Source organism: Camelus bactrianus, chromosome 4, assembly GCF_048773025.1.
Source record: "Camelus bactrianus isolate YW-2024 breed Bactrian camel chromosome 4, ASM4877302v1, whole genome shotgun sequence".
Lineage (NCBI taxonomy): Eukaryota > Metazoa > Chordata > Mammalia > Artiodactyla > Camelidae > Camelus > Camelus bactrianus.
This window is the reverse complement of record NC_133542.1, coordinates 97,777,870-98,066,227: the sequence shown is the minus strand read 5'-3', so window position 1 is coordinate 98,066,227 and position 288,358 is coordinate 97,777,870. Positions and strand designations below refer to the sequence as shown.

The 288,358-nt window shown below is 38.1% G+C and overlaps 1 long non-coding RNA gene and 1 pseudogene across 1 annotated transcript; both read right to left on the bottom strand.

Annotated features, from left to right (window-relative positions):
- Positions 1-65,773: 65,773 nt before the first annotated feature.
- On the bottom strand, positions 65,774-186,989 carry LOC141577560 (uncharacterized). The gene is made up of 4 exons (XR_012506815.1): positions 186,807-186,989; positions 182,627-182,730; positions 79,004-79,125; positions 65,774-66,853 (listed from the first exon to the last, which is right to left on the bottom strand). It is a non-coding gene; the product is annotated as an uncharacterized LOC141577560 (long non-coding RNA).
- Positions 186,990-263,117: 76,128 nt separating this feature from the next.
- Positions 263,118-263,458, bottom strand: LOC141577396 (eukaryotic translation initiation factor 1 pseudogene; annotated as a pseudogene).
- Between the last annotated feature and the right edge of the window lie 24,900 nt (positions 263,459-288,358).

Below are 288,358 nucleotides of genomic sequence, written 5' to 3'. Positions count from 1 at the left end.
AAGGGTGGAGCCCTCATGAAGGGTATTAGTGTCCTTATAAGAAAAGACATGAGCAGGATGATCTTTCTCTCTGCCATGTGAGGACACAGCCAGGAGGTGGCCATCTGCAAACAAAAAGACACTGAGTGTGCTGGTACTTTGACCTTGGACTTCCCAGCCTCCAGGACTGTGAGATATAAATGCAAACTCTTTAAACCACCCTGTCTTCTATAGCATTTTGATATAGCAGCCTGAACTAAGATATCTTTAAAATTAATTTGTTTACAAGAGGAAATGGGGTTATTTAGGGAGGCCCTATTTGACTAGCATATCAAATTAATAATAATGGCTTTAGAAGACTTTCAGAAGGAAATATAGAGAGGTTTTTTGTTTTCCCCTTATGAATGAACAAGACTAACTGGGATGAGGGTCAAAGGTAGAAAAGATAGAAGTATTTACAATGGTGGAAGTTTGGTTGGTTGGCTGTTTTAATGAAAACTAATCATTTTCAGATACATTTTCTTAATCAACATACAGGATTTTGTTTTCACAAACATTACCTTTTTTTAAAGACCAAGAGAACATTTTTAAAATTACAATTCGATGGGGAGAAAAATAGCAAGTTATAACAAGAAGGATTTGCTATCAGAAGTAGCTGACTGGCTACTGAGCTTGAGCAAAAATACAACACAGGCACTCAATACAACATAAAGCTATTGCCTTTACTTGATTTCCAGTATGTCCACGGTGATTAAAAAAAAAAAATTCCTGCAAAATTTCTTTGGGATTAAACAGTTGATTTTCTGGCCCAGAGAGAACAGATGGTCTTATTAGTCACACTTAAAAATTTTTTAATCTCAGAAAACAATAAGCATGTGATGAGGATTTCTGAATAGAAAGTCAGCTCTATGTAGGGCTTAACGAGAGAAAGCAAATTCAAGGAAATGCAGCTGCTACTACTACTTCAGTGCAACCTGTTGTCCACACTTTACATGAGTAAATAGACATCTCGAGCTTACTGAGCGGTGACAAAGCAGATAGAGAGAAAATGCAGCTGTCAGAGTCGCCTATGATTTGTGTCTCTCAAATCTAAGTGCACAGAGGGTCCTCTGTGTTTAAGTGTGACAGTGAGACACTTGCTTTGACTTATTTTGCCCTGACTTACCCACAGTGAACATGGAAGTTATGTTTGGTGTTTTACTTATAAATAATCTTATTTTATAAAATACACTTCCTTAAATAAAATGCCATTTCCCTGTGAAAAATAATTCCAGCTTATCCAACTGTTCATTCCTCATGTTGCTGTAAGTCTACAACATTAAAACACTACAAGGCATAATTCCACTTGGAACTAAGGAGAGTAACAGGGATTGGAGTTACCCTACGACAGAAAAATTCTTAATAAAGAGGACAAAATACATGCAACAATTACTGCAGATATTGGCCATGAGATACCAGAGGACAGTGGTACTTGGAAAAGATAAAACAAAATGAGTCCTATGGCACCATAGCTCATTGAATGGAGAGAGTTTCCTAGCCACAGTGCAGGAGGAGGCTCCCCAGGAGAGGTGAGAAGTTTTGGTGAGGGGAGGAAATGGAGTGGGGAGTTCAGAGAGGCCAAGACTGCTGGAATGCACAGTGCAGAGAACTAGAAAAGTGTATGCTACACAGCGAGGGGCTGGGTGTATGCTTGTGTGTATTTATACACACGCACATAAAACATGAAGAGTTAAATTTGTCATGTTTGTCTTCAAATCAAAAATTAGTAAGCTTGCAAAGAAGCAGGAAAAGACAACCAACAAGGGGGGAGAGAAATTAACAGAGACAGTTCCAAAAATGACACAGATGAGAGAAGTAGACAAGGATATTTTTTAAATTGTGATAAATATATTGTAAATAATAACAAAATGAAAAGGCAACCTGCAGAATGGGAGAAAATATTTACAAACCATAAATCTGATAAGGGGCTAATTTCTGAAATATACCCCTGCAACTCAATAGCCAAACACCAACAATAACAACAAAAAACAGAATTTCTCCAAAGAAGACACACAAATGGCCAACAGGTGTATCAGAAGATGCTGAACGTCACTAATCATCAGGGAAACCAAAACCATGATGAGATACTACCTCGTCCAAGTTAAGATGGCTATTATCAAAAACCAAGTGATAACAAGGTTTAACAGCAATGTGGAAAAACTAGACCCCTTGTCCAATGCTGGTGGGAATGTAAACTGGTACAGGTGCTATGGGAAACACTGTGGCAGTTCCATAAAAAATATTAAAAATGGAACATATGATCCAGTAATTCCACTTCTGTGTATAGATCCCAAACAACTGAAGTTAGGATCTTGTTGGCAGATGTGCTTATAGTCACATGCTCAGCGCAAAATTATTCACAATAGACAGTGTATGGAAACAAACTAGATGTCTGCTGATAGATGAATAAATAATGAAAGTTTGATGCATGCATATAATGGAATATTCAGTCTTTAAAAAGGAAACATTGCCCTCTTTAACACGGATGGAACAATTAGGATTAACCTTGATGACACTATACTAAGTGAAATGAGCCAGTCACAAAAGGACAAATGCTGTATTATGTAAATGGTTACTTAAGGTATCATGTAAATGGTTATGACTTATAGAAAACAGTCAGACTCACGGAGAGTAGCATGGTGGTTGCTAGGGGCTGGAGGCAGAAGGAAATGGGGATTGCTGATCAACAGCTATAAAGCTTCAGTTATACAAAATGAGTAAGTTCTGGACATTGATGTATAACTTGTGCCTACAGTAAACAGTACTGTATTAAGCACTTGAAACTGTAAGAGGGTAGATCTCACGTTAAGTGTTCTTACCACAGTAAAAAGTGACTTTCTCAGACACGTGGGAGCCGTATGAATTATGAACAGCAGACCTACACCAAAAGGTAAGAGCAGGAATTAATGAAATAAATAGGAACACAACGGGAAAAAGAAATCAATGAAACTAATGCTGACAATTTTAAGAGGATCAGTAAAATTGCAAAAATCAAACAAACCAAAAAACAAAACTCTAGCCAGACTGATCAGGAATAAAAAGAGAAAAGATACAGATTATCAATATCAACTATGGGAGAGTGACATTTTGGCAATATTTACACATATTAAAAGATTAATATATCAAACTAATGAATAAAACATGTCAATAAACTCTACATAAATTGTGGATAAAAGATAGCAAGAGTTAATGAGAAGGTGGAAAAATTCTAGACGAGAAAATAGAAAAGCTTCTCAAAGGAAACAAACTAAGTTTGGTCTTTGTTATAAAGAAATAGTCTGAATACTCCTGTATTTTAAAGAAATACAATTTGTAATTAAAATTCTTCCTACAAGGGAAACCTCAGGCTCAGATGGCTTCATTGGTGAATTCTAAGTAGCACTGAAGGGAGAAATATTACCAATTCTACACAAAATCTTCCAGAAAACTGAAGAGGATGGACTACTTTCCAAGTCATTATCTGAGGCTGGAATTTCCCTGATACCAAAACCAGACAAAGACATAGCAAGATCACAGAGGTAAAGACAACGTTCCTAGATGCAAACGTAAATCCCCAACAAGCTCTTAGCAGTTTTAATACAACAGCTTATACAAAGGATAACACATCTTGCCCTAGTGGGATTTATCCAAGCTATGCAAGGCTGGTTTGTCACTCAAAAACAATACATTTTAATCAACATTTTAACAGAGTAGAAAAATAAGGTATTTGATTATCTCAGTAGATGTAGAAAAAAATTTGAGAAAAACCTAACATCTAATCCAAGCACAAACTCTCAACAAATTTGGAATAGAAATAAGTTTTTCTCAGACTAATAAAAGACACTTATGAAAACCACAATTAATACTAATTTAGTGGTAAAAAAAAAAACAAAAAAACAAAAAAAACAAACCAACTAAACGTTCTTATCCCAAGATCAAGAGATGAATTCTTTAATGGGGGAAAATGTGAAAAAACTTAGGACAGGTTCACAAATCTTCTGTGTAGCCTCTAATAGACTGCAGGGGAACGATCCTAATGACTTCCATGGCCCAGACAGTTACACGGCTCTGTAGAGGGTGCTTGGTTGTGAGAGCCTTTGAGTTGGGTCATAGTTTTTTAAGCCTAAACTTAACTACTTTTGTAATAAAATGTGCAGTACAGTTTAACATTTTCTTTAAGAAATCCAGCCTTCCCCAGGGAAAATAATAGTGTAACAGCTTAAGACTGGTAGTAAAGGGGAAAAGGGTTCTTCCAACTTTCTTGAACATAGAACACCCACATTGGAAGAATCCTTGACTTTAAAATTAGTCCTAATTTGAGAAAACCACAACATAAAGAGATATTCCTCCTGGAGTCTTTTGAGAACTATTCGTATACACCGGCTGCCTTAATCAGGCAGGGGACAGAGTGGTTATTGGGAGCCCCAGAGAGACTGGAGCTGCGCTCTTCTGTCCAGGAGTGATATGGAGCTGGGGACAATCCAATGAGGAGGAACCTGGTGTAACATTATCAGAGTCTCACTTTTCTCTCTTCCTCCAGTTGCCAGCTGATGACTCTCCTTGGGGAAACCTAACTAGGAAACGAGATGAGAAGATGCAGGTCACAGAAATCACCATCTCCACTTTGCTGAGAAGGGAAGAGAAGGCTGGAAATTGGATCTGAAGGATCAAACAGAAGCTAACCAGTATCATCTATGCTTTTTGTTCTATTAGCATCCTTTCTAGTCTTTTGCTCAGGTAAAATATGTAACTGGACAGAGTCCCAAGAACTGTAATATCAATACAGTCATGCTCCCACCTCAAATCCCAAATGTGGGCCACCACCAGTGCTCTTTATATAAGGTGGGGTAGGGGCAATGATGAAAAACAAACAACATGAAATACAACTGCTCCTGTCTCTTCTTCTACATCTTGTTTCAAGGTGCAAATGGATAATCAGAGCGAACTTCCCCATCATACTTTCCACATTTCCCTTAGCCTCTGCCATACCCTTAGTTGAACAGGCTCCTATACTTGGTAATGTGATCCAGAATTGTATTCCTCTAGTATCTTGAGTCCATCAGCCAAGATAGTTTCATAAGAAAGCACTAAGACATTGTCCTCCTTACCCCTGAATTTAGAGCCACCTTGCAAATGGAAGGCAGTTGTTGCAAAATAAATCGCATCCTTACTCTGAACTCTGGGGAGATCTGAGACTTGCCAAAAGCTCTAAACAGCATGTCTGTCTAAGTAAGACACTTCCACTAACAAAGGGCCCACTGAGTCACGAAACCAAGTGGTAGAAACAATTGCGCCCCACCCGCACCTGCTGCAAAAGCTCTTTCTTGGCCCAGGCCCCCCTCCAAACTGCAAATGACTAACGCGCCCACTCACACTGTGCATATGTCCTCAAAAATTCACAGGATCTCACCGAGGATTATTCCTCTTCCTTTGTACTATTCAGTTCCGGGTGTAAAAACTTGCTCCTCCCTTTAGCAAGGATGCCCTGACACAGCAGTAGACTCTAGAAAGTTCAAGATTTAAGCATCTTGTCTTTCTTGTCAGTTTGTCTCCCAGCCTCTGGCAAGAGCATGTCTTAATAAGAAATCTAGAATGCTTGCCTCCCCAGGTCCCCTCAGCACAATGTCTTTAATGTAACAAATGAACTGGATGTCCTGTCCTGTGGGATATCAAGATGATAAAGAAACTACTTTAATGTGTTTTAACTATTTTAACAGGGGAGGTGACCTATTCCAAAGTTAAGACAGTAAAAATATACTCCTATCCCTGAAGAATGCTCTTTTCCTAGTAGACTGAACAACACTAAAAAAAAAAAAAATCTAATTTACAACTGGAGCTGTATCAGGATGCTCTGATAAACATATCACACCTGGAACTGTCCGCTTATACCTGAGAAAAGGTATCATGTTTCCTAACTCCTCAGGCTTCTGCACTGGCCAAACAGCTGAGTTAACGGAGATGTGGTAGGAATCACCATCCTTGCATCTTTCCAGACTGCAGAGTAGTCTGCAGTTCCTCCAAGGATGCATCATTGGTTGGTGGAAGCTCTGGATGGAGGTGGTTCCAGAGGCCTCCTCTTGGCCTTGTCTACATCTTTACCCCTTCATTAGTCAGGACCATTCGAACAGAGAAATGCTTGTTACTATACTTGCCACTTCACATCATGGGAGTGGAGAAATCACCAAAGGATATGCCTGAAATTCCAGTGGCCACTTCCCTTTCATCACAGAGAATCACCCTCACAGTGAGATGCAGATGCCTCAGAGGAAGTCTTCAGGAAACCTTCACAGAATATAACAGTGATAGTATTTCAGTGTTCTTTTTCAAAATGACCCAGGTTAAGGGATTCCAGCTCTGTATACCAACTTTTGTCTGGAAACTAGGCTACTCAGGTTTTTTCCCTTGAAGTTGTCAAGCACAGTAAGCTACAAAGCTGCCCCCTTCTTTCCCCTTCAAGAATTCAGGATGAAGTAACCATGTTCACCTGCTCCTGAGAGTCAAGTCCTCCACCCTCATGATGAATTGAACACATCATATCACTGACAGTTAAGTGCTGACACTGGCCTCTTCCACCCTGGGATCCATTATGCCCATAAGATCAAAAAACTCATTTCTATTCCAGCATCATCTTGAGCCTGCAGACTACAGGCCACTGGAGAGATTTGCAAGGACGTGGATGCACCCTCACCAGCACTTATCCCTATGCTGGGTGAAGGGAGCTTCCTTTGGGCTCTTCTAGGTTGGGGCATAATTCGGGAATGACGGAGCCAAGTAGATGGCAGATTCAATGGTCCCACTTCCAAGAACGTTAGATTCCTTCCTCTGTGGTCCACCAGGGAGGCTGCAGCATTTCAACCACAATGACTATAGGCTACTTCTAAGCCCAGGCTTCTGTGTTTGGGCAGTCAACATTTGGCCTCTCCTCTTTGTCTAAACAATAAATACTAAATCTTCTAGTTTTGCTGTGTGAAGCAAATGGTTATGTACCATTTTCACTGGTCTGTTCACTAAATCTAGACTTTGGAATAAAATCCATGCTTTTCTGCTTTGTGACAATTTGCGTGGCAGCATCTGCACAACTCACGCTAAGGACTTTCACGCACTCACTTCTTTCTGCCTTTCTTTGTCTTACAGGTTTCGCTTCTATTATGTGGGTTGAGGGATTATGCCTTTAAAACTGTCATTTTCTCCTCGATTGACTTTCATAGAAGACATTTTCACTTAATAAAGAAGGGGAAAGGAAGGCAAGGATGCAAATATGTTTAAACAAGGGGTGGTTGTATAGGAAAAGGAGCCAAGCAGTTGGCAGTGTGCTCTGCCGTCTCTTACCAGGATTGAAACATGATTTAAATGCTTTGGCTAGCTTGTGGATTTGTTAGAGTAGATTTTTCTTTCAGATAGTGAAAAAAACTATACGTCCTCAAACTGAAGATTCAAAGACTAAAAGACAATTGCAACTAGGAGGCTCTGGGACAGAAATCACTGAAATCTACTACTAGCATTATGACATAACTATTTACGGTCCTGTTTGATATACCACGCTCATTAATGTGGGATCTGACTCCTGTTTACTTCCTCTCCCCCTCCTTCCCCACCCCATAATTAAGAAAAACTATTGTGGACATGTGCCAGAATATTAAATCAATTAAATCTCATCTGAAGCATGAAAGTAAGTTTAACTCTGAAGAATAAAAATAGTAAAAGTAATTTAAAACGGCATATTTTTCCATATATATATTTAGCTTCTTGAGTGCGTATGAATGGAAGGCTGAGAAAATTTGGGAATTCCCATATCCAATCAAAGTCAACAAAGTTTTTGAGCAGAAGCAGGTCTTAAATATAATTCTAGCCAAGAAAGCAAAATCTAACTCATTGTATTAAAAACTGTGTTAATATAGATGGTTAACAAAGGGAAGGCAATGTATGAAGCTTAGAGCTAAGTGAACTAAGTAGGGAATGCCAGAAGAAGAACTTAACCATATTTATTCAGCGCTACTTAAGTAAGAGTGGAATTGGAAACAAGAATATTCTGATCCTTAAACATCTGAGGTCTGCTCTGAGACGGAAAAAAGTCCGTCAAGTGTCATTACGAGCCAGAGAAAGAGCCCCTTGAAAACTGCACTGGTTTTTCGTTCACTAAGCCGTCTTCTGATCACTGAGCACTTACTCCAGGAATCCCCTGCAAATCTCCCAGACAACTGCCACCTCATTGGCTTCTTGTTAGGAGATATTACAGAAAATGCCCTTTTCATAGCCCCTGGCACTCATGGTATAATTAGGAACATCATAATCCAGAGTCTGTTGGTTAACCTGGCGGCAAGACAACTGAATTCTATCCCAAATACTGTAAGAAAAAGGCACACTGGGCTTTTAAGTGGATTTACAATTCTGTCCTATGAAGCTGAAATTCAAAACGTTGGAAGATCTTTACTCCTTTTTGTCCAAAATTAGGTCTGCATGTGGAAGCTCCAGAAACAGCTGATACAATAGAATAATCTCTGTCTGTAATCCTTAGCCTTGAGAGAGCTACGCCACTTTGGGAATCAAGATTACATGAACCCCCAAAGGTGCCCATTTTTCAGAGCCTGTGCAACAGTCAACATCCCCCCCACCCCCACTTTCTCCTTGATGAAGGAAATCTGATTCACCCTGGTAAGCAGGTGCAGATCCTTCAGACTCAGGGAAATTATGTCCCTTTGCTGGCCTAGTAAATAAATCAAGATGAGTCAAAGCTGACCATGACAACAGTTGTCCGCTTTTCCATGTATTTTCCCAACCTGTCTTGATAGTATGCTTAACCATGGAACTTAGGTTCCAGGTAAAATGACACAAAAGGGAATTCTACCAGGGAAATTTGGGGAGAGATTCTCTCTGCAGATAAACAGCCATAAATTTCAGAAAGAAAAGGGCATTTTTCCTAGATCTTTCTTTTTAGCTTAAGATGTTGCAATGGAGAAGTGATGCCTGAAGCTGTGACAACTATCTTGCAAGATTCTTGCAACTATTTTGAACTATCTTCCTTTATTATTTTTGCTTTAGGTTTTATTTATGTATGCTTTCCATAGCATGCATATATCTATGTATAATATAATCACAACATTATACAGATTCTTGAAGCCTAATGCATTATGTCCTTGCTGAAATAGAGTAGACAAATATTTTACAGATGTAATACATGTCATATATATTCAATGTAATGTGTTATATTAGACACACAGTGGTATTTCTGGGACTATTGTGACATATTTGGCAAATAAATCCAATTAGAGTCATACCTCTCACCACATATAAAAAATAAATTTCAGGTAGATTTAAAACCTGGAGGTAGTATATACAATGGTAGAAGGAGAATGCAGCTGTATACACGGACATCACCCATATGCAGCCAGCACAGTGTTGATCTGGCTCAGATTTAGAGCAGTACCTCACCTGAAATTCTAGGAAATCCACACTGGGACTTCTAACCCAATCACATGCAGCTCTGATTATGTCCAAATCTCATCAACACAATATATGGATACTTGAGGCCTAATCTATCATGCCCTTGCTGGAAAAATCACAATTACTAGCACCATAATTTATGCCCATATTTTTGTGAACATAAGCTAGCTTTCACATAGCAGAGGTCACATATTCCACTGAGAAACATACATTTTGTAATAAAATCATTTCATTAAATTTCTAGAGTTAAAAAATAATATAGTAATTGAAAAATTCTAATAAAAGAAAAGAGTTGGCTTCATGTCATAAGACTAAGTTTTGTACAATGCAGTGTATTTCATTATTGGTACCAGCTCCCCAGAATATGGTCAGCAGAGAGTGGATGTGGTGCTGGAGCATGGAAGCCAGAATAAGTTAAAATGCTGTGACAGGTTTTTCTAATGACTTCATATCCATTAAAAGGCATTAATTTTCAAGAGAATGGTTAGGTTTGCCTTTTGATGTACCATTATGTCTAATTTGTTTTATGCTCCAGCAGTGAAAATTAGTTTCCTCCCTCCAATTTAGGTGGCAAACACAAATGAATATTCAAGTTAAAAAAAAGCAAAACTCATTGGTTTAATTTGACCATTGTCTGCTTCACCATAGAAGTACATACTTTATTTTGAACTAACTGGGTAGAAATAATAACAGGTCTTGAAAGCACTGTAATTTATTCAGCTCCAAAAAAATAAATGACTCTTGGGAAAATGTTACCCTTCTCATTCCAGAAAGACTAGGGTCAATGTACCTAGGAGAAGCCACAGCGATTGTAGTATTTAAAAACTATTGGCTTAATATGACCATGAACCTAATTAATTATTTCTCATGAGGAAGAGGCAGGAGCTTGGATTGCTAAGAAAACTCAACCAATTACATCTAATAAAATGAGGTCTGAAAAATTCTCGTTCAGTTGTGTGTCTACATATACATTTTTGTGAATAATCAAGTTCAGACTCATTATTGTCAGAGAGCTGAAGGAATCTGTGGAGTCAAAGGTCTGAAGAATTTTTATTTATGCTGTGAGTTTCCTTTCATATCTAATGAGTGGGTAAAAGTTTGGTAAAACATAAGATTAAAATCCTCATTATCAATATCAATTATACATTTTCAGAGGCCAGTTTTCAAATCTTCACCAGTCTGGGGAACTTAGTCTCTTCTTTTGGGAATGAAACAAAAAGCCCTCACTTCAGCAAGAGTACTCACACCCTGAAAACCAGGAGCAGTGACACCTCGCTCTAACACAGTGCCAGGATTCATTCAGGAGGCATGAGATGTAACGTGATGCAAGGTGATTGACTCAACATGGTGAGATCTACTTTAATAAGTGGAAGTTTCTGGGAGAGAGAGGATCGGCCTGTGGATGAAAAATACAAAATCTGAAATTGAACCCATCTCTGGGCTGCAGGGGAGAACTGACGCCTTACGGGCAAGATACCTAGTTCTGCCACTGACATTATTTTGTTTCTCAAATAAGCTAGTTCATTACCCTTGATTCAGATACTTTTGTGCGTACTCTGCATTGGTGACTTTCAAATGTGATTCCCAGATAAGTGATGGATGGAGGCAAAACTTCCACCATTTCTTGGGAAGTAAGGAGAAGAAAAAATATGAATTTTCAAAAAGTTACACTTACTTTGGTTATACAACTCCTTTTAGTCTGAGATAATATTTTTCAGTTATAAAATGTGATGATATAAATAATGGTAGTATGTAAGGCCCCAGTAAACATCTGGGAAATACTAGTCTAAGTGAAGATTAGATCAGTAATTTTGGGAAGCTGAAGTAGGATTGATAGACGTTGCTGCCAAAAAAACAAAAAAAAAACAAAAAAAAATCAGAGTTGCTATTTTTTTCTTCTTATGGTCGAGAAACAGTATTTTTGTCTGTTTTATCAATTCAGGTGAGAAAAGTCTTTAAGGTAGAAAGAAAATGATAAACGAAATTCTAAATCTACACAAAAGAATTAAAAGCACTAGAAGTGTCCATTACATGGGAGAATATAAATGTTTTGCGTGTCTGGGCAATAAAACAGATCTCAATAAATTCAAATTAAAAGATACTCTCAACAGAATGAATAGACAACAACTAGGATAGAATATTAGCACATTTCATATGTCAGAAAGGACTTGTCTGCAGAGTATACAAAGAATTCTCAAAACTCTGAAACAAGAAAACCACCAATAAAAAAAATGGGCACACATTTTGACTGGACACTTCACTAAAGAATAAACATGGAAAGCAAATAAGCACACGAAACGATGTTCAGCATCGTTAGTCATCAGGGAAATGCAAATACAAATTAAAAGAACAGCAACATGTCAGTACACATCTATTAGAATGCATAAGTTAAAAAGTCTGACCACGTTAAGCGTTAGCAATGAGTGGGAAAGCTGGAGGTCTCACACCCTGCTTCTGGGATTGTGCATCCCCTTTGGAACATAGTTTGGCAATTTCTTAAAAAGTTCCACAGACACCAGTCATAGGACCCAGATTCTAGTCCTAGTTATCTGCCCAAGAGACATGAAAGCATATGGCTCTACAAAGACTTGTACATGAATGTTCATGGCAGCCATGTCTGTAGTAACAGCCAAAACCTGGAAGCAATCCAAATGTGCACAGGCAGATAAAATACACAAACAAGTGTATAATTGCTCTTTTCAATTTCTAGAGGCCCCTCCACTCCTCAGCTCAGGCCCCTGTGTCACATCCCTCCAACCTGTGCTTCTATTACCATGTCTCCTTTAACTCTGACTATTCTGTCTTCTTATACAGAACCTCGTGTCCATCCATATGATCCAGAATAAGCCTCCCATCAAACGTCCTTCACTTAATGACATCTGAAGAGCCCCTCTGGACACGTAAGACCGTATGTTCACAGGTGTTGGGGATTAGGACGGGAACACCTGCGGGGCCCATCATTCTGTCTACAGTAGGCTCCAGCTAAACCAGCTCCCTCACTTTTCAGGTGAAAAAAGAAAGGATAGAGAGTCTTTGTGACTCATAAGGGTCACCAGGGCAGTTTAATGGCAGAGCCTGGAATGCAGTCAGCTTGTATAGCTATCAGGGAAATTATCTTTCCATGAACAAGACTAATTCTAGAAAAATATAAGTCTTCTAATGTTTTCCCAGTACATTAGAGCCACCGTCTATGGAAGGTAATACTTAGTGAACAGTAACGTCTGTGTTAAGAGTTTTCCCTTAACTGAGTTTTACATATTTCTAAATAAATTCACGTTTGCCCTACCAAAATATAACAGGATACAACCCAGCAATTTTGTACTCTGTACTAGGTTCTGCACCATTTAGATAGTATTTTTAAATAGAAATACTTAGGTTGAATGCACAATATTCCATTATAATAACTAACTATTCTTTTCTTCTTTGGTTTCCATGAGCAAGTCCATTATGTGGACCATCTAGTATATGAGGCACTGAGTTAGACGTTCATACAGGTCAACTTACTGGCTCCTGATCTAATTCTAACTTCAGTCCTATGATGGTCATTCACCAACAAGGAAACTGAGTCTCAGACATGTTAAGAAATCTGACATTGGTCCCTCAACTAGTATGTGACCTAGGTGTTTAAACTCAGGATTTCTGATGAAGATAACATCTATTAGAGGGTGAGGCAAACTCAGTGAGGCAGTGAATATTAGATCATTTCCTTTCTTCCTCCCCCGTTCTATAAAATCACCTCAATTTAAGGAAATAATTTAAATCACCTCATATGATATCACTTATATGTGGAATCTAAAATATCATGAATGAATTTATTTTTGAAACAGACTCACAGACATAGAAAACAAAGTTAAAGTTACCTAAGGGGGTGGGGAGGGATAAACTGGGAGTTTGGGATTAACAAATATATACTACTATATATAAAATAAACAACAAGGTCCTACTGTAGAGCATAGGGAACTATAGTCAATATCCTGTAATAACCTACAATGGAAAACAATATAAAAATATATATATATACAAAATTATATAATATATATAATTATATATTATATATAAAATATATATAAAATTGAATCACTTTGCTGGACACCAGAAACTAACACAAGATTGTAAATCAACTATACTACAATAATAAATAAACAAGGAAATATGTTAAAAACAACACGTGTAATACCTCATGATTCCTAAAGCATCGTTACATATTAGATCCATGAGATGACGTACACAGAAACGCAGCTGGAAGCAGACAAGCACAAATGAGTATAAATAAATAGTGGGAATAAAAAGCTGAGAGGCAGATATCACTTCTGTTTGCATCCACACAACTGCTCAAAGCCTTGTGCTTAGTACATGTCCATCCTGGAAAACCCAGAGGAGAGGTGCTCCGGAGCTGGTGAACTCTTTATCCTGAACCCCTGAGGCATCTGAGCACCCCCACTTGCCAAAGAGGACGACAAATGAGAAGCCGAGATTTCCTGCCACAGGACTGCAGCAACCCTATGAAAGTTCTGTCACAAAATACTCAGCAGGATGACACAGCTAAAGCTACTCCCTCCCAGTCCTGGGGGAGCACAGGACGAACGTTTGCTCACCCGTGGGACCCGTCCGCGCCCTCTGGTCTCGCTACCGCGGGGGGAGACCAGGGTCTGCTCTGCCTCCCACTGCTCCCCGCTCCCGGGGTGCTGCAGGCCGGGGCTGCTGTCCTGCCACCGCCTGCCCCTCCTCCCACCGCCTGCCCCACCTCCCAGGTCCTCCCTCCTCCCTCGTCAGCTCACAGGGCCTGCTTCACTCTAAGGAGAACAGTCCAGAAACACGTTCTCCACGCCGCACAGGAGAGCACCTAGTTTTCCTCTCCGTTAAATCCTCCCGAGGAGGTGGTCCTCTCTGCATTTCAGTCACTATCATTCCCACAGGTGGGCCTGGTTTTTTTCCCCCTGTATGAAACTACACTTTCACTGTCATCCGTGTCTTGGCCCGGGATGGCCTGCTGGTGAAACGACTTCTTCTCCAGCGCGGGAACTGTTGGGCAGGGATGGGAGAGAAGTCCACGAAACCACTTCCTCTCGCCCGGCATCTTCTAATACAGCTCTAAGAAATCACACTTTTTATGAACCACGTCTCTCCTTTCAAATGAGAGATCCAGCGAGAAAGTCGGCCTATGTGAATGCTTCATGTATGTGAAAAACAGAAACGCCAGCGCAGCCCCGCGGTGCTCTGCAATGAACGCAGTGAAGCCGGAGGGAGAGTTGTCTGACTTTGGAAATAACGGGGTGTTGTTCAACCAACGAAAAGAATGACTTACATGCTGCCTCTGGGGGCCTGGCATGAGAAACAGGTCAAGGATTCCAGACTGTATGGTAAGGTCTAACATGTCATGCCCCGCCTTGATCTCTTCGAGCCGCACGGGGCTCCGAAGCCGAACCGCGCGCTGCCCGGCCGCGGACGGGGACGCCGCCCACCCCGCGGGGGAGGCTCCCGCCGGCTAGCTCCCGCGTCCGCTGGACAGCTGCTCTCCACCGGTCACCAGCCTCACGGCTTTAGCTTCCCCGACAGCCCGCAGAATTATTCAGACAAGGCAGTCACACCCTCCCGTATAAAGCAGGGAGCGCCTCTCCTCGTTGCTACGAAGCCTGCCTCCTACAGCCCGACGGGGTCGCTCCGCTCTGGAGAGCAGCCGGGCGTGTCCCCGCGCGGCACGCAGTTTCCTCCAACCCCGGAATGTGATTCTACGTGACACAGCACCTGCTGGGAATCTCAGCTGCCCAGTGTTAGTGCCATGTGTCTGGCCACCTCATACTACCCGGGGCAGGGATCCCGTCCTCATCAATGGGTGAAGAGGAAGCGATCGGAACACAAGCCCGTATCTGTAGGAATTCCACATTTTTAAGAGCAAATCTTTGTAAAGATAATTTTTTAATTGAAAAATTAATCCCTTGCTGTCATTAGGAGAGTGTCTAGGTAAAATGTATACATGAACATCCAGGAGTAACACACCAGCATTCGTGTAACCACAGCGCTCTGCAAAAACACATCAAGCAGATGTGTTTATTAGGTGTTAGGGAATGACAGGGGGTACAGAGATAAAAAGGAATAAACAAATAACTAACCAAAAAGAGACCGGGGCCTTGCACAGACCATATGCAATAATGTGCCATGAAGTGAGGACAAACTCTCCCTATTTCAGAATCCCTTGCCCCCAGAAAAGCAGTCATTCATGCATACAATGTGTGTGCACGTTTAAAATTGTTGTTTGTGTTCTATTTGGGGAACCTATTTATTTTTGTACACTAGTCTTGTGATCATTAACTCCATTGACCCATCTTATGTTTTCTAACAGTGCTCAGTGTCATTTGCTAGACTAAGGATTTCTAGGAATGCATCTGATCATTTGTAAACAATGCTAATCATCTTGTTGTTTCCTTTCTCATATGTGTGTGTATTCCTCATATTTCTTTCTCTTCTCTAATTGAAATGGCTGGTACATCTGGAGCAATGTCAAACAATCAACGATCATGCCTCCCTTTTTACCTGACTTTCATGAGATTGCTTCTAGTGCTTACTGATTAAGAAGGATATTGAATGTTGTTTTATAAATATTCAGTATTATATTTAATCATGAAGCAGTAGAAAAATTCCTACAGTCATGTCAAAGGAGTGTTTTATAAGATATGCTTTCTTTTTTGTAAACTAGGAATGGAGCTGTATTTTATCATATGTCATTTTTACATCTCCAGAATTAATTGTGTGGCTTTTCTGCTCTGACCTCTTCTTAAAAGTGACAGATTCTTTCATTTATACTATTGTTCAGATGTGCAGCATATTTTATAACAGGAAATGCAAGCGATCTAATTCCGCAGCTGTTCTCAGATTAACCTGCTGTGAGCTATTAGCACGTGGACGTGCAACTTCAGTTAGAGAGAGATGGCCAATGAACGTCCATGTCCTTCAGTGTGTGCTAGTCTCAGTTCTTTCATTTTTGCCTCACAAGAAGTGATCCCTTTGGGAAACCTGGCTCAGGTCTCGGTCACATCTCACTTTGATGACACATTTGTTTAAGGCACAGTTTTATTTCTCTGCAATCAGCAGCAAGCATTTCTGTTCCCCCAAGAGATGCTGTTTTGATGTCTGTATTTTGCCCTGACTATGAACTGCATGATCTATTCATCTGTGTTTATCTTATAAACTTTCTGCAATGCCTCCATGATTTATTTAGAAGTTGATGTTTTAGAGCAATTACTCTGATAGAAAACCTGTAAACTCTGTGCAGGCAGAGACGGCATTTGCTGCATCTCCAGGGCCTTCCTAGCATAATAGTGCTTGGTAAACAGAAGAGGGTCAATAAATATTTGATTTTTCTTGTTTGAATTTGTCTCAAAACATGGATTTTCATTAGAGGTTATATGGTTATATCGTCAGAAAACACTCATTTTATAGGAAACTCTGTCCCCTAAATGCTATAAGGAATACTGTAAGAATAATGCTTCCCTCCATTTATTTTTCCCAGCTTTACTGAGATGTAACTTACATTTAAGATTGTGTACATTTAAGATGTCCAACATGTTGACTTGATACACATACATATCGTGCAAAGACTACCATCTTAGCATTGGCTAAACCCCCCATCATCTCACATAATAAATGATCTCCCCACAAAAAAGACATTTTTGAACATCCAGTCTTTTAGCCACATTCAAGTATATAACACACCGCCGTTATATACAAGCACCATGCTGCACATCGGGTTTGCCCAAACTTACTCATTTTCTGACTGAAAGTTTGTAAGAGCTTTACAAGTGCTTCCATGGCTTAAGATTTTATTACTCTTTAAAGTAAACAAAGAATTTTCATACTTTACTTCCACTGACTTTCACTCAGACCCTTAGAGGTGAGTACCCTTAGCACCCAATTTTAAACACGAAACAAGTGGACATCACAGAGATCAGGTGATTTACACCAAAGCACTGACTCTGTAATCCATTCAAAAATGCAGTTTTAAGTCCCAGATCTCTGAAACTTTCACTAAAGACTTATTTTTATGAAATATCCCTTGTATATCCATCTGTAAACATCATATTTATAAGCAAATAACATTTAAAATAAATTCTAAAGTCAATCAGAAAGCCAAGAGGATGGGTAAGATCACAACAGCGTTTGGCCTGAGGGCAACCACATGGAGGAGAGGAATTGTGTTGTTGGTAGAAAAAAATTGTCTTTTTAAGATGCTTTCATATTTTTAAAAAAAATTATTGAACAACTACAGTGAAGAAAATCATCAGAGAAAATCAGATAATAGATTTATAAAAAGGGTAGAGAATATATTTTCATCTTTGCTTTCCTTATACGTAGAGTAATTAGTATTTGGCATTTACAACATGTTCAAAAATGTTCTATTAATGAAAGAATAAATAATCATAATAATTTACTTCCAGGTTTATATAAAACATTTTGAAAGGGAAAGTAATTTTTCACAATGTTTGCGTTAAGTTCAGGTATTTTTTATATTAAAAAAAATCATTGCTCACTTAGTTGTAGTTAAATGTTGTTCCTACAATACATCACTTAAAAGTCAACTTTGACTTGCTTATTTTTGTTTTGAGGAAGGATAAATGCACAATACTTGCCAAGGAGGGTTTGAATTTTAACTCCTGAGTCCCTGTGACTTCCTTCTGGACTCCCAGCTCCTGGGGGTTATCTGAAGAATTAGATCATCTCCCTATGACTGTATCTCTTGATGTGACCTTTCTCTTACACCATGTACATCTCAGAAAGTAAGATGTCAGTGGAAACCTAGAATCTGGAGCTCAACAAACCTCACTCCAGGTGTGGAAATTAAATACAGGTTGGGCACAACAAATAAAAGAGAGATTAGTGTCATTCTCTTTAGAATACTATATCCCAGAATTGGAAGGAAGCGTACACTCAGTCTATTCACAGAATGAATAAAGGTAGACTGTACCATCCCACTGCATCATCTGGATTGTAATGATTGTTATTTATTTATTCATTTTGCTTCATTTGATATTTTAAATTGCAGAAGTAATTCTTGCTTATTTTGGCAAGTCAAATAATTCAAAGTTAATAATCTGCATTAAGTCCACACCTTCTTGCAACATCAGTCCCTTGGATTAATGAGTTATGTCCCATTTCACATCCCTTTTTATGCTTGTACAAACCTCTACAGGCATACTCAGAATTATTCTCAAGGATAAATAATTCTGACGTTGAATGATTCTGACTTTCAGAAACTTCCTAAAAATTCTGATACTTTAGAAACAGATCTATTTAATTAATGCAATAATTATTTTTAATAAGCTTCCTTTTTAAAGAATTGTGCCCTTCCACTTTATGCATAATCATGCTCAATATAAAAGAAATGTAATTTAATTTATACAAAATACTAATTAACACAACTTTTTAAGGCAGTTTTTAAGATATATTAAGTAAAAGATATAACGCAAGTATTTTCCTTAGAACTGTATAGTTTCATACTACTATACAATTAAATTTAGGATCAAGACAAAGATGTCCCTCTCACTGCTCCAATTCAAGATTTTTTATATTAAGACAAGAGATATAAAACAAGACTGCAATGGGGAAAAAATTGGCAACTTTATTTGCTAAGTTATGATTATATAAAAGTCCAATTGTGTCTACAGCTATATATTTAGAATCAATAAAAGTTCAGCAATGTTATTATGAAAGAAAAACATTCAAAAATCATTTTTCTGCACACCAGCAACAATTGATTAGAACTTGTAATTAAAATAGATTGAAGTAAATAGTATTGTTAAGAGCAAAAAATGTATGAGATAACATTAAACCAAATGTGTGCAAAACCTACATGGAGAAAACTTTACTAAAAGATTAAGTAATTCCTGAACAAATGAAAACTTTCTATATTCTTGAGTAGAAAAAAATAAAATCTTATAAATGTTAATTATCTAATAATTAATTTATAAAAATCAAAATCCAAACATTTTAAAAGCAAAAATAAACAAATGGGACCTAATCAAACTTAACAAGCTTTTGCACAGAAAAGGAAACCATAAGCAAAACAGAAAGACAATCTATAGAATGGGAGAAAATATTTACACACTATGAGACTGACAAGGGCTCAATTTCCAGAATATATAAACAGCTCATACAGCTCAATAACAAACAAACAAACAATCCAAACATGGGCAGAAGGCCTAAACAAGTGATTCTCCAATGAAGACATACAAATGGCCATTAGGCACATGAAAAAATGCTCAGTATCATTTATTATCAGAGAAATGCAAATCAAAACCACAATGAGGTATCACCTCACACCAGTCAGATTGGCCATCATTAAAAAGTCCACAAATGATAAATGTTGGAGAGGTTGTGGAGAAAAGGGAACCCCTCCAACACTGTTGGTAGGAATGTGGTTTGGTGCAGCCATTATGGAAAACAGTATGGAGATTCCTCAAAAAAACTAAAATAGACCTACCACATGATCTAGCAATCCCACTTCTGAGGGACTGGAGCATTATCCAGAGGGAACTCTAATTCAAAAAGATACATGCACCCCACTGTTCATAGCAGGACTATTTCAATAGCCAGGAAATGGAAGCAACCTGAATGTCCATCGAAAGATGACTGGATAAAGAAGTTGTGGTGTATCTATACAATGTATTACTACTCAGCCATAAAAAGAATAAAATAATGCCATTTGTAACAACATGGATGGACCTGGAGAATGTCATTCTAAATGAAGCCAGAAAGAGAAAGAAAAATACCATCTGATATCACTCATATGTGGAATATAAAAAAAAAAAAGACACAAATGAACTTATTTACAAAACAGAAACACAGATGAAGCAGACAAACTTCTGGTTACCAGGCAGAAAGCAGGTGGGAAGGTATAAACTGGTAGTTTAAGATTAGCAGACACTAACTACTATACATAAAATAGATAAACAACAAGCTTCTACTGCATAGCACAGGGAATTATATTCAATATCTTGTAGTAGCCTATAATGAAAAAAAAAATGTGTTTATTCCAGCAGAAATTTCTTAAATGAGCCAACCACAAAAGAAACTGTTGATAAATTTGACTATAACAATAACTTCCCTGAATCACAATTTTATCTAGTGACACACAGAAGATTGTTAACCTAGACCTAGGAAACATACTCACCTTAACAAAAAAACCTGTATAAGACTGTGCATCATAGCATTGCTTGCAATGCTGATAGACTGAAAATAAAAACTCGGTGTCCATATATATAAATTGCAGTGTATTTATATAATGTGATACTCAAAGCAAATAAATAAATTTTAGCTAAATGTTCAATTCAGTAAGTATCAAAAAATACTGGATGAAAAATCAAATTGCAGAAGGGTATATGCAGCATGGTATCATTTACATACAGTAATATCACGGAAAAAAAAGACAATCATGTTTCTTCACAGACAACTTAACAAATAACTTCGCATGGTAACTTAAAAGTGTTAAAATATTCTTGGGCACAATAAACACTAAATTTAAGACAGAGATTTCTTTGGAGGTAGGAAAAAGTGGGATGAGGAAATGTTAACGTCGAAAAGAGCCATAGCTGTTAAATGGTTCATCTGTGTGTTTGAAGTTTTTCCTTAAGAAATCCAATACAGCAAAATTGTCCTCCATCCTTAAAGAGCTAATACCTATTGCCTAAACTGCACAGCAAATATTCAGCTTGTATTTAAGGGTCCTATTGTGCAATATCACTAAATACTTAAAACTAAAATCACATTCAGCATATTTACATTCCCAGAATGTGAGAGAAACTAAAATCAAGACTCCTCTATGAGGTTGGTGGATTTAGGTCTCTTACCATAAACTCAGCCCAGGGTATCTCTCCCACTCTCCTCCCACACAGAGTTGGCAAATACCTTGAATTACAAACCCTGGGCTCATGTCTGTGGTCTTCAACTTACTCACCATACCCCCATATCTAATCCTTCACGTATTCAGGCTTAGATACCCAAGCAAAGGTTATTTGAATGCCTTCTGCCGTAATTTCCTTCCTCTCCTAATTATATACCTTGGACATATTATGAAAACCCCAGTATTGTGCGGTGGTTCTCAACCATCTGTGTTTTTGACATTAATGAATACTGGGACTTCGGTTGGCAAAGGCAATGGAATTAAATACAGTTCACATTTAATTTATTTTTCACTTGATGGCCCTTTACCACTGTTCAAATAGACTTCTTGAGAGCCCCACCTGCACTAGCATACACTCTCCAAAGCCCGCAGATGTTTTCATCAAACCTACAGTTTCCCTGAACTGCTGGCCTGACACGGCATCATTCCATTTGTCCATTCTGCTTTTCAGGTTTCATCATGTGTGTGTGCGTACACGTGTGTATGTATGTGTATATGTATACATCTATGTACATGGCATATGCAGAGGGGCATGTGTATTATACTGAAGAAAAAATAAAACGATTAGAATATAAGGTGCCTGTTATAACAGCATGTGACAGAACAGATAAAAATTTTAAGAAACATTTATCTAACCCAAAGATATCTACCTAACCAGACAGATAGCCACAAATCTATGTTAAAATCTATTTTAACTCAGCACTCAGTAAATAATTATTAATTTCTAGGGGCTTTAAATCATACTATTTTGCATAAGACACATCCTTCTTTAATTTATTAGGTCTTTAAATATTTTAAGACATTTCTTCATGCTAAACCTAGTCCAATGCTGTTCCCACTTCCACCAAAACAAAACAAAATGCCGAAGACACTTCTGAATTTTCTATCCTCTCTGTTCCAAGAGTTTCTGTTTATCCAACTCCAACCAGGGTCTTTCCCTTCTAAGCTATTTTTTAGTTTCTACATTAATTTCCTAATATTATATTTACTTCTATTGGTGAAGATTTTGTATTTTGGAGTCAGAATAGCTGGATTTGAGTGGAGTTTCTGCAAATTCCTGTCTATGAAGCCAAACTTCATTAAATCTCAATTTCCTCAACTATAATATGGTGATAAAATGATACCTACTTTGGTGAATTGCCATGTGAGTAAAGTAATACCCTTAAATTTTTAGACCATGTTTACCATTTAGTCAATACTCAATAAAAATAAGGTACTATTGTTAGCACGGGCACAGTGTCCCCAACTATCACTGGAAAAAGCAGGTTACTCTTATAATCTGCAAGCAGAGCTATATTCCTTGTCCAGTCATTATGGTTGTCAACATAAAAACACAGTTCATGCATCCAGTATCTAGCAAAATCTTCTCCCTCTACGTTTAACAGTACTCAACTTCTGTCCACATGCCCAGATCACCTATTAGCTTTCCATTGCTGGTCAAGTTCTCAGAATATTCTCTTTCTATTGAAGTCTACAAAAGTAGACTTTGTCTGGTTTTGCTCACCAGAATGTAAAGCCACAGAAGCCAGAACCATGCCTGTTATATTTATCAGAATCTGGAAAATTCACCACTATCACAGGTAGGGGGCTTCAGTGTGTAAATTTAATGAGGTTAGGGAGCTTTAATGTATTACTCGCTGCAGAATCTCTAGTATCGAGAACAAATCTGAATTTGAATACATAGAATTTGGAAACTGTGAAACAATATGGTTAAGAGAGTCAGCCTATCTGGTTCTGATAGGCTTGATTGTCTTATATACAAAGTAGAAATTATAATGCTGCCTGTCTCTCAGGGCAGTGTAGTAAACGAGATTAACACACAGATAGCACTTTGAACTAGCCTTGACACGAGTGCTCAGTAAAGACCACCATCACCACTGTGACTTTATTATGAAATACTGAAGGAGCATTTTTCTCTATAAATGGAATGCCTTCAAAAATAGGATTAGAAAAATCCTAGCTTTATCTCTAAGAAACTATGGAGCTCAATTTTTTGAAGCAGGGAGAAAAAATACAAATGGTCCATTAAAATATAAGATTTGTTAAATCTTCAAAAGACATTTCAAGACTTCAGCTTGCTGCCATGATGTAGCAACAGGTACTGGATTTACCTCCCACCTTAAACAACGAAAGGACTGGAAAAATTATATAAAGTTATGCTTTTCAGACATTGGACATCAAGACTGTAATTCTTGAAAGAAATTGAAAAAGAAAAAGAAAAATTGTCCTAACTTACTCGTGTCCCCAGCCTTCAATGCAAGAAGAACCACTGGTGGTCCCTTGGGGTCAGAATACAGAATTCAGAGACTAAGGAGGCCCAGGGTTCAAGGATGCATTCACACTTAAATGGTGCAGATATGACCAGAATATTCTATCATTAGCTCCCTAATGTCTAAATGATAAATAATATAGGAATGATAATAGCCAGATATCATGTCTTTGTCTCATTTAAAAATACATATTAGGGGCTTTAACTTTATATAGAATTATACATCTCAGGAGACAAATGAATATAGCTAACATTTCTTCTGTGTAACACTAAATTTGATTTCTAAACAAGTATATGACTATTGCCGATGCTAACCTACTTTGAAGTGGTTAGAAAAAATAGAAAGTCAGTCTAAATTACAGTAATTCAGCTAATGAATTGCTCTTTCAAATCACTCTTGCCCAGACAGAATCTACAGTTGATTCTAAGTAGTCAAGATCCATTTGTCCTTGATAAATAACACTCACAGAAGATGGACCATCAACTAAATATTACTGGTGCCCTCCAAACAGGAGGCTGCATGAAGCAGAAACCATGTGTGAAAGCGTTACCTAATTATGTGTGGAAAGGGAAATACTAATGGTTACAAGAACAATTTGCTCCAATGCAATGAATTCAAACCTATCTTCGTCTATAGGATAACAATACGATCAAACATTTCCAATACTTGCTAATCCGTATACCAAGAGAAATTAATGATCTTTAATTAAGTTTTTTTCACTTTCTACTTGTATGAGTTAATCTTCATTAAACCTGTCTTAAGGGACTATTAGGAATGAACTTACAATCAAGAAGAATTAGAATCCAATAATTTCTCAAGTTCTTTTCCCCATTAAATGCAAAAAGAAACACATTGTTGAAAGTAACTTTATTTTACTTTTTTATAATGTTTTCTCTAGGAAAAGAATGTTCATTCATAAAAAGGAAGATTCTTACTTAGTTTACGTTATATGGAACAGTGTGTTTTTTTCCCTGGTATAATCCATTTTTTGAAGTTTGCAGCTCAACACATTTCTTTGGTTACTTTGGATTCTACGTAGTGCAAGGCCAAACGTGTCCTTCTTTCAACATTTGCAGAAAATTTTATCATGGGCATATTGTATGTGACTATCACCTTCATTTATATTTTCTACTTATATTCTTTTTATCTCCACTGCCAAGTCTCTCATTATCACTACCGTTTTAAATTTTTGATTATCCCTGAAGAATGAAAAATCAGTTTTGGAATACAGCTAGTACAACAGAGTGACAGATTGCACTGTTGACCCCAATTCTTCACTCTTTCATCTACAGCTTTTGCCGTATGACTTTGGAGCTCTTCTTCGTAACTCTGGGTCCAGCCAAGTGCCTTGCTTTAGCCAACTGAGCCAGATATGAAGTGTGCCAGTTCAGACCTAGGCCTTAATAGGTTTTATCCTTTTTGACATGCATTCATGTGCTTTCATCATTGCTATTGGAAGAATATTCCTGGATAATCTGCTGTCCCAAGGTGAACAGGAGACACATACAACAAACTCAAAGAGCTGGAGCATTAAACAGACTTCTCTGGCTATTGTAGGCTGGATTAGCTAACCCAGAGATATGTAAGAGAGCCCAGCTTAGATAGCAGAGACACACCAGCCCCTGTCTAAATAAGACCCCCTTTTATCCCTCACGTAAGTGAACTAACTAGACTGTTGATGTCACTGAGATTTTTTGTGACTGTTACACAGCATTATTGCAGCAATAGCTAACTGGTACACATTGTGTGTGTGTGTGTGTGTGTGTGTGTGTGTGTGTGTGTGTTTTCTTCAGCTAGCTTGCTATTTTAAATTCTGTTGCCTGATTGTTACTCATTGCCTAAAATAGGGCTAAAGTATTAATAAATATTAATCCACTAATAAATGGATTTCACTTGTTAAGATGAGAACTTCAGTGACCCCAGTTCAAGCCTTAGCTCCAGAATCTATCATCCATACGATGTTGTGAATGATCTTTTATCACTCTGTACTTTGTTTTCATCATCTATTGACAGTGGATGTTTGAGCATTTGGCCTCAAGCCCAGCCTCACAATCCTTAATCCAATGACTCTCTTCGGGTACGATCAATTAATGATATCCATCATTACTGAGAGGCTGGAAAAAAGAAGTTAATTATCTGCCAGGTGTTTGCCTTCCCTCCTCTAAATCTATCATGAACCATCACCTATTTACCTACTCATTTTCGGGGCAAACAACTCATAACTCCCACACCCCATATTACTTAAATTAAAAGTTTTATAAAGATCAAATATAATATTATGAATAAGCAAGTCAGTAACATTTACAAAAACACCAGATTTAGAACCCTAGTCTCACACTAAGGTCCACAAAGATCATTTCACCCCGTGCTCTTATTTCACATGTGAGAATACTGAATTCAAAATATTAAACAGTAACCCCATGGTGACACATTTATTTAGTAGCAAAACCCAACCTAGGAAGCTCCTCCTTATCAATAGTCCAACACTGTAACCAGGAGGCCTCTCTAAATTTCCTGTGGCCTTTAAGCCATTTCCATGATTTTACTAACTACTGCTTTATGGAGCTTCTGTCTTAATTTATAGCCTTTTTTTCAATGGAGTGATTGTAATAAAAATGAAAGTGTTTACTCACAGTTAACCAGTAAACCCACATTTTCTACATTAACGAATATAAAAATCAAAGACTTAAAAAAGTGAAAGTATCTTTCAATGTTTAATTAAAAGTTAAAGTGTCTCCGCATCTTTTTTTTTCTTGCTTGCTTTAATTAACCAACTCTCTAAAGTATATGTAAATCTTACTTCAAATGTAACACTTCATTTGAGTTTCTAGGAAAAAAAGACTATAAGAATTCCATATAAGCTTAAATTTATAATTCTCCCATGAGGGAAAAAAAAGATTCTGAGGTGTGTCTTTAAAAGTGTGGAATAGGAGAGCCTCTTAGAATTACTCTAACTCAGAAATCAGTAAAAAGAAAAATTACTTGTTACAGGTTTTGGAATAAAGAGGCACCAAAAAAGATCAGTTAAGAGCGTCACTGTTTACTTCATCCAGTATATGGCTCCTGAATTTGATCTCCTGAGGAATAGGGTTCATGTCTCCACTCGATCTAACGCTGATTTAATGGGAGAAATAAATTTATTGTTAATGAGATGAGGAGATAACCCCTCCACAGGGGAGGTTAAGCGATGTTACAGCCAACCTGTCGAGAAGCCTCATTGACTTCAAGATACAGAAAGACCATTCAAACATAGAGGATGCTGAATCAGATGTGGTACCGGAGTCAGGGAGGCAATGGTGCGTCAAACAAGGGGTCGAAGCAACACCACAAGTCAGCTCATGTGTGTAAGAAAACTTGTTTTCTGGTATCAGGCTTCCCAAGGTGTTTCAGCTTGCCAGCTAAAGTTTTCTGATTATATTTATATCAGACTATTGTTTTCCAATTATTTCTAACAGATTTAGTTTCCCTTCCTGCAAAAATCTGTGCTTGGGCATGAGTGAATGCGTGTGTTCATGCACAGGCATGTGCAGCACAAATAGGTTCCAATCGTGCACTATCCTCCCTGCTTCTGTAATGTACCATTCCTATGGATTTGACGCTAACTGCACAGAACTGATGCTCAAAAGGTGCATCCTTTTGCGCCATGGCCACCATCTGGAGCTACCATCAAAGCCAGCTAGCCCACGGACTTACTTTTGATAGCCTCGCAAGCCAGACTAGAAAGAGAATAGGATCTAGTAAATCGGGGCCAATACTGGAAACGCTGTGCAACTAAAATCCAACAGACCTTTTTAAAGTACCCAGTATTTGCCAAAAGCTGTGTTGGGTATTGGAAACAGGTGAATAAGGCACAACGTCTAAGCTCAAAGAGTTTGCAGGCTAGTGAAGAACTGTCATAGGCTGCCCTGATGGTACATCAGCAGGGTTGACCTGATATATGAAGAGTGGGAAGCTGTTAAGAGTTAGAAAGGCTCCCGGGGAGAATGAAGCAGGACTTTCATCCTCCCCAGCAGGTACTGACAGTGGTAGGATGACGCATAGTGGGTATTAAGTGACCATCTACCTCTCACAGCTGGTCCTGTAGAACATTTGAGACTGTTCGGCATGTAATCAACCCACAAATCACACTCATATTTTTCCTGCCTCCTCAGTCATGAAGACAGCAAATTATCTTTGCTTAACTTGTTCTGAAGATAACCTCTTAAATTGATCTTCTGTGATTATTCTCTTCTTAAATATATTTTAAACCATATTTAAGTTTTTAAATTATAAAATATTGTGTATATGTTATGTAAAGTTTGGACTCTCAAGTATAAAGAAGAAAATTTTAAATGATTCATAATTCTAATAGTCAAAGAAAATCACTATTGATACATCCTTACTCATCTGGTCGTTCATTTATACTTTAACAGACATCACGAAGGGCTTACTACGTGTTTCACATGCTGGGCTCCTGGAGTCCTGCCTTGCATAAATATACATAAAAATGTGTCTTTCACGAACTGGGATCTTGCTGTGCGGTTCTATTAGCTTCTATTTTCACTTATCAATATGTGGTGAGTACTTTAATGTATTGTGAAGCATTCTTGTTACATTCAGGGTCTCGTTTTAGCACTCCCCTTCATGGTGGATTGTCCAGAATCTCATGTCCGCTGGGAAGGGCTGTCTCTATGCATCATTTTCAACCTCAAAATTCTACAATGCTCAGAGCTAAAAATACCTTCGTGGAAATGAGGAGGAAGCTCCTTGAAAACAAGGATTATGCATCATTTCTTCTTTTGACTCCTACAGTGTACTACACAAAATAATGTAAAAATAGAGAAGTGAAATTCTGATGACTACCAATTTTTCATTTTATTTAATCTTCTACTTTGTAGTACTCATATTATCTTGTATCTACCATGCTTTTTTTTTTATCATAGAAAACACCACTTTAATACACTCTTTAACAATTTATATGTCTAGTTTCCGTCTCCTTTTTGCCTGTCCCAGACAAGACAGCATGCTCCAAATTTCAGCCGGTCTCATTATTTAAAAAGTAAGGCACCCTCTTCTTCTGACACTCACTTCTGTTCAGCTGTCCGCACCATCCAGCCTTTATAGCCTAAACTATAAACTCTATGAGGGCAGGGACGAGGGCCATGTAGATTATCACTGCATCAACCGTGTCTGGCATACAGCAAGTGTGTAATAATTAGTTGAGAGAGGAAGGAATACATTGTCCAGGAGGAAAGTGAATGTTCTGGACCACAGCAGTAGTAGTAGTTGGACTAGAAAGATATGCCAGAGGTTTACAAGATACCTGGATATATGATGACCCTGTCCACAGGGATCTATCTATGTCAAGACATGCCCCCCCCGGCCCCCAGTAACCTTCTTCTTCCTCACCTCTGTCTCTAGTCTCTGGTACTCCAGCCAACCACATTTGGAGAACTGGTTCTTTCCCTAAGAGGTGACCTGTGCTTAAGATAATTTTAAAAACCTTTATGGGGTTTCTTTATCTAGATTCCTGACTCTCACAGAAATCTCTCATTCCTGACCTGTTGTGCACTTTGAAGGAAGAGGGGGATATTGACACTCAGTGTCATGGTTCCAAACAGTGGTTTCTGGCTCTGTCCTCATTTTTCATAGCTGGGAGCTCCCCAACTCTGGATTGGTGTCCTCCTCAGCTTGGAAAACCGGACTGATGTGAGGGAGAGAGCACGGGCTGCAGAGTCATTAAGCCCCACATGTGAAACTTGACTTTACCGTCACTCAACATAAAACACTCGTCTACCAACTTTTCTGACCCTCAAATCAACCTCAAACAGAAGGTGATGGGGATTTGCCGTAGGTTGTTGTGAAAATGAAAATAATGTGCATCCGATGTATAGCAGGGAAACAAGAAATATTAATCCACTTTCTATGTCATGATGACCATCAATATCTGCTGATTTCCAGGCCTGCCAGACTTGCCCTCAGTTATTATTCAGAGCGTTAGTCTTGTCTCAGTCTTGGGGAATCTGTGACTCACTACTGCCCACACTTCCACCTCAACAGTAACTGTGCAGAACTGACTCACTACAGCAACATGACGTTTCAGAAATTACCTTAAAATGTGAGCAAACCAAACTCAAAAGGCTAAGACATCGGAGAAATCAATCTGGTATATTTTCAGGAGTGATTATTCAGATCTTGTATTTACCTTCAAAATCAAACAAGTCAACAGTTCAAGCACATTCCAGTTAATGTTGTTTGAGTGTCTTTGCTCTACTTTGTGATGGTCAGGAGAAGACTGTGATTCATGCTGTCATGTCTGAAAAATGAGTTACACTGTCTCTGTCAGTTTTATATTATTGATACATAATATGTTTTACCACCTTAACCACTTGGAAGTGTTAAGTATATTCCAATTGACATTCAGATCAGAGTTATTTATGGTCTCAGAGGGTAACACATGTAACACATTGATTTTGGTTGTCTTTGCAGTTTCTCTAAGAATATGGAAAATATAAAGGGAGTAAATTTGTTTCTAATAACTTTTAATTTGACTTTAAAAAATAATGATGAAAATTAAAAGAAGGCTTCTGGATTTAAATTGTCATTACAATTTGAATTCCTTTAGCAAATAAATCTTTGAATTTGGAAAATACATAGTTTGAAGGAGGAAATTAAAAAAAAAGAATGACCTCAAATCAAAAGCACAGTTAAAGAACTTTTGAGAGTTTAGCCAAGAAAATCTTTGTGTCTTCTCTAAAATTCTTATATGTCATTTAATTGGCTTGTTTAAAATTAACATAAGGATTGGACTTCAAGAACTGAAAAAGCACTTCATCTTTCAATTTTCCATACTGGTACACCCTATAGGTGATACAGATAATTAAAGAGTAACCCATATGTGGATAGTAACACGTGTACATCATTTCTACTTGTACAAAATGGTCGTCACAATCCGAGGGAGAACAGTCCAGTCTACCAGACAACATCTCCACTCAACGAACCTTTCTATGGCTACGTCAAACTTTTTCTTGACCTTACTCTTAGTGTCCTTTAGAAATCCTTTCTGAAAAAACAAAACCAAAAACACAAATTTGGGCAGGGAAGAAAATAGCTCAGTGGTAGAGCACATGCTTACCATGCACGAGGTCCTGGTTTCAACCCCTAGTACCTCCTTTAAATTAAAAATTAAATAATTAAAAAAAAAGAAATCCTTTCCAAATCCTCCCTGCCCCCAACATCAGCCCTCCAGGCTCACCCCAGGATGGAGCTAACTGAGAAGGTCTACCCTTAATTATTGGAGAACTTATTTTCATGTTTGTTTTTGTTTGTTTGTTTTCCTCCGATGCTGTCACCATAAAGTCAGTCCAGGTGACAAGGCATAGGTTTGCAATACGCACGATGCACCTTTGGCTGAGCTCTTTCGTCTGACTGTTTTCTCCCACATGTAGACTCAGCTGCCGTCACTCTAGTGGTGAAAATTAGGCAAAAAGCCCATTGTTTTGTTTTCTTTTTGATTTTGGTTTATATTGTTATTTCCTCTCCTAGAGTCTGTCCCTTGTGCATAGTTTCCGAAATTCATTACTTTAACTTACCATCCTAGCTAACTTCACACCTTTTTCTCTTTTTACATAATAGATTCCTCTAATCAGTCTCCCTCAACAGCTCAATCAGGTCTGACAGCTCTACACTTAAGCTTTGCACTCAAATAGTCATTTAAAATTATTCCTCCAACAGCAGTTAATGATTGTAGGTGTTTTCCTAAACTCTGCTAGAATTAGGTATTTGCAAACTTTATAAAGTTTTGACAGTCTGATAAATTTTTAAAAAATAGTATTTCAGTGCTTGAAATAAATTTCTTTTAATTACCAAAAAGGTTCATGTTCTCATATCTTTTTATATATTTTTGGTCATTTTTTTCCTTTTCTCAAAATTATTTTCCATTCTTTGCCCATTTTTCTAATAATTAATTTATATTTCTTTTCCAACTGGTTTTTATAAGCTTGTCACAAATAAATACAGGACATTAAAACTTTGTAATTTTGAGAAAAATAACATATTTGCAAGAAGTTTTGAGTGTTGGTTTTTTTTCCCGGAGTGTAGGATGCCTTTTATAAATGTAAACCAAGTTCCTCATTAAAATTGCTTTTTTTTAATATATCTTTAAATACATTTTGTCCTACCATTTTTATAGTGTTTTCTTTTTAATTTCAAGGACATCAAAAATGTATAATAATTTGTTTTTAATCCCCATAATGTTGTCTCATCTCTGTATCTAATGTCAGCATCTTTATCTTTTCCTGTCTTTGATGAATTCAGTGCAATTTCTCCAACCTCTCTTTTGTTATTAAGCTAGTGTTCAACTGTTTCTGTTCTGACCTTTGATTTTTTAAGTTTTTAGTTAGTCCTGAATATACTTTTAGAATCATTGTTTCCTTAGCTCTTCCATTTCATCTTACTCTGTGTGCACACACAGGTATGCACACTCTGAAGTTTTCTGTTTTATTTGATTCATGTTCCTATTAACTTTAATAACATAAAGTCAGCCCAGGAGAGTTCCTTTTTATTTGTTTCTTTATTTTGATCTGGTTTAGTTTGAGGGGTGTGTCCAACACCATCCAGAGTTGACCATTCTTTTGTCTTGGCTTGCCTGGTGTCTTTTTAAAATCATATTTTGTTATGGTATGTTCATGTAGTTTTCATGGTTTTTCTGTTGTTTTTCCTTTGCCATTTCGAATGACAAACTTTATCAGCAGTGTACAAAAATCTAGTCTTGAAAGATTAAACATGTCAGTATAATAAGAGAAAAATTTATTGATGTTTATTTTCACTACCAAAAATAAGATGCCAAAGAAAAGTGTCATTCCTGACTTTAAGATTAAAAACTAATATGCATTTTTAGTTCAAGTTTTAATATGCAGGATCTGTGAAACAGTCTACTTTTAACCCAGAGAACATTATGGGGAACATTTGTATTAACGTTTCTATTTATAAACGGTGTCGATTCCAGTCTGCAAAACTAAAATTATTCCTGAGGCATACTAGGAGAAAATGGACAACCAGATTTGGTCATAAATCAAGGATTTTTTTTTTCTCACCTTGGTATCATTACCCTAAGCTGCCAGCATCATGTATTTCTCAGTATACACTTCACATTCTTGGGCCGGTAGGGGATTAGGAGATGAGGAAAGTGAACTTTAACCAAACTGAGGCTTAGAGAATATTGCTGGTCTCCTTTGCTCTATGAGGCACTGATTTATGGTGCCTCATAGAGCAAAGCAGTAAGTATTTTGTCTTTCTGGTTAAGGCATGTTGTTTATTTTACTGAGCAGTCCTTTTGTTATGATTAGATATTTCAGCAAATTTCAAAACACTTTCAAAATGCTTAACTTTTTTTCACTTCATGTGACTAAGAAGTGGTATATTTGTAAATAACAACAACCGTGTCTGCTATTTTTAATCAATAATCACTAATAGTATTTTGACAGTTTAACCAGCTTGATCTAGCCAGTGCCATACCTGCATCTGAAGCATAACAGTGTACTCATTCACCTGACTGAAGGGTAGTCTAATTTTACTGTCATTACTAAAAGGCCTTTACAGTTCTTAGCCTAACTACGACGGTAGGGATTACTGCTATCAAAATTAAAGTCAGTCTCATCTGAAACCTGAGACCTTAAGCAAATGCGGATGTAGCAGAGGTACCCACATTGGTGCTATGAGAGGATCCTTAGTTGGAACGACTGAACCAGTCACTGTTACCATCACAAGGGACCAAATTTAGTTCTAGGACTAGAGCCAAACCTCTTTCTGGTCTTTTTCTGCTGTCTGACCTCAACTACAGTAACAACACTGTCTTGAAAGGGAATTTAGTCTGAAACTCAACCCATCAGATTCTCAATCTAGAAAATGTTCAGAGCAACTTGGGACTAATTTGTTCTAATTTGGAGTAGATATTTTTTCCTGTCAAGTGTGTGCGCGCACACACACACAAACTACAAATGTAATTATGCTGCACACAATTGATCCAAAAAAACCACATATTGTTAAATTTATAATTTTTTTTTTTTTTTTACACAGCTTAGCTACAAGATCTGTTCTTCATTTTGCCTGTTATTTTTTCTGGATTTGATTATCTTTCTTAAGCTTATTTTTTTTAATCCTTTGAGTAATTCTTCTCTTTCCATCTAGGTTACTAGCTCCTCAAGGATAGATACTGCTGCACATACTTTTTTTTTTAATTCAGGTAAAACATGACATAAATTAATCACTTTAAGTGTGCAGGTAAGTGTCATCTGACACATTCATGGTGCTGTGTCGCCGTCACCTCTGTACTGGGCTGCTATCAGCTCTGGCCAGAAGTCTGACTTTGACTCAAGGGCAATTCCAATGCCAGCTCCAACCTGGGAACCACCACTGCTGACCCATTTCTCAGCTTCTGCCTTGGCTTTAGTCTCAATATGGCAGTGTTCGGGCATGGACTCAGACTCTGCCTTACCCACAGCCTCAGGCTCTGCCCAAGATTCTGTTTTGCTTTTAAATATGGCATCCACCTTGGTCAGTTCTCTTGTCAGATAGACGATCCCACTTTGGGTCATTCTTTCCTCAGCTGCTGCCTAAATTTCAATGGGCGAGCCTCAGCGTAAGTTTGGGACACCACCTTTTTGGCAACCATCCTTGTTTCAGCCAATGACTCAGTCTGGCATCAGTCTTCCAGTGCCTCCATCTGACTCACTGCCTGTTTTGCCCTCAGCTGCAGCCACTGAGCTCAGCCTTCTTCTTACTTCAGCCTGTAACCCAGTGGCATCTATCAGTAGCCGCCCCCAGCCTGCAAGTGGCCCTCTGCAATGGATAGTCATCCCACTGATGCCACTCATTCAACATCCAGGCCAACTGCAAGGACAGAAAGGGCATCTCAGGGTGGGATGAAGGATGACAGGCAAGGCACTCCATCAGTGGAAAGTGGTGATTTTCACTTCAGGTACTCAAACTGGCCACTGCTCTTTGAAAAGCACTGTACCAGGTTAGGTCTCTTTCTTAGTTCAATTTTTCCTGCCCAATGTTTGCTGTGTGTGTTTATTCCACTTTTATCTAAATAGAAGATCTTCCACAATTACATGTACCTGAAAGGGATGCTTTGTCTCTAGTAACAACTTTTGTCTTAAAGTCTATTTTGTTTCATAGTTTGGATGGTCTATATAGTCATCTCTTCTTTATTGTGTCTTTGAATATTGCATCTTGTAGACAGCATACAGCTGCATCATTTTTTCAATCCATTCTGCCAATCTCTTTTTCATTGGAGAGTTTAATTCATTTATATTTAGTGCAATTTTGATAAGGCAGGATTTAACTCTGCCATTTTGCTATTTATTTTCTAAATTTCATCTCTTTCTTGCTCCTCAATTTCTCTAATACTGTTATCTTTTACATTCAATGTATATTTTCTGATAGACTATTTTAATCCTCTTGCCTTTTTGGGGTACTATAGATACTTGAATTGTTTTCTTAGTGGTCACCCTTGTAATTATGGTTAATTTGTAGCAGTTTAGTTCATATTAATACCAACTTAATGTCAATAATGTATAAAATCTTTTCTCCTATAAAGCTCCACCCACCCTCCTTTATGCTGTTCTGGCACAATTTCACATTTATATGTTCTTTGACTACCAGCAAAGATATATAATAATTACTTTATGAAGTTGTTTTTTAAATCAGATAGGAAATACAAACAAAAATACCTCTATATTGTCTTTTATATATTTTCCTTTGTAGTTACATTTACCAGTGCTCTTTATTTTTTCATGTGGGCTTGAGTTACTGTCTAGTGCATTTTCCTGTCAGCCTGAACACTTTCCTTTAGTGTTTCCACAGGGCAGACTGCTAACAGCACTTGTCTCAGTTTTGGTTTTATTTTTATCCTAGGAGTATCTTGATTTCCTCATTTTTAAGGACAGATTTGCTGTGTATCAAACTTTTGCTGAGAGGTTGGTTTGTTTCCCTCAGTTCTGTGAATATGGCATCTCTTTACATTCTGACCTCCTTATTCCCTGATGAGAAGTCAGCTGTTTATTTATTGAGGATCCCTTATACACAGTGAACTGTTTCTCCCTTGCTGCTTTCAAGACTCTCTGCCTTTGGCTTTCAACAGTTTGATCATGATGGGTCTAGTTACAGAGTTCTGAGTTTATGCTTTTTAGATTTTACTGTATTTCTTGAGTGTGTGGATTAAGTATTTTCATCAAATGTGTGAAATATTCAGCTATTATTTCCTCAGATGTTCTTTTCACCCTCTTCATTTTCCTACTTCTGGGATTCCCATTTGGTACATGTTTGTATTCTTCATGGTTTTCCACAGATTTCTGAGTCTATTCACTTTCCTTCATTGGTTTCCTTCTGTTCTTCACACTGGACATGCTCAGTTGACTTGTCTTCAAGTTCACTGATTCTTTCTTCCAATAGCCCAAACCAGATGTTTATCTCTTTGGTAGATTTTTCATTTCAGTTTTCATATTTTCAACTCCAGAATTTAAATTTGCATACTTTTTATACTTTCTGTCACTTTGCTGATTTTCCCTATTTGGTAAGATATTTATTATATTTTTCTTTAGTTCATTAGACATGGTATTCTTTAACTCTTTAAACAGATTTTAAGTGTTTTCAAGTCATTGCCTAGTAACACCAACATTTGGGATTTCTTAGGGGCAATTTCTATTGGTTGCCTTTTTTCCTGTGTATGGACACTACCTTCTTGTTTCTTTGTATATCTCATAATTTTTGAAAACTGTACATTTGAAATAATATAATGTGACACTGAAATATCCACAGAGTTAACTCAGCAGTCAGATAGTTGGATAGGTTTCTTTAAACACCTGAAGCCAATAAATCTCCTGGTCTTTGCACCCATGCACACGGTGTGTGTTTTTTGGTAAAAACTTTTAACGCTCTGTCACACAGTTTACAACTTTGCCTTGCACAGACCCTCAAGATCAACTGGAGGTGAAATTTTATAGACCTCTCAAATCTTTACAGCCCTAGGTCTTCTAGGATCCCAAGAATACACTGGAGGTTTTCAAAGTCCTTTGGATATCTCCTTTCAAGATTTTGGTTAATTTACTCTTTTTTTCAAGTGTTATCCATTGTTCTAAACTGAACAAACAATTCTCAAAAAGGAAGACTTTCTATCTGACTTCAAGGGCCACTTCCTCTACATAAAATTTAAAAGAAGAAAAGCCTCTAAACTTAGATCTACTTCCCAAATCAGAGGACCAAACTAAATTTCAGAAATTCCAGGAAAAACTAGTCATCATGTAGTAGTTGATGAAACTTCCTTATTTTTAAATACCATGTATATTGAGGTTGTTCATATTAAATAATGTGAATTTTATTTCTACCCACACTGTTTATACCCCCACATAAGCATTTATGAACAACTGATAGCAAAAAGGACCTTCACTCAGCTCATTTGACCTCAATAAACACATCTTTATAGACAAGTGGACACACAGGCTTAAGGTTTCACTTTGAAAACCCAACCATACTTAACACAGAGTTGCATTTACATTGACAGCAATGACAATTACAGCGACCCCCTTGCAGGATGCCTTTGTGTATCTGTGCTGCCACCAGCCTGGTCTGGCTCCCATCATGTCTTACTTGGGCAACTGAAGTAGCCTGTAAACTGATTTCACAGAATCCACTTCTACCATTCTCAGCTCACTTTCTAAAGAATAACCAGGGAAATCCTTTAAAAATACATAACTGATCATTCCACATTTCTTCTTGAAGGTGCTCAGAAGATCCTCATTGCTCTCAAGTATGAAGATCTGGCAAGGACCTGAACCAGTCACCCCAAGCTACTTCACCAGCTTGATTGTATTCCACTCTCATTGCATTTCTAACAGCAAACCTCACACTGGTATTTCTGTTCTCCTAACACAAGCTTACTTTTCCTGTCTCAGAACATTTGAACATGGTCTTTCCTCTGCTTGGAGATGGTTCCCTCTGTGTCCAATTAATTCTAACTCAACCTTCAGAGTTCATCTGAAGTGTCACTTTCTCAAAGAAATCTTCATTTCCTGCCTAATCCAGATCAGAATCTTGTCCTTCTTAGCAATACCACAATTGTAAATAATTGATGGCATACTTTGTTGTTAGTATCTGTTTTCCTCCAAAATAATACAAGTTCCTCTGATACTGGGACTCACCTTGGTCATTACTGTGTTCCTACTTCCAGCACAGAGAAGTTATCAGTAACTGTTTGAGTGGAATTTATTAATGAAGTGAAAGCTGAAGGGTTCACAAAACGTTTTCACATAGCTATTTTATTTAATTATCTATCAAAAACATCCGTATGTTAAATAACAATATTCCCATTTGATAAATGAGAAAATTCAATCCTACTATGAAGGTAAAATGTCTTTTTTAGTAAGACGAATAATTCACTCGGCTCAGTTTCTCCCTGACAGTAACATTAAGGAATGTTTTGTGAATAAATATGATTACCTACCACCAAAAGTGTATAACACTTGGATAAACATATATCCCTTAGTAACATGATATAGAATCATCATCATTTTATTGGTCTAGACCTGTCTTAAATTAACTGCATGTTTATTTTAGCTTATATAATTTCTTGGGCCCTAGATTTAGTCCTATTGATTTAAAACAGAACTTCCTTTTACATATCCTAAAACATCATCTTGTTTCATAATTGAAAATAAATGGATTTTCATAATTGAAAATCCCCCTTTTAATTTGCAATATTTCTATCTTCAGTGGAACACCTTCATTAATTTAGTAACATCAAAATTTTCTTTATTATATAACGGAAATTATGTGTCCGTAATATAAGTATCAGTATACAGGACAAAGTATTCGAGATGAGAAATCAAGGTGGATTTGTTATGGAACTATGTGTTTGAGTGTGTGAGTTTGTGTGTGTGTACAAATTCAATTTTTTTTCAATCTAAATGTCATCTGTTAGCACTCACTCTATTTCCTCTTAGTCCCCAGAGAGTTTAAGGCAATTTCTCCTTTGGTACTTTTATTAATATGCCTTAAATAACAGTGTCAGTGTGTTCAATCATGGAACACCTCTTCTAGTTTACTTTAAAAATCTGTAGAATAGGCAAGTATGAAGCTTCAAATACTTACACCCTCAAGAAAGATTTGACATTTAGAATGTATGTGAAGTGTTCTATTGCTGGTTTGACACACATCAATATAGAATTTCTAAACAATTTTAGCCACTAGGCACTAAAAAATTAACCTTTGAATCTATTTTTCATACTCATTGCATGTTTTTCTACTTAAGGGTATAGAGCTTTACATAATATCGAGCATGATACGAATTTTAAAAGCCCAAACCATAGCCTCATTTCAGTACTTTTAACAAAGTCTTTTGTCAATTTTGTTGGTATTTCAGCAAGAAGAGAATAGAGATCAGAATTTAAGTTCTATTTCCACATCATAATTAATGGTTTGAGGCATTTTAGTAATCTTTTTTGTGAGTTAATTTCTACATTAAAAAGAAGTTACTAATTACACAAAGATGTCCAAGAACCCAAATTACAATGATCATCACAGTGTGTGAGCCATTTCAAAATTTCAAAACCGAGCACTGAACTCACTGAACTATAAAATGGTATTGATGGGCATAGGTCACTTACATATGATTTTCTTACAAACTAAAGCAAAACTGATTGTGTATCACCCCTACTAAAACTCAGAAACATACAACCCCTCTCTCCTACTATTTCTAGCCCATCTCTTTCCATGTTGCAGCTTTTTCCTTCTTTGACTCACATTTTCTCAATCAAGCCAGTGCTACTCCCTGTGGTAATAAGTCAAGCAATTACTTTAACCAAGATCTGTAACACTACTATAACTCTTCACATAGACAGCATCTGTTATGTATTTTTAGATAGCTTTCTAAGATTGTCTGTCTCTTCCATTTTGTATTATAATCCCTGAATCAAAGAATTCTTCTATTGTTGTTTTGCCTCTCTAAACTAATTGCCTACTTTATGTAATAATGAAAAATTTTCATGCAATTTTATTTAAAATATATGATACAAATAAAAGATACAAACTGCTATGCATAAAATAGATAAGCAACAAGGATTTACTGTATTTCACAGGGAATTATACCCAAAATCTTATAATAACCTACAACGGAATATAATCTGCAAAAATACTGAATCACTATGCTATATACCTAAAACTAACACAATAGTGCAAATCAACTATACATCAATTAACAAAATTTGAGCAGCCTATTTAGAATAGACAAAATAAATCTAAGATTTATATGCAAATGCCCAAATACATAGAATAGTCAAATATACTTTTAAATGAAGAAAAATACTGGAAAGATTTATTATCCAAGGGAAGTGAAGACACATGCCTACAAAATCTTTGTATAGCAATGTACATCCTTTTTCATAATAGCCAAGAAATGAAAATAACACAAATATCCATCAAAGGAGGACTGAATAAAACATATTTCCACACATTCATACAATGAAATACTAATCAGCAATATAGAATAACTTTTGACTCATCCAGCAATGCAAAGAAATCCCCCAAATAATAAAGAAAAGCAGTCACTCAAAAAGAATTCAAACCATAAGATTCCAATTATATTCAATCATAATACAGGCACACTAATCTATTTTGATAATGTTTGGTAGGGAAGGGAGTATGAAGGGTTGGGAAGAATTATAAATTGGAGATATATATATTTGTGGGTATAAAAATTGCCTGTGTCTTGCTTTATGCAATTGTTATAAAGGTTCATACAATTGTCAAAAACTTAAAAACAGTAAGATCTGTGCATTTTCCTAAATAATGACTTTATTTCAATAAAACAAATTTAAATAATTAAACATATAAAGCATGCAGCTTGGATCTTGGTATACAGTAAAAAAAACAACCAACCAAACAAAAAACCCTTAATCTTTTCTGCTGAATAAGCAGCATATTGCGTAGGACGAGGAGTCAAAGTCTGAACACTGCTGCCCACTGCATCTTTGTATCGGTGTCACCAAGGAAAACACAACACAGTCAAGCACTGGATGGACAATGATTTACTCACATAGCAAAGAGGCAAAGAAACAGCAGCTCCCACAGTGGGCACTGGGTCACCATAGCCAACTGGTCCCTCCACTGTTGTGGGACCACTGGCCTACACACATCACTTTTATGCCAAAGAACAGGAGACCTGTCTCCTCCCCTCAGGGGACAGATTTAACAGTGGGGTTGGCCAGGTTCCATATGACACACAAGCTTAAACAGAGCAAAGAGTACACATCGCATCTTAAACAGGAGCAAACACCTTCACACGCACTGATAAACCCAGCACAGAGAATTCTTTTAGTAAAGAAGTGTTCCAGACCTGAGGTTCCTTCTTATTCAGCCCCTTGGGGATCAGAAGACTGAATATGAGACTACCTTTCACCACATTGTCCTTTCCTCTAAAACCCATATGATAGGTTAAAACTGTACTTTACCGTAGGCAGATACAGAATGTGGTCCTTGACCAAATGAAATTTATGAGTTGAACTTTGTGAAGATTTTGCTGCTTGATATTGTAATCCAGAAGAACATTCAAAACTGGGGGCACCACAGTTTGTTTTTTTAAGGAACTGACCAGTGTTGAAATGATCAGTGTCCATAACCCCAAGGAATATTCTCACAGGCTAACTCTAATATTAATGCCCATCAAATGAGCAATTTCTATTTGTGAGCACAAATGCCTTGAATCAGGAATCTGGGTTCTCAGGAGCATCTACAGCCATACCCGGTGTGGGACGATGGCTACGAGACACCATGACCTGCAGCTGTCACCATCACTGTGTCTCTCTGAAAGATCTCATACAAATAATAAACTTCATCATGGTAACAGGTTTTCTAAAAGAGTACATTATGCAAATAATCAGCAAGTCAATCTTATGGGCCAGGGTCAGTCATTATTATAGTATCTGCACTGAATCTGCACAGAGTTCTCTACATGTAGGCTTACTGCTATTCTAAGCCCCTGGGAAAGTGAATGTGAAAAGTGAAAGATTCAAATACAGGGAACCCTGGGGAATCGCCAAGGGGGAAGTCCAACTGAACCGTTAGGAAAGCTGTAGTGAGCAATTGTGGAGATTGCCCCCAGATACACTCAAATTCTTCCTCTCACTTATGTGGATGCTCCAGCCCCTGCCCAGCTGCATGCACCTTCAGAGGCCAGCACCTGAGGCTCTGTAACACGGTCCTCTCTCAGCTCTGCAGGTCAGAATGATTTGAGTACCTCTGTCCCACGAAGATAGCTAAGTCTAGCGGCATGCAGCCTAGCTCCCTTGCCTCCACTTCCTCTCTGGGATCAGACTGAAGCTGCCTTCCATAGGATTTACCTGGGAGCTTCCCTCACTCCCCTGTTTCCATCTCCCTTTTACCAGCTTCCCCCTGAGATCATTTCCTTACTAGCTCGCACAGGAGTCCTCATCCCAGAGTCTGGTCTCAGGAAACTCAAACCAAGATAGGTCCCAAAGGCCCTCTGGACACAGGGATGTGAATGGACTATGGAATGATCAAGATACAACTCCTGCTGTTGGAGAGTTAGACATTTTCCAGCTGACTCTTGCCTCTTAAGGCAAAGAAGCAGAGTTCCACTCCTACACCAACAACTTCAAGAAAATGACAGCAATTCCCTGAACCCTGAAAAGGTTTTCTCTCCCAACTCCACCCAATGGAGGCAGTTTAGGAAAAACAGTCAATCTAAAAGATCTTGAAAACTTGAATTCATATCCGTGAATTGCTAAAAATACAGAGTAAGACAGCAGCTACCATTGGTGTAAGTCAAAATCCCAAGATACAGGAAGGGCTCCTGGGGCTTGTTCTTTGCCAGGGTGCGGGGATGAACTGGAGAGTGAGCCTAGCCCATGGGTACTGACTGGTTCAGCCAAGTAACTCCTAAGGCAAGACATTTAAAGAGACCTCTAAAGGCACATCAGAATCAGACTGATGAACAAGGGCTGCGTGCAGCTCCAGCGGAGCTATGTCCCTCACGAAACTGATGTCCTAGGCTAGCCAAAACTAAAAAGCAGTCTCTATGACTCAAACTATACATCGGTCCTCTGATAAAGTACAGGGACAGTCAAGGGAAACTGCCCTACAACCATATCATAGCAGTTAGAAAGTCTGGATATTATATATGAACCCACTGGAAAAGAAATGCCACGGAAACTATGCAAACATACAAGACAGAGGGGAAATGCAATGGACAATAGAGAACAAAGCCTGGAATAAAACAGAACTCAAGTGACTTTTATATCTCTTGCTATTTGCCTGGTACGAACAAGCCCACGAGGCCGGTACCATTATTACAGATTCAAGGAAGATGCAGGAAGCAACAAGCCCAAGGCCACAAAGTAAGTGGAGGATCTGGTGCAAACACACGCATCAAAAACAGACACAGGTTAATATGATGGCAGGTGGTGAAAACTGCAAAATAAATAAATAAATAAACACTGAATAATGGTGAGAATTATGTTTACAAAACACAGGGCACATTGTCATTTGCCTCAACAAATTAACAAGCAAACAAAAAATGTAACAAACAAAATTCAGGAGAAGGAAAACTTCCAGAGGGCTGAGTTCTCATCCTCGACAGCAGCGAGGGAGTTACACTCTCTAGAACTGAACTGTAGCTGAAATTTCAAAGTCCCAGCTTCTTAACCCAGAATAACTGACATCAAATAGGGTTCTAATATCTTCTACTATGAAAAATACTTGTTGAAAATTAGCAATTCCTTTAGCTTCACTTCATATTTTTCCTGATGTTACATTCAGTTAGAATGACATTTAATCCATTTTCGTGTGAGATTATTTGTATATCATCATAGCTATCTATTTATTGTTTTATGCATCAAGAGATGACTAGAATGATGCTACCAAGTGCTAACATGGTTACTAATTTCCAGTACTGGGAAATTGCAGTTTGTTGTCATTCTTCTCAATAATTTTTGATATTACTTATACAAAGAATATGAAGTCATTTTCTTTCAACATATAAACAATTGTCTTACCTTTTAATTATCAACTGAATTTTCTAATACTCAATTGAAAAGGGTCACAATAACATCATTTCCTAAAAGGTCCACTTGTGTATACAATTTCACCTCAATTTAAAATCCTTTCATTCAAGTGCCCTGGACTCACACCATTTTTCCCCCACTGATGTATCAAAAATAGAATTGAACAAATAAATAAAATTCAGACAAAGCAATCAGTGGTGCTAGTGAGGATGTCACTAAATAATTCACCATGAGATACAGACTGACTGAGGAGAGAAGGGCAGTGAAACCAGAAAGGGGATGACTTCCCCCAACATCCTCTATACTGACATTCCTGTATCTTAGCAAAGAATATGTTAAGTAGGAGTGAAGGCAGCAAGTACATAAGGGAGGCAGGATATGAAATGTGCTCTGAGAATTTTAGACATCACCATTTCTAATGTTTAAATGTAGTTATATGAGTGGACTGCTAAAGGGAAGATGGAAATCACTACATCAGACTGAATCCTAGAGCTGTGTGGCTCTCCTGGGATCATAAACTCATTAACTATGAACTAAACCAGGACCTCAGGTGCCAGAGAACTTGATTTCACATGGACTAAATTCATGGGCTTAAATGTACAGAGCACTGCAGAATGAAGGTGTACCATATCAGACTTGCAAGAAACCAGAGAAATGCTGAGTATACATGATACTTCAAAGCAATTAATTAGGAACATGGGATTTGTGTGTGTGTGTGCGTGTGTAAATGAGGGTCTCTAATTAAATGGTTGTTCAGACTAGCATGATCAAAGGAAAGATAATTAAGCTCCAGAGGTAAATCCAAGAGTCAAAGAATAGTTTGAGGGTATAAAAATCCTTTGTTAGCAGTCCACTGGGATTTCCAGAAGGCACTCTGGAAAAAGGCACTCAGCAGGGATTTTCAAGGGACTGTCACAACAGAAGGGAAGGAAAAAGAATGGGGACAAGGATATGGGGTTGTGTGCTGACTGTCCAAGTTGAAACCCATTCGACTGGTAGCTCTGTGATGGAGGACATTAGAAAGACTGATTCAGGCACAGTGTAGGTACTTAGTAAGCATAATAAAGAGTAAATCAATGAATAAATTAAATACGAGCCTCAGGTTTGCACAGAATTTTGAAGGAAGTTTTAATTGACTTCCCAGTAGCAAGCATGTGGCTGAGAGAGCTGAAAAGCTACCATCAATTTTACATTTCTTGTGACTGAGGAATGCCAAGAAATTGGAGGTTGTCAAAGAGAAAGATATCCAAAATGCTGACTAAGAGAAAAGTGAACTCACGTCCGTTTAGAAGGCTTGCATGAGATGTGTGAGCAAAACCAGGGGTGAGCCAAGAAGACGAAAGAGAAATGGGTTATTTTTACCTTTCTTACTGGGCATGACAGTGTGTAGCAGAGATGCTCATAGGTTGCAAAAGCTTGGTCCTTGCTTATTTGATGACTCCTGGTAGAGGATCAGGTATTAATTTCACATATAAAATTCTAAGCTTAGGAAATCTTGAACATCCAAAGTTCAGGCCATTAAAATGGAAACCAGTAAAGCTATCTTGGAATGAAAACCCGGTCAAGATCCTTTTTGGTTAATTGCCAGATGATGCTGGATTTCTAGAAGATATTTAAAAATTCTCCTTCATTTTTCATCTCTCATGAGGACACACAATGTAAAAGAAAGTTTACATTATAACATCCTTAACTCATCATTTTAACTTATTTTGGATTTTGTTGCATTGGGCATGATCTTTCTTAATTTAAAATGCAATCATTATAAAAAATAATGAAAACAAAGGACGTACCAATGACCTTTCACTACCACCAAATGAAGCAGCTTTATCTCCACGGTTCCCTCCTTTCTTCTCTTTCTCATTAAAGTTTCCTATAGTGCTTTGACAGTCTATTGAATATTTATACTATAATTGATTAGAATATTCCCCCTCTAGTATTTCTCCTTTACCCTTTTTATTTAATTCTGTTAAAAATAAATATGGTTATGAATATACCCATTTCAATCATTTTAAGTAATTTCAAAGATTAGGTTATAACGGCATTATTTAAATCATATAAATGTTTTTCTGACTCTTGAAATCCACTGTCAAATTGTGTAAGGAGGATCAAACCGCTGGAAAACAGCCACAGGTGATACTGATGAGTGAATGTCTGGTTCTTTTTGTTTTTGTTTTTTCCAACCTCAGGAACTCTGAGTGTTATGAATAGTGCTCTCATATTTGCCAATTAAGGGTAAAAAATTATTTGCATTTCTTTGGTAACCAATAAAATTAAATTCTCTCCCTCTCTCTCCTTCCAAGTATGTATTACTTATATTCTGATATAGAACATAGCATGGCAATGAAATTAATGTGAATATTGACGTCAAAAGACCTGGTCCTGAAATCTATATTGCCTTCTTTCATGACTGGTGCCTAGACTCCTCCACTAAACTGTATGTACATCCAGAGAAAGAAAATTGTCTTACCTGTTTTTGAAATGTATGGCACTTGCTTAGTCTCTGTCACGAGCAGGAGGCCAGTAAATGATTGTTGACTTGAGCTATATCCTCATGTGATCTGCCTAATCTCTCTGAGGTTCACTTTTCTGTAAAGTGAAGTTAGCAATGGCAGAGTCTACGAGGTAATGTGGGTAGGACCTCAAGCTTCTGTTTATTCCCTTTTTTACATGGATTGTTTATAACAGTGAGAGATTCTCCCCATGTTTCTCCTATGGACTACTCTCCAGTTTCCTTTGTATGAGATCCTTGTATAAGGTAGCTATCAAAAGTTTTTGTCATTGACAAATAATGCATTTTTATATGTTTGCTCAGTAATATCTCTAGATAACCTTACAAATGCCAATGAAAACATTTGTTTGAATGGTACACCATTCAAACTGTCAATTAACTTGGACAGAATGTCCATTTTCACAACATTTGGTGCAAGTAGAAACTTGATCCATCTCTCCAGTTATCTTAAAAAAAAAAAAAACCCTCAGGGACAAGGAGGTGAATCAAACATCCCCCTCCGTTCATGTGTGCCACTGTCACTGTTCCGGTCAAGGCTCCGGTCTTCATTTCTGTGCCATTCATAGCATATCTCTCCTCCTCCCTCCTCCATGGACACTTGCTCCAACGTATAAAATACACCCTTGAGCATGTCCCCATTTTGTAGTTTTATTTATATAGTTCACCCAGATTGGTATTGCCTATCCCCCCAGTGTTTATATTTTGGTTATACTGTGAGTAGTATTCATCAATTATATAATTTTGGTAGGGACTGCTGTGATGCAAGTATCTTTATGCTTAATTATTTCCTATTACCTAGCCCCTTAAGTGAACGTTTCCCTTATGTCTAACATTTCTGAATTATTCATGTATCCAGTGATGGAATCTATGAATAATTACTCTACTTGAAAATGTTTCATTATTTCAATAAAAACCTCTACAATCACAAAAAAAGCGTTTATAATTATATTAGCCATTACTATCTCATTTTCTATTTTTAAAGTATACTGAATATAGTCTATAATAGATTTTGATAATAACAAATAGTTTAGAATAAAAAGCTTTTCCCAGTTTCATCTCTTTTAAAATATGTTTCATAGGGATACGTACTAAATTTTAGCCAAGATCCTTACTGTTTCTTATACAATTATCATTATTTTCATTTGACTAATTATGTATCAATTATAAATCACATTTCACTTTTTTACCTTTATAGTGTTTTCTATTAGGGCAGATGGGCTTATGATACAGTGATTACTGAAGACTGACCTGTATCTGTAACTTCCCTCAGATTTTCAACTGGAACATGAAACAAGAGAAAAACAGCAACTTAGTTTACCTTTCAAAAATATTACCATCCACTGAAGCCACAAAGAAATGATTCCGCAGCAGCTTTCTGTCTAGCATGCACTTAAGATGTTAACCAAATCAGGTATGCAATTGTCAGGAAGATGGAAGGAACTTCACTGAGACTGCAAGCATCTTCATTAGCCAGTGACAACTCTAGGAAGCCTGGATGTTGCCATTCTGGTCTATCAGTTGCAAATGGGCAAGTATGGAGGGGAGGCATAGCTTAGTGGTAGAGCGCATGCTTTGCGTGTAGAGGTCCTAGGTTTAATACCCAGTACCTCCATAAAAAAAAAATTCTTTTTTAAAGAAAAATACCTAATCACCGCCCACCCCCCGCAAAAAAACCTGAAACAATAATAGGCAAGTACGTTAGATTGCGATTGTATCGTCTCTTACATGTTTAAGAACAAATTTTAAAACATTCAGTCTTAGTTCATCACTAACTATAATAAGTCATCAAAAGTGTACTAGAAGTTCTGATAAAGGGGAAAGTTTGATTCTCCATTCCAGGTATTTTAAGGACAAGTCTACGAGATGGGAGCTCACCAGTCAGACATTAAGATACCGGGAAGACAACGGCTTTTAAACCTTGATGTGTTGCCTGACGCTGCTCACCACCACTAGTGGCAGCGGCTAACATCTGTAGTGGGCCTAGCAGCCATCAAATCTTTTCAATCTGTGACATGCATCCCCTCAAAATGAAACAAGACAGAATCAATACATATCTTACTTAACCTCGCATACCACGAATTTAAAATGAGGTTATTAAAACTGTTAGTATTTTTCTTAGGTAAGTTTTTCCAATTTGGCCTGAGAAGAGTAGTTTTCCTTCCTCTTCACACTCACATATTAAAACGACTGCAAAATGGCACCTATTCTCACAATTGAAGATCTACAAATTAATGAAACTGATTTGTCTTTTAATCTCTTTTGACACTAAAAATTTAGTGTCAAACTTTGCACAAAACTGAGTTTGCATAATTAAACACAATGTTGAGTTGTTTTTTAAATCTCCCATCAGATAATGTGGGCTCCAAATGGTTGCTTCAAAATATGCACATTGAGAATTCAACTAGAATTTTATGACTTACCGGTAAAGCTCTAATGGGAGATGTTCAACTTCAAGAAAAGTGATTATTTTACATTTGGGGGGTGGGCCAGGACTCCAGCATATTCAGCCTTACACTAAGAATATTTAAGTAAGTTCACTGATGCTACTTGCAAAAAAATTAACTTCTATCATATATGATTGGACAGGTTCCCCCATATGCTAGACTATTCTTTTTCAATATTCCTACATGTGAGAGACACAGGAGTTCAAACTAGGATTTAGGAATTCTTTCTTGCTTTTAATTAATGCTTTTACATTCTCTTCAGAGAAGTGATAGGTTAGTGAGCAACAGGCCTCACCACTACACACCAGGACAGGGCTGCAGCCATTTTCACCCAGCTGTTTTGGTGGGGACCCCATCCAACCAAACTCTGATCCAAGGGAATCTATTGCCTTCATATCTGCCTATGACCATGATCAGTTTGAACTATTCCTGTCCTGTGAGTGTTCCTTCTTGGGACCTAGTCTTGAGCAGACAGGATATGGGCATTTTACCTCCACCAAAACCCCCCCTAGTAAAGGACTCAGAGGCGCCATGTGCTTCTTCTACTGCTGCAATGGTCAGGCCTTTTCCTAAGCCTGGTACCTAATCAGGCCAGAATTAGCTGTGTTTAAATGCCCCAAAGGAACCAGTCACTGCTTCTTGCAACCAACAGAAAGCAAGTGACCACTGTGTAACTTTTGCATTAGCGCATACGGCCCTCTGGGTGAAACACACCTGAGGACAGTGATGCACAGGAAGACATCAGGACTGTCCCCTGTGGCCGGGGAGGAACCTCACAGCAGGTGGCCAGCCTCATCTCCACCTTTAAGTGAACTGTGCATCGTTAACCACAGGGTTCTTCTAGCAGCTCTCTTGTTGGAACATATAGCTTAATACACAGCTCTAGGAGTTTATCCTTAACTGTGTCACTCACCGAATGTCTGATGGAATTAACCTCTTCATCTGTATGGGAGGTTATTTATTTTAATTTCCCCATTATCAGAATCATACTGACCCATGCAATTACTGATGCAGAGATTTCTGTCTCCAATTAATTTACTTTTGTGATGATAAAGTAGTATCACCCACATGGATACTATCAGATAATGGAAGGTGCTTCCGTACACAATAATCAAAGAGAGAACCCAGAGCCTATATATTCTCATACATTAAACAGAGCAAGTCAGAGTATCTGTTTCCAAAGGCTGCTATAAATTGCCACAAACTGAGTGGCTTAAAACAATGCAAATTTTTTTATGTTACAATTCTGGAGGTCAGAAGTCTAAAATGGGCCAGCAAGGCTGCATCCTACCTGGCAGCTCTAAAGGAGACCGGCTGCCTTGCCTTTCCCGGCATTCAGAGGCCGCCCCTGTTCTGTGGCTTACGGTCCTTCCTTTACGTGTCAATCTGACCTCTGCCTCCATCATCGCATCTCTCTCTCTGAGTCTGATCCTCCTGCCTCCCTCCTGCAAGGACCCTTGTGATGACGTCGGGCCCACCTGAACAATCCAGGGTCATCTCCCCGCCCCGAAAGCTTTAACACTATCACAGCTGAAAAGCCGCTTTTGCCACGGAAGGTAATATATTCACAGGGTCCTGGAATCAGGTTGTAAGCATCTTTGGAGGACATCATCCTGCCCATCACAGTAAGCAGTACCAAATCTAGTATTCTTTGTGTGGATCATTAAAAAAAACTGTATTAGCACACCTCATTTCACCTGTAGATGGGTCCATGGACACCTTTACTACCCACGGTGCAGATGATAAAGCAGGAACGTTTTCTATGCAGAATAGTGGGAAGCTCACCAGCTTTGGAGTCAACAGTCCTGTTTTCATATCCTGGCTTTTCCACTCAACTGACTGACCACAGACAAGTTATTTAACTTCTCTGATCCTCAGCCTGTCATCTGTAAGGTAAGGACCATAATGTTTACCTTGAAAATGGCAAATAATTGACCCTATCAATTTTGAAAATTAAATAAATTAGTGTATTTAAAATTCCTGACACTTTGGGGCATGGTCCTCAACACATGGCTGGTGCTTTCAATAAAAGAACGATTGTGGTCAAATACAAAGCGCCGGCACCCCAGCTTCTCCCTATTGTCTTTATTTCTTCAACTGGGGGTCCCGTCTCTCATCGTAGTTCCAGAAATACGGCCAAGAATGCTAGCTTGTTTTTCCCAGGTGAGCAATTTGAAGTTAACCACATCGTATATGTCAGATTGCACATCTGGGTTCTTGCTTCTTATCACAGCACAAAGGCAGATGCTCACTGCCCAGCCAGGCTCCCGTGGCCATCCATTCCCCACTTCACATAAACCTTCCAGCTCCCCAATTGCTAGGTATAGAGAGTACTTTTATTTTTAACTCATAAAAATAATGCTGTAAAGTAACTATGTGGAAATTTCTCTCAGTTAACAATGGGATGTGTTACATACATATATATTTGTTAATGCATTTATTTCCATTAATTCTATAGATGTAGATACACAGTGATGTGTTCAGGACAGAATCTATCTAAATTTCAAAGAGAAATTACTTATCCTCCCAAATGATTAGCCCATTGATTTACTGGGAAATCTATTAAAAATCTACTCTAGTTTCTTTCTTCAAAAACTGTGGTCTAAACTATTCTGTGATGAGCAGATGAGATTTAGACAAAAATATTCTATAAATAACCATCATGAAAAGATATGATTTTAGTCAGAAACCAAATGATGAGCAAACCATATTTAAATTGCCATCCTTTAGCTGGTATTCCCACTGAAATCATATCAAAATTTCACTGTAATTATTAAGTCAAAAGAAAAGGTTATCACGGTATATACCGACATCATTGCATTTGGTTAAAACAGAGACTTCTTTCATTTACCCGTCCCCTTCCTTTCAACTTGTTTCTCACTTTTTAATGAGCTGGCTGTCCTCCACGTGTTAGTTGATGACTCAGTCAAGTCTGTGTTCAACCCAGAAAATTTCAGAACCACACCGGGGACCTCAATTCAGCAAACTAAATAGTCACAGAATTTCCAGGCAAGGTGAAAACATGGGAAGATGAGGGAGCCAGAGATGAATCATCTGCATGAAGCTGCCATTACCCCTAAAACTAAATGTACAGAGGAAAGGAGAGATGGTCATCAGTGCGGAGCTGAAACCCTAGTGAAAGGGCTTCCCAAGAGACCACCAGATGAGCCCAAAAGAAGAGGCCACCAGCTGGAAGCCAGAACACTGGAGGAGGGACCACCAGCAGGGAATGGAACCATGATGTGGGCTTCCAAGTGGGACTGAGACCATAAAGGCAAGAACTCATAGCAGGACAGGGCTGCCTCAAAAGAACTAGAATCATGGAGCCACAGCCACCTCTGAAGATTCCACCTGAAGCAGAGAGATGGAAAATTGGATTATTGCCTGTCCCCCCACGTCAATCTTCAGCTACTTAGGTTGAAAGAATGTAAACTGAAGTTGATGGGCATTGGAACCTGAAAAGTGCAGTTTCCAATGATCACTCTCTACTGCAGACAGAACAGGGGAGGGGTGGGAGTGAGGACAGAAAGTACACCCAAAAACAAACAGGCAGAAGCAAAATGAGTAGAACATGATTCAGAGGAGACTAAAGTAGGTAATAATCTTTTTTAAAAATGCCATCCTAAATTTTTGACATTTGCTCTGTTTATTTCCCACTGTCTTGTGGAAACAACTGCTGATATGCTCTTATGTGCATTGGCATCATGATTATTCATTTATCTCAATGTTGGATATAAATCTTTAACTGTTTTGAGAAGCATTTAAGCCTCACTAATAAAAATTCACTGAGGCCATGTTCACACACAGGAAAGGTGACCGTTCCAGCCTGGCCTATTGGATAAACTCCTCATTTTGATATGTGAACCTCAACATTATCCTCTTTTCAGTTCTAACTGTCAGAAAATATGCATATGAACACCATCACTAAAATTAATACCTACATTCACACATCTCTGATAGGGCTCCTAACAACTGCGAGGAATCAGGAGGCTACTTTTGTGCTTCTTTTCAAGGAAGAAGAAATAAAGATCAGAGGTTTTGACTAACTTCATCCAAGTCAAACAACAAAAAGCAAGTAGCAGGGCTGGAAATAAAATTCAGTACATGTGAAAAACTTTGCCCTGTGTGTCTGTATCACTATGTTGGAATATTTCATCCACTCAAGTTGTATCCTAGTAACTGCAAGATCTGGAAACAGGTTTACAAAGTCAATTAAAGAAGTAACCGTGAAATAAAAGCAAAAATAAACAAATGGGACCTAATTAAACTGATAAGCTTTTGCACAGCAAAGGAAGCCACAAGCAAAACAAAATGAAAACCCATGGAATGGGAGAAAATATTTGCAAAATACTGACAATGAGATTGACAAGGGCTTAATTTCCAGAATATATAAACAGCTCATACAATTTAATACAAAAAACAAACAACCCAATCCAAAAATGGGCAAAGATCTAAAAAAGCAATTCTCCAATGAAGACATACAAATGGCCAATAGGCACATGAAAAAAATGCTCAATATCACTAATCATCAGAGACATGCAAATCAAAACTACAATGAGGTATCACCTCATACCAGTCAGAGTGGCCATCACTCAAAAGTCCTCAAATGATAAGTGCTGGAGAGGGTGTGGAGAAAAGGGAACCCTCCTACACTGCTGGTGGGAATGCAGTTTGGTGCAGCCACTGTGGAAAACAGTATGGAGTCCCTGAAAGACTAAAAATAGGCTTACCATATGATCCAGCAATCCACTCCTGGGCATATATCCAGAGGGAACCTTAATTCAAAAAGATACATGCACCCCAATGTTCAAAGCAGCCTATTTACAATAGCCAAAACATGGAAACAACCTAAATGTCCATCAACAGATGACTGGATAAAGAAATTGTGGTATATTTATACAATGGAATACTACTCAGCCATAAAAAAGAATAGGATAATGCCATTTGCAGAAACATAGATGGACCTGGAGACTCATTCTAAGTGCAGTAAGCCAGAAAGACAAATACTATATGATATCACTAATATGTGGATTCTAAAAAAAAAAAAAAAAAAATAAGACAGACAAACCTATTTACAAAGCAGGTACAGACTCACAGACATACAAAACAAACTTATGGTTACCAAGGAGTTACCAGGGGGAAGAGGGTAGGAAGGGATAAATCGGGAGTTCTAGATTTGCAGATACTAATATACATAAAATAGATAAACAAGAAGTTTCTACTATGCACCACATGGAACTATATCAATATCTTGCAGTAACTTACCATGAGAAAGAACATGAAAAGGAATACACGTGTACGTATTTGTGAATTATTATGCTGTATGCTAGAAATTGACACAACATTGTAAACTGACTATATGCCAATGACATATAGTGTCATTGGTGACAATGTTTGGGGGACTTCAGTGACTCTGTGAAGAGGCATGTACTATCATAAACAACTGTGGCTTAGAGAAAACACTGGATGGTTTCTTTACAGACAGAAGTTAGAAAAACTAATTTTAACAAATATGCTGATGATATACCAATTATGTGACTTCAATCTGAGAAACAACTGACTACTACAGGAAAAAAATAACCTCTTTATAAAAAAAGAAATGTGTTTGCTTTCTATTTAAGCAGTATAAAATAAATGGCATAGCATTTATTAGTCTTTATTAGTTCTTTCTTTCCTTAGATGATCACACCAGTACCTTCAGTTTTGTAAGGCACAGAATTTGCTAAATGCCATTTGTGTTCTTCAGCTATCTTTACTATATTTTTCTAAGTAACCACTGAAGACAGAAAAGTCATATAGCTTTTGCTTCTCCAAAGTTAATTTGAGCTTCTAGTTCATCTTACAGAAGAATACATTCTTTCATTCACGTGATAATTCAGTGTACCCTAGCATACTATGTAATGATTCAAAAAGGCAATATTGTGTTTAAATATAACTATGAGCATTTTCTCTCTTTGGTGTTAGAGTAAGGGTATCATTACTTGAATCGTGAAGCCTCATTTTTGAAGTGTCTAGTAAAAGACACATTTTAAGGCAAGATGAGAAAAGACTAAACAGAAGTTTTTCTCTGTCCGTTTGGGCCTCCCCCCTCCCTCTAGGGTGCACTGTGCCTCCGCATTACACATTATTCAGACCTCCTCAACAGCACAAATGCCTGTTCAATCTAAAGACCAATTCTTCTGGAGTCAGCCATGTAACTATTTAGAAGAGAACATTACCTACTTATAACCTCATTAATGCTACTATTAATATTACTTGTATTCTGCCTATGATTGCTGTTTCTTGCATTACCACTATTGCTAACAGGGCCAGCTCCAGTAACGGCTTGCTAAGTGGATTCTTAAAAGAAATCCTCACCTGACCTGGCAATGAGCATTCCTAGCACCATGGAAAAATCAGTCACAAAGTGCCTCCAAAAGCTTGGTCCAAATTAAGACTGAAAGAGAGGGGATTGTAAGACGAAGAATGTTGCCCACCGTCCAGTTCTACAAGCATCAGATCCCTCGCCACTGCAGACACTGAGCTGTGACACACCCTGAAGGGAATTCTGGCCAGGGGTCAGGATAAGGCACCTTGTGCTCTGGGAAAACCGGCAGAACTGACCCTCAGATAGCTAGATATTTTCAGGGGAAAATTTCATAAACCCAGTTTCTTGCATCCTTCCATACTTAGAAAAGCACCAAAATCATAAACTAAGATACCTATTCCTCGCAAACAGTAGTAACCTTCTACCAAAATGCAAGCTTGATAGCACATACCCCCTCACCAAAATCACATACCTACTGGCCTCCCCCCTTACCTCTCTGCAACAGTCCTCAGAGCTTTCTGAAATACTGTCTCCTGGGTTAGATTCCACAGGTGGGCTCAAATAAAATTTCCTATTTTTTCTTTGATTGACTATAGATTAATTTTTTGTCAAGAGTAGCTATCATAAAGCTAAAATAATTAGATACAGTAAAACATACACACATACTGATGTACACACGTTTTGTGTGTGTATATGCATATAAACGCATACATAGTTGAGTGCCTGTGTATTTAGCGGGATGTACACACTTAGGCTCACCACTGCATGTGGAAGAGTGCAAACAGGAGAGACTAGAAATGCTGGGAAAGGAGATACATTATAGCTGCACCAACAGAAATAATGGGAGGACAGAAGGGTATTTATTTGTAAATGTTTATGCGCTCCTGTGTGCATATATACAAACCAGAAGGTCTGTACGCTTTTGACCTGTGATCTCGCAGATTCACCTTTTATTGGCTCTGAGATTGGAGGAGTGGGGTGTGTGTGAGAGAGAGAGAGAGAGAGACAGACAGACAGAGAGAACACTTTAGCTCTGTCACAGCAGCAGCTTGAAACTGGGGATTTATAACAGAGAATGAGAAGTTTTTATCTGAGACATTTTGACCCAGAGCATCAGGGGAAAGAAAATATAAAAAATGCAAGCACAACTGCACTGAGGACAAAATTATCAAAGTTTGGGGCAGAAGTCCAGAGACCTGGCTCACGGGAGCTCTGTAATTGCTCACTCAGACAGACACCACCACGTACCGGCCCAGAAAAAGAGTGACTACATCTTTCGTCTCTTAACCTTTCGGCCCCAATTTCATTCTTCTTCCCTTTGGGTCTCCTTTTGATGAGGGAAGAGCGCTTGTTTGTTTTCAGTGTGGTCTCACAAGAAATGGCGGACGCAGAGAAGCAGCTAAACAGCAAAGCACGAAACCTGCGGGTGAACAGGGCGCCCGCCTCCCCCCGGGGCGGGGGAGGGGCGGGGGAGGGGAAGAGCTGGGAACCAGCGTGACGCTTAAATAGTGCACGGCGTCCAGGGTCCTGACACAGAAGTACAGGCCTTCACGATAAACGTAAGGACGAGCAGAAATAACTCCACAATCCTGTGTTCTGAGCTTTTTTTCCCTTCATGTTTCAACGTTTGTTTTAATCTTTTTTCTTACTTACCTTCATTTTTAAATTATTCTACTATATTAATGTAAACTAAGCCATTTTATTTTCAAGGCAGTTCAGGCAATGCTTACAAATCTGCTAATACGATTTAATACTGTTACTGTCCACAACCCCTACCATACTTGTTTTTGAACCAAAGATCCCTCATAGGTAAATTTTTTTCTACCATTGGTCAAATATGGGTTTTTTTTTTCCCTTTCTACTTTCATTAATAACTATATTTAGAAGACTCAAAGTAAGCAGTTATTTCTTCTTCACCAAATGTGGGTCATATATGGGCATTCATACAGAGTTTTCTAAGCCTCATGGCAACTCTGAGAGGCAGTTACTACTTTTGCTTAGTTTTATAACAAAACAATGAGGTTGGGATCTGTAAATAGTACATGTGAGGAAGCTGAGGCTACAGTGAACTCTATAAAGGACACGTTCATCCAAATTCCCTGAAAGAAAGTACAAATCTGACCCAGGAATTCCCCTGCTGGTATAGATGTGGGCAATTTTTCTAAGAAATGTGTAGCCTTGCTTATAGCAGCCTCCTTGGTGTTGGAAAAAATCAGGAATCAACCTAAAATATTCATGAACCAATAAATGGTCAAATAAATTGCAGTTTACCTATCCATGGACTATTCTGAAGGCTCAAATTAAATAGGTACATTATGAGCAGAGGAGATCAAGAGGGCATTAGAGAAGGATGCAGAGCTCACCTTCCCCATGAACACATCAGAGACCTGCCTAGGTGTAGAGCAGTTCTCACTGAAGATGAAGTGGAGACTGGCAGAAACACTCCTATACAACAAGGCTGTAAAGAAAGATCCACATGGTAGAAGGGAAGGGACATGAAGAGGTCAGGACCCCCGCCCCTAGCAAGGGACACAGAAAAGGAGGGGATTGCACCAGCGTGGAGACCCCCCCTGGGGAGTGAATGATTCAAACCACATACTGGGCACTCCAGCCCTGGGATCCAACACCACGAAGGCGAGTTCCCTTAGCTGGTTTGAAAACAAGTAGGACTAATAAGAGGGCTACAAGAAACCTCAACTCCATGTGTGAAGACCACATACAAGGTTGCTCATTCCCAGGAACAAGGCAGAGATGGAGGATGAAGTTGCCTTGGACTCAAGCCATTTCCCATGACTGCCCCACTGCACAACAACCCCCTACACCAAGTGCCCACGCTAGCCCCTGTGGCTCCAGTGGCATGCCACACTAGGGTAGATGCTACACAGTTGAGAAACATGGGCAGTTGGATGGACAGAGCCAGTTTGGACCCAGCAAGCATTCGAACATGGTGAGGGTGGTCATTACTGGCACTGAGGGAGGTGGTAGACTGAGAACAGTCTGGAGCTCAAACTGGTGTGCGAAGACCATCCCACCATGCACATCAGCCCTCACCAGGTGCTCATTCTGGCCCCTCTAGCTCCAGCTCTGCTTCCCTCTGGGGTGAAGGTACCATTGCTGGGAGAGGGGAGAGTGCATACTTACAGAGACCGGAACCTACTCAGGCCCAGTCCTCAGGGTTTCTGCTCCAGAACATTGGAACCTGAACCCACCCCCAGTAAGCAGTGCTAGCCACTGAGCACAGGCAAAGCCAAGGATCACAGCTGGTGCTGACTCTGGCCCCTCTCTACAGCCCCACCTCCCACCAAGTTGATGGCTGCCAGCACGACCTGGGGGAAGACATGAACCCTGCTCTCATTAGACCCACCTCTCCCACCAACACCACTGGGCACACACAGATGGCACAGGGATGCTCCCACACAGGGCACCCCTTCAGGACTGGGATAGGTAACTGTTTCACAGAATTTCATATATAGAGAGAATGTTAAGCAAAATGAGAAGATAGAGGAATTTGTTCCAAATTAAAGTACAAGAAAAGAAATGAAAGAGAAAAAGAATTTACCAGATAAAGAGTTAAAAGCATTAATAAGAATGCTAACTGAACTAGGGAAAAGAATAGATGAACACAGTGAGAATTTTAACAAGGAACTGGAAAATATATTTTAAGAATCGAACTGAAGAATATAGTAACAGAGATGAAAAAACACACTAGAAGGAATTCACAGCAGATTAGGTGATACAATAGAACAGGTAAGTGATTTGGAAGATAGAAAAATGAAATCACTCCTTCTGAACAGCCAAAAAAAAAAAAAAAAAAAAAAGAGAGAGAGAAAACACTTTCAGAGACAACTGAGACGACCACAAGGGTACTGATGTGCCCACTGGAGGCGTCCCTGGAGGAGGAGAGAGAGAGAAAGGAGCGGGAAATGTGTTTGATGAAACCATCCCAAACCGCAAGGAAACCGATATCCAAGTAGAGAAAGCCCAGAGCCCATCAACAGATGGATGGATATAGAAGGTGCAGCAGTGGTTTTGAAGGGAAAGAAGGTTGGAATAGAGGGAAGCTTACAACTTTTGGTGTGATTTCAATTTTTTTTTCAAATTCATACAGTATTTTTATATTAAGGAAGTTAAGTTTTTCATGGGTGTGGGATTATGAAGTATTATTCAATTAGTGATATTTCTCTGCATCAAATGTGCACAAAATAAATATTCTATTCTGAACTGCCCTTCCTCCACATAACACCTAAATACTGCTTAAAATAGATCTAACATACTTTGAAAAGCATTACAGGGCTCACAAAACAGTAAGGCATGTCCTCCATGAATCTCAACACCAAAAACAAAACAAAACAAAAAACTCACAAAACACAAAGCAGCACAAAAACCCCTGAGCTACATCTGGAATGGAAAATCCACATAGAAACCAGGGCTTCCCTGGAGTTGTGCTCCATCCAGAAACCCTACACCTTCTGGCCGCCAGCCCCTGTGTGGAACAGGATTTGGTTCTGACAAGTCCAAGAGCTGAACTTGAGGGTTCCACAGTAAGACAGGTACCCAGAATAACTATCTTGACTGACAGGGTGCACAGAGAAAAACCTGCGTGCTGGCCAAATGAAACAAAAAGAAAGGCAGGCTGTGCCTGCTGGTGCGGTGGTGTTGGTAGTGGGGGTAGTGTCTCCCCTGCTCATTTGCATCCATAGCCCTTCTCTCACGCAGTCATGGATTTGGATTCCACCACACGCTTATGCTGTGAACTCTACATCCAAGAGACAAAATTTACAAATTTTTTTTCCCGATTAGCAGAGCTCCCTAGTACTGGCAGAAACAAAGGTGAATCATCTCAATGCACACCCTGAGGATTCTCACAATTCAAGTTCCAACAAACCAGCTCACAATTAAATCTAGAAAACAGATGAGGAAACACAGTAATCTTATTAAAAGTCAACAGAAACTACAGACTGCACAATGAGACACACATGGAGTGCCGACGCTGAAAATGTAAGAAGCGATGTACAAGTAAGTACGGTCACAGTGTTTAAAGAAATAACGGAAAACATTGAAAATATTATAAAGAAATGAGACCATCAAAAGTGATCAGGAATATTTTTAAAGGAATACAAAATATCATCATGAAAATTTAAAATTCATCTGATGTTTAAATGATAAATCACAGGTGAAGAAAAATCAGCAAACTCTAAAAGCAACATGAAGAGACTGATTATTCATAATACAACTCAGAAATTAAGAAAGTGAAACTATAAAGAGAGGTCAGGTGACACCAATGACCAAAGAGAAGTCCTAACAGACCTTTAATCAGAAATCCACACAGAATAGAGTAGGGGACAGAATCAATATACCAATGCTGCCAATTTTTTAGAATTAATTAAAAAACAGTTTTCAGATATAAGAAGCACAATGAATTTTAAATTGTCTATTTTTTAGTCACAGCATGGTTAACCGCAGAACATGAAAGCAAATGGGAAGACCTTTAACTACCTAGAACTTTTCACCATCAACTATGGAAGTCAGTGACACTGGGTGACTGCCTCTATGGTCTATCTGTTAGGCAGATGAAACCACAGCCCCTACCCAACCCGCTAGTCTATCAGATCCCTCCAACACCCCTCTCCAGTCTCTAAATATCTCCTTCCTTCCCTGTGTCTATTCTCCAACTCCATCCTTTCATCATATCATAGACAGGATGTCGAGTCATCTTCTGTTTATTTCACAGCTTATGCAGATTGCCTCTGGTTGCCCCCCTACCCTTTAGATTTTTGGTTCAGATCCAGTGATTTCCACAGTCTTTGAAAGCCTAAATTCCTTTCAGGAATGTTTCCTAATCCATAAGGATTTATTTACTTTCATAGCTCATCTCTAACTTCTGGTAAATTATTTTTATGCCATTTATCACCTTATAGACTGCCTGTCCCCATTCAATTTCCCCCCAAATAATCACTTAAAAAAATAACTAATGGGAATTAGCCTTCGTACGGCAATATTTTATGGAGTAAAAGAATTGGAGAACTGTTCATTAGTGCCTGGTCAGAAGTCACCTTCTGACAGAAGAAGCCAAGTGGCCTGAATTGTCACTCAATGGTTTGGGGTGAGCCTCTGTAGCAAAGGCTGAAGCAAAAGCAGGGTTGTGAATATATTACCTAATAAAACAATGGAAAGCAACATAGTAGCATCAGACCTGGAAACGCTGTCCCCTGGTCCCTGTGCCCTAGCCCTTTCCAGAAAGCAAAGGGAAATAAACACAGAGGAATTACTTGTACATAAATGGCACAAATAAAGGCATTACTAAAGTTCCTAGAGTCCATATTCATTGATCCCACGTATGAAACTTCCTGCTTCCCACAGGCCAAGTGGTGGAGGAATAATGAATGACAAGTTTAATGTATAAACTCTGTAGGTTACTTGTCATATGAGATCCTCATCATATTCTTCAACTTCTCTGAACTTGGTCTTTTCATCTGTAAAACTGTACGGGGAGATTCTCCTGAAGAGAAGCAACTGAAGATATAAAAAAGTATCTGACATGTTCTGTCCCTGGCAAGCTGATTATCAGCCTTTACTCAGTCGCCACTGTTTCTCTGCCATCACTTTGAGTTTGACACACCGATCTGCTACCTCTTCAGTTCCTTCTGCTTAGTTTTATTCCCTGGATCCTGATATTCTTTAGGTATTTGTTCAAGGGTTTTCTTACCTGCATACTCTGAATGCAAGTAGTTAATATTTGAAGTGATGGTGTCCCTTACGTGACATCAGACAGCAGATTTTGAAATGATTTGGCTTAGTGAAAATTACATTCAGTGGGCTAAAAATTCTGTTGAAATCAGTAAAAGGTGTAGTCTGTATTGTATAGAACAAAATAGGATGAAAAAATAAATCTGAAATTTATCTACAACCTTAAAGAGTTAAGAGATGAGGGGGGACACTCACTACATATCTGTATCAAAATGATGTCTCCTTGTGCTTCACCGAGATAACTAAGTGTTATCGGAGGAGAAGACTAACCAGCACAAGACTGATGATCACACATATAGCTGAGGACCTTTCCTCTTGATTAAATAGGGTAATAAATATCCAAGCTAGGACTCACTGGGTTGTATCTACAATTAACAAAGAAGTATGGTCACAAAGGTACAGTTCTTGTCAGCCAGAGAGATCAGTTATGCAGAAGTAACAACTCCCAAATCTGAAATGGGCAACATCCAGTTCTTGCTCATGCTATAAGGGTAGTGAAGACTGTTTGGGTGAGCAGAGGACTCTGCCTTTTTCCTCCCTCAGGGACTCTGGCTGACAAAGCTTCCATCCACAATTAGTTGGGTGGAAACTACAAAGGCGTGTGCAAATGAAAAGATGCTCAGTGCATTCATCCTCACATATTATTCACTTGGATATTTGCAAATTTGATGGCTTAAAATAAAACTTAAGTGTTTTTTTAAAGCGACATACAATCTAGAACATTCACTCACTTTTTGTTGACCAAATCAAATCACATAATCATGCCTCAATTAAAAAGAGGCAGAGAATAACAATGCTGTGTCTAGAAAAAGTAGTGAAACAGGACATTTATGAGAGCCCTCCTGACTGCCAAATAATCTCATAAAATTATAAATATAAAATAAGTAAATGAACAAGCTACTAAGGAAAAAATCATGCTACTTATAAATAAAATAAAGTTACATGAGAAATACTCAGAGAAGGGCATATTTCAAGAATTGCCTGTGTAACCATTGTAATCTTCAAACATGGAAGAAAAAGAACTATCAGATATGTTTTTGGATAGTTATGAAATATGACCTTTCACCAACATTTTCTTAAGAAAATACCTCCAGGTACTGAATTTTTGATCAGGAATGTTGTTGATGAATTTCAGAAAGAATTTTTGACCAGGGATGCTGTTGATGAAAATAGGTGCTGACAGATTCATTTACTGACGTCAGGAAATGGGAACATTGGGAGCAGTGACTGCGGCTGGTTACAACCATCTCAGAGCTGAGATACACATGCTTCACAAAATACACAAGCTAAAAACTCTCAGCCATGTTTCCAGAGTTCTAACTAGCTGAATAGGATGGTGGAGGAGTGAAAAAATAAAACCATAAAATGCAACACTTCTCTTTCCCATATACTAAGATCCAGTTATTGTGGGCTATCTGAGTTACACAAAGGATTAATACCAGTGAGAGAAGTTTTAAGATAAGCAATAGTATTCACATATGTGTGTGTGTGTTTGTGTATACATCCTACAAATTGATTTAATTTTCAAATTTAAAACAACCATGATTAATCCAATAAAAGGTAAAAATGTGAATAAAACCTGGCATCAGTACCTTTTATACAGATAAAAGACAAAGCTACAAAAGTTGAAAGGCGGGCTGTACAATCAAGTGTATGAGTCCCCAAAATAAAATAATATATCTAAGTTTTCCCACATACAAAGACATGCTTTAAGTAAAATTCAAGGGTTAGAATAAAACAGTGTACAAAACTATCTGCTTGAAATTAATATTGCCATCATTCTTTTTCTCATATTTAAGGGGGTAAAATTTATAGGAAATATTTTAAAGTGAAATAAGAAAGTAGACTTAAATAATGATGACAGGCACAGATCTAACTGTATTGAATCGATTTATATCCAAGAAATAGCAAGGCATTTTAACAGATAAAGCAGAAATTCTGCTACAAATACTAGGAGTAGTGAAAAAACACAATTGTAGTGAAGTTTTAATTCACAGTGATACCATATGTCAGTTAAAATAAATAAAAGTAAAGACACAGGAAATCAGTAATATACAAATTACAAGATTTGGTTCAATTTATGTTTTTTCTACTGTTATTATTTTTCTTTGCATCAGCTAATGAGCTTAAGTTAGCAGAGTGTTTTGTGCCAAAGCAGAGCTTTCTCGTGCACAATGACTTACGACTTAGCTAATAATAGCACCAGCAGCTTTTTGTGCATGGTGGAAATCTCTGAAGCCAGAAGTCTTTTAAAAATTATCTCAGAATCTGAAATGTATGTTCTTGGATACGCCCATTGAAATAATTTCAACGTCAACATTCTACGCCTCTCCCTGTTCACGTGTCAATTAACCAACTGTTTTGTATTCATTTTACTTTCTGGTTTCTACAATTTGTTTACTACATTATTTGGCTATGATCTTGGACAGAACTCATATTTTCTAAAAGCATGAAGGTGTAGCATTCTCTACTGCCAAGAAGATTCCAAGTTCATTTTCAGGAAAATGAGAGAACCAAAAGGCATTAATGTACTTGAGGTCCCATTGTCTTAAACAGCATTGTTGTTTGGGGATTAAAAAGCCAAATACTGCATTTGATCTCAGTACATTCGTACCAGTTTAAATATGTTAGATTCAAACTTCTCAAGTGTGAAAAGAGGCACCGAATGTACTGTAAATGAATGAATGTAAACTAAGTTGTTGGAATTCATGATGAGAGATGAAATTAAGGACTGATTCTGCCTCTTAGCAGTGAAATGACTTCTAGTCCATTGGATTATTCTTCAGTAGAAGTTTTACAAAAGTCTAAATTAGAAAACATGAACTAAACCAAATTAGGAATTATGTGCAAAACACAAGTGCAACTTTATTTTGAGAAAGTAAACTAACTTTTGATTGATTGGAATGTGAGCATGAAAGACAATGGTTTTTAATTCCTTAAGTGTCATAGGTTGAATGGTAATACATGTTTTTATTTCAGTGAAAATTTGTTTCTATGATGACTAGAAAACTTTATGACCAACCACATCTTAGCAATGATAAGATCCAATTCCCCACTTTCCTCGTGGACAGTAACAGCCTGGAGAAGTAGCCCCTCCGAGGCCACACAGCCGGCACAGAGGGTGGAACCTGGGCTTTAGTCCCTTCCCTTCCAGAGATCTAAGGATGGCTGTCATCCCTTATTATCTGACTCACCAAACCTATTTGGGGCTTGTATATTTAAAAACTACCTTAGGAAATACCAGAACTGTATTTTATCAGAAAATACTATGGGACTATTCATAAGGAAATGGAGACAGGGTGTTTGGATTGGAAATTTTTCCAAAGAAAAGGGTGGTCAGGGAGGAGGAGAGATCTGACCTGCAGAAGCAGAAGGTGATTGAGTGATCCCAAGCTGGGAGCTCTCCTGAGAGGAACTAAGGAGGAAGAATCCATGTAATGTCCAGACTGGGACATGACAGGTATCCAAGTCAGGAACTCATGAAGGAGAAGGCAGAGAGTAGCGAGACAGGGCAGGAGGGGTGCTGCCGGCCAAACTGCGAAGTGAGTGCTGCACAGACGTGCTCTGCAGAGGAAGCTGCAGGTGTCCTTGCTGGACAAGGCGTGGCTGTGCTCGATGGCCCCGCCCTGGAAATCTGTGTGAGCACAAGAGCCAATAAGGACTTAGAAGTGACCTGACTATGTGATATTTGCATGCAAGTAGTAGTATTTTACGATTAGGACCACTGAAATGAGTACCAAGTCTGCCCTCAGTGTTGGGAGTTTTCTGTCTGTTGTTGTGCGAGTTTGAGACAAGGGCTGAACAGGTGTGAATGATGCTGTGAGTTCATCGTCATTCACGCAGACACAGGTTCTCCCAGCGCCCAGTGATCTCACCTCGCTGAAGCGTGGTGAGGTGGGGGAGAGGGGGAGGACTCCTACTGGCTGACCGAGCCTCCTCAAGGAGTATCGGTCACTCAACTCCCGGGAATTTGGATGTGACTTATATATATATCCACATCCAAATATATGTATTTATATATATATATTTATATATATATATATATATATTTTTTAATAGGCACGACTAAGTTTGTGTCTGCTCTCACTTAAGTGGCAGGAAAAAAAGATACAAAGGAAAGAGATACCTATAAAGAGAGACTCACACAGAAAGACATGCAAGTAACACAGAGAAAAGTCTACACAGATACACAAGGGGATCCAAAGAGGGAGCACACTGAGATACAAGAGACACAACCATACAAACACACAGATATGCTACACATACAGAGAGACGGAGAAGAGATACAGCATATGCAGAGGGACAATGAGACAGAAACAGGAAGGTTCAGAGAAGCAGACACACAGGCACGAAGAGCCACGTGCAGAGAGGCAAAAGCATGCCCAGGGGGACAGCGTGATGCAGGCAACTCCGAGAGGCACACGTGGAAAGAGACAACAGGGAGAAACAGATGCAGGCAGTCACACTGAGATCCAAACCTGTGTCATCCTGAGAACAGTCCATAAAACTGTGTGTGCCAGGGACTCGGTCACACCTGCCTTATCAGAATTACTGGGGTTGAACCCAGGAATGTGTTGTCTTAAAGACTTGCACGGAAATTTCTGTTACCTATCCTTTGACGAAAATCCTGTATATTAAATCTCCATCACTCCTAAAGTAACGTGCCTATCAGTTGCTCCCTTCAATCTGTAAGAGCTTTCCCATACACTAAAACATTTTTTATGGTTTTTCAATAGTTAGTGAATTCTGCCCAATTTTAGGAATCTTTGCCTAATTTGTAACTTTTAATTATATTCTAGGTAGACTTTTTTATTCTCGTTTATCTTAGCTTTGTAATATTTTCAGTTCTCTGGTTTCACCCTTGCCTACTTTTTTTTCTTTTCTTTTTAAAGATTGTCACATTATTTTATCTTAATTCTTAGGCAAGCTCTTTATTCTCAGCTGTGATTAAATGGACACATTTTTGATAACAAGTGATGGAAAACTCAAGTAAAGCTGGTTTGAACAATTAGACCATTTATAGACTCTCATACCTGGAAATCCATAAGTCAGGCAGGTTTTCAAATTTAGTTCACTCGACGGATCTGTCTCCACTGCCCTGTGATTCCTGGAGCAGGAGGAGGGGTGAGGAACGTTTCTGAGTAACCAGCTTCATCTTCAGGCTGGGAATCAGATGACGGCCGTATTCCTAGGCCAGCAACAGAGAGCCCCCCTAAGGTTTTCCTCTAAGAATAAGGAAAAGTTTCCCAGAATCCCCTTTTCAAAACTGCCCTTACATTTCATTGGCCCAAATATAGTCTCGTGCCCTCTCCTGAACCTATCTCTGCGAACAGAGAACGCCCCACTCTGTTTACTACAGGTTTGGGTTCTTAAGCCAATCACTGGCAGGGGGATGGGATCTTGTTAACTGACTTAGATTAATTACAGCTCACACCTGAGCTGGGGTCAACCTCCAAAACCACGTGGTTGCTACAGTTCAGAAGAGGCTTAAGCAGCAGAAGGAAAATTAAGGTGCTAGCCAGGAAAGGGGAAGCGGACCCAGCCAGATGCTGGGTCGGTAACCGGTAACATCCATCAACACCACTGTCGTCATCATCACCCTTATTTTTCTACAGTTCTGAACAGAAATAAAAATCCCAGGTGTTTCACATTTATTCTGATTTTTTTTTTAATTAAAGCAATAGTTCTGATCATCCTCTGTTTGGCTCTGTTTTAACTAGGAAACTGAGCACTCTGGTCAGCTGTTGCCTCCTCTGTGAAATCTGCCCTGATTCTTAAACCCCAGGCAGAATTAAGGACACTCCTCTCTGTTTTGCCTTTCTGTTAGTGTGTATTGATTTACATTACATTTGTACAGCATACTAGATCCTGACTCCATGGGGGTGGGGCAAGGCATTCTCTGTTGAAGGCCCAGAGCCCATTACCATCCTAGAATATCTTAGGGACACAATTAACATTTACTGAGTTGATTTAAATATCAGGCAATTGGATTATTTATAGAGCATATTTACTGACATTAAAGATATTGTAAAGGATGATGCCAGCTCATGATGATTTTGAGGAAAACCCCACAAGGTCCACATCTCTCTGCTTTAAGCTACTTTGGGGAAATTGTCCAGATTTTAACATCTCATAATAATTTCTAAGATTGCCCCCAAAATTTCTAAGATTGAGAAATAGCTTTAAGTTACAAGAATGATATGTTGGGGAGGGAATGTGTTGTTATAGTGTATTACACATCCTTAAGGCAATAAATTATGATTTTGGATAGACACAGATCTCTCAGATACATTTTTTTAAAAAACTTTTCATTAAAACACCTAAGAAAAAATTCAGAATATCAATCATAAAATGGAAGATGGCTCTGATAATAGATAGGCCTATCAACTTACAAGCAAATGTTAATCAGTCATTTTAAGATACATATAATTTATATTTATAATTACATATTTATATATGCACATATAATATTAAATTCTGTTTCATATATTTGTATAAAATATAAAATGTAATGATTAGAAAGCAATAACTTATGTATAAACAAGCCTGAGAACTTCCACTTACCTCTCGCAACTATAGAATTAGAGTTTAAGACTGATTTCATAAAACAGGAAAATTATAAATAATTTAAATAAGATTCAAATTCAAACAGGACTACAACTAGAACATAGCTACCTTAGAATAGATACTGTGGACTGGCCGGCTTCCCTTCTACCCCGCCTTCCCTCTATGGGACCTCCCTACACAGAGCCTAGAGGGCATGTCCAGAATCCTTCACAGGTAAGGTTTGGGGTGAAAAGTAGCTCTCACCAATCAAGTAAGAGCACAGAAACTTTGGAAAGTGGAAGAGAATTAGAAGCTCTCCGGGGCCTCTTTTTCTATGTAAGCTATTGGCAAGCAGTGTTGTGGAGAGCTAAGGTTTTCCTGCATCAGCACACCAGCACCCAGCCTCCAGTTTCCCAGGTGATATGGAGGTGGTGGCGGTGGCAGGGGGAAGGGCACTGGTAGTTTCCTGAGTCCAGCTTCCTACATGGTGGATATCAGCTCAAGCACCATATTCTCAAACTCAGTGCTCCCAAGATGATTTCAGAGACAGTAGGTCCTTTGATGGGTCAGTTCACCAGTCATTCTTGGATTCCCAGGCTAGCATTTGCTTCTCTAGAAATTCTAACAATTTTATATCAAAAGCCACTTTATTTTCTACTTTTTTTATGAAATGTTGACAGACTATACCTATTAGAAACAAGAAAACTTTCAAGCAAAGAAAATGTGGGAAACACGATAAAACAAGAATGTATAGAATCAAAAAATATTACGTGAAATAACAGAAATAAGATCAAATATAGCATTGATAGTAATAAATTAAATACTTAAGTTATTCCCTCCTTTAAAAATGAAACGTACTCCTATAATGTGTCAAATTAATTTATAAATGTTGATGATTGTAAGAAAACTACCTCTAGCTGTGGAACAAAAATGTCAAATGATAAGCAAAAATATTCTTGCTAAATTAAAAAAAGATAAAGCTTCTTTGCTGTCATTCATGTAGCAGTGTTAATATCAGAGAAAACAGAATTTAATTTAAAAAGCATTAAATAGAAAAATAATATTATATACTCAATGAAAAGATGAATCATGAACATTTATGTTCCAAATAATATTAATTTTTTTAAAAAATGAAGATTAGTCATGTTTTATGAAAATTCAGTTCCTTAAAACTCAACAGTAATACCATGCCAAATAATTCAGTGTTGTCATAAGATGAAGAGTTTTGATACAGACTAAGGATATACAAAGTCAGTCTCCTAACATCCTGCACTGAATACAAGCATCTCTAAATCATTGACTCACTTTTTTAATTCAAAATATTTAAATATAATGCAGAATGAAATTCTCAAACCTTGAAAAATGTAGTATTTCATGAAGTGAACAAAAGTAAAGTTGATGGGGGGCAGAGGGTGGGAAGGGATAGACGGGATTTCAAAACTGTAGAACAGATAAACAAGATTATATTGTGTACCACAGGGAAATATACACAAGATCTTGTGGTAGCTCATGGAGAAAAAAGGTGACAATGAATATATATATATGTTCATGTATAACTGAAAAATTGTGCTCTACACTGGAATTTGACACAACATTGTAAAATGATTATAAATCAATAAAAAATCTTAAAAAAAAGTAAAGTTGATGATGTTTATTTCAGACTATATTATATTTGGTATAAATGCTCTATGAGGAATTCCGATTGCTTTTATAATCAGTCTACCGTAGTTAAAAACAAAAATATTAGGAAATAATATAATTTTAACTGCTTATTTCTGAAGTTTAATTATTATTTAAGTCCTTACATTTTTATATCTTTCCAACAGTTTACACAATATTTTCATTACTTTTGTTTAAAGAATTTCTTTTAAAGACCACACAGGTTTACTATCTCACACATTATCGTTATGTGTCATAGAGACCTTAGTTATGATTTCTTTAGCATTCTTCGAATGATTTAAATAACACAGATTGTGCTTTTCTATTACATTCTTATTGTCTTCACAGCTTAATTTATTCCAACTGATCTCACATGCTTTCAGGACGTCATGTCTATGCCTTTATCCTCAGAAAAAGAAGGATGAAGTAGGTCAGTGGTCTTTATAAATATAATTCAAATGATATAATTCTGTTCTTCCACTTTCTCCACCCCTTCAGGTCCCATTCTGCCAAGTGGAAAGATGAAAAAACCACATTTCATAAAATTAAACTCCCCATCGACCATCCAAACAATGCAGACTGAATGTTTAGAATCTATTCCTGTTCTACATTCTAACCAGACAATTTTTCTGTAATGCTGAGTTTATATTCTCTCAGCGAGATCCATGTGGCTTTACCCCAATGTCCTGGGAGTCATTAAAGCGTCTTGAAAAATTCAAGACTCTCCTTCTGGCATTTTGTAATTATCATCCACAGACCGTGCCTGCACACAGTCCCCCTCTGTCAGAAGCTCCCATTCTAACCCCTCTGCCGGGAACAAACAGCACCAGGTAATAATTATTTAGATTCGAGTTTCTCTCACGCTATCCTGGCATTTTAAATTTTTCATTGTCGATGGGAGAAAATGGGCTGTATTTAAGGGTAATTAATATTTATGTGTGGCCCGGGGAGAACAGGAATAGGCGAATCCTTGGAGGACTTTCACAGCGAAGAATCCTGGCAGTCTCAGGGCTGCAAATGCGTTGAGCCAAAAAGTTCCCAGGTGTGTACTTTCCATCTTAAAAGTTTTTTTTTTTTAGCAATTCACACCTGTGTTAAGATTCCTTATAAATCAAAGCAAGAATTACCAAGTAAAATATTTCAAGAAGTCTCTTTATTTCCTGTTAAAAATTAGGTGGTAAATAGGATTTAACTAATTGCCAAATAAAATACTTGGATGCTATTCAAAGCATAACCAGAATTCACATGGACTTAATCAAATGAGGTAGTGATAGAAGTTATCCTATAGGCGGACCCAACCTTCCCCTCAGTTGGGACCTCAGCTACCTGGCTTGAGTTAAAAGAGACAGATACTGTTAAACAGTCCATGCATGATGGGGAGCAGACACTTGGGGAGCCGGACTGAAATCTCAAAGGAGTACGACTATGAAATCTTATCAGTATAACTGATGTTTCACTATCGGTTAACATTTCTCTGGGAATTTGGGACATCGCCTAAAACAAGTTCTCCAAACAACTTTCCACCAGAGTTCCGATAGATGTCTTCAGCCCAGCTAACCCCAGGCACTGCTCTCTTCCACAACCCATGCTGGACACTCTGCAAAATTCAAGCCGCTCTGAATCATTCTCTTTATTCTGCTTGGTACATCATCTTTCTTCATGCTCTGCCCACCTCTGAACCTCCTTGATGTCCCTCACTTTGCCTGTATTCTCCAGAACTACAACTGACCATAAAGTAAACTCCACTCCTGTCACAGATCATCCACTGCTTTCTTCTACTTTCATGGGAAAATTACACTTCCCCACTCCATTGATGTTGGGCTTGGCCACGTGACCGGCCCTGAACAACGGGACCTGTACTGACGGAAGAAGAACATGCCCAGGTTAGCCCAATGGCCCCAGGGGAGGATGATTGCCATACAACATGAAGATGCCCTAGATGAGTTGACCAAACCAGGTCCAGCCTAGTTCAGCCAACCCCATATACCACAGACACATAAGTTAAATAAATGCTTACACACTCTGAGAGTTTGGAGTTCTTTGTTATACAGCAATGGCTAATTCATACACCTTCCCTGAACTCTCTCTTTACCATCTGGCCTTACATGACAGCTGCTTCTCCCCTCAAGGGACTGATCATTTTCCTTTGACTTACGTGCTGCAGGGCAAAAGGGTGCACCTGGAGTTCTTCCTGAAGTCCTGTGCCAATTCTAGATCATTGATTTTTTTTCCATCCTCTTACAAAAGCTCTTATTCCCTCCATGATGTGTATTATGTGCCTTGCCTTACACACAATTTCCTGCTGCTATTTAAAGAGCCAGCTCACTCTCCACTACATATTGCAGCATTTGGCATGTGTTTCAGTCTTTGTTTCTACCCTAACTCCCTACCATTGTCCTCGCTGGCTCTACCTGAGCAGTGTTGAATCATATAAAAGGATATCAGAGACTTTAGAAATCAATTAAAAAATGCATTATGGAAGAAAAAATAGACAAAATACATTTTGTATATATAAGATACATATGGCCTCTAAGCATGAAAAAATATCTTCAACAAGCAAAGAAAGGAAAACAGAAACAACACTGATGTGTTTGTCTATTCAACTGGAAAGAATTTAAAATTATAGAATCATTCAGTGCGGGCGACATGGCAGTGCAACAGCCAGCCTCAAACCTTGCTACAAGGGGTGTAAATTGGCAAAATATTTCATCTTCCTCATGGCTTACATTTCCTCAGTAATTTTGACTCTTCTCTACCTGCTGCTGTAGTTCTAATTCAGACTCAATTCCCCACGAATTGCTGCCATAACCTCTTCTCTTCCCTCCCTCTTTCCAGCTCTCTCTGGAGCACTCTTTCTAAAATCCCAATCTGATCAGTCCGAACCCCTTCAGAAACCCCTCTTCAGAGGTTCCCCACTGTCTCCAAGAAAAATCTCCATTTCTTATGCTGACTTTTTTGATCTGGTCCCTGTCTGACCTTTCCAACCTAATTTCCCACCAGCCTGTCTGGGTTCAAATCTTGACTCCAGTCCCCACCAGTCATATGCTCTTTGGCAAGATGCTGAGAGTCTCTCTGTACCTCAGTGTCCTCTCCTGTAACACAGCAACCATACTAGTGCCCCCGCCCAGGCTTGTGAAGGCTGCACATGTTGATGAACCCAAAATGCTCACAGCGACGTCTTGCATATCACCGGCCCTATAGTAATATTTTCCTTATTATTTACATTTCTTATTATCATATTAGTGCTCTTCCAGCAAGGAGCCTGTGACAAAACCACTTGAGATGTCGTTTTTCATCCCTGCCTTTGCCCATGCTGTCCTTAACAGGCTCGTTAATGGTACTCATTCTTTATACTTTTTCCTGTAAACATCTGGGAAGGCCCAATTTCATTTTTTTTCCTGCCCCATGGGATTTACATTCAAGTGAGAAAAGCCAAATAAACAAGAAATAAATATATGCCTTATGTCTGGGAGAAGTGCATGCTATGGAGAAAAAAGAAGGACCATCTTAGAAGAATCCACAACTGTGTTAAGGACTTCTGTGCTCCAATAATTTTTTCCTGTTTTTTTTTAACTAGTCTAATTATTAGACTAGGAGTTCCCAAGTTTACTTACTTCTGTATCCTCAGGGTGTGGCATTTTGCTGAACATACGAAAGGTATGGAAGGACTTAATGAAGACTTGTGAAATGCGTACGTGAATGCATGAATGAAATAAGTATCTCAGTGAACATGTGTAATCTTTATCTCTTTCATTTATATTTTATTTCAGAACACAAAACCTCACAATTATGTTATCATGAGGTTTGTCCTTATCGCACAGACAGTAGAAATTTAACTGCGCCTATCTGACATATATGCCTCATGCGGAAATGCCTGACTTACAACCATCCTTCACAGAACTGTAACTAAGAACTCAACTGCATGCCAGGGCCAAAAGAACTCCCCTTTCTCCTCACAGCCGGGAGGCCTAGGAGGCTCTGTCACCACCAAGTTGCTCTTGTCTGTTCTCACACATCGTGAACTTTAACAACCGTGTTCCACATGCTACGGCTGCCTCATGAGAATCCACCCAAGTCTGACCTATGCCTGGTGTCCTCAGATGGTGTCCCACATGAGCTTTTTCGAAAAACATGCTATGTCTGTGATCACACTATTGTTTTCATGTCTATTTTGTCCCACTGGATGGGTAGGAAGTGGGCTTCCCCCAGCTCTCCCGGGCACATCGCCACCGTTCACAATGAGGTTTCTGGGGACTAATCTCTTCTAACTGTCAAACAGCCAATTTACAGAAGGGTACTTGGAATTTCACCCATTCATAAATTGGGGTTTCTCTTGACTTTGGGGCCAGACATACTTCAAAGCCTTCCTGCTCCATTCAGTCCTCTCTCCAATTCAATATCCAATTTATCTTCAGAGACCATCATAATGCCCAGGTCAGAGCAGGGGCTTATTAAATGTTCAATGAATGAGAGAATAAATCCTCCAGCACACTGAAAATGGAAGTGAAATGTCTGATGACAAGTTCTGACTTTTTAATAGTGTTAATAGTCAGGATGCCTGTGGTCACAAATCACAGCAATTCTCTTCAAACTAGTTTAGGAATAGGGATAAACTTATTATAAGGCTCAAGTAACGATGGAAAGGGATGCAGTCATTTCTTAGGGACTCCAGCACCACCAAGACTCTCTCTCTCCCTCGCCTTCATTCCTCCCTCTGATCTCAGATCACCCTGCTCCACATTGCAGGGCACACGGCTGTCAGCCAAGCAGGACTGGCACTCCCCTCTTTCTTCTGTTCCTCAGGAAGGAATCTGATTCACTCACCTTCGGTCCTGTGCTCATCCCAAGGTCACCATGCTAATTGTTCCTAGATGTGTCCACCTAATTTTTCTCTCCTACTTCCCAAACCTTCCACTGCCTGCTTAGCAAAAAAATGAATGAAAATGGACAGATGCATTCAAATTCAAACTCACTTCTTTTCCTACATCATTTCCTTCTCTGAATTCATTATCCATTAATAACACCATAATTTAAATAGTCTCCTGGGCATCTGGACTTGAAGTCTATCCCCTCGTCCCAAATTTAATTATGTGCCAAGTCATTCACTTTTATTTCCATCAGGCCCCTCTGCGTCTCTTTCCTCATGTGTCTTATTCCTGCCTCCCTGTCTCAGGGATACTTGACCCCCTCCCTAGACTAATGGAATAACAGCCTTCTCACCGGGCATCAAACTCCCATTCTTTATTCTAATCTAGACTTCACAGGGCTGAATATTATTTCACAATAAAATTCAGCATCAAGTATGTTCCTCCTTCAGGGGCTCTCAGAGGGCACCCATTGGCTACTTAATGAAAAATAGAGTCTCACCATCTTGACATGTAACATCCACAGTTGGGACATGAACCCACCCCTCTAGAGAAGAAGCTTTCCTCCGTGCATTAACCTTTGCTCACGCACAATTTCTTCAATTCAAAATGCTGCCTCTCCTCCCCAAATCAGACTTTCATTCTACTTGTAAAAACCATGCCCATCCCTCTTTGTCTATATCAAATGCCACATTATTTGTGAAACTTGGCCCATTTCCATCAGATTATACATTTTCCTTCCCAATGATTCCTCTAATATTCATTCATGTTCTTGTTTGTTTAACCGAGTGGCACTTGGCTTTCAGTCACGTCCGGGACTTAGTCACAGTGATATTTGTTTTACCTCTTTAACTGGGTAAATGGGCTACTTGAAAGCAGAGTATGGGTCCTTTTTCATTCTTTTTTTATTGACGTATAGTCAGTTTACAATGTTGTGTTAGTTTCTGGTGCACAACACAGTGATTCACTTATACCTATGTGTATATATCCCTTTTCATAGTCTTTTTCACTATAGGCTATTACAAGGTATTGAATATAGTTCCCTGTGCTATACGGTAGGGCCTTACTGTTTATCTATGTTATATATAGTAGCTAGTATCTGCAAATCTCAAACTCCCAATTTAGCTCTCCACCCCCCACTGTACTCCCCTGGTGTCCACAATTTTGTTTTCTATGTCTGTGAGTTTGTTTCTGTTTCATAAACAAGTTCATTTGTCTCATTTATTTTAGACTCTACACATAAGTGATATCATATGGTATTTTTCTTTGTCTTTCTGGCTTACTTCACTTAGTATGATGATCTCTAGGTGCATCCATGTTACTGCAAATGGCATTATTTTATTCTTTTTTATGGCTGAGTAGTATTCCATTGTGTGTGTGTATATGTATATACTACAACTTCTGTATCCAGTCATCTGTTGATGGACATTTAGGCTGTTTCCATGTCTTGGCTATTGTAAATAGTGCTGCTATGAACCTTGGGGCACATGTATCTTTCTGAATTAAGAGCTTCCCAGAGTATGGGTCTTATTTGTCTTCGTAAATCCTTTTGTAAGAAGACTGTACTTTTCATAAAATGTTTGTGCCGGTGATATTTCTGAAGCAAACTAAGGGATACTGAGAATTATTTCCAGGTTTTCATGGCAGGAGGCTGTATATGGTTGGTATGTCTAGTCCCAGCTTTCATGAAGATGTATAAAATCACCAATAATGGCAGTAGCTTTATATGTTAAATATAGGGAAAACCCACTCAAATCTAGGCAGAATTTCTACACACTGCATTACTAATGAGGAAATAATGAATAACGCTTCTTAAACTATTTCTTGACTAGATCCAGTCCAAACTCAATAAGGAAGGTGTGGGAAATAGACTCACTCCCACTCTCTGCACCTAATTTCAGGACTCACAGGTCTACATGGGTCATAAAAGGGGGTCAGTCCCCAGCAGCACGAGACTATGCTGTGAACCAAGCCCAATCTGATCATTGTCCTTTTCAGTCCCCTGACCTCTTGGCCCTCTGACACTTTCTCTCTCCTCACAGTTCCTCAGAGATGCCCAGCATAAAAGGGCAGAAAGCACAGGAGCAGCTTAGAGCATGCAGCATTTTGAGGTGCTTAACCATTGTACTGTTAACCCCACCTAAGAAATTATCAAATACTTTAAAGCTAGCGTTCTGTATTGATGTGGGCACCACAAAGTGGGTATCCTAATGTCCTGGAAGTGGAAACACAAACTGAGATAACCTTTCTAGAAAGTGATTTGTAACAAGAATCAAGAGATTTTAAAATAGACATACTCTTGGACCTCACTTGACTTGGGTGAATCATTACTAAAAAAAAACAGTCAGATATAGGGATGAAAATCTAAGGGTCCACTCTCCAAGACAGTAAAGATAGAGAAGTGTGTAGGATGTGCAGTTCCATGATGCACAGGAGGAAAGAGGGGTCAAGGAGAGGATAGGATAGAGGACCTCAGATAACACAGTGCATCAGAAGCCAATGGAGGAGAAAGTTTGAAGAAATCTTGGTGGTCAGATGTTCACTTCTAGAGTAGGGCAAAAAAAAAGGATGAAGACTTAGTTCAGACCATTAAATTTAGTAATTAAATAAGATAATGATGAATAATTTTCGTTGTAAAGAGACTGAGTTTTGAGGGCAGTTTCCTTGAAGGCAAGTTCACAGGAGGCTGTGGTGAAGTCAGTGAGTGGTAAAGAGTAACGGGCATCAGGTATAAACTGCACCCCCATGTACCTGACAGTGAGGAATCTGGCCTACAAGCAGGTAGAAGCTACCCCGGGGGTGGTGAGGAGAAGACAGCAGTGAAGAAACAAAGGGAAGTGAAATTCAGCTCTTGCCCTGGAGGAGTTTACACTCTGCTAACTCTCTTCAGAACTGGTCTCAGTGCAGACTGATCATCGCTCAGGGGCCTCCTCTGTGTCAGTTTTCAAGGCCCTCCAATGTCCTTCCAATATGGAATACACTCACGAATCCCTCTTCAAAACATGCTTTGGTAGGCGTCTAACTCACTGTCGTCTGCCTCTGAAGAATTTGTTTCCTAGCTCACTGACTAACTGCCATTGTGCGTGCAAAGCCAAAGCAGAAGTCCAGTGCTCTGGACGTCCGGGGCTGCCATGACACCTTAAATTAACAAGCAAAGACTGCGAATCTATGGTTTTCCTTTCTTTTAAAATTCAATAAATTCATCCCCCCAATCTGAATTATTTATGCTGTGGTGACAGTGAAGTTACCGACCTTGCCCATTCAGGTGAGGCGATGGAGCCCGGCACAAGGTTTACTTGCTTTTCCAAGAGGCATCAATGATTTCACAAGAAGCCAGTCACACTCCCTCCCCAGGAGCCCTCTGACAAGTGGTGGGCATTTTAGAGATGACAGGGTGGTCGCCAGACCAGGTCAATAAATCAAAGTGATGCCCCTGGCCTATTGGACATGCACACCCAGGTAGCCATTAGCTCGTTCAGGAGCCTGTGCTGATGGTCACAGCATTAAACCCAGATATCCGTTCAACTCACACATGAGAGAAATGGGAGCAGACATGAGAGCTCCTCTGATTTAAGCAGCTTTTGATGAAAGGAGGGTGTTTATCCAAGGGAAATAAAAGTCATGCAAGGTTAAAACCATGCTCCCTGGTTTCCAGAGCTTGCATTCTGAGGAGGAAAGGCTAGGGGGACTGATTGTGACCAGTTGACAAAGAAGGTGGGAAAGAATGATCCAGTACAATTCAGAGTCTTTGAACCACATTGTCTGTGCTTTGCTCCTTCTTTTCAGAGCTGTTGGCAGTGAGTTCTTCGGTCATCAGAGCCACCTGCCTGCTTTTTTCCCTGAGATGAGCCTTTGCCATCATTCTGTTCCTCCTATATTTTATTGTGAGGAAACAGTAATAAGTTTTATACAAAGACTAGTGGATATTCACAATTGCTGCTTAAGCCTTTCCCCTTATTTTTCATCTATAGAGCTTGGCAAGGAGGTACCATTAGCAGGGCTATTCCTTTGACATGCAAGGTCTACTGTTATCATTAGAAAAGTAACACTTTAAAAGCAGAGGCCTGGGTCCCTCTAATTACTGTGGTCACGGGTTTCAACAAGTAACTTTTGGACCCATCTGTCCCCTTAATTTCTTTCTCTTTTGTTCTTTCCTGCCTTCCTCCCTTCTTTCCTCCCTTCCCTCATTCTATAATGTTTATCAAGCACCAGGCAGGGTGCTACATGCTGAAGATACAGGTACAAGAAATCAAAAAAAGCATGGTTACTTAGCCAAGAAGACTGGAAGTCTGCCGGGGAAGAAGCCACCGCACTAGAGTCCCCGTTCAACGCCGGGTGCTTCCACAGAATGAGTGCCATGAGAGTGTGAAACAGAATGTGCTTCACAGGTCTGTGGACAAATGAAAGCTTCATTAAAGAAATGATGTTTATACTGAGACTTGAAAATAAATACGCCACATTGATATGTGACTTGAGCCAGGTCTAATGCTGTTCCCATAACTACTTGATTAAATTTCTGGGCACCTCTGTTTTCTACCTTATGAAAAGAAAGTCTCTATTCTTTACCATCTTGGGAGCTTATTAAAATGCTCTGAGATCAAGGAAGGATTCAGGGGTTTGGGAAGGATACCACAAACAATGTTTTTTTAAAAAAGCAACATCCGCAAATGCAGTTATATTTAGTTTAAAATGAGTGTCCAGAGATTGCTTCTAACAAGACTCCACTGGTTCGTAAACTGTGAGGAATTTCTGTGAGAATGACATCAGAATACTCACAATGGACCTGAACACAGAAATCACTGACCAGCAAGTGTATAAATTCAGGTCAACATAAAGTAATTTACCTCTTAGAAAAAAATAATGCTAAATACTATACTGCACAAGTTCCTTAAAGAAGTAAATAGGTTCTGAATTTTTAGAGAGACAATTTTATACCATCACTGGTGGCACATGAATGTGGGGCCTTTGCTCAAAACCTGGGCTGCCTGTGGGCAAAGGGTGAGGCCCAAGCTCTAGATGACCTGCAGTACCTCTGCTGGGCAGCCCCAGGGGTGGGTGGGGCTCGTGACTCATCAGCACAAAATGATGGATTAAGATCAGCGCATCCTCTGAAGAAGTAATTCTTGGTCCATTCTCAAATTATGGCTCCGATCACTCAATTCCTCTTTTCATAATTAATTTCCTGATAGAAGTGACATTTTAATAAAGATTTGAAAAATGAAAAAGCTGTGTGAGACTAGTGATAGCAATTGGAAGATGCATCATTTTATTAATGAGAAAACCCTGTTTATCTGAATCACTTTTTTTTTCAGGAGAATATTTAAGCAAAGCATAGAGCACATACATTTAATGAGGACTGAGATGTGCTGTGAGGAAAGGAGGAAACCTGAATTTTAGAGCAATTGGTTAAATTTTAAGACCACATCAGTAAAGTTCAAATTTATTTCACTTCTGACCTGTAGCCCAAGGTTCTCAAACTTTCTCAGTTTATGGCTTCCTTAGTATCAGTATTTTTTTAACAGCATCCCTAGGCCACACAGATCCATTTACTAAACAGTTTCAAACTACTTAACAGGTAGTTATATGCTGACAAATTTGTAGCTTTTTGAAAAAGCAATATACAGAGATTCAAAGAAAAATACCTGTATTTTATTCTCAGATCATCGTGACAGCTTCTTGGTGGGATGTGTGCACTTGTCAATCACCACAAGCTCTTCACGCTGAACTCCACACCCCACCTTCTCATCTCCCGCTCCACACTGACTGGGTGTGTCCTCGCTTCCCTTGCCTGGCTCCACCGCTGACTGAGGAGTGCCCAGCACACACCGAGCGCTCGAAAAATATTTATTAAATGAATCGACAGAAGCATTGGCGATAAAGAGACCTGGGTGGGAATCTGGGTTTGCTATAAACTACCTCTATTACTTTGGACTAAACCTCTGGGAGTCTCAGTTTTCATTTTTGTCAAATAGAGATAATAAAAATGAATGACTCCTTGGATCATTCGTGATTAAATGAGCAATTTTCATGATTAAATGAGCAATTAAAACAGCAGTGTCTGACATTTGTAACTGCTTAATAAGTGACACTTTTTTAATATTATTATTATCATTGCAGTTTTTTTCTTTCAGTTAGAAAGTCTTCTAGAAAGCAAATTTTAAAATCTGACAATAAATAATGACAGTCAAAATACCACAGGGAAATAGAGAAATAGAATTCCATTGAAGGGACTCCGAAGGAGGTCGGCTCTAGACAAGAATTCAGAGGTGTGTGAAAATGGCACAGGAAACCTGATGCAAAGCAGACTTCTGCCTCTCGGTAGCTTTTCTACTACTGAAACTCCCTGACCCCCGTTTCCTTTCCTATTAAGTGAGGGGAAATGGTAACACTTCTGAGAGGGATGCTGTTAGGAAAAGCAGAAGAAGCAGTTTCCTTTGTCTCCATGTAGGGAAGAGGCCAAGCACGCTTGCCTGGTGGCCGCCTGAGTTGCAAGGCTGGAGATGGGGGAGGTCTAGCACCATCATGAGCTACAGCGCGGGGGACATCTGCTCCAGTCAGTGTCCAGTGCGGCTTCCTATTCAGTCTTGTCACAGGCTATCTACAAGCTGGCTGCTTTAACAACCATACTTTGGTTTTGAAAACAGCAGCCACTCAAGTATTTTACACAGAAAATAACTTAATACTAAGTATCAGAGACTCACAGAACAATTGGAGGGGCTGGTGGAAGCAGAATAAAGGTCACGATAGCCTTTGCCAGGTTTCAGCTAGCTGAGTGGACAAGAATCACAGGGAACCAGCCTTGCAGACTCACAGATGACGCCCCAAAACTACTGTCAACCCCCACGGCTGCCACCAGTGGAAGTCCAGGCACCTGTTCCCATGGCTGGGGAAGTGCTGGTTATTCCTTGTCCACTTTCCAAACATCAGGTGAGAACCTCTCATTGATGAGACCATAAACCAGAACCCCACCGACAGGGAAGCAAAGTCATTTCTAGGCTTTGAGCATCTGTGACATTGCAGAAAATGTAGAAGAGCAGGAATGCTAACAAGAAGCCAATACTAAAGACTAACAGGGTGAGGAAGGAAGGATGCACCCAGATATGAAGACAGGAGGGTCAAATAAAGGGCCTCCAGGGCAGAGCGGTGGTGAACGACAGAGATAAAACTACACCGCCAGGAATTTGGGAGCTAATCAGCTGCCCCTTCCTCCCTTTAAGGAAAAAAAAAAGGAGAAAGCCAAAGTGGCATCATGATGTGCAGTACAGTTAGGTGATGGGCTTTCCAGATGACAGGTCCAGTCCTTGATCACCTTCCCAGGATCCCTCTCCTCCAAGGTAGCTTCTGGGTGAACCTGGATCTCACTGAGACCTTAATTCTGAGTTCAGAGCATCCTTGTGGAAGGTAGGGTAGGTAGGGCTAGAGCAAAAATGTATTCTACTCCCTCATACCATACACAAAAATAAACTCAAAAAGGCTTAAAGACTTAAATAAAGGACAAGACACTATAAACCTCTAAGAAGAAAACAGGCAAAACACTCTCTGACATACATCTCAGCAATGTTCTCCTAGGGCAGTCTACCCAGGCAATAGAAATAAAAGCAAAAATAAACAAATGGTACCTAACTAAACTTATAAGCTTTTTCCACAGCAAAGGAAACCATGAGCAAAACAAAATGACAACCTATGGAATGGGAGAAAGTATTCGCAAAAGATAAGATAGACAAGGGCTTAATTTCCATAATATAGAAACAATTCATAAAACTTAATAACAAAAACAAACAAACAAACTCAATCCAAACATGGCAGATGACCTAAACAAGCAATTCTCCAATGCAGACATACAAATGGCCAATGGGCATATGAAAAGATGCTCAATATCACTAATTATCAGAGAAATGCAAGTCAAAACTACCAGGAGGTATCACTTCACACCAGTCAGAATGGCCGTCACTAAGAAGTCTACAAATGATAACTGCTGGAGAGTGTGTGGGGAAAAGGGAACCATTTTACACTGCTGGTGGGAATGGAGTTTGGTGCAGCCATTATGGAAAACAGTATGGGGATTCTTCAAAAGACTAAAAAGAGACTTACTGCATGACCCAGCAATCCCACTCCTGGGCATATATCCAGAGGTAACCCTAATTCAAAAAGACACCTGCACCCCAGTGTTCATAGCAGCACTATATACAATAGCCAAGACATGGAAATAACCTAAGTGTCCATCAACAGGTGACTGGATAAAGAAGCCGTGGTATATTTATACAATGGAATACTACTCAGCCATAAAAAAGAATAAAATAATGCCATTTGCAGCAACATGGATGGACCTGGAGAATGTCATTCTAAGTGAAGGAAGCCAGACGGAGAAAGAAAAATATCATATGATATCACTTACATGTGGAATCTTAAAAAAGACAAATGAACTTATTTACAAAACATAAACAGATTCACAGTCATAGGAAAAAAACTTACAGTTACCAGGGGGAAAAGAGGGGAAAAGGGATAAATTGAGAGTTCAAGATTTGCAGATACAAACTACTATATATAAAATAAACAAGTTTCTTCTGTATAGCACAGAGAACTATATTCAGTACCTTGTAGTAACCTATGATGAAAGAGAATATGAAAATGAATACACATATGCATATGTGTAACTGAAACATTATGTTGTACACCAGAAGTTGACACAACATTGTAAACTTATTATACTTCAATTTTTTTTTAAAAGGTATTCTACTTTGAGTATATATCAACTGGGGCTACCTCCCCTGGTCCCTGGTGTATCAGTATGATGTAAAAGGATCTTGGAAAATAATTTACATGGCTTTTAGCTTATGCAAATCCAACAGGAGTCTAGTATGGCAACGTTTCAATAAAATCTTAGCTGAGTTCCATTTTATAGGCTTGAAAGTCCTCTGAAATTTCACCATATATTTAAAGTCCTTTACCTTTTTTCAAGGAAACAATCAATTGTGACAACTTTTGTTCTCAAACACACACACACACACACACACACACACCCCCCAAGATTTGCATACACCTGTTCTCAGAAAGATAAAATTTCCATTGTTGCAGCAAATGAAATATATGTTTTCAAAGTTCCCCTGAGAATCTTAGTTCAAAAACCCTGACAAGTTACTTTTTCATTTTAGCCTCAAAAGAATGGAGCGGCTTAGTGAACTCAACTTGCTTCTGTCCTCGGGAATAGTAAAAGAACCCAGGAAACAGTTCACTGAGAATTACCCTTATGGTAGACAAGTTCAACTGTGGGTGCCCCCGCAAGCACGGGAGGAAAACCTGCCATCACTTTTGGAAGAATTCACCACACATGCAGCGGGCTAAAGCTAAACGTGATGATATCTGAGTGCCATGTGAAATTATTTTGAATAGAGAATAAAAAGGCAGCAGAATAACCCTTTGAATGGCTGCTAGACATCTTGAAGTCCCGAAATTTCTGTTCCATTGCTTGTCTCAAATAACCAAAAGTAGGTCTAGTCAAGATAAGAGACTTACCCATGACTTTAGCAAACTCCTAATGAGTCTGCTAGGGACATGGGTCCCCTATTCCCAAGCCTGGTGATGGGGAAGAAAAATTGTTAAGATTAATTATACCAGGAGATGGTAAAACACAGGTATTGAAAGATGAGGGTTATCTAATGGGGTGCAGATGCTTCAGCTCTTCCCCTTGTAATCATCTTTGGGTGCAGATGCTATGAATATCCTTTATTGGGAACAGCTAACCTTTATTTCCAGGCACGGTTATAAATCTCCCATCCTTTTAACAAGCCTATGCTGTTAGTATTACTGTTGTCATCTCACAGTGGAGAACACTGAGGCACACCACTTAAGTGCCTTGCCCTCTAAGGATTAATACACAGCCATTCTGACTCCAGAGGCCAAGATTGGAACCCTCAGGATACTTGTCACAAACTGTTAAGGCAGCATGTGCCCACCCACATGCTAGCAGCAAGTGTTATATAAATCACGTGCCAACAGCAAACCTCCCAATTCCTATCCTAGGGACTTGGAAAGAGCTGGTGGGAGGCTGTGAGATGAGGACTTGCTTCCCCAGATGAACTACGGAAGGCTCCTGATAAAATCCATTACTTCTGAAAGACTCGAGGCCTGGGCCCCCTCTACTCATTACTCAGACCACTCTTATTTATCGATGCACTCATAAACTGTTCTCACTCATTTCAGCACCAGTAGGATCAGAACATATTACAGTAGGGGAGCCAGTGATTCTGCCAGACCCTGTGTGGAAAGGCATAGATCATTTTCTAAGCATGCTTTTTGGAGCAATCAAACCTATCCTTTGCTGAAGTCAGTAGACCCAAGAAGTATTGAAAAATCAAGCTACCCCCCAGGACAAGGTACAACGCTAGGGAGATCATTCATCTCAATTTTTCTGGGGCACGGTCTTGGTTTACTCCTGCTGTCCCACCACAATTATGGATAGTCCTCAATTTTCAGAAGTCTCCCAGTGTGTCATTGTAATTGACTGTACTTCAATTAAAAAAAAAATTACTAAAATTTTTAAAAATAAATCCTGATTTGAATCTAAAAATAAAAAAGTCTCCCAGTGTGGACTGGATGTAATTAGGTGGCTACTCGAGACATCAGCCACCTCCCCAAAGCCAGGCAGGAGCCCCAAGTCCATGGTTTTTTTTGGGGGATGAGATGCTAGCTGTATCCTCTAGAAATCAGGAATTCAGCAGGGTTATGGACATTCACATCTAAGCAGAAAGTCTGATGACTTCAAGGAGATCTGAGATCATGTGACTATTTCCATTCTAAACATTTTTCATAGTGTTTCAAGCTAAATATAAACCTTTGAGGAAACTTCTTCTCTGCATCAATTTTCTCCCCTCACAAATGCAAAGCTGTTAATTTACAAACTCCCTCCCAAAGCTATCATTTTTTAAAACTAACACATCACCTTTGGTTCCTCTATCCTTCAACAATTCTCTATTAGCATAACGGGAAAAGCACACAGCCAGACTCTGTAGTCACATTAAGAGTAGGTCACGTGAGGAAATTAAGGGAACAGCTTGATTGACAGGGATAACTAACAATACCTAAGACGTGATTCCAGCTCATCAGCCAAGAGTTCTGGCAGCCACCAAGAGTAGGAGGTGGGCAAAGGGAGCCACTGGGGACAGTTCCCAATGCAGGGCAGCCACTGTTGTTGGGACATTCACTTTCAACATTTACTTGTTTCCTTCTAGGAATCTTTTGAAAATCTGCTAGTGTGCCTTACTGGCGTCTCTGAAAAGGCTTGCAGCTTAAGCCATTATCTAATACTGTCCTCGCTTTCAGTTCCATAGCAGCAAAATGATAGAGTGGGTCAGGAGCAGATGAGTAATAAAGGACTGGCCAGTTCAAGAAAGACCTGATTGTTAGGGAGAGGTGGGAGAGGCCAAGTTGCAGCACTCCTGCTTTAAAAAATGGATTAAGCCGACTGTGTCCCAGGCGCGGTGCCAGCCTACAATGTGTCGAACTCCTCCTGCACACTAGCAATGCGATTTAACCCCTCCACTGTCACCCTCCCCACCGCCCAGCCCACATCACAAGCAGCTGAACGTGGAAGTGACCTCCACACCCTCGAAGGATCTGCCCCTGTTCTAGTGACAATTTTGAGGAGGTGTTGAGCAGCCTTCCATAACGATGTTCAACTTAAATAATACATCTGTTTTCCCAGACATTCAAAAGGCACCAAATGTCACTGACAAGCTTACATCCAAAAGCTTTGTCATTCTAACTAAAGTAAGCCAGAAAGAGAAAGGAAAAAACACCATATGATATCACTTATATGTGGAATCTAAAAAAAAAAAAAAAAAAAAAAAAAAAAAAAGACACAAATGAACTTATTTACAAAACAGAAACAGACTCAGACATAGAAAACAAACTTACGGTTACCAGTGGGGAAAGGTCGGGGGAGGGATAAATTGGGAGAGCAGGATTTGCAGATACTAACTACTATATACAAAATAGATAAACAACAAGTTTCTTCTCTAAAGCACATGGCTATATTCAATATCATAGAGTAACTTATAATGAAAAGGAATATAAAAAGGAATAATATATATGTATAACTGAATCACTGTGCTGTGCACCAGAAATTAACATAACATTGTAAACAGACTATAGACTTCAATTAAAAATAAACCTTTCAGTTTGTGGCTTTGGTAGGTGATTGGAGGTGTCAAACTCTGAAGGAGGCATTGAAATTGCATTTGCTTCATTTCTACCACCCTCATATCTGAGACTAGGGTGGTCTAGAGCAAAAGGCAACACTGAGTCCCAACAGTGTACATCATGGATGTAAGGCACCTGAGGGTCTGTGGTGTACGCACCCTGGTTACCTGCCCAGTGCAGTGTCCAGCAATCCTTTAGGCTTCACTCACCCCTGCTTTGCTCACCTCTCTTCCACCCTACATTCTGTTAAACTCCCTGTGAAGCTTCTCCAAAAAAGCCCAAGTCCTAGATCATCGTGCTATGAGATGATCTGTGGGGAGGATGCACCAGAGTTGGTACCCAAGACTTGCATTAGGCAGCCAGGAGTCCATGGGGAATTGTCTTTCCTTCCATCCTAAGTGTCAGTTTTCACTCTGACTTAGTATAAGGATTTCTCTTCCCATCAGATATTCCCCCACTTCTTGACTCACACCAGAAGTCTTTCTCCAGACCCTCACTGGAGTGGTTGATGGACTTTGTTCAGGTTCGGCACTGGGTGATAATTGTGAGATCCACACATTCCCCAACCCATGTTATCTGAACTGTTTTGTTTCTATAGCAACTGAAAACAAACAGTTTCTGCTAGGGCCGACCCACTCTCAGCTCAAAGAATTAAGGACAAAAGGCACAGGTTTCGCTCATCTAGAACTCCCCCATTGCATTTCTTCTAGCTTTCCTGTGGGACACGCCACTGAACTCTAGCCATGCTTGCTTGGTGTCCTCTCTGCCTCTAACTTCCCAGGATGCACGAAAGAATTAAATACATCCATAGCTTGATGCACATAGTTTTTCATTTCCCATTTATATCAGGTTCCTCCCGCTTCAGATTGGCTCTGCCAGGCTAAAATCCTCAAGACAAATTTGTATCTTAACTCCTCATAGAGCTGAAGCCCTGGGACTCCTCACCTGTTCCTCTGCTGTGCAGGCGACCGCCATCCTTTTTAAACATCCCAAAGTGTAAATATTTTACTCCCATAGTGAACAAGGAAACAGTTATGCATCATAAAGGGTTTTTCACGTGAACATGCAATTCGTGATTCAAGTAAGCTTTCATAAACGTAATATTTTATTGAAAGAGAGCCTTGAGGAAGAGGCAGTGTCCCATGGAGCTGCAAGGAATAACTCTGCCTCGCATTTGTTAAATTAATAAAAAGAAGGGAAAAGTACCATGCAATTTCCTTTAGTTTTTGTGAATATATTAAAATACATCACTTGTGAATACACTGAAAATATTGGTTCTGAATACAGAGTGCATTTTTCCGAAGTGTTTTAGCCATGAGCTACATCTATGACTGCCTTGCTTCTATTCAGACTTTGAAGACCAGGTTTCTATTATAAATATTGATTCAATAAAATTATATAATTTATTAAACCCAAATGTTTAATATTCTATCAGTAAAACTTTGTCTATCCCAGACCTGGGGTCTATTAGCAATGAGATGGATGAGCTGGGAACCAAGAAAAGGGAACCTTGATCATCCTAATTTCCTACTAGATAAGGAGCATGATCCTAGACTTTCTGAACAGAAAATGATCTTCCTGATCCTTCTGGTCCAAATATAACAACTAGATATCATTTCATGTTTCAACTCCTATGGGAGGCAGATTCAGAGGCAAAAACATTCAGGTAAGAAGTCATTTACTCAGAAAGATGGCTTAAAAAGGGAGCCAGATTTCAGAGAAACTGGCTCATTAAATTGAAAAATATTTTTTAATCTGCAAATTTACCAGGTTATCAAATTTATAGTTCATCTGCCCCTGGTAGAAAAAAGAACAATGCTCTCACACAATTATTATATCCAAGAAGATCTGAGCATCACAAAAATGAGGGACAGAGATGCTTTTGTTAGGAAGTCGGTAACTTATGAGAACACTTGATGATTTCATTTATTTTGTGACTAGAATTAAACAAAGTGACTGTTCATTTGATTTGTCTCAGGCTAGGAAGTTTGGTTGCTTTGTTTCTGTTTGTTCATTAACAACCTATTGACAGAGGTTGTGGAAGCTTGGAGGATTCTGAGAACATTCATCTGGGCTCAGCACGAGATGTCATATTTGAACAATCATGTCTGCCAAGAGCATGGACAGAGTGAGTGGGACCATTTATTTCAGACACTTCTTTTTATACTTCTGTGCAATCTGAACACCCTTCTTTTAGATCAACTAACAGGAGAGAAGCAACCTGGTGAAGGTCACACAAGAAACACCTAGTATAACTGCCTTGACACCAGGGGTTCCATCCAGTAGCCCAGCCAGCACGGTGGGGGAAGAGGGGGGCAGGAATAGTTCTTGTGAACAAATTCTCTTTCCACTTCACCAAACTGTACACTCCAAGAATTAAATCACCCTACCGCACTCTGAGCTTATCCATTCAGGGTAATTATACCTTCTCCAAAGTAACGGTTTCTTTTGCAACGCGGAGAGAATTTTTTTTTTTTTTTCACCGTCAAGTTGAAAAATCCTTGTATCAATGTAATCGCGGAGTGTTTTTTATACGGAGGCATTCAATTGGCTTGCCAGAGATCCCAGGGTGACCCTCCGGTTAGGCGGTAACCAGGCCGGTGCATTCCTTACGTGAGCTGAGCGTCCTGTGTTAATTACACGGGTCCACAGAACGAAGGCTGCCCTTGCCGCCCAGCTTCCTTTGTAAAGGGTCAAGTCTTTACTTCCGAATTTTTTTACCTTTTTAGTCTCCATTTGGTTCCTTAATCATTCTCTTCCACGTAATGAATACTTAGCTCAGCCAAGACTTTTTCTAGTTTTGCTTTAGAGAATACTGCTTTTCATAAACATTCACTGAAATAATGTCCTCCCTGCATCTTTTCCTCGGGGATCAAGTGCCTTTTTCAGATTGCGCCTGGCCAAGCTCCGGCTTCTTACACGGCTCCAGTCCCATCACTTAGCAGTGGAAGGGGGCCAGAGTCGGTGGTTTGTCAATTCTTGCCAAACAGGCTGCTGCTGTCATTCACTCCTTTTTAAGACAGACGGCTGCACAGAGGGTGGATCGACGGCACGGAGGGCCTGGAGATGGGAGGGCCCACAATAATTGGCAGTTTGCTGCCATGTCCTCAAAACCAGAGTGGGCCCCGAACTTCCTCCGCACGAGGAACTCCATTTTCAAACATTAGACTATGAGATTTAAGGGCTGTCAAGTCTAACCCTTCTGCACAGTAATATTTAGAAGTTAAATAATAATTAGATTCCAAAAACACACAAATACCTGGTCCTGAAAGAGGTTTTGCAGTGAACATTCAAAGAAGGAACTATAAAACGAGCTTAAAGTTTACTATTCTCCTCTGTTACAAATACGTGACAAATTATGATAGCTTTTTACTGTGTCACTAATACCCACAGTAATAAAAAATGCAGTATAACATTGGGAGATAGTTTTGTCTCAGTCTTAGATGATACAGCCCTTGTCCACCCATATGAAAATAGTTATTTGTCTTATTAATTCTATTTACATAAACAAATATTTAACATTTATACTTGCATGTTTCACCAAAAAGTCTAGCATTTAAGTTAGCTTTGTAAGCTCTTGATAGAATATATCAGAAAAAAAAAAATCCCTCTGCATCTATATCCTAATTATAAAACCACTGAAAAATATATTGTTCACTGAGCCTTTCTTTTATTACTAAAATATATACGTTAGTTTATGGGAAAGATGGCATAATGAGAGCAAGACTGTAACTCAATCCCCCCCTACAAATGACTGAAATGAACAAAGAGATATTAAGATGAAAGTTATCTACTTGTTCACAACTGTGAAAGCATTTCTGTGATAGTTATGTCAAAAAGTTGAGGGTTAAATTCTGCTACACAAAATGGAATTCATTCATATAAAATAGGTCAAAAAAGAAAATTATGTTATCTTAGTCAATGCCAAAATCATCCTGTAAAATTTAATTCACATTGTGTATAAAATATAAATAGTAGAATATTTCCTTAACACAACAGAAGTAACCTGTCATCATACTTAATGCAGAAATTCTTAAAGCATTTTTAACCAAATTTAGGAGAACAAAACAAAAAACATAACCACATTATCAATAACTATTATTGATAACATCAGCTTAAACAAGAAAATGAAAAAAATAAAAAGGTATATACTGGGGTAGGGTGCATGCCTCACATCTGTGAGGTCCTGGGTTCCATACCCAGCAACTCCATTAAAATAAATAAATAAATAAATAAATAAATAAATAAATAAATAAATAAATAAATAAATAAATAAAAATAAACCTAATTATGAAAAAAAGGTATAAATTTGGGAAAAAATAAGGTATTATATTTATTTGCAGATAATATGATCACTTAGAAAATCTAAGAGAGATGACTGAAAAAAAGAAAAAACTATTAGAACTAAAAAGAATGTTTCATAAATACCTGATCCAAGAGAAATACACAAAGCAAACAGCTCTCATGTATGTGTGATACCTATTTGCTTCATTCCAGCTTTATCAGACAGTCCTGCACTGGGAATTAAGACAACTCCTGGGTAGCAGTGAGCAGCAGAATTACAAAACCCACTACACTGGGGAAAAGGACTGGAGAAAGAGAATTTGTGGGTGAGAAGGGTATTTACACTTCACACACGCTTTTCTATTACAGCTGACCCTTGAAAAGCATGGATTTGAACTGCGTGGTTCCACTTACATGTAGATTTTTTTTCAACAGTAAATATCATAGTATCACATAATCTGAGGCTGGTTGAAGCTATGGATAAGGAGAGAACTATAACTTATACAAGGCTTTTCCACCACTCAGCCAGTCAGTGCTACTAACCCCCAAGTTTTTCAAGGGTCAGCTGTATTTGAATATTTATTATGTGTAAAAACTGAGAATATTTTCATTCAAGTTTTGTTTTGGGTTCACAAATAGAAATATATTTAACATAAAAATATTTGTAGCTAGCTAGATTCATTACTTAATTCTCACAGTTGTCTACCCACAGCCCCTTCACTTCCACTGTATTTCTGAACATAACTGATGCTTCAGGAAGGTATTCCACAATACAGCTGCTTAACGTACTCCTTGGTCTATTATCATGATTCCCCGAGGAATAAAAATCATAATTTGAGAAATACGGTTGTAATGTAATTTCAACATGACAGTTCCCTAATTCCAGGGCATTTATTGAAATATATAATTGAATCTTTATAGAATTACAAGTTTAATTGAAATGGACATGTTTCCAGTTGTTTGTATGCTAGTCTTCATTTGAGAGAGAAAATAAAGGTATTTTGGTTCATTGTAGAAGTCAGTTTAGGAATTTTGAACCAGCCTGTTGAACAAAAGAGATAAAAGAGTCTTTTAAAAAAATCCAGACAATTATTTCTTCAATTAGTATCTGTCAGTATTAGACAAAGAAACTTCAAAATGCATAATTTAATTTCATGGACTGATTCCTTTCTTGGAAGTTCAGCCTTGTGTAATTTGTAATAGTCAACTTCTCTACAGGGCCAAAGATTAAAATTTTTTTAAGTTTAATGATTTTCTTGTTGTTCTATTATGGGGTAAAATATTGTAAAATTATAACATTGTGGTATGCAACAGCATTTGGAATCCCAGGGTTTAGAATTCTCCTAACCAGAAAGAAATGTTCCTTTGGCTATGAAATGGCTATACATTATAATGGTAAAGACAATATAAATTAAAAACCAAAATCTGTACATTTTTCTACAATAGTAGTCAGAAGATTTAATATATCTTTCTAACTCTCTGAGGGATAAAGCATTAAGGCTATAAGGATGTGGATGATAAATACAAATCTGGCCAATAAACTCTATGAAACATTACAAACCACAAGGGGATTTGGAAAGTAGGTTATTTTCTAATGCCCACGGAGCATTTATAGAAAGCAATCACATATTAAGCAAGAGAGAACAGCTCAGTGATTCCTCCAAACCAGGTATTAAACACTGAGGTTAAGGCAATGATATTAACATGCATTTATTTATTTATAAAATTTAAAAATACTCAAGCATTGGTATAAGAATTATTCTCCTATAAAACTCTTTTCTCTAAAAGATATCAAAAGGGCAATCACAGAATTCTTTTTTTTCTAAGTTGAAGTATTGTCAGTTACAGTGTGTCAATTTCTGGTGTACAGCACAGTGTCCCAGTCATAAATATATATATACATCTATTCATTTTCAAATCCTTTTTCATTAAAGGTTATTACAAGATACTGAATATAGTTCCTGTGTTATACAGAAGAAGTCTTTTTTTTTAAAATCTATTTATATATAGTGGCTAACATTTGCAAATCTCTTAGAAATAGGATCAGGATAATGCTACATATCAAAAACTATGGTTCCAGTAAAGGCAAAAATCAGTGGGGAAAAAACAGATCATTAAATGCATTATTGGCATGGAAGAAATTTTATCTAGGTGTGCAATTAAAGAAAATTTTAATAGGAAAAAATCTAAAAGATAAAGCAAGGCTGATGGATTTGAAAAAAGAAAATTAGTTGATTTGTGCTCATTCACATACCAAACAAGTAGCTGGGCCAAAATGACTTCAAAGACCACACTTTTAAATGCTTCATTATACCTGCTCTAGCACAATCAGCAAAAGAGATAGGCCACATGGATACAAAAACACCCATGAAAATGCTAAACAAGAGGAAATATTTAAATATTAAAAAAAGAGAATATACCGCCTGTCACAACACAAAGAGAAATAAATTCCAGATAGATACAGATGTAGATATGGATACAGGAACAGACACAGATGCAGCAGCAAGTAAACTTTGCATGCTTTAGAATGAGTGAAACTTTCTTAAGAAAGGAAGAAAGCCCAAAGTCTTAAAAGAAAGAACAGAAGTATCTTAATAGATAAAACAAAACAATCTTCCATAGCAAACGATATCAAACATGACATCAAAAAAAAAAAAACCAAAAAACAAAAAAACCCCAGCTGATATGGTAGGGAAATTTTTGTAACATGCATGTAGACTAAGAGTTAATATTCCTGTTGACCAAACTGCAAATTCATAGTAAGAAGATAAACAAATCCAAGAAAAAAATGGGTGAAACAAATTCACGTGAGGGGAAACGTAAATGGTGGAAACGGATAGACAGTAAGTTTATATGAAAAAAGAGTTTTAGGCTTGCTGATAGGAAAACACTAATCATAAAATGATAATTAGACTTTTTACCCATCAAACTGGCAAAACTAAAATGCACAACAATGTTAATATTCAGTGAGGATGTAGGGAAATGGATACATTCATACATTACAAGTCATTGTGTGAATTGAAAAATCTAGCAAAATGTACAGAAATGAAGACACAAATAATTGAAGATATATGTGCAAAGAGGTTTCTCACAACAATATCTGTAGTAGCAGAAACTGGAAATTCCTGTCAATAGAGGGAATGTTAGATATGTAAGTAGCAGCCCAGAGGAATGGCCAAAAGACAGCAACCACGCACCCATACAGAAAGTCTAAAATAGGTGAGTGTCGCTGAACAAATTTCTGGTTATAATGGAAACATCATCCCTGAAAATAGCTTTCCTGGAAAATGCAAAAAATAATCATTTCAAGAAGTAGACACCAAAGTAGATCAATACCTATGAGCAAAAAAAAAGGTGACATTATCAAATAATTGCTTTTAAAAGAAAATTGAAGTCCAGAGACGTGCATGAATGAATGTATCACTTCTTCAGAGAACAGATAATTCCCATGGAATTTAAACTCTTCCAGGAACTAGTAAGCAATAAAAATTTTCCCTATTTGTTCTTTTTCTTTTCTTTTTTGGTGAAATATACACAGAATAGTACATGAAGGCTAAATGATGAATATTTATTAAGTAGCCCCTCTGAGACCACCACGCAGTCACAGATGGAACATTTCCTGTACACCTGATACCCTCTGCATCCAACTTCCTACCAAGTCCCTTCACTCTCCCAGTGAGGTAACTAGTGTCATAACTCTCATTAATAACTTCCTTGCTCTTCGTTTTAGTTTTAACCCACAGAAGCATCCCCAAATGATATGGTTTAGTTTTTCACATTTTAAATTTTAGATAAATGTATGTATTCTCCAGTGGCTGGACACTTATTTTTAACTGAAGTACAGTCAGTTACATGGGTCAAATTCTGGTGTACAGTACAATGTCCCAGTCATGCACATACATACATATGTTCATTTTCATATTCTTTTTCATTAAAGGTTATTACAAGATATTGAATATAGTTCCCTGTGCTAGAAGAAATTTGTTTTTTATCTATTTTTATATATAGTGGCTATCCTTTGCAAATCTCAGACTCCCAAATTTATCCCTTCCCACCCTCTTTCCCCCAGTAATCATAAGATTGTTTACTACGTCTGCAAGTCTGTTTCTGTTTCACAGATGAGTTCATTAGTGCCCTTTTTTTTCTTTTTATCGTTTCCACAAATAAGTGATATCATATGGTATTTTTCTTTCTCTTTCTGGCTTACTTCACTTAGAATGACGATCTCCAGGTCCAACCATGTTGATGCAAATGGCATTACTTTATTCTTTTTTTTCTTTTAACTTTATTCTTTTTTATGGTTGAGTAGTATTCCATGGTGTAAATATACTACATCTTCTTTATCTAGTTATCAGTCAGTGGACATTTAGGTTGCTTCCATATTCTGGATATTGTATATAGTACTGGTATGAACATTGGGGTGCATGTACTTTTTGAATTAGAGTTTAGTGGCTGGAATCTTTTATTCCATATTTTCTTTGTAAAATTTGTGTTGTTGCATGTTACTCTACTTCATTCACTTTTATTAATTACTCCATTATATAAGTGCCATTGTATGAAAAGTCTGCAAGTTAGTTATCCAGTTTACTATTGATGGATTTGAGCTGTTTCAAGTTTTTATCTAGTGCAAAAATGCTGCTGGGAACATCTCTTATATGTCTCCTAATATATGGGTATATATTTCTCTAGGATGCACTCCCAGGAATGAAACTGCTATGTTACAAGGTACGCATGTTATTAAATTTACTAGGAGATGCTAAACTGTTTCCCAAAGTTGTTATACCAATTTGCATATTATGTACAGCTTATGAAATTTTCCATTGCTCTACATCCTAATTTTTAATGTTTGACAATCTGGTGGTTGTGATTTTAAATTTGATTTACTATTGAAGCTGAGTATTTTAACCTATTTTTACTGATCATTTAGATTTACTCTTTTGTGAAGTATCCATTCAAATATTTGGTCCTTATTTCTATTGGTTTCTCTTTTTTTAAAAAATCAACATTTGAAAATGTTCCACATGCAAATCCTGTATTAGTCATGTGTATTATAAAATATTTTCTCCAATTCTTTGGCTTTTAACCCTTTATGGTGTTTTCTCATGATCAGAAACACTGAGTTTTACTGTAGTTGGATTTATCACTTTCCTTACATACAGATATTTTTGTCTTGTTTAAAATATCTTTCGACATCTCCAAGTTAATAAAGGTATTCTTCTATGTTACCCTGCAAAAGCCTGTAGCTCCCATTTAGATCTGCATGTACCTACTGACTTTGTACAGTCCAATAGCATTTTTTCCATATAGGTATCTAATTGCTGGAGCATCATTTATTAAAGGCTTATATTCATTAAGTATGCATAAATTCATGGATCTATTTCTTGTTCCTCTACTCTGGTTTAACTAGCTCTGCACTAATAATACACTGTCTTAATCATTGTAACACTATCATACATTTTGAAAATTGATAGGGAAAGCCCTTCTGCCTTATCTAGGCTTTCTTGAACTTTTACACTTCTATATAAATTGGGATTTTGATTAGAATTGCAATAAACATAAATCAACTTGTGAAATGAGACACTTACAATTGGCTTGTGTCTAAGGTATCTACCTCTTCACTGAGGAATTATTTTGTGGGTAAAAAAAACTGCTCTCTATTTAATCTTATACTTCAAAGACTCTCCATCAAAAAAGTATGTCAAGTTTCCTTCTTGACATATTTCAAGTCCGTGTTTCTAAAATTCATTATCCATCGAACAGGTGGGATTTTACAAAGCTATTCTAATATTGGCACTTTAACAATATTTATCATGTTTAAAATGAATTATTTTTATGTATTAAGGCTTTTAATGAAGTTTTCTTGATTGTTGATTTTGTGAAAAGAAACTCTTTATATGCCAAGTTCTGCAGAATAAATTTAGCACCCTGCTTTACACATACATACACACACACACGTATATCAATATTGCATGAAATTGAAAATTGATGGGAATTGTTACTTTGAAGGTTCAGAAAGCATATCTGAGTTGTGTTAATACAGAAAACTATAAGCTTAATTAATATATTTTAACTTTTTCTTATAGCTATAACATGCTAGTAATATATCATTTGGAAAGCATAGAGAAAAAAGAAAAACAAATAAAAAATCACACAAAATGATTTCAACAAAACTAGCAACTTAACATTATTATGAACTGAATTTCTTCCTTGATTGTATCTACATCCATATATCTCTGTCTCCTACATATCTATATATCTTAAAATCATATAAAAATATTTATTTCAATAACTGACACGAGATCCTTTGGTAGCTTCAAGGGCAATTTATTTCATATTTTCAAAGAACAGACAATTTCAATTCTGTTTAATTTTCTTTAGTGCACAGGAAAAGATGAAAGGCTATTCGATTCATTTTCTGAAACTAGAAAAACCTTGAAGCTAAAATGTGGCAATCAGCAGATGTAAATAAACAGAGACGAAACTCATTTAGGAATGTAGAAAGAAAATTTGTAAATAAAATACCAGAAAATGATTTAAACAGGACATTAAAAGACCAATCTACCAGATCAAGTAGAGTTCATCTCAGGGATGTGAGGATGGCTTAAAATTTGAAAATTTATAAGTGTGTTTTGCAACACCATCAAATCCAATGGGAAAACAGGGGCACTGAGAAGGGAGGTCAGATCTGCTACACTTGAATTCTAAACTGGGGCTTTGGAATGATGAACAGAAAGCCAGCCCCTTGTCCCAGAGACATCAAGGGACAGCCAGGCACCCACCAAGACAAATGAGCCTGCCACGCTGAGCTGGCCCAGTCTCCTCTCCACTTCCTATACAGACTGCAGAGCAGACAAGATCACGTTGCCAAAGCAGTTTGAACAAAGAGGGAACCCAAAGAGAATTTTTTAGATGAATACCACATATAAGTTCTCTGTTCCTATTTAAAGATGAGTAAACAGAAAATGCAAAATGTTATTCTCTGTGAGAGGAGGGAAATGCAACAACCAAGTGTTACAGGAAGAACATAGTTTTTTAACTTCAGAAATAGAAACCATGAAATAAGGGATCAAAGTGATGTTATAAGGTAGAAGCATGAAATAAAAACTAAGGCTGGCTTATAGGAGAATATCAGTTTTAAAAAAGATTAGATAAGTATTAACTTGAAAAGCTCAGTTGTAAAAGTAATTTCGAGCACTATGAAGGAGAAAAGGAAAAACTGAACAATTAATTTAAATTTTAATTGTGAGATATAATCAAATTTTTGGTGTATGGTATTACAATATTTTGTCTATGTGGGTGTGAAGAAGGTATGACTGCCTATGTATTGAGTATAATAAATAAAGTACATTATATTTTCTTAATGCTCATACCTGTATACTAATATGCCATTTTATGTAACACCAGTTAATGATTCAGTAGCAGCTTTTGGGGAAAAAAGAAATTTTACATTTTAACACAGAGGAAAAATTTTTCAGAGAAAAACATTGAATACATTAGTACATATTTATAAAATTTTCTTCTTTCATACCACAAAGTTTGAATCTAAACCTCCTTCAAACTCAGAAACTAAAAACTGCGTGAATCACTTGGGCCGCAGCCCGTGGTGTGAGCATCATGGAGACACACTGCTTTTCTTAATTCCGGATCAGGTGCTTCACCATTCTGAGGGCCTTTATGATCACTAGTGCAATTTCAAGGACGATCAAAGAATACTTGAGTTTTGATTCCATTTCCAAATTCAGTAAAGGCCCAGTTTTGTTTCATTTTGTTTCATTTTAATAGACTGACCGTGCAGAATTTTTTAAAGTTTTCCTTGCAAGCCTGATGGAAAATTTCAACCGATGATATTTGGCACCTGAATGACATCTTTGAAAATTCCAGGATCCTTTTTTTCCCTTAGCTTTCCTGAGGTATAATTAGCACATGAAACTATATATATATATCTGTAAGATGACCATTTGATAGACATATACATTGTGAAATGATTACCACAATCAGAATCAGGTTAATTGTCACATCCATCATTTCACAGTTACCTTTTAGTGTCTGTGTGTGAGTGTATGCATGTGTGTTGAGAATATATACTCTCTTAGCAAATTTCAAGGATCCTAATTGTATGACTTCATGTGTGACAGGCTGTCTGCTGTATGAACAACTACTAATTTCAATGTTTCATCCCACTGCAATATTTGGAAAATATTTTCAGCAACAAAAGAATCCATATTTAACTTATAAATACTTGAGACATTACCAACGAACACAACTAAAGTGATAATCAATCAGCAAATTCCCCTCAGACACCACGAGTTTCCCACGTGGGCAGACAACAACCACGTCTCGACACACTCCCTGGCTTGGCAGCTGCCAAAACTGTTTTGACATCGATTATAAGACACAGCACGATTTCACCAATTCAGACAAAGCATGCATCTTTGAATGGAGAACATTCAGAAATAAGAGTGCAAATGTACTTTATATTTTTTCACAGGAGTGACATTATAATAGGGCACATTTTTTCACTTTTAGGCTATTTATTATTTTTCCATGCTATTATCTATTCTTTTCAAGCATTTTTTAATAGTAGAATAATATTTGTTTCATGGTTATGTCATATTAAAAACATTATTTCAACCATATTCCTTATTTATAATTCTATGTTACTCTAAGTAAGAGTGGAATGTAGCTAAATCTTTGTGAATATCCAGGACCATTTCCTTAATATAAATTCCTAAAGGCAGAGTTTCTGGATCCAAGGATATGCATATCCTTAGAAAGGATCTGAATGCATCTGGCCTAAGTGCCCGATAGGAAAAACATACCCTACTTTCCCCCTCCCTCCCTCTCCCCTTCCCCAACCCTCCACCTCTTCTTTCTCTGCCTTCATAAGAAGCCTTCCTTACGTTCCTCAAATGGTTAAGGGACCCTACTTCTTCTCTATCTTATGTTTTTCACTGCTGTGTGTATGTATGTGCTTATAATCGCCCTCATCGTAAAAAAGGTTTGAGGCTACAGGGTATGTTAATTACAGGTGTGCAGTCTGTGTGTCCTTATTTGGACTTGGCTCCTGCTGAACAAGCTCCTTGGATTATCCATCTTTGTATCGCCAGCACCTAATACAGTAAATTTTCAGTTGAATGAGTCCAGGAGAGAACACATGTCTGCTTTTGTTTGTTTTTTCAGCTATTATGTAGGGTTTTTTTTTTCTTTTTTCTTTTCAAGTTTCCTGGGACTTTAACTGACCTGAGCAAATTAATTTCAAAAAAGAAAGGAAAATAATATTATATATAGCTTTGTAAACTCAGACACCCTCAGTTCAATAGTGTAGTATGCTCTGATACTAATGTAGCAACGACTAATCATCCAACTCCATCAGGAAGGAGAAACTCAGAGGTTATAAACACTTGAGTTGAGAAACTTCAATATTTATTCCTAAGGAAGACAACATTTTCTCCAAACAAGAAGCCATTCGTAAGAAATGCACACAGGATTGAATCTCATGTCCTTAGCCCTTCTGACTTAGTAGGGAGAATTGGTTACCACACTTAAAATGTTAAAAATAAGAATACAGTAGCTCTGCATAAGAGACACTTTTCTTCCTCATGTGATCGAGAGACTGCCAGATTGCTGGTCCATTATTTTGGCAGGTGTCTCTTGGAATGAACTGTGGAGAGGCCTGGCATGATCTGACAGCACTTTGACAAGACAGTGTCTCCGATTTGCAGTTCCCGAGCAAATCAGCTTCAGAGTCAGTCTCCCTCCATAAATTCCAGGTCAGAGTGATCAGAGACAGCTATGTCAGTTTGGATTAGTCTCCTCCAGTCTCCAAAGACAGCACAGGTTCTCTGTCAGCTCTCTTTGGACAGGCTGCATAATTAGCCTCAAGTTTGAAAAAAGTGAAGGAAGTGAATTTACTAGATTTCCAAAAGAAAAAGACTTTCCATGGGCATTCCTCATGGAGGCTTCAGAAAATCCAGCCTTTCCCAGGTACTAGCTACTCAACTTCAAAATGCACTTGATTTCTTTAAGTCCACGTTTCTTCATCTGAAAAATGGGTGTGATCATAATACCCACCCCTCAGACCTGTTCTGTGGCTGAAATGTTATAACCCACACAACGTTCTTTGGTTGTTGCCTGGTTCTATCTCTGGCTCAGTAACGTCAACTCTCACAATTCCAAAGATGACTTCTTTACCTTGTGGCAATTGGGGATCATGATCTGTATGGGCATTTGAAGAACTCATTTCACACGCAAATCCATCAACCACTTAGGCATAACACGTAATGTGTAATGTAATGTGTAATGTGTCTACATCTCAGCAGAGCCTCAGGCAATCCTGAGAAAATAAACACAAACGCGTGTTGAAATTCTGTCCACCTCACCATTCTCTGTTTTATTGTATTCTACATTTATAACATTTATAAAGGTATCTCTTTTTATTACCCAAATAAAATATGTTCATTATGAAAATTTGGAAGACACAAAAACCTTGTGCATGCACACAACCAACAGTAATTCCATGATCCAGATGTAAATACAGATCACATGAAGATATTTATCTTTCCAGTCTTTATGGATGCATATAATATATGCAAATAAATTACAATTAAGACTATGTTGTCCTTACTTTTACTTTTCATTTAATATTATCTTGTGAAGATTTTCAGCATCTTTAAATATCCAAAGCTCTGACTACACAAGTTTGTTTAAATAATCTCTTGTTTGACATTTAAATTCTTCCTAAATTGAATCTGTTATGAGTTATCTTCCACTGAATGTGCTTTCATGCACATATTTATAAAATAAATGGAATTTGTGGTTCCTAAAGATTGTAAGGTTGTCATAAATACATGAAAATACATAGTATTTTTAATAGATTGTATTCTGAGGATGCAATAGATTGCTTCATCTGCAGATGTCAATTTTTTCTTTCTTTGGCTAGTATTGGATATTAACATGAAAATATGTTTTGTCTTGACACATTAAAAAAAAACAAAACTATATCTGCTGCTTTATTTTGCATTTTTAGATCTATTGCCAGTGTACATTTGTTTATGCATTTTCCACTTAAAATATTTATTGAGTGCCTATTTTGTGCCAAATTTATTGCTGATAAAATATTTCATTTTTTCATCCATTTTTTTAAAAGCATTTGTTGAGGTTTTGCTATTTAACTGCCATTTGCATTTTTCCTGTTGTGATTTCCAATTTCTTGTTGCAAAATTTTCTTGATTCAGAAAGATGTCTGCTTTTCCCAGGAATACTTTGTCAAAATTCATAATATAGAATACCAGCCCTTAGTCCATCATATAGCCTGCCATTAGTTTTCCAGTTTTGCGTGGCTTTTAATAATATTTACTTATAAATTAGTATTTTCATTTACAAAGAAAATACATATTTTTATAAAGTTAACATAATAAACTAGCTGGAGATAGCCTGGCATTTCTTCTTTGTAACATAACTGTTCGGGAAATAGTGCTCTACACTGGAATTTGACACAACATGGTAAAATGACTATAACCCAATAAAAAAATGTTAAAAAATAAAACTGTTTGGGGAGATATGGGGAGCACAGGGGGATGAATGCTCCTGCATATTCATAAGTTTGGGATTTTTTAAAATAAAATAATTATTATTTTTCCAGCATACATGTAGGTATTGGCTATATTTCTTAAATTTTGCTCAGCCCATTGTAAATCATTTTGATTTTACAAATTTTATTCACACCAGAAGAGACTACCCAAAGTTCTGTTCAGCATCTCATGGTCAAGATTTGCCACATAAAATTGGGCAGATTTTGTAAAGGTGAGAATCAGGTTCAACTTGAAGCATGCCTGAAGTGCTTTCAAACACATGCATTTTGAACTAGTCAACATTTCCAGTTGTCCTCAGTGGCAGCGTGTGATTATTGAAATGTCACAATCTCTCCCCTCTTAAAGTTTTTTTTTATTAATATGGGTTTAATTAAATATTAGCCTACTGTCTTTTTATGCAGGGCACTACACAGTGGAAATCCATGACTCATTTTGTTTGTTCAAACTGCAGACTTGAAATCTGCTACATTCACATCCCTACAGCTCTCAGCACTGTGAGAGATAAAGATAAACACTGAATGAATGGCAGTTGCCTTGTTTTGCATTTATTCTGGCCTTTGAGCTCAAATTTATAGCATTGTACTGCTATTTCCTGTGCTTGCATGAGGTGAGGACTCCTCCTTCAAAGCCCTCGTAATCACTAAGGATAATTTATGTTATCAGAAAATAGAAAAATTCAAAAGGATATGTGCTTTTCCATTATATAATACGTATTTGACTAAGTCTGTATTTTTCCACACTGGTTTCCCCAGCACCTACTACAGAGCTGATATAGAGAGACTATCAGTAAACAGAAATTGAGTGAATAGATAATAACTGTGATAACCTGTTGCTACTGTATTTTAAGGTACTCTGCCCATAAAATATTCATTCATCAGTTGTTATAATGATAGCTAATCCCACAGTAGGAAAATGCGGTGTCATTTTCATAGCTTTCCAGTTTGATACACTATCAAAATAGGAATGCCTTTAAAACTCAATTTGGTACAATTGAGCAGGGGCTTTATGTGAAACTTTGCTCCGTATTAAACTGCTGGTCAGTTCTTCTTGCAGTGTTAATTCCTGTATTCAGTTCCACAGGGAATAGCCCCCTCCTTCTGGAATTCTACTTAATCAAGTATCAAGAAATGGAGAGTTCACTGGACAGGAAGTTAGGGAGCTGGGCTGGACTCTTGGCTCTGTTGCTTACATGCTGTGTATCACAGGAGAACCTGACTTACCTCTCTGTTTTGTTATTTCCACTCTGGGCTTCATACAAGAACAGGATTGTGAGAATTCACTAGGATTACAATGTGACCATTCTTTTTTTAGAGCATGTCTTATCATCGGCACTTGCTAAACATTAGTTCCCTTTCTCAGTTCAAGTAAAAGAATTTGCCTTATTTTACTTCTCTTCATGTGGCTTGAGCAAATTAATCTGTTAGGCTAGGTAGAGAGTAAAGCTCTAAAAAAGTGAACAGGGATGGACTACTTTTATTATTAAAAAAGCATGTATCATCTAGTTCTTTAAGTGTCAAAAAATGGACTTTCTCCATTTTCAAAATATCTTGATGAGACCCCAGCCTGTTTACAGTCTCCTGTGACACAGACGATGCTGCTCTTGTTCTGTAAATTCCATGATGTCGCCAGCATCAACAGACATGCCCTTTCACACTATAAGAAGAGTATACTGTCCCCCTGCCCCAAGGTAAAAAAATTCCACAAAAACAAATCATTCGCAGGTAGGGGATTGCTAGCAGGTCTAGAGGCGAGCAGAACAGACCTCAGGTAGATGTCGATATTCCCAGCCCCCTGCCAGCGCTCACCACAATCCAGCAATGCGCACTTGGACCACCGTCACTTCCACCCCCCTCCCAACCCCCACCGGCCACCTTTCTCTTCCAAAAAGGCAGTTGCTCTGCACCAGAAACATGAAGCACAAGAGGATCTGTGCTCCGTTACCAATGTCTTTACAAAATTCCACTATATCCTGCAAAGACTGCTCTTTCTGCCAGACATCCTTCCCCTCCATTCTTTACAAATCCTTCATATTTAATATTCAAATGTTAATATCCATTCATCTATGTATGACCTTGATAAAGGATGTTGCTAGAATGAACCTGACCTGGCCAGTGTTGGGGGATGGCCTCAAGCTCCAAATGAACGTTGATTTAGGGTAAGTTCTCCGGATATCAGTCTCCTTGGGGACTGGAACCCAAACCAGGCACTACAAGAAATTACTGGATCTACTTCCTCCCTGTTCATTCATTGGTCATTCACCACTGGATCTAAGGAGATATCTGAGATTACAAGGAATTGGTTTTAACAAGGTCTCCTTTGAAAATCGAACATACCTACAAATCCTTTAACAAGGAAAATTTACCCACTCAAAACTTCACATTCTATACCAAGTAATTTAGTATCTAATCTAAGGTATTAAGAGGGGCATGACTCCCAGGACAAGGACTGTGGCAGACTTTGAGTTGCCACCTCATAATTTTCTTTTTTTAAATTAGTTCACAAGAGCCAGAGTGAGACCCTAGGAGGCAGTGTGGTCTAGGGGACCAAACATTGGCTTAGGAATCAAGCAAACAAGGATTCAGTTTCTAGAAGAGTGACTTATGAACAGAGTGACTTATCTCAAATCATTTTTTTCTGTTTGTTACAAATATGGAACCTAGGCTCTGAGAGTTGAAGTAATTTTGCCTAAGCTGGGATAAAGTACATTGTGAATCCATATCTGACAGGCTTCGAATCTGTACTCTTTCCCATATGTTATACTAGCCAGCAAAACAGGAAAGCTAAAAATGATTTTGTTCTCATCGGCTATAACCCATAAATCTGCTGTACCCAACTTTATGATGGAGATGGAGAAGACTGAGGCCTGGGCAGATACTTAGGACACTAAGTCAAGGAAGCCCTGGACTCTGGAGTAAGAAGTCCCACAAGGAGAGTTAGAGCAAATAATTCCTTTCCAAGCAGAGGGTAGAAGACTAGGCTGATGTTCAATAGGGCTTGACTAGAGTATTCTGGTGTTACTTCTTTAAACGTGTCTCTATCAATGCAGATCACTATGTTTTATATACTCTGTTAATGTTGATACTTTTCTGATTTGGCCAGACAGCCTGCTTATTTAAAAAACAATATTATCTTAACTGACTATACTTCAATAAAAGGCAAAAATTATTATCTTAAAATTCTCTAATGAAAACAGAAGAGCAGGCAGCTGTATTTCTTATACATAAAGTGTTACTTTAATTATGACAGGCTTCTGTATTTCTGAAGACCAGTAACTAGATTTATCACAACTGAGGTCGGGTCCCCACTCTCTCAGTTATCAGTTGGATGACCTGGATGTGTAACTGAATGGTGCTCAACTCCCTCAACTATAAAATAGAGATAATAAGGTTTCCCTCACATAATAGTTATTTGGCAAATATGTGAAATAATTTAAAATGTAGGTGATTGGTGAATTGGAGCATGAGTTTTCTATGCAGAGGCGTACCAATTTGCCTTTGGAGCCCAGAAACCTCCTGGAAGGGAAGAAACTGAGATCCTGAGATTCAAAATTAAGAAAATGTACTGGAGGAGGCCAAGACAATGCTAACCAATAGGCAGGAGCAAGTAAGGGAAGTGGGGGCCCTAGACTAAAATGACAGTAGCATCACAAAAAAAGGCTGCAGACCAGCTCCAGCACTAAATCTGAGACAGGGCTGGGGTACTGAAAGGACAGAGAAAAAGGGAGGCCACCCAATCCAGCTCTCCTGGGACAGGCTTGCACTCAGAGGAAGTGACTGTGTGAGCCATTTAAGCTTTAACTCCAGAGACCCAGCCAGCATGACGGGGAATTTGCTCTCCTGATGAATGGACTGTCATCTCCCTATGAGCTGCTGTGTCAGGACAGGAATGTGGACTGGTCCTTGTGGAGGGGAAGGCCTGGGACCTCAGTTCCTAACACAGTCAGCCCTCCACATCCCCTCGTTCTGCATCTAGATTCAGCCAACTTTTCAGTATCCGTGAGTTTTGCTATTCACGATGGGTCCTGCAACCAATCCCCCGCAGATACCAAGGGATAACTGTAGATAGCTTTAGCATGACCCTAACCCTTGGGGACAATGCTTCCTCCTGGTAGGTGAAATTCTGCCACAGAGATGATTATGCAGGTAACACTTTTTCAATGTAGAGAAAAATTCCCCTCAGAGACCTCAGAAGATGACTTACAGAAGTGTCGCCTTCAAGAGAACCCAGTAGCTTCAATTCCAGCTGCAGCCAATTGCACAGGAATACTTACGGAGCACAGCACTCACTGCTGTGCATGTATTATCTTCTGTAGCCTTTACAACATTACGAGACTGGCACCATCATTCCCACTTTACACATGAGGACACAGACACACAGCAAGGTTAGGCAACGTGCCCAGCTGATAAGTGACGGATCCCACACTGGAAATTGGGCCTATCTGGTTTGGAGCCTCACACTTAACCCTTCCGCTCTGTTGCCTCAAAAATCACTTCTTGACACAGACCTTCTGACCAGTCAATTTGTAGTCGCAGCTATTCTTGTGTAAGATTTTGCTGTAGAAAATTTGTTATGACTGGCCAGCAGCTGAACTTAGGCCAACCCTAAGACTCTGAGCTTCAAATTACATTCCAGATTCTCAAAATCTATCAGGTTTAAAAACAGCCTAGGCTGCGGAAGAGTGCAGCTCAAATGGCAGAGTGGTTGCTTACTATGCATGAAGTCCTGGGTTCATTCCCCAATACCTCCCCTAGAAATAAATAAGTAAACCTAATTACCTATCCCCCACCCAAAAAAAAAAAAAAACAAAACTATAAAACAAAGCTATTAAAAAAGAAAAAGCCTGGGCTTTTCTCCCATCTGTGCACAGGAAAGCATACATTAACAACGACTCTAACACTGTTGCAAATGCAGGCATCCAGGTGGCATATCATTGGAACAGCACACCCAGGCAGCTATGCAAATGAAAAATAACTTTTCTTTTAAATGACCAATAGAGCAGTAATGACATGTCAAATAAGCACTTTCGTTCATGGGCTTTTTGAAAAATATCCCAACATTCCAAATTTGTGAAACTAAACTTGAAGCCTCTAGGAGTAATACAAATAGAGCATGGTGATTATAACTGGTGTAGATTTATTTGGCTGCCTCGGTACCCAATTTGTAAATTTTCCCTCATGCTAAACAGCAAAATATGATGAGTATTATAACATCATTTGATTTTCACTTGTTAACCCTTCAACCTAGCTGCCCTATTTTCAAAAGATGCACATGCTAAGAAGCACGGACTGTCTAAGTCTTTATAACAACTCCTGGAAGCTACTTCATTTTTAGTAAATATGAATTTTGCAACAAGAAGTGAAGAGATTCTGTCTCAATGGATTATGCTGTGAAGAGCTGAAGATATATACCATTTTATTCTAAATATTAGAATACGAATTTTACTTGGGCTTTATTTAAACTCCTAGAGGGTGAGACCTTTTGAATTCTTTAGTTAAGAAGTCTATTAGAGAATTTTACAGACCCTGAAAAAGAAAGGTGTTTGCTATTTAAGATACGAGATTGTAAATAATGCAACATCTTCTAAAACTTGGTAACTGCAGAAAGGAAACATCAGAATAGGAAGCAAGAATGAGTACCACATATCACAAGTATCTGTATCCAATTGTATTCGGGAAGGTACCATTGGAAGAAGGTGTAGAAAGGCAGCCCTAGTGACCTTAATGATACATAACAGGCCATCTTCTATTTCTATGAGGACTGTTGCACCATAGGTACATTTGAATGCAGTAACTTCGAACTCAGCAGTCATTCTGACCCCACAGGATTCACAGGAGCAAACCAGAGAGCAGCATCGTGGTGAGAAAAAGAAAGAATGAAAAGAAAGAATGAAAGAAAGAAAGGAAGAAAGGAAGGAAGGAAGAAAGGAAGGAAAGAAGGAAGGAAGGAAAGAAGGAAGGAAGGAAAGAAGAAAAGAAAGTCCTTGGAGATGAAAACTTTTTTAAGAATAAGCTTCTATGAGTAAAGTGGAAACAAAAACAAGTCTGCAAAAAAAGGGTAACTCCTACACTGTTGGTGGGAATGTAATCTGGTGCAGCCACTATGGAGGACAGTATGGGGGTTCCTTAAAAAGCTAAAAACAGAGTTACCACGTGATCCAACAATCTCACTCCTGGGCATATATCAGGAGCAAAGTATAACTCGAAAAGACACATGCACCCCAATGTTCACAGCAGCACTATTTACAATAGCCAAGACATGGAAACTACCTAAATGTCCATCAACATATAAATGAATAAAGAAGATGTGATATATATATATGAGATATATATCTCATATATACATATATATATATATAAAATGGAATATATATAATGGAATATTACTCAGCCATAAAAAAGAATAAAATAATTCTGTTTGTAGCAACATGGAAGGACCCGGAGATCATCATTCTAAGTGAAGTAAGCCAGAAAGGGAAAGAAATGTAAGTAGCAAATGATATCACTTATATGTGTAATCTAAAAACAAAACACAAATGAACTTACAAAACAGGAACAGACTCACAGACACAGAGAACAAAATTATGGTTACCAGGGGGCAAAGTGGGTAGGAAGAGATAAACTGGGGGTTCAAGATTTGCAAATAATAACTACTATTTATAAAATAGATAAGCAACAAATTTCTACTGTATAGCACAGGGAACTATATTCAACATCTTGTGACCTATAATGAAGAACATGAAAACAAGTATATATATATATGTATATGTATGACTGAAACAATGTGCTGAACAGCAGGAAAAAAATTTTTAAAATTCTGAAAGACTGGTGAATAAAATGAGAGCAAGGCATCAAAGATTTCAGAAAGATCATCACTGCAATGGTCCATAAGAATTGAGTATTCTTAATTTATTGGGATATAAATCACTATACTTTATGTTGAAAGAGAAAAGTGTTTTAATTAATGCTATCACTGATGAGAGCATCTGTAATTCTGGTATCTGTGAGAAGCTGAAGGGTCGTTGTAAACGATTATCATGTCTAAACACATGTTTTCTAGTATAAATTAAAGAGACAGAAGGTTTTCACAAGAAATCTAGCCAGCACTTTCCTGTGTGAGTCAACGTAGTATTTCAACCTGGGACAGAATTTCTTGAGGAAGAGTCATTGACTAATAAACATGCAAATGAAATTCACAGAGAAGAAGGAGTGTGATGGAACTTTCATGAGCACCTCCACCTCCTCTCTCTTTTCCTGGGCAGGCGAGGCTTTTAGACATGAGTAAATTTGCCTAGGGACCAAATTAAAAAGAAAGATTGGGATCATTTCCCTTGTGAGACTTAATGTTACCCTTTCTGATGGTTGGTCCACCACTAAGTGAACAAGAGTGAGGTGGGGGGACCTCCTGGGAGGCTCTTAACAGTCATTCAAGCAAGAGAGGATGGTGCTTCAGACTACAATTTCAATAGTGGCTATGGTCAGGTTTGGGATAGATTTGTTCCAAGAACTAAGAGGATGGACTGATCAAATGAACAGGGGGAATGGGTGGAAGAAAGGAAGGCAGTGAGAAGGCAGCAAGGGAATTTTCAACAGAAAGCCAATGGTCCTGTTTGGACCAGGTTAAGTGTGAGCTATTATTCACCTTTGTGGACATTTGTCATATAATCTGGCTGCTCAGTGCTTTGGACACTCTTCTTGTGCTTTTGTGTTCTTGGAGTCTTAGGATCTCATCTCCAAGAGCTGAAACCAGGAAATTCAATTTCCCAGGCATTTGACCTAAAATCTGGCCACCAGGTGAACCCACCAAGATTTTGACGTAGAATTCAGCTACGTGGAATCGTCCTGTCTACCTTTATCTCTCTTTGTGAAAGAACACCACCAGGCATTCTGGAGCCCAGTGTCCAGCCTGGATGGAATGTTAGCAGGATAAGCTAACATTCCTACATTCCATAGCAGTGCATTCTTTGGAGTACCACCATGGCAGAGTGATTCTGGTATTGTTTCAGGCCAAATATTTCCAAGCCTGACTTCCTACCATTCCCAGAAAGTCTGTAAGCTACCTCACAGTGCTGACTAAATTGCTTTTCACTTTAATTAGCTAGAATGGGCTCTGTTGTTTGCAGCAAGAACACACACACACACACACACACACACACACACACACACACACACACGAAACAGCCACCTGGAGATGTCAAGTAGGACTTGAAACTTAAGGAGAGGCCAAATCTGGAGAAATATATTTGAAGGCCATCAGTATACAGATGATATTTAGAGCCTTGAAGTTAGAGTAATTCACAAAGGGAGAGAGAATATTTAGAGAAAGCAAAAGGTAGATGAAGTCAAGATTACTTAGAGGACTTATGGAAGAGGAGGAGAAAGGAAAGAAAACTTTGAAGAGAGAGCCACTGAGGCAAAAAAAAAACTTGGATGTAGATGAAACTCAAAGAAGAAAATGTTTAACAATTGATGGTATGATTCTGAGCTCATGAGGTAGGAAGGAAGAACTCTTGTTGAATAAAGGAAGAGTGATGGCCAAAAATTTATATTCGGCACAACAGCCAGGGATTTGCATGGCCAAGAATGAAGGGCCTAGGAAATGAGTTGCTAAGCCAGTGTCATGCTGTAGGGACAATGACTGATCATGTGTATGAACTCAAAGAGCTAGAAGTGTGGAGCTCACATCTTGGTTCCAGTGGGATGCTGGCATGGATCGGAACATCATTGCCTCAATAGACACACAGGGTCTGTCCTGTCCTTCAGCAGTTTTTAGCATTAACACTGGCAGGTGTGATAAAAATCCTGGTGTGAGTGTCTAACCAGTCTTCTCAGTTCTCCACCTACTGTCACTGCAAGCAGGGCCAAAACCTTTAAAATGGGGCGGCTACAAACTTCCAGATGATCTGTGGTGCAGCTAAGGATGGAGGTTCCTATAGTCTTCAGAAGGAGATGCTAAACATTCTGATAATTAGGGCAGAGGGAAATTACTTGGCAAATGATTGTAAAATCGAAATTATCATTATTTAACAAATAATAGTAAAAATAGCAATTAGCTTAAAGATAACTGCAGATTATAAGTGGTACCTTCACATTTATATCCTAAGTTGGTGAATTGGATAAAACTAGCTTTATCCAGTTTTAAGCTTGATTAAGAAAAATTTTGAAAAGCATAATGGTTACTAAAATCAAAATGGAAATGCATTGATATTTTATCTGCCTCTCTCATGTCTTGAATACAGTCTTTGTTCAAAGACAGTGCACTTGTTTTACTACTATAATCTAAGAATATAAATACTACTAAAGAAATATATACATATATATAGTTTTATATATATATATATATTTACACCAATCCAACATCTGATGGTGTTTGAAAGTGACCTAATTTCTTGCCATTTTGTGAAGTTGAGTTTCCTCATGTTTTCGGTCTCAGGTGAAATCAGATTATATCTCCAAGACAGGGTAGTGATCAAGCCATTCACTCCACAGATGGGGAAAATATTTCCGTGTGCCCCATCTCACTGGGAAGGCAACTTTCTGCTACCTCTCAGAACTGAAAATATATTTAAAATTCTCTGTTACAGGCTGTGTATGTAATCCCTCTACTTATTATTAGTAGATGGAACCACATGAAATTCCCATATTATAGGGTCAAAAAAAAGGTTGAATATCAGCAATTCATATGGTTTCATGAAATGTTCTTTCCATATATGGTATTGATTGCATACTTCATTCATCCCTAACACAGCTCCTGGGACACTTGAAAACCCCATGTTCCCACTTGAAATAGAAATAGAATTTACAAGAAACATCAGCATGTACACACAGGGAGATACAGGGGCTCTCAGCCGACAATGCATCCTCCTTCTGGCTGAGGTAACAGTCATTCCATAAATTCTGCTTTCAAGTCTTCACTAGTATGGGAGTCCAAATATTAAATGCAATAATTATCTCACTAGATATACTGAGGTCCAGATTCCAAAAGAAATTAAATCTGGGTCTGTAAGTTTGCAACTTCAATTGCTTGAAAGAAAGGTAGTGAGTGTGACTCACTGGGGCCAATGTATAAATCAGAAGAGTAACAGGATATCTTACATTCAGCTTGCTACAGCGTTATAGAGCAAACTGGTTACTAAGGTGTGTAACTGAATATTAAAATGAGCTCAGTCCCTCTCAGCGTTAGTAGAAATCATACAGGCTAAGACCAAAACAGCATGTGTCACATACCTCCAAATAAGGTGCTGGACCACCCCTGAAGGACTTGCAAAGGGATCAACTAGAATTTATTTGTCCTTAGACTAACAAGTGACTTGGACGTAAGCAGTAAGGGTAAGATTTTAAGAGGCTGAAGAATTTCTTTATAAAATCTGTTTGCATGATACATTTCTTTTCCTTGCCTGTGAAGGCTCTCCATGGTTTTCTTCCTCTCTGAAGATATTTCTTACCAGTCCAAGCAGTGCTGCTCACATCCCAACTATGCACTATCTAGATTTATCTTGTTTTATCATAATTCACAAGTGCTTTGTCATAGCACTTATCTCAATTATCATCTAATGTATTTGCTTCCTCTATCAGGACAAGCTCCATGAAGTCAGAAACTTCCTGGTCCACCACTGACTGCTCGGTACCTAACACAACATACAAGGCGTAAACAGGCAGCAAGTAGGAAAGAATGGTTCCAAGTGAGAAAATCTATCAAGTCAAAGGGGAAAAAAGTCCACACAGTCATCTTGATCCATAAAATTGGCAGTTCACATGTAAGAAATACAAAAGGACTATAAATAAATGAAGAGAGTCAAACTCATTAGCAGGTGACATAAATTTAATTATCATTCATCAAACAGAACAAATGTTTGGGTTTTTGGGAAAGTGTTGGCTAGAGTGTGGAAAAATTTCTTCCTTGTCTTTTTAAAATTTGTCCTTGACCTTAATTTTCCCACAATGGTCGTATATAACCCCTTTAATATAAATGAAGTTGTTTTGAAAGGGTGACCGAACAATACTGGTAGTGAGCTTTTGCAAAGTTACAAATATGTGGATCTGTCCATTAAGTTTTCACTTAAGAGTTTACAGGCATGTGGTAGCTCACAGCGAAAAAGAATGTGACAATGAATACATGTATGTTCATGTATAACTGAAAGATTACGCTCTACACTGGAAATTGACACAACATTGTAAACTGACTATAACTCAATAAAAAAAGTTTAAAAAATAATAATAAAAAATTTTAAAGGGGAAAAAAGTGTTTACAGGCATGGACAAACTGTATCCATGAAGATCCATGAAGTATTAGACAGGGTCTTAGGATTCGAAAACATGCATGTGTACTTTCTTCCCTTTCTGCTGCTTCTCCCCCAACTCTCAACCTCATCATTTTCTCTAACTTCACTATTTTCTTTTATCTTATCATTTTTCATCTCTTTAGAGTTCTTGGATAATCATATGGCTAAAACCTTGATAAAGAATCCATAAACTTTATGGATGATTGAACTTTCCAAAAAGAAAAAAAAATGAGGGAGGTAATTTAAAACCTTGTCTTTTTTCTTTTTCTGATTGTGATATAGCAGACATAAGAACGTGCTCCTCTCTGGGAAAGACATGAGAAGAGATCTGGAGTGTAAACCTGGTCAGAAAGAGAAGTTTTAGCTCTTTGCTTCACCTGCTCTCAGCAGATTTATCACCTTCCTCAGTGCAGGGAGCATGTGACTTAAGAGAGGAGAGAAAAGTCCCCACTTCTGCAGGGCCTCAAGTTGCCCCACCCTCATCTCTGTGAGTGATTGTTATCACAGCCACCAACTCCCACCATCACATTAGGACATGGCTTTTCCCTGAGTCACCAGAAACAGGAAACCCCCAGCCTCCTTGTAATAGAACTTTGTCTGAGTGGGACTCAAGCTTTAGGATATTTCAGACTTTCAGTAAGTCTTACACTAAACTCAAACCTGTTTAACTTCACCTCCAGCTAAAATAGCCTTTAATTTTGAAGCCTCTGTTCAGAAGACTCAGAGGTATCTTTAACTGCTTCCTTATGTAACAATACAGCAAGAATGTCATCACTGAGTGAAATTACAAGTGATGCTTAGTGCTTGTCACAGAGTGGCCACTCCATAAACATTGTTTTAAAAATCAGTAAGTAAATGCACAAGACTATTAAGTTCATCTACCACGTACAGCAAGATACAACCAACCTCAACCACACCCTCAGTGAAATTTCTATAGGAAATAGTAGGTTTAGAACCTTGGCTCAGGAGTGAAATCAACATGAGACTGGGGCTGAGCTCTGCTACTTGTCAACAGAATGACCTTAGTCAGCCACCTATTTTCTCTAAGACTCAATTCCCACTAAACATCCATTTACGATTAAAAAAAAAAAGCTCTCCAGAAAGCGGACATAGAGGGAACTTAACTCAATGTAATAAACGCCATGTATGACAAACCGACTGCTAACCTCATACTCAACAGTGAAAAGCTGAAAGCATTCCCCCTAAGATCAACAATAAGAGAAATGTGCCCACTCTTGCCACTTTTATTCAACATAGTTTTAGAAGTCCTAGCCACAGCAATCAGAGGAGAAAAAGAAATGAAAGGGATCTAAATTGGAAAGGAAGAAGTAAAACTGTCACTAGTTGCAGATGACATGATACTATATTGTGTTCATAGCAGCACTATTTACAATAGCCAAGACATGGAAGCAACCTAAATGTCCATGAAGAGATGAATGGATAAAGAAGATATGGTACATATATTCGGTGGAATATTACTCAGCCATAAAAAGAATGAAATAATGTTATTTGTAGCAACATGGATGGACCTAGAGATTATTATACTAAGGGTAGTAAGTCAGATAGAGAAAGACAAATATCTTATGATATCACTTATACATAGAATCAAAAAAATGATACAAAAAACTTATTAACAAAACAGAAATAGACTCACAGGCATGAAAAACAAACTTATGGTTACCAAAGGGGAAAGAGGTTGGGGAGGGATAGATTAGGGATTTTTGATTAACAGATAAACACTACTATGTATAAAATAGATAAACAACAAGGTCCTATTGTATAGTACAGGGAACTGTATTTAATATTTTATAATAGTCTATAATGGAAAAGAATCTAAAAAAGAATATATATATACATATATATGTATAACTGAATCACTCTGCTGTAGACCTGAAAATTGTAAATCAACTATACTTCAATGAAAAGGTGGGGATAAATAAAAATAAACAAAATAGAGACTCAGAGTGTTTTTGTAGGTTTAAATGGAACAATGTGTTAAATTCAGCATAGTAGCAGGTTTATAGCACACATTCAATAAATTATAAGAATTGTCTCCACTTAAATAATTACATCTTATAAAAACTTTCTTATCATGTATTGATGGTCTATGAGTGATTTACCTATGAGTGATATTCAGTGAAATCAGGCAGAATACAAAATAACCTGGAGAATTTTTTTCTCATCATTATAGCTGTGTTAGTAATGGAACGCTGCCCCCTTACTTTCACCTGTAGACTCATGGTACAAAGCTAATGTATTTTCTAAACTGTAATAAGATGACTAATGGGTAGGACTGGATAAAAGAAGTCCATTAGAATTCTATGTAGTGATATGCAAATTAGTTGAGTCTGGTAGCTGTGCTGAAGCTTGATCTCACAGAAGAATATTATGAAACATGATTTGTAATCATCCTTTGGCCTCTGCTATATAAGGTGGTCATGACTGTAATTAAAGTTAATCACTAGTTATACTGCAGAGAAGCAAATATTGTGATGGAGATGGACTGTGAGAGGAATGCCAGGATTTAATCACCGGATGCTAAAGTGTCTATATTAGGGGAGGGAGAACACGTGCTTAGAAGAAAATGAAAATTAAAGGATTACATGAATCAAACTCCTAGAAGATGACATGTATAATGAATTCTGTTCATTTGCATAAGTGGAGACTTTAAGCTGAATAGTATCCGTCACGGTTGATGAAAAGTGGCATTCTCTCAAAAAAGAGTAAATCCAAAAAAAAAATTATACAAAAATAAACACTCCTCAAAGTATCATGATATTAGTGGAAAACTGGCCACATCTAAATATCTAATAATAAACTGACTAACGAATTCAGGTACAGCCTCGTCTTGGAAATTATTCATAGAATGATGCTCTTGGAGACTAAGAAAACCTAAGGAAGTTCTCATGTTTAAATACTAGAAAAAAAACTATGATAATTAATTTTGCAGATACAGATCTTCTCTACCTTGCAATAGAGAGACATCCTGATGAATCCATGGTAAATTACATTCTGATAAACCCACGGGAAAGTAAAAATAGTGTAAGTCAAAAACATATTTAATATCCCTAACCCACCAAACATTTATAACCTACCTTAAATGTGATCAGAACACATATATCAGCCTACATTTGGGCAAAATCATCTCACACAAAGCCTATTTTTAACAAAGTGTTGAATACCTTATGTAACGTATTGAATACTGTACTCAAAGTGGGAAGCAGAATGGCTGTCTGGGAACAGAATGGTTGTACATGTACCAGATGTTTGCCATGACCGTGTGGCTATCGTGAGCTTGTCCCTGAGCTGAGGCTCCCTGCTGCTGCCCAGCATCATAAGAGAGGACTGTACCACTTATCACTAGTCCAGGAAAAGACCAAAATCCAAAGTATAGTTTCTACTGAACGCATATCACTTTTGCACCATCACAAAGTCAATAAAAGATGTAAGTTGAGAGATCATAAATCAGGGTTATCTGTACAATGACTGTAATTCTATAACTAATACATATTTAAGAAATTAAAAATTGGTTAGTATATTTAGAATACCTCCTTTGAGTCAGGACTCAGAATAATATTTTCTCCTTAATTATTTGCATTGTTTATTTTTAACAAACGTACTACTTGATTCACTCTTTTCAAGTGATAATACAGAATGAATTTTAAGTACTCCATCTGATGCAGTGGGAAATGTCCAACGTTGTGGCATTCAACTGAGTACTTCTTTCCAGAGTATCAACTAGAGCTCTTTTGCTGTGGGGGGAAAAATAATTTGTCTTTAGTTTACTTTTATGGAGAAGTTCCAGGGAAAATATATCCCTTTGGGGTGCTTCACTGGAGCAACTTTTCCAGAAGGATGGTATCCTTGCTAGTTATTGCATTCATTTATTAGCTCAGTTCTGTTGGCCAGAAGTCCAGGCAAGCTTAGCAGGATTCTCTGCTTAGGGTCTCACAAGTCTGGAACCCAAGTATCAGCCAGCTACATTTTCATCTGGAGCTCTGAGTTTTCTTCCCAGAGCATTCCTATCATTGACAGAATGCAGTTCCTTGCAGTCATCCCAGCTGCCTTTCTGGCTGTCGGCTGGAGGTCACTCAGCTCCTAGAGGTCCTTGCACAAGTCCCCCTCTTCTGTATCTTAATTCTCTCTGACTTTCCCTTTTTGATCAGTGGAGAAGAGGTTGCTCTTAATAGCTTGTGTGATTAGATTAGATCTGCCCAGATAAACTCCCTTTTGATCAAAGTCAACTGATCTGTAGCCTTAATTATCTCTCCAAAATCCTTTTTGCCATGTAAGGTAACACAATAACAATTGTGATTTCTCATCATATTCACGGTCCCAGGTATTAAGTTGAGAAAACTTGGAGGAACATTTTAGAACTCTGTCTACCATACCCTTGATAAATAGTTTCTTTGTCTTTCCCTGCTGCTATTTCCAAAAGAAGCAGAGCCCTGTGCTGATTTTCCATCTTAATATTATTATTTATGAAAATATCCACTGTCCACACAGTTCCTGAAAGATCTGGGAAATTTAGAGCAGGCAACCCTAAAAGTCAGGCTCAGGGCCAACTGACAGATAGGCTAAATCAGTAAGGGCTACTCATAAAGAGTATTTAGAAATTCTGAAAAATCCATAAAACACCTGTGTAGTCTCTTCAGTTAAATCTACTCCTAGGCGTTCCCCCCTGAGCTGAGAGCTAACGGTCCCATGAGTGTGGTCTACAGGAGCAAACTGTAAAATACTAGGAAGACAAGGAGTCCAAACAACACAGCTACTCTCTACAGACTGCACCCTTCTTTCTATTCACGAGTGAAATTTGTGGTCAAGTAACAATTGCTTTGGATTACTATTAATTCAAGTGTCAAAGACAGAACACTTAGTGGAATTAGGGATGGTGCATCTGGACCCCACTGCTCCACTAAATCAGGACATCTTATTGAAACACTCCCATGTAACCATGAGAAGTCAACAAAAGGGATAAGAGCCCCTCTTGTGAACATGGAGCCCTAAATGCACAAGGTCAGAACCACTGGGAGCCATCACTCCGATCACAGGGAGGAGCCTGACAGGATGATATTAACACAAACTTTACATGTACTTTCTCTATTAATGCTATTCATCTTCATATTACATCTGGAAATACAGTATCTTTCTAATAGCCTTCTGGTAATTCTTGGAACATCATCAAGGATCTGCTTTTTCTTCGGCTCTTATAGGCTACACTCCAGATGGTCACCAGATTATCCACTTAAACTATCGAAGCTTTTAACCTTACTACTGTAAACAACCTTTTCACAGTGATGCAACTCACAGTTTATGTTTCAAATTTGCACTTAATTCTCTGTGATGAAATAGAGAGTAAGCCAGCTGGGCACATCTGATGGCTAGTCTCCTGAAGAAAGGAAGCCTTTTCCTAGTGGGGATATCCTGTCAGGGTGCTGTCCTGTGGCAGGAGTCCCAGCCTCTCCCCTTCTAGAAAAGGATGAGGTGCACTTAAGGGGACGTACCAGCTGTCACAGCAAACTTCTCCCATCTTTTGCCCTCTTTTGGGTGCCTCCAAATCCACCATGTGTGCAAAGCTACAAGACATAGCCTCTGACAAGGATGTCCCTTCAATTCTGCCTTCCAGCTCAAGTGATGCTGAAAGAGGTGATCTTGATTAAGCTTTCGTGCTTGTCTACAAGTGAGAGTACACAAGGTCCTTAGCATTAGGCACCAGCAGAGGTAAGAGCACTGCAAACAGCTTTGTAATCCTAGTGACAGTTAGAAGGAGCACAAGGATGTGCCACCAGGCTGTTCCATGAGATACATCCTCAGAAGTGAGGCCATTTCTTTGCTCACAAAAATGTGTAATGGTATCCATGCTTCTGCCTAAGGAAAAACTAATTTTCAGTGAATTTCTGAGTACAAATCAGATAATGCCCCAGCACTTCGGTACACACAGAACAGAGATAAGAAAGAAGAAAGCAGAAAACAGAGAAGCTGGCCAGCAACATAGAGAAACTACCAGAGTAAATAATGATTAGCAAGTGGCATTTATAGAGCATAACTGGTGCCAGGGAGATTCTCCTATGAATATTACTGGTAAGTTCTCGGTATTTAAATTGAAGTTAGAATAGTAACAGATTATCAAAACTGAGAAAGTCTCAGACTCTGATAAGGGACCTGCCTGGTACAGACTGGTACAGACTGATGGGTGACAAGCCCACAAGAGGACTGGCAGAGCCGAGTCTATGCAAGCAGAGAGCTCAGGCCAAAGCCAAACATGACCAGTCTCAGAGCCACACCTGAGCCCTGGTCCTCACTGCTCCCGGACAGGGGAGTAATTCATATTTCCACATGAGAAAATGCTGCAAGTCATTTGCAACTTGTTTTTAATTATGCTTATTGATTACATAATAAACACTCTGGGATTCAAATTTTACATCAAGTGTCTGTAATTTTTTTTAATTCCTCCGGAAGTCTTGTCAAAGACAAATGAACCAGAGGACCGTACCTGAGTACCATGGGCAAAATTTTGTGCCCAGAGAGGTAAGCAGATTTCTCCTGGAGTGTTGCCTTTACCAGGCCTGATTCTGTAGTATTACATTCAGCAGGGCACAACATCCCTCTATCAGCCGGTCCTTTAATTGTGTACCATAGTTTTGGTCTCTGAGAGCAAAATCACAGAACTGAGTTATTGAAAACTATCTCTGGATCAGTTGTTCTCTGAAAGTCCAACAGAAATGGGTGGAGCAATTGCTGAAAACGGTCAGTGGGAAAAGTGAGCTCCCCCAGGAACGCTGCTCCCCAAAGGAAAAACACTACACATAAGTGCACAGCAGCAATTTTCATATTACCCTTCACAGCTCAGAGAGGAAGACGTTTCATCTACGTAAAGTACAGCGGGCTCCAGAACTGTGATGAGAAAATGTAATCTTTAATAAAGACGAAATAAAGGCATGTCTGTAATCTCTTTACCCCTACTGTTATGCTAAAGCCTCCAGTAAACTGAAACTACCAAGGGAAAATATGCAATGAAATTTTGGAATGTATCCTTGACTAGCTCCAAGTTAGCATTTTGCCATTTGTTTGGATGAAAATAATCTATACTGTATTTAAATAACTTTCTTATCGAATTATTTTATTTAGGACTTTAAAATGCCTGCTACATTTTAGAAGGTGATAGCATATAGAGATATAATCATAAGCTTTTTCTTAATCTGTTTACTTGATTCATTATATGATAATGAACCATCCTTATATTTCTTGAATAGCCTTACATATTCTCCTTTTGATATATTACTAGATTTAGTTTCTGATATGAAAATGAATTTTATTAAGATTTTTGTATATTTTTAAACAGCTGGTTATTCACTTTATAAAAAAAAAACCAAGTTCTGGCATTAGAATTATGCCAGCCTCGTGAATAATGTAAGGATCTTTTATTCTTTCTAGACAGGAATAACTGAAACATTATGAAATTATCTGTTCTGTACCTATAAACTCATTGGGTACTGGCACTTTCAAGAGGGAAAGTCTAAAAATCTCATTTCTCTTTTTCTTTTTAAAATTTTTTAATTGAATTATAGTTGATTTACAATGCTGTGTTAGTTTCTGGTGTACAGCACAGTGATTCAATTGTATATATATGCATATTCTTTTTCATATTCTTCTTTCTTACAGGTTACTACAAGATACTGAATATAGTTCCCTGTGCTATACAGTAGGACCTTGCTCTTTACCTATTTTATACATAGTAGTGCGTATCTGTTAATCACAAATACCTAATTTATTCCCCTTTGTAACCCTAAGTTTGTTTTCTATGTTTGTGAGTCTGTTTCTGTTTTGTAAAAAGTTCATTTGTGTCATTTTTTTTAGAATCCACATATAAGTGATATTATGTTTCTCTTTGTCTTGTATTACTTAGTATGATAATCTCTAGATCCATTCATGGTGCTGTAAATGGCATTATTTCACTTTTTATGGCTAAGTAATATTCTATTGTGTAAATATACCACAATTTTTTGATCCCTTCATCTGTTGACAGGCATTTAAGTTGTTTTCATGGCTTGGCTACTATAAATAGTGCCACTATGAACACTGGGTGTATGTATCTTCTCAAATTAGAGTTTTCTCTGGATATATGCCCATGAGTGGGATTGCTGGATCATACGGTAAGTCTGTTTTCAGTTTTTTAAGGACCCTCCATATTGTTCTCCATAGTGGCTGCATCAATTTTCATTCCTATCACACTCTTTCCAGTATATATTGTTGTGGACTTTTTAATGATGGCCATTCTGATTGGTGTAAGGTGATACCTCACTGTAGTTTTGATTTGCATTTCTCTGATAATTAGTGATGTTGAGCATCTTTTCATGTGCCTGTTGGCTGGCTGCCTATCTTCTTTGGAAAAATGTCTATCTAGGTCTTCTGTCCACTTTTTGTTTGGATTTTGGGGGGTTTTCTTGTTATTGAAGATCTCATTTCTCTTAATTTTCAGCATATCTGTTTAAGTTTTTCACTTTTCCTAGGTTAATTTTAGTAAATCATTTTCTGCTACATTAGCAACTTTGTTATCTAATGTTGCATGTGATGCTTTCTAATCATCTCAACTTTTTTAATCTATAGTTTTGTTTTCTTTCTCATTCTTAATCTTATATATTTTACCTCTTTTTTCTTAATCATGCTCACAGCGGTTTTTCTACTTTGTCTTTTCAAACAGTTTTATAGTATATTATTTCTATTATGTTTTTGTTTTCCTTTTCATTAATTTTATGTTTTACCATTATCTCTCCTCTCTTCCAGATTTATTTATCCTATTGTTCTTTTTATTAACTTCTTAAAACAAGTATTAATTTCCTTATATTTCTGTCTTTATTCTTTATATCTAAAACTATACATTTCCTCTGAATATAGCGTTGGCTGCATTTGTTTCTATATATTTTGTAATTTCCTATTTTATTCATGAATATTGAAATATGTTAATCTTTTAGAAATACATTTATAATGTATTTTGATTTGATTTGATTTGATTATTATCAAAGAACAAGACCTATAAAATCTCTACTTTTCAAATATAAACCTTTCTTTCCAACTAAATGCATAATATCCTTTTTAAATGGCCATAATAAAAGTAAGTAATTTATATATTGTGGACAAGGAATGTCGCTTGCCATATCAGTAAACAAAGGATGTTGTGGCCATCAAGCCAGCAGCCACTTCAGCCCCCCCACCCCCACCCTTACCTGACGGTGCACCCTGAGGGGATGCAGGATGGAGAAAACAGGACACTGGCCCTAGATGGCTAAGGTGCACATCAAAGAAATGATTTCAAGGAGCCCAGACTCTTGCATCTTCCCATATATAAAAATCCCTAAATTCATTAACTTGAGGTAGCTGGTTTTCTTTAATTAACAGTAATATTTTGATGTTCTGACTACCTGTTTTTTTGCAAAAACTCCTATATACCCTTTCTTCCTCTTTACCTCTTCAGAACAGTCCCTCAGAGCTATCTGAGAGGCTGTCTCCCAGCCTTAAGTCCTCAGTACATCCACTGAATAACACTAATTCTCAACTTTTAGGTTGTGCATTTTTGTCTTCAGTCGACAATGTACACACACTACAGTTTATCAGCATTGCTTAGTTTCTCAATTCTTTACCTGTTTTGACCTTTAATCCTCAAATAATTTTACTAAATTATACTATAACTTGATTTATATCAATATCTCCATATATTTCTAATATATTTTCCTTATGTATGTACCTCTTTTGCTACTGGATGCACACTGGGTAATGATGGTTACATTGATATGAACTGTGCCTATTATAATTTAAAAACATCTCTCTTTACACTGCTTACTGCTTTTAATATTCTATCTAAGCTTTTCTGGTGAAATACTGACATTCTCATCTTTTCTCATGTTTACATTTGCCTCGTATCTCTTGATTAATCCCATTATTTTCAGCTGTTCTTAATCACTTGATCTTGTAAAGGAATGGAAGTTGCTACCCCAAAACATGCTTATTTGACATATTGATTATTTTAGGGTGATTATATTTAAGAAATGGCACACACAGGAGAAGCTCTGAAAACTGAATAGAAGTTACCTTGTAAGAGATACTTACATGTATAAGGGAAATCTCCATTTGTAGGGTGTCAGCATGTGGGACCCAGAAGAGGTGGATGAACTTATCTCTAGAAACTGTTATCAACAGAGAAGACAATGACTTAAATCCCCACAATGTTCATACCCTGGTTTACTGTGCCCTTCCTTGTAACTTCCCATAACTGACTCCTCAGCCCCAACATCTTCGTCTTTAGCTGAAGGCAGTATTTAAGGTGAAGGCTTCCACTTATCAGAGAGTTACTAAGTTTTCCTGGGCTTCCCTCATGTATACACGTTATTAAACTTTTGCTTGTCTTTCTCCTATTAATCTGTTTTATGTCAATTTAACTATTAAGCCAACCAAAGAACTGGAAGGAGAGGAGAAAATGTTTCCTCCCCTACAGTCTGAACCAAGTTTCCTGTGAACAGCACATACCTCGATTTTGTTTAACCTAGTTTGACAGTCTGTATCTTTTTATGGAAGAATTTAGTCAAAGAATTCAGTTTCCAAGATGAACCAGGGCACAGAAGAGAGACTGCCTTTGCATACTTAAGTAGATTGTGTTCCAAAGATAGGGAAATTGTTGAGACTGGAGAACTCTCTAGCTTCTTACATAAAAAGGTGTTTCTGTGGGGAATGCTCCATGAATTCCAATAGTTTCACAGAGTAAGAGAGTCACCAAGATTCCCTAGTAACATTTCTCAACAAAGAGTGTTCTATGGGGAAGAAATTAAAAGCTAAACAGTCCAGGATGCTGAGACAAGAATCAGAAGAAAAAAGAAAGTGAGCATCCAGATAATGTAAGTCACTGCTGAGCCAGTTAGGGAGGAGCGGATGCAGCAGGATGTCCCAGACAAAACCTACTGGAGGTCAAGTGTAGACACTAGTACAAGTTCTCACACAGCTGAAGTATCACCAAGTGTGAGGTGAGTAACAGGAAGAGAGGCACCCTCCTACCACTCAGCTGCCGTTTAACACAGTAGGAACATTGCAGGCTGCAAAAATAACAATAACCCCCACAGCAAGGGTGGGCCCAGGCTATGTGAGGCCTGCCTGAACTCAAACTATCTGGGGGAGGAGAGGAGGACTCTATAAGAACAAGAATAAAAAACTAGGTACAAATTAATATTTATTGAGATAAGAGAAAGAATAAGAAATGACTGGGTTCTTAGAGGTCCAGGTCTTTCTTCTTAGGTCTTTTTGGACCAGTAACTGGCTATTCTTACAGAGATGCTGCCTGGTTATACCCAAGTGTTCCTTCTTCATGTCGGACCCTTGACAATTCTCACCCCTGGCAGGGAACATGTAATGGAGAAGCCTTGAAGTTTAAGCTCAATTAACCTCCAGGTAAATCTGCCTCTGGACAGTGTTGGCTTCTATAGAAATAAGGGTACAGGGTAGACAAGGAGAAAGCACAAAGGGTGTATACACTCAGCATGGACTAACCCAGGCAACCAGGCCCAGGCGTATAGAAGGCAATCTTAGCAGGATGCAGCCCTAAATCAGTAAACTCAAACTGACCCATTCAAGAGTTTGGGTGATTTGAGGACTCAGACGTCAGTGCATCATTTTTGAACCTTTAGACTTGGTTCAGGCACACACTATTAGTTACCAGAGAAACACAGTGAAGAAGCCGAGCTCCTAGGGAAAACACAATGGTGAGCATGATTTTGTGAATGCCGAGCATTTGGCAGCATCACTCACTTCCCCCTCACACCCCCAAAACACTGAGACTAGATTACATAATGTGAAAGGAGCTGAAGTAAAGGACAATTTGCTAGACCTACAATAGTGCAATCCTAAACTTAAGCAGCCATATATTTTGCATTTTGTTGGTAACTAGTTGCAAATCAGTTATCAAAGTTCTGAAAGAGATGGAGTGAAGTACAGAAACTGCTGGCCCCACAGGAATGGACTAACCACCAACCTCCCGCCACGCAGGGAGGCTGGTATTAGGAGCATGGTCCATTTGGGACATCAGATCAAGTTCTCTGAAGTTCAGTGTCTGAGCACAAAATATGTGAAGTCATCTTAAGGAAGTTGATTAACTGAAATGCTTATTCCAGAAGAGGTGGGGGAGTCAAAACCTTTTGATGGGTTTAACCTGGATTTAAGGCCACAAAACCAAATGCAGAATTTTCCGGTGAAGCAAATCTTCCCAATGAGTCAGGCTTTGTTAGTCCTGCTCCTGAGAGCCTGCTACCTGCCAACTCCTTCCCCTGATCAGTTGAGAGACCAGAGGTCTTCACATGTAGGTGTGTCCTAGATTGGCCCAGGGATAAGGTGAGTTTGAATAGTTATATATTAAGAGCTCAGCCTCATCTGGGGTAGTGGCAGAAATGATGTCAACTGTATTGACAACATTCAGAATTAGGCTTATTGATTTAAGTCCAAATCCTGTGTATCTGGCATGAGTCGGTGGGAAGCTTATTTGTATGAATAGTCTCTTCCATGCATGCCTAGTCTGTAAATATAAATAAGGCTCTCCCTCCACTCCTAACTTATAGCTCATTCTCTGCTAGGGACTTGAATCTTACTTGGGCAAGGGATTGACAGCTCATTGAGCCTGCCAGAACCCTCCTTCTGGAGAATGGACCTCATGCCTTTGAGCTTTATCTCTGTCCTGCTTTATACTTAATGGACCCATCATGCTCCAAAGAGACCCCTATACCTCTTGAGAGGAGAGTTTCTAAACTTTGCAAATGCCTGTTGACCCATTATTATGCCAGCAATATTCTCCCTCTCTGGCAGCCCCAAATAAGAACTCCTTATTACTGAGGTTCCAAGGTTTATGGCTACCTGTACAAAACCGTGGACTCGCTAATATTTTATAAAGGATGTGTCAGGTATGGGTAAATCAAGGCAGTTGAAGGAAATCCTGCTGTGTTTCAGGTTTAACATGATATTCCCAGGTAACATCCTCAACAGAGCCTTTCTGTTTCCCACTGAAATGAGCAGGCCAATGAGAAATGGACTCATGTTTAAGAGAATTGGAAGTAATGGAGAGCACGATGCCCTGATTTACTGTTTCCCAATTTCAGGCTGACCTTGGTCGCAGGGATTCGGTCTTCACTAATAAACAACATCACTACTCATGACACATAAGAGCTAAGTCAAAGGAGTATGAATCATTCTACTTCCATATGTGGGTTTTGTGGAAATAAAGCATCTGATAAATCTTGGATTCGTTTTTGTGCCAGTTGATATTTGTTATAAACTTTTGGGGTGAGAATCTCACATAAACAAAAGTTGTCTTTGAGTTAACATTTACTTAGTGGAGAATGTGAAAAGAAAATGCTAAGGCAAAACTACATTTTAAAACACTTCACCATATACATTTCCTTGAAAAAAAATGGGTCTACTTTTCTGATATAGTTATGGTATATTTAATTGGTGATTTTCTGTAAGTTCTGTTTTTATTTATGGGACTCAGCTACAAATTGTTTTTATAGAGAATATTTGGGATTGAAAAGCATTCACCACATTTGAAAAGACAGGAAGTATTTACTGGGATGAAAGATGTAATCCCAGACTTTTAAATGAAGATTGAGAGCTTAATCTTAACACAGGAAAGTTGAACAACTGCCAAAAAGATTTAGGAGTGGAGTGTAAAACCATAAGCATCTCCAACTGTAACTGTCGGGCTAACTGTAAATCATATTGTTAATAATACAACAAACACAGTTTCTGTGTTTCAGACACTATTTTAAGCATTTTGCATGAACTAATCATTGAATATTTTAACAACACTATACAGAAGGTACTGTCATTAACTACATTTTCTAATAATACTTTTAAATATAAAATGATAGACAAAGCCAATTTAGCTTCAATCATATTTTGAATCTCAATTGGAAACATTTCTTTTTGAGCATTGTATTTGTCAATATTATTTAGGATACATTATCATCAACTTTAACTGGTTATTTTTTATAATCATTGTTATAAAATGGCATCAAGCCATTACAGAAGTGAAGCAGAACTCAAAATATTTTCTATGTTTGCTTTTGTCATGGACACTTATGAAAGAAAATAAATTGGCAATTTTATAAGTCTGCCATCATGTTTTAAATTGTGTCACTTTTGCCTGGAAATTCATTTTAACAATATTAAATAATGTCTGAGATGTGACATGCATATAAATATGATCAAAAGTTACAAATGCTCAGGCATTCCTGATGTCATAGACGCAGCACTGCTCCAGATTAACAAGGTGGGCGTTGAGTCTAATACTCATTTATGCCCAATATGCACAAGAGAGAAAAAATATCTCCAAGTCAGACTTGAAAATCAACATTCACACATTTCAAAGAACACTATATCCAAATTCTGATTGTAGGAACATTTTTAAAAGAACATTTTCTCCTCCATTAATTATGTCAATTGCTTCCCCAGCAATTTACATTCACGACCCTTGGTTTCCAAGGCATTTTATAATGACAATATAAGTGAATGAACAGAGCCTTTTCAGCCTTCCCTTTATATGAAAATGGTTAAGGGCACCTTTTAAGTGTTCCCATTGTTCTATCACTGTGTACTTCCTCTGAGAATAATTGCATTACGTTTGCCTACTCTAGGATATCCTTGAAAATAAAAACCAAGGTTTTATCTCAGAAGTAAATGTTCTGCAAACCTGAGACAGTCCACGCTTTTCTTCCTAATTCCCTTGCTGAAGCCCATGACCTTCCCTGTCATCAATCTTGGGGGACAGCTTTCGAGAAGTTCCATTTTGGTGACTGAAAGTGAAATGTTTTGTTCAAACCACCACAAACAAGTCGCACTCCAACTCTATTTACATGTTAATGGCACAGCAGCACAGAGATGCTCAAGGCAACCAGAAGTTACCATCAAAATCCCTAAAGGAGTTTACACTATTTCAGGTAGTACATTGCAAATGGCTCTTAAAAAAAACAAATGCACTAATGATGCCTGTTTTAACCTCCCCTAAACCACTTAACATAATGTGGATACTCCGATATCACACACCAGCCCTGCTGCCTGACCCTGGGCCAGGATTCTCCCATGGTCAGGGTATTCTTCCTTTAGAATGAGGTAGAAGATGATGGATGTGACATAAATTACCATTCTTAGGCCATAAAATATTTTTGCTGCGTCCCTGCCAAAGCTCTTATTCAAGGAAACTCCAGTGGGTCAGGTTGAGTACCAAGATACCTTCCAAAAAGAAAAGATAAGCAAATTTTAGCAATCTTATCTGTAACCAAAATTCATTCCTTTCATGAACTCATTTTCACATCATTTTTCCATTAGAACAGAGCCACTTTCCCACAGGACCATCTCACCCAAAATAATTCCTCAGATACAGGGACTTACCCTCACTGACTCATTCATTCCTTGAACCTCCTCAAAGAACTGGGGGAGGTGGTTTCATCATTATTCTCCTAATTGCATTATCTAACGTGGAAAGATAAAGTTTAATACTAACGATCAAGGCATTTTTTGGCCTTTATCATCTCTGAGTTATCTCTGATTTTTTTAAATAAAACAATACATTATACTTCTAGTTACATATGCCATATCAAAAACTCAGATTTATTCCCTTTCCCTCCTAAGAACACAGTAAATGATATTACAGGCATGAAAACAAAGCTTTAAATCAGGGCACCAAGTTACTCAGTAAGGAGCCTTAAAACAGGCCTAACAACTTTGGAGACACTGGAAGTGGGTTTACATTTCAGATTATTTTCCATGTATAACTAGAGGATTCCCTGAAATTAGGAAGATATTCTAATTATATTTAGTGTCATGTTATATACAATTAGAATATCTGTTAAATCTATGATCTGCCAGCAACCACAGGGGATCTAAACTTCTGCTCAAACACATGCTTGGTACTTGAATGAGGGTGCATAAAAAGCCCCTGCCAAGCCACTGCACTGGTCTCCTGGTGCAGGGGCCCTGCCATCACGCCCTGCCCTGGGACACCATGGGCCTCTCTCAACCCTAATCCTCCCCCACATAACCACCCAGGTCTCCAGGGGAGAGGAGGATGCTGGAGGGATACAAAGCTCCCCTCCCCAATTCAGCCTGGTGGAGACTGGCAGAGGTTCTGGGGCAGAGGTGGGGAGAGGGAGGCCAGGCAAAGCCTGGGTCACCAGGGGGCCGACAATCCATCCCGGGGATGTGGGGAAGCTGCAGGAGACCACGTCTGAGGCAAGACTATAAGCTCTCCCCTTACACATGCTCCACTGTCCCAGTGGACTTCAATTACAAAACACAAACTCAAAGATGAAGTTATTAGGAATTTCAAGATGTCAACCATAAGCCTTAAACCCCAGACACAGGGTTCCTCTTCACACAGAGCCCTGTGTAACTGCACGGGTAGCAAACCCAACTGTCAAGTGTGGAAAGTGCCCACAGCATGGGAGACATCGTGTGAGTGAAACAGCAGCGGGCTGGGGCAAGGAGGCCTTCAGCCCACTGCTGGCCTGACCGCTGCCTTGTTACTCATGATGTCACTACGCTCCTTTGAACCTTGGTCCCCTCCTCTATAAAATAAGGAACTGTTCAAGTGCTCTTGCACTGACTTTGACATTCTAGGAGTGAGAATGCGGAGTCTGCATTTTTACACAGGTGTCTAGTTTTTGTCATCCCAAGTATGGTGCACAGACCAGCAGTGTGAGTTACCAGCTGAGAATGCATTACAAGTGCAGAGCATCAGGCCCCACCCCAGACCTACTGAGCCAGAGTGTCTGCTTTCATCAAGATCCCAGGTGACGTGGACATTAAAGTTTGGGAAGCATTACTGCAGACGATTTCATGATCAGTAGGGGAACCGCCAACATAGAATGTCTCTAAGGCCTCATTCCTCAATCAACATTATAATTTTATCAGACAACTAAACACCAACAGCAGTTAACACCCACATAGAGAATTTGGTAAATTCGCTAAGGAGGGACATGCTTTCACTTATGTTTTAAGTCCAATGTGTGTTTAAATGGTTTCATTCTGTTTCCATTTCATGTTTCTTAGTAATTGCTTGCTCATAGTAATTGATGTAATCTCCCACTGTGTGTTTAGGAAAAAGAGGAAGAGATCTTACATTAAGATTTTCACCAAGTCTCTGAAACTTAAGTGTAGGATTTCCCTTAAACTTAAAGTAGACTTGTTTATTAAAATAATTATGCCTGTGGTGGCTTTGTGACAGCTTTTGCTGATTTCAGCCTTACTTCCTCCGTAGTCTTGGGCTTCAGTGTCTACATAGTACTTTCCTAAAGGCAAAGGGATAGCACTGGATGCCATTTATCCTGAAATCTCATCCTGTATCACTCTTTAGGTAAACACATGAATTTCCATGGAAACTGGGGTCTCTGACCAATTTTCCACATTATGTGCTTAATACTCAGAGTCTCTTCAGACTGCTAGAGAGCACTGACTATGGGGACCTTCCTACTCTATTCATTCTTCCCGGCAAAGCCTACATTATATATATTTCAACATGAAAAATACGAGGAAGCTATTTCTCCTCTCATATAATTTAGGTTGATTTACACTGATAAAAGGTAAAAGATGATGAGTTTTTGGCCAGTTCAGTCTTAGAGTCTTAATTCTTTCATTTTGAAGCTTCTTGGGGCCTAGGGTTTTTCTCACGGTGGATGTAAGGTGAAGGGCATGGAATAATTTGGTAAGTAGCCCCTCCCTGTGTGAATTACTGGCTCAGATTCAAGGGAGTGTACTGGCAGGCCAGCTTACAAGGGAATGGGTTTTGTTCTTCCCTGGCCCATTTCTAAGCATTTGCTGAGAGCATTTCAGACCTGCTGTGTAGCTAGAATTCTTTTGAAAATTTGAGAATATATCTAGTGGGTTGAAATGGTCCTTTTTTGGACTTGCTCTCTCTTTTCCTCAGTTACCGAGTACAGAGGAGTAGTAGGTGAAGGTTAGAGAGAGGATCACAAAGACCCTTGACCACTGCTTTCTTACATGAATGAAAAGGGTGTTGACCAGGGAACAAGCAATGACTGCTAATTTCAAATGCTGGGAGCCATTTCTGTCCCTGCTACTACACAGAATGAGTGGGAGCAGTGCCACCCTCATATCCAACAGCAGGGGTCTCTGCCCAACTTGCCCCTCCTCGGATGGTGCCCCTTCCTCATGGAATAAGGACTCCACAGGAGCAAAGGCATTTGGCTCACACAGTGTGCACACCCCCAGGCCCCCTCCTCACAGACCAGACTGTGGCTATCTGGGAAAATGAAATCCCACCTGGACTACCCTGAGCACTTCCAGAGTCTGCATGGGCCTCCTCTTTGAGGTTGGCTGTGATGCTCACGTGTGTACCTCCAGGCCATGGGGAGGCCAAGGAGCAGCTGGTGGTGGGGAGGGGTTGGATAGGCAGCCAGAATATCTACACAGTTATGCATAAGACCCCTCAGCGTGTAAGATAGATGCTGGCAAAAGGGTGGGAAGAGAAGGGGGATGGGATGGGAGTCACATCTTGGTGTGGAAATCCAAGGAACCCAAGAGCTCTCAATTCAAAACTGGCCTCGTGAAGGCAGATTTCTCAGGATACAAAGGCAGAATATATTTTAACAGTTTGTTCATTTTATGGTATGTGGGCCTACATTTACAGATGTGCCCTAAGACCCACAAACATTAAAAGCAGGCCTGATGATGAGAAGTATTTGCCCACAGGCACACGCTCTCCTGAGGCCAGGCTCATGATCTGGTGATGCACAGGGAGCATGATCGCATGAAGCCTCTGTTTTGAACTTCAGCTCTGCAGCTGATCAGCTGAACGACTCTTCTTCTGTAACCTGTCTGAATCTGCTTCCTCATTTCCAGAATGAAGCTAGTAATGTGTAGAACAACAGATTTTATTTTTTACTAATAATTGAATCAAGAAGTTTTAAAATGCATTAACACATACAGGACATTCTGCCATGGACTCTGTATCTATTTGTTGAGAGAGAGTGAGAGAGAGAAGAGCTTCAAGAAGGTACAGGTAATATTATTAAGATACATCTTCCATGTCAGCAGCTAATCTTTCCCTTTAAGAATTTTCTTGTGGAGTTTATCTACTCAGAGGCACAAAGTTTCTCCTGACTACTACATATTAACTCCTTATTAAATTGCAGCTTTAGAACATCAAGTAATTCTTCCCACTTGTGTGACCATGGAAATCTACCTTTCCTCTTCTGAACACTGACATGTTCTCTGATGGATTTCAGATCCCAGTTTACCTGCTTACTTCTGAGTCTTAAACAGAGAAATCCCAAATTACATTTACACAGATTTCCGCACTCTTCTCTTAGCATAGATCCTAACACGTTTTCTTGAATGCAAATAGAAAAGCCATACTTTTATTGAAATACATTGGAATATGAGCTAGCATTTGTACTGGATGCCTCACATGACAGAGCATTACCTATAACTACTTAGAGTTCTCACCTCTGCTCCCCCTCCTCTCTCTTTATCCCATGAATCACCTGTATTTTCAAGGGCTTGATTTGAAATACTACTTACAACCCCACTTATTTCTGCTCCAAACTCTTAAAAGACTGAGCAAATTCTATGTTCCCTCCTTCCTCTAATACCCCCTTGAATTATTGGTCTTAAGATGCATGTGCTTTTCCACCCATCCATTTTTCTATGAACTCTGTCTACCTTTCAGGTTAGTTGCAGTGGACTGTGCTGTGTCAGTCTGGTTACACTGACACCTATCTTAAAGAATCTGCATCACCATACAGTTTGGTTAGAGCTGGCCCAAAGAGGGACCTGTCAGAGGTTTAGAGGGTGGAATCTTCTCAATAAATAAAATAATGGAAACCATTATTGTTCCTATTACCAATATAGACACAAATAGTCCAAATAATCCAGTGGATTTAATAGGGAAGGTAATTATATCGACAATAACTACGTTTTAAGCAAGAAGAAATCAGAGTCCTCAGTGGATATCATCTGTCCAAATCATATGTTTACCAAGTACAAGTTTCCAGTTATTGTTCAGTTTCTACTAATTTGTGGTCCACCCAGGGTTTAGAAATAGCTAGTTCGTGAGAATCCATTTAGGGAAATAGTGGGAGAGGTGGCAGAGTACACACCCCAAAGGCAGTCTTGGTAGAAAGTGTCCAATCTGTGATCCAGTGGCAGGCAGACACCAGAGATTTCTGCATAGGTTTATGCCACTAACATATGAGTAGTTATTAAAATTATCATGAATACTGAAAACTATTGAGACAGAGAATTACCAATTATTCTTGATGCTACATAAAGAGAAATCAAAGAACTTTACAGGAAATTGAATGAACTGAGTATCAGCGTGGTCCTTGCCTGTTCTGAATCCTGCTGTTTACACAGATGAGAATGAGAAGGTCTCCATATTAAAGTCTGGTTATTAAAATAATGTATTAAAGTAAGAAAACTTTCCACATTAATAAATACCATCATTTTATGGTATAAACTCACCATTATCTGTAGAAAGCCCTTGGTAGAAAATTAATTAAATCTCTGGTTCCATTATGGTGTCAGCTAATTTGGAAACTCATTATTTATTTGGCACTAATTCAGCCTAGCAAATTAATTAGAAAAAGCATAGGAAAACAGATGATTCAACATAAAAGTCAAAAGCAAGAAAAAGAGGCAGGATCAAAGACCTTATTCAGACAAGAGGGAGACTTACATCACTTTCAAGAGAGCTTTCTCTCTTCCTGAAGGCAGACAATGCAGAGCAGAGGAGCTGCTCAGAAGAGGAACTGGGAAACCAGAATCAGGAATTGTCTTTAAGAAAACCATTTCCTCCTGAACAAGGGTTGTCTCCAAATGGCTGCAGCCACTCCACAGTATGTTCACAGAGCTCCCTTTGACTTCAACCCTCCTCATAATGCAGTCTGGGACCCAGAGTATAGCCAGCCACTTGTCAACAGTCTCTAACCTCGGGCATGCTGGGTTATTGGAAATGTGGTCTCTGCAAAGATCTGAAAAGAAAGAACCTATGTGTAGCTGGAGAACACGACTTTTGTGGATACTCCAAAAGAGTGGTCTGGTGGAACCTGGTGGCTACCTGTATTTCCAGATAGTGCACCCTGAAGAAAATAATACTTGAAGCCAAGGTTTCTCCTGCCTTCCTCAAAGGTTCAGGGAAGTCCAGGAAAATTAACAAGATGAAGTTTTTCCATTCATCTCCCCGGCCAGTGTGCTTGGCAGCCTTTCACTAGAACTCGGAATGTTTTCTTCTCTTTAATCTGAAAGTTTGCCAGACTAACTTGGTGTGGCTCTTCATGAGAAAGGGGAGCTAAACACTGCCAATATGCAATGTGATCATCTGGAATTCTATTCATTAAAGTTTTATTCAGTCAAAAAGGACATGTTCAGTCCCTACCAGATGTCAGTCACTGGGCTGTATGTTCCTCCAAATGAACACCTTCTTTTCCTTCAGGGAGCTTTCAGTCCAGTGGGGAAATGCCTGAATGAGTATATGATGACAAATTCTGATAAGCAATATAAAGGAACAGATAAAGGTATGATAAAACTTGGGGGACCTCATTTAGATTGAGAGGTCTGAGAATCCTTCTCTCAAGAAATTACATGGAAGCTGAGACTTGAAGAACAAACAGGAATTATCCCCGATGTAAATGAGAAAGAAGAGACTTTGGACAGGATGACAGGAGGATCTGGAGCCACGGGCCAGGCTGGATCAGGGAGGCTTGGGAGCCACATTAGCATTTTGTAATTTATCCTCAGGGCAATGGAAAGTGATTAATGCTTTTAAGAAGGAAATGGACAAGGTCAAGTTAACCTGCCTAAAAGGTCACACTGGCTGTTGCTGAGTGGGAAAAAAAGAGAGAGAAAAGGCAAATGGACATTTTCAATTCAATGGTCACCTCAGGACTCAGGCGATCATGACCAGCTTTTCTCTCAGAGGCTTTTTTTGGTGTTAATATTTCACTTTTCCTCATATTTTAACATACTTTTTTTCTATTTGTGGTACATGGTTCTTTATAGCAAGAAATGGTCTGGAAGAAATACTCAGCTGTAGCTCACCACCCCGAGGTCTTGGTGATTCCATAAGCACCACTTGGGTGAGAAGAGGTGTTTCAGGGAAGAATGCTGTGATTTTTCTCCGACAGTACAAAGACCGACTGACAATGTGCTATGCAGCCCTGTTCTCTCTCCGTGATGAAACACTGGAGCAAACTCATAAATCAGACAAAATAGACTGGATTTATACCAAGAAAGTAACTTTTTATTCTACTGAAAAAAAAGAAATGCAGTGAAGAGTTAGAGTCCAGGAAACAATTCTCTGCACCTTCTACTACTGATCACTGTGATCCTAAGAGCTAGCCCACTGTTTGTATATTATTGGGGAAATTCATGTGAACGCCTTACTTTTTTACTGAACTGAAAACACAAACCTCACTATCTTAGAATTTTCAAGTGAAATTTCTTTCACAAGGAATTTACTTTTTTTGTTTTTTGGCCTTTTATGGGTTTTAATTTTTCCTATCTGTAAATCAGATTTAGGTCATATAAAGAATTTTAACATCTGCTTTAAATAAAGGGAGGCAGAAATTAAATGTCTTTTGCAACATGACACTTACATTAACACCTTTAAATTATCTCTTAGTGTTCACTGATGCCCATAATTTTTCATTTAGACCTATCTATGATCCCTTAATAAGGGGTCAATAATAACCCCTGATTAATAAGAACTTAGTTATCATTAAGAATATGAATGTAGGAGGTAAAAATTATATGTTTTGCAGTAGATAAGATTGCCTTTCCCCTCTTTTCTCTATAATTCTCTCTCATCTGTGGTCTACAGTGACTAAAATTATAGAAACCTTGGATATTGGCTGATTTCCCAGAGGTTCTTGGGCACTGATACTTTTTCTTCTGATTAATTTGAGCAATAATATCTGATACTAGTACCATTTACAATCCATTTGTTTTATCAGAAGAGAATCATAGGGCAGAGGAAAGAGTGATATACCTGCCATCCTGCATCCAAGGCTGGTGGTGAAACATAGTGAAGAAGCACGATTCAAACACCAAACATGCATGGTCCTGGCGATGCCAATGTTCACATGCTTCTTCTATGTGCTGTGTTCACTGAACTAGTCAGTAATTATTCAGTGCCACAACTGCGGCAGATACATCGGGAGACACAAAGTTAAGTCACACTCAGATCCTCATGAAGCCTATATTCTAACAGGAAATTTAACAAGTGGTCAAAGTAACCATAATAAGTGGTAATAAGTGGCACTGTATAAACGAAGCGTTACGGGACTTAGGAGTAGGGAGGTAGCTGCTTCTGGCTTAGCGAAACCAGTGAGCATAAATAAAACGTTTTATCAGAAGTGAAATTTGAATAGAAAGTAAGATTTCAGTAACTTGGTCATTCTAGAGCAATCATTCTCAATTTTTTGTTTGTTTGTTTTTGTTGTTGTCTGAGAAATGCTTTGCACTCAAAAATTATTGAGGACCCCAAAGGGAGCTATTATAGGCTCTTTCTACTGGCATTTTCTGTATTTGAGGTTACAACAGATTTCTTAGAAAATATTTATTACCAATTTGTTTGAATAATAAACCCATTACATGCTAACACAAATAGTAAGTTATTGAAAATATACCTTCCAAAACAAAAAATTTCGAGTAGAAGTGTGACACCATTTTACAGTTTTTTGGGGGGCAAATCTCTTCAATATCTGAATTGAGAGAAGACACCTGAAATGTCACATATACTTGGTCTTATATCTGTCATGATATGTAGTTTTTGTTAAAATGAATGTTTTTTAAAATCCAGCTTCAAAAATATATGTGGTTTGCAAAGAGTGGAATGTTTTCACAGCCTCTTTATATAATTTTGCACATTCTTCTTTAACACCACACAAAACCTCAACAAATGGCTATGAATGTATATGTTACACAAGCATCACATACCTCCCAGTCACAGAAAATACTAGGTATCTCTAGAATGAAGGTGAATTCAGGATGTTACTCCGTGGTCCTCCCTAAGAGGAACCAAAAAGGAAGAGGTACACCAGTCAGAAATGGCTAGAGACCATCACAGGGGAATGTGCCTCTGAGCTGAGTGTCCAGTCAACTTCACCCCGATGATGTCTAAGTGCCCCCCTCCTTTTACCCTACTACATATTGCAGTATAAATAAATATGATCACATGTTAACTCTGCCTAAAACTCTTAAATGCCCAGCCATGGTTTCAATAGAGTTCACTCAAAAGATAGAGGCACATTTCTCAACATAACATCATGTGCGTAAACTCCTCCCCTTCTCCACATTTGTCTCCTAACACTCTGGGCCTTGCCGACACACGTAACAGTAAACTCCTTCCACCTGCCTCCTCTCCCCATCCCAACACCATTCTCATCTATGAATTGGCTCACTCCATCTCTCCTATATGTGGAGGTACTTCTCATTCAACCTTTAAAATTCAAGGGACACCATCTGCCATGGTTCTTCAAGTTTGTGTTAAGATTCACTCCTCTGAGCACCCATCTTAGTCAAACTGTCGCCTGTCATCAAACTTACCATTTACCAGACTGCCATCCAATTAATCATTAATTGAGCTCTGTCTGCAACTACATGAGTGTCTTCATGACAGGGAATGTGTGAGATCAATGTTTATACTTTAACACCTAGAACAAATTTCAGCAAATATTGGGCACAAAAAATTGTTTGTGGACATAATGCCCAATTTTCCTCTTTAAAATCTGTTTCCAATGCTCATGGTTACCTGACTACTGTACTGCCCTTCTCATCTGACAAATGTTTTTTCCCAAACAGGAGCCAAATGATTCCAGAGACAAATTACCTAATGTGGGTAGCTGCAAATTAAAGTACTTGTCAGTAAATGCCATGGCACTGTACTGGCTGTTTTTCTTTTGGGGATGACATTCTGACATAAAATGATCAACACTTCAATCTGCAGCTTCTTGCAGCCCTGAAGCAAATGATTCATACTCCTTGTTATTATATTAATGCATAAGGAAAGCAATAAAAATTCCAAGAAGCCATAATATACTCACAAAATCATAACTTTCTCTCATTACCTAGAAGTCAATGGATCATTACTGCAGATATGTATTGATTCAGGCTGACAGCACTGGAGTTTACATTCACTGTCACTCATATTCTTGAGGTCAAATCACTGTCATAGCCACCTTAGTGCATTCACATATGGAACTACACTTGACTCCGGGCAAACACTGTACATTTAGCTCTGCAGTGATTAGACACTTGCTCTGTCCAAGGTGCTGAGAATGGGAAGCAATGAGGCCCTTGCCTAAAGGCCAATGGTTGTCCACAAACTGTGCTAAGCCCTTTATATTTAAGCACTAGATCATTTAATCTTCACAAGAAAAAAACGAGGGAGTTGTTTTATTATTCTCATTTTATAGATAAGAAAATTGTGGTCCTGCATGGTTGACCATGAACACTACTACTATGCTGGGAACACAAATGGCCCTAATTTTTCTGAGTCTTAAGCCTCACTTGTCCCTGTTGGTCCCTTGAAGGCCACTTCTGTCTCTCACCTGCTAATTCCTCTGCAGAGCTCTCAGAGCAATGGCTGTGCTGCCAGAGATGCACCTGACTCTCTGCCCATCAGTAAGCTGTCCATCGAGAGCTCATGAGAGCCACCATCATGCTTCTGTGCTGGTGCTGTAGGTGGACTGCTTCCATTTATTCATTTTTCAATATGTACCAGGGACCAAGGAGGATGTGTAAAGCACCTGCCCCCACAGCATCTCATTCCAAAAGATGCAGCTCTGTCCTTGGTCCTCAGTGACTGGCTCCAGAGCTTCCAGACCTAAATGCACCCCAGGAGACAGACTGGGCCCTCCTCCTCCCTTTCTGGGTGTACAGGCCAGGCTCCCTATAGCACTGTCTAGAGGAGCTTCCTGCAGGTCTGGCCTTAGGCGTTTTTGTCAATAATTCTCTATGTTTTTGAGCCCATAGAGCTGGCCAGGGACTTTGAGCACAGTGGGACTCATGGGGGACAATCTGCTTTGACCTCAGTTAAGAACAGTCACTGCTGTACCTATAAGTGAAGTGTTGATGCTATAACTCTCCAAATCCCCTTATTTTGGTTACCTCCAGAAGCTGAAGGGCTGGCAAGCAAATGGCCCCAAGAAATGTGGGGATACCCAGACACCTGTAAGGGTCCTGGATTAGACATGCATGAAAACGACAGTATTTCCTTCATAAGTCCTTAACAGGACTTAAGGTGCTTACACTAAGGTAGAGGCCATGGGACATGAAATAGAACTTTGTCTTTCCTCCCTTCTCTGTGGAAGAAGTCTTTCTTCTTCCCAATGCTCTTGTGCTTAGCCTCCATGCGCAGCCAACTCACTGTATCGCTAACTCGCTACAGCATCAACCTCTCACTACTGTTCCTCATTTCCATGTAGCATTCAGTGTCCCCCATCCACAAAACAAAACAAGTCCCCCTCTTGACACTTTTAGCCACTCATACTCCTCAGTTCCTTCACAGTTATGATTCTAAGATTTGTCTGCATTCAATGTCTCCACTTCTTCAACCTTCACTCTGCTTGCAAGTTACAGAAGTCTGCTCCTGTTCCACCCTGCCCTGACTCTGCCCTCCTTAAGGTCCCCAGCCACCACACAGCTGCTGAATGAAAGGACACTTCTATGTTCTTATTTTTCTTGTATCTTACACCATCTTGACACTACTGATCAATTTTATTATTGAAACACCCACTTCCCATGGTTCCTCATCCCATTCTCAAGCTCCCTACCAACATGCTCTTTTAGTCTTGCCATTTGCTGTGGGGCTGTGCAGCTTAACATTCTGAACACGACGTGTATTTTATCCTGCTCCCTCCTCCAGCCTCTTCTCCCATGGCTTTCCTGGGCTGACTCTCTTCCTACTTTTCATCCTCTGGACAATACATTTCCCCTAGAACATTTATGTTCCCTTTACCCAGTCCTCCCACATTCATCTCTGAATGTTCTCAGCTGTTACATGCCTGGCATTCCCTTCCCTCACTCCTTTCTTGGTCAATAGCAATTTCCCTTTTCCAAGGAACCTTTTCATAGTAAGTGGAGAGAGGTGGATTTCCCATGATGTCGCCAAGCTTTGCTATGTCTAAACCTTCTCTACTTAACACTCCTCAGTCTATATTCACTCTTTGTCTTATACAGATGACTATGCCTACATTATTTCAAGTGTCATACATGCTATCATGTATTTCTAGCCCATAGTGGCTTTCAGGATTTGGAGTAATTTCAGCATTTAGTAAAAATGCATCATATGAAGTTAGAAATGTTTTATGATAATGTGATAGTGATTTATTATGAATAATCAAGTATGCTACAAAGTAACCAGAGGATTGCTTATATATAATTCTCACTTGAATATGAGCCCAATTTTTCAGTCACAGTCATGCTCAAAATAAAATACTCATTACAAATTTTTTTAAATAAAATACTCATCGAAAGGCAAATAGGGACATTGAAACATTTCTACACCTTCTCTTAATTTATGATAGAAACAGCAAAGATGACCCATAGTTGTTAGCCTTAGCTTTCATGATTTTATCAACTAAAAACACAAACTATGAAGAAAACTTTTCTAAATTCCCCTTAATATTTGACTTCTCTTTTCTTCCCTATCCTTCCCTCTCTCCCTGGAGCAAGATTTCTTTTATATATTCCTTTAATTTTACTTAATATCCTCTTAAAATTTGAAGTGATTTTAGTTCCCTTTGTGATATTTATACAGCTCAGAATTTTAAAAAATACAAAACAGAATGCAGTGGAAGACTCCCTCTTGCCCAGAGCAGCTGTCACACAGTCCTCCTCCTGAGACGACAGATTCTACTAGTTTCCAGCTCTCTTCCTGGATATTCCATGCACGTGCAAGTGCTCACACTCCCTGGTATCTTTTTAGAGGCAGGACCTCTTTGGAAGCATTGATCATTTTTCTCTTTATACATCTGAGTGTGCTGTGTTCTACTTGGCCTCTCGCTCCCAGTCCTAACAGGACAGACATGAAGGTGTATTTCATCTCTCCAGGAACTCCCTCCAGGCTCCACCTCTTCAACTTTTCTTTTGACCTATTTGCTTAGCCTTGGTGACTTCAGTTTTTCTTGCTCTGAGTTCAGCCTATTTATAGAATGGCTTACTCTGAATTTAGGGGCTGACTCTTGATTGTGACTTTGATCCCTGGCTGCTGCCTTTTCTGTTTCTCTTAGCTCCAGGCTCTGCAGGTCACAGGCAGTTCTCACCCTCCACCATGCTCACTTCTGACTCCTGAAACCCCCTCCAAGTCTAGTGTCCTGTGTACTCACTTCACCAGAAGCAGCCTTCAGGCCTTAAAGGCTAAGTCCAGGTGGCCTTGGGAACCAGCACTGGTCCTACCTTTCTTTCTCCTGTTTTGGAGAACACAAGCTTTCTCCTCCTCCCACCTCAAGACTTTGCTCCACCTTGTTTCTTTCTATTTTCTTGCTTGTTAATGTCCAACTATTATCAGAAGTCTCAGCCCATCTGGGTTAATTAATTCAGCTTCTTTTACATTTTCAGAGCTAAGAAAGCAGAAGCTACAGTCTTTATATTATAGCTCCTTCCTTCTGTGAAAAGAAGCCTTATCTCTACCCAGTAACTGGCTAGCACACCCCCATGACCTCAACCACAAACAGAAGCTTCTCCAGCCACATAACCAGTCTGCCATGTCATGAGCACTTAGCTATATCTTAGTGTCCTTTCCTGTCAGTATTTGGGGGGAAAAAAAGACCCCAAAGACCATGTTACTCAAAGTGGCAGATGAAATGTTCGGTGTCATACTAGCCAAAAACTGGTTCTATAAAGAGTAAATTCTGGGATAAATTTTGGAGTTTGAGATTTCCAAATGTTAACCAATATATACAAAAATAGATAAAAAACCAATTTCTTCTGTATAGTACAGGGAATTATACTCAATATCTTGTAATAACCTTTAATGAAAAAGAATATGAAAATGAATATTGTATATACATGCATCACTGGGACATTGTGCTGTACACCAGAAATTGACACACTGTAACTGACTATATTTCAATAAAAAAAGAGTAAACTCTGATTGTAGCCTGGCAGGTTGAACTCTTTTGTGACAGCCAAAAGATTTGTGGGCAAGTCAGGGTTTTTATGAGACGAGGTCACAAACTCACAGAGTTAGAGATATTTCCGATATAAAAAGAGTTGATCGTAGTAAAGCAGTGTTCCCCAGGAAATAATGAACTTCAAGGAGGCGACTGAAAAGTAAAATGGATTGTGTCTGCGTTGTGGAGTGAATTAAGCTGATTACTATTAAAATATTCTTATAATATAGTCAGACATTATTACTTGTCTTTCTGTTTCTCTCTGGCAAAATTATAATTCACTTTTATAAATCAGCCATTAAAACACCTTTCTTCTGTCTGTTAGGATAGAAGCTTGGGTGCTTTGAATTTTCCAGTTCTTATTGCCATAGAGAATGTAGACACCTGGGCAGTATAATATCCAACCACTAAACTATGGGCTGTCATTAGAAAATGGCTTCATTCTAGTTTGTAGGAATGTGGAATCAGCACCTTGTGTTTATGAGTTAAATCTGAAGGCTTATTAGAAAGCTAAAACTGAACCAATTAATTGACTTATTATTATATGCACATGATATCTAGACTGAACGACTCTGAAAGAAGCTTGTGGTTCTATAGTTTAAGTTTTGTCCTTAAGTGACTTGAGTTGTCAAGATAACTGCCAATGATAACTCACCACAGTGCATGACTTGGCTCAAAGCAGCATGTTTACTACATCTTATGTACTTATCATTTTTATTGAGGCCATCCCCGAGCCTTTGACATTAATGTTTCCATGTGCATAGATCTTGGCATATAAAATTAATCTCTTATGAGCTGCTATGTATGAATATATGGCTAACGCTGCATCAAGGTGGATTGAGACTGGTAATGGGAATGCCTAATCCCATCGGTTATGATCTACTATCTTTGGGATAAAAGTCTCTGGCCATGAGTCAAACAAGATAATAGGAAATAAAATAGGAGGTCATCTAGACTGGGCGCTTCACTCCCTCTCTGCTTCCATCCTACCAAGTCTCATGTTTGTCTCATCTCATACGCAACTAATTGTCCAGACCAAAAAAAACCTGCAGACAAAAGGGTATGAATGACTGGAATTCTGAGAGACGGATGTCAGGTCAACGATGACACCTGCCCTTCTCACTTTCAGCTCTGCAAGACGCCCTGGTACGTTTAGCTTCTGTTGGAGGTGCACTCAAATGCTCACCATTTTCATAGTCAAGTTCAAGGTTCAAGGTTCAAGGTAGGTAGCTATCTCTTTAACGAGCAAACCGAAATCAATATGGCTCAATTCAATTGGGCCATGAATCAGATCCTTTTTGGTTTTGGTGGGGAAAACACCAGGATCAGATCCAGTACTAGGATGCGTGTGAGTGCAGCTAAAAGGGAAAAAGGGGATAAAACTATGTAATTAATGCACTAAGGTCCTCTTTATTGATTATTACCAATATTAAGTGCCATAAAATATTCAGCCTTAATGTCTGTGCATTAATAAAATATATAAAAATTTTGGTAATTCTTTTAACATACTGACATATGTAATCAGAACATCATCTATATTAAATGCCTAACAAATTGCAAATAAAAGTCTTCTTGCAAAGGGTTAGACCATGGTCCCTTTGAACTGAGTAGGAAGGAAGGAATTCAGAATAATCACCATCAAAAATTGCCTACTGAGAACTCTCAGTGTGCAAATCACATCAGTACAAAGGGTGAAAAACATATGAAGCAATCCTTGCACTAAAAGGCTTGGGACCCAGCTGGAGACATCAGATGTGATGCCCCATGGTCCCTGACAGCCTGTGACATCCTCAAGTAGAGACTGACCAAGAACACAAAAACTTGTTTGCAGAATGGTTTTAAGGGCCCAAATGAGGTTGAAAACCTGAATGTGGTACAATGGCATATAATTTTGTAATTTTTATCTAGAATCACTCAGCAGCCTAAGTGTCAGAGTATAGAAATTAAATTCCACATACATCCATAAAAAAGGAAATTGAAACCTTACAAAGATATCTTACTACCATTGTACAAAAATTTCTACAGCTAAAGCTACAATAATAGCCTAGTAAAGCAGCAGCTGGAATTCTGGAAAGAATGCAAGAATGATGGTTATTTTTCTTTCTCTCCCATTGACTAACATGTGATTTAAGCCCAGTTTCTCAATGCAACCTATTTCCTCATCTGTAAAATGGGAACTACCTGCACCTGCTTCTTCAGAGCACAGTGGTCAGAACAACTGAGAAAACTATTTGAAGACTTCCTTTAACCTACCTAATAGTAAGACATTTTCTTTCTGCACTGATCTTTCTATGCAACAGAAAGCTCTTTGAAATAATTCAATAGTCACCTTAGTACTGGTTTTAAAATGCATATAAATTCCATTTCTAGGTATATATCCAAGAGAAATAAAAACATATGTCTACATGTAGTACACAGTCTTAGGGTTACCAGAGGAAAGATGGAGGGAAGGGATAAATTTGGGTGTTTGAGATTTGCAAATGTTAACCACTATATATAAAAACAGAAAAAAAAACTTATGTCCACATACCAAGAAATAGTCCACAAGTGTTCATAGCAGCATTACTTATAACAGTCCAACAGTGGAAACAACTCTAATTTCCTTCAATTGATGACTAGATCAAGAAAATGTGGTGTATCCAAGCAAAGAACTGTTATCCAGCAATAACAAGGAACGAAGTACTAACACATGATACAAATGGATGGAGACTGAAAATATTATGCTAAGTTAAAGAAAGCAGCTAAAAAGACTGCATACTGTATTATTCCATTTATATAAAATGTCTAGAACAGACAAGTTCACAGACACAGAACGATCAGGGGTGGCCTATGATTGGGGAGGGAGGTGGGGGAGGAGGAGGAAAGGGAAGGACTGCTCATCACTATGGAGTTTGTTTTCAGGGCTATGGAAGTGTCCTGGAATTCGCTCTGATGGTTGCACAAGTCTGTTAAAATAGTAAAATTTACTGAAATATACTCTCCAAAGTTACAGTGAATTTTATGATATGTGAGTTGTTTCTCAATAAAGATGTTCTTAAAATGCATACAAACCACTCCCCCCAAAAAAACCCACAGAAAGATAGCTTGTCTTTTCAATAACATGCCATTTCAGTAACATGAAGCATGACACGCTCGGCAGGGCTCCAAGAAGCATCCTACCTGAGCAGTGTCAGCTGCTACATACGCACTTGAACTTCAGTACCCATCATCTCAGATGCAGAAACAAGCCTAGAGAACTCAAGGAAATTTGCTCTGTCATCAGACGGCACAGGAAGGAACCATTCCTGCACTACTCAATCTATATTTTCTTAATCTAATCTTCTCCATAATTCTAAGAATTAATTACTTCCATATACAATCTCTATTGTTGAGTCGTTTTTAAAGACCCCATGTTTCCCACGTTTTCTTGCTACCAAGGGCTGGTGCTGACAGGGTCAAAGTTTGGATGCTTTGGAACACAGGTCAAAACATTTTAAACTATGTCACTAGGGAAGAGACCACATAAAATGTAGACGAAGGTGCTAATGTTGGCAGAACGGGTCCCTGTGAACGGGATGACCAGAATAATAATTTCACTTTGAGCATGCCAGGTGCTCTTCCAAGTGTTTTCCTTAGAGTAATTCATTTAATCTTCACAACAGCCCTGTGAGATAGGTATTATTTATGCCTATTTTTAAAATGAGGACATCAAAGCAAAGAGAAGATAACTGGCTTGTCCGCAGTCATCAAGAGACTGGGCTGGGCTTCAGGTTCAGGTGGGTTGACCCTTGACATCTGAGCTCTTAATCATCACAATTATATGTCCCTGACATCTGGTACAGTATACAGTGCAGAGGACAGTTTCTGCCCTCAAATAACTCCTCTTTACTTGGGGACATATAATGTATCTAGTAGGAGAGAGGAAAAGAATTCAAAGAAGAGCCAAACTAGGAGTTTAAATGACCAATATTTTAAAAGCCTTTTTATCCCTTTCAAAGGGCTTACAAATATATGACCTTGTTTTTTTTAATATCTGTTCTACAAGTTTCAGGAAAACTTAAGACTCACTCACTGCCACAAAACGGCTTGCCTCTGCAACACTCAATGGCGTGATCAGTATCTTCAACTGAACACCATGCTCTTTGGGAATATGAACACGACACTTCTGAAAATGACACGAGGGAGTTTTACTCTAGCTCGCATTTCCGTTCTTGGGACCCTGAGCACTCCGTCTACATGGTCACCCATGGTATGAATTGGGGGAATCTGGCAAATGTGCTGGGAGTGGGGCACGGTGAGCTTTGGAAGAGTCAAGTAAATAGAATAACTGAGAGGACAATGAAAGTTCTCCTCTAAAAAGAGAGTATGTCTTGCAGGTTAAAATTAAAAGTGGGAGATTGCACAATGAGTATAAGCCACACTCTCAGGGCACATGGCCCAGGAGAGAGAAAAAGAGCAGAACAGAGTCCATAGAGGACTAGACAAGCATCTGGGAGGCTGTGACACTTTAGATAGAGAATCGAGGCTGTGGACTTCATTTGGTCAAACACGTCCGGAGACTGCTGCAAAGGTATTTTTCAGATGTGACTAACATTTAAATCAGTAGACTCTGAGTAAAGCAGATTACCCTCTAATGTGGATGGGCCTCATCCAATCAGTTGAAGGCATCAAGCGCAAAGACAGATGTTTCCCAAAGAAGAAGGAATTCTCCTCAAGATGCAACATAGAAACCCTGCCTCAATTTCCAGCCTGCTGGCTTGTGGGATTCAGACTCAAATAATTCAATGTCAACTCTTACCTGAATTTCCAGCCTGCCAGCTTGCCTACGGACTTCATTTCAGACTTGACAGCCCTCACAAACAGATGGGCCCATTCCTTAAATCAATCTGTCTCTCTCAATAGATAAATGATAGACAGACAGACAGACCTTACTGGTTCTGTTTCTCTAGAGAACCCTAATACAGTAAAAACTCATGCTCTCACAGATGTTATTTAACATATTTTTGAGCCTCAGTTTCCTCAATATTAATATAGACATAATAATACATTGTTTAAATAGGGCTGTGCTAAGTACCTATGATAGTGCCTGGCACAAGCAACACTTGACAAATGACAGCTGTCACTATATTAATGTCACTAAATCAGTGCTTTGGTGATTTATGCAAGTAAGTTTTCATTCAGGTAGCATAGACCAGAAGAATGTTTTAAGTAGTTTTAAACTTTACTTATTTTTGCATATGAAATCTATTATTATAGATCTCTTTAGGTCAGCAATCAATTAATTAAATGGTCACCTCTTCCATGTCAGCTGGATGGCACCAAACAGCACAAATGTGAATAAAACAACTGCCATCACGGACTGGCAGAAAGGACAGAGATACAAAGTCATAATCTATAGTAGAGGCATAGACACAATCCTGGGGGAAGACAGACAGGAACTGCTTGTTCTGTAGGAGTTCAGAGGGTGATGGAGAAGAGAAAAGATGTGAGGAAAAGCCACAGAAAAGAGGCACCGCTTGAGTTGGGTCTTAAAAGAACAGTTCTAGAGAGCGGGGCACGTGGGGCCGAGCGCGGTCAGGGTGGCGGGAGGCAGGGGCGGTGAGGCTTCCTTATTAGAAAACACTATTCTCCACTTATTGCTAATGGAAAACAGGACTCAATGGTCCCCATGACAGGTGTACCTTGGTCCCCTCCAACTTGCTAATTAAAAGACCATCTTGTGCTCATATTACAGATACATGGAGGAACAGGAAGGGAACAGGCAAGGAAGGGCTCAGACACCCAGGGTATTCACAGATGGAGGGGAGTGAAGATTTTACCTTTTATTTGGTTCAAGTTGTCAAGTTAAAGTATCTGCAAGATTGGATTTGCCGGGAAATGTGGACAAACAAGAGCCTCAGGCTTCAGCAATCCCTGAAATCCCCCTTGGTGGATGTAGGGAGCGACAGCAGGTTCCTGGGTTGAGAAAGGCCCACAGGAAAGTGGGAGGTCTAATGCAGCTCCCCCAGAAGACAGTTTGAAGCAGTCTAATGCATTTCAAAGCCTCAGGAACAGAACCAAATAAAACTAAAGCGTGCTACAATTTACATGTTAATATCTCATTGAATTTTATGTGTGGGAAAAGGGGTGGGGGGTGGGGACAGCAGCTCTGTAGGCTCTCTTCTGGAAGCAGATAACGTAGCAATGAACAGCTGGCTGCCCTCAAATCAGACATTCTATGCTGCCTTTGTGATCCACATTCCCTGCCACATGGTAACATCAAATCAGAAGAGGCAGGCTTGGGGGTTCTTTATTCAGAGGCCACATTGCAGTGTGTGAAGAAACATGTTCTGTAAGGAAAAGCAGGGCTTCTCCGGTGCCCCGGGCTGCAGGTCAGGGAGGCGGGATGAGGACAGCCAAGCATTTCTGTGTGGCATGTGATGCAATGAAGCTGTTACTAAAGGTAGAACCAGTCCATTAACTGAATTCTCAGGCAACCAAAGCATCTCCAGAAGCACAATGACATGTTTCTCAGGGAGCATGTTAGGGAGGGTCAACGATGGTAGAGCAATTAGAACACTGTTGTGTGCGTAGAAAGTACAGAAGCCTACATCACAGTTCGACCACATCACATCAGAACCACAGGTAGGATGTCATTCAATGGAGTACGTGCGAGGGGTGGAGGGGGTAGGGGGTCCTAGTGATGCTGGCCCTGGGAGTGCACAGCCACACTTTGTCAGCATTACCAGTGCTGTCACAGGACTGCTGTTTAATCCCTGTAAGGGCTTGGTGTATGCCAGGAGTTCTAAGCCTTTTACATGGGTGACCTCATTGAAACCTCATGGGACTGAAATGTAAACTATATCACAGGTACTATTACTTACCACATTTTTCTGATGAAAATACTAACACGTAGAGATGACAAGAATGCCCACGGTCACACAGCTAATTAACAATGGAGGGAGAATTTGAGTCTAGTCCTTCTGGCCTTATGTCTAGGCTGTTACTGCTACTGATCTCTGCGTCTTTGCTCCCAGGTAGGAGAGGGGTGCCCTGTGCCAGAGGCACAAGGTTACAAACGTCTACCCTTATAGCTCCTCTAAATATTTCCAAAAATGTATCTCCTATCCAATTTCTGATGCTAATGCAGCTTTGGTAAGGGACAAAATCTTGCATTTCCCAAGCAGAAGAAACCTTAGGGAGCATTACATAATGACTAAGCTGAGACTAATGTGTCTCCAACGAATGGAGAACTGGATGTCTGAGAGGCCTGCCCTGTGCCAGCAAAGTAACAGATAACAGGGCGAGACTTAGCAGAGATACCTTATGGCTTAACTCACAGTATTGTCAGGGGTGTCTGGAACATGCTCTTGAAACATTGTGCTCTTTTTTTTTTTTTTTTTTTTTTTGCATTGTCTATATTATGCTACAAGGCTTCGGATAGGAATCTGTAGCAATGTTTTCCAGGCACAAAGGGCTGCACCTTTTTCCAAATGCAGATTATCAGGGTAGGCAATGTGGACCTTTTTGACTCTTCAGGAGAAATATCAAGTGGTCCAGCACAAATCACCTCTCCATCTCCTTCAGCCTCTTCTGCTTCTGAGTTCCTAGTGTATGTGTGCTCCATATGAAGTATGTTGGTATTTAATCATTTATTGTTTATAATGTCATTTTATGTATGTCCCTGGCTTTCCATCTGGGAGGCCTGCGTGTTCATTATTTTTATTTTACTGTCTCTTTTAGCAAAGTACTGTAGGCAACATTAACACTCAGTAAATGTTTGTGGGGATGCTATTACACATTTTCTGACTTAACCTATTGAGTTATTCCACTTTGTTAGACTTCTTCATATTGGACTCTCCTGGCATTCTCAGAATCATATTTTCTGGAAAAGCTAATAGAACAGGGGATTGTTTTTTTCCAAAACTTAAAAAAAATACAAATAAATCTACATATTGCAGGCATTTTGAAGCCAGGGGTGTAGACTTTATAGAATACTTTCATTTTTCTCCTAAATAATAAAACTGAGATTTTCTACTTCTAAAGTCAATGTGCTATTTTACATTATTTGTGTTATTTAGGCTTTCAAGTTCACAAAACTAAAATTTTTAATTTACATATTTGTGCTTTACCCTTGTTGACCAAAATCTCAGAAACAGAGACCTGCATGACACAGAGAGGTGTTTACTGGGAGTCTGTTAGAACTGCAGCCCAGGAGACAAATTCAAGAAGCACTTAAATCGTGTTCCACCAGACTGCAAAATAGAGGAAGACTATAAAGGCAAAAGCTGCAAGGCCACAGTCAGTTATGTAATTTTTTTGTCAAAAATTGTAATTAGAGCCGCAAGAAGCAAGGGTGTTTGTTAAGCAAGGATTGGCTGGGGTCTGAAATGGCTTCATAGTTACAAGAGGAGACCTTGAGACCATAAGGTAGCACCTGGTAGAAGTTCTGAATACAGCTGGTGGTGTCCTTGGGTCTGGGACAGTTTAAAGAAAATTCAAGTTCTCAGTGGCATAGGGACCAGTGTGGTATAGGGACCAGTGTCCGAGACCAGTGCCTCAAAGGTCACCTGATTCCAATTTTGTACGCTTGAACTGTGATTACTCCATTGTGTCATTACCCTCTATGAATTTAGTGATTCTTTAACTTGTCCTTTGCTTCACCCACATTCATAATAACTTTCAGGAATATACTGGGCCATTTGGGACCAGCTAAATGCACCTAATGCTTGGATAGGCATCTACTCAGCATCTCTGAAACAGACAGTAGTGAGTGTCGGTAACCTCTCAGAATGACAAAAGAAGTCCCTCTCACCTGGTAGAATCCTCGCTCCACAGAGACCCTGGGGCAGCAGCTGCTGTGGGGCAGAGAACAAGCAGTGGCCCTGAGAATCCTGGAAGTACACTGTACCTCCTCCTTTATGCAACGTTCTGTCCTTTTCCATATCCTATGTTTTCATAGAAACTTTACACTTTTTAACATATCTATTGGCATCGCTCAGTCAATCAAATCACAGTTCAACAGAGCTGCCCACTCAGTGTCTGGGCACTCTTTCTTGTTCTCTCTCTCTCTTTCTCTCTCACACACAGACACACACACACACAGACACACACACACACACACACAGAGTATTAGTCATGTCAGGCTGCATTAACAGGAAACCACAGACAAGTGGCTTCAACAACAGAAATCTGTTTTGTCACAGTTCTGGAGGCTAGAAGTCCAAGGTCAAGGTGCCAGCAGTGTTGGTTTCCAGCGGTAGATCTCTTTCAGCCTGCAGACAAGGCCTCCTCCCTGTGTCCTCACGTGGCCTTGATCTCTGTGTGCACGCGGGTCTCTGGTGGCTCATCCTCTTCTTTAAGGACACTGGTCCCATCAGAGCAGGGACCTACATCTATGACTTAATTAAGCTTAATTACCTCCTTAAAAATCTCACCTCCAAATAGTCACAGTGGGGGTTGGGTCTTCAACATTTGAATGTTGGAAGGGACACGATTTGGTCCATAACACACACAAAGTGCCTTGGTGTGCTGTGGGGTGAAACCACCGCTGACTACCAGCCACAGCAGACAGGCCAATGGGGCCCCAGGGCACGAGGAAAGCATTTCAGTACAACCTTCCTAAGGGTCAAATGTTTCTTTTGGGAACTAGAAAGAGATGTACCCTGAAATGCCTGGGTAACACAATGTTGACAAACCACCTACTTACTTTTAAAGAGGATTTCTGAATGTTGCTTTGGCTCAAGATTATCTGAAAGCATTCTTAAGACAATCTGGGGGCTTTCGGGTATAATCTGTTACTATCATGAGTTGCCACGTGAGGTCTTAACTTGTATCGTCTGTTCCTTAGGAATTACGTTCATCATAATCATATCACCTGCACAGAGCCAATGCAAAATAAATTGTATTGATTCTCTTTCAGGGCTTTTGGGCCAAAAACAATGCAATTTAATCTTGCTATTGACTAATTTAAAAGAGAGGATTCAAGGGTTAATGCCCTTCAAGAATTCAACTTAGTCATTTTTCCAGTGCAGAACCATGAGAATATGTGTCCAGAAAACCAACATCTGAGCACAGCATGAGACAAAGAATGTAAGAAAGGAGGGGATATATGTTTTATCAATCTAATATTACATGCTTTCTGAATGAAAGTGCCCTTTTGACATAATAACATCTTCTCTGAGGAAAATTTCTTCCCAGACAGAAAAATGAATGGTATTTCATTAAAAGAGGCATGTCTGATGCAGAGATTTACATAAGCTGCATTGGAAATGAGATGTACCCATATTTCCAAGATACACTAATTGTGATAAATAGAAAGCGGTTGTTTACGGCTTATCACCAGCTAAAGGGAGAGAAAGAAAAGCTGTTTATGGAATATTTGCAAATAACTTCAAAGGCACGTGTGAAATGAGTCATTTCAATATTTAGCTTATCAGTGAGAGTCCTGAAGTTGACGGCATTTGGCTCACTAAATGTGGTCAACAAATACATTTTAACATGTTGCTGGAAATACGTTTTCTTCTCTGACCCAAAGAATCTTTTTCAGTTAACTCATGACTTAATTATAAAATATAAGCAAGACCATCTCTACAGGTAAATTATTCTGTAAACTCTGTACATAAACAACATTCCACAACCCATACTGCCACGATCATCCATCGATCCATTTGCTCACTTCTCATACAACTTTGAGTATTTTGACACCGAGATAAATAATTTTCTCCCATCAGGTCATTATACTTGAAGCATAGATTCAATGAACGGTTGGCAAGACAGAAAATAAAAAAAATAAGCAAAGGTAAGTTTTGTAACCTATTCTAAGCTATTCAGACTTTATCCTGAGAGCACCGGGCAGCCCCTGGAATATATGAAGCAAGAGGGCGAGAGCATGAGAATTCCATTTATGAGAAATCACCCTGGCTGCTTTGAGAAGGATCGGAAGAGTGGAAAGGCAGACCAAGCAGGTAACCGTATGTTTACTGCCATGTGATACTAGTGGGACAAGTGTGACAACAGATATAAAGAGAATTTGACAGAACTGGAAAGTAGAATCCAGAGGACTTGGTAGTGGGTTAAATGTGTGGGGCGTCTCAGAGGAGTCAAATGTAGAGTTAAAGCGAATAAGCTTAAATGCGAAGAGATGCACTTCCTCCATCGTAGCAGGAAAGAAATAGGAGAAACCGCTGTGGAGCAGTTATTGGGCAGTTTTGGTACAAAATCATGAGGAGCCTCTTGCTTAATTCAAGTATGTTAGGCTGATGGAGGTGAGGTCTTCTTTGAGGGGAGACAGAAGGGATGGGGGTTGGAAGTTTAGACTGAAGAATGAAGGAGGTTCCAATCACAGAAAACTAGAATGATCACTGGCTAGCCCCAAGGGTCCAGCTGGGGTTAAAGGCAAGACTAAAACACTCAATCAAAATAAAATATTTTACAGAGGTTAAAAAAAAGTAGGGCAATTATTTGTAATGTGAATGCAAAGGAAAAGGAAGCAAGGGAGAGTGTATTAATATCAGATGAAATAGAATTAGTTTGATTCAAACATGAGAAAGAGGGCTCTTTTAAATTTTCAATTAAATGTTATACGATTCACAATCTAAAAAATATGGAACACTTTGATGTATTTCCCCCAATATGCTGCTAGGAGGAGATTTCATGTGATCATTCCAGCCAGCAAAATCACTAGTACCCACTGATCTTAGAAATATCGTTCCAGCTCAAAGACATAGGTTGTGTTCACATGAAGAATATCTTTTTAGAGCATTTACACAATCACAGCATAAAGATTTTTAAAAGTATAAGTTGTCAAACTATAAGTGAAAACTCTAACACACAAAAAAAGAAATGTGAGAAAAACACAGGTGTTCACAGCAATTAGCAAGAGACTGTGATACTGGAGAGAAACTCCACCATGATGACTCTCAACCCAGAACAATGAAGAGAGTAACTTGGGAAAAGTAACAGGTAATATTACTTGACAACTTGCTATGGGCAAGGCTGTAAGAGTTTACATGTTCAACCCACTGAATCTTTATGAAGTTTTTCTAAGGAGCTACTGTTGTTATTGACACTGAAGAGACAAGCTAAATGAAGCTCAGACCAGCTACACAACTGATCAATGAAATGGCTAAAACACAGCTGGGCTGAAATCTGAATCCAGGCAGCCTGATTTTAAAGCCAAGGCCCTAAACCTTTGTAAGGCACTGGATTCATTCACGGTCAGTTGCCACAGACCCAAGTAAACATCAGTGCAGCTAATTGTACTGAATCAAGTGAGGACATTACTGGCCTCTTAAAATGAGTGGGGAAATGCTTCTTCCTCTTCTATTTTCTATTTTTAATTCTTCTTTAAAGGTTTAGTTAAGATTCTCCACTGAAATTGTGTGGGCGTGGAGATTTTCTTTTTAGGAGTTTTTAAATTTCAAACAGTGTCATTGATGGCTCTAAAATACTCCAGTTACTGATTTCATCTTGATTGAATTTTAGCAGTTTATAAATTTTGAGGAATTGTACTATTTACTTAAGTTGTTGAATTTACGCATATAAATTTGTTTATAGTCTTCCTTCATTATCCCTTTAATGGCAGCAAAATGTGTACTGTTATCTGCAGTCCACTCCTGACTTTGATGACTTTTGCATCTCTCTTTATCTCTGTCACTCTTGCTTGAGGTGAATCAAATTTATCAGGTATTATGTTGTTGTTGTTGTTTTAAGACATTTTTAGCTTCAGCTATTTTCTCTATGATCTTCCTATTGTTTTTTTTGTTTGTTTGTTTGTTTTTTGTTTTTAGTGGGGGGAGTTAATTAAGTTTACTTGTTTATTTTTTGGAGGAGGTACTGGGGATTCAACCCAGGACCTCATGCATGCTAAGCATGCGCTCTATCACTTGAGCAACATTCTTCCCCCTTGGTCTTCCTATTTTCAATTCTAATTTTTACTCTTTGCTTATTTTTACTCTTTTTTTTTTATCCTACTGCTTGCTTTAGGTTCATTCTGTTCTTCCTTTTCTAGTTCCTGAAGGTAGATACTTCAATTACACATTTAAGGCTTTTCCTCTTTTTTAATGCAAATGTTTAGTGCTATAAATCTCCCTCTCAGTACAGCTTCAGCTGCATCCCACAAATTTGATAAGTTATATTTTATTTTCACTTATTTCTATGTATCTTAAATTCCTTTAAGATTCTCTGTGATTCATGGATTGTTTAATGTGTGACATTTCATTTCCAAGTGCTTGTAGACATCACTTTCTGTTATCTTTTGGTTACTGATTTCTAGTTTTATTCCATTTTGGTCAGAGAACATACTGTGTATGATAAAAGTTTCACCTGCCATCACTTAGAATGAAGATAATGCATCTCATGAATCTGTATTTCCAGAGAAAAAGGGCTGGGACACAAAATAATAGTAGGATATGGTGGTTCATACTGGATGCATTTGACAAAGACCTTTAAAAGTGAGAGAGGCTTAGAAAATAATTGGCAGTTTCAAAAGCAAAATGAGAAGAGAGAAGGAAAGATTCAGAAACTTCCCTTCCCTAAGAAGTAAAACTGAATAGGAATATGGGCCACAAAGGCTGCTTCCTATTCATCCTCAAGGCAAGGATCAAATCAACAATGTGGTCAGTATATCTGTTGTTAAAGCTCTAAATGGATTAAGCTGTCAAAGAGGAAGGAAGCAATTAAGGTGAATCCTTTCCTCAGTGAATCCTTTCAAATGGACAAAACAGCCACAAAGCGATGACAAAAATCACAAATCACACTACTTTTTCTGCATAAACCTAGATACAGTTGAATTGTTTTGGAGCATAGCACCAAAGAAGTCACTGTCTACTGAAAGTTTCAGATGCTTGCCATCATTGGCAGTTTGTACATGATCCTTGTACAGGTGATATGGCAGCTCTTTTTTCCCTGCTTCTTACATTTTCCGATGGATAGTGCCAAAACTTTCAGTCTCACAGTTTCTCCCCACATTCAGTGTCTTAGGGGAGGCTCCAGGGAAACCAAAAGGAACATAAAATAAAGGACAGTGAATAGAAATAAGTAAAGAAATTTATATTGTGTTTATAATATAAATGCAAAAGAGGTGCTGTTTCAGACACAGGGGAGGAGACAGCACAAGGATCTGCCTGGAGATGGCTTTTATTTCCCCAGGAGAGAAGACAACTGATTAGGAAGCGGGGCCTTTGTGTGAAGAGACTAAGTTCTCCCACAGATGTTTTGGCTGAGGATGGGAGAAGATGGGCTGGGAGAAGAGACGTTATGGAGTGACAAATGGGAGAGGAAGGATGGAAAAGCAGAACCAAAGGAAGGGACTCAGCATCATGCTGTCCTCATGCTTGAATTTTCTCCACCCAACAGCCCGTCACCTGTGCACAGCCCAGCACCCAACAATCCTGGACATTTCAATCCTTGAGCAGATACTTCCTAGTTCAGGAATATTTATGACTAACACATAGAGCGTAAGTGCTACCTGACAGAAGCTGGGAGGAGGAAGGCTGGAGGAAATATGGAAGGAAGAATAGATGAGTTAATGTTCTCTTCTGACATAATGAGGAGTCAAGAGATATTGTCCAGAATTAGTGAAACGAAAAGTAGTATATTGAAAGTAACCAAAAAATCCAATTTAAAAGGAAAAATACCAATTTACAATCAAAATTTGGGAAGATGAGGGACAGAAAAAAATTGTAGGATGTGCAGGATAAGTTCAGTTCTCACCTTTTATGGCACAATAGAAAACATCAAAAAAAATCAAGAAATAGTATAGTTGTGTTATTTAATAAATGGAGACAATTGCAAATTTTAAAACTGAACCAACTGAAAGATATTTCTATGGAGACTGGAAGTGAAGAAGATGCATGTGTAGGAGTGTTGTATTCCTTTTTATTGTAACTCTTTAAAAATGTTTTTATTATATATTTTTTTTACTTTGATGTACAAAACAAAACAATCAAAATCTAAAAATAAGAACAAAAATATAAGCTAAGAAACATCTGAGCACGCATAGCTCAGCTTCCAAACTCTGTTTCCTCAGATTCAGGAGGAACTCAGCAATTTTGCTCAAGAAGATTGGGACCACTTACTACATAATAAGAGAACAGAAGAATATGGTGAACTTAACACTGAATGCTAGCATTCGTAACCTCAGGGTCTCATATATTGGAAAGCCTGTCTGACAATTTTGTGTTTCCTTCTTCAGGTGACAGTCTTATCTGCGCTCATTAAAACAAGAATATAAATTGGTTTTGAAATTAGGAAGCATGGATCATCAGAGATGGTCAAGAAAAGCACAATTGCTAATACAGGAGAGAAAGAAATATTAAGGAGAGAAAGAATATGCCATACAAATGACTATGAAAAATGACACTTAAGAAATAACTTATCTTAGGAAAAAAACCTTGTAGTGCTTTGTAAGGCAGCTCCATCACCAAGAGGCTAAAGATCATAGGGTCAATCACAAAATATCACAGAACGTTTCTTCCATGCTAGTTAAGCTTGACAGGTGCTGCCCCTGTGTGAATACAGCCTGTTCGCTTGAGGCACACCTTATTTTTTCCTAGAATTTCCATATTGCCAAGGGTACACAGCACCCTCAATGAATGACGTAGTTTTCTCTTACTTGTGGAGACACCCAAGCATTTCCAGACAGCTGGTGTTTTCAGCTGGGAGTTTTCATATCTCATTTTGAAGCACGGCTCTCTTGCCATGAAAATATTCAAGTACAAGGAAGGCACTGGGACAGATTACTAACTAGACCAGAGCACTGACAGCTCATCAGTTCCTGTACACCAACCCACCCAGGACTCCTGACAGAAATGGCACTATGGTGTCATGACTAAATATGAAAGTGATTTGCCTGCAAAATGTTTTATTGGAAATAAAGGAGGATGATTCAAATAAAATTGTATGGGAAATTGAATAGTCTTGCCATAGCCTGATGACTTTGTCAAGTGTCTCCAAGAAGAAATTTACCATGTCGGCTCTTCAGAGGGGAGAGAATATCTACGCACTTACACTATGTCCTCAGCAGGTGAGCTGGTTTACTTTCTTAGAGGCTTTTAAAATCACACTTAGTGGGGTCTCAAGTGGCCTCTGAGTCAACATAAGCATGATTTTACCAGATTGTCTTCTCTTTAGGGAAGACAGGGTTAATAGAGTTACAGTGAATTTGTTAACTCCCATGGCACAAAGCTTGGCAATAACAATCATCATCACTTTGTATCTTCTTGGAAATACTTTCAAAGTTTTACAGTAATAGGCCCCTAAAAACAACAGAGTATATCAGGACATATAAATAAATCATTCTACTAACAAATGCTCCAAATTTTAGAATCAGCTTTACTATGAGATTTTTTTAAAATACTCTCATATCTCAAATGGGTGTCAATGTGGCACAAAGGAAAGAACGTGGCCCTTGGCAACAATGGGTTTTGTCCAAACCTCAGTATTGTTTCTATCCAGTTAGATGAGTTTGAGCAAGCATTTTGACGTGGCCCATTTCTGACTTTATTATTTGTAGAAGGGGAATGTTTATTATCTGCCTTATAAAATGTTTGAAAATTAAAAGAGCTACTGTGTGAAAGTACTTAGCGCAGTGACTGGTCACAGTGGGTCCCTATTACATGTCCATTCCCTCTCAGTCAGGGCAAACGCACCATCCTACGGCAGCCTCTTCTCTCTGATGACACCCTCCCACCCCACAAAGTCTGCCTGCTGCTCCTCATTTTAAGACCTTAGTATGAATATGAACATACATGTTTTTATTTTATCTGTATCTGGTTTACCTCTCAATTAAAAATAACAGTTATGAGACAGAACACACTGAACCGGGCAGCCCGGGATGACGGGGCGGAGAACTAGAAGGGAACAGCGCAGGGAGGGGTGAAAGGTCACCAGTGCGAAGGCCAGAGGTGCCCCCAAGCAGAAGTCTCCCTGAGGCTGAATTCTGCTGTTACCACTCACAAGCAGGGGGAGTTTCTTCTTCAAGGGTTGCATTGCTGAAATACATGGCTAGGTTTGCTATTTCCCACAGGGCCACGGCCTCCCCGTGTACTGGGTGATTCAGCACATGGTCCCCGTGTCCTTCCCACCTTCCCCCAACCCCAGCTGTGAATTTCAGAAGACTGCTTGACCCACTTTCAGATCAAACTGAAATAGCACTGTAGTTGAGCAAACTCCAAATCAAATCACTGTTTTGACTGTTTTTTCACCCCCAAACCGCTCCTGGAAAGCTTTCAATTTATCTCTTACCCAATTTCTTGCCGGCTGCTTCATTAAGGGGATTGAGGGAGTCTCCACTGAGTCCTTCGTACTCCCTCCGTGTTCCTCCCTATCTAGACTGACCCTCCACTCAGCTTTTCATGCCTTATGGGAAGAAGCTGACTTACTTATGCTTCCTTTGAATTGCAGCTTCTATTGTTTTCAGATTAGCCTCTGACTAATCTCTCAGGCTCTTGATGTACTCATATTTAAGAGTCTTTCTAATTGGGCAAATCAGAACATGTCACTCATTCTTCCAGACATTTCAGTGGCTTTTTACGCCACAAGGACCAGTCCCACATGCTCATGACGGCACGCAGACCTCACCACACCCAAGTTCCATTTGCTTTCTCCAACATCGATGTCCTCTACCCGTTCTTCCCTTTCCGTGTTATCAGATAACTTTCCAGATTCTAACCATTCTGTGGGCTTCCACAACCCATGCTTTGGCTGATGAGCTTTTCCTTTCAGTTTTATACATCTCCACACCTCTTCTCCACCAATTACCTCTCAAGGCTTAGATCAAAATTACCTCTTTCCTATGTTTCCCCTGATTTCCAAACCGGACTTAATTCTCTGTACATTATTTTTTGCTGCTCCTTTCTCAATTATAAGATGTATCACATTCTGCCTTATATTTTAACTGTTTGCCAGTCTGACTGTCTCCTTGATGTTTGCAAACAAGTGTTAACTCTGCTTTCACTGAGTACACAGGACAATGCTTTGATTATACCAAGTGCCAATAAAGCCTTGGTGAATGAGGAGACACAAAGGGAGATACTAGACACTTTGCTGGTTAATGACTCGTTCATTCACTCTCCTCTCACTATGACCGACTTTCATGGCCAGAATTGAAATAGGAAATCTGCCAAACTACCAAGTGGACATTTCTTCCTTACGGTTCATACAGATAACTTGTAGGGACTATGAGGGATGGACAACCCTCTACCAGATGTCCTCAGCCTGAAAAATTCAGATCTCGGAATTCAATGGAAGGAAATTCTTCCCAGGTGCTGAATACCAGAATTATGTTAGAATCATAATCCCAGTCAGGGGCCCACTGTTTTCTTCTCTGAGGAAAATTCCCAGAACTCCACATACTTTGGTCACTTCCAATTCTGAGTGCAAGCTTAGAACTCTAGAAAAAGCTAGAGCCATTGGCCTTCTGCCAGGTAAAACCCAAAACCAGCAAGGAGAGTGAATGATCGTGGAAGACATTTATTTTTATTGTATTTGATCCACAAGGGACAGAACTGATTGTATGAAACCCAGGGACATCTGGAGAGAGTTTATTTAGAGGACCCAGTGGGTATTTAGCCCTTTGGAATCTGTAGTCCCCAAATAGTAACCGACTGATTAACTCCATCACCACCACCACTTACACCCATAAAATCAGGCATTTCCTGGAGCAGAAGCAAGGTTCCCCAAAAAAGTGGGAAGTGGAGGCTGTCTTGTTGAATCAGCACCTATCTGGTGTGATAAACAAACGAGCTGGGAGAGTCCACCAGTTTCTCCTCTAACGAGACAAACAGCAGCAATTCTGTCACCATTCTGCTTTAAACCACATCAAAACGAAAATGGGGGGAATAAAACCTCCCTAGGTCAGCTTCACATATCACACTACCTCCCACCTGTGTCTGCTTAAGACTTCGGTGTTAATTTTGGAGAATTATAAATATACGTTTAGGGCTCAGTTGCTTTCTGACTTCACCAAAAAGTTCTAATAATAATTAAACTGTACTAAAGTGACTTGAACTTTTTAGGGGGAAGTAGCTATATGAATGTATCACAAACTATTAAACGACTGCTGAGAGCAAGCAATCACTACTTCAGGTGCAAGCGATACTACTGCTACCATTAATGAGTTTATTCTTCTAACTGTAAATCAGAATAGATGTGTTAATTTTCCAAGATGACTCCTACAATAAGAACTGATAGACGGTTTTACCAATTCAGTGGCGAAAATAACAGAATTGTGATTATCATTACTAAAATGAAAACCGTCTATTTGCCCAGGGTATGATATGTTTCTCATCTTTATCTGAATTACTGATTTTCAAAGAAAAGTTTCCCATCTAACATTTGACTGGGCTGGGGATCCTCCAAAAGCAGCCAATGCCTTTTTTCTAAACTTGACTTACGAGCTTCTTGAAACAAGGAGACGTGTATATGCAGACTGCTCCACTTACCATAATTTCAAATTACAACCAAGTGGTTCCGGGACAACGGCTACTATTTCTCCTCAACTACAGTCTCATTTCTTCTTCAAGGGAATCTTTTTTCTAATTTGTGATAACCTTGTTCTTCTGTTTCTCTATTCATGGGTTGATCCAAAATCACAGTGCTTACACAATGTTTGAAATTTTCCATTAAAAAATTAAATATATAAAACTTTGGAAAAAGTTAAATTATTTATACATTAGGCTTGAGAATTTAAAAGGTGCCTTACAGTTCCTATGACAGAAAACCTTTACTGTTTCTAACATAAAATTGTACTTATGTAGCCTATAAAAATGTTTTTAGCCATTTTTTACCAGCTCAAGTATTTTAAACAGAAACTACTACTGATTTTAATTTGTGAAAACAAATTCTTTTCACTGAAGATTATTTGTGTTAACACAATATATGATCATGCAAGATGTTTACTGAGTCTCAAATTCTTTTTAATTAAATTGTGTGTCATAAAGCTTGGACCCTTTCTGTTTTTACAGAATAGTTATCTTGTCATTATAAATCTTCTCAAAGGATTTCATTTTTATACCTACAATAAAAAGCAATGCAAATTGTAAAATGCAGTATCTATCTTGGGAAGCTGGGGGAAAATAGCTAGTAATTTGCTTGGTAATGAAGCAAAATATTAAATGATTTATTATCAGACTTTATATTGTATTGAGAATATGTGACATAAATCTTACTGTATTTGAATAATAATGGTGGACAAATCACTTTCTATGACTTCTCTATCACAGTAAAGAACAGTGATTATCTTTCATTGATTCAAGAATGATATCCATTTGTCACTTCTGACATGACAGACCTAAGTGAAGTTAGATATAATAAGCCTCCCCTAACCATTGTGAACGTCTGTATTAGGGAGCAGAAAAGTGGAGGGAAAAAAATGCCAGTCAACAGCAAGGACAGCAAAGAGAAGTTTGAAGGACTTTTTTAAAAAATACAATGAAGGGTAATGTACTGTGTCAAGAGTATAAGCCACATGTATTTGTGTGTATATATAATATTAAAGAACTGACATTTCATAGGTCTTAGATAAAGAAAGTTACAAACAGCACTCAGAAGTGTACTCTGTACAAACAGTACTCTGAATTAGATGTACACACACAGTAAGAACAGACATTGTTAGGGGATGACAAAATTAAATATTGTAAAGACGCTCACTTATTTCAAAATAATTTAAAAGCTTAATCTGCAACATTGTAAACTTCGAACATTTTTAAATGCTTTGGATAAAAATTAACATTTTGGATTAGCTAAAATAATTTTGAAAAGTGAAAAATGTCAAAATTTCTGTCAGGTAATGAATATAATATAAAGTTATAAATACAATAGTTGAGTCTGGAGACAAAAACAAGGCAAGAGATCAACTAAGCAAAGTAAAAGAACCCCAATCTATTATATCAGAAACTACCCTTATGTTTTATACTTCCTTGCTATTAATTTTATATAGACTGGAGGAGGGAATATCATGCAAAATATTTAGAAAACAGTATCATTTATTAAGTCTTGTATTGGTTAGCTCTATAAAAGGAAAAGTGCTTAGATCTTCACTCAAGAGTTAACTTGTGGAAAAATAAACCATAAGAATAGTAAAAGATTTCTATAGTTGAAAACGAACAGACAGGAAGTAAACACATAAACAGAAAGAAAAGTGGTCATTGTTGATGGCTGCCTCCTTTGCTACAATTCAGTGGGCTCTTAATGAACTGGCCTGGATAGGATATATATTTCAGAAACCTCTTTGAAGATCCAAGCTACAACTAGATATTTCCCTCTCTGCTTATTCTTTTTTAAAAAAAATTTCATTGGATTCATTCTTTTAATTTTGTCCTTTTCCATTATGCTTCATTACAGGACACTGAATATAGTTCCTTATACTATACAGTAGAAACTTGTTGTTTATTTTATATATAGTAGTTTGTATATGCTAATCCCAAACTCCTAACTTAAACCCCCTTCTACACACACCCTTTTCCTCCTTTGGCAACCATAAGTTTGTTTCCTATGTCTAAGCCTGTTTCTGTTTTAGAAATAAGTTCATTTGTATCATATTTTAGATTCCACATGGAAGTGATATCATATGATATTTATCTTTCTCTGTCTGATTTACTCAGCACGATCATCTCTATATCTATCTACATTGCTGCAAATGGCATTTCATTCTTTTTATGGCTGAGTAGTATTCCATTGTATGTATGTATGTATGTATGTATGTATGTATGTATGTATGTATGTATGTATATATATATATATACCACAACTTCTTTATCCATACACCTGTTGATGGACATTTAGGTTGTTTCCATGACTTGGCTCTTTTAAATAGTGCTGCTATGAACATTGTGGTGTATGTATCATCCCAAATTAGTTTTCTCTGAATATATGCCCAAGGGCAGGATTGCTGGATCATATGGTAAGTCTATTTTTGAAGAATCTCCATACTGTTTTCCACAATGGCTGCACCAAACTACATTCCCACCAACAATGTAGGAGGGTTTCCTTTTCTCCACACACTCTCCAGCATTTATCATTTGTGGACATTTTTATAATGGCCATTCTGACCAGCGTGGGATGATTACCTCATTGTAGTTTCTATTTGCATTTCTCTGATAATTAGTGATGTTGAGTATCTTTTCATGTGCCTATTGGCCATCTATATGTCTTCTTTGGAGAAATGTTTATTTAGGTCTTCTGCCCACTTTTTGATTAGGTTTTCCTGTTTGTTATTGAGATGTATGAGCTGTTTGTGTATTTTGGAAATTAAACCCTTGTCAGTCTTATGGTTTACAAATATTTTCTCCCAGTCCATAGGTTGTCTTTTCATTTTGTTTATGGTTCCCTTCACTGTGCAAAAGTATGTAAGTTTGATTAGGTCCCATTTGTTTATTTTTGCTTTCATTTCTAGGAAAACATTGCTACAATTTATATCAGAGAATGCTTTGCCTGTGTTTTCTTCTAGGAGTTTTATGGTATCATATCTTATATTTAAGTCTTTATCTGCTTATACTTTGAGTTTGAAACACAGGTGGAGAGTAAGGCATGATAGATTTTAATAGAGCCTTCACTGAAGCCTTTTCTCTACCTTTAGTGCCTTAAGGAAAATAGTGGCAACAGTGTGATCCTTTGTAAATAGCCTCTTTCACTGCCTAATTAGGAAAGTCACACATAAAAATACTCTTATCTTTACACACTTTCAAACTGCATGTGTATTACATTAACTCCATTTAATTTATTTAAATCCACAATATATGTCAAAGATCATACAGCATTTTATATCTATCTTGCAGGTCAGCCATAAAATGAATTACTGAAAGGTCAGCCTGGTGCTGGGTTTCATTAATTTAATTATGAATTGCTTTTCCATTTACTATTGAGTGACTAAAATAACATGACACTGGATGATGTTCTGCATTAATAGAATGCATTATTAAAGCCATAATTCAATAACACATGCTCATTTTACTATTCTCATTTTGGCCAGCTTCTTTTCACTCCAAAGTGATGAAAATTAGAAAAATACATGGCATTATTTTCATGACTCTCCATATATCAGCAGGTATACAGAAGGATAAGAGGAGACTTCTATTACCTTGAAAATACAGTCAGCTTAATGTATTTAAATCCCAAGTAAAAACTTGTACTGTTTTTCTGAATGATCTAACTACAGTACCTACGTAGCCCAAAGACCCTGCATAATGTAGCTGTTCTCATGTAGCTGTTCTCCTTAAAAATATGAGTAAATGAGAGCAAGTAATATAAGTACTTAAAGAATTTACCGCATTTTATCACTTAACTATGTAGTTTCCATTTCTGTGACTTCTTTGGGGTCGTTTCATCCCTTTGTCATTCAAAATGCAAGACCGAAAAATGTCTTGGGTTATCTCTCAGTCATGTAGTCTTGTGGTTTAGAAGAACATTTGAGTAAGATTCTCTGCTCCTCTTTACCCTAAATCTCTTTGAAACAGGAGTATATATTTGCTCTCACCAATTCCCCTTCTTCCAAACGCTCTTGATTACCCTCCAAACAGCCTAATATCCCCAGAACCTCCCCAAACCACTCTTTTCAAGGCCCTTAGTAAGATCTTTGCTGTTAATCTAATGACCGTGTCTCGGGTTCTTATCTTACTTGAAGCTCAACAATGATTTTTAAAAGAGTCCTTCTCCCCTCCTCCCTGAGGCATGTTCTTTTTTTTTATGTCCTCATGTTGAACTATTTCAGCCATTAGATGGCAACAGTATCAGACTGTATTTTTCTTCTTTTTTTTTTTAATGGTGGTACTGGGGATTGAACCCAGGACCTTGTGCATACTAAGCATGTGCTCTACCACTGGGCTGTACCCTCTCTCCACCAATGCATGTTCTTCTGTGACCTGTGGTAATCTTCAGTGCCCTGTGAGAAACTCTGATGTGGAGACTGGTCTTAACTAAGGTGGACAGGGTGGTGGAAGAACACAGGTGGACAAGACCCAGATACAGCATGCCCTCCAGGCTCCACTGCTAGATCTCAGGGCTTTGGCAAACTCCAAAAACAAATGGATTGGATTCCCCTGATACTCCTAGTTATTCTTAAGAGCAGGATTCCAAGATCAAACTGTTTATTAGCCCCTAGACAATCAATTTTGATGACAACTGTACAAACAAGATCCAGAAAGGAAATACAGAGTAAAGAGGGAAAATAAAATTAAAACACAACATGATGGCTCTGCACACCATCATGATGACAGTGTGCCAATAACTGAGGGAAGTGAGTGACAACTTGCTGCAACTCAGACACTCAAAGTGGGAAAATGTCATGTTCTCTCTAGAGATGAAGTGTTGGGAGTTTCAAAGACCAGAGCAAAAGCCATCAACTACAGGAGCCAGAAAAGTCTTAGGGGGAGAGGCAGGTACTTCAGGGCATCACATCCATTCCTGCCTTAGAAGGTTCTAAAGCAAGAGGAGAGGGGTTACAAGAGCAAGATATTGAAGATACAGAGAAGAAATAAAGACAAAACCAGAGAAATGGAATAGCAGAGAAGTAAGGAGAATTTTGGTTATCTTGGGTCACATGCCAGTGGAAGTAATGATTTTTACGTAGCAGTCTCCTAACTGGTGCTGCCACTTCCACGTTCTATCGTTCTTCATATGCCTGCTGCACTGCTACAAGAACAGGTGTCCCAGAGGCCGCTTTTATTATGTGCCTCTCAAAGCACTGTACTCACTTTCCATGGCTTCTGCAATGAAATGCAAATACTCTGACACAACAGCCAGGACCCTCTGTAATCTCATTTTTCCTTATTCATTACTGCAGGAAATTCATGCCCTGACCACTCACTACATGACTATACTGTGGTAAGCAATGGGTAAGGCACAAAAAATGGATCAACCATGGGCTTTGCTTGGGAGACAGCTCTTCCACTACCCATCTCACAAAAGACTGAAGCTAAAGTAAAACATAAGGCAGCTTTTGATTAAATGCCAATTATGCAGACTGTCAACAGTCGCTATGCAAATTAAGCAAATGGAAAATCAGTATATGGTCTAATAGAAAAGTGAAATTTCCTGAAGAAATAACTCAGTTTATCATCATCATTTACAGTTAATAACAATTATGATGGTTTTCCTGAAGTCCAGTGATGAGCTCAACTATTCCCCTTTACTCATGAGCAAGTGAATAATGTTTCTTAGGATTTGACTTGGTTTCTGCATAAAGGAAAACCTAAGATATGGGGTTCTAATTCCTAGTTGTTATAAATTCTCTGGACCTTAGAGAATCCAACTACTTGTTGACTACTACTTAATTTCTGCTGATCATCATAGTTCATGATATCATGAGTTCTGCTTATCTAGCAAGTTTTATTAAGAAATTAATCAAAAATTGATATTCGACAGATGAGTCTTTAAAAAATTGCTTATATTCTTTTAAAAAATAATTGCTTATAAAAATAACTACAGAAAAATAGTTTTAAAAGTGAAGTTATTTACAAGACAGAGACAGCCTCGTGGATGTAGAGAGCAAACTATGGTTGCTGGGGAGGTTGGGGTGGGAAGGGATGGATTGGGAGTTTGAGATTTACAGGTACTAACTGATATATATGAAATAGATGGACAACGGGTTCAAGCCATATGGCACAGGGAACTGTATTCAATATCTTGTGGTAACTTACAGTGAAAAAGAGTATGAAAATGAATATACGTATGTTCATGTATGACTGAAGCACTATGCTATACATCAGAAATTAACACAACATTGTGAACTGAGTATACTTCAATAAAAAGATATATTTCTATATACAAAAAATACAATATTTTCATTGATGTAAGTATGAACATGCATAATAGTTTGGGAGTTACCCTGGGTATTTCTTTAATTCTATATGGAAAGTCTTCCTCATACAACATAGAACATGGATAATTGAATTTGCATTGATGGTTGAATCCATGTTTTCAACCTAACCAAACTCCAACTTTCCACATTAATGATCAAAGAAACATTTAACTATTTCAATGCTAAAAACTGAGAAGGTGCTGTAAGTCCACAACCTAACCTTTAGGAAGGAAAATATGCCCACAGAGTCAAGAAGAATCCTGCCCCTTCTCCAAAAAACAGAGACAAATTTAGAAACAATAAAAGGCAAATCCCAAGTCTTTGGGTAGTGAAGAGGCTGCTGGCACCATAGGAGCTCAAGTTCCTAGCTGAGTCTTAGAGGGGTCAACATGCTCAATAAAAAGGGAAGGGGGTAGTGACAACAAACTCACAATAGATACGTGCCAGATGGAGCATTAGGAGAGGTCTGCAACTCCACACTTTCCTAAAAACACAGGAATACAACTCTCCTAGGCAGAGTGGCACTTTTCCATGTGCTGAGACTGCTCCTTCTTTACTTAACACAGGCCACTGCCTCTCCACACTGACTACCTAAAGTGTATTCCCCTACCTTTCTCCAAACTCACATGCACAGAGGCAATATGTATTTTATCACTATTAAGCTATTACATATAAATTGTATTGATTTTTTCAATTAAGTAGAATCTGAGAATTTAAGGCAGATACAACCAATATCCCACTCATGTTTTCTCCTTTGCTGAATTGTTCACAAAAAGAACATATTTATAACCCAGTATGACACATCTAAGCTTTTTTGAATAGCAAGATAATATTAGCTCTTATCAACTGAACCTCTGCATGGGCAAAAATGAATGCATACCCTAGTGCAGGACTTCTCTTAAAACCCTGCAATTAAAACACCAGCTTAATTGACAATATCACTCACTTGCCAACTCTTGCTCTAATTCATAATGCTTGTGCGTGTGCCCTAGATATGTCCAAGCCGACTGAGGAATTAGGAGTAATTTTTAAAATTTCCTTCTGTTCATCTGTATAACCCAAACTTTCTAAAATAAATACCTACAAATTTAGATTCTTTTTTAAGATACAGAGAGATATGTAAATACCAGAAAGGAAACTAGCTACATGCAAACTATGTTTAACCATATCCTACAAATTTTGAAAATGAACATCAAATGTGGACGATTTATCTTACTGGACTTTAAAACATGATAAACAGTAACCATGATATTGTGGCAGTGGCATAAAGACAGACAAACAGATAAAGGGACCATGATGGAGAGTCGAAAAGCAGGCACAAATTTATATTAATAATTGTTCTTCAGCAAAGACAACAAAGCAATTCATTGGGGACAGCAAAGTCTTTACAACAAATGGGGAGGAACAACTGAATACCCGTGTGGAAAAAGATGAGTCTTAACCTCTACTTCATACCATACGTCATAATTACTCCAAGAAGGAATATAGATCTGAATGCAATAGTTCAAGCTACGAAGCTTTTAAAGAAATCAGAGAAGGCTATGTTTGTAACCACGGAAAGGAAAATGTGCCTCAGACCACAAAAGGCAAAAACTTAATATTTTTATCAAAATTAAAAACTTCTGCCAATGGAAAAAATATTGTTTAAAAATGAAAGGCAAGGCAAAGATTGGGAGGAAATGCCTGTGAAACATAAAGCTGGCAAAAGACTTCTATCCTGAAGGTATAAATAACTCCTACAAATAGAGAAGACCGATAACCCACTTTCAGGATGGGCAATACACTAAACCAAGAGTTCACATGTGAAGGTGTCTGAATAGCCAATGAGGGAACAAAGAAGTGCACAACATTAGTCGTACGTGGGAAATGCAAATCAAGACAAGATGCCACTACACACCAACTAGAACGGCTTAAATTAAATACACTGCCCACACTCAACATCGGCAAGGATGTGTAGCCAGCGAAGAGCTCGTCCATCTCTGGTGGAAATGTGAAATGGTACCACCAGTCTGAGGAAGAGTCTGGCAATTTCTTATCGCATTAAATATACTCTTATCTACTGACTCAGCAATTCTACTCTCAGGCATATAAATAAAAGAAATGAAAACATATGCCCATGAAAAGATTTATACAAGAATGTTTATAGCAGACCTATTCATAATCCCTCAAATGGGAAGTAACTCAAATGTCATCAATAGGAGAGTGAATACACAAATAATGGTATATTCGTGCCATGGAATATTATTCAACTATAAAAAGGAACAAACCACTAAAATATACTACGACATAGATGAATCTCAAAAACATTACACTGCATGAAATAAACCAGTGCAAGTAACTGCAAACTGTATGATTACACTCACCTGGAGTTCTAGAACAGACAAAATTAATCTTTGGCAGGAGTTGGGGTGATTGAGTGACCAGGGAACTTTCTAGGATGATGGACATATTTTATATCTTAATAGAGTATGGGTTACATTTGTACATTTCAATGTATGTAAATTTTGCCTAAAAAAACTATAAAAAATAATACAGTGGAGACAGTAGTAGAGACAAAACAAGAACAACAAAAACACTAAAAAATTATTTAAGCCAGGTAGTGGGTACACTATCCTGTTTGCTTTGTATATGTTTAAATTTTTCTACTATAAAATGTAAGGGACAACAGTCTTAGCAATTTTCTTACACAGAGAATTGCACTTCTTTTTAGAAGCCTCCAATCTAATTATGCACAATGCCTGGTAATATTCACCCACTGTAACAGAAAACTACATTCCAAAAAATTTTTAGTAATTCTCCACTTTGTAAAATTTCACATGCCTCGTTGTAATTACATAAAAAACCCTAAAAAATATCAATAAAGAAACATTGCACATTAGACTGTCTAGAATACTCTGACTTTCACTTTCCACAAGACAATGTATACATTTCAGATACTAACAAAATCTAACTCTGTAGATTAATTATATATAAGAAAAAAAATCACCAGGTGAAGATGTTATAATTTTTACAGATCAAAATGGGAAACAGGAGAACTGGGAAGAATATTTGTTTTTGAAAAGGATATGTGGTATTAACCAAATTCATTCTTCAAATTATATTAAAAATATTTTTGATATTCACATTATATTTATAGTTCCTAAAATAATAATAAACAATTATATACTTTAATGGTATAAATATATAACTTTAATTGAAGGGAATATTTTTGTCCTTTACCCTTTTTTATAGATTTTCTCTACCCCAATCAGAATCAACCAGACAGTTTGAAAGTTTGTAAGTTTCCTTAACCTCATTCTCTTTATTCTTTTTTGTATCAATATTTCTCCCACGCATGCTATCATATCGATTCCTAGACTCTCAGTTGCTATTTTATTCAAATCTTTGCCTTTTCCTTTCATAATATTCACCTTTTAGCAAGCTTTATAAGCTACTATAATTGAGTCTTTGACAGTGACTCCAAATTGCACGATATATTCCTTAATTCTAGATAGTATATATGCATTCACTTAACACCAATTTGCTGTATCCACATTTAACCTTCTCTTTCAAGCAAGTGTTGTTTCAATTGCACAGTCATAAAAAAATCATTTTCCCTTACTCCGTGTTAAATAATTGTTTGAAAGCTGATCATATTTACATATGAGACTCTTGACAATGCGCTCTCAGAGTCTGTTAGTAGAAATGACACTGTTACTATATCCAGGTGTCATGCAGCCAATCCCTTTCCTGCCATTGCTGAACTGGCTGTTGAAGTCCATGAACCAAATTCACAGTCTAGGTTGACAAAGTCTTCTGTGGAGCAGAAGTGTCTGCCAACCATGGCCGTCTTTTACACTATCTTCCAGGATAGAAATAGCAGAGAAGGATTAAAAAGAGTTATTTTTTCCTTCAAGACTGAATGAAGTATTTGCAAGAATATCACCATCCTCCTTCTTAATCAAAAATAAATTTGATGTCAAATTGTGATAAATAAATCCTGGGCTGATTTTAATGTTTAGTTACCAGTACGTAATCCCAATTTTTACAGTTCCCCTTTTTACAGTAAAACAGTGGTCATTCATAATTTTCTATCCTTAACGCCTTTGTTCTGAGTGGTAATATGTAGATAGTCGCTGACAATCTCAGAATTTAAAAAGATTCTGAAGTTCTCAAGTTCCATTCACATGAAGCATTTCCACTTAACTGTCCCCATTTCTCCCAACATTTATTATTGTGAAAACAAATCTACTTTGCCATCAATAGGCATATTCAGAGAAATTATCAAGTCAGACAAAGTTTGTGAATTTAAATATTGACTCTGGACCTACAGTACACATGCATGAAATTTAAACAATCTTTGGCAATTTCAACATGTTGATCTAACAATGCACAGCAAATGTGTGGTCTTTTGCTAGCTCCTGAATGTGTACTCCTGCGATCTGTGCACTGCTCACTACACAAATAAGGTCACCAAGAACATACAGCTAGATGTTTACTTCTGGGAATTCAGTCGTTCATCTTGCTGTCTAAATGTTGTCCATATGGAGGCTTTAATTATAGGCATACATTTTAGTTTATAGAATACTCATTTTACAGGTAACACTGAAGAAGCATTTATACTTATGCTAGTTTTTAGCTTAAGAACTAAAGTGATGAAGAGCCTTAGTCCACTAATTAATTCTAACCTTCAGTTCTTATTCCAGAGACTTTAAAGCTATAGGCACCATAAGATAGAAAACATCCATGTATTGATTGACAATACAAGGAAAATTGATCCTTTGCTTTCAGCTTTATCATTTTTTCCTTAATTTATCCCTAAGCACAAAAGTCAGGTTCAAATTCAAGACGGCGACAAAAGAGGATCCTAACTCACCTCCTCCCATGAGCACACAGAATCTACAGCTACACATGGAACGACCTCCTCTGAAAAACAAAAACAAAAAAACAAAAAAAAAAAACCAAAAAAAACCATGCTGAGCAGCTCCTAGGCCTCTGGCCCTCATGGAAGGTAGGAGAGGCTGAGACAGTTTCAGGATCAACCCCACTCCCTGAGGCAGTGACTCACCTCTGGAGGGAACAAAAATCCTGGAGCTTCTCCCTAGGGTGCAAAGGGTTTGGATCTCACATTAGGCACCCCAATTTTTTAGACTTGTACATGAGGGAGGAGCCCCCAACCATCTAGCTTTGAAAACCAACAGGACCTGTGCCAACAAGACCCACAATGCACTCAGGCAGGCCCCCGAAAGTGTGTCATCATCACATCGAGATGTGAGAAATGGCCCTGACAGGCCTGGTGCTCAGGCTCACCAGCCCCAGCCCCAGCAGGGAGGAGTGGGGGAGGGACGGATGCCCAGGGCTGGCATGGGAGGGGCTCATCTGCTTGTCTGGGAGCATCACCCTGAGGGGCAGGCATCTGATGTGACAGACTTTCAGGGGCCTGCGGGGGTGCTTTGCCTCACTTCAGACGGCAGACACCAACTTTTTTTGTTGTTTCTTTTAAGCCCTAGGTAGAAAATTCATCTACTAATACAGTAACGTGAAAGCTTCAGTCTGGAAATTAATCATTGTCTCCCACCCCCTCCACAGTCACAGACACAGCCCGGAGGCTTCTGTCTCCAGCTTCAGCTGGGACCCCAGGCCTGAGCACAGCTGCTTCTCTGAGTCTTCTTCTCATTGCTCTGCTTAGTTGATCCACTGTTTACTCAGGCTTATGTCTTTCTCACTTGGAGATTCACTCCTCATTTTAGCAAGATTCAATATCTAAGAAGACTGTGTGGAGGTAAACTCTCTGAGTCCTTCAAGGTATGGCAGCTTTAGTTTTGCATTCACTCCTGTTTAATAATATGGCTGGCCTAAGTATTCTAGGTTTAAAGACTTTTTCACTTAGAACTTTAAAAGCATTGCTCCATAGTAACAGCCGTGGTACTGACGACACGCCCAGACTAGCTGTGTCTTGTCGTGTATGTTACTTTCTCTTAAGAAAGCTTTAGAATTCTCTACATTTGACTTCCTGAAATTTCTCAGTGACGTCGATGTTTAGACCTTTTTCCATGTAGAGGGACTACCTTATGTAGAGGGAAACATGTGTCTCCCTTCAGCTCTAGAAGTTTAGCTTAAAATTCCATCCTTCAGGGAGTGTTTTCCACCCCACTTTGTCAGCACTCTAATGAAAATCTGATCCATTGAAAATTGAACACAGCTCTTCTGACACCTTGATTCTGTCCCACTGAGACCCCTGTTGGATTTCTAACCTCCAGTCCTGTAAAATAATACGTTTGGGTTATTCTAAATCACCAACTTTGTGGTAGTTTGATTCAGCAGCAGTAGAAAACTAATACAGATGTTGGTAATGCAAGTCGAGTGCTACTGTAACACACAGAAAAATATGGAAGTGGCTTTAGAATTGGGTAGTGGGCAGAGGCTGCAAGAATTTTGAGGCACATGATGGAAAAAGCCTAGAGCAATTTGAATTGACCATTAGTAGAAAAATGGGTAATACTGATTTTTGCCAGGAGGGACTCATCAGAAGGAAGTGAGGAGCCTGGCAGACAAATCGTCACTTTGGAGAACGCCTAAATCAGCCTGCTGGGAGAAATACTGTAGACATGAAAGGTGCTGCTAGCAAAAGCTTGGAAGGAAATAAGCAACGTATTAGCAGCTCTGTTAGTCTTCCTTTTCATGTGCAGAATTTCATGCATAGTGTCATTCTATGAGTAGAATACCATGGTATTCATGTATTCCTGAATTTTTCTAAGTTGTTAATTAAAAAGAGGGTAGGGGAGGAAGAGAGGTGGTTTAATTGTTTCCTCCATGGTAATTTTTTCTATTTGTTTATCTTGTAACAACATTCACTGCTTTTCTAATTCTTTTAGGTGGTAGGTTAAGTTGTCTATTTGAGATTGTTGGTTTCTGAGGAAGGCCTGAATCGCTATGAACTTCCCTCCTAGGATTGCTTCTGCTGCATCCCAGAGCTTTTGAGTGGTTGTGTTTTTATCTTGTAACAACATTCATTACTTTGCAGACTTTCCTCATATGTCCGGGAAAGAGAATCCTTGTGACACAGTGGCAGATAGTTCAGCAGAATTGTGTTCTGTAGTCATGTAGCAGCTGTAAGTGATAAACATGGACATTTCACTGAGGAGATTCCAAGCAAGGTGCTGAAATCTAAACAGTTTTCTTGTTGCTGTTCCTCATAAAATATGAGAAGAAAGAGACAATAAATTCAAGGAAGAACTGTTACACATAACGAAACAGGACTCGATACTTTGGGAAATTCTTAGCCTATTCATATTGCAAAAGATGCTGAAATAAAGAGGTCCCACTCAGGAAATTGTGCTCTAGAGAATGTTACTGAATAGTTTCACTAATAACCAGGAAAAAAAGGTCAGAGTATTCAGGTACTTAAAAGGTTAAGCATGCAATTCATAATGCCCTCAGCAAGCTAAGAAGCCAGGAACAGAGATGGGAATATCCAGGGAAGATCTGTGGAGGAGGAACCTCTGGCCCAGGGAAGTGAATTCCAAGACATCCATGAGACATCTATTAAGTCCTTGAGAATGTGAGCCATCAGAACACTGCCAGCTTGACTGAAAAGGACAGAGAGGATAAAAGAGGCTGTCTTTTTATTATCATTAATAGTACAGTGTAATTTGTTCTAAAAACCTAGTTTAATCCTTGTCCTCTATCTTCAGATCCAGGTTCAGTATTTCTGGCACAACTCCTTCATATGCAGTATTGTGTATTTCCATCATAAAGTACATATTGCCTGATTATTTTTGTGTGTGATGCCCTCTGACAATGGATGATTATTGTCTAAGCTGTTAATTCACAAGGAGTTGCAAAGCAGGATGATATTCTATCATTCCTTCCTCATGTACTATTACTCATTGCTGCTAAAATACAGTTTACAAAAATGTAACATTGTAACTCTCATGTAAATTTAGCATAAACACGTCTAGGATTTTACTCAACTCATTAAGGAAGAGAAGAGTTAGGTAAAGAGCAGTTCAAAGTACATGTTTGAGGTGCTACGGATTTATTTTCAATTTAGTAATGTTAGAGTCATGTTTGCTAGGTTATATACCAGACTGGTTGGTATCGTACTTTAGGGCTTTTCTTTTCCACTGAACAAAAACTATTTGCTTACCTACTAGATAAAAATCTACAGAACAACAGGTAACATCAGAAAGCCCGGGACCTTTAAACAGCAGTCTTAACATTGCTTAGCCTCATTTATCTTTTTGAAGGCAAACCTCCCCTCATCAACTCTGACCATGGGGAGGTACAGTTCATTTAGAAAGGCAGGGCAAATCCTGGGTCCTTTCCCTCTTTTCACCTGTGTTCAGAACAATGTGCTTTTTTTTAGAATGTGCAACATTATGAAATCATGGATTTTCACATTTGATGTGTTCAGCCCTTTGTAATTACTATCCACATTTATTTAACCCTCTAACTTCTTAAATAAATGGAAGCATATCAAATATATTTTTAAAGAGATTAATAAAGAAAAAGCTAGTAAAAAGTGACTGTGAGAAGGACCAATGCAAATTTTGCCAGTAAGAGAGATCTTCTAAATCTTAGTGTGCTTGTGAAAGCTAATTCTATGGAGAACTGGGTGCTGTGTAGAACATAAAAGATATGAAGAGGACAATCAGAGATTCTCAGATCTTCATTCATATTTCACAGTAAAATGAAACACAAAGTGCTAATCCTAGAAAATTTCATCCTTAACATCTGAAATGAGTAGAATCAAAACTTTCACACGGGACTGTAAACATCAGGATTTTGATTAGTCAACTTAGCATGTGTGTGTAGATTATTAAAACTAGTAACATACAGTAAATATAAATGTCCTTTTATGCATTGCGACATCCCTATTAGCTTTCTGAGTCAAGCCATACTTTTCAGGTTGTTTGGGATGGGCTGACAGGCACACCTCCCTCCTTCTAAGCCATAAAATTCCTGAGTTTTTCCTGTAGAAGTCACTGAATTCATTTCCTTCAGCTGTGTTTTCCTAATGCAAAAGCTAACATTTCCTTGGGGTAAATAGCTTTTAACTTTCCTTCCTGACACTCGAACTCTCAGGGGAATATAAGAGATGGACACTGTTCAAGATGTTAAGATGTGAGGATGCAAATGTGTCTGGTTCTTAAATAGAAGCTGTCTTGCGAGATTGTCTCAATGAGTCTCAGGTGACTGAAGACAGATGTGATACATGTAATTGAAATGCTATTATTTATAAGACATTTTAATATACCTCTGTGATTTACAGCAAAAAATATTTATACCTTTATTTTTAAGTGTAATACTCTTCACTGAAAGTCAGCCAGCATTAGTTTCTCAGAAGCTTATGAGCAACTAGTCTATTCATTGTCTTCACTTGGACTCCTGAGTCTCACAATTTTGGGGGGACGCCTTTCACCTCCTGCATAATTCCTTCTTACTCACCTTTTCAGACTTCTCCTCACTTACTCCAAGTATCAGGCTGCTCCGGGGCCAAGTCTTTGAATCTGTTCTCTTTCCTGTCTAGACTCGGTCCCTTACTGATCTCACCCCACGTCAAGGCATAAAGACCATCTCTACATGTAGGAGCTCCAGCTCTGTATCTCTAGCTCCGCTCTCCCCAGTGAACTTTGGGAGTACGTCCAAAGTCAGCTCCATTTTCAAATTTCTCAGGCCAAATATTCAGGCATCACCTGGATGTTTCCACACATCACCCTACACGGCATTCATCAGTAAATCTGGGAGGTTCCAATTTCAAAACATGTCCATAATTCAACCACTTCTCACCATCTCCACTGCTCTCACCCTGGACCAAGTCACCATCCCATCTCCTCAGAATATGGTATGATTTCCTGTCTGGTACATCAGGCAATTCCAGGTGGAAAAAAGATGGCAAATGTGAGTCATTAAAAAGGACTTAATAAAGGAACCACTGACAAAGGTGTGAGCAGAGAGAAGAAGAAAAACAAAGGATCACGTGACACCCCAGTGCCAGCACTAGCAGGAAGACGTTACTACCTTCAGGCCGAGGAATTGTTACAGGAAAGCAGTAAAGTAGCTAAATGTGCAGGGCCATTGGCAGAACTGGGCCCCGATGGATGGACACAGCCAGCCAGTGGCGACCTGTACCAGCAGGAGAAGGGGTAATAAAGATATAAATTTCACTCATCTCCCAGAATCTCCTGTGAGTGTCTCTCATCAGTTGAGCCCAATGCAAGTCAGCCTCAAAGAAGCCACTCAGGAGTTAACATATGTCACAAGTCACTCCTGCGGGGCACAAAGCAGGAAGAGAAGGGTGGGGAGTGATCACCATTATTCTCCCTTGCTCCTGCACTTGCTCCTTTTTTTTTTCTTTTTTTAAACACACAGCCTGGTAGGTTTTGTTAAAGACATGAGGCAGACCTTGTCAGACGACTGCCCGAGCTCCCGGTGAGTTTCTATCCATCAGCGTAGACGTCTCCGAGGCCCCGCCTCCAGAGCCCCTCTTCCTGTGAGGGCCTTTTCTTACTGCTCTCTTGTGCAACTTTCTTGAGCTGCACCACTCTCCTTGTGGTTTCTCGGCCATTCCAGGCACTCACCTGCTTCAGGGCCTCTCTAATTTTCTTCCTTCAGCGTGAGCTCTCTGCCTCCAATATTCCTTGTGATTCACTTCAACTTTTACTCATACGTCCCCCTCTCTGCAAGGCCTTTCCTGGCCACCTATCTAATTTACACCAGTATTCGCATCAAGTCCTGGCTTGCTTTTCTCATTAGAAAAAATTATTTCCTATTCTATTTCTACCGTCTAATATACTTTATATTGTATGTCAACTTAAATATCTAATGTATTTACTTTAATGTAAGCTCCCTGGGGATGAAAACTGTTCTCTTTGCTTCCCTGATGTTTTCCCAGTGCCTACAGCAGTACCAACACAGAGTAGGTGCTCAGTTAGTATTTGCTTAATGAATGAATGAAAACAAAAATGGACAGAACCCTTCTTTTCCCCCAAGCATTTTCATATGATAAAATATGTGAAATCTTGCGAGTGCTGCAGTGTTTCATTTTCAATTGGTTTTACTCCTGCACTTAGATCAACAACCCACGTACCATTCCCTGCACCTGGCTATTTGTGATTACGAGGTCGAGCAGCCCATGTAACAATGCAGCCTATTGATTAAGAATAGTCAGATATTTAAGCACCAAGTAGCAGGAGAAGGAAAGTCTGCCCTCATTATTCAACTTCAGTTAGTAGCTGTGAGTACAGTATCCTCTGGAAGGGTGGCAGGCCCTTAGCTATTTAAATTCAGAATGTACAGCTAACAGCAAACTGTAGGAAAGTGCATCTGATGTGGGTGGTAATACAAAGGAGAATTAACAAGGAAAAATGTGTCCCAACGCTTCAAACATTATCGCATGCCTTGGAGACATACAGTCTCTCAGTAGGCAAGTCAGAAACAAGTCGCAGTGACTGGCCCTTTAGTCTGTCTCTATTTAGCAAATCATTTTGCCTCCTCTTTGCAAGATCACATTTGTTTATCTTCAAAGAGCTGGATTATAAAGTCTGCTTAAATAAACTAAGTTATTTCAATTTAGAAATATATGAGTGAAGATCTAACCATGTTTCTTTTAATTTTTTTTATTATTAAAATGTAGTCAATTTAGGTGTTAATTTCAGGTATACAGCAAACAAATTCAGTTATATATAAATATTTTTTTCAGTTTCTTTTCCATTACAGCTTGTTACAAGAAACTGAACATAGTTCCCTGTGCTATACAGTGGGTCCTTGTTGTTTAGCTACAGCAACGTGTATCTGTTAATCGCAAACACCTAATCTATCCCTCCCCTCTCCTCCCCTCCAGTAACCACAGTTTGTTTTCTATGTCTGTGAGACTTTCTGGTTTGTAAATAAAATTTAAACATGGTATTTACATTCAAGTAAAATCCCTTCTGCTTTGCTTTTCCCATATGCACAATATTAAAGAACATAGAGATTACATAATTGCCCTTAAGGATTTTATCTATCTGATACCTATTTAGGAATAGAATTTAGGAAAAAAAGAAAAAAAAATAAGAGAGAGAGAGAGAAAGAATTTTAAAAGAAGGGAGAAAGAGGGTTTGAAAACAGTGTATAATGAATAATAGAAGAGTGAGTTGAAGCAGAGTAGTAATCGGGTTGAGGTGTCCTTTTGAAACCTTTTCAAAAAAAGGGAGGGGAGATGAATAGATGTTTTTGAAACCTGTGTCTAATCAATAGCAGGACATCAAAATCCAAGAGAAATAGAAATGAATTAAGAAGTAAAGATTAAGAGAGTAATAGAACTTAGAGCAGGTAAAAACAGATTTAAAAAAAAAAGGGGGGGGTTTGTCGAGAATAAACAAGTGGGACCTAATGAAACTTACAAGCTTCTGCACAGCAAAGGAAACCAGAAATAAAACAAGAAGAAAACCTACGGAATGGGAGAAAATTTTTGCAAGTGAAACCGACAAAGTGTTGATCTCCAGAATATATAAGCAGCTCATATGACTCAATAAGAAAAAAGTAAACAACCCAATCCAAAAATGGGCAGAAGACCTAAACAAGCAATTCTCCAAGGAAGACATACAAATGATCAAAAAGCACATGAAAAAATGCTCAATATCACTAATTATCAGAGAAATGCAAATCAAAACTACAATGAGGTATCACCTCACACCAGTCAGAATGGCCGTCATTCAAAATCCACAAATGACAAATGCTGGAGGGGCTGTGGAGAAAGGGGAACCCTCCTACACTGCTGGTGGGAATGCAGTTTGGTGCAGCCACTATGGAAAACAGTGTGGAGATTCCTCAAAAGACTAGGAATAGACTTACCATATGACCCAGGAATCCTACTCCTGGGCTTGTATCCAGAAGGAAATCTACTTAAGGATGACACCTGCACCCCAATGTTCTATTTACTATTTATAATAGCCAAAACATGGAAACAGCCTAAATGTCCATCAACAGGTGACTGGATAAAGAAGCTGTGGTATATTTATACAATGGAATACTACTCAGCCATAAAAACCAACAACATAATGCCATTTGCAGCAACATGGATGCTCCTGGAGAATGTCATTCTAAGTGAAGTAAGCCAGAAAGAGAAAGAAAAATACCATATGAGATTCTTCATATGTGGAATCTAAAAAACAAAAACAAACAAACAAACAAACAAAAACAAAGCATAAATAAAGGACAGAAATAGACTCACAGACAGAGAATACAGACTTGTGGTTACCAGGGGGGTGGAGGGTGGGAAGGGATAGACTGGGATTTCAAAATTGTAGAATAGACTACAGTGTATAGCACTGGGAAATATACACAAAATGTTATGATAACTCACAGAGAAAAAAACGTGACAATGAGTGTGTATATGTCCATGAATAACTGAAAAATTGTGCTGAACCCTGGAATTTGACACAACATTGTAAAATGATTATAAATCAATAAAAAATGTTTAAAAAATAAAAAATAAAATGTGCTTAGACATTGAAAGTAGATCCATGTTTTACATATAGTTATCAATTTCTACAACAAAAAATTTAGAGAAGACTTCTAATCTACAGAAAAAAGTCATGAATTAGTTTTCCTTTATCAAACAATCAAACACAGACTCCTAAAAGTAATGGAGTCACACTTACTCGTTTCTGAGAAATCCTTCTTAATTGCTGACTTCGTATCCCCTCTCCTCCTGCTCATCAGTGTAGTCCATCTCTTTGATCTCTAAGTAGAAGCTCCTTAAGCCCTGAAATTAGAGGAACAGGAAACATGTTATACATTTCTGAATTGCCAAAGGGAAATGGTTATATAAAACTCTAAATAAATCTACTATGTAATACATAAAAATGCCAGGCAATAGCTGAGCTCAGGCTACCTATTTAAATATATACACTAATTAACTGAGAGACACTGAAGCTAAAGAACTCGGTCATTTCAAGGTCAAACACACACACACACACACAACATATTAGAGAAACTAAAAGCTTAAGATACTCATGAGAACTAAATAAATCACAATCATACTGTGAAATGCATGCACGAAAATGTCTGTTTGGGTGATCAGAGCATCAGAATTTTATAAGCTAAAATAAATTCTCAAGGTATATGAACTTGAATCTGGTAAGAAAAACCTGAAGAAAGTCTTGTATTCTAGTTTATATAATTATAAAATGATAGACTGACAGTTTTCAGACATGTTTCACATGCTTCTCCATTTTCTTTTGACACTTATTTTATGGAGAGACCTACTCTACTTGCCATTTCTTTACAGATTTTCTGTGTGATAACTTTAAAGATTTCTTCATCACCCTTGATATTAAGTGTCTACTTTTATCTTTCAAGTATTTTTCATAATTTTTGTCTTAATCCATATAAGAAACTTCTGTACTTTTATGGTATTCTGCAGCTGCACTAAAAAGTCTTGTTGAGCATTTATTCTGCCTGTAATTTGAAGGGCACATTTTCGGTAAGAACTTGGGTCTTTCCTGAACTCCTGAATAGTCTCTTACTCTCTTCCTTCATGTTTTTATTTTTATCAAACTTACGTAGTCACTACTTTAAAAGAGTCGTAGGATTATGTATATTTTCCTGTGAGAAGTAGCAGTTCACTGCCCTCCATACCCATCTTTTCAAACAAACCAACCTCCCCTCTTTTAGCACATTATTATGGTACTTTCTAGATCTCTTAATATTGCTAACTGATTTTTTCAGTTTTAAGCATTATCAATATTGACTTGTCACCATAGAGGGTGACTAAGCCTTCTTTCTTCCCTCTGCATTCCTCACACACCCATATACAAACCCTTTTGTGGCAAACACACCCTAAGGTGACCCCCTATGAGTCATAAACCCTAAACAACCCCTCCCCAAGTGCAGGCAGAACTTATGACCTGCTTCAAGTCCACAGAATACAGCAAAGCTGAAGGATTTTTACTGATGTGATTAAAGCCTCAAATTAGTAGAATTTGAGTTCATCAAAAGGAAGAATGTCCTGAGTAGGCTTGACTTAATTGGGTAAAATCCTTTGAGAGAGGGACTGGGGCACTCCCAAAGGTCAGAGACGTTTTCTTAATGACCTTAAAAGAAGCAAGCACCATGAGATCTACAGGTGCAAGAAATGAACTCTTCCAACTACCTGAGGGAGCTTAGAACCCGGTCTTTCCCCAGATGACAATACAGCCCAGCCTTGATGGAACTTCAGCCTTGACTGAAGCCTTGTGAGACCCCCAATCAAAGCAGCGAGCTAAGTTCTGCTTGCACTCCTGACCCACGGGAACTGTGAGCTAGTACAAGTGCATTGTTTGAAGACTAAATTTGAGTATTTTGTTACTCAGTAACAGAGAACTAGTATTCCTTCCCTTTGTAACCTCCCAAATTGCCAGCATTGGTCTTACTAATTTTGAGTGCTAGTATGAGTATGACATGTAAGTGCTTTTACTAACTGCAGTCAGCCACGGCTACCTTTCCTTCCTGCAGACGAGATAATCGCTGCTCTCTCTCCATCACCCCTCCTTTTTTTATTTTCTTTCTTTTTTTTGATATTCATCTTTTTGATATTTTGATTTTTTTTGACATTTCATCTTTTAGCTGTCTAATTTCCCCTCAAGAGAGTGAAATACATTAGTATTCTATCAGTTTCAGTGTCCTGGGACTATTCCAGAGGGTCTTTTGGTGCTGTAATCAGAACTCATCTCTCCCTAGTCCTAACACAAGCTATCATGCTGTCCCCTCCATCATGACCATCTTGACTTCTCTCCTGTGTTGCAGACATTGTTTCCTATGTCCTATGTGTTCCTCTCTCTTATCTCACTCTTGTCCTCTAGGAGCTTCATGTTTTTACTCTACCTACTGACTGCACTGACAGTTTGGCTGCATATAGAATTGTAGTGAGAAATAAACTCCCTTCACAAGGCTGAAACCTAACTGCCTAAGTACCTTCCAGGGGTCTTATTGGAAAGGACAAAGCTATTCTGATTCATTTTCCTCTATGTGTCACCTACTTTTTTCATCCCTGGAAGTTAAGAAACTTCTCTTCATCTAAAGTGTTTGAAATTTCAAATTGATGTGCCTTGGAGAGTTTACACCAAGATGATTTGCTTTTGCAAACTAGTCCATTTATGGTTGTTTCTCTTTTAATATTTTAATTTTCATTGTTATATATAGTCATCCCTCAGTACCTATGGGAGATTGGCTCCAGGACCCACCAAGGGCACCAAAATCTGCAAATGCTGAAGTTCCACAGTCAGCCCTCTGAATCTGCAGTTCTACATCTGCAGATTCAACCAACTGCAGATCATGCAGTACTACAGTATTTATTGAAAAAAAAAATCTGAATATAAGTGTTCAAACCATGCTGGTCAATAGAACAATTAAAGAAAAGCAATGGAATTTTAAATCATGGTCTATATTCATGAAAGACAAATTAATAAGCCACACAACTTTGCTAGACAGAATTTCTGAAGATATCTCACAATATCATGGCTGATTCTTTTCATTTTGTTTCTAGGATCCTCAGTGCATGGCAATGAGAGGAAAATTTCTCATCTAGTTAACATCATCCTAAAAACAATGAAAAATGGTAAAAATATGAATGTTTGATACTCATCCTCCCTCCAAAACAATTAAGTAAGATGAAAAGGAAAGTGTTTTACTTCTAATAGATGAAGAGCAAAAATATCTATTCATTTATAATTAGAGTAAGAACATTGCCAAAATGATATGTGAAAGCATCATGACTCATTTCTGTTATTAATTTACACCTGTTAAATATTGGAAATAAAACTGTCTGTCAATGATGGATTATGTCAAGGCCCTGAAAGTGAATGGAAACCTCAGAAAACAAAAATAAAATGTTGATATAATTTAAAACAATTAACTTTTTTTGAGGCATTAAAGAATCTGACTCAGAATGGCTTTGTTTTAATTATTAAGGTTCACACTTATCTCTTTATCTGTAATAGTTACCCAACTCTGTGATTGTTTTTAAAAATTAGTATACAAGCACTAATATCTGAAAGAATAAGGCAAGTAATATGCATTATTAAGTTTCTATTATTATAACCCAAGCCCTATTCATACTTTTCATTTTAATCCATATTACAAACTTCTGTGATATTTACAGAAAAGGAAACAGAGGGTCAGGGAGGTTAAGTACATTGCTCAGCTACACAGTGAGTAGGTGGCAAATGAGAATTCCAATGTAAGTCTATCCAACACACAAACCATTTTCTCCTACTCCATACATTTCAATTTTTGCTCAAATATCTTCACAGACTAATTTCAATAAATAAATGGTCAACTCTACTGACAAAAGTGTTAGTAAGAGTAATGGATGTACAGTTTCCACATGGTTTATACGAATACAAAAACTGACACAGAAAGAATAAGCCCGTGCCCTCTCCCTCCCCATCCTGAGGCTCAAGGATGGGCAGGTGTTTCCTTCACCTTCAAATAAAATGGACTTCCCACAAGGTTTTGTTTCTTTAGGAGATCCCAGAGTCCTGGGATCAGTCTTTGTCATAGGAGGGAAAACCCAAGACAAGTGCTTTAAGAGGGCTTTGATTTCCCCAAGCTTTTTAATCTCAAAATTAAGAGCAGTGCCCCTCAGTATGTCCCAGGAGTGGTCCCACTGGCATGCTCCTAGCCCTATTCCACATCCCCCCCAAGACTTCCCCCAGAAAAACTCAGGTCTCCACCTCATCCCCAGAAGTCACCAGAGCTTCACCTTAGAAAGCACTTGACTTTGCAATTATAAACTAAGGTCTCGCTACATGAAAACTGCAGGCAGTCTGGTTTCTTCTTTGCATGCATTAACTGCCTCACCTTGCAAAGCTAATTGAAACTGGAGCCTTGGAGGGACAATAGTCTGTGTTTTCTTACCAGGTGATAATTAGCTGTTCCAAAAAAAAAAAAAAAGTGGTAAGTTCTTTAAAAATCACTATCTACTAATTTAGAAAAAATACAGAAAAATGCGTTTCTTCTTTTAGGCACAAACGTGAAACGATGCTTTTTCTTACCATTTAGTAACGCCAATGCAAGGGATGCAGCACAAGACAGATGACGTGTTTTCTCTTCCCCCATAAAGCAGTTAAAGAATGGGAAAAGACCCGTTCTTCAGGCTGTGCTTCTGGCTCTGCAGACTCTTTCAGCCCCCCACCCCAAAGCCCAGCAGCTCTTAGTGTCAGAACATTTTCAGTCATCTAACGTTTAACTTCACTTTTTCATGTGTTTCTTGGTGGAGAAGCCAAACAGCTGCTTGCTACTCTGGTAGCAACACTTCCTGTTTAGAAAAAATATATATTTTTAATATAAATATATATTTATATTTATATATTAATTATTATAAAATTTAATCTTCTGTTCTAGGATCAAAAATAGCATTAAAATTTTTGAATGTCTAAAGCTTTCTAAAACATAAAGGTATTTTAAATATGACCCCAACATTTCCCATCTCCTGGTCTCTTCTATACACCTTTGCCATTCCTCCCACTGAAAAGTGCTGTGTCTTCTACACTTGAATTCAGGAAAACTTGTCACTGCTTTGGTCAACTGAGCACAGAAGAAGTGACACTGTGTGACTCTGATATTATGTCATCAAATGTGTTGTAGCTTCTGTCTCATTCCCTGGCACGCTTGCACTTGGAGCTCTGAGCCAATGTGTGGAAAGTGTGACTACCTAGAGCTGCCACGCTGTGAGGAAGCCAAGACACGTGGAGAGGCTACGTGCAGACTTTAAAGTTGGCAGTCCTAATCTTCCAGTCATCCGAGACCAAGAACCAGACTTGTGAGTGAATGAGCCTTCTGGTGATTCCAGCCTCCAGACTTTGAGACCCCAAGGGCAGAATAAAGCTATCCTGTTGGACCCTGTCCAAATTGCTGATTCACAGAATCTGTGCATAAAAAAATGGTCATTGTCATACGTTACTTATTTTTGGAGTAATCTGTCCCACAGAAATCGTCACCAGAATACTCTCCCCTCAACTAACACAACATGCTACTTCTCATTTAGTTTTTACATTCTTTGATTGCTTTCTGGTCTTACCTGTCTGCTAAAGTCACAAAGTAACGGGAATTTACTCTTCATATATTTCCACACTCTTTCCTTCCAAGTGCCACAACCCTATTAGACATTTACATGACTGAAACAAGTGTCCATAACATTTCCAGAGCAAAAATAATTATCTCATCAATTTATTATTCAGTCTCATTAGAGTAATCATTAAAACTCTCAAGTATTCGTGCTCTCTCAAAACAGGTTTTTCCCAGCTCAGAGAAAGGCCTGGAATATCACCTCCAAGTAGAGAGTCAGTGATACCTGCATTTGTTAAATTCCAAGTCAAGTCTTCCTGCTTGTATAACACATTCTTAATTCATCACTTAACATAAGAATGTTTCCTCAATCCACAAATTATATTTCAAACATTCATTTTTTTAATAGTAGCTCATGGAAGAAATTACTAACTTTAAAATCCTAACAAGCTTTTTGGTATCTGAATTCATTCAATTTTGTCTTTAAAATTTGAATCTCCCCTCAAATGATCTGGGCTACCATCATGGACCAAGTTTCTTGCTACATTAGTGCCAGTTCCACTAAAATTTTTTGTTTGAGCATATCTTTTAGTTACTAGGAGAAATACAATGAAAAATTAGCAATCAAAGAAAGTATGAAGTATACTGTGAAAATGTAAATAAGAAAATTAAGACAGTTACTCTATACAGTGGTTCAGAAACTTCATTACTTTTGTGAAATTTACTAGTCAAAAATATTTTACAAGAAGGAAACATATCCTTTACAAAATAGAAAGCATTTATCTTATGTTTACCTCTGTGAAAACTACTGAAAGAAAAACTTAGTTACTAACTGTTCAAAGTCATCACACCATTTCATACATTACAGGGCAATGTAATGATAAATTTGTTTGCAATGGTGGAATGTTTACTTTATTTGGGTTCATAATAAAAATCCATAGGAATGACCAGTTTTAATAAAATATGCATGTAGGGAGAAAACATATTTGGTGCATTTTCAGATTAAAGCTTTCTCCCATTTTTTGTCCAAATAAAATATTTGCTTTTTAAGTTAGTGAAATCATATATTAGAGCCATAAGGTGACTTTTTCCTGGATATTATGTTCATGAAGAATTTGGAGTTAATCAAGGTAAATCATAATGAGACCTATTTCACAACTATACACTTATTAAAATTAATAATACAAATAATAAATGTATTTATGCTACTGCATATTTTCTAGGCTTTGTCCTAAACTCTTGATGCCTTTTCTTATTTAGCCTTTACATAATGTTTATACGACAGTTATTATTATTACCTGTATTTTATAGGCAACACATTAAGGAAATTAGCTCATCAAGCAAGTCATGGAGACCTCAAGGCAGAAACTCACCTACGTATTTGATTCTAAAACCATTTGTGCCCCTTCTACATTACAGTGCCTGCCAATCGTATTTTAGAGACATTTACATATTGTATTTCCTGATATCTCTAAGCATTTATAATCTCAAACTAACCAAAAAAACTTTAAAATATAAGAAGCAAAAAACTAATAGACATTACATAGTTCTTTATTAAGACAGAAGGTATTTTTCCAGTAAAATTTAACTTCTTTAAACAAAGCAAAAGGATACCAAATATACACACTATAACATGGAAAATTATTTTACAGAATGTGAAATAAAACAGTGTTGTAAGAGTACAAGGATATATACATATATTTCTGCATGATTTTTTTTAACTGTGGAGAAGAGAAATGAAAATATATTATACATAACCTTTAAATATATATAACCTTTACAGTTTTGACACCTGATTGCCCTAAGAAAGTATTTGCAGGATTAGTTAACACTCATAACTGTGGATCAAAACAGCTGACAGAAATTGATACAAGAGACAGCTGGAGGGTAATATTTTTTCCATATGTTTAATGATCTTAAGCCTAAACTCAAGTACCTGTTTCTATTACCTAGAAAGACAGATGTTCATAAACAAACTTGAAACCTTTGAATAAGAAATTTAAATTTAATTTTAAATTTAATTTTGACTGTATGCTTCATGAGAGCAATGATACATTGGCTTATACCTCTTTATTTTCTATGTGAAAATACTGTTCAGCACATAAATGAAGCACAATTAATACTTGTGTGATAAATCACTTAAGTAACATTAGTACATAACCTAACAGAGTAAACTTTCAAGTTCACCTAGAATGACATCGAGACAGAGGTCACATAGGGAAGAGTTTTTCTTTATTTAACCAACTTCTACCTAAAAACTGTTGTATAAATAACATCTTTAACACAGTAAAACAAATCCACCATAAAAACAGAAAACAAACAGCAAACTGAGAAAATAATTTGTAATAAAATGATAATGTTCATATACCAAAATCAAAATAAAAGAACTATAAATATGGCAGGAAAAGCATGGCTATCTTAACAGCAAAATGCACACAGGCCAGGAACACAGAATTCATAAAAGAAAGAATAAATGAAACAACAATAAAAATGTTTAGAATTACTGGTAATCAAGTCAATTCAATTTTGAAATATTTTTTACATATATCAATTAGACAAATTTTTTTTTAAATCCCTGGTGGGAGATGAGGAGAGAAAGGGCAGTGTTGGGTACTAGCCTTGGGAGAATGAACTTGTATATTTCTATGGGTAAGTTTGGAAATAATTTTAAAAACATATCCAATAAGGAGTTTGATTTAAGAAACTGGGTTAAAAAATAATGATATGATAAAGTATTTTAAATGATAACAAGAAAAGACAAAAACTTTAGGAAAAATATCCATAAAAGAAAGCCTGAATATGAAACAAACCAAATAAAACATGATTTAGTGAATTTTAAGACTACATCTGACTATAATTAAAGATTCTTCTTTGAGCTATACAGGTTTTGTGGCTTATAAATTTTTTTTTTGTCTCTGAGTCCAATCATAATATGAGTTTCTAATTGTGACTGATATTTACATAATTATATTGCTGTTCATTATTATCAAATTTTAGATTAACTCTGAAAGCACATTCTAGGAGAATTAATTACCATAATAGAACAGCATGTAAGAGTTATAAACTCTGATAGCAAAATAATGACAAAGCTGAGAGAAGCTAGCAAAGGAGAAGGAAGGAGAGTAATGGAGGAACCTTTTTTTTTACTCATTTTGCATAATGGAGTGTCAAGAATTATGGCCCAAAGTTGACTAAACTATTTATCAATAGTAATGTATTCAACTATAACTTACAGGAAAACAAGGATTCAGAGAAAGGAGAACACATGTGAGTGTGTCTGCCTCAGTCCTGGGCTGGTACATCTGGTCAACAATTTCATGAAGAGCTGGGACCCTTCTGTCTTTCTTCTCTAACAGGGTCACAGAATGCCTGCTGCCCCCCACCCACACCCCATATTTATGTTCATATTCCAGACAGATGAAGAGGGCACAGCCAAGGCTGAAGAGAAGATGGGTATTAAGGGAGTCACTTAATAAGATCTGCCATAATGAGGAAAATAGTTTTTAGTACATAATACGAAGTCTTCAAAGTACTATTACTAATAACACTCAGGAGATGGGTGCACAGCAAAACTGAGCTAAAACTCCTCGTTACTTAGATGAAGGAATCAAAATCATTCCCTAAGTTCATATATTGAGAAATTCAAATAATCACCAGAAAAATTAAAACCAGAATTTAGAGGCAGTTTTTTCTGAACAGAGCTGAGTGGGAGGGTCTCAGGACACTTGTGCTTTTAGTCTATTTGTTTATTTCACAAACACTGATTGGTTGACTCTTAGGCCCAGAGAGTTTCTCTCATCACTGGGGATGCACCAAGGGTAAGACAACAATGTCCATCCCCTTATTTATATTCTAGTAGCAAGTAAGACAGGCAGAGATATACATATAATCTCAGACAATGACATGTGCTAAAAAGAAAGCGATGGGTTCAGGGTGATTTGAGATGGAGACAGAATCTCTCTCTCTGAAGAGGTGACCTCTGAGCAGAAATGAGAACGAAGTACAGAAGTGAACCCCATGAGAAGATTCAACTACAGGGAACAGGTGACTACAGATCTACCGTCTCTCAGAGCATGGGACAGTATTTGCTACCTTGAAAAGCCAGGTAACTGATTCCCACCTCTCTACCAGGCACTAATGAGGTTCAAGTTTTTCTGTTATTGATCAAGCCCATCAGAGTTGCACTGACCAACTTTATCCAAAGTCGTGAAACAAACTGGCAGGACTAACATTGAATCCATTGTGTTAACACAATTCCTGAGGCCCTAACACAATGTCTATTCCAATGATATATTCTAGACTGTAGCTGCTGACAGAATCCAAAGTTTTTCCAGGCATGGAGAAACTCTAGCTAAGAATGAACAAAATAACAGAGTAGAGAGAATGATATAGGATTTTAATCTAAGCTAAAATTCTGGCCTTTAGACTTATGAGAGCAATACAATTTTATTTCAGATTGGATACATTTGAAATTATAATCTTTGACCTCATTTGTAAAAGGATTCTATTTTTGAGCTTTAATTTCTTCCAGGGAATTTAATAAGTGCAGAGGACAAATTTGGGGTGACTTGTGTTAGTGGCATTCTGTTGGCAAAAGGTGTTTGTGTGTTTGTGTGTTTCATGATAGCACTCATCCTCAATGCAGAACTTTCTATATGATACATTGAACAGTATGGCTACATATACTTTGGATGAGATATAGAATAGGGTATGAAATTTCATCCTGTAAATCATGGTGTTGATTTAATAACATATTCTCCTGAACCACTCCGGAGAGGTCTGAATCACTGCAGAAAAGTATATAATGCCCACCAGTGGTCTCGGCAGTAAGGATCCAAGGGAGCAGTGGAGGGTCCTGAGGGAGGGAGCCCATGAAGTTGGGAAAACTGTGCTGGGAATGAGGATTGCCCACCCCTGGGATTGAGTTGGCTAATAACCACACTCTGCTTAATTGTATCATTGGGTGACTAAGTCCAATGGGTTAAAAGAATACAATGTTGGGGGAATATTAGAATTAAAAGCTTCTCATCAAGGGAGCAGAATTATGGTGACACTCCTGGTCTCTCATGGCCCCTCTATCTCAAATGATAAATAAGGAAAGAATAAACAAGGTAAACTAGCCTCAGCGCCTCCTCTGTTTTCTTTCCTAAGAGTTTCCTGCCAGGAGAGAGGATGTCTGCTCCACAGTGCTGCCTATGTCCATGGAAAAGAGTTCCTGTTTCTGGGGAGTGGATAGTACCGACAGCTGGTCCAATAGCATCTGAATCCACCAAAGATTTTTTATTTTGTCAGTTCTCTTAGAAACTGTCCCTCTGGCCTTCCAAACACCTTAGGTCAGCAATTCTTTGATACAGTTTTGGTTTTAATCCACAGCACCCAATATTTATAAATAACTAAACCTATTATAATGCCAGGTGGTATATAACAGCACATATCATTTAGACTGCAAAGATTTAAGCAACTTTCCCAAGCTCACCAAGTGGTAGAGCAGAGACTTAAATCTATACCCATCACCTACTGCGCTGACAGAAAAAGCCGGTTCTCCTGCAGGAAACTGCCTGCCATTCTTTCCCACACAAGAAACATTTGAGCCAGAATTCTCTTTTACAGTAATCTATCTACCACAAGTAGAATAAAGTTTTATCTCCCATTGTAAATAGAGAGCACAATTCTCTTAAGTGACTATTATATGAAATATCAAATCTACAGGAAAACTAGGGTGGGTCTGCTCTAATAACACTTTCTCTTGGGAATTCACAAGGCACTTCACAGGGCTCTAAGTGTCATATTCTGAGCTCATATCCTGTAATAATCATGTCGGGTCAGGGAAGACCTCTTTCTAAATGAAGTGATGAGAGACAGGCTAGGTTCTCCAACCAACATACTGGAATACCTTCCCTGAAATTTTGGGTTCCACATGCAAAGACAGTCCTCTCTGTCCCCTAAGGATAAGCACAGTCAGCTCTGCTGTGGCCCTTACCCGCTTTCATCAGGCCATGCTTGGCCCTCTGCTCTATTTCCCAAATGCATACTTCAAACATGTCGTGATCTTAATTCTGGAAATTGTTCTCTGTAAAATTGTGCTCTTTTTCATAGTGCTTAAGAAATAGGCATAAACTTCTGTGGAAATTTAATTTCTATTAAATATTAAGACTCTATTCTGTGTACTTCTGATGCAGAGATCAGAAACTAGGTGCTTCAGAAAGTATGTATGGAAATAAATGAGATGAGATACATCTTTGTCAGTCCAAGGAGCTTACTGTCTACAGGGAACTTAAGGGAAGTCCAAATGGAATATAAGTGGTAAACTATATAAAATGTCATGAAAGAAACACAAATCAAATGCTATGAGAAATCAAAGGAGTAAAACTTCCATACTATTCAGGAATTAGGAGAGAAATTTTAAAGATGTGGTATTTCTCATTGGCCTTATTACACAAGTAAGATTTCAGTAAGCAATGACAGAAAGAGACAACTCTAGGTGAGAAAAAACACAAAGAAAATAGTACAAAATACAGAAAACAGAAGATGTATTTATAAAACATTCTTGAGTTTAATATGGTTGAAATGTGTGTGTAAGAGCAATGCAAAATGAATTTGGAACTAGATGTTTGGGTTTATTAACAAGTTCATACTGTACAGCACAGGGGACTATATTCAATATCTTATAGTAACTTACGGTGAAAAAATATGAAAATGAATATATGTATGTTCATGTATGACTGAAGCATTATGCTGTACAACAGAAATTGACTCAACATTGTAAACTGACTAACTTCAATAAAAATATGTATTAAAAATAATAATAATATAAAAAAGAAGAGTTTAAACATCAAAGTGAGGGATTACAATTGATTCATAATTAAAGGGAAGTCTATGATAAAGATTTTGTGTAGGAAAACAACATGACTTCTCTGGCTGTAGTTTAAAGAGAGATTGCCACACACCTAAAAGGCTGTATTTTCCAGCTTCTTTTAAAGCCAAGTGTGGACATGTGCCCAAGTTCTGGCTGAGAAAATTTAGGAAATGTTGTGAATACTTCTCAAAATTCTTCTTAAAAGGAAGAGAAATGTTGTGAATATTTCTTGAACTTCTTCTTAAAAGGAAGAGTGCATCTTCTCCCCTCTCCCCCCTTTCTGCTGCCAGGAATACTAATAAAGTGACCCTCAAGCAGCCACAGGTCCTAGAAAGTGACTTGAGAATACAAGTCATGTGAATTGAGGAATAAAATAGAAAGATCTTAGTTTTCTGAGAGACTGGATCTTGTACAATCTGATGTTGACTTCCTACTTCTGGACTTTCTTATAGAGAAATAAGTTTCTACTTTGTTTATACCATTGTTATGGGAGGACCTTAATTTGGCATCTGGAGCAAATCCAAGCTAAGCAGGTGGGCACTCAGAAGGTTAAGTGGGCGAACACAGCCCTTTTACCTTCAATCTCAATTTTGGAAAACTCAGCATGGCAGAGTTCTACTTCACAAGTGTCAAGGGGTAGCAAGAGGAAAAATACTTAAGCTGTCAATCAAAAAAATATAATTAGGAACTAGAAAATTGAAAAAATGGCATTTATTATTTTCAGTCATAATCTATTAAACTTATTTTCAACGTTGTATGTGATTCAATCAATTTTGTTCACTGCTAAGTGTACCTGATTTCCATTTTTCACCCCATTTTGTTTAATTTTGTGCCACTACTTATGGTAAAATATAAAAATTATGAAAAGTAGATATCCTGAAAGAGTGAAATTTTGTTAACATAAAAAGTGTTTCAATGGCACCTCAGTTGCCTACTGTCATTTGCAAATGCTACAGTTAGTTCTTTACTTCTTAGCTTGAGAAAGGACACGTCGAAGGGAATGGAAAGAGGAGACTGTGCCCAAGCCAATGAAACACACTCTCCACCCCCACACTCACCCGCATGTCCAACATACACCAAAGATGGCCCTTTCTCTTGTCCTACCAAAGCACTGGATATTTATTCCAAATACTTCATTCAACCAAACAGAGCACATAACTTTGAGTGAGTTTTAGAGTCACAATAGGATCCAAGTGCAGAGGTAAATAAATATTACATCCTCCACCCAGACAGCCACTGTTCTTTCTGTGAGTGGAGTATAGATTGCTGCACTTCAAGAGTAACATATTTTAACATCTGTGACTTAAGTTTGTGTGTAATTCATTAGTAAAAATGCTCATCTACAAGTTCATATATAAATACTGCCTTCGTGCTGCATCACCTTGATCTCTTTGATGCATATGACCGTTCCTTTTTCATCACATTTTTCTTTCTTACCTTCCATGAAATAATGCTTCTCTACTTTTCTGTTTCTCTCTCTAACGATGCAACTACTGCTCTGTTTCCTGGGGTCTGTTTTTCTCCTCCCATTTTCTAACTGTAGATCATCATTTTATTGCCTTCCTATTTCAGAGTTATACCCTAGACACTTCCACCTTCCCCATATAAACTCCCTTTGTTCTTTGGAAATCTCATCTAATTTCATCATTTCAACACTAGAACCTGCTGAATGAAGGAAAAAAAAAAAGCACAACGTAAACGTTGGGAATTAGGTTTTATGTGGTGGACTTTCTGAGGACCTCAAGCTCAGGAGGCAGCCTCTCAGAATAGCTCTGAGGGGCTGCTCCAAAGAGGGAAGGGAGGCGCCTGGATACATAGGGGTTTTTGCAATAAAGACCAGGTAGTCGGAATATCAAAAGATTACTGTTAATTAAAGAAGCCCAGATATCTCAAGTTAATGAATTTAGCACTTTTTTATGCATGGGAAGATGCAAGAGTCTGGGCTCCTTGAAATCACTCCTTTGACATGCACCTTAGCTACCCTAGGGCCAGTGTCCTCTGCTTCCCATCCTGTGTCCCCTCAGAGGGCACCACTACGGGTGGGCAGCTGCAGTGGCTGAGGGCTTGGCAGTGGGGAGCCTGATTGTCTCCAATCTGAGTTCCCACACCTCAGGGCTCATCATGGGGCGGCTGTCATGACGATGGCTGCAACATCCTGTATTCACTGATACGGCAGGCAACATTTTTCATTCACACATCTGTGTTAGTGATAGTGACTCTAGTGCTTACTGCCACAGCTCTTGCCTCTCTTGTGAATTCTAGTTTTGCATCTCCACCTGCCTGGATAGAACACCCCAAGAAACACTCACCAGAACCCATTCCTTAACATGTACACAGCTTCCCAAATGGGTACATCCCCTGTACCCACTACTTCAGGTAATGGCAGCAATATCTCTTTAGTCATTCAGGCTAAAGATGCTGTTGTTTAAAAAAAAAAAAAAAACTTCACCAGCTTCCTATTGAAAATAAAAAAAAAGCTTCTTGAGATATTATTTAAGGCCTTCAAGTCTGTCCCCAGTTTTACCAGTCTTCTCTCTGATTTATGCCATTAATGACTGAATGCACTACAAAGCTGACAAGCTGACTGCTGCTTGCCACAACACCCTTTTTTGGTTTTCATTGTTCTTTCCACGTAGAGGGCTCTCCTCCTCTCCTCCATTTGCCGAAACAGTGACTAGCCTTCAGGTACTATGTCAAAAGCCACGTTCCCTGAAGTTGCATGAACAGAAATAGAACTCTACCCATTCTTCTTTTATGGCCTTTAACCCTTCTTTCATAATTATATCTTGAGTACATGTCTTTTCATTACATGACTGGTCAATAAGGTTCATAAGATTGGATTTATGTCTTATTAATGTTTGATTCCTCTTTTCTGCAGCTCCTATGAAGGAACCATACACATACCAATCAATCAACCTGTATTGAATCAATGAATAAGTTAGTGATTGAGTGGAGCGAATTAAACAACTGAGAAGAAAAACAGCATGAAATGCTCCAATGAAACAATTTGAAAATGTTCTGCCTCATCCAAAATGCATCAGACAAAAGATAAATGGAGAGTCATGGGACTTGTGTATCACTAACGTAGATGAGTATTTACTACATCATAAATCATAGTGAAAATTTTTCCTAAAATATTTCTTAGAAACTACATATTTCCCACCAATGCTGATTTTTTACATTTTTATTTCTAAAGAGTTCTAAGAAAATCTAAATATTTTTAATATTGGTATGATCATAAAAGCAAAAGATAGCATTCAATTAGGATAACGGCATGCAGTAAAACCATCTCACAGTTTAATAAAATTAGTTGCTACCTCAGCCCCATGATGTCATAAAACATGGCTGTCTTATTTACCATTGGCTCTCTTTGTACCCAGCACGGTGCCTCACACATAGTAAATAATAAATACATATATATATATTTATATATACTCTTATTTAAGTGAATAGTAAGATGACCTCTCTGATTCTCTTAATGTTGTTCCCCAACAAACCATTATAACAAATTTTTGCTAGCAATTTATCATATTTCCGTGTACTTCTATACCTCGCTTTCACATCCTTACTCTTTCTCTCTTTTCCTCTCTCTCTTTCATCCCACAGATTTGGTGGGGGGGCATAAAACAATGTTATTCATGTTGGAAATAAATGTTTGTTGAATAGGTGAATGAAATCAAATGAATTTGAGTCTTTCTTTCCTCTTTAGACTGATATATCTGAGATGAATTTTAACATTTTGACGTTTGACTTTCTCCAAAGACTTTGATTTCAACTATTCAAATTAAATTGCTTGGGGGAAAACATATGATCTATTACATAAGCATGTAAAATGTAGCAGAATTTCAAAGTATCTGTTCTCCAGTTGCTCTATGAGCATCACTCACTTGAGACTGAGTTGACAAAGGTTTTAATACCTCATTTCTTCACCTTCCTTCCATTCCCTCACTAAGAACAATTTTGATTATAATTAGAAGCCATAGGGACTTCCCCAAGGAGAAATATATGTTTCAAAGTGTCATCTGCTCTAGCAGAAACGTTGTTTTCTCTTTTCTTCTTTGACATTTCCAGTTCCCCACCATACCTTTTCAAAAGGTTTGACAGCCCTATTGCTTCTAGCTGATCTGTAGTGCTGCAGTTTATATCTCCTTTTGCTCCAGAATATCCAAGAATTCAGGGACAGACAATTGCTCTGAAGTAGGAATTCCTTGTAGCAAACCAATTTAATGGTTTTGAATTATCTGATCAATACATTTTTGAGCTGGAATCATAATTTGAAATGTCAGAATAAACTAAGAAAGCTGACCATCCATGAGGTTTTATGTAACCTTCTTGCAGCAGGTACAAAGTGGGGAAATGATAAATTCTTGTGATGGTTAAAATAATTTTAAGTGTCAATTTCACTGGGCCATGGGATGCTCAGATATTCATTCAATCATTTTTCTGGGTGTGGCTATGAGGTTGTTTTTGGATGAGATTAACATTTGAATCAATAGACTAAAATCAAATAATAATATAATTTATATATCAAGTCAGTGAAGCAAGTGTCTTTTTCCCTTAGATATTTCTTTCAAATTTTAAGGATCTTAAATATATGAAAAGCTACATCACCATAAGCTTAGGAAACTGAATAAGTGAAACAAATAATGAAATTCAACAATTAAAATATGAGTGTAGTCTTTTAGTCAAAAGCCAAAAATATCAAACACATGCATGAGTTAGACAAACCTAAAGCAAATCATAGGACATATATGAACTTGATTGTGTAAAAAATATAATCTTGGAAAGTGTTATAGTTTATTCAGTAAGTGTTTGGGGGGGTCAAACTTCAAGTTAAATAACAGAACACACTAAATTTTTAGTTGCATTAAAAGAGTATGTGTGTGCATGTGTGTGTGTGCATGCATGGTATAGTGTAGCAAGTGTAGAATAAAGGATAAACAATCATTAACTGGCCCTGAGACATCATAGAACCTTCTAAATTTCAAAATCCATTTACAACAAAAGTGACTCATAAATTTGAATTCTTAATTCTAAAAATTTAAACATCTTTATATCATAAACCACCAGAGAATTAAAGCAAATAGGAAAACATGATTTAAATTTGATGGGCAAAAGGTAAATAGCCTTAAAAAAACACAGAATTCAAATCAATAATTTAGAAAAATCTTAACTGTTCAGTATTAAAGTGTTTCAAAGACTTTTGTGAGAAATCTGAGTTGAAATATCACTATACCTGTAAAAACATAAAGTTCCCTATTTATTATAAATAAAATTTAAATGTTCATGCCCTACTCTTCTCCTATTCCTCATCTTTTTTTCCTTCTTCTTCCTTCTTTGTGCTTTTGTTCACTTTCCATATCTCCAATATTGGACATGCATTGCATTTTAAAATTAGAAATATTATAAAAAATATTATAGCATAAAATATTGTGGCATAAAATTATAAACTACAATGATTGACAAATTTGACTATCATAAAATTGAAAATTTCTCTTCTTCAAATGACAACATAAAGAGGTGAAAAATGAAACAAAATATTTAAAAACCTTAAAATAGACAAATACTATATTTCTAGAATATATAAAGAACTCCTACAAAATAATAAGAAAAAGACATCAGAAATAGAGGCAAACGACAAGAAAAGATGCTTCAACAAAAAAGAAACACAAGTGACCAGTAAACATACTATTAATATCTAAGTAAGCAACCAAAAATCAAAATAAGGTAAAGTTTGATTTTGGGTAGACTGGCAAAGATTAAAATTCGGACACTGCTGCCTACTGTTAATGATGTGGAATAAAGGGAATTTTTCATCATGGTGTGAATGCTAATCATTTCAATAACTCTGTTAAGCAAATGGGAGTTATTGTGTAAAGTTTCACAATGTGCCTTTGCTACTGCCCATCAATTCCACCCCTAGAAATTTTTTCACATGAACAGGAAAGATAATAACAGCATCATAAGTGACAGAGAAAAACCAGAACCAAGCTTATTAGTCATGAAAAGGAAAATGAGTAAATTATTTATATTTATATATTCATGGGTTAGAATAGCATAAAAGAGTAAAAATTAAAATATGTGTTTGACATATGAACATGGAAATATCTCAGAAAAATATATGGTAGATTGGAAAAGGCAAAGTGCAGAATTCATATAGTATGATAGCATGGAACCATTTACCCATATTACATAACTCAACCAAAATTAACAATATAATGTTTATACTATATATTATATATATTGTATACACACACACATATAGACACACACACACTTGCAAAATCAAGAGTGTGATAGACATAAAATTCAGAATAGTATTTACCCTTGGGAGCAGGAGGGAAGCAGGAGGGCAAGAAACAGCACAGAAGGGGTTACAATTGTATTAGTGATACCCTTTTCCTTCAAATTGGTAGAGGGAACACAGGTATTTGATTTGTCATCTTAATTAATCACTGAATTCATCATATATCTTTTTTTATAGCTGTCATATGTAATAACTTAAATGTACACTCAGCAAAGATATAGACAAAATTATTGTACTTAAACAAAGTGAGATCAACTTAATAATAAAGAGAGACCAGGGGGAGGGTAGAGCTCAGTGGTAGGGTGCAGTGCTTAGCATGCATGAGTTCCTGGGTTCAGTCCCTGGTGCCTCCATTTAAATAAATAAATAAACCTAATTATCCACACCCCCCAAAAAAGCAAGGAAAAAAAAGAGAGAGATGCACTTTGATACCTGTAGTTTAAATAGAAGATATGGGGAAATGTTATGACAGAAACAAGGAATATTTTGTCAAGACATCAATACTTGTTTACACTCTGAATTTATTCCACTCTTGTAAAAATTTATACTATTATACATAATTCAATAGCTCATATAACAACTGCAATTAACAAGCCCAAACACATTGCTTTCGAATCAAAAACTGGTTCACTTGAATAGCCAGTTGCTTCATTACAATCTGTAGGCCAATAAATGAAGTGTTTCATTGTCCTACTTCCCAGGTCTTAATATCGAATTCAGTTGTAATCTGATTTAGTTCCTTGAAACTCAAATCCACACATCCCAAGGCAGTCATTCTTTCATTTATTTTCTTTGAGATCCTTTCTCCTGGTACACTTTTCTACTCTCTTTTCCAAGCTCTTTAAATCTTATTTTATGTTCCTAATTAGGATATAGTTACCTACTAAACTATAACTTACATGGAGCACACAGCAGTGAAGAGCACAGGTTTGAATCCTGACTCCTGCGCTCAACCTTGCAAAGTCATTGAGCTTTCTATGCCTCTGTTTCCTTATCTGTAAAATGAGGATCATAGTCATACCATCCACAGAGGACCACTGGGGGATTAACAGAATTAATACGTGAAAGTGCTTAGAATAACGCCTGGCAAATAGTATGTGCTACCTAAGTGTCTGCTCTTATTATTTTTGTCGTTAGTAACAGTAGTAGTAGTAGGAATGGTATTACTGAGCAAATTTCAGCTATATATAATATAACATAATAGGCAGATATCATTATATATACATTTATATGTCACAAGCATCATAGTGCTGTTTTACTAGTTAAAAATTTCAAAAAGCTAAAATATTCAGTTAGACCAATATGTCCAGGAATTATATGCCTGGTATGTCTAGGGAAAATATATATATATATTCCTATTGATATGATAAAGAAAACTATATTCTATACTGTCCTCAGTTTTGTATTCTATATTCTGTGTTCTGTATTCAATATTCTATGTTCTGTATTCTGCATTCTATATTCTATATTCTGTGTTTTATATTCTGTGTTCTGTATTCTGTATTCTACGTTCTGTATTTTGTATTCTACATTCTGTATTCTATATTCCATTCTATATTCTGTATTCTGTGTTCTGTGTTCTGTATTCTCTATTCTCTATTCTGTATTCTGTATTCTATATTATATAAACTGTGTTCTCTATTCTGTATTCTATATTCCATATTCTGTATTCTGTATTCTATATTTTATATTCTGTGTTCTGTATTCTATATTCTGTGTTCTGAATTCTGTATTCTATATTCTATATTCTGTATTCTATATTCTATATTCTGTAATCTATATTCTTAATTCTGTATTATGTATTGTATATTCTATGTTCTGTATTCTGCATTCTATATTCTGCATTCTGTATTCTATACTCTATGTTCTGTATTCTGTATTCTATATTCTGTGATATGTGTTCTGTGTTCTATATTCTATGTTCTGTATTCTACATTCTGTATTCTATATTCTATATTGTGTATTCTGTATTCTATGTTCTGTATTCTGCCCTATTCTATACTCTATAATCTCTGATCTCTATTCTGTGTTCTGTATTCTATATTCTATATTCTGTGTTCTGTATTCTATATTCTATATTCTGTGTTCTGTATTCTATATTCTATATTCTGTGTTCTGAATTCTGTATTCTGTATTCTATATTCTGTATTCTATGTTTTGTGATCTGTGTTCTGTGTTCTGTATTCTGTATTCTATATTCTATATTCTGTATTCTGTATTCTATATTCTGTGTTCTGTATTCTATATTCTGCATTCTGTATTCTATACTCTATGTTCTGTATTCTGTATTCTATATTCTGTGATATGTGTTCTGTGTTCTATATTCTATGTTCTGTATTCTACATTCTGTATTCTATATTCTATATTGTGTATTCTGTATTCTATGTTCTGTATTCTGCCCTATTCTATACTCTATAATCTCTGATCTCTATTCTGTGTTCTGTATTCTGTATTCTACATTCTGTATTTTGTATTCTACATTCTGTATTCTATATTCCATTCTATATTCTGTATTCTGTGTTCTGTGTTCTGTATTCTCTATTCTCTATTCTGTATTCTGTATTCTATATTATATAAACTGTGTTCTCTATTCTGTATTCTATATTCCATATTCTGTATTCTGTATTCTATATTTTATATTCTGTGTTCTGTATTCTATATTCTGTGTTCTGAATTCTGTATTCTATATTCTATATTCTGTATTCTATATTCCATATTCTGTATTCTGTATTCTATATTTTATATTCTGTGTTCTGTATTCTATATTCTGTGTTCTGAATTCTGTATTCTATATTCTATATTCTGTATTCTATATTCTATATTCTGTATTCTGTATTCTATATTCTAATTTTATATTCTATATTCTATGTTCTGTATTCTCTATTCTGTATTCTATATTCTATATTCTGTATTCTATATTCTATATTCTGTAATCTATATTCTTAATTCTGTATTATGTATTGTATATTCTATGTTCTGTATTCTGTATTCTATATTCTGCATTCTGTATTCTATACTCTATGTTCTGTATTCTGTATTCTATATTCTGTGATATGTGTTCTGTGTTCTATATTCTATGTTCTGTATTCTACATTCTGTATTCTATATTCTATATTGTGTATTCTGTATTCTATGTTCTGTATTCTGCCCTATTCTATACTCTATAATCTCTGATCTCTATTCTGTGTTCTGTATTCTATATTCTATATTCTGTGTTCTGTATTCTATATTCTATATTCTGTGTTCTGTATTCTATATTCTATATTCTGTGTTCTGAATTCTGTATTCTGTATTCTATATTCTGTGTTCTGTATTCTATATTCCGTATTCTGTGTTCTGAATTCTGTATTCTGTATTCTATAATCTGTATTCTATATTCTATGTTCCGTATTCTGTATTCTATATTCTGTATTCTTTATTCTATATTCTGTGTTCTGTATTCTGTATTCTGCATTCTATATTCTATATTTTGTTCTGTATTCTATATTCTGTGTTCTGTATTCTAAATTCTATGTTCTGTATTCTGTTTTCTATATTCTATATTCTGTATTCTATATTCTGAATTCTATAATCTATATTCTGTAATCTGTATTCTATATTCCATGTTTTGTATTCTGTATTCTATGTTCTGTGTTCTGTATTCTACATTCTGTATTCTATATTCTGTATTCAATATTCTATTCTATATTCTGTATTCTGTGTTCTATGTTCTGTATTCTATGTTCTGTGTTCTGTATTCTGTATTCTATATTCTATATTCTGTATTCTATATTCTACATTCTGTATACTAAATTCTTTTTTTAACATTTTTTATTATTTACAATCATTTTAAAATGATGTGTCAAATTCCAGTGTTCAGCACAATTTTTCCATCATTCATGGACATACACACACTCATTGTCAAATTTTTTTCTCTGTGAGTTATCATAAAATTTTGTGTATATTTCCCTGTGTTATACAGTGTAATCTTGTTTATCTATTCTACAATTTTGAAATCCCACTCTATCCCTTCCCACCCACCACCCCCCTGGCAACCACAAGTCTGTATTCTCTGCCTATGAGTCCATTTCTGTCCTGTATTTATGATTTGTTTTTATTTGTTTGTTTGTTTGTTTTTGGTTTTGTTTTTTAGATTCCACATATAAGTGATCACATATGGTATTTTTCTTTCTCTTTCTGGCTTACTTCACTTAGAATGACATTCTCCAGGAGCATCCATGTTGCTGCAAATGGCATTATGTTGCCAGTTTTTGTGGCTGAGTAGTATTCCATTGTATAAATATGCCACTTCTTCTTTATCCAGTCACCTGTTGATGGACATTTAGGCTGTTTCCATGTTTTGGCTATTGTAAATAGTGCTGCTATGAACATTGGGGTGCAGGTGTCATCCTGAAGTAGGGTTCCTTCTGGATACAAGCCCAGGAGTGGGATTCCTGGGTCATATGGTAAGTCTATTCCTAGTCTTTTGAGGAATCTCCACACTGTTTTCCATAGTGGCTGCACCAAACTGCATTCCCACCAGCAGTGTAGGAGGGTTCCCCTTTCTCCACAGCCTCTCCAGCATTTGTCATTTGTGGATTTTTGAATGATGGCCATTCTGACTGGTGTGAGGTGATACCTCATTGTAGTTTTGATTTGCATTTCTCTGATAATTAGTGATATTGAGCATTTTTTCACATGCTTTTTGATCACTTGTATGACTTCCTTGAAGAATTGCTTGTTTAGGTCTTCTGCCCATTTTTGGATTGGATTGTTTATTTTTACTTATTGAGTCGTATGAGCTGCTTATATATTCTGGAGATCAACCCTTTGTCAGTTTCATTTGCAAAGATATTCTCCCATTCTTTAGGTTGTCTTGTTTTACTTATGGTTTCCTTTGCTGTGCAGAAGCTTGTAAGTTTCATTAGGTCCCATTTGTTTATTCTTGCTTTTATTTCTTCTAGGAGAAAACTTTTGAAATGTATGTCAGGTAATGTTTTGCCTATATTTTCCTCTAGGAGGTTTATTGTATCTTGTCTTATGTTTAAGTCTTTGATCCATTTTGAGTTGATTTTTGTATACGGTTATAAGGGAGTGTTCTAGCTTCATTGTTTTACATGCTGCTGTCAGTTTTCCCAACACCATTTGCTGAAGAGACTGTCTTTATTCCATTGTATATTCTTGCCTCCTTTGTCGAAGATGAGTTGACCAAAAGTTTGTGGGTTCATTTCTGGGCTCTCTATTCTGTTCCATTGGTCTGTATGTCTGTTTTGGTACCAATACCATGCTGTCTTCATGACTGTAGCTCTATAGTACTGTCTGAAGTCCAGGAGAGTTATTCCTCCATTCTCTTTCTTTCTCTTCAGTACTGCTGAGGCAATTCTAGGTCTTTGATGGTTCCATATAAATTCTATTATGATTTGTTCAAGTTCTCTGAAATAAGTCCTGGGTAATTTGGCAGAGATTGCATTAAATCTGTAGATTGCCTTGGGCAGTGTGACCATTTTAACAATATTGTTTCTTCCAATCCAAGAGCATGGAATATCTTCCCATTTTTTAAAGTCTTCTTTAATTTCCTTCATCAATGGTTTATAGTTTTCTATGTATAATTCTTTCACCTCCTTGGTTAGATTTATTCCCCGATATTTTATTACTTTGGGTGCTATTTTAAAGGGGATTGTTTCTTTATTTTCTTTTTCTGTTGATTCATCATTAGTGTAAAGAAATGCAACTGATTTTTGAACATTAATTTTGTAACCTGATAGCTTGCTGAATTCTTCAATCAACTCTAGTAGCTTTTGTGTGGACCTTTTAGGGTTTTCTGTATATAGTAACATGTCGTCAGCATATAGTAACACTTTTACCTCTTCTTTTCCAATTTGGATCCCTTTTATTTCTTTCTCTTGCCTGACTGCTGTGGCTAGGACTTCCAGGACTATGTTAAATAGGAGTGGTGATAGTGGGCATCCTTGTCTTGTCCCAGATTTTAGTGGGAAGCTTTTGAGTTTTTCACCGTTGAGTAGTATGCTGGCTGTAGGTTTGTCATATATACCTTTTATTATGTTGAGATATGTTCCCTCTATACCCACTTTGGCAAGAGGTTTTATCATAAATGGGTGTTGAATTTCATCAAATGCTTTTTCTGCATCTATTGAGATGATCATGTGGTTTTTGTCCTTTCTCTTGTTGATGTGATGTATTGCATTGATTGATTTGCGTATGTTGATCCAGCCTTGTGTCCCTGGGATGAACCCTACTTCGTCATGATGTATAATCTTTTTTATGTGTTGTTGGATTCTATTTGCTAAAATTTTGGTGAGGATGTTGGCGTCTATGTTCATCAGTGTTATTGGCCTATAATTCTCTTTTTTGGTAGTGTCTTTGCCTGGTTTTGGTATCAGGAAGATGGTGGCTTCATAGAATGAGTTTGGGAGTATTCCCTCCTTTTCAGTCTTCTGGAAGAGTTTGAGAAGGACTGGTATGAGTTCTTCTTTGTATGTTGGCTAGAATTCCCTGGTGAAGCTGTCCAGTCCTGGACTTTTATTTGTAGGGAGGTTTTTAATTGCTATTTCTATTTCCTTTCTAGTGATCGGATTGTTCGAGTGTTCAGATTCTTCTTGATTCAGTCATGGTGGACAGTATGTTTCCAGAAACTTGTCCGTCTCCTCTAGGTTATCCAGTTTTATTTCATATAGTTTTTCATAATATTCTCATATGATATTCTGTGTTTCTATTTTGTTTCTTGCAATTTCTCCATTTTCCTTTCTTATTTTGCTAATTTTTGCTCTTTCTTTTCTTCTTTGTGAATTTGGCCAGAGGTTTGTCGATTTTATTTAGTTTTTCAAAAAAACAGCTTCTTGTTTGGTTGATTTTTTTCTATGGTCTTGTTAATCTCTATTGTATTTAATTCCTCTCTGATCTTTATTATTTTCTTCCTTCTGCTGCTTTTTGGGGCTTTTTGTTCTTCTTTTTCTAATTCATTCAGGTGGTGGGTTAAATTGTTTATTTGAGATTGTTCTTTTTTGAGAAAGGCCTGTATCGCTATAAACTTCCCTCTTAGCACTGCCTTTGCTGTGTCCCATAGATTTTGAGTGGTTGTGCTTTCATTATCATTTGTCTCAAGGTATTTTTAATTTCAGCTTTGATTTCCTCTATGACCCATTGTTTTTTCAATAACATATTGTTTAATCTCCATGCTTTCCTTTTTTTCTCCTTTGTTTCTCTGTTGTTGACTTCCAGTTTCGTGGCACTGTGGTCAGTAAAGATGCTTGAGATACCTTCTATATTCTTAAAATTGTTGAGGTTTCTCTTGTGCCCAAGTACATGATCGATCCTGGAAAATGTTCCATGTGCACTTGAAAACAATGTATATCCGATTTTTGGGGGGTGTAATGCTCTGAAAATATCCACCAAATCTAGTTTTTCTTTTGTATTATTTAATTTCTCTGTTGCCTTGTTTATTTTCTGTCTGGAAGATCTGTCTAGTGATGTTAATGCAGTGTTAAAACCTCCAACTATGATTGTATTCCCATCAATATCCCCCTTTATCTCTGTTAGTAATTCTTGTATGTACTTAGGTGCTCCTATATTGGGTGCATATTTATTAATGAGAGTAATATCCTCATCTTGTATCACTCCTTTAATCATTATAAAATGTCCTTCTTTATCTTTCTTTATGGCCTTTATTTTAAAGTCTATTTTGTCTGAAATCAGTACTGCAACACCTGCTTTTCTGGCTTTTCCATTTGCATGGAATATCATTTTCCATCCTTTCACTCTCAATCCATATGTGTCCTTCTCCCTAAAGTGGGTCTCTTTCATGCAGCATATTGAAGGTTCTTGCTTTATTATCCAGTCTGCCACTCTATGTCTTTTGACTGGAGCATTTAGTCCATTATCATTTACAGTAACTAATGATAGATGTGTGCTTATTGCCATTTTGAACTTATTTTTGCAGTTGAATTGGTATATCCTCTTTGTTCCTTTCTTCTTCCTTTTGTGGCTTGGTAATTTTCCTTTGTATTATCATGGATTTTGTTTAATTTTTGTGACTCCCTTGTAAGTTTTTGGCTTGTGGTTACCTTTTTTTGTAAATCTATTAGCCCATTACTATAACTGTTTTTATTAAACTGATAGTAACATGATCTCAAACCCATCCTACTGTTAAAAAAATCTAAAAAAGAAAGAAAAAAAATATATTCTATATTTTCCTGCCTCCCTCTCCCACTCTCAGTGATTTGTATATCTTCTTTTATAATTTTGTGTTCACTTTATTTGTAATTCATGAGTTTTCACCTTTCCAGTTGTGAGTTTCTCATTTCTGTAGCATCCTGCTGCTTTTCTATTTAGAATAGACCTTTCAATATTTCTTTTAGTATGGGTTTAGTGTTGCTAATCTCCTGCAGCTTTTTTTTGTCGGTGAAACTCTTTATTTCTCCTTCTATCCTAAAGGATAGCCTTGCGGGATAAAGTATCCTAGGCTGCATCTTTTTTTCATTCAGGGCTTTGAATATATCTTGCCACTCCCTTCTGGCCTGTAGTGTTTGTGTAGAGAAATCAGCTGAGAGCCTTATGGGGGTTCCCTTGTAACTTACTCTTTGCTTTTCTCTTGCTGCCTTAGAATCATTTTATCCTTGACTCTGGCCATCTTGATTATGATATGTCTTGGTGTGGGTCTGTTTGGGTTCTTCCTGTTTAGGACCCTCTGAGCTCCCTGTATTTGGATATCTGATTCCTTCTTTAAGTTTGGGAAGTTTTCAGTCATGATTTCTTCAAAAACCTTTTCAATCCCCTTTGATCTTTCTTTCCCTTCTGGGACCCCCTATTATGCGAAGATTGGGACGCTTTATATTATCCCATAGATCCCTTATGCTATTTTCATTATTGTTTATTTGTTTATATTGTAGTTCTTCTGAATGTGTGCTTTCTATTGTCCTGTCTTCTAGATCACTAATTCGTTCCTCTGCATTATCTAGTCGGCTTTGCACAGCTATTAGATCATTCCTCATCTCTGTCAATGAGTTTACCCATTCTACTTGGCTCTTCTTTATAGCTTCAATTTCATTTTTGACATATTTTATATCTCTAAACACTATCTCTTTTAATTCCTTCAGCAATTTGATCACTCCTTTTTTGAAATCTTGATCTAGTAGGCTATCAATATCTATTTCATTGATCTTTCTTTCAGGGGATTTCTCTTGTTGTTTTAATTGGGAAACGTTTCTCTGCTTCTTCATCTTGCTCATACCTCTCTGGCACTGTGGTTTATGGAATATCAGTTGTGTATTTTGTTCCTTAATGAGTTTATCTATCTAATGCCTATTTAGGAATAGAACTTAGGAAAAAAAGAAAAAAATAAGAGAGAGTGAGAAGGAATTTTAAAAGAAGGGAGAAAGAAGGTTTGAAAACAGTGTATAATGAATAATAGAAGAACGAATCGAAGCAGAGTATTAATCGGGTTGAGACGTCCTTTTAAAACCTTTAAAAAAAAAAGGACAGGGGAAGATGATTAGATGTATTTGATTCCTGTGTCTAATCAATAACAGGACATCAAAACCCAAGAGAAATAGAAATGAATTAAGAAGTAAAAATTAAAAGAGTAACAGAAAACAGAACAGGTAAAAACAGATTTAAAAAAAACAAAAAGGGGGGGTGGGTTTGTCGGTGTTCTCCTGGAGTCTGTGTGATTTTAATGTGAAGTATTTCTGTCTTCATCCTGTTTTGGAAGCTCAGCTTGCTGTTTTCAGAGGCCCTCCATTGGCACCCTCTTCTGTGCTGCTCCCAGCACCTGTCGGCAAAGCAGATCGTGCCTCCTCCTAACACGGGGTCAGGTGCAGCTGTCCTCTGCTGTGGGCGGGCTGCTCACTGCCCCTCCTGATACCGCAGTCATATGTTGCAGGCTGGCCAGGTAGGAGGGCGGGTCGCGCCCCCTCCCAGCACCATGGTCAGGGGCTGTGTTCCTGCCCAGAAGGCGAGGAGGCCACCCTCCCTCTCCCGGTGCTGGTAGCTCCACTGCTCTTTGCAGCTGCGTGCTCCGCCTTGGGTCGGCGCTCCGCAGGTGGGCTTGGGGAAGACCGAGGTACAGCCTTGTCCCTGTTCCCGGCCAAATCTCAGCTCCTTCTTTGTCTTTATTGAGCAAGTTCTCTGAGGGACCAGGATGGAAGGATCCTATCTGCCTCGGGCTGTAGGCAAGTCTCACTCTGGCCTTTGAGGCTGCTAAGCCCTTCAGTGCGGATGCAGGTATCGCCCCAGGCCCCACGTGGGTGCTAAGCGCTGAAGGATATGGTCGCTGTGCCTGAGCCCCGCCTCTCTTCCTCTGAAAACTTTTCGCGGGTTTTCAGAGATGGGGGTATGCACCCTTCCCCCAAGAGCACATTAAACTTGCTCTTTTATGGAGGGCCCAGATTGTTCTGCCCTGTACACCCACAGCACGGCGCGCAGCCCCTTGCGTTCCCCTGGGGCTGCCTCCTTGCAGCCGACCCCATCCTCCGCCCGGCTCGGGCAGCCTGGCCCTGCCCGCCGCTGCCAGCCGCGTCTCAGGCTGGGTGTCAGGGGATCCTCTGTGCCCGTTTAACTTAGTTCTGTCAGTCAAGGGCTGCTCTGTATAGATCCGAGCCTCGGAGGCTCCCCCTCTGTCCTGCTGGCCTCAGTTGGAGAGGGGAGACCCAGCAAATGAGCGTCAGTCCTCCTTTGCTGCTCCCTCCCCACAGGACCTGTCCTGCTCTGCTTTGCCTTTTGTTCTTTCTTTTTTCCTTTTCTCCTACCAGGTTTTTGGGGTCTTTATCTTTTGAAGAAGGCAATGTTCTGTCGGAGTTCCACAGGTGCTCTGGTTGGCTGAGTGGGTCTGTGGATGTGGGTCTTGGTGCATTTGTGGGAGAGGGTGAGCTGCGAGCGTCCTTCTACTCCGCTATCTTCTCCGAGTCTCTATTGTCCTCAGTTTTGATCTGAAATATTTTAGGTGCCAAAAATCTCAGGATGAGCCAACTATGATGTGAAATTTTGAAGCAGAGTTTATAATTACAACTGATCCTTTGGAGTTAACAGCCCATATTATGTTTCATAGGTGTTCCCTAGAATAAAGTCATCTTCACATGTGAATAAACACTAGGTATAATATTCAATTTCCCATGTGCCATTTTTCCTGAGTGATAGGCTTGCATTCAAATATGTAGGTCCATCTGACATGCATGCATGGCCATTGGTCTGCATGGATTTGCCTGGCTTTACATCACTCTGAGTGGCTCTGCATGGCTGCTGCAAACCTTTGGAAGTAGTTTTGTCTAGAGCCCAGGGCACTAGTGATCTTGTTTCCCATGTGCTTCCTACGTGTGGCCACCATAACAGTCCCATGCATAAGACCAAGTAATCAGACAAACAAATGCCTAATCAATGCTTTTCCTGTTTTACTAAAGCAGTGGTTCTTAACAAAAAGGTGTATATTAAAATAATCTGAAGCACTTGTGTAACATGGTGAAGCTCAGCTCCCAGCTCCAGAGGTTTAACTGCTCTGGGATATGGCACAAATGATGGTAATTTTTAAAGTGCTCCAATGAGTCTAATAAACAAACAAGTTTGAGAATCACTAACCTAAGGTGTGTAGAAACAATCTGTATAATACTACTATGTAGGTTATTTAGAAATGTGTTCTTTTCAATAGCAAAGGCAAAAAAAAAAGTGGTTCAAGGAAGAGAACTTTCTAAGAACATATTAGCTTATCTAGAATAAATTTATATATATATATGTTTATATACATTATTGCTATTAATATAGAAGATTGATATGATCTGATCACTACAGGATGTTAGGAATACAAACATTTTTCATCAAGGCAGATTTATTTATCAAAGTTATTACACATGAAATGCCACTCTCACGAAGATTCCTAGTGAAGTTCCATGTCCTAGATATTACTGACTCAAGAGACGATTATACCAAAGGGAGGGAAAAGACACCAGTTATGATTAGTGACTGGTTCCTTTTAGCTCATATCTAGTCAAATAATAATAATAATACAGTAAATTAAAATTTTTTCTAAGAAATTTCTGGTATTCAATATACAGATATTTTTGAAATTCTCTTCAATGTAAACTAAAACTACAATGAGGTATCACCTCACACCAGTGAGAATGGCCATCATTAAAAAGTCTACAAATAATAAATGCTGGAAAGAGTGATGAGAAAAAGGAACCCTCCTACAATGTTGGTTGGAATGTAAATTGGTGCAGCCACTGTGGAGAACAATATGGAGGCTCCTTAAAAAACTAAAAATACAATTACCATATGATCCAGCAGGTCCCCCAGGGCATATATGCAGAGAAAACTATAACTGAAAAGAGACATGCACCCCAATATCCACAGCAGCACTATTTACAATAGCCAAGACATGGAAGCAACCTAAATGTCTACTGACAGATGACTGGATAAATTCATGGAATATCATAATGGAATATTACTCAGCCATTAAAAAGAAGGAAATAATGCCATTTACAGCAACATGTACCGACCTAGCGATTATCACAGTAGGTGAAGTAAGTCAGGCAGAAAGACAAATATTGTATGATACCTCTTATATGTGCAATCTAAAAAAATGACACAAATGAGCTTATTTATAAAATAGAAATAGACTCACAGACACAGGAAACAAGCTATGGTTACCAAAGGGGGACAGGGTTGGAGAGAGGGATAAACTGGGAATTTGGGATTAACATATACACACTACCATATATAAAATAGATAAACAAGGACCTACTTTATAGCACAGGGAAATACATTAAATACCTTATAATTACCTATAAAATACAATGGAAAAATCTGAAAAAGAATATATATATATACATGTATATGTATAATTAAATGACTTTGCTGTACACCTGAAACTAACACAACACTGTAAATCAACTATACTTGAATAAAAAAAAAATCCTCTCCAACTCTTTATGAGCATGAAAGCTCTGGAACTCAGAGGACGGGGCACATCCAAGTTTAGAAAGACCATTAAAAGAGCATGGAAACTCCTTCCATAACAACACTAGCAGTAACACTGACCATCTCTCCCGTGGTCCTAAAAGAGCATTTCCAGAATAAGAAGGCAAAGGAGAAACCTCGTATTTAAAGGAGAAGCAATCATAAATAAAATAATAAAAGGAAATGTGCCTGAGCTTGGATCTTTAGGTAGAAAGGGCCCCCTCTGAGGGCAGAGTATAAATATTGATAGAAAGTGTACACTTAGATATATCCCAGGGAAAATTATGAACTGCAACAATGAAAGAAATCCCACAAGCCTGCATAAAGAAAAGCAAAACAGGTTGTCTACAAAAGAAAGAAAATTAGGCTGTCTTTATAATCTCATCTAAAAGATTAATGCTAGAAAACAATGTAGCAATGTTACAGAGTTCTGGATAAAAAGGATTGTGATTATGGGGTTGTACCCAGAGAGATTTATTCATGTCCATGGGCAAAAAAAAAAAAAGGCATATTCAGACATATCAGGATTCAGAAAATATAACACTCACTCTACTTTTTGAAAATATTTCTTGAAGGATTACCCTGGGAAAATAAGATAAATCAAAATAAAAATAGCATAGTTCTCAGTAGAAAAGAAAAACAACCTTATCAATTGTAATGGGAAAAGTTCTACAATTAATTATGGAAAGAAGATGATATTAAATAGAAAGTCCATTATGATTCACTTTGAATATATAAATATAGATACACATGTAGACATAGATATAGATGATATAAATGTAGATACCATCTGAATTCCAAAGTTTGGTATAATTAGTGCTTCTATTTTTCAAAGGGAGAGAAAGATAACAGAGAAAAATGTGTGACACATTGGCAGACACTTACTTTATTTTTTAATCTCATTCAGCTTAAGTAATAATAAACAGGGCTTCATGTCTCCTCAGACTGGAGCAGCAGTCCTGAGATTTCTTATGAAGCCATTCGCCAACCCCACCTGGATTACCAGACCTCTGATTTTGAGTTTAGAGACAAATCTCCCACTGCATGCTGCTTTCTTTGCATCTTTGTACATCTCTCTCCCTCTCTTAGGAAACTTGCGGGAAGGGTAGCTGAGGTTGAATAGAGCATTCAGTCTCCCAATGCTGTTACAATGTCATCCTGCTGTCATAAAACAGTACCCTGAGCTGGGCCAGGCACAGAGCCTGCTCCACATTCAAGACTGTGGGAAACATTTCTTAGCCTCCCTCACGCTGAGTTCACCGGGATTTATTTTCAAAGCAGCAAACACGCGGTGAAATGATTAGTCAGAATTTAAAGATACAAGTGAGAGAGTCCACGTAGATTTCTTGTCTTTGTGGTTTTTCATGTAAGCAAGACTAAAGTTTGGTGGTGAGATAGCATCTCAGAGAGCAAGGAACCAGCCAGTTCAGAGGCCTTACTGCCTTTAACTTAAGCTGAGAAACTGAGGGAGGTTCCTTCAAGGGTGGATGAACATCTCTGTTTTTCCGCAGCAGACTTGCCAGGGCCTAACACACATGCAATTTCTGCCTATGGGAAACCTACTCTCAATTAACACAACATTGTAAATTGACTATACCTCAATAAAAACATTTTTTAAAAACAGAAACCAGTTCTCAGCTCATTTACAGCAACTTTCTTAATTTTTTCATAATTCAATTGCATGGAAACTTATAATTTTGCGTATATACATCCCAAAGTAATAACCTAAAAATAAATATCTATGGATATGAAGATATTTGTTACAGTGTTCTTTACAATAATGAAAGCTGGAAACAATTTTACTGTTTAAAAATGTAATAATAGTTATGCAAATTATGACATTTCCACTCCATGGAATATAATGCAACTATTAAAATAATTATAAAAATGTATGGCACTTCAGAAATATTTTTGATGTAACTGAATGAGGAAAAAAAGCAGAAATAAGAGCACAAAATTGTACCTACTCTTATTATTTTAGTTTTGTAAAACAGCTATTCAAATAGACAATAAACAGACAGGAACCTAGAAATATAAGAATTATTTTTTTCAGAAAGAACAGTATTCTGGATATTATTATTTCTAATTTGTTTTGTTTTCATTTAGCAGTCATTGTTTTCACTGAGATCTGACTAGTAAAAACTTTTAAAATTAATTTTCAGCACCTACCACATGCAAGTCATTTGGTTAAGCGTATGCAGCAAGGCACAGGTAGCATTTAAAATGCAATTCCTAAATAAAGAAATAAGTAAGTAAGTAAGTAATTTCTGCCTATGGAACTTTTAATGTAATTAGTGAAAAATGGATATAGAGTCGTCCTTTGGAATCCATGGGGGATTGATTGGTTCCAGAACCTTTTTCAGATAATCAGACTTTGCATTAAAGTCCCTTATAAAACGGTGTAGTATCTGCACATAACCTAGGCACATCCTCCTGGACATACACTTTAAGTCATCCCCAGATTACTAATAATATCCAATACCAGGCAAATACTATGTAAATAGCTGTAAATATTATGTAAATGCTATGTAAATAGTTGCATAATGGATGGAGCACAGCAAATTCAACTTTTTGAAACTTTCAGGAATTTTTTTTTTATTATTATTTCCTGTCTGAAGTTGGTTGCCTCTGTGGATGTGGAGCCTGCAGATATGAAGGGCCAACTGTATGTAATTTTTGAGAAAGGTTAAGGGTGTGGTAATCTCAGAACCAAGAAAGAAATATTTAAAATCCATTCTTGAGGAAGATCGCCTACAAGCAGAAATAGCCTCTAGACAAAATTTCCAGGTTTAATTCAGGTAAAGCAGGACTAAATTCTAGTTGAACGTAATGTCTTAAAATTAATTAACAAAAGGAAAAGCATTTAAAGAAGAAAAAATCAACAGAAAGGATTTATTTAGTATGGAACCATGAGAGAATTAGATCAGTGAGGTAGAACTTGGTGATATCCATCCCGTCCTGCCCTGGAGGAAAGAGACTAATCCAGCAAGGGCAAGAATGTGATCCTGAGTCAGATCCAGCCCCACAGTGGAGGTGGATACATTCAATTATCATTTTCTGGGGCCATTAGCTGCCAAGGTGTTCAACTCAATGTCAACAAGCCACTGACTATAGTTCTTGGAACCTTAATAGAGGGAGAAGTGTGCCCTAAATATTGTTGGAAACATTCTTTCTTTTTTTAAGTGGGGGGAGGTAATTTAGTTTATTTATTTATTTATTTTAATTTTTAAATGGAGGTACTGGGGATTGAACACAGCTAAGCATGTGCTCTACCACTGAGCTATACCCTCCCTGCTGTTGGAAACATTCTGATCTTGATGACTTTGTTAGTTTTCACTGAGAAATAATGAATTAACAGTGCTCCCTTTGTGACCATCTGGTTACCACAAGTCACCTATGAGGGACAAATCCACCTGGAACCATGACGACATGGAACTCTGCACCTGCAAAGCTGAGGACTGGACACTTGAGAGGAGTGACTGCTCTGAGGTAACTGCCTTCCTTTGACCTGCCCCAGGAGCCAGAGAATTTCCTTAAACAACAACCATGCTCTCTCCTCCCTTCAATATGCAAATTCCTCACAATGACTCAGGCAGTAGAGTGGGTTGAGCCAAGCGCTGAAGTAGAGAAACTGAAATCTATGACGTAGGCTCAGAATAAGGGAGGATCCACGCCAATGGAAGCCTCGGGAAGAGATGGGGCATGATTGTGAGTGCGGGGGTGGGGGCAAGTGGAGTGACTCTTAGAAAGCCTTGGAAGAGGCTAACATTAGTGACAAGCCTTTAAAGGTGAATGAGCTTTTGCTGTGTTGACAGGAAACAAATTTTCATTTTCCATCAGGCTTGGGATTCAAGAGGCTGGGGGAAGAGCAGGTTCTGATTAAGTGTGCAGCGAATTACGGGAAAGGGCACTGCCGCACGGTATTGCCGCCGCCACCACCCCACCCCCCAAGCCTGGGAATCCAGCCGAAGCTGTAGAGATGAATAGGGCAAAATATGAAGTACAGCCAGAGAAAGACACTTAAAAGTATAAAAATAAAACTTCAACATCTAGAGTGGGTTGCAATCTAACATTTGGAAACCCCTCAATTAAAAGGAATATAATAAACTGCTCTCAACCATAGCAGGCATAAACTGTAGTGGCGTGCCTTTCTCACTGCAAGGCTTGCCAAAATGCAGCTTGGTATTTTGAGAATTTTACACCTAACAGAGGTGAAGAGAAAGAAATACCACTTTGGTCTCTGGGGAGCTTTGGTAATTTTCTTACTCTTAAAAGTACTTTCATAAATAGTTCAATCAACATATGTTTAAATAGATACTATACTCATTAAAATACATTTAGTGAATTAACAGGAAGATGTAATATGAATATTTTATCTCTTTTCTGGTAGTGAGCTTTTTTTAGTAGTATACTTTCTTTTTAATATTTTTGAAAATAATCAGAAAGTTCAAAAAAAGTTACAAGTATGGCAGAAGTAACTATTTTTCCTTAATCATTTGAGAATAGAATACCCATCTCATTCCCTAGTACCATGAAAACTTTGATGTGCATTTCCTACAAATAAAGACATTCTTATCTATGCCAACAATACAAACAACAAAATCAGAAAATTAACCTTAATGCATTATTGCCATCAGACCTCATTCAAAGTTTGTCAAGTGTCACAATAGTATTCTTTTTTTGAGGTGTAATTGACATATAACACGTTATATGTTATACAACAAATAATATAAGGTATACAACATAATGACTCAACATTTGTATATATTGCAAATTCACTGCCACAATAAGTCTAGTTAACATTGCTCACCACACATAGTAAACAATATTTTTTTCATGTGATGAGAACTTTTAAGTTCTACTTTCTTAGCAACTTTCAAATACACAATACAATATTATTAACTATAGTCATCATGCTGTACATTACATCCCCATGACTTATTTTATAATTTGAAGTTTGTACATTTTGTCCCCCTTTACCCATTTCACCTACCTCACCACCACCACCACCCACCTCTGACAATGACCAATTTTTTGTTTGTTTGTTTGTCTGTTTTTAGATTCCATATATAAATGAGATTGTCTGGTGTTTGTCTTTCTGTCTGAATTATTTCACTTAGTATAACGTCCTCAAGATTATTCATGTTGTTACAAATGGCAAGATTTCCTTCTTTTTATAGCTATGTAAATTCCATTGTATATATGTATCTACTACCTTTCCTTCATCCATTCATCCACTGATGGGCACTTAGGTTGTTTCCATGTCCTGGCTACTGTAAATAATGCTGCAGAGAACATGGGGGTGCATGTATCTTTCTGAGTTAGTACTTTCATTTCCATCAGATAAATACTCAGAGGTGAATCTGCCAGATCATATGATAGTTCTATTATTAATTTTTTGAGAAACCTCCAGTGTCTGCACCAACTACATTCCCATCAACAGTACACAAGGGTTCTCTTTCCCCACATCTTATGAAGGCAGCAACTAAGGAGATTTATGAGTGAAACTTCCACTTTGTGTCTCTATTTATGAGATCACTGAACTTTTTAAAATAAAGCTTTTGCATAAAATAAAAAAACAAGTATCATCTCTTGTTCTTTCTTATCTTTTTGATAATAGCCATTCTAACAGATGTAAGGTGAGATCATTGTCATTTTGATTTGCACTTCCCTGATGATTAGTGATGTTAAAAACCTTCTCACGTACCTGTTGGCCATCTGTACATCTTCTTTGGAAAAAATGTCTATTCAGACCCTCTGCCCACTTTTTAATCAGACTGTTTGTGCTTTTGCTATTGAGTTACAGATTATTCATATGCCGTAACAGAATGCGCCCATATACTGAGCTAGACATAGAGATCATAGCTATTAGATAACTGCTAATTATACTCTCTATCTCACAACTGGAAGACTTAGACCCATGTTTAGGGATAACACTGAAGTTATTCAGAGTGCCAAATTAGCAGATGATAAATTACATATTATCAATTTCCCTGTTACAGATTCGGTAAATAAATTACATGCCTCATCGACTTGATATAAAGCATTACTGCTGGTATTTTTCCTCCATCTGACAAAATATATACATACATACATATACACAGAGACAGACATACAAATTTACACACATGTAAAGACTAAAAAGACTGAAGCATCAACTTATGGACTGCAGCTCACAAATAACACTTTTCTTGTGTGTCCTTCCTTCTCAGTAGCTACATGAACAAAATCAACCTACTGAAACACATTTCCTGTTAAAAATATCTTGCTACTTAATTACATATTTCTGACATATAAAGTGTGAGTTCTCCCCCAGCAAGTGTCTATAATTTTTGGATTTAACTGTACACAGGAAGATTTTGGTGTCTTGGTGTGTAATATATCTTAACTCACTTTTCTTCTGTTTACTCAGTGAACAGTTTATTTATAGACTCACCCTGATGCCATGAGCAGAGGGCACTTTTATAATCAAGTGCAGATGTACTTCTGAATTCAAAAATAGAGATTGTTCTTGCAAAATATACAGCGCTAATTTGAATTCATCCCTGACAACACTATATGTAAATTTTATCTCTCTTGGATAACTTTCAGTCCACTGGAAAATTGAGAATAAATATTGTTTACCGAGTGTATGAAACAATGGAAACAGTTGTGCAGTGCTAATTAATGTGGGAATTGGTAAAAGCCAATTTAGAGAACTACTGGACACTCCAAAGTAAAGGTGAACAAGCATATTCCCAGCAACTCAGAAGTTCCACTCTTAGCTATTAAAGTCCCGATCCTGAAAACCCTCACGTGTGCACCAGTGGTGTGTACAGAAATGATCTGAGTGGTTATAGTTGCCTTGTTCTAAAAGGAAAACTAGAAACAGCTCAAATGTTCAGCAACAGTAAAATGGACAAATAAACTGTGGTATATTCATACAATAAAATGTATGCAATTGAATTTGAATAATTCACACAATGGATTTTGCGTATTCACATAATGGGTTGTAGTGAAATGAAATAATTAAGCTACACATATCAGGATGGATTGATCTCAAAAACACAATGTTGAGTGGGTGAAAAAAAGCAAATTACTGTATACATATTACATTTCCATTCTTCTGAAGTTCAAAATCATTAAATCTGCACAATATTATCCCAGGCTTCCCTACATTTCTGGTGAACAGATAAAGAAAAGTAAATGAATGAATACACAAAATCCTAGACAATAATTATCCAGAGAGGAGAGGAGGATTGAAGGAGATGATGGAAGGTTTCAGAAGCACTGGGTGGTGCTTATATTGGTGTTAACTGTTCAGTATTATTCTTTACAACGTGCATTTATGTTGCATACCCTCTCTCTACAGCTTATGTCTCCCAGTGAAAAAAGATTCAAAAGATAAACATTCTACCTGATGTTGCTTTGGATGTTCTGGGAAAGGAAAGATTAAAAACATAGCTTTTCTCTGACTTGCCGGGAATTAACACTACTCAGACAAGCAGAAGTTGTAAAAATACCTCATGAATTTAAATAAAGCCTCAAATTACCTTTCTCTGAAAGGTCTTTGAATAATCATAGATGGGTCATATTTCCATGCTGTGCCTACACCACTGACAGGTGCCCTGAAGTTCTTTTGGCTTCCGAGACTCCCAAGTCCCGGAGGCAGTGAGTTGAGTGGGAACATAACCTGCATTTAGTAATAATGGTGTGGACTTGCGTTTTAAACTGTGCTTCTTTCAATTGAAGACATCCTACCTGTAATAACTACATGACAGAAATGTAGCATGGCATTACTTTGATAGTTCTGGTGGGGCTGTTAAATAATAAATATCATACTTTTTTATATCTATTGTGATTTCTACCTTCTAAAGCCTTATCACCACCTGGGAATGACCTCCACAGAGAGGACAGCTAATTCATACGTATTTCTTTGTATTTTCTCCACTCTTGACATAATGAAAATGCATACTAAAGGTGCCCTTTTTCTGTAAGTCATGATATTGATAGAGTTCACGTGTAGTAATGATGAGACAGATTTTCAGAATGTGTAAATACTTTAACTTAAATGTTATAACTTTGGATTGTGATTTATCCAGTTCCATGTTAGGAGTCTTAAAGCCATCATTTAAAAAACTTACAAGTCAGGATCAGTCTTTGTGTCATATTGAAAAGTCACAGTAAATAAAGCTAAAAATTAAAGATAACTCTCCCCCCACCTCAGTTGATATTAAAAGACATTACTGCTTTCTCTCAGGACTATTTCAGTGTCTTAATTACAGTAAATTAGAATAATTAGGGAGAAATTACATGAAACCTACAATTCCCCCAAAGCCCTTACCGTGCCTTTTAATCAGATAACCAATGTTAATATAAATAATTGATACACTCTAAGTGTCTCCAAGTCTTCACACCTTATGGTTTTCTTTTTAATTTTGCTATGGATAGATAGCGAGCTATACCAGGCATTGCTTCTTTGCTCTAAAGAGCACTAATTAAGCTTTTGGTGAAACAAATTGCAAATAAAACAATTCCATAGTAACAGAGTGGCTTATTATGCATTTCTTTCTATCTTCAGGGACCCAAATAAGTGCAACGTTTTTCCAACATATGCAGTTAAATCTTTTTGGTTCTGTTTGTTTTCATAAACATGTTTAATGCTTAAAATTTTTACAAAAGGTGTTTGGTTACACTTCAGACATGAATGTATTGTCAGATAGTAACTGGAAACCATATTCAAGCAGGTGGAATACTGATATTTAATCCTGGCTTTTACATGTGTGCATTCAATGTGCAGGATCTGTGCTGAGTACTAGCAATATGGTGGAGTCTTGTACAAACCCTGTCACCTTTGCTGCTGAAAATCTGATAAGAAATTGCAGGAGTGATGCACCTCAGTGACAGAAGGACTACTGGGTCTGAGAACCCAGAAGAGACCCTGCTGGGGAAGCAATAACTCAGGGAGAGCCTGGCAGCAACAGAGACTTTCTGGTGAAAGGAACACTGTGCACACTCACATGGAATAGACAGAGAACAAGTTTGGTCCCAGGATGGAGAGACTCCTGTTGTGGCTGGAACACAGAGTGAAGTGTGTGTTTGGAGTGAGATTAGTCTAGAGCGGGAGGTGGTGGCCAGGCAGCTCAGGCCTCCAAGGCCACATTGTGCCTCCTTTGGAAAAATCCTCATTCTCAGGGAAATTAACAGAAATTTAAACAAAGGTAAAACTAAAGTACCATTTTGTGCCTAGCACACTTCATTCTGCTAGAAGGAAACTTGGCAAATACCTTTACATGAGTCACTTACACTTAGTACCACCCATCTCTGCACATGCAGGTCCCAAGGTGAGAAAACTTGTGTTCAAATACTAGTTTACTAATGCACGTGGCCATTGGAAATTTGCCTCACTTGGCTAAACCTTAGTTTCCTCATCCGTAAACCTAGCACAGACATTTCTATCTCAGAGAGCTGTTCAGAAAACTGAATGAGGTAATGAATGCAAAAGACCCAGTCCACGGTGAATGACTGGCACAGAGCATATCACGCGATCAATAAAACTTCTTTCTTCTCAATCTTCCACACACTCTCTCCTGCACATGAAAGATGCCAAATGAGTGTTGTGTGAGACCACGGTCACTTACCATCCAGCCTAGACAGACACAGGCAAAGTCTGGAGCAAGCCACCAGCTCTCTCGTCCATCCCTGCCTCTCCTTAAAGTACTTAATGCATCAAAGAGCTCATACTATTGGCAGAGCGAGATACCACTCACCAGCCCTTCTACTGATCCACCTCCCCTCCCTATCAGCAAAAGATCATGTAGGAAGAATAAAGGGAAAAAATTCAGCCACTTTTTTTAGTTCTGATTTTGTAACTGAAATGACTATGTATTTTGTCACCCAATTAAGGACACTTTTGAGATTAAAAAGGGTACATTGTCAAAAATTAGTTCAGGATAACAGGGGAAAACTGGAATACATGGTCAGCCTAGCTCTAACACACCATCACAGACACAAAAAGAAGTGATAGTAAGGTCCACCCTGTACCAACTGTGGACAAGAGAGTGAAAAATGATTATTAAAATGCTAGTGAATTCTTGCTTTCCAGGTTTTTCTCTAGGTTGGGAAACATAAAAGTTAAAGAATATCAGACTGATGAGAACCTAAAAATAATTTCTATTCTGGTCTTATACTTCTATCAGTCTGATCTAAAAGAATACGTTTTACTTTAACTTATGATTTTTAGATTGACTTTGGTGTCAAATAGAAATCCTGTGAGTCATTAAGTCCTAACAAGAGATATTAGTGAATTTTGTTACAGCTCCTGCCCTTTTAATATTATTTTAAACTCAAAAAAGAAGGCTCACTTCATGCTTCTCTGCAGGACATTTATTTCTATAAAATGTAGGCTGAATTTTGGTATTTTTACATGCTCTTTTTCAATTATGTTGTTAAGCTTCAATTTCTTCACACAACAAATGTTTACTGAGCAACATGATTGACACTGTATTAAGTATTGGGTGAGCAACAGACTCAGACCACGTCCTCAGTACAACTTGGGACGTGCAGAAAAGTGACTGACATCGCAGTACACTTAGATACTGTGATGGAGATGGTATGAGAGCTCTGAGAATGTGTTTGAGGGGCATCTAATCCGGCCTCCCAGTCATCAGGACAGTATGTCCTGACCCAGAGCAGAGTTAAGATTTAGCTCTGAACAATGGAGCAGATGGAGGTGATATACTGACAGCAAAAGCAGCCTGTGCACAGGTGAAGAGAGAGCATGGGATGTTATGGGATTTCATATTGGGGAAAAAGCCACAGGTTCTGAAGAATGCTGAGATGATATGCTAAACCCTTGGGTGGAAGGGGAAGAACCCGAGCCCCTCCACCAATTTCTTGTCCAGAAACCCTCATGTGAGCAGCCCAGAATTTCAAAGAACAATCCTATTCTAGCACAGCAGCTCTGAAGCTCTACCATGAAAATGATGCATCTTAAAGGAAATGTACAAACACTGCCTAAGTATTAGGGAAACTGGAAAAAGGTATAATCAAAACATCAAACAAAGACAACTTGGAAAACACCTGGAAAGGAACTGTCTGATTTAATTGAGACTGTTCAGCATGAATTAATGAAAACAGATTATGCCTAAAAGCCTTGATATGTATGATCTGGAAAAGTGTTTACATTCTAATCGTTTGTCTGTTGTGAAACACTGTTTTTAAGGCATGATGCTTTGTCTTATGTCTGAATACACAGAAGTCAATCTGTTCCCTAAATACGTTGCATCCTATAGAATAAATATCATGCTATAATATGGAAAAGTCATACTGCAATTGCCCTAATCCTCCACAAAAACTCAAGTGGGGACACCATGGATAAATAACACAATAAATTCCATAAAGATATTGGTATGGGATAGGTCCAAGTAGGTCAGTGTTTCCCTTATCTATAAAATGGGAAATTTAAATTTAACAATATTTACCTCCCTTCTACTTTCAAAATTCTAAACTACTGGAGTTAAATGGAGAAGAAACAGGAAGGATTTTTACATATATTAGAAATAAATCTGAATTAAAACCCTAAGTGAATAGATAGCAAGATAAAACTAGTCATTTTGCTTTCTGATTGATATTTTTGTATCAGATTTATTCATTTATTTAAATAATACCTATTGAAAACTTGCTATCTGCCTGGCATTGTCTTAGACACTGCAAACATAATGAAAAATCAAAATAATCATGCTCCTTGTTCCCTCATGGAATGTGCTATTAGAAGAACAGGTAGATTTGAAAGGAATAAACATAGGAATGCATATACTATGTGTTACAATGAAAAAGTAGTTTGTAGAGAGACCAGACTTGCACTGGCAGATGAGAAAAGAATAGGAGGTAGACTGTCCCAAGTATGACCAAACTCCCTGGGGCAAGAAAGAGTCCCAAGCACATGAAAACCTGGAAGAAGGTGGCTGTGGCTGGAGCAGCCTGAGGAGGGGAGTGCTCTGGGAGGTGAAGCTGGAGGAGGAGGCAGGGACCACACCACCCGGGCCTGTGGAGGGCGCACCGTGTATGTGGTTTCCATCCTCATCGCAATGCGACTCCAGTTAAGAGTATTAAGCAAGAGAATTCCAGGATGCCCTTTGGCAGTAAAATGATTACTTGTGCCCTAGAGTAGAGAAAGGATTAAGGAGGGGTAAAGCCAACTGGACAAAATTGTTAGAAGATTCTGGCAAGATCTGAGGTGGGAGCTTATGGCGGTTTGCCAGAAGGGTGGACGTGAAGATGAGGAAGAAGTGGGAGATTCGACACGCACGGCAAAAGGGATGATCGGACAAGCGCTCAGAACAAATGACATTCACTTTTCATAGTCTGAAAAGATGGGTTTTCTCCTCTCATCTTTCTCTCATATTTTTAAAGCCATTCAGATAAGAGTAGAAAATAATTGCCTTTACATTTTCCCCCCTGAAAGAGAAAATAAATGATACATGCACACAAATGCGTAACACTTTACCAGAATATGGAGGGAAATAAAATGTTTCCAGTTTTCCACTTTAAATTCTTCCATGAGGTTGAGTCCGTCTGTCTATCTCTATTATATTCTCCTTCAGAAATAGACATTCATTTGTAGCTTCTCATAATTACAAATCACCAAAAGACTATTTTCATCAACTACAAAACATTTTTAAAGACTATTAAGAACTATTGGTATTTACATTTACATTTGCAGGAAATCAAAATTCTTTCCCTTGTTTGATTTCTCTATGGTATTTGTAACTTTAACACTTCAGTGGATGCTGTTGGTAAAATACCTGACATCATTCATTTTTCAATGAATGCCAGCATAACTGGTTAATCAATAATTGTTGCCATGATAAAGTTCAGCCTTGTATGCTGGTGACATGACCAAAGGCCATCACCCAGAAACCAATCACGCCCCCCACCCAAGAGCTGAAAGACATCACCCAGGGCATTGCTTTAGGTTTATAGGAAAGGGTTTTGATATTCTGCACATCTCCCACACACACATGAGGGGGGAGTATTTTGCTAGATTACTATTCAGAAATCAGTTTGAACAGAAATATATTTAACACATCTCTCAAGTGTGGTTTGAAAAAAATCTAAGTGCACCATATATTTCATACTAATAAAGAAACTAAGCAATTCTTCCCTCCACTTGGAATAAAAGAAAATGTCTCACTCCACATACCTTGCAGACGTCTATATCAAGGTCTGTAGTCATTTCTGACACTTTACTATCTCAAAGTTCATTACATCTAGACTATTTCTTGTCAAATAATCAAACTCTCTACCTTGATTTATACTGTACATAGGTGGTTAATTTTCAGATTTTAATTGCAACTTGACTGTATCTTTTAATCTAATTTATTGTCTCACATTCAAAGACATTTCATATATTTTATTTAAAGGTAAAACTGGAGGCAGCTAATATTTCCTTTATGAATCTTCAGTTTCTATTTGACATTTCCTTTGAGGATATAAAGATAAATTCTGTCACATTGTTAGCTAGACTCTAATGAGGCTTTTAAATATTTTATCCAAGTATAAGAGACAAAGTGAACACATCCATGTAATTACCACCAAGATCTAAACATAGACTATTACTAGCAGCCAAGAAGCCCACCTTCTTAGAGTCCAAGTCATTAACACTGCTACCAGAAGTCATCATTATCTTAACTTCCATCATCATACAGTAATTTTGTGTATTATTAATGCCTTATAAATATCATTGTGCATCATGTATTCATTGGCTTTCTTCTTTCAACATTAAGCTTTCTGAGAGTCAATCATGTTATCGAGCAGTAACTCATATGTTCTCAATGCTGTGTATTTATTTCGTTGTCTCAATGTATCAACTTTCATATGTCTACTTTACTGTTAAATGACCTTTAGGTATTTCCAGTTTGAGGCTATTAACATATGCTGCTGTGAAAACTCTTGTACATGTTTTTCTTGCACATATGCGTGCTTCTGTTCCTCTTGGGTGTATACTTTGGGGTGAAATTGTTGGATTGAATAGTAAGAGTATAACCACATCTATTAGATACTGCTAAACAATTTTCCAAGTGGTTCTACCATCTTAAATCTCCACCAGCTCCAGTGACTCCCCATCTTCACCAGCTCTTAGTATCACCAGTCTTTCATTTCAGTCATTCTAGTGTGTTGTAATTGTATCTAATTGTGACATTAACGTTTTACCTTTCGTTTCCCTAAAAAACAACAAGGTTGAGTGCATTCAATGGGAACATTTAGTCTTCTGGCATTTAAAATAATTATCATATTATTTGGACTTAAATCTACCAGTTACAGTTATTTTATAGGTTCTCGGATTCTTTTTACTCTTTTCTTCTCTCCTTTGAACATAATCAAATATTTTTCTATGCCAATTTTCTCCTTGATTAGTTTGTTTATTTATTATTTAATGATATCTTAGAGATTAAAATGAGCTTCCTTGACTTATTATGATCTAATCCACATTAGGACTTATGTCACCTGCCTAACAATGCTATGACCTGAGAACTATAACTCCATACATCTCTCATATCTTGGGTTATTGCTGTCATATATTTTAATGACACAAGAAACATATATAATATAGGTTATATATTTAATTATATATTTAACACACATATGTAACCCAGTGTTACCTTATTTTTATTATTCTTCACAGGTAAAACTCATTTAGACTTACCTGTAAATTGGTCCTGGGATTTGCATGGGTCCCTAGTCCTTGGAGTTCCTAAGGCCTATTTTTCATCTTCCCCGGACATGAGACCTTAAGGCTCTACCCAGTTTCTCAGCCTCTTACCTGAGCCTTCCACCTGCCTTATCACAGACATAGGTCACATACTAATCACCAAATACCTCCAGGTGAAAAGCAGTGTTGAGGTTGGGCCAGCTTCTAGGCACTTTCATTTTTTTCTAGAATCTTGGTTTGGATGGCATGATGGTAGTCACGATCTCTCATCCTTGTCTTCCCAATCTTGTAAGACCACTGAAAATTCTGCTTACCCACTGTTACTTGCGTGGCTTCCTACTTGGATTCTCTGCCTCTTCCTCTCTCCATTTTAGAATTAAAGCAGCGCAGAATGTCATGCCCACATTCCTCAGTTTCCATTTCTCCAGGATTTTAGCTCCTTTATCTTTGTAGTTCATGGATCCCTTCAAACAGATTTTTTTTTTTTTTTTAGTTCAACTATTTTTCCCTCACAGGAAGACTGGACAGGATGCCAGGTCCTCCACCACACTGGAAAGGGGAAATCTCCCTGATTTCTCATGTGTTTTCAACAAAATCCTTCTACTCTGTAAGTAGAAAATGATGGAGGGGATGATGGGGTGGGATTGCTGAGAAGCGAGAGTTATCAGATATTTGTTTCAAAACATATTATGCATATTTTATACTAACTTCATGTTACAAAATTTAGTCAGTCTGATAATAGGATCATTTCTTTACTGCCTCTTTATGTTTTTAATTATTTGAGTAGAAAGGGATTTTTTTTAACACATCATGTCACTTCCTTTAGTTTGTTCATTTTACAGAAGAAACTAAAGTCTAAATTAAGTTGAATTTTGTGTGTCATATAAATACTTATCAGCAGATCTACAACTGGAACATAGGTCTTGAGATTCCTAGTAAAGTACAATCCTCACATGTTCTGGAAGGTTTCTTAGCCAGAGTCGTGTATACTTTTTTCTTCTTACAAAGTTAATTAAACAAGACAGTGAGTTGTTCATTATGAAACATGGATCAGACGTGTGTGTTACTGACTTGATCTTACTTTCTATCAACATTAGCATTAAATTTTAATCAAGGATTATTCCCACATTAGTTTCTCAGACTTTTGCTGGTTTTGTTATTTTCCTTGAATTGTTTTAACTTTTTTTATTGAGTTATAGTTATTTTACAATGTTGTGTCAAATTCCAGTGTAGAGCACAATTTTTCAGTTATACATGAACATACATACATTCATTGTCACATTCTTTTTCACTGTGAGCTAACACAAGATCTTGTATATATTTCCCTGTGCTATACAGTATAATCTTTTTTGTCTATTCTGCATATGCCTGTCAGTATCTACAATTTTTGAACTCCCAGTCTATCCCTTCCCACCCCCCTCCCCCTTGGCAACCACAATTTTGTATTCTATGTCTATGAGTCTGTTTCTGTTTTGTATTTATGTTTTTTTTTTTTTTTAGATTCCACATATGAACGATCTCATATGGTATTCTTTCTCTTTCTGGCTTACTTCACTTAGAATGACATTCTCCCAGAGCATCCATGTTGCTGCAAAATGGCATTATGTTGTCGGTTTTTATGGCTGAATAGTATTCCATTGTATAAATATACCACATCTTCTTTATCCAGTCATCTGTTGATGGACATTTAGACTGTTTCCATGTCTTGACTTTGAATTTTTAAATATATCCAAGCAGACTAGAGACCATTCCTAATTTCAAGGGAAAACCCAAAGAGAGGTTCTTTCTTTGTTAAGTTCCTGTACATGACTTAGTAATTGAGTTTCTCTTTTATGAGATATTATCCAATAAAAACATCTCCTTTCTCATCAGAGTACTTGTAAACATGTTTCTTCTACTCTTTAATAGAATATTGCAAGGAAGCTGGCATGCAAAATTATTAGGAAACATATTAGTAAAAAAATTTTTTAAACTACATACTTGGGATATTTCCCTTGATGTAACTTACATAAAATATTTCTTGGGAGTGAAATACCCCAACTATTAAAGTACCATGCTTTCCTTGTGACAGATTATAAATTTCATACTTTTCCCAGATTGTCACATAGCAAGTGATCAAGATCCTTAATAAGATAGGTAAGATTTTCCTCTGTACAATGAACTTCATCAGTGAGTGGGAACAGATTTTATCAGCCACAGAAAAATATATTTGGAGGGTATAATTCATGACATTCAATTCTTCTGAGATTTGTATTTTTAAATATTGTATCATTTCTGAAATTAAGATGCATGTTATGATTGCTAACTTGCTATATTTAATTGGCAACATTTTAAAAAATTTAATGATGCATAAAACAATGATGTATCTTACATTCACTACAGTGTCATATAGAGGGTTACCTTAAGTATTAACAAAACACTAGAGTTCTCCAAATCAGTCCAATGTAACAGATATATGTTTTGACTTAATAATCTTTAAGCACTTGGGTTTGGGATTTTTTTCTCTAATTCGTGTTGGAAAAAAATTCAGAACTATGCTGTTTTGTTGTATTTCTATCCCCGGAAACCTCATATCAATCCTGGATTCCAGTAGGGTTTCCTCTTCTGCTCCTCAGTCCCTTCGGTTCTCAATTACCTCCATATCTTTTCACATACATCTCCCCTTATTTCTGCAGTGACAAAATCCTTTTACCTTTTCTTTTGATGATCAGAAAGCTGATTTCTATCCTTGTCTCTCAGTTACTTCCCATGTCCTACTATTTTTTTGGCTTTGAAATAGGAGGATAAGACATGCCTTCATAAGAAATGTGTGTACCTAACAATGTTCTTCTGAAGGTCAATTATGTGAAAAACCGATCAACTGGTATTAAATTTGATACAAAAATAATCAATTTTGTTTTTTTATTTTATTTTAACCACCTCTGCTGAATATAGCAAAGAACTCAGTTTGAGACACTCATGCTCACTGCTGCGATTCAGACAGGCTCAGGCATGTTTAGCAAACTGATAAGATAGATCTGTCAGAATCCTATTTACAGGGCCCAGGACCCCCTGAGAAAGCCTTAGAGCTGTATCAGTTCCTGGGGTTCAGACATATCTGAGCAGGTTTGGCAAACTGATGGGTCTGTAAGCAGGAACCTGAAAGCTCTTTGCCAAAAAAAAAAAACAAAAACAAAAACAAAAAAAACCCCAACCTATGTAAGAAGGGCCTGGCACAAGGAGTTTAATCCAATAAAAAGTTCTAGTTGTTGGTGAGGAACAAGGATTTTGATCCCGACACAGTGGTAGTGACTCAAATCTGTCCTTAGTCCTGATCCTTAGAAGCTCTGTCACCAGCAGAGCAAAGGTTTTAAGAAAAAATAATCCCTCTTAGAAGGGCAATTGCAATTTGAAAACAAAAGAGCAAGAAGGAAGAGGAGGAGGTCAAACATTATTAGCAGTTTAACAAACACATTAATATAGGGAGAACGAACACCTGATTTCAAATATCAAATCCCCCTGCCATAAATCTCACTCCCTACCACCTGCCTCCCTCACATATATCTCCCTAATTCCTCAGAGCAACTTTTTTGAAACCAAACTCTTACTATTTGACTCCTCTGGACCCTTACATGGTTTATCATTTCCTTTCAAACAAATTTCCCAAATAGTTAGCCTATCATATAAGGCCCATCTGTCCCAGACTAAATTTTAACCCATAAAATAAGTATGTTGCTTAAGTAAGGGAAGAAGCATAAAAGTGGATCCTGCAATATATTAGAATTTGGTAAAATATATTTCAACTTAAATAGAATCCAACCTTTTTTTTTTTTTTTAGGATTTTTGGATTCATCTATTAATATTATTCTGACATGGCAAAGCACACATTTGGTCACAAATTTTGCTACTTTCAATTCACAGAAGACTTTAGCAAAACAATACAGCGTTACTGTTGTTCACTTTTCATCCTTGGTACATCTGTTGTGAATGTGACCTTTTCACATTGCAGTTTTTTACCATGAGGCTCAAAGTAAGAGGCAAAATTGCTTTCACCTTAGGCAAAGCCAAATGAATCTTATTATGATGATGAAGGCCTGATAGTTAAAGTGCCCTTTGTCTTTGTCATTTTTTTTTCCTGTTCAAGTTAACACCACCATTTTTAAAAGATTCTGTTTTTTTTCTCTTTTTCCTTTTAAGGATCAATGCTCACTCCTGTTATTATTTTCAGTATATAGTCCTCAAAAAAAAATTGGCTTTTTTAATGTAGGGGAGGAAAAACAATTTTCCCTCTACCCTTCTAGGTTCTTGGCTGAGCCATCCCTGTAATAAAAACAAACAGAAGTTTAATAATATGTAAACCTCCTGTATATAGGGGAGATACCCAGAAGACTGAGTAATGCCTTAAAATGGCCCAAGTCACCACCTTCAACCATCTCCAGCTAAAGATAAAAGAAGTTGTTAAGGAGTGGGGAGATTAGGGGAGGCTATCAGGAAAATACAGTTGATCATAGGTATGGTTGTTATGCAAATTTAGGTCACTGCCTTCTCCACTCCAAGAGTTTCTAGAGATTTTAGTCAGCATCCTCTTCCAAGTACAGAGAGGGAGTCACCCTTACAAATATCCTTATAAATATAAATGTATCTTATAAAAGGGTAACTTCTACTCAGTTTTCAGAGCTCTTCCTATGTCTGCTGTTTTGGGGTTTTTTTTATTGACATGTGGTCAGTTTATAAAGTTGTGTCAGTTTCTGGTGTATGGCATAATGCTTCAGTCATACATGAATATACATACATTCATTTTCATAATTTCATAAATTACTACAAGATATAGAATATAGTAACCTGTGCCATACAGTATAAACTTGTTATTTATCTCTATTTTATATATAGTAGTTAGTATCTGCAAATCTTGAACTCCTAATTTATCCTTTCTCAACTTCTTTCCCCCCTGGTAACCATGAGTTTGTTTTCTACGTCTGTGAGTCTGTTTTTTTTGTAAACAAGATCATTTGTCTTTTTTTAGATTACTCCCTCTCCTCCCACCTAGTGTAATGGAATCATCTTCCTACATTTCTCCTCCTGAAAAAGTTCCTCCTGGGGATAAACGGGCATGCCTGGCTGAGAACTGCATCATCAAGAAAATGATTATTTAACTACATAGATGGTGAGTGATAAGATCATCATTTAAGTGTATAGTCACTGAGTGACACTACATATGGCACTGTGCTAGGAGAAGCCAAGGATAAAAAGGAGAGAAAAATCACCAGTGCTCACAGATCAGTGGGAGACAGGAACATTAACTAAATTATTACACAAAAGGAAAATAGCATGGCCTGCTTCCTGTGTCCTCCAATATCATCTCTTTCATCTTCCATGAAAATGAGTTTTTATCTGGGCAGAATAAACACTATTATTTCCCAGACCCCCTTGCAGCTGGAAATTTTCACACTATTATAAAAGGAGAAGAGGGTTTGCCCTTCCCTTATTTCTGCCCTCTTCCTGCAGGTAGGCATGTGTACATGATGATTACCTGAAGGGCACAGCAGGGCTATGTCCCCATATGGTCAAGTAACAAGACAGAAGGAGCTGTGTGTCCCTGGATGACCTCATGGATAAAGACAGCTCTGCCAGCCCCAGGACTGCTGACTTACACACTATTACATGAGAGAGAAAAAGCTCCCGTCTTGCTTAGAACTCTGTTATTTGAAGTACGTATTACACAGAATAGGGGAAGTGTGTGTGTGTGTGTGTGTGTGTGTGTGTGTATACACATACATGGAAAGAGAGAGATTACCATTAATATGCATTTTATGACTGTAATAAATTCTACAAAACATGGAAATGAAGATGCTGACCTAGATAGAAAAATCAAGGAAGATGTCATTCATTCAGTTATTATTAAAAAAAAACAAAAACAAAAACTACCTCCTGCCTGTGATGTGCCAGGCACTGTTCTAGGCGTTCAGCCTTGCAGAGTGAACAAAACAAAGTTCTTGTCATCACAGAGCTTATATTTTAGTGCATAAAACAGGCAAATGATCCATCAATAAATGGGCAAAAATATAAGCAGTAATAATGCTGCAAAGAAAATAAGACCCATAGAAGAGGAAAGAGAGGAAGATGGGGTATAATGTGAAATAGGGTTGCCAAGGAAGACCTGTCTGAGGTAGCGGTGCTGAAATGGAGGGTTAAACTGATGAGGCTGCCAATCCTAATCTGCCTTTCCTGCTTTAACTCACTTGCTTTTAGTTGATTTTAAACTCCTACTAGCTTCCTCATAGGTAACATCTCTGACATATGGGTCACTATAGTAGCGGTTGCTTAAATTATTTTTCAGGAACTTGGAACTAGTTCTTGCCCAGTTCAGAATAGTTGAGAACACTGACCATTCAACCGGACCTGCATGAGTGACCTTCTGATAGATGACCTTTTGATGTCAAAGGGGAAAAACTCCACCTTCAATATATGATAACACCATCATTTTCTGAACATGTACCTTATGAAGAGCCATGAAGCTAGATGATGCTTGTACAGACCACTGAATACCTCACTTTTCTTTACCTCTAATCACCTTTCCCTTCCTCTTCATCCCATAAATATCCTTAAACCCTATCTTTGAGGAGGTGGACTTCAGATTTGTTCTCCCATCTCCTAGCTTGGCTGCCTTGTGAATAAACCTTCTCCCTGATGCAAATCTTGGCATCTGAGCATTTGTTTTGCTGTGCATTTGGTAAATGAACCTGGTTCAGTACCAGCGCCAGCTGGGCAGAGACCTGGATGAAGTGACACAGTGATGATTTTGGTGATGTTCTAGGGAAATGGTGTCCAGGAAGAGGGAAGAGACAATGCACAATCTCCACTACAGACAGGCAGATTGAAATGTGAGAGGAACACCAAGAAAGACAGTGTGACTGAGCTGCAGGGGCAGATCACCTTTCAAGTATCTAGCAAATGCAACTTCCCTGAGCACATTACTTCCTGTGGGTGCAGTTCATCGTGACTAAAGTTTCACTACCTTGGAAATAATTGGTTACAGAAGCAGAATACCATTAAAATAATATTTTATACTGAGTTTGTTAAACTAAACAGAAATTATAAATGATGATAGATCACTAAATAATGCTGCAACCCTGCCTTGACATGTTGCCATTTTGATTAGGTTTCACACATAACATTGTGGCGTATAAATGAAGTGTGCCATTCAACATCTCAGTGCCTTGAAGATCAACCTTCTGTGATTCCCTCTTTCAGATATTTCCACTTTTAGCTGGTTACTAATGAGAACAAGAGTCACATTCCTTCCAAATACTATAGAAGATGCCATCTATTTTTAAGAGATAATGCTAGGGGCAATATTTAGGGGAAAACACATGCATAAAAACATGCAATTTACAGGGTTCTTGCACACTCAGTTCCTTGGGACACAGAGTCCCAGGTGAAGCAGTGGCAGAGTCAGAGTCCATGGCGGACAAGTTGGCAGAGGACTCTGGGAGCAGGACCGCTCACACTTTCTCCTCTTCCTGCCCCCACTCTCTCATTTCTCAACCCCCCACTGCCAGGAGACTGCAGTACATTAGAGAATTTCCAGATAACCAAAAAAAGAGCTTTAGCAGAATTCTCTAGCATCATATGACATTACAAAATTAAGAAAATTGCATCAATTTTCTGAATTAGATTGGTAACATAATCTTATAATAAAAAGTATTTTTAAAAGTTCTCTGTAAGATACATTTCCTCAAATATCCTGCCAGAGCAAGATGTGAAGAAACAGTAATTGCGTACAATATTGTTGCCAACATGCTCCAACCTTCCACTCCCAGGAAGCCCCTGAGGCTCTTGGAAGACTTACGGAACACATGGGCAATTCACACCCCAGCTCGTACTATACCAGCAAAGTGCTTCTACTTCTGTAAGAAGCACAACTGTAACAAACAATAAGGAAAAAGGGGGGGGGAAGGTGGGATTTCCCCCTCTACAGCTCTTGAGTTCTTGTGGCTGGATTCATAAAAAAAATGAGAAAGGCAAATTAACAGGAGAAAAAGAAACCAATTTTAATTCAAGCATGGAGGTCTTATTTCTACAAAATGAGAAGAAGAAAGAAGTGGCCAAAGAAAACAGCTTTATACTTCCTAGACCAAGAGCAATCAATTTGTGAGGAACTGACAGAACAAGGAAACTTGGGCTTTGAGTGCTTATTTAGGAAAGGCTCTAAATAGAGCTTGGGCTTGGGGCAGTAAATGCAAGAAGTGTCAAGGTTTGTTCGTACAGGCTTCTTGGCCCGAGTTCCCTGTCTCTGGAGATAACGGTGTCCTTCTACCTTCAGATGCAGGGAGGGCACCTTCCACATGAGAGATTTATTTCCTGCTTTCAGGGAGATGGAGAGGAAGGTCTGAGTGTCCCTCTTGCATCTGCTGTTTCTTAAGTAACTTTAACTTAAAGTAATCAATATGCCAGTGAGGCACATTTGGGGGCTGCCTGCTCTAGGCTGCCACAAGGTACTCAGTCTTTTACCAACAGGAAAGTTGTTAGAAATAAAAAATCTGATGCAAAAGTTAATATTGTCTCATCTTGAAACACAAATGAACTAGAACATATTGGTGAATTAATTGGCCCTGGGGATTTCATTTTCAGTGGAAAAAAAAGGTAGAATTTCTAGTTCATTCTGGCAACTGGCTCAGCAATTTCCAATGCAGCTCCTTTCAACTTTTCACTAAAATACTCAAAGACAGAAAAAATAAATAGCCACAACCAAAAAGAAAAGCATAACTATCAGACCATCTAACACTATAATCTTGGAGGGACTGACAATAACTGCAAGGCTGACAGAGCTAGGTTTGGAAAAACAATTCAGAATTCAGTGAATGACATACACTGGCTTCAATTTATGGGAAAATAAAAAGACAACCTAAAAATACAGGCACGAACATATCTGTTCCTTCAAACTCTCTGTTTCTGACCCAGAAAACAAGGGATTGTGTCAATCACAAAATCATGTAACTGTTCTTCTGTGCCTGTCAAGGTGCCAAAGGGATGTAAACTCACCCATGCCCTACTTCCATTTTCCTAAATTCAAAATGAGACTACAAATCCCAGAGAAAAATCAGATGATATTATTAGTAGGGAATCTGGGGACTGGTGAAAACTCAGAGAATTCTCATAATTATACTTACATGAACAGCACTATACTCACAGTCTTCAATAAAGATCTAAAAGAAGAAGTAATATCTTTATCCACAAATTACACTAGCATGCAAGTAAAAATACTGATAGATTCTGACAAAAACTTACTAAATTAATAAGTGAATTTTCCAATGTCACTGGACAAAAAATGAATATACAAAATTAATTAAATTTCTACAGATTATCAATTAATAATTTAAAAATGAAATTTTAAAATACTAGCTATAATAGCATCTTCAAAATATAAATTTTAACAAAACATGAGCAGGAATCCTACACTGAAAACTATACAACATTACTGAGAGAAATTAAAGAAGACTAAATAAATGGAAAGTTATACCATGTTAATGAATGAGAAGACTCAGTATTATTAAGATATCAATTTTCCCTAAATTGGTCTATAGAGTTGATGCAATCCCAATCAAAATCCTATAAAGCTTTTTGTCGAAACTGGCAAGCTAGTGCTAAAATTTACATAGAAATGCAAAAAACCTGGAATAGCCAATCATATGAGGGAAAAAATATTTTTACTAAATGTTACTAAATGTTGTGCTTGTGTTTCATGAAGTATTACTGTGGAAATGGCTGCTTATACAGATATTAATAAGAAAAAAAGTATAGCCTATAACATGTAGCTCTGCCTTTGGGGCTAAGTGGAAATTAGCAAACACATCAAAGGAGAATGAAGACAATGAAAAATAACGAGAAAACTGTTAAAGGAAGCAAGTAAATGACAAAGCATGTTATGTAGAGACAAAAGCTTGTTTTAAAATACTGCCTATAATAACTTGGAAGATAAAGAATGTACCTGATGAGTTCACAAACTTGAGCAAGGAGGTGTCTAGGTAAAATGCTGACAGCATCCCTCTAGCTGCGTGCGAGAGGACTCCAAGAGAGATTACAGCTATGCTATAACCAGACAGCATACAAACGTAAGGAGAAAACTTTGAAGGCTCAAAAATTTCAGCACTTGCTGAGCTAGAACTATGTCCTCTACACCCAGATCCCTATGCATGTTACCAAACGCAAGTTCCTGTGCTGGAGACACAGTGAGGCCAAACAAGCCAAAGTGTCAGAGTTTGGAGCAGAGAAAGGTGTCCTGCCGGGCCGAGCACGGAGAACAGGTGGCTCGTGCTCATAACTCCCCGAACTCCCTGAAAGGTTTCAGCAAAGCATTTTTAAAAGCCGGGGGGTGTGGGGGATGTATGTGCAGGTGATCATCTCGTGCACAGTTCTCTGACTGATGTTGAGATAACAGGGGATTAACATTATCAGCCGTTAGTTGCCCATAGGTCTGGGGGCTCATGATCATCAAGCAGTTAATTTCTTCTATTTGGTGGTGGTTTTAGCATCCGTGAAATGACTCAGGAAGTGTGCATCAGATATTGTTATCTAGATACTTTGGATAGGAGCTACAGCTGAGAATGTGGAGGACAGGTGTGTCCCATGAAGGCCCCATAGGGTCCTGCTTGGATACATGTATAGCCACGATTTCTGGGGTTTTTTGTTGTTGTTCCTTCCTTATATCTTCCTTTCTTTTATGTCCATAATGCTTACCACATCCAGTTTTTGCTTGAATTTCCACAGTATGGCCAAATTTTCAGCCATTAAAATTAACCAAGTTGAAGTATATCCACTGATTTTAAAAAGTTTGACAAGTGAGAAAAAAAAGATGCCCTAAAAGTTAATATGCTAAGATCCATTTTTATTAAAAAATAAAATGTTCCATAAAAGACATTACCAGATGACAAATATCATAGTATTTCAATGATTACCTCTGAATGGTTGGTAGCAAATTGGGGCATTTATTTTCACTTTTATTTTTAGTTTTTCTGCAATTACAAATTTTTAAATATAAACATGCTTTGATTCTGTATTCAAAGAAAAACAACAATCAAAATGAAAGTCAGGTTTGACTGAGAAAAGAAGAAATTATAAAGATTCAAATCTTAAGTGATGCCACATTAATTCCTATAGTCAAGCTATACACTGGGAAAAGCAATTTCCATGCAAAAAACAAAACAGTAATGAAGAAAGTATCACCCAGCACAGACTAACTAGACTGTAACTGCAGATTGCTAACAGGGACCGTTAAATATAAAAATTGTTTCTCACTTAAACCACTAATGTGTCTTTAAGATAATAGCTGATTAATGATTTTCCTACACCCAAGATGAAGATGGTCAGTTAACTTCCAATCACATTTAGTTTCATATTTTATTCCTCCAAACTGCCAACAGCATATTGTTCCAGGATTATAATCAACATGGGGCGATTATTAGAAAGCTAGATTGGATGCTTGCTAAATAGAAATATTCCTGAGATTTTGCCACTGGCAGCACCATGGATAGACTTGGAGAGCGTTATGCTAAGTAAAATAAGTTAGAGAAAGACAAATACTTTATGATACCACTTACATGTGGAATCTAAAATATACAACAAACTAGTGAATTAAACAAAAAAGAAGCAGACTCACAGATATAGAGAACAAACTAGTGGTTACCAGTGGGGAAAGGGAAGCAGGGAGGGGCAATACAGTGGTAGGGGATAAAAAAAGGGTTATTATAGGATTATATGATATGTGCGAAATTTTAAAATTGCAAAGCATTACAGAATTTAAAGAATACCCAATAAAAATTTTTTTTAAGAATTTATTTTAGATTCTTAAAAAATAGAAGCATTCCTAAAATTAATAAGAGCATTCTATCTTAAATTTAGTAGTTGATTATCAATGTTTCCAAAATTATTATCTAAAATATTAGGGTACTTTAATGTGGTTTTATAAGAATGTAAAAAGAACAAATTCTCATCTTAAATCTAAAAATTATATACGTAAATTCTAAACTCCATAGCCACAAGGCAAGAAGCTGACACTTTTTGAATGACTAAAATACCAAAATCAGCCCAACCATCAAATACTACCAAGTTGACTTAAATAGTGCCTGGTGAGATTAAAAATCTATTTTTTAAAGCCAGCCATCTATCACTTTACAGGCTCAGGCATCCTTGGCATATAGTTTCCATGGTCAAACAGTCTGATGTTTAGATTCAGCTGAGGCAACTTGCTCTTGTGTTGAGCTTCCACAATGTGCGGTGTGCAGTGCCCAGAAGGAGGTGCTGCAGGGAAACACCATCAGAGGAACGTGAAGAGGCACAGTGGCTGCTTCTCAAATGCATCATTTTATGCCAACTCCACTCCAATGATGGGAGTGCAGAACACGGCAGCAAAGCACCCAAGGCTAAATTTGGCCTCAGGAGAAAAGGATGATATTCTTAGAGTTCTGTGTTAGGCACAGAAGGATGAAGCCACAGAACTTAAAATGAGTATTTCGGGACTCTGTTGTGAACAGACTACAGACGTGGATTATGCCTATACAAGGAGTTTTGCTAGAAAATGTTTTCTAAATGGTCTAAGTCTTATGACTTTCTTTTTCTAAATACTCAAAGTTTTATGACTTTATGCCACCACTCTGCTCTGTAAACTTGGCAAGGCAAGTTGCTTACGCTCTCAGCATTCTTTACAGTTGGAGGTAGCATACAGTGAAGGAAAGCCTCTACTATTATGGGCTGTGGATCCTACGGCAAGTCCTTTATGACCCGAGAGTTTCAGTCTGCTGATCACTAAAAATGGACAATTTTTTAAAATCCTACATAATATACTAAGTCTTAGAAAGAATCCAACTAAGAGCAAAAATCAATCATAAGATGCATTTTTAATTTATTTTGTTTCTTATTATGAATAATATTTCCAATATCTACTGCCTAATTGACATGTAATGAGTAATCATGTTTTTCTGTGTCCATAATATTTCCACAAAAATGGATGTTCACATAACAAAAGGGCATGTCCAATTGACATTATTAATTAAAAATGCAGAAAACATTTTTTTTCTATTTTTGCATGTGTTTAAGTGAAGAGCATGTAATTATACAACTACATCATTTTTTACAATGGCAAACTAGTGGAAAGACCTTTTCACATAGAGAAATAGCTCTCCTCATCTCAATCAGTCAAGCTACTCATCTATATTTGGTTATACTTTCAATTTTTCTCACTAGAATTTTATCTTTTATTCCCTTTAGTCCTGTGTCACCTGGTGGCATGCCTGAGTGTATGGAAAACTAGTGGAAATTAAATTTTATGAATCAATTTAGGTTGTAAGTGCTCTAGATTACCTCATAATTCACTTTATAAATTTATTTCTTAATTCATCTATTTATAAACTCAAAAACTGTTATACTGGTTTTCTTAAAGGGGGTATAGTGGGGCACAAAAGTGAAATGAGTAGAACACATCACTGCATAGTACTCTTTGGACAATATGTTACTTTCATAGCAAAACTCACACACGTGGAAAAGCATGTTGTCAGAATTAACAATTCAAGGGAAAAACAACCTACCATTTCAATCATGAATGTCAGAGATAAAGGCTTTTACAGTAGCTAGTGAAATTTCAAATTCAATGTTATTTTCTGCTGTGAAAATCTAGGTAATACTCATCTCTTTTTTTCTGTGCAAGGAAAGTAGGACCCATTTTTGCAGATGTCATACCATAGAAAACTAACTACTTCCACAGAACGGGGTGATCCATTGAAATGTCAGTTAGTAAAGATCAATAAGTAAGTACTTACCAAGTCATACGAGGCACTGCACATCTTGCTTTGTTAACATTCTTCATTATATTTATTATTGATTTCATGGTGATATTTAACATAGCAAATAAAAAGACTTTAGAGTAAAGGGGAAAAGAAATCTTTCAAATAAACACAAGATTCAGTCTACAACATTCTTAGATTATAGAATAGAGGGGTGAATGAGTGGCATATTGTATTTACACAATGCCTCATGTTTTCAAATCACCTTTTTAATCTTTTATTAGAAGATCACAAGATTTCTGTACCTGTATAGGACCATCCTTAAGAAATTATCTTCCCATAAGGAAACCTCATTTAAATATGACTTGTAAATATAATGCTAATGAGGTTATACTAACTTCTAATCCAGTGGGGAAATTGTCAATTTAAAGAGTAATTAATGAATCATAAGCTATAATGCTGGATGTGATAATGCCAATGACTTGGGTAATTAAACGGGTATTTGCATGTGGATACTGAAGAATGTGCTCCAAACAGATTGATCAGGGGAGAAGTTCTCTGGCTGATAAGATAATTCTAGTTCATTATAATTACATGAATTATAATTTATAGCATATAAAGTTAAATAAAACCACCCTGCTATATTTATTTTGACCCTCTACTTACCAAATACTATCATCTGAAGTTGATTTTGTTTCTCAAATAATTGCTTCTAAGGCAAAGAGAATGCACTGATCCACAGTTACGTGTATTCTAGGCTGTTATTTCTCCAAAATAGTAATCAATCTATTTATATTCTATTGTAAAGACATCTATTATCAATTTGATGGATGCAGATTGACTACTCTCCCAAGACAAAATGCCACCCTGGTGATCTTAGGAAGGCAAATCAATGAGAAACTGAACTCAGGACTGTTCAGGGCATTGACAAGGACTGGTTTTCCCACTGCCACCCTACCCAGACCCGGTGTAGCACAGCAAAATGGCTTTTACTTATGTATTAAAATATATTTTTCTAAATATAAATTTTATAAAGAATTAAATAATAATCAAAGAAATTTCAGACATTTAAACTTGCTTTTCTTTAGTCATTCTGTTTTTTTCTTCCTTTATTATTTTAGGGAATATATAGCTCACTTGACTTAACATCACTTAACTTTCTTCAATCTTTGTTTCTATATCTATAAAATGGCAATGATTCCACCCACACTTCAGGGTTGTTCTCAGGATTGTGGTATATGTATCATAGATTATGTAATAAATATATTACAGTATGTATTTATATGTATATAAAAAGCATAGCACAAAACCTGGAACAAAGTTACTATTACCAAGGTAGAACACAAAATCCCCAGATCTCAGCACTAAATTTTTCCAGCCAGTATCACATGCTGTTGCCTGTAACTTCACACCATCTTTGAACATCTGGCAGCTCTAATGTCCCATTGCTGGCTCAGGCCACAAACCCACACTTGCACCAGACTCATCACCTACTACTTTACCAGGACACATGCCATGCCTGGCACGTTTCTCTACACAGTCCACATACCAATGTCACAGATGCTTCATTTGGAATCACCACCTGTCACTCCACTAAAATGGGTCAGGAAATGAATATCCCTGCCTTGCATGGAGCTCCTGAAGACCAGATCCCAAAGTATGGTTGCTTGGACTCCGAGATGTATTGGATTTCTATATGTTCCACCAGATTGTATACATAATGAAAAGCTACTGGATGCTTTGGATAGGTTTTTTTCAGAAACAGACTCTGAGACAGACACTTTCATACTGGGGGCTTATTGAGCATACTCAGAAGCAATACCAGCAGGGGTGTGCTGGAACCAACCTGTACCAACCTGCAAGAAGAAATTTTGTGCATCGCTTCCAGCCGTGTTCAATGATGTCAAGTTGGTAGTTTAAAGCTGGCCATGGTGGGAATCTATATCTTGGAAACTGACAGATGCAACAAAGAAGGGTGTCCCTCCTTCCCGATTACCACCCTCCCCAACAGGGAGCTTCCATTGTTGAACAGTTACCAGCACACCAGTGCCCGACAGAGGAGAGGGTAAACCAAGACTAGGCAGAGGAGGAAGCTGGTCTTATGCAGGCCAAGAAACTAAAGTTGTTGTTCTGCCAAATATCAAGTACATCCATTCCAACTTTACATCTAGGGAGTGGGTAATAACCACTGGTCCATGGCCCCTAGTGAACACAATTTTTGACAAACTTGGGCCAGAACATTATTTGTTTATTACCTGGCCCACCTCTGCTCTGATTCTAAACGGGGGATTGTGATGACACTGGGTGCCCAGTATCAATATCAGCTGAGACTCTATGTCCAACAGCTCTTGAAATACCTGAGTGTTCCCCTTTCCCAAGTGTAAGATTTGCCTGAGTACATGACTAAATTATCTGCTATAAAAATATTATCCGTACAACTCCAGATTAGCAGCATGATGCACCTAATTCAGGTCCAGAGATTTGGTACAGGAAGTCTACTGGGGACTGTGATCTCCTGGTCCCTTATCACCTACAGGGAGGTGAAGGAAATGGGATTGCACAAAGAGAGAAAATGAACTAAGGTGTATTTCAACAGAAGCCTCAGCCAGTCCCACAGGGACCAGAGTATAGCCTTGACCGAGGCAGGCCCCCTCTGCTGAGGGCAATTTCCATAGCGGGATGCAACTCAGGATATTTGGTGCCAAGAGTAGAGCTAGGAAGCAGACTCAGCTGTGAGTTCTTAGCCATCAATATTTTGTCACTTAGGGGGTGGTCTTGCAGTGAAGGGCCTCAGCAGCACACCTCAGCGTCCATTACCCTGGGTCAGGATAAATTAAGAGCCCCAACACTACATGCAGAACCATTATTCTCCAACAATCCTAAAGACGTGAGTTCAGCTTAGAACCGATCTCCTTCTCAGTCTAAATTCTCTCCCAACAACGCTTAAAGTTCTTCCTTGAACTTTTGCATTTATCCCTTGCACATACCCCAAGGCTTTCAGAGATATTCATATGAGTATAAACATTAATCAATGTCACTTGGGTTTCTTTCTTTTCCAGAAGGTTTTTCAACTCTGGTATATTTCTGAATTAATCCATGTAAAAAGAGATAATTCAGAAATATACCAAAGGTGAGGGATTATTTCCAGCCTCACACAACCAATACTGATGATGCTTCTGCAGGGCTACGTGTTAGAACTATTATCGCTGGACCATTGCTGGTCATCTTCAGTGATACTGAAGACATTTTTATAGCAGGTGTTTAGCTTATAAAATGCACTGGGTGCTGTCGGCAGGAGGAAAGAAAAAATAATCCTCCTGTTAGGATAACCAGACAGTTAAGGAAAGACCTTGACACATGGGTCATGTTGTCAGAAAGTTTCAGAGGCACAGTCATATGGTAGTTGCAATCAGCATCTAACAAGGAATTAGTTTTGTTTACACACACTTCAGCGGGGAGAAAGATTATGGAGGATATTTCCAAGGCACCAAGTTTGCTGGGAACTGATGAAATATTGAATGACATCCTAAAAAATAACTTTTCTGGAACTGATACTGAGTCTGAATAACTGGCCATGCTGAGAGAGGGATGAGCTAATAAGTTTCAGGTAATTTTCTATCCAAACAAGCTTGGGGTAGCTTAAGTAATTAACAAGCTTTCTGAGATGAATCAAGATAATAGGAAAAAAAAACTGTAATGTGCAATATGCTCTGGTGGCAATTCTTAAAAGTCATCTCTGTGACTGTCAAGTGATGACACCATAATCACAATGCTGGCATCCATAAACCTGATTCAGAGATTTCTGTGAATCCAATATTCTCAACAATTTTATTCATTTTCGAGATCTGCATTAGGAACTAAAAAATACAATGAGCTTTTATGCATCCTGGCAAGACACAATGTCCTAATGTGAATCTATACTGATTCTTGACTTCATATCAGGGTTGACATTCTCCCATTAGATTTGTAAGGGGAAGGGGGTGACTTATTCCCCCAGACAGGCAGTGGATGGGGAAGGCAAAGCCTAGGCAAATGTAACTCCTCACCATGATGATTGAATACAAGGCTAGCTCCAGGCCAGGCCATCTGTAAAACCACAGGGCCAATGGCATAATGTGTTGCATGGAATCCAGCTGTGCTGAGGATGGCTGTGCATTTATGACACTAGCTTACATAGATCTGATTATATTCAGGACAACCCTGAAGATTCCTTGTTCACCATAGACAGCAGAAAGCCGTGGATCTATTTTTACTTATTGACAACAGCTTTAAATTCGGTAGGAAAAGTATGACTTAAAGATGAGTTAGGCAGAAATGCAAATATTTTATTCATCCTAGCATTAACAATAGCTCAGGGTACACATTCTATTTCCCTTCTTCTGTCAGAAACACTTCTATTTTTGAATCAAATACTACAGAGTTTGATTCTCCTTTTGCACTTTGGGTCTAAGCAACCACAAATGAAATATGAATACAGCTCAGACCCTGACTGGTCTTTAGTATGCACCCCCCTCTCTTTCCTCTCTGCCTCCAACCAGGCCATGGTATGAGGTCTATAAGCCCCCAGCACATGGATGCTATGCACTATAACAGAAAACCAGTCCTGGAATATTTTGTATTAAAGTGGGGCAGGGCTTGAGTTGGGAGATAAACTTGCATGAGTATATTTCAGGAGACTTGAATCTATAAAATTTTGAGAGGTGCGTTATTACCCTAAGTGGTGATACAAGTCACACTGTATCAGGTTCCTCTGTTGAAAGATTATTTTGCATTGTTAATACTCCAATACTTCAAATTTACTCTTCATATATAACACAGTAACACCTCTGTCACAGTGCTGATAATCACACTGGCTCTGTGGTTTTACAAATGGCCTGGTCCAGAACTAGTCTCCCTGTATTCAATCAGCTCTTCCAGGAGGAAAGTTTTCCTGGCCTTGGTCTTCACCCCATACTGCTTGCCTGGTGCTTTCTCTAAATATTTGAGATGGTTGACAGTGACACAGGAGAAATAAACTTTCATTGTGTTAGACGACAGAGACCTCTTTTAAATCCACAGAATAACCTAGACTATTCAGACTTGATTTTAACCAAATCACACACATTTAATTTAAAAATCAAAATTGTCATTCAATGGTATTTTCCTTCAGCATTTTGAGGCTATAAACCCATTATATTTTGAGATCTGCTATTACTGATGAGAAGTGTGTTGTCAATTTAAAGTGAATTCTTGTAAGTAATCTTTTCTTTCTGATAGCTTTTATAAGAATTTTGTTTTTGAAATCATGCCATTTTACCAAGATTTCTTTGTGTGAAATTTGTTTTCATTTTTTTCTTGCCTGAAACTCAAAGTACTCTTTCAATTTGAGAATTTATGGTTTTCTTCAGCTTTAGAAAACCTAACCATGACTAATTAAAATATCACCCTTTAGACACATATTGGCTCTCATTCTGGCTTCCACATTCTGTAACTAGTATTTTCATGTTTTCCATCATTTTCTCTCCCAGTGGTGCAGTCCAAGTGATTTCCTCAGACTTACTGTCCAGTTCATGCATTCTCTTTTCAGCTGTCCAGTTTACCATTCAGTCTTTGCATTCAGAATATTTTTATATTATAGACCCTTTTAAACTTCCTAATTCTTTCACACTTTTCTGGTTCCTATCTTATGACTACTGCTCTTTATTTCTTTGAATAGTTTAAATAAACACTGTGAATCTTTTTCAGACTGTTTTGTTATTTCTAGTTCTAAGCATCTAAATTCTTCACTTACTGGATCTGTGACTCTCTCCTACCGTAGTTTAGTCTGTGTGATTCAAACACTTTCACCAGGAGCTCATCTTCATCCTGTCATTCTGTATTCCTTTTCTGGGAAGTCAATTATGGTCTGGACTGAGAAAATGTCTGACATGGCAGTTTCTTGCTCAGCACTGCACATCACAGGTATGTCACTAGCTCTTAATTTCTTGACCCCTCACATGCATCTGATACAATCCCAAAGTTCTCATTTTTCAAGGGCATTTCCCCCATGGACAAGCTAATGGAAGGTAAATGTTCTTGCTACTTCATAGAGGCTGAGGATGGAGCTTTTCTGGTGTTTATTTCAGGGATGAGGCAGTTCTTGATGATTCTGACTTTAGGCAAGAAGCTTAGTACTAGTTCCTGAGGCATGTAAGAGTTATAGTTAAAAATTCCTCCTTTTGTGTGTATCTAAAACACAGAACCAAGCTGTTAAGACTGCAATACATTTTTGATAACCCCATGGAGACAGTGGCAGAAGCCCTTTCTCACAGCTCTGATGTCACGTGTTTTCTTCATTTTTGTCTCATGGTGATTTCTCTCGTTTTTGAGCTTAGCAGTATTTCCAGATATTCTTTGGTTTATTTTCAGCAGCATTTGCTTGTCTTTGGCTTATTTTCACTAGCACTTGCTTGCGTGTAGAGCTGTTTGTGTCCAATTTGACATACTTATTGTGTAATCTAAAACTGGGTCATCATGGCATTTTAATTGGGATTGAGCTAGAACTATAAAACAGAGAGAGACTAGATGCCTAGCACATCTAAGAGAATGCCACAGGTCTGCACAGACTCAATATTTCTTACACATTTTCAATATTCCAATAAGGCTTTGAGGTTTAATTTATGCAAAAATATGAACATCTGTCATTAAGTTTATTCCTGGGAATATTTTAAACTATATTTCCTACCTATTTACTGGTGTTATAATTGTCTTGGCAAACTCCACATTATTAGATACAGACATTAACCCATGAGGAAGCCACTATATTAGTCCAACTGGAAGAAAGGGTCTTGAAATAGAGTAGTAACCATGGAAACAAAGAAAAGCTCAGATTTAAGAGATATATTAAAATTACACTTAACAAGATTTGATGGTCAGATATGAGGAGTGGAAAAGAGAGGTGTCGAGGATGGCATGCCTGTTTCTGCCTTGATGGTGGATGCAGGCACCACTGAAGACTGGTGAAGGAGCAGGTGTGGGGTGAGGATGGAAGATTAGAATATGAGGATGGGAACTTCATAATAAACTTATATCAATAAAACTTTCTATTGAAAAATTTATTGTGCCATTGAAGGAACATATTTTGGAGTAAGGCACAGCTTCCTGGAAACAAATGAGCCACTAGAGAGGATCTGAGTAATAAGAGAGCAGAAAGGAATGGCCTATAAGAAGGCCTGGGATCTAGAAAAGATTCCTGAACGTCCTTTCTCAGAGAACTTGGGATGAGGCAGGAGGTCAGGAGCAGCTCCTTCATGCAGCTGTAGCAAAGACATTGAGATGGCATTCAGAACACTCCATTTCCATATCTGACCCATCACAGCTATTACAGCCTTCAGTGCTGAAAAAACAGAATTTGGCTTTCTGCAGAAATAGATTCATAGACATAGAAAACAAACTTATGGTTACCAAAGGTGAAAGGGGAGGAGAAAGAATAAACTAGGATTTTGGGATTAGCAGATACACATTACTAAACATAAAACAGATAAACAACAAGGTCCTACTGTATAGCACAGGGAACCATACTCAGTATCCTGTTATAAAACATAATGGAAAAGAATACAAAAAAGAATATGTGTGTGTGTGTATGTGTGTGTGTGTGTATATATATATATATGTTATATGTATATATATATATGTGTGTGTGTATATATATATATATGTTTTATATATATATATAACTTAACCTTTTTGCTGTACATCAGAAACTACCACAATATTGTAGATCAACTATACTTGAATAGAAAATAAATGAATAAAATAAAAATAAAATGTCTTTCTGTATTGAGCAAGGGAAACAAAATGTCCAGCTCCTTGAACTACTCTAAACAGATCTGGCAGTGGAGAAACATTTCCTTCTTAGCAGCAGTCCAGCATCTTTACGCTGGAGTCATCAGCACAGTCATTAGCATCTTAATTAAGCTGCTGGCACTTTATGTGTGAAGTAGATGCAGTGCATTTGTAAAGGTTTTTGCTGGATGCTCAGGCTGTGATCGAACATTGAAAGACAGCCTGGGGCACTTCTTGTCCACCCCTGTGCATGGCCCCAACGAGAGGGGAAAGGCTTCACTGAGAGACAAATACTTGCGAGGGACTAATCAGCCAGTTAGAGCTATCATCAGAGCAACTGAGCCACCGAAGTGACAGCATGACTGAAGTGTAGATGACATTCCCTTCTGCCTTTGCTGCAAACAGGAATCCATGTGCAGGCACCCTCTATATCAGTCTTAAGGAAACCATCATGGAATTTCAGCATTGCCAACTTCAGAGATGGCTTCTTTTCAAGCTAGGAGCCTTTGTGAAGTTACACCAAAAATGAACCGACAGAAACACAATCAATTCCATGATGGGAAAAGGAAAAGCACATACAGCTGTATTAATTGCTTTACTGCCCTTCCCACCAAAACAGATGATGAGATCTGTGGCATCACACACTCACAGTCATCTCTGCTCTAACGGGGAGAGAAGTCAGCGGGAAAGGAAAGAAGAAAATGCTTCTGATACAGCTTCCTTTATGGGTGCACCGACTTTTGGAAAAGATAAGAATGTCTTAATTAGCTAATTAATTCTACAAACATACTTTGATGTCCTACCACTAATGAGGCTTTCATACACCCAGGAGAACAAACATGAGAAGGAGGACATCCCCAGTCAAGCTCAGGTATGTGAGGCCAGCCACTAACAAACGTATAGAAAAATCCTTTTGGTGCTTTCAGCCTCTTTTTTCCCCACACCTTTTCTTATTTCCCATTACTCTTCCCTCTTTTCAGTCATCTACCTTCAAAGTCTCTCAGAAAAATCCCTGACAACATCCAATGACCTGTTTAAATGGCCTATTTAAAACAACTAAAAGAGGACAAGAGAATGATCCTTATGGTAATTAAAAAGTATAAATTTAAACAAAAAGGCTACATTATACACACTAGTGAAAGTCTTAAACAAACACAAGAATGGTTGATATCAATATTTTTAATACAATTGTTTTTTTATTCTCCACTTGTTTTTTTCTAATCTACTTCACAGGCAGCTGAGAGAATAAACATAATAAAATGCATTTTAATCATGTCACTTTTCCCATGAAAAACTTTAATAGCTTTTTAATGATCTTAAGATAAAAATCAAATCCTTGAAGTAGGCTTCCAAGATTTGCACAAGCTCCTATGCCATCTAGTGCCCCTCTCTCCTTTTTAGCTCAAAACGCATTAACCCACTGGGCTTCCTTTTAGTTATTAGAGTAGATCTTCCCACAGCAAGAGACTTTATGCTTCCTTTGCCTCCACTGGTTTACGGGGCCCTCCACTCTCCCAACTCTCAAGCCACCTCCCCTACACACACACACACACCCCTTCTCATCATCTACATACTTCTTTTTTCAGTTCTCCATTTAAATGTCAGTTCCTTGGAGAAAGTCTTCCTTCTCCTGCTCTGTTCCTCACTCCCACAGCACTGTGCTTCTAACCACCCCACCCCATAAGGCTTTTCACATGTGGTTACTGTACTTTTTAAGGTAATTACTATTTAATTTCCTTTCTTCCCTCTGTATAGTAACCTCTACAAGGGCAAGGACCATGTTTGTTCTGTTTAATACTGTCCGCCTAGCATACACATGCAGGCAGGTACATTAGTAGGTATTCAGTAAGCATTTATGGAATGAATAAATGAATGACTAGAATATGCAGATCAATAAAAATGAGAACACATAAAACATAAATTCTGAAATTAGACTCAAATTAGTTCTGAGTTTCTTGACAAACAGAAAGAAAAGAGGAAATTGATCAATTTTGATCAATTGTATAAGGAGAATCAAATCAATTCTTCAAGGCAACAAAACCTTTCCTATTTCTAAAGAATACAGAAAACTTTCTCAAGGAGGTAATTTTCCTTCACAGTTCTAATCATGAATTATACATGTATGATCATCAATGGGTGTATCCTAGACTCCAAAGTTCGCCAAGGGACAGACCTTGTGTGTTTTCCTTACGAAAACACCCCAGGACACAAGGCAGTGTCTGAAATATCAGGAGACTCTGCTACTAACCCATTTATTCTTTCATTCAACAAATATTTACTAAGCAGTTACTATCTGCTCATCACTGCCTAAGATAGTAAAGAAATGCCAGGAGTAAATGATGGAAATAGTATATCATCACTTTACAGCAACAATGGTCACAAGTTTCACTTGGCTACTTTGAGTTCTCGTTTTTGCTGCTGTTGTTGGCATTTGATAAAGTATGAGAGATAACATTAAAACATGGTAAAACTATGTAATAAGGAGCGTAACAAAAGTTTTCCAAATAGTTCACCTCTGAAAGGTTCAGCTTGTTTCAGGATAGAATTGGGAGTAACTAGAGGAGGCAGGAGAGTGCAGGCCCCTTGGTACCACTTCTCCAGCTGAATTCACAGCAGAACCTGAAGGAAGAAATACTCAGGTCGGAACTTGCTGATGACAGCTGGGAGTGCTCAAGCTCCTCTGTGCTCACTCTTGTTCCCAAGCATTCTGTAGGTTGGGGCTGGCTCACCAGATTTTCTTTTCTTTGCAGCAGGAGTCAGTAGAGAGCCAAACTACTTTTCTTTCTTCTTTCAAGTCAGCCTAGTGTTTTCAGCATCCCAGCTCCATGCAGCAATTTTCATTTGAAGAACTTTGCAGTAAGTTACTGCATAGAAATATATAGAAGGGGGTGGGGGAACCAAAAACAGAATCATGATTCTTGGGCTGTCGTTCCTGATTCCATCTGGAGATGGTAGCTTGATGTTACACTAAACTTAAGCCATTAAGACTTTAATTCACTAAAGGAGAATACACTCATCATCAAAAGAAATGAGTCATCCAATCTCTTCTCCTTCAAAGGCATAGTCTAAAGCACAAATTTTGGAAGAGGCAATCGACAATGATTCACTCATGTTTCCAGGAGATTCTTTTTTTTTTTTTTTTTGGAAGCATAGTTGATTTACAATGTTGTGCTAGTATATATTCTTTTTCAGATTCTTTTATATCATAGGTTATTACAAGATATTGAATATAGTTCCCTGTGCTATACAGTAGGTCCTTGTTGACTATCTATTTTATATATCATAGTGTGTATATGTTAATCCGAAACTCCTAATTTATTCCTCCCCTCTTTCCCCTTTGGTAACCATAGTTTTTCTATGTCTGTGAGTCTGTCTGGTTTGTAAATAAGTTCATTTGTATCATTATTTTAGATTCCACATATAAGTGACATCATATGGTATTTTTCTTTCTCTTTCTGGCTTATTTCACTTAGAATGATGATCCCCACATCCATCTATGTTGCTGCAAATGACAGTATTTAATTCTTTTTTATGGCTGAGTAATACTCCATTGTATAAATATACCACATCTTCTTTATCCAGTCATCTGTCAATGGACATTTAGGTTTCTTCCATGTCTTGGCTATTGTAAATAACAGATTCTTTGAATGTGTATGGACCTCTGCCATTGTGATCCTCTCTCATAATTTCTCTGCACCTCATGAAATCTGGTTATGAACATCAATGACCCTCCTGAGGGTTCTGCAGAGAAGATCACTCCACTTGTAGATGAATTTGGGCAACAGGTAAACTCAGTCTTCCTCAAAAAGCAGGACTAGATAGCTGCTTTCTGCTAAAGGGATACATCCTTACCAGAGCCATGGCTTTATTGAAGTCATTTAATCACTGGACATCACTTTCCTTTACTATAAAATAGGGACAACAGTATGTCTTGTCTCTGCCACAGGCTTTTCTAAGGATAAAGTGATGATAGACATGTGAAAATGCTCCCTGACATTTCCAGGGGTGGGAAGGATATGAGGTTAAGCTCTTCATTCTTGATGAGCAAAAACTACTCCGCATATTTTGCAGGCATTTTTTAATCCTCTTCCACTCAGCTTTCCCAAAGAATGTATGTGAAGTATTTGAGTTCAAGGTTAAAGGAAGGCTTACATGTTCTACTCCCATCAATGTTTATCACCAGAAATATATTGTACATACACAGCAGATTCCTCTTTTGCCTGATAATATGCATAATTACATCTCTCTAGATGAAAATATTAGAAAGCTTGCTATGTGATTTTAAAATTAGTTCAATTTAATTTTTGCTCCAGTTATTATCACAATCCTAAATCTATTTGGACATTTGAAAAAATAATGCAGAATAAGGTAGGCAAGCTTTATTTATTTATTTTTTGCAAAACAGGAAAGAATATCAAACCAGAAAAACCATAAGAATTTCAAAAACAAAATACAAAATTTCACATCCTACTTCAGTGAAATAGTCCAAATGAGAGAATCAAATTGCTGTTATTCTCATTTAAATAGCTCAGCAATATCTAAAACAAATGAGTCACAAGGTTGTTTTTGTATCACTTATCTCAGATTTCCCTTTCAGGAAAATTTTTGGAAGTAGAAATAATGTCAGTGAGAGCTTCATCTCATGTTCTGGAAAAACAGAGCAGAAAATTGCCCACCCCTGGTGCATTAGATGAAGAAATGCCTAAATTATTCAAATAACCCACAGTACCCATGTTTGCACTGACTTCTGAATGATTCTCTTTGATACAAGTTACTTCCCTAGAGTGGGCATTCAGCTCTAATCTTCACTGCCCTTTATTTCTCAGAATTTTCTCCTCCATAGTTCTGTTTATTTATCACAGGATTGTCAAAGCCTTACTTGATTTCTTGACTACCAGAATGGGGAGGCCTATATCAAATCTGTGTTCAGTGGCTTTACTAGCCAGGAAAATGAGTGCCATTCATTCACTCAGTCATTCAAGAACAATTATTCATGTACTAGAATAATGTTAAATACACGAGATACTGAGGTTAAAGGCCACAATTCTTGCATTCAAGGGTGTTACTCAATTGGTCTAGACAATTAAGGAGAAGATTATTATACAGACATACACAAAACAATCACAAGCACATACATCCAAGTACACACACACAGATGGACATAAACACAAATTTCTATGAAAGTACAGATAAAAGGTCCCTAATTCAGACTGAGAGAAAATCCATCAAACCTTGATGGAGATCATATTTGAATTGAGTCTCAACAAGGAAAGCAGATTTGCTCCCCAATGGGTATTTGACAATGTCTGGAGGCATTTTTATTTGTCACAACTGGGGGCTTGCTACTGACTTCTAGTGAGTAGAGGGAAGACATGCCATGCAACACCATGCAATGCACAAGGCAGCCCCCCACAACAAAGAATTATATGGCCTAAAATATCAATAGTGCCACGTTGAGGAACCTTATTGTAAAGGATAAAAATGCAATTTAGATTGATTTAACCAAGCAAAAGGTTCACATATTTGAAAAGTCCAGTGGTATATTCATTCATTGAACAAGTAAACACTGAGTGCCTACTAGGTTTGGGTGATGTTGTAGGTAAAGGACATAAAGCATAAGCAAAACAGGGAAAGTCCATGTATTCACTGAACATCTACCTCACTGAAAGGGAATAAAGTATAAACCGAAACAAATAGGTAAATATATAATATGTCAAATAGTAGACATTCTAAGAGGAAAAATTAAGCAGAATAAGGGATAAAAGTCATATTAGAGAACCAGGAGTTACTGGGTATATGTACTGGATAAAAGGTGATCAGGCAACTGTTTTCTATTTTAAACAGGATTGGTCAGACTTCTCACTTATCTGTTGACATCTGAACAAGGATTTGAAAGAAATAGGGGGAAAACTGTGTGAATATTTTGGGGAAGAACACTTCAGGGAGAAGGTGCAGAGGCCCTGAGAGAGAGGTGACAGAAATAATAAAGGAACCACAATTAGGTTCATTTAACTGGAGTGCAAATGGATGACAGGCAGAATGAGGGGCCATAATATTAGGGTGGAGGGGGATGTTGGTTCACATGGGGCATTACCCTTCTCACTGTGGGTGAGAAGGGAAGGTTTGGAGCAGAGGGTAACAAGATGGGAAGGTTTGGGGCAGAGGATGATGCAACAGGAGATGTGTGTAACAGACTGACTCTGGCCATTCTGCTGATTATACTGTAGAGTGTGAGACCTGGTAAGAAGCTATGACAATGACCAAGGCAAAAGATGATGATGGCTTGGACCAGGATGCTAGGATAGAAGGTGTAAAAAGTGCTTAGAGGATGAACCAACTTTCAGAGTAAAGGTGATAAAATGTATTGATAGAATGGAAGTGAGGTACAGCAGAAAGAGAAAAGTCAGTGATGATTCTGAGGATTTTTGCCTCATGAGCAAATGTAAGTGTTTGGGTGGAAAAGTGACATGTTTAAGAAACAGAATGGACAGTAAGGTTTTGGCCTATTGTGGGAAGGAGAGGATAGAATAAAATCAGAGAGATCAGAGAGAGAGGCCGGGGTAGCTTCTCTAAGAAGGGGCAAGAAGGCAAAAATATCTGTATTTTTGTTCTAAGTGGAAAGGGAAGGCACTGGAGGGTTTTAAATAAGACTGACATGATTAATACACATTTTTCAGATTCCTCTGGCTCCTCTGTGGAGATTAGATGCAAGGGCCAACAGAATGAGGAACAGCCAGTAGAGAGAGGTGATTGCTTTAGTCCAAGCAAGCCAAGATGATACCTGGACTGGACAGTAACAGTGGAAGACGGAAATAACTAGAAGGATCTGAGCTAGGTTTTACAGGTAGATCCAACAGGTTTTGCTGATGGTTTGCCAAGGAGATTAAAGGAAACAAAGGACTTAAGAGGGTGAACGAAATCAGTTTCCTTGATCAACTCATACTCTTGATATCATCTGCTACCATTTAATCAGAAACACCACATTCTAAAACACAGCTACAACTGCCTGAGTCATCTTTATCACCTGCTACACAAGAAACTCAGCCAACTGGCTCAATGAATGTTAGAAATGGATTTTTTGTTGATAATACTAACAGCTCATAAATAGCAAACGACTCTAGAAATGGTTTCTCATGAGAATATGGAAGTAAAGAAAGTCAGCCAAAACCCTGCCACTGTATATTCTTTCCCTTTATTTTTGTTATGTAAATCTTTTCAAAAGCTTCTTGCCAGTTATACAACCCAGGAATAGCTTTCTCAGAGACCTGGGAGCCACCCTTCAGAAATGCAGTCACTGAGAATTCTAGAGCCCCCATCTCCCAGTCTGTGTACGAGGGTATGAACCTAACTTTGGCAGGCAGCTCACTCCAAGTTGCAAAATTACCTCCTGTCATGAAGACACAAAAAAAGTTTACTTTTCCTTTGGATAAAGCCAATTAGCAAACACAGATGACCGATCCTCCTACTCTAGCTCTCTGTTGCCCCAGAGTTGAGCTTAGACATAGTTGTGGTTTCCCACAACTATCGTAAAAGCCTTGAATAATATCTTCCTTGCCTGTTTTGTCCCATGCAATTTTTTCTTTGACTGTAACTACCATGATTTATCAGAAAGAACCTAATAGTTAAGACAGACCGAATGGACAAAGCCGATCCACAGCAATCTGAACAGCCTTGGACAAGTTACCCTCTCTAAGCCTCGGTCTACTCACCCTTTTAATCACAGATATTATCATAAGAATTTTGTAAAGACTAAAATCACTAATGTCTGTAAAACCTAGTGTACCACCCAAAGAAACTGACAATCTAAAAAACTATTAATGCCTCTTCTTCCTAACTCATCTCCTTAGCTGGTCACTTAACACACTGCAAGGTGAGACAGTGGTCTTATATGCTATATGTCAGAGACAGACACTTCTTTTAAGAGACTGCACATGATCTTCAGGTATTCTTTTTTCTTTTCTTTCCATGTATGAATTTTGGATATATACTCCCATTACACAAGGCAGGCCCGCCTGCAGGCAACATTTTGGTCGTCTGTAGGTAGAACACCACCTGGAACAGCTGAAAAGCCCTATCACCTAGAAAAGTGGAGACTGAAGAGAAGTAGTGGGAGACCTCAAACTGACAAGCTGACATCTACACACATCCACAGCCCTACGAGAGCCTCTCCCCAGGTTAGAAGCCCCCGTAGGACCCAGTTCTGCTGCAGGCAGCTGAGCTGATGTCTCTCTCCAAAGCAGCATCTGGAGGCGCTCTCCCCTGCAAGCAGCTCCCTCTGACCTCACTCTCTTCTAAGCCATGTATTGTTTAAGGCTAATAACCTACAACCCTATGTTATAAAACATTTTCAGTAAATGCAGTCTTCAGGGGGAAGTATCATTTCCTAACGTTAGCTCTCTCCCTTTATTAATACTTGTTCTCTCATACTGGGACATGTGAACAGTGAGTGCCCTTTTCATTGGTTTCATTCATCTGGTAAGTATCTAGAGGCCAGCACTTCAATCAATATGTGCAAGCTTTCAGAATTACATTGCCCTCTGTTACGAAGCTAGAGAAAATGTCCTCTTTGTGTTTGTCTCCATTTCAATTGTTTTGGAACAAATACAGATTCTCGCCTAATTGAATATCACCTGTGAATGTTTGTAATCATCCTCAGGCAGCATTATGAGAAGGAGTAGGGGTGGGGAGCATTTCCTATTTCTAAAACTAGTATTGTGTTCCTGAAAGCTTTTTTTTTTTTAATTATTTTGGTAAATTGAATCATACGCAGTGCGGAAGAGGCACAGGCTGTTTAAATAATACCTGTAATGACTGACTGGATTAAGAAAATAATTTATCTCCTCCAAACTCCGATCCCTTTTTACCCGGGAAAAGAGGGACACTCTCAGTGGAGGGTAGACTATGAAACTACTCATGGTCTCTCACTCAGCCAAGTTTGGTACATTGACCCAAAATAAATAGACTGCCAAATACTTCTCTGGCAAGTATAGGCTAATTGGGGATCAGCAGACAGCTGAAATTTGGAGTCTGCAACCATGATGGCAAGCGACAGCCAAGTCCCCCATCATAAGGGAAGGAAACACTTTTACAGAGAGGGAACGGAGGCTGGGAGGGCTCTAGTAAACAAAGAGCCCCCGACTTTTCATTGGCTGAGTCCTTGTCAGGAAAGAAGAGGAGTTTTTCTTCTTCCTGTTGGGCTCTGCTAACCTCATAGGTTGTGAGAGCTACCCCTCTGGTTCCCCAACTCTTTAATTGGGGTTTCTGTTTATTAATTTTTCACAGGGGTTTGATTTTCCCCTCCCACAGCGAATCAGAAACAGAATGCTGCTCTTACTGGTTGGAGTATATTGTCTTGTTTGGGCGGGGGAAAATGAGGAATGTTTGTTAATGAAGCACAGCTTTGAGCACTGTCATCGGGCAGCCAGTTGCCCCAGTTCACCTGGACTGTCCCAGTGTTAGCACTGGACATCATGCACTCCAGAAACTTATTACTCCCTGGCAAACCTGAATTGGCCAATGTCAGGGAAGAAGAAATTTTCCTCTCCCCTTCTAGGTTCTTCTGGCTGGTCATGAATTAAACTGGCAGGAGATGGATTAATAGGAGAAAAACAAACAAGTTCAATAGCACATGAGAGATCCAGGAATGCTGAGTAACTTGTCAAAATGGCTGAGACCCTCACCTTAAATACATCTTCAGCTAAAGACAAAAGAGGATGTTGGGGGTAGTGGTCTGGGACTACAAAGGGGAGGAAGGCAATGCACACAGAGATGGAAAAGTAAATGTTTGTTAAACAAATGTTTGCTGGGCCCTGCGGAGACAGTGGGGCACACAACACCCTGCTCTCCAGGCCTGGCCAAGTCCGCCCCACCAGACCTAGCAAGGATACTTTGGATATGTGTCTGGTGATAGCTCTATTCCCAGAACAGACCTCTTACCTAAACTCTTTTGGGCAGTAAGGGGAAGGTAACAAGAAAAATTTCCTGACTCTTCTGTTTCTTAAAAATAATCAGCCTACATTAATCCTCATGCCAAAAAGACGTGTTTTGGAGTGGACATTCTTGCTCTTTTCTATCACGCTAGCATTGTACCTTCCTTCATCTTTTCTAACATTTTTATCTTTATGGAGAACTTTGTGGTGGATTTTAATCATTTAAATAGTTATCCAGTAGTTTACTCAATCATTTTACTATATTGTAAGCAACTTTTTAAGGTTAACTATACATAGGCTCATTAACTTTTTACACACAGCTTAGTAATTTTACCAGTGTCCAAGTAGGCAACAGTGAACATAGCAGTTATTTTAAAAGAGAGAACTTAATATAAAGAATTGTTAACCAGTGAGCAGTTGAATACACAAGGAGACAATGGCCAAACCATATATGACAATGAAACTGATGCCACAATTTCTACAGCAATCAACCAAGTACAGTCAGGGGTTGTTCAGTGACAACCAGCTTCCATACTTTTGGTCCTGCTTCCAACTCAGGACCAACCAGAGAAAGGCAAATTGCCCTCAAAATCAACCACATAAGATCCCTACTTCTAGCTGGCCCACTTCCAGCTTCTTCATACAGACAACCTCCAATCACAGTACACCCAAAGCCCTCCTTTTGTTTTTCACTGTAATGCTTTCCTACTCACCTTTCTGTCTTCAAGACGCTGTAAGATGCAAGTGACAGTGGATGATTGAGTAAATAGCCTCTATTTGTTCTCATCTGAGAAATTTTTGTTTATTTTCACACCAAGAGCAGGTTACCTGAAAAGGCACAAAGGGAGTAGTTTTGTAACCACAAAAAGTGTAACTACAGGGAGCAACTACAAGTCTTAGGGCCAGGGGAACAAAAGGAAGAGGTTAAAGTTACTGAAACACAGAAGCTTGGAGAGAGGGCCTTTCACCTAGACCCATGATGAGAGTATGACATCATACTCTCATACATCAACCCTCCACACCACAGGCTGACACACAGGCGCACACACATACTCACTTCACAAAATATTTACTTTTTAACGGAATTGATGTTCCTTACTGAGGGCCTACTCTGTATTAGGCCAGGTAATAATATCTAAAGCAGGTATTAGCTGTTCAAATTCTGGTACAAGTACCTCTAGGAGCCTCAAGATAGTTTCAAGGATTCTACAAAGTCAAAACTACTTTCATAATAATGCTAAGTTACATGTTCTTCTTTATTGTGCTGGCATTTGTACTGATGGTGTAAGATTAATCAGGGATAGCCAACATATATAAAAATAGATTTAAAAAATTTTTTTCTGTATAGCACAGGGAACTATATTCAACATCTTGTAATAACTTTTAATGAAAAAGAATATGAAAAGGAATACATGTATGTATATGAATGACTGGGACATTGTGCTGTACACCAGAAACTGACACATTGTAACTGACTGTGCTTCAATTTAAAAAAAAAAAAAGTTTACTCAAGGAAAAACGGATGGAACCTTAGCATGAATCAAGGCACCGGCACCAAAATAAAAATGTACACTAATAACATTACTCTTCACAGCCATGCACTTGTAAGAAAAAAGCTACAAATAAAAGCCAGCCTCACTTAAGATTGTTTTTAATGAAGCAGTACACATGATTAGGTTTCTTAAATTTTACCTCTTGAGTGCCCATCTTTTTAATATACTGTATGATTAAATGGGAAGTACACATACAGCCCATCTGCCATCTATTGAATTCCGGATTACAGCTGTCTCAAGGAAAAGCACTCGTGTAGTTATTTGAGGAGCAAGTTGTATGTGCCACCTCTTTCACGGGACATTTTTACCTGAGTGAATAGCCAGAACACAATGGTTTTCAGGCGTGGGTATGTGGCAGATACTCTCTTCAAAATGAACAAATTGAACCTGTCACTTTAAGAAAAACAACTAACAGTATTTGTGTCCACTGATGAAAACTGAACTTTCAAGTGAAAATTAGAATACTGAAGACTTGTGTTTGCCATCATGAGCTTGACAGCTTTCCGACACTTAAAGACTTCCTATCCAATAGGTGGTGCGTACAACAAATGCGATTTTGTTTGTTTGCTGTTGGATATCCTATGACAGAATGTGTCAGTATTTGGAAGACCTGCACAACTCAGTAAGCCAAAATTTTCCAGCCAAATCACACACGATGCTTAAAGTCCTAACCAGGTGAATGATGCGTTCCAAGTGCAAGGCAGACAATGACCCTGAGTATCACACAGTACAGAATGCTCACTGATGTGGTTTAAGATTCCGAACTGCAACTGGTCTTCTCATAAACTACCACTTGTTGAGCTTGGGTGGAATATCAAAAGAACATACCCATAATAACCTTTAGAAAAGGCTTTAAGAGCATTCTTCTCTTTTCCAACTACGTATCTGTGTGTGGCTACCTTCCCTTCATGTACTTCACCCACATGTCAACAGATCACACACAGAGGTATGCAAGAGAATCCAGCTGTCTTTGAGACATCAAAGACATCAGTGAAATGTACAATGCTACTCTCTAAAGTTTTTTTTAATAGACTTATTTTAATTAAAATATATCATTTGTGTTAACATGTAATGGGTTTATTATTGCTTATTTTCTTGGCTCTTTTCAGTTTATTGCATGAAGGAGTTACACCAGTCCAAGTTAAAAGCAGACCCCAAATGTTTACATGATACAAGCTGTGAAGTTTTTAAGCTTGTAACAAGGGACAGAAGGGAAATTCCACTCATTGCAAGGAAATCCTTACTTAAGCTTCATTGAGCCAAACGCACTTAAAATCCATGAACCTTCAGCTGGTCGAACTTAGCCAGTCCAGTCTCTAGCAAGAACTGACCTATGTTCCTGCACTGGTCACCCTGTAGCTGAATCACTTCTCCGTATTCTGGGTGCTCGATTACAGTACCATTGCAGGCAAGTTTCTTCTTAAATGCCCTCACTAGTTTCTTTTTATCGTAATCATCAGAGATCCCTTGGACAACAGTAAGGGTTTTCCTGCCATTTCTCTGTTGAATTTTTATATGGATATAATCCTCAGCGCGAGCAGGAAGACAGCATCACCCTTACTTGCATCAGAAAAGGGGTCGAAAGAGTGGAGTTTCTGGACAGCGGACATATGATACGATTCCCAATAATTTTTAAGGGTTAAAGGAGTTTGGGGCCAAAAATGCTTGAGAACTGCTGCTTTAGATCCATCATCTCATTTTATCTTCAATCATTCTTTGAGATATAGGCTATAATTGTATTTTCAAATGAGCTGCCTGAGATTCAGAGAGAATAAGTAACTTGCTAAACATCACTCCGTCGGTTAGTAGGCGCCAGAGTTTACATAATTAGCCACTGGGTGTGTATACAGTGGAGTAAAATAGTACAAAACAGCCAGATAAGGCAAATCTGTGGTTCATATAAGACATTTTTGTAACTAGCTCCACAGAAATGTCTGCATGCTCTTAAATCCTCTTGGGGAATCTTGTTACCATTCAGAGGGTCATCCAACATCACGTGAGAGCTGTAGTGCATTTGCCTGGGATGTGCCCTGCATTGGTTGTTTATTTGGAGCTTCTAAATGCTATAACAGATGGCTGAACAGATCTGTCACCAAGTGACCTACATCCTTGGGATGATAAATATAATATTTGGCCTTCTCCAGTAAATGCCTAGGAAGAGGAGGAAGGACAGTAGGGGTTTACCTAGTGCATTACATCTCATTTAATCTACACCACAGTCCCTGAGAGGGAGGTTTTCTCATGTTTAAAATAGTACCAATGATGGGGCTGAAGGAGGTACTGTGACTTGCTCCTGGGGAGAAGATGCACAGGTGGAAAGCAGGCCCCTCCTCTCAGAAGCCCGGGTCCTACGTGGAGGCCAGATTTTGAGACTGACAGGCAAAAGCTCAGTTATCAGAATGGGAACCATCCAGGTCTCATTACCCACGTGGCCACCTCCGTTTTAAGTCACAGAGGCTTGGTGTAAGTGATATCCCACAGGCTGCAGCCAGATGTTTTGGTTATGGGAAGTGCAGAGCAGTGGAGCCCAAGATCCAGGCCAGACCTGACAGTGACAGTCATTATCCGAAGGTATTACCTTTAAAGATTATTAGCATTCTACTGTGCTCATTCCTGACTCTCACTTGAGATGAATTTTTAATGAATTAAACTTACATAATAAATAGATTATTTTTCTGACAGCTAGCTAACTAAAGATTGTAAGGAGGGCTACCATTGTACTATCTTTGAGTGTGTGCAGTCTAAAGGATTTTAATATCATTGAAGAGCCATGCGATGATGGTGTTTTTCCCAATTACATGTTTACACCGTTTAACATGTGTGCATTAAAGGTAATTTGTGCTTCTTTTCAGAGGTATGTGGTGAACACAGGGATGCAAGTTGTTCCATGAAGGAAAGCAGTGATGACAGAACTGAGATGACTCACTTCATCTTCAACTTTTCTGTCCTACTCTTTTGCAATGTTTCTGCCATGGAAGCCTCTACAACTCCCCTGTTTTGTGCTGTGTCTCTTACCCTCTAAGATCTAATGCAAGAGTTGTCTTTTTCATGGTAATAATCATGAGTCCTTCTTTATTCCTCAGAACCAAGGCAGCAGAGTTTGTTTTCATGTTGTCCCTCACCCTTGCTGGTGTAATGGGCATTTGTGTCCACTGTGATCTCCTCTGTTGCGGGGAGCCTCCTCCCCGCTGGTTTCTTGTTCTCATATTGAGGGACTTATGTTAGTGAACTATCCTTGAAATAGTGACAACATAATTGATGAATTTGGGATAAAAATTAAGTTGAGCCAGCCAGGCTTCGGGAAGCACAGGGTGTGGTCTGCTCTTCTGTTTTGCAGAAGCCGACTGCTTCGCTAGTCAAGAGTTCCCTGTGCCTTTTTTAAGTTGTCTGCGATTAGATGAACCTATCAATTCTGGGATGCAGCATTAAAAAGAACATGACTGTCATACAACTAACTCAAATTTTCCAAAAGCCCTATTAGTAATGAGTTGGTGTTTTGATATTTTCTGTCTGATTCCTTTGTCTCTAACTGAGTGGACAAAGGAAATGTTAGATATCCTTCTAATGACCTAGTTCAAGGACCAGGAGAAACAGACAGAGAGTGCAACTCGGAGAGTAAAATAATACCTGGAGAGTGAGGCATATGCTGTGGCCTGAGAGATTATTTCTAGACACCTGGTTTCACAGCCCACACTGTGCCATGGGACTTGGAGGGGTGTTTGTTTGTTTTGGGGGGTTTTGGTTTACTCTGTTTTGCTCGGTTTTTTGTTTGTTTCCTGCTGATACATTCTGAACTGCTGGCTTTAAAATTTAGCCTTTAGCACGTGATCATCGTGCAGCGCTGGAACCCTGTCAGGTCATCAAGCTCATGATGGCTCCAAACACAGGCAGGTGGGTCTTCCACATGGGCCGTGCTGCAGGCACCAGGCTGTAGCAACAAGCCCAGAGCTTGGCCACGGGGGCCTCACATGGAGGCCACTGCAGTCTGACCTTGAATTCCACATGCGTGGCTTGGCTTCCTGTTGAGTACCGTGTTGTAGTAGGGTGAGCCTCCCTAAAGCACTGACGGATAGGCAAAAGTATTTTATTTTACCATTTCGCAGACAGATGTGTCGGGCACCAGCATTCTACAGGGCACTAGTAAGGGTCCAGCTAGAATGTTAGTACAAGGTCTGGGTAGACAGTAAGGGAGTGGCCCACAGTCCTAAATCTGTATCTCATTCAGGAATCAGAAGAAGACTACAGGGAAAATAATCTTAATTCATGAAATTTGCCCGGAGGCCTAAGAACCACCCAAACATTTGGGTAGAAACTGGCTTTAGATTGTGGATCCAAATTAAGCTTCACCTGAAGAAGAGAAGATTTTTTTCACTACCAAGTGAAGAGACATGGGATCCTTATGATAAAGAAAATACAGCAACTTCTTGGATTGCTCCAGTCTTCCTATTAGAACAGGAACAAATGAAGAATGAAAATCAAATAAAGAAAAGCATACTGGTTAAGCCACAGCAAGAGAGAGAATTACTGAAGGGGGTGGTTATGGTTGAGATGTTATGGAAGACAAACTAAATAGAGAAGGAAAAAATCAGAACCAAAATGTCAGAATAGAGGCATACAGACTGCAAAAGATTCAACCTGCTCCTAAAGAAAGTATTAGAGAAAGGGGGACACATTTTAGTTTAGTGACTCACAAACATTGATGTACTTAGAATTACTGGAGGACCGCACCCCAGACCAAATAAATCAGAATCGCTGTGGGTGAGTGGGATCTTGCATCAGTGTTTTTAAAGCTCCTGGATGGTGCCAATAGGCAGACAAGACTCAGGAATAATGTTTAAACAGGGAACTGTTAATTGTCTGGGTTTTTTTTGATGTACAGTCAGTAAGTATAGTCAGTTTACAATGTATCAATTTCTGGTGTACAGCATAATACTTCAGTCGTACATTTACATACATATGTTCATTTTCATATTTTTTCATTATACGTTACTACAAGATACTGAATATAGTTCCCTGTGTGTGTTTAATTGTTTTGACGTTACTAAATTAGAAAGAGCACCTGGCGCTGAACAAAATTGAGCAAAGGAAGAGAGGAAAGATGTCAGAGAGCAGACTGAAGTGATCCCTGCAGAGGGAACGAGGAACCAGGAAACTCCTGAGCAGCACCCCTGAAAGCCACAGGAGAACCCGTAAGATCAGCCGCATAAAACACTCAGAGTCTTCCCACGTGAACTGCAATTAAAGACTATTACTGAGGGTGGAATGACAGAATTGGGACCACGACCCGAAAGTTCATGGAAGGAGGATTCTAAATATGAGGCATATTAAGTGGAAGACGTGAAGCACAATGACGGGAGCATCAAGTCCCGGGTTAGACGCTGAACTGATGGAAGAGCTCTACCGGGGGGTCGGCAGAAACCGAAGGACGACAGGCAAAAAAAAGATACTAAGCAATAAAAATTTTTGGCAGACCCGAAACTTATTGATTTCATGTATCTTATTTGGGAGACACCACAAAACAACACCTGAAAGATTAAATTAAAAATATACTTCTTGATAACATATGCCTCTATGGGAAGAGAAAGCATTTATCTGGTGGGTAGAATTGGACGTGCATAGCTCCATTCTTGAGGTTCAGTCCTGCAGGAGGCACAGGCTGAGAGCTACCCGTCTACACTGCAGGCTCGCAGGGGCCCCATCCTCGCAGGAAATGCAGGAGGCTGTGCTGGAGGGCACCTCTGTCTAATTCTGAGATTGTTACTAGGAATCCCACTGGTGTTTCACCTCAAAGCCACCTTCTTCAACAACTCCATCATACCAATGCTGGTATTTTCATCTTATCTCCGCAGTTTTTTTTAATCTCTCTTCATTGGTTCAGAACTTGATTTGAGAAATGGCTTAGAAAGTATCGACCTTCTGAAAACCTCAATATTCTCTAGTCTTTACTAGATTGTAATTTCTTCTCCTGGCAACAGGGCCTCGCACGTTGGCTTACACAATATAGTGCTTCCATTAACATCTGTGAAATGAGGAGTAATGTTGGTTTTTCCCCACCTTTTCACCCTGATGTGAGGATAAGAGTCTTCGTACATCAGTAACCAACACTCGCCCTTTCACATCTGACTAAGGGACGAGTCTCTGAGGGGAGAGGGGAGGGGCCTCCCCCATCAAGCTGGAGCTGGTTTCTCCTTACACTCGACTGGCAGTTTGTGGTGGCTTCTGTTCACCATCTCTCTTCATTTCTTTGTTTTATTGAAGTACAGTTACAGTGTGTCCATCTCTGGTGTACAGTATTATGTCCTTAGTCATGCATATATGTACATATATTCATTTTCATATTCTCTTTAGATGCCAAGGTCAGGGTGAGTCCAAGGAAAGGAGCATGAATAGCCTTCAGGCCTTGGAACTCATCCTGACAGCCACCCAGCTCACCAGCAATGAAACCAGGGGCAGGAATAATAGCTAAATGTAGAAAGTTTACACAAAAATATCTCCTCTGGACAATTTCTCCTCAGTTAGACAGTGAATTTTATTATAGATTTGATTCCCAAAATGAGACATCCCCTCACATCCTCTCTTTAGAACTGGTTTACATATCAGCATTTTTATACCCAAGCTCTACCCCATCCGCCCAGCTCCCACAATAATTAGGACCCCAGATTCTCTTTCTAGAATTTAAATGACAAAGTTGTTATAACAGAGGTCACAGCAGCATGGAACAAAGAACCCGCAGATAGTATCTCAGGGCCACCCTTAAGCGCATTTTAAAAAGGTTGGGTATCGAGAGAGAAACGTGAGAGACGACAAGGGATGTTTATGTGTAGATTCCTTAAAACCCAATGTGTAATTAAATTCTGTCTGTTCAAGATCGTTCTCTACATCATTTTTCCAGGCATTGGTCAAGAACATTAAAGGGCATTCAGTACATCAATTCTGGCTACTTCAAGCCTAATTCCAGAGGAGCTACTGTCAGGGAGGAAGAAATTTCCCTCTCCCTTTCTAGGTTCTTCCAGCAGGTCTAAGAGTTAAATTGGTAGGAGACAGGTCAACAGAATTAAATCAAACAAAAGTTTAATAACATGTATACATGGGAGAAACCCAGAAGAACTGAGTCACTCACCAAAATGGCCAAAACCCTCACTTTAAATTTCATCTTCAGCTAAAGACAAAAGAGGATGTTGGAGGTGGTGGTTTGGGACTTCAAAGCGGAGGAAGGCAATGCACATGGAGATGGAAAAGCAGAAGTTTGGTAAACAAACATTTGCTGGGCCATGCAGAGACAGTGGGACAGAGTGAGGAATTTCAACAGACTTTGCTAGGTTCCTCCCTGTCCACACATCTAGTTCACACTATAGTTACCTATGGTGATGGCTCCCTTCCTGGAACACGTCCTCTGTATGCATTCTTTCAGGCAATTAGGGGGAAGGTCAAAGGTTCTTCCTGACTTTAAGGGCTTTAAAAATAGCCTAAATTAATCCTCATGCCAAAGGGACAAACTTTGGGGTGGCAAATTTTGCTCCTCTACAGTGTCAATCCCCCTTCCATTCTACTCTGCTTAGAACACCTTCACTACACAACACCCATCCAGGAAGAAATGAAGACTTTATCCTATGAAATGTATGTATGCCCAAATCATCTCTTTGTGTTATTGTATACTCTATTATTCTCCATTCTAAGACCCAAGCACTTTTTTTTCTTTTTTATATTCATTGGATCAACCTGAATCTGAAAAGATGTTTAAAAAAACTGCCTCATTCTATTTCTCATTCAAGCAAGTGATCTTCCCTTTGACTTTCTATAACTGCAGCTTAACTCGTGTTTCAGTCACAGAAGCCTTGTTACTCTGCCTAAGCCTAGGCTCCAAGCCATCAGCCTGGAACTGCTGCGTCCTTTGGTATTCAGCACACAGATCACTACACTTAATGACAAGTTTTATTCCAGAATTTTAATGGGGCCTATTCTAACTTTCAATCACTTTGTAAAAAGATTTTTTTAAAGAAATCTACACATATTTGGCACAATCATAAATATTTCAAAAAGAAAACCTCATGCTGGAGACCCATGAAATACTTATCAGGTAAAGAAAACTGGAAAGAACAGTTGCAGGATTAAATTTGCATCATTTCACATCCAATTGGGGCAATTAAAACGTTAAACTCTAGTTAACATCAAAAGCAAAGGATGTGTTAAACTTGTCTCTTAAATTATTGACTAATATGATTTAATTACAATTCTCTATTTTCTCTTAGTATAGAAACATCCTTCCTGGGTGTCACACACTGTTCTTCTTTGGTCAATGAATTTTGAAGTTTTTCCTCTACTGACGCTGAATAACAATAGATCCTTCAAATGGCTTCATTCTACTATGATCAGAATCCACACAGCTCTAATCAGCTCTTCCTTAGCTTTTACCTGTTGTCATTACCACCTTGTACCGAAAACCAGAGGCCAAGAGAAATCTCTGTTCTCTATGAGAACTAAAAGAACTTTACAGGAGCACCCTGCCTCTCAGATGTTACCACTTACATTTTTCTCTCACTCATACTTCTATTTATGTTGGAAAAGACTTGTCAACAAGGCTAAGAAAGGTGAGGGGGTGACAGGGTACAGACAGAGAAACATTACATTTAAAGGTAATCTCTTCTTAGATCAGATTGGTGGTTACCAGAGATGGGGGCGAGGGGAACTGGATGAAGGTGGTCCAAAGGTTCAAACTCCCAGCTATAATATAAATACTAGTGATACCAGGGGTACCACATGATAAATATAATTATAATTAACACTACAGTATATTACATATGAAAGCTCTTAAGAGATTAAATCCTAAGGGTTCTCATCATAGGGGAAATATTTTTTCTATTTCTTTAATTTTGTGTATATATGAGATGATGAATGTTCACTAAGCTTAATGTGATCATCGTTTCATGATGGTCGTAAGTCAAATCAGTGTGCTGTATGTTTTAAACTTCATAGCGCCGCATGTCAATTGTATTTCAAAGAAACTAGAGAAAAAAATTAGAAGATAATCTCTTCTTACCACATACTCAGGCTGCATGAATTCACCAGAAGAACTTTTATCTATTTGGCAACCTCACTGGTCTTCAAAAATGTGCTTCTCGCTTAGATTCACTCCCATATTTAGGGAAGCACAGAGACTATCAGAGTTGATAAACCCCATGTTCATCTGAAAATTGTTCATTTTTTCATATTTTTTTATTTTTCCCTATAGTTTTAATTGTGGAAAAATTTTAAACACATCAAAAAGTACAGGAAGTATCATTAAAAAAATACCCCTCTTCTGGGAACATAACCACTGTTATTTTTGCTTCTGTTTTTAATATAAATAAATAAAACACTGAAGACACAGAGTTCCAATGGAAAATGGCCCAAGTTCAGTTTCTCTCCATCTTTCCCCCAAGCACCTGCTATCACTGTTTAAACCACTTGTGTGTATTCTCTCCCTCCATGTTGTTGTATTTTAACTCCTTATTATCTATCCATAAGCATATTGTCTTAAATTATGGATTTATCAAATTGGCATGAAAGGCATCATGCCATATGCAATGGTTTGCAACTTCTTTTCACTCACACTGATGCTTTTTCCAAAAAAGAATTCTGTCCATATTACCACATATTGATCTTACTCGTTTTTAACCACACCATTTAAGTATGCCATTGTATAAATACAACACAATCTGTTCTTTCATGCAAATGACAGTTGTCGAGTTTGTTTACTTATGTCTCATTGTGATTACGATATAGGAGAACTCACCGTTAGGAGCATCTGTATTTTAGTCCCACCTTGCTTTTAAACTCCCAAATATGTTGTTGCTGTTATTGGTATTGTTGTTGTTACCTTCAAACTTAAAGTCTATTCATTTATCTTTTATTTTGATAATCCCTGCTTGCTTCTGAATCAGCTCTTTTGTCCCTTTCCTGTTCACCCATTTCTTTCCCCCTCTAACCTTAAAAGAACCTAATTATAGGAATGAGATCACTAAGCAACTGAAATTAACCCCCACCAGAAGCTCCCCTGGATGCACACCATGCCTTGCCTACACTGTTGATTCTTTCCCTAGATACAAAGAAGAATGAAGAACTATCAGGTAAAGAATGGTTCACTCTCTACCCACTAGAGCCCCGTTAGCAGTCCTGCAGGCAGATCACGGGGCAACATAACATCTGCAAAGTGAGTCAGCCAGTCTGTGCATGACAGAGAATGGTGCAGAAGCCAACCTCTGCCTCTGAGAGTCACTGAGATTCTTCCCCCCATTTTTTCCTTTAAAAACTGTAGGGCTGAGCAGAATCTTTGGAGACAGTTTCTGGACATGAGTCCACTACTTCCCCAGATTGTCAGCTTTTCTGACTAAAGCTTCTTTTCTATATACTGACACTTGCTTCTTGAATCATTGGCTTTTGACCAGGGAGCAGCTGAAGCCGAGTTCAGTAACAGTTCTTTTAAGTAAACTTTTTCTTTTTTCATAATGTCCTGCTCTTACATTATAGTTTCTATCTTTCATCTCTGAACATTCCTTTAAAATACTTATTTTAGAATATTACCTAGATTGCTCATTATTGGAAATTCTTGGGCTGTTTATACATCCATTTGTTAACTGTATTGGCTTTCGTAGAATGACTTGTTTCCTCAAAACAATTCTTGACAATTTTTGACATCTTTAGTGGGAGTTTTTTACTCATAAGAGAAAACCTCATAAGGAGTTCCACATTTACCTCCCCGGGTCTTTCCCCCACAGCCCCACGGTGCATTACACTTTAGTTTTTAGCTCACTGTTCTGGCTTGAGTTCCTCTCAGTGTGTGGAAACAGAATTTCTTTTCCTCACCTTTGAGACTGACACTATCTTAATGTTTCCTGTGCTTGTACATTTCACTCAGCATTTCTGTGTTTGGAAGAGCTGTGGGGGTGTGTCCTTGGCTTCCATTTCCTAGTGACTGCTTCCAAATCCTTCCTCAAAACTCTCTGAGCCAACCAACCCCTGTGTCCACATGACAATCCTTTGATTATAATGTAAAGGGGAGAGACTTTCTATTTGTAACTTAAAACTTCTAGAAATTTCACTTGCCAATTTTATCTGTTTGAATACAATTTTCCTTATTTATACAATTTAGTTTTTCTTCTGAAATTTGAAATCTTTTTCCACATTTCATGCCAGGATAAGAAATGTTACAGGAAACTAAGGCTTCTGGAAAATGTGTATGGTTTTCTTCATATTAACTTAAAGGAACATTTTATTTGAAAACAATTGTTAGAAACAATTGTTAGAAAACAACATGTTAGAAAGACATATTGCTTTCTAACCTTATTTCATTTATGTATTTGTTGCTATTGTTTTGCTTTCCCTAAGATTGTGTCCTTTCAAGAAACCCAAAATAGCCTTTGTAAACACCTTATAGAAATGTAAATCTCGTGATCAATTTTCAAGAGTTGAAGTGAAACACAAAACAAGGGAGATTAGGGAGATCATCCTCAAGATTTTTTACTTGAGTGTCGCAAAGGACAGATAAATACTCCCAATTTAAGCTTAATAGGAAAAGTACAACTTTACTAACCTTAGGTATTATCTCCTGATAATTGCCTTAAAACTGGGCAAGAGGAAAAATACACTGTGTGTTTTTTTTCCCCCTACACTCAACATTCAGGAAATTATTTCATTACATTCCAAGGACTGATAATATCAGCTATTTACCAGTACTGATTTAAGATTTCAAAAGCTACAGGATTAAAAAAATCTAAATCTACTTTAAATTAAAAGCCTGCAGAATAGGTCAGCATATGTTGTATTTTTTTTCCTGAAAAAAATTCTATTTTTCAGATCCTTTTGAAAAATTAACAACACAGAATTGGAAAACAGCACTCATCTAAAGATATTCAGTGGCCTCGCTGAGGAAAGAGAAATTCAGAGACATCAGGTAAGTGGCAGAGCCAGGATCTGGACCTGATTCTATTGAATTCCAAACTCCGTGTACTGTCCACTTTACTATTTTCCCACATTACAGATTTCTGTGGTCTGGCATGCATTAACGAAAAGGCTTCTGTGCTAGAAGTCAACAGATCTACATTCAAGCCTGGACACTGCCACTCCCTGTCTTCCCATTTTGGGTGTCTTCATGAGAAACAATACAGAAGCCTTGATAGCTGTCAGCTGAGAGCTGGCCTGACACAGCGAGACAGTGGTGTTCTCCAACTGAACATGAAACATGTCACAGAGCACCAACGTCAGCTGAGGTCATTCTAGGACTGTGATGGAGTGAGAAAAACACAAGAGCGCTTTGTAATCACATCTGCTCCCAGAGAAGCATAAGAACAACATGCAGACCATTGATATAACCAAACATCTTCCCCCAGCTATCATGAGCGCCCAATGCTTTTCTATCAATTGCAGCTTTATGCCCACTCTATTCCTCCTGCAGCTGAGATGCAACAAATAGAATTACCCCCACTCCCTGATAGTACCTATCCTATCCACAGGAAACTCCTGCCTCCTTGAACCTTCCTTCAAGTCATCCAACATAAAGCCAAACTCTAACAAATCTTCCTCCACCCTCTTATTCTGAGGTCCATGCTTGCCCATCAGGTCAGTCTCCCTTGTTGCATCAGGTAATAAAATGAACTTCTCATGACTTAACATGCCTCCAGTGGCCTTTGGGAGGCATCAACACAGCTCTCTGGAATTTCACAGCTTACCCACCTACAAAAAGAGGACAAAGAGTGGGCATCAGTAGCATCAGTCCAACACTCCCTAAGGCCGTTCCAGTGCTGTCACGCCACAGCCTTAGAGCTTGCTATTTCTACCCCTTTCTTCTGATTTTGGGTGATATTCACCAAATTCCTAAGAAATTCAAATAATGATTGTTTCTATTTCTCACAAGAGAAGATTTACAATAATTAGCACAAGCACTGAGCTCAAAGGCAATTCTCCAGTGGCCTCAGAGAGAGTGATTAAGAGTATTGCTGTTGGCAGGAGGGGATAGCTCAGTGGCAGAGTGAGTGCTTAGCACACACGAGGTCCTAGGTTCAAACTCCAGTCCCTCCATTTAAAAAAATATTTAAAAATAAGTCAATCAATCAATGAAATTACCTTCTCCTACCAAAAAAAAAAAATAGTAATGCTGTTACATAATCTATACAACTTTGAAGTCAGAAGTACCAGAAACCCAGACTCACCCTTTAAATAATCCTGTAATCACAGATGCAGGCTTTATCATCTTTTCCTTCCTCTGGGGTTTTAGCACCATTTTACAGAAATTGAAGCATGGAAGTAAATTTTGGGGCATGACAGTTTATAAATTAAATGTGGTTAAAAGTGACTGAGTGATTAATCCTCGTTCATGCAGCTATAACGATGAAGTCAGTAAATAACATGCAATTTAATTACACTTCTGATACACATGATATGTAAGTTATGCATCATAATAATCATCTGGATTATAAACCTTTTTCTATCTCTTGTTGAAACTTGGCTGAATGGATCACTTGGATTTAATAAGTTTTGATTTGAGAATGAAGATTACTCTCTCTGTAATTGGGATACATTTATTTAAATTCCAATGAAGAAAGATATGAGAGGAAATAGCGCTGGTGAAGGGAAGAGATCCATATAGAATAATCAGAGGCAAACTGACTGCCTGACCAAAGAAGAATATGAACCAGGAGAGAGCAGCAACACAGGCAAAAGGAAATACTGACAAACATAACCTGAAGAGAAGCAGATCTTACTAATGATAAAAGGCTATGAATTAAGATGGATTTTTGAATTACGGAAGCAAAGTCTCTGGAAAAGTGCCAAAGCAATCAGGAAGGAATCTTGGCAAAACAGCAGTAATGGAATAACTAGTGTTTCTAGAAAGTTTGTATTTCCAGGGAACAAAGGATTTTAAATGAAAAATTTAATCATTCTGCCAAATGCACTTGCCACTGAAGGTTTGAAAAGTGGCTTCCTTTATTTTATCAAATAGGTGCATTTGGTAGGTGGCTGTGGGGCAGTACAGTCAGACCTGGGTAATAATTCCACATCTACCCACTCCTACACAGATCACTTCCTCTTCCTTGTCCTCAATAAAACAAGTTTTGAGTAGCCCACTGCCACCCAACATCTACCTAAAGGCTTATTCAAGAAGCACAATTTTACAGAGACCAGCCCAGGACCAAAAGACTCCTTACAGGACATACTAAATCCTCACCATGGGGATTTTCTAAGTTCTGCAACTGTATCAGTTTGGAGTTCCAGAAATAGTATATCCTAGCTTAACCTCCTCAAAAGGAGCTTGCTAGTTACAGTCAGTATCACACTTTCACCTTTTACTTTGGAATATTTGGAAGTACACATATTGAGAAATTTCCCTAGTTACTCAACATCCTTGACATGAGAACCAATGTAGTAAATTCCCCTGGGAATTTACACTTTGAATAATTTCTACTAGTGTATTTTCAAATTCACTAATCTCTTCTTCTGCAATGTCTTATCTTCAATTAACCTATCCAGTGTAATTTTCACTTTAGACAATGTATACTCCACCTTTAGAAGTTCAACTTGAATCTTCTCTATTTCTTCCACATCTCCCTTTGACTTGCTCATGTTATTCTTTTCTTTCTTAAACATATATATTTATAATAAATGTTTTAACACATTGTCTACTACTTCCATCAATCTTCATTCTTGTCATTTATAGATATATTTCTATAGAATAATTTTTCTTCTGGCTATGGATAAAATTCTCCTGTTTATTTGCACAGCTGGTAGTTTTTTATTGGATTGCAGACAGGATTCCAGACATTTTGAGTTACATGCTGCTGGCTTGGATGGTTTGGGGTTTTTTGTTGATGTAGTTTGTGTAATTTTCAATATTTAGGGACTTTGTTCAGAAGTGCAGTTACATTACTGGGAATTAGTTTGATTCTTTGAAGTTGATTTTTATTTTCTTATTGTGAACACAAAATGCCTTTAGTGTACATTTTGCCCTACTGCTGAGCCAATACCTTTCTGGGGACTCAGCTCAATATCTCATGTGTTTGATCATCTTTCATTTTAATGGACAGCTGATGGAAAAACAAACTACACACATGTTACATGTATTAGCCCGTGTACTCCTTAAAACAATCTTGTAAGGTAGATACACTATCATTACTACTATTTTACAGATGGTGAAACTGAGGCACCAAGATATTGAGCTCACACAGCTGCTAAGAAGCAAAGCTTTAATTTGAAGAAAAGCAATCTGATTGCAAAGCTTGTACTTTTAATCACTAAGTTACTTATTGTTGTTGTTGTCACTATTATTAATGATAGGCAGGAGTACACAAGCAAACATATAAGTTGATGTCAGAGTATTCAGAGTAATAATGTCCTTAGTAGGGAATGGGACAGGGCTCACCCTATAAGCAGGCAGCATATGGAGATAAAGACAAGAAAATTAACACGTACCCATAAATGATGACAAGATTAGAGATTTGTGAAAACTGAGATGAGACTCTCTAACACTGAAATCCTTTCCAATAATCAAAAATCTCTTAATGTTCTGCACTCCTTAGTTTAGAAATGTTTCTACCTATTCTAAAAATATCAAATAATTGACAGGTTGAAAACTTTTTTGTCCATGATAGGAAAACCCAAGCTTGGTTCTTCTCACTCTGAAACAGATGAGAAAGTGAAAAAAGATTCTATAAGATCAATCAAGCAACATGCCAGGTGGAACAAAGGACAAAAAACACACTCATACTTAGAAAATAACTGGGAAGCAGAACGCAGGAAGCAGAGCTCCTGATCTGGAAACGCACATTGGGATGAATTACAGCCACAGCATTCACAACACAGGCAGGACATTTCTTAACAGCAAAACCCCCTCTGAGAATATATGATAACAAGAACTACTGTATCTGACATTTGTACTACACTCGAGAGCTTTCAAGGGCCTCCGTCTGATGTGATCACATAATAATACTCTCTGGTCCCTGGAGCAAACATATTTTTCAGATGAAGAAACTGACTCAAAGAAGTTAAATGCCAAGATGTCTCAGCAAGTAGGCTAGACTAGAACTGGACTTCTGACATCGCATTCTCCTCCTGTACGATGTCTGTGCCACACAATCTGAGACGCCCACCACTAGACCAAGGTGAATAAAACTCAAAGATTGTGGGCTCCTGGACCACTCCAGAGTTTCTTTTCCCTATAACAGTCATTTGATATTTCTCCAAGTTATAGAAAATTTTATATATTTTAGGCTTGAATTTAGCTTTGAAAGTTCAAATCATGAATACTTACAAATTATTGTACTTTGGAATAGTCAGTGGATTTGATTGAGAGTTGTGGTGACTTAACCAGCAAGCAGACACTGAAGTCCAGGCACACAGATTAGAGGTAACACTTGGTATAACTCTGCTTGTGCAGACCCACAATTAGGCCAGTAGAGGAAGTTCAGAAATTCTAAAAATTGTAGTGGTTTACAACAACAAATGTTTATTTGTTTTTCTCACAGAGCTGAAAGCAGTCCAGGAAAGCTCTGCTTCAGGATACAGGGTGGGTACAGGTCAGTTCCCAGCATCTTGCCTTCCCCTTGGACCAATCACTACCTGGAATGTGTTCTGCTCGGAAACAATGACAGAAGTGTAAGTGATGGGAGAAGAACCACACAATATCTTTTAAGGCCTCTTCTCAGAAGTGGACATTATCACAAGCCAAGGAATGGGGAAGGTTACCACACTCTCTGGTGAGACGTTCTGTGAGTCACACAACAAAGGATGGGTGAAGGAGTGAAGGGAGGGTGTGAAGAAATGGGAACATTCACCTAATCTCCCACGCTATTTCATATTCTATTTTGTGAAGCAAGTTTGTATTCCTAATGCATATCAGGGCCAAAAAATTAAAAAAGGGGGCCCTTGGGAACAGAGAAATACTGACCTGACTCCTGCTGCTACTTCTATGTAAAAAGGCTAAGAAGCAATCTTTAAGCTTGAAGAACCCATGAGCGAGCGTCTGGATGTCCTGTGTACTGTGGTTGTGTCATGTCATAACTTAGAGTTACTCTGTACTAAAATCTCTCCTGGAAATTTAAGGAAGATTACACAGTTCAAATAGAGGTGAATTTCTGGCAAAAGTCAGTTGGAGGCATATCTTGTGAAATTTTATTTTCCTACTAAAACAAAACTGCCTATAAAATCCAAGCCTGCGTGCAAAGCGCTCTGGTAAACAAAGAGCACGTTCAGCGCTGGGAGCTCTGTGTTCACATCCATCGACATGTGTTCTTCCAGGAACAAATCACTACATCATCCACTCCCATGTAGCCACCTCCTGGGGAACAGATACCCCCCCCCAAACTCACATACACACATGCAAGGCCATACAAATGCAGAAGAGTGAAAGAATGAAAGGAGAGTTTTTGGATCCTAACCCCTTTCAATTCCAAGGGGCACATCAAACTGGACCAGTCACATGCTCTGTTTAAAAATAAACAAACAAACAAACTGAAACAGAAATCTATGAATTGAAAGTTGATTTCTCATTTCTATGCAATGAAGTTTGAGATTTTGCTATTTTGATGGATATGGATGCTAATGATCATTTTTCCATCTCGGATACCAGAACTACAAACAGATACAATGAACAAACTCCCTTCTAATTCCTATAATCCATGCCCATGTGTCCTTAAACTCTGCCTCTGGGAAGAAAGCTTCTGCTGAAGAGGCATCACTGAGGTATTACGTTGCCACATAAAGTATCGAACATTTGTCCCATGAAAACGATCCTTACAGACAGAGCCCCGGTGTGGGGCCTCATCATCTCCTAAGTTACTGCAGTAGAATCCTTCCTCCTCCTCCTCTTCTCCCTCCTCCTCCTCTTCTCCCTCCTCCTCCTCCTCCTTCTCCGTCTAACTGCAGCTTCTCCCCATGCATTTTAGAGATCCACTGTTCCATGACACAGATCTGATGATGCCACTTCTTTAGAATAGCTGACCATTACCTGGAATGCTGCCCTTTCCTGCCTGCCCTGCACTAGCTCCTATTAGTCGTTAAAAGCCTTCTGCATTTCACCTATTTTCCTCCAACCCACACTTCCAGACTCGTCTCCCATTAATTCCTTGACATCTCCAGTGCCTCGTGCACACTGGACTGCCTGCTCTGCCCAGTGTTCCCTTGAGTGTGGAGCCCTTCCATCATGTTGCCTCCTCTGCCTGGGACATTCTTTATTCCCCCATCTGAGACTGGCACAACAGGACTCCCCCTAGAGTAGCTTTCCAGCCCCTCAAAATCCTGGAGTGTTGCAGCAGCTCCTGCAACGGTGTCCAGCAGATTCCTTCCCTCTGTCTTACTCCACACTCATCTGTCCCCGGGATCTTCCCAAAAGTCAGACGCAGCTCTGCTGAAAGTTCCTCAGTGGCTCTTCAGCTTTATGGAATTGACAGCAAATCCCTACATACACTGCTTCCTCATCGGCCTGCTTCCACCTTTCCTGCCTCACCACCCATCTTCCTGTGCGGCCTACAATGCCACCATTTGGAACTTCCTGCAGTTTCCAGTGGCGGACACACTTCTCCCCTAGTCAGCAACCTCACGTGTGTCCACCTTCTCCCTGGAATGCTCTGCCCTGCAGTCAGCCAGCGAACTCATACTCCTTTAAAGACAAGCTCAAACAATCTCTTTCTCAAGATCCTTATCCTCAGCTTGCACCCTGGGTAAGTCAGTTACTGTCCCGATCCTGCTCCCGTAACCCTGCTTCACAGCCCTGCTGCCAGCCTTATGGCCCTCCACTCTAACAAGCTGCACACTTGTTCTGCTGCCCTGGTTGGGCCATGAGCTCTCTCAGGGCTCTGCAATCTGTAACAAAGCCAGCAAACACAAGAGGTCAGAGAAGGAAAGATAAAGAGCGACAGAGCCCCTAGGGGAGAAGAGCAATCCCCCAGAGGGAAAGACTTTTTCACTCACTCTCTCATTCTGTGTCCACTCATGGCCTAAATACAGGCCCCGCATGTCTACCCATCTCTTAGATGATAAAACAAACCGTTCCTCAGTAGGCCCATGCGGGGACACCATGCAGTAGCTGTTCTGTCCATCTCCCTTAATACAACTGTTCTGTGCATTCTCTTAGCAGATGAAGGCTTCCAGGCCAACCGTGGTTCGTGGATACCCCCTAGTTTTTTCCCACAGTCGGTGCACTCAGGCCTCTCACAGCCACAGCCACAGCCCCAGTCGGCCTTAGGGTACCTTACTGTCAAAGGCAGCTCTTGTCTACCTCCTACACAAAGACTTCAGGTTAGAAGACTGAAATTTGGGGCTCTGCCCTGTCCTAGGGACATAAAAGCTGGAAAGCAGGTTAAGCCTGATGGAACGTGAGTTGGGCTCTCTCGCTGCCTGCTGCAGCTGGGCCAACAGTTCCGTGGGAGGGGGTCATCACAGCACAACCTGCATGGCATCACGGTCTCCCCATCAGGGCACAGACTCCAGGGCATCGGATTGTGGCAAAAAGGTCTATACAGCTTTCTCCTCCACATCCATTTCTCTTTCCTAGAATCGCAAGGTGGTCTCAGATACCTCAGTTCCAGGTGTGACTACTGTTAATCCAGAACTGGGCATGCACACAAGTGCAAATCCCCAGGCTTGCAAAGGTAGCTTGCTCGAGACACTAGCAGCTGAGACACACATGGGAGACAGAACAGAGGGAGGCAGGTAAGACAAAGTGCTTCTAAATCAGGTGACCTGGCTTCAAGTCCCCACCTGGCCAGTTTGTCACCCACCATGTGATATTGGGGAGTTGCTGAACCTCGTGGTCCCCCGTCTGCTCATCTATAAAGGGAGGTACTGTTAGCTTTTATATCTGAGATCTTGTATAAGGATAATCTGAGGTCATTCCCATAAAGCGTTTCTGAGTACATTATTTGGCACATAAGTGCCAACAAATGCTTCTGGCTGCTACTACTGTATGCAAATTATCTACAGAACAATATTAGTAAAACCGCCATGTCTTTTCCTCCTACAGGCAGATATACTGGGTTCAAAGCCTGTAAAAAGAATGCCCAAAATGTCGATCACTGACTACCACACAGTGAGTGCTTAACAGATGATTTCTCAATCACTGATCATTCCTTCCTCCTATGCAGTCAGTTCTCAAAGTTCCAGAGTAATAAAGAGGGAAAGAGATGTTGACAATTCAAAATGTTTGATAATCCAAAAATAGTGTATACTCGGCTAATTAGAAGAGTGTTTAACACTCTTTAACAGAAGACTACATCCAACTTTCACAGAACTTGAGGCAAAGTGATCCTTTCATGCAACCAACAAATTCTAACTGAGACTACGCCCACACCAGGCACTGCGCTGACTGCCCACGAGGCCCAAGGGGCCAAGACCATCGATCTCTGCCCTCACGGAGTTTACATTCTAACGGCGGCATCTATGGCCACTTGATGGCTTTCATGGGCCCCAGGTGTGTGCCTCTTCCTCCACGAAGACAGAGTAAACACTATACTTTATGGCTGTGTTGGCATAAAGGTGAATTTTTAATATTACATGTTAAAATACTTCTTTGATCAAGAAATTCATTTTTTGTGTTTTGATTTTAAAGAACATTTTAAAAATATTTTTGTGGATCCTTAAGAGTATTTTGGGCCCTAGGCACTGTGCCCAACAGAGAAGATGGCAACAAAGTAAAATGAACATGAGAATAAAATATGCCAAGTGGCTTTTTTTGCTGAACAACTGAAGGTCAGTTGCAGACATCATGTCATTTAACATCAAAATACTTCGGCAGGCATCTCCAAAATAAGGACGTTAATATTAATTCTTGAATCTACAGTATCTTAGCCTACATTACTGAGTCCCATATCATATAATTTTTGTATTTTATATAGATACTTCTATTTTGAACCAAAAGTATATTACCTAATTTATCCATTTCCATTATTTGCCACAATTATCTTTGGGAGACACTTGACTGTATCAAAATACTCTCTCATTTTTAGCGACTAAAAGGTTTCTTCGGCTGAACTGCTAGTGGCGCTTTACTGAGACACAGAGTTCTCTATCCTTATTCTTTCATTGTCATCTTTTGATAATTTTTCTTTCTCCCAAAAATCCTCAGCCCATACTCCTCCTTGGAAGTTTTTCCATGAATCCAGTTGCCTAAGCTAAAATATTAGGAAAGAGAAATGTCATATTCCATTGGCTGGATGTCACTTTCCAAAGTGCACATGACAGTCACTGAAGTCCGCAGGCAGTGTGACCACAGATCTCATTTCACTGACACAGTCTTATCTACAGTGTATCCTTCGGAACAGGCACGACGTAAATTCCAATATAAATGTGTGATGATCTCATGACCTGGTGAAGGCAGGTTGGGAGAAGAGCTAAAGTTGTTGTCAGGACACAGGCTTAGATACCAACCCTGACACATCTACTTAAATCATCTTAAACCCTCTAAGCCACGGTCCCAGCTGAAAACTAGAAATGATAACAATACAGCTGGAAGATTAAATGAGATAACCTGTTCCAGGTACCTAACATGTAAAGTCTACAGAATGCCTGTCTCCTTCCCCCTTCCCTATCTTTTCTCTAAGATCCATCCCCAAGGAAAATTCCCACAAAAAGAGCTATGCCTTCCCTAAAACCTTCACTCTTGCCACACAAAAGCCCCAATTTGGGGTCACATGGAAAAGTAACAAAATAACAAGTAATAAGAGATAATTCTAGAGAGAGATTACTTGTTTCATTTGAAACATGTGAAACAAAATACTCAATATTTTTGGTAATAAAAAATATTTCATCAAGATTTCATTTACTAAAGCGGGCAAACAGTACTTCCGTCATCTAGAACAATGAGGAAGGGGAGTCACGGTATATATGTACATGTCTCAATCTGACTACTTCAGTCTAATGCCTCCAACACAACAACATCTAAAAATATATGCTTCCACTTCTGAGAAGATGGAGTAAAAGTGCTTTTCCCTATTCCTCCTGCTAAGTACAACTAAAAGACTCTGGACATCATATATACAACAGAATCAAGCCGACTCTGAAAAGTGGAGAGAAGAAAGACAAATTAGGCTCAACTGAACGAGGGAAGAACGTGGTGTGAGTTCCCTGGATCTTCTTTTTGCCTCAAGCATCCCAAGCTGAAGAAGCTGGCGACCCAGAAACATCAACAAGTACAAAGAAGTAATAGTAAGAAGCCTGCTCTCTCAGCCAAAGGATCAGATCAGGGGCAGCGTACAAGGAGTGTTAGATAACCACTCTGTTACAGCCAAACACCACAAAAAACACAAAAACAAAAACAAAACTGTGGCCCCACCTCCAGTCACACCAGCAAAATCTGAGTGGAGAGTTAACACTCCCACCCTTGGGAGGCTGCCACCAGGGGACCTGACACCCCACCAGGGTGATGTTAGAGAAGGCCAAGGAGGAAGCTGGGCATTTCATCCCTGCTGCCTGGTAATGAGGACACAACACCTCCATCACCACCTCGACCTGTAAGTTTCAATATTTGAAATTCAGTCAATGTAATCTACCATATTAGCAAACTAAAGATGAAAAAAATCACATAGTCATATCAATGATGCAGAAAAACCAACTGAAAAATTCAACACACATTTATAATTTTTTAAAAAACTTTTTAGAAATCTAGGAACTTGATGAAAGGCATCTGCCCAAAAACGTGCAGCTAACAATATACTTTATGGTAAAGACTGAACGCTTTCTTCAGAAGACTGAGAACAATTCAAGGACGTCTACTCTTATCACTGGTATTTCATACAGTAGAAATTCTAGCCAGAGGCAAGAAAAATAAGTAAAAGGCATGCAGATCAGACAGGAAGAAATGAAAGTGTTTGCAGATCACATGATTCTATACATAGAAAATGCCAAGGAATCTACAAAAGAAAAAATCATAGTATAAATGAGTTCAGAAAGGTCACAAAATACAAGAAAACAAACAAAGAACTATTATATTTTTATATGTTAGCAATGAGTGTGTAGACCTGAAACTAAAATTTCACTGCCATTTCCAGTTGTTCAAAAAATGAAATACTTATATGTAACTCTAACAAAACATGTGCAGGATATGCATGCTGAAAACCATACACCACTGATGGAAAAAAAAAAGAGAAAGAAGAGAAGAAACAAAAGGAGGAAAGAAGGAAGGGAGGGAGGGAAAGGAAGACAGATTTGAATAAATGGAGAGACAAACTGTATTCATGGATTAAAAGACTAAACATAATAAAGTTGTCAACTTCCCCCAAATTAATATATAGGTTTAACAAAATTTCTATCAAAATTCTGGCAATATCTTTTATAGATACAGACAGGATTATTCAAAATTTATATAGAAAGACAAAAGATTTAGACGAGTAAAACAATTTTGAAAACAAAAAAATAAAGTATGATACCAAAACCAGGCAAAGACACCACCAAAACAGAGAATTATAGCCAATATCACTGATGAACATAGATGCCAAAATCCTCACCAAAATATTAGCAAATAGAATCCAACAACACATAAAAAAAGATTATACATCATGACCAAGTGGAGTTCATCCCAGGGAAACAAGGGTGGTTCAACATATGCAAATCAATAATTGTAATACATCACATCAACAAGAGAAAGGACAAAAACCACATGATCATCTCAATCGATGCAGAAAAAGCATTTGATAAAATTCAACACCCATTTATGATAAAAACTTTCACCAAAGTGGGTATAGAGGGAACATATCTCAACATCATAAAAGCTATATATGACAAACCTACAGCCAGCACAGTACTCAATGGTGAGAAACTCAAAAGCTTCCCACTAAAGTCTGGGACAAGACAAGGATGCCCACTATTACCACTCCTATTCAACATAGTCCTGGAAGTCCTAGCCACAGCAGTCAGGCAAGAGAGAGAAATAAAAGGGATCCAAATTGGAAAAGAAGAGGTAAAAGTGTCACTATATGCTGACGACATGTTACTATATAGAGAAAACTCTAAAAGGTCCACACAAAAGCTACTAGGGCTGATCAAAGAATTCAGCAAGGTATCAGGTTACAAAATTAATGTTCAAAAATCAGTTGCATTTCTTTACACTAATGATGAATCAACAGAAAAAGAAAGTAAAGAAACAATCCTCTTTAAAATAGCACCCATAAATCAATAAAAAATGTTAAAAAAAATAAAATAAAATAGCACCCAAAGTAATAAAATATCGGGGAATAAATCTAACCAAGGAGGTGAAAGAATTATAAACAGGAAACTATAAACCATTGATGAAGGAAATTAAAGAAGACTTTAAAAAATGGAAAGATATCCCATGCTCTTGGATTGGAAGAATCAATACTGTTAATATGGTCACACTGCCCAAGGCAATCTACAGATTTAATGCAATCCCTATCAAATTCCCCAGGACATATTTCACAGAACTACAACAAATCATAATAAAATTTATATGGAAACATCAAAGACCTAGAATTGCCAAAGCATTACTGAAGAGAAAGAGAGAGGCTGGAGGAAACTCTCCCAGACTTCAGACAATACTACAGAGCTACAGTCATCAAGACAGTATGGTTTTGGTATAAAAAACAGACATATAAACCAATGGAACAGAATAGAGAGCCCAGAAATGAACCCACAAACTTTTGGTCAACTCATTTTCGACAAAGGAGGCAAGAAAATACAATGAAATAAAGACAGTCTCTTCAGCAAATGGTGCTGGGAGAGCTGGACAGCAGCATGTAAATCAATGAAGCTAGAACACTCCCTTACACCACACACAAAAATCAACTCAAAATGGATTAAAGACTTAAACATAAGACAAGATACAATAAACCTCCTAGAAGAAAATATAGGCAAAACATTATCTTACATTCATCTCAAAAATGTTCTCCTAGAACAGTCTACTCAAGCAATAGAAATAAAAGCAAGAATAAACAAATGGGACCTCATGAAACTTACAAGTTTCTGCACAGCAAAGGAAACCAGAAGTAAAACAAAAAGACAACCTACAGAACAGGAGAAAATTTTTGCAAATGAAACCGACAAAGGCTTGATCTCCAGAATATATAAGCAGCTCATACGACTTAACAAGAAAGAAACAACCCAATCCAAAAATGGGCAGAAGACCTAAACAAGCAATTCTCCAAGGAAGACATACAAATGATCAATAGACACAAGAAAAAATACTCAATATCACTAATTATCAGAGAAATGCAAATCAAAACTACAATGAGATATCACCTCACACCAGTCAGAATGGCCATCATTCAAAAGTCCACAAATGACAAATGCTGGAGAGGCTGTGGAGAAGAGGGAACTCTCCTACATTGATGGGAATGCAGTTTGGTGCAGCCATTGTGGAATACATTATGGAGATTTCTCAAAAGACTAGGGATAGACTTACCGTATGACCCAGGAATCCCGCTCCTGGGCTTATATCCAGAAGGAACCCTACTTCAGGATGACACCTGCACCCCAATGTTCATAGCAGCATTATTTACAATAGCCAAGACATGGAAACAGCCTAAATGTCCACCAATGGATGACTGGATAAAGAAGATGTGGTGTATTTATACAATGGAATACTACTCAGCCATAAAAACCGACAACATAACACCATTTGCAGCAACATGGATGCTCCTAGAGAATGTCATTCTAAGTGAAATAAGCCAGAAAGAGAAAGAAAAATACCATATGAGATTGCTCATATGTGGAATCTAAAAAAAAAAAAACAAAAAACAAAGCATAAATACAAAACAGAAATCGATTCATAGACATAGAATACAAAATTGTGGTTGCCAAGGGGGCGGGGGGTGGGAAGGGATAGACTGCGATTTCAAAATTCTAGAATAGATAAACAAGATTATACTGTATAGCACAGGGAAATACATACATGATCTTATGGTAGCTCTCAGAGAAAAAAATGTGACAATGAATATATATATATATTCATGTATAACTGAAAAATTGTCACTGGAATTTGACACAACATTGTAAAATGATTATAAATCAATAAAAATGTTAAAAATAAATAAATAAATACAGTATGAAGAATCGATCTAGCTAATTTCAAGATTTATCATTTAGCTGCAGTACTCAGGACGATGATATCACCAAAGGAATAAACACAAAGACCAATCAGACAAAACAGAGAGCCCAGAAACAGACTCACGCAAATATGCCCAACTGATTTTTGACAAAGGTACAAAAGCAGTTCAATAGAGGATGGATTGCCTTTTAAATAAATAATACTAAAACAATTGAACATCTGTCAGCTAAAAAAAAGAAAAAGAAACATAAAAATTAACTCAAAATGGATCACATACTCAAACATAAATTGTAAAGCTTCATAGTTTTAGGAAAAAAAACAGGAGAAAATCATTGGAATACAGGTCTAGGCAAAGAGTAAATTGACTTGATACCAAAAGCATGATCTATGAAAGGAAACTTGATAGGGTGGACATCATTAACATTAAAAAAAAAAAAAAATTTGCTCTGCAAAAGACCGTGTTCAGAGAATGAAAAGACAAGCTACAGAC